Source organism: Sparus aurata, chromosome 22 (genome assembly GCF_900880675.1).
Source record: "Sparus aurata chromosome 22, fSpaAur1.1, whole genome shotgun sequence".
Lineage (NCBI taxonomy): Eukaryota > Metazoa > Chordata > Actinopteri > Spariformes > Sparidae > Sparus > Sparus aurata.
In genome coordinates, this window is record NC_044208.1 from 22606347 (window position 1) to 22891651 (window position 285305).

The 285305-nt window shown below is 42.5% G+C and overlaps 14 protein-coding genes across 35 annotated transcripts in view; 6 read left to right on the top strand and 8 right to left on the bottom strand.

The window, feature by feature from the left end:
• The window catches only part of nbas (NBAS subunit of NRZ tethering complex), a 188844-nt gene extending 154201 nt beyond the window's left edge, over window positions 1-34643 (bottom strand). Inside the window, exons 1-18 of the mRNA XM_030405478.1 lie at window positions 34511-34643; window positions 33975-34026; window positions 33749-33785; window positions 31549-31626; window positions 30836-30883; window positions 29788-29831; window positions 24453-24586; window positions 22305-22438; window positions 19138-19236; window positions 16621-16759; window positions 15445-15510; window positions 15207-15335; window positions 14669-14732; window positions 13320-13513; window positions 11106-11381; window positions 5539-5664; window positions 5032-5183; window positions 4770-4904 (exon numbers count right to left, since the gene is read on the bottom strand). Of these exons, the coding sequence (XP_030261338.1) occupies window positions 4770-4904; window positions 5032-5183; window positions 5539-5664; window positions 11106-11381; window positions 13320-13513; window positions 14669-14732; window positions 15207-15335; window positions 15445-15510; window positions 16621-16759; window positions 19138-19236; window positions 22305-22438; window positions 24453-24586; window positions 29788-29831; window positions 30836-30883; window positions 31549-31626; window positions 33749-33785; window positions 33975-34026; window positions 34511-34603 (2000 nt within the window). The 5' untranslated portion in view covers window positions 34604-34643. The remainder of the gene's footprint in view (window positions 1-4769; window positions 4905-5031; window positions 5184-5538; window positions 5665-11105; window positions 11382-13319; window positions 13514-14668; window positions 14733-15206; window positions 15336-15444; window positions 15511-16620; window positions 16760-19137; window positions 19237-22304; window positions 22439-24452; window positions 24587-29787; window positions 29832-30835; window positions 30884-31548; window positions 31627-33748; window positions 33786-33974; window positions 34027-34510) is intronic.
• Window positions 34644-34834: 191 nt separating this feature from the next.
• Window positions 34835-42566, top strand: ddx1 (DEAD (Asp-Glu-Ala-Asp) box helicase 1). Its single transcript, XM_030405479.1, has 26 exons — window positions 34835-34943; window positions 35068-35119; window positions 35259-35322; window positions 35611-35640; window positions 35765-35861; window positions 36056-36103; window positions 36208-36291; window positions 36426-36509; window positions 36617-36693; window positions 36790-36862; window positions 37012-37088; window positions 37177-37291; window positions 37493-37631; window positions 37837-37897; window positions 38028-38126; window positions 38241-38330; window positions 39695-39883; window positions 40034-40085; window positions 40205-40351; window positions 40535-40626; window positions 40724-40796; window positions 40929-41001; window positions 41186-41228; window positions 41316-41411; window positions 41577-41697; window positions 41913-42566. The coding sequence occupies exons 1-26, from the start codon at window positions 34928-34930 to the stop codon at window positions 42041-42043; spliced, it is 2223 nt and encodes a 740-aa protein (XP_030261339.1). The 5' UTR covers window positions 34835-34927; the 3' UTR covers window positions 42044-42566.
• A 24836-nt stretch (window positions 42567-67402) lies between these two features.
• itsn2a (intersectin 2a) lies at window positions 67403-112731 on the top strand. 10 transcript variants are annotated; one of them, XM_030405425.1, is made up of 40 exons: window positions 67403-67516; window positions 75346-75422; window positions 83125-83217; window positions 83337-83400; window positions 83816-83991; window positions 84181-84402; window positions 86857-86950; window positions 89806-89948; window positions 90231-90294; window positions 91667-91804; window positions 91889-91995; window positions 92085-92347; window positions 92426-92575; window positions 92675-92815; window positions 92920-93007; window positions 93093-93232; window positions 95598-95678; window positions 96265-96404; window positions 97293-97716; window positions 97841-98010; window positions 98236-98296; window positions 100321-100553; window positions 100641-100681; window positions 100763-100929; window positions 101537-101570; window positions 101716-101849; window positions 103394-103490; window positions 103776-103967; window positions 104231-104269; window positions 107755-107876; window positions 107978-108084; window positions 109241-109424; window positions 109512-109610; window positions 109688-109855; window positions 110079-110291; window positions 110436-110557; window positions 110651-110733; window positions 111247-111330; window positions 111420-111593; window positions 112003-112154. In XM_030405425.1, the coding sequence occupies exons 2-40, from the start codon at window positions 75416-75418 to the stop codon at window positions 112152-112154; spliced, it is 5211 nt and encodes a 1736-aa protein (XP_030261285.1). In that variant the 5' UTR covers window positions 67403-67516; window positions 75346-75415. The 10 variants fall into 10 exon arrangements, with proteins under 10 accessions (XP_030261285.1, XP_030261282.1, XP_030261290.1 ...); XM_030405421.1 differs by adding an exon at window positions 68660-68780 and having other exon boundaries at window positions 67419-67516; window positions 92085-92575; XM_030405422.1 differs by having other exon boundaries at window positions 92085-92575; window positions 112003-112731.
• A 63-nt stretch (window positions 112732-112794) lies between these two features.
• fam228a (family with sequence similarity 228 member A) lies at window positions 112795-117010 on the bottom strand. Of its 2 annotated transcripts, none has more exons than XM_030405433.1 (9): window positions 116745-117010; window positions 116418-116500; window positions 115224-115406; window positions 114632-114709; window positions 114321-114515; window positions 114004-114084; window positions 113798-113885; window positions 113074-113218; window positions 112795-112952 (listed from the first exon to the last, which is right to left on the bottom strand). In XM_030405433.1, the coding sequence occupies exons 2-9, from the start codon at window positions 116496-116498 to the stop codon at window positions 112814-112816; spliced, it is 990 nt and encodes a 329-aa protein (XP_030261293.1). In that variant the 5' UTR covers window positions 116499-116500; window positions 116745-117010; the 3' UTR covers window positions 112795-112813. The 2 variants fall into 2 exon arrangements, with proteins under 2 accessions (XP_030261293.1, XP_030261291.1); XM_030405431.1 differs by having other exon boundaries at window positions 116710-117010.
• A 2770-nt stretch (window positions 117011-119780) lies between these two features.
• On the bottom strand, window positions 119781-131679 carry gnpat2 (glyceronephosphate O-acyltransferase 2). Its single transcript, XM_030404537.1, has 16 exons — window positions 131568-131679; window positions 129743-129943; window positions 129464-129640; window positions 128290-128419; window positions 128011-128138; window positions 127849-127924; window positions 127468-127619; window positions 127145-127275; window positions 126534-126775; window positions 124947-125204; window positions 124775-124854; window positions 124429-124569; window positions 122891-122990; window positions 122711-122804; window positions 121679-121740; window positions 119781-121488 (listed from the first exon to the last, which is right to left on the bottom strand). Exons 1-16 carry the CDS (start codon window positions 131577-131579, stop codon window positions 121436-121438), a joined length of 2037 nt encoding a protein of 678 aa, XP_030260397.1. The 5' UTR covers window positions 131580-131679; the 3' UTR covers window positions 119781-121435.
• Window positions 131680-133201: 1522 nt separating this feature from the next.
• On the bottom strand, window positions 133202-154594 carry lpin1b (lipin 1b). Of its 2 annotated transcripts, XM_030404535.1 has the most exons (21): window positions 154499-154594; window positions 153269-153580; window positions 144333-144536; window positions 143819-143914; window positions 141709-142007; window positions 140097-140198; window positions 139882-140005; window positions 139426-139771; window positions 139006-139099; window positions 138282-138466; window positions 138085-138178; window positions 137792-137861; window positions 137094-137186; window positions 136961-137010; window positions 136710-136848; window positions 136455-136603; window positions 136131-136217; window positions 135873-136025; window positions 135624-135738; window positions 135428-135531; window positions 133202-134992 (listed from the first exon to the last, which is right to left on the bottom strand). In XM_030404535.1, exons 2-21 carry the CDS (start codon window positions 153341-153343, stop codon window positions 134827-134829), a joined length of 2745 nt encoding a protein of 914 aa, XP_030260395.1. In that variant the 5' UTR covers window positions 153344-153580; window positions 154499-154594; the 3' UTR covers window positions 133202-134826. The 2 variants fall into 2 exon arrangements, with proteins under 2 accessions (XP_030260395.1, XP_030260396.1); XM_030404536.1 differs by lacking the exons at window positions 153269-153580; window positions 154499-154594 and adding an exon at window positions 147648-147897.
• Window positions 154537-165148, top strand: gpatch2 (G patch domain containing 2). 2 transcript variants are annotated; one of them, XM_030404538.1, is made up of 10 exons: window positions 154537-154693; window positions 155547-155790; window positions 157000-157550; window positions 157830-157894; window positions 158194-158391; window positions 159012-159132; window positions 159992-160031; window positions 160231-160295; window positions 160499-160587; window positions 163348-165148. In XM_030404538.1, the coding sequence occupies exons 1-10, from the start codon at window positions 154644-154646 to the stop codon at window positions 163515-163517; spliced, it is 1593 nt and encodes a 530-aa protein (XP_030260398.1). In that variant the 5' UTR covers window positions 154537-154643; the 3' UTR covers window positions 163518-165148. The 2 variants fall into 2 exon arrangements, with proteins under 2 accessions (XP_030260398.1, XP_030260400.1); XM_030404540.1 differs by having other exon boundaries at window positions 157000-157547.
• A 1866-nt stretch (window positions 165149-167014) lies between these two features.
• LOC115574595 (estrogen-related receptor gamma-like) lies at window positions 167015-200197 on the top strand. Of its 6 annotated transcripts, none has more exons than XM_030406232.1 (8): window positions 167015-167033; window positions 182510-182761; window positions 182852-183009; window positions 184263-184379; window positions 191716-191832; window positions 192429-192611; window positions 197443-197712; window positions 198295-200197. In XM_030406232.1, the coding sequence occupies exons 2-8, from the start codon at window positions 182523-182525 to the stop codon at window positions 198537-198539; spliced, it is 1329 nt and encodes a 442-aa protein (XP_030262092.1). In that variant the 5' UTR covers window positions 167015-167033; window positions 182510-182522; the 3' UTR covers window positions 198540-200197. The 6 variants fall into 6 exon arrangements, with proteins under 6 accessions (XP_030262092.1, XP_030262090.1, XP_030262091.1 ...); XM_030406230.1 differs by lacking the exon at window positions 167015-167033 and adding an exon at window positions 167048-167344; XM_030406231.1 differs by lacking the exon at window positions 167015-167033 and adding an exon at window positions 167048-167294.
• A 6851-nt stretch (window positions 200198-207048) lies between these two features.
• Window positions 207049-211072, top strand: LOC115574439 (usherin). Its single transcript, XM_030405967.1, has 6 exons — window positions 207049-207285; window positions 207821-207987; window positions 208140-208244; window positions 209280-209351; window positions 209435-209608; window positions 209883-211072. The coding sequence occupies exons 2-6, from the start codon at window positions 207931-207933 to the stop codon at window positions 209970-209972; spliced, it is 498 nt and encodes a 165-aa protein (XP_030261827.1). The 5' UTR covers window positions 207049-207285; window positions 207821-207930; the 3' UTR covers window positions 209973-211072.
• Window positions 211073-211722: 650 nt separating this feature from the next.
• On the bottom strand, window positions 211723-226233 carry fez2b (fasciculation and elongation protein zeta 2b). 3 transcript variants are annotated; one of them, XM_030405234.1, is made up of 11 exons: window positions 225814-226233; window positions 221827-221935; window positions 221416-221532; window positions 219889-220030; window positions 218359-218486; window positions 217835-217981; window positions 217468-217548; window positions 216498-216573; window positions 216324-216389; window positions 215688-215715; window positions 211723-215285 (listed from the first exon to the last, which is right to left on the bottom strand). In XM_030405234.1, exons 1-10 carry the CDS (start codon window positions 226119-226121, stop codon window positions 215705-215707), a joined length of 1185 nt encoding a protein of 394 aa, XP_030261094.1. In that variant the 5' UTR covers window positions 226122-226233; the 3' UTR covers window positions 211723-215285; window positions 215688-215704. The 3 variants fall into 3 exon arrangements, with proteins under 3 accessions (XP_030261094.1, XP_030261093.1, XP_030261095.1); XM_030405233.1 differs by lacking the exon at window positions 215688-215715 and having other exon boundaries at window positions 225814-226232; XM_030405235.1 differs by lacking the exons at window positions 215688-215715; window positions 217468-217548 and having other exon boundaries at window positions 225814-226232.
• Window positions 226234-228902: 2669 nt separating this feature from the next.
• wdr26b (WD repeat domain 26b) lies at window positions 228903-243499 on the bottom strand. The gene is made up of 14 exons (XM_030405210.1): window positions 242766-243499; window positions 240589-240688; window positions 239270-239326; window positions 237405-237541; window positions 236311-236408; window positions 236048-236204; window positions 235649-235787; window positions 234724-234864; window positions 234203-234322; window positions 233395-233540; window positions 232006-232084; window positions 231759-231888; window positions 231478-231672; window positions 228903-231339 (listed from the first exon to the last, which is right to left on the bottom strand). Exons 1-14 carry the CDS (start codon window positions 243062-243064, stop codon window positions 231314-231316), a joined length of 1824 nt encoding a protein of 607 aa, XP_030261070.1. The 5' UTR covers window positions 243065-243499; the 3' UTR covers window positions 228903-231313.
• Window positions 243500-245224: 1725 nt separating this feature from the next.
• Window positions 245225-256397, bottom strand: LOC115573534 (adenylate cyclase type 3-like). The gene is made up of 21 exons (XM_030404341.1): window positions 255840-256397; window positions 254955-255713; window positions 253883-254032; window positions 252275-252411; window positions 252076-252187; window positions 251815-251942; window positions 251553-251711; window positions 251302-251461; window positions 251062-251169; window positions 250845-250921; window positions 250456-250617; window positions 249778-249865; window positions 249349-249465; window positions 248533-248807; window positions 248066-248147; window positions 247759-247917; window positions 247262-247408; window positions 247045-247161; window positions 246130-246256; window positions 245887-246011; window positions 245225-245763 (listed from the first exon to the last, which is right to left on the bottom strand). Exons 2-21 carry the CDS (start codon window positions 255633-255635, stop codon window positions 245581-245583), a joined length of 3294 nt encoding a protein of 1097 aa, XP_030260201.1. The 5' UTR covers window positions 255636-255713; window positions 255840-256397; the 3' UTR covers window positions 245225-245580.
• Window positions 256398-256691: 294 nt separating this feature from the next.
• LOC115573536 (uncharacterized) lies at window positions 256692-260692 on the bottom strand. 3 transcript variants are annotated; one of them, XM_030404343.1, is made up of 3 exons: window positions 260674-260692; window positions 259730-259785; window positions 256692-258335 (listed from the first exon to the last, which is right to left on the bottom strand). In XM_030404343.1, the coding sequence occupies exons 2-3, from the start codon at window positions 259746-259748 to the stop codon at window positions 256954-256956; spliced, it is 1401 nt and encodes a 466-aa protein (XP_030260203.1). In that variant the 5' UTR covers window positions 259749-259785; window positions 260674-260692; the 3' UTR covers window positions 256692-256953. The 3 variants fall into 3 exon arrangements, with proteins under 3 accessions (XP_030260203.1, XP_030260204.1, XP_030260202.1); XM_030404344.1 differs by lacking the exon at window positions 260674-260692 and having other exon boundaries at window positions 259736-259785; XM_030404342.1 differs by lacking the exons at window positions 259730-259785; window positions 260674-260692 and adding an exon at window positions 259340-259686.
• A 453-nt stretch (window positions 260693-261145) lies between these two features.
• LOC115574648 (alpha-N-acetylgalactosaminidase-like) lies at window positions 261146-267499 on the top strand. The gene is made up of 9 exons (XM_030406305.1): window positions 261146-261313; window positions 261832-261988; window positions 263108-263248; window positions 263546-263757; window positions 263842-263936; window positions 264061-264222; window positions 264660-264857; window positions 264959-265099; window positions 266575-267499. The coding sequence occupies exons 2-9, from the start codon at window positions 261834-261836 to the stop codon at window positions 266773-266775; spliced, it is 1305 nt and encodes a 434-aa protein (XP_030262165.1). The 5' UTR covers window positions 261146-261313; window positions 261832-261833; the 3' UTR covers window positions 266776-267499.
• The last annotated feature ends 17806 nt before the right edge of the window (window positions 267500-285305 follow it).

A 285305-nucleotide genomic window follows, 5' to 3' on the forward strand; every position in this document is an offset into this window, starting at 1 on the left:
GCGCGCGAGAGGAGATGAGACGAGATCTTAGGAAATCTAATTCACCCATCTGTATTCGTCTTGAGATTTTGTATGATGGCTTAATCATAGTTTTTGATACAAACACAACGACCTAAGAGGAGGAAAACCGTGACAGGATATCTCTCATTCTCTTTCCTACTAAACTCTTGACGTAATTGAAAATACATTCTATAAAGTGCATTTCAACCATGCCCAGTGTGGACTTATGATGTTTGAGGGGCAGGGGCAAAAAAGTTTTAATAAAAAAGTGCACCAGCAGTTTGCAGTAGAGGGCACTTTATCAGGTTTTATCTACCAAAGGCATCCAACAGGGCCTTTTCTTTCCGAACACCCGTGATCGCCTCGTTTTCCATCTTGAGCCACTGAGAAAATTAGCAGATATTACACACTGTGCGTTTATCATCCGCCATTGATTAAAGGTCCTAAAATGTTTTCAAGAATGCAATTTACAGTCCAACTCCAGTGGGGTGGCCACAAATAGGTCACACGTGGCTGAATGTTCAATTCAGGACCATGTCTCTCGCTTATAAATTGCAAAACCTGCTGAATTCCACTTAAGTACAGCATAAACAGAGTGTAGGACACTGTTACACATACAAATGGGCAAACGGTCCCTACACCTAAAGGGCAGCAGAGTGCCTGTGCCTTTGTAAAGGTTTATATTAGTTCCCTGAATTGCCCTTACATTGAACAGTGACTCGAGGGGAAAACGTGGTTGAGAAACGGCCCGAATGAACAAAAAAACACAGCCACCCATCTGAATGGAGATTGAGGGCTGTGGGGTTTAAGAATTAATGTGTGTACACAAGTGTATGTACTTGTACTGCTAAACATCATCGCTGGTGCTGTCTAATGTAAAGGGACTGTGTGTGTGTGTGTGTGTGTGTGTGTGTGTGTGTGTGTGTGTGTGTGTGTGTGTGTGTGTGTGTTCGGAGCTACCAGAACTGCAGGTTATTATCAGATGGCATCGCTCCTCCATCTCTGTACAAACACCTTGAATATGACTGTACTGGACAGAGATTGAACCGCATAAACAGACCAACACATACACACACATACACACACATACAAGCACACGCACACACAAACACACAGAAATGCACCGTGTGATAAAAGCGATTATCACACAGTGTGAGGGACAAAATTGGACTGCATAAACAGACAGAAACACTTCGGCTCATGCCTTCACTTGGACGCCACAATAAAAGCGTACACACACACACACACACAGACACGCACACACAACCAAATACAGCCGATGCCGGGGCAAATGAGAAAATGAGACTTCTGATTGAGGTCTGAATCTGATCAGATAAGAACACCTTGCAGCAGATTTCACTCATCTTCAGTCTTTTTCCACCTATCTCTCCATCTCTCTCACACACACACTGCAGCATTGTCCATCTTGTTGTTGCACGCGGAGAGTCGGAGCAGCAGTTTTAATGGCCCTCTCGGGTTATACGAGTTATATTTCATTATGCCCTCACAGACTGATGAGAAAGATAAAAACTGTCTGTGTGTGGCCAAAACAACGGTTTTAAAATATGCGAGACAAAACACACTGAACTGGTGCGTGGCAATTCAGAATATGCAAAATAACAAAGACCAGAGGAAACTCTGTATTTTATGTAATATTAGATTTTGGAATAACTGAGTGCAAGTGGAACACATTGCCTGTAGGAGTAAATCTGGTAGTCGCATCAAGAGAAATGTACAAGGAGGAGTACGTTAACATCCATCATTTTATTGGGCCCTTAAAACCAAAGCCCCGTTTGCTGAGTGGACAACATCTTTCAGCATCTTACACAAGAAATGGGAAATCGATCGGTTGGATTATCGAAAATTCACTCCTGGAAAAAGAAGAACCGTCAATAACGATCTCTAAAAGTGACATTTTTGTGAACCCAAGCGTTAAGAATAATACTGCTTTGTTTCATTGGACTGACTGGTGACAGAAAAAAAAAGTTCTGATTGATCGTGTCTGTTCAAGAGCACACATGCAGGCACGCACACACACACACAGATGCACAAGTTCAACATGTGGATGGACAGAAGATGGCAGTGAGTGTGACAAGCAGGAGTTAAAGACAGTTCTTATCTACACACAGGAGCATCACACACACACAAACACACACACACACACAAGGACATCCACAGAGCAGCTGTGATCGATACCAAGCCATTTCTGTAATGGTGGTGTAGTTAAAAAGAAATTAAGAGAATTATTATCTGTCTCAGGCATCGGCCACAGGCCTCCAGGCAACATGGTTAGATCCATTAGTGAGGGGTTTCGCTGCACCCCAACACACACACACACACTTACTGTATATATATCTAACAGAGTCTGGGGGGCACTTGTATAAGCTGCCAGGAAGACACCCCGACTCATGGACAGAGAAAAAAGGAGAATTGCCATATTTAAAGACAGAGTTTCACTGCTGATTTAATGTGATGGCTTTTATAATAGTTTTTAAGTTATCGATTGTTTGCTCCCGCCTCTATCTTTTTCTTATCCTCCATCTTCTCTTTATCTACCGTGGACTGAGGTTCTGCAATAAAGCTTAACAGTTTTATTACACAATGAGTTAAACAGAAAGAAAATCAAACGGGCAAAAGGACAAAAGAAACTGGGGAAGGTGGGGGCGGGGGGATTTTTACAGATATTACTAGTTACTGCTCTTCCTCATTCAAATGCAGACTGGGATCTCACTTGTTAAGTGTCTGAGGTAAGAAGAACAATAGCGACAGCAAAATCCAGCTACCGAAGCTTGAAATATATGTACGCACAGTGCCTGCTTGCATTAACGCGGTATGGATATGCATTTTAAATGTGCATTTCAGTATTTGCCTATTCCTTGCTTACACTTTGCCATTTTTAACAGATGGGAGTTGTATGACCTCTTATTAAGCTTAAGTGTGTTACATGAAACTTGGGTAGGTGTATTTGCATGCATGTGCGTGTGTGTATGAGAGGTGATTAGTGATAACTAAAGGGTTTTTCATTAGTCTTTCCCTGGGCACTCGACAACAAAGGCATAAATTACCTCCAGCAGATTACCCACTAATCTCCACCAATGCTCTCTCCCTCAGCCTCATTAATATCCCCGCCTTTATGATCCCCTCTCCGGTGTGCGACCTAATCAAACAATCAGTGTTAAACTTGGCTGCCTTCTCCCCCCATTTCCTTGTCGCTTCCTGGTCTTCACCTTAAATACCTTCACCGGAATCGCTCCTTTTCTTTATTTTCGACAAATCGAAGTGCAGCCGCTACAGTCATCATTATAGTTGACACTGTGAATAATAATGACTTCATTTAAGCTCTCTAAACAGCAGGCAAGAACCTGCCGACAAAGCGGCTCCCATGGGTCGACGTCAGGTTTTTAACCACCCACCTAACAACTGCTATTGTGAGTCGGAAGCCGCTGAATTCTGGTGTTGCGGTCTTAAAAGCTTAGTGAAAAATTAGACAAACAGCTTCTGACTATTCAGTAACGAGACATAGAGTCTACAGCTATGCCACGGAAGTGGCTCTGTGAGGCTGCTCATTGGCAGAGTATTGCTTTGAGCTTAATGGTCACATATTAGCTTAGCTTTAGACAGTTTGAGTCAAGCATAGAGGCTTATTCTCTGTTTGAGTCCGTGTTTAATCCTTGTTGGTTTGTAAAAGAAACAGCAAGTTTCCGAGCTGTTACAGCACAGTATGAATTGTTGTTTTCCTGGTAAACAAACCAACCTCTTCGGCTATTTCAGCTGTGAATCTGGGCTAGGGAGAGCCGACACGCGGAGTGTCGGCAGAGCGGGCTGCCCATTCACAACAGGAACTTGGACAAAGGATAAATGCAACCAGGACTAACATAACTCGGTGGAGAGATTCCAAGAGGAGTAATGGCAAGCCTGCTGGAGGGGTGTGACAGCGGAAGAGGACGTTGTGTTTCCAGAGGAAACTACAGCTCACAACTGTACAGAGCACAACAGGTGTCACTTTGTTGAACAAACAATAAACAACCAGAGCTACACATAGTACAGACTCTATGATGCACTTTTAACTCATAGTCATGTCAAACTTACAAAAGCAACCAATCAGAGGCAGAATAGGGTGGGTCTTGCAAGAAAAGGCAGTGGGAACTACAAGAAAATATGTTTAACATGTAGACCATATTAGTTTAGCATGTTGACATGGAGTATGACAGAGGAAGTCATTAGGACATATCACCTGGCGACTATGAATATAATTCAAATGTCAGCCTCATGGCGGTGCAAAGTCAGGGGGTTGCGAAAAATCAGCAGGCTTCATTTCTCTGGGAACTGTAGATGTCTTTCCAAATATCATAGGGATCCATCCAATAGTTATTTTATATAGTTTCAGTATGGACCAAAGAAGTAGACGGACTGACCAACCAACCAACAGGCTGACTGATAACTCCACCGACTAGAAGACAACGTCGTCATTCCTAAAGCCAAGTTCCTAGTATGCCTTAAAGGAGCTCCATACTTTGAAAAGATTGTATGCATGAAATATGTTTTTTGGCACATTTCAGCAATGCAGATGCTTGCCAACCAAGCTTGGGTCCCCCAGCTGAAGGATGATCTCTGGCGCCACTAGACAGCCTCTGTGATTTTGTTCAAATGAATGTTCCAATCTCTGGCACATTCAAAAAACTGGCAGGCTTTTGCCCGCTTTTCAGTCTTCATCTGAAGACTTACTGAATAACTGAGCTGATTAACTGTGAGTTTGCATGTCTGTGTACCTGCTGAAGTCGACCTTGGCCAGCAACTCTTGCCTCTTCCTGCTCTCCTTCTCCTTCTTCATCTCCAGCTCCAAATCGTCAGACATGTCTTCGTAAAGAAAGTCATCAATGTCAACATCACCTGGCATGATAAACCTGCAACACAGCAAGAAAAATTACCCACGCTTGAGCCTTAGGGTTGATAAATAAATCAATTTGTCTTCTACAAACTAACATGTAGGGATTGTGTTGGCGTGCGTTCATGTATTCGTGCATGCCCTACCTGCCCCCATCTTCCCTGTTTCCTATGGCTATGAGGGCCTCGAGGTCGGTTCCCTTCAGGCCATACTGCAGCAGCTCCTTGGCCGCATCTACGTTCTCCGGGACGCGCTCCACACACTCGTGCAGCACCCATGAGCGCTTGCAGATCTTGCTCTGGGTGAGATGTCGGGAATGGAAAGGAGAGGCAATGAGTTCAGAAGAAACGATGGAATAAAATGAGATACAGAATTAGAAGGGAAGGGTGTGAAAATTTGCTACAAATTGGTAAAAATGATGCGTGAAATAGAGTAAGGGGGTTGTGCTGCACTTAAGCCTGTGCTGTACCCCTACTCGCCCACACACATATACTGTATATTTCTCGGCCGACATCTAATACATTGTGATAAACACCGAAAGTGATATAATTCTTCATCTCTCTATCTCTCTCTCTCTCTCTCTTCTTAAGTACCTTTCCTCCTCCATTCCTCATCTCCACACATCTATCTCTCTCATTTCTTCTGTCTCTTACCAGATAATCTTGTATTGAGGCAATGCTGACGGTACTCTTCCTCCACTGTCTCTGGTAGACGAGGTCAGAATCCAGATTGTAGGCATGGGCGAGAGACAGGGCCTCTCCGTATTCTTCATTGTCAATCTGCGGGATTAAACATACACGCGCACAATAAACACACTATAAAGGGCAAAGCCAATATGTGTACATGCATGTTTTCTTCACATTGTAGAGCAGACAGATCTAAAACAAATGTCAGAAAAAAAGCAAATGTATTCATTTGTCATTGATTCAGACAAGTGGTGAGAAACATTAATTTTCTGATTTTCTGATATAAAATTTAGGCTGGGTTCATATAATAATTTATGAAACTGCACAACAGTTTAATTTATTTCATAATATACAAGGTATTTTCTAATATCTAATCATCGTCCCAAGGAGAACTTACTGATTTAATCTTAATGCACTGTGTTCCTAAACCAAACTAAATCAATAAAATGCACTGAACAAATTCAAACCATATGGGATTTCAAGAGAATACCTAGGCAAAAAAAACATAGTTAGAAGAAAAGTCCATGGCACAATTTTCCATCGCATTGAAGGACAAAGCATCCAATGCTTTCAATAAACCTGTGCGCAAGCTATGGCACATCCAAAATCCTGAGTACACACCGAATACTCAAAGACTGAATAAGGACTGCTCTAACCTGCAGATTTCAATCTGTGAAGCAAAGTGCAATGTGACACAGTGCGGGTTGGGCCTGCTACAGTGGGATAAGGAGAATGGCTGAGGGGGAATGGAACATTTGGGCATATCCGAAGAAAGAAAATCAAACTGACAGGGGGAGAAAACCCAAAGGAGGAGACAGGAGATGGCTGTTAGGACCTGATATCACGAACAGCGTCAGGACAAACGCCCTAAAATAATAGAAATGCTGTCATTGACGATGCTAGCTAGCACGCTGGTGTGTTTACCATGTTCACCACCTTAGTTTAGCATGGTAGCATTTATCAGCTATTTTTAAGCATCATTATGTATTAATGCCAAACTGTTTTAATATTTAAATGATGACAACAACACTTACTGCACTTCTGCTAGCAAAGACATATATATGCTAACAAGACTAAGAGTTTATGCTAACAGCTCTTTGACGCTTTACGCTTACATTAATAGGGCCCTATGATTTCCGCGATCACGGAATCGCGGACGGAATCGCGGAATTGGCCAATTAAAACGGAATCTAGTTTTTAACACGGAATATCCCCACAGACTGAGCTCCCCCGTCAAAACAATGTAAGCATGGCGAAGCGGCTGCCCACAGCTCCGTCTTCGTCGGCGAAAAAACTCCGAAACTTGACATTAACCCCGCAGTACAGAGCCGAGCAGTTCCCGAACGACTTGTATGTGTCATGTGAACAGTTGTTTTGCAAAGAAGCAGACCTGAGAAATCAAAATTGAAGGTGTAATGCGAGAGAGTTAGCCACCTGTCCGATTCATATTATCGGCATATCACCAGAGTGACTGTTACCTGCTGCTAACAGTAGCTGCTGTTAGCTAGCTAGCCCCGTTAGCCACAGCCCTCTTAGCTGACTCTCCCTGGGCTGGGAGTTCAGAGGACAGGGGAAGGGCTGGTGTTTTCACTGCTAGCTGGTTAGTATGTTATTGACATAATGTCACGAGTATAATTTCTCATTTAGCTGGTTATCTTTGCTAATTTTTAAAAAATATTTGCAACTTAAATTTTCAGAACAATTTAGGTATGCGAACATTTTCTGGATCTGCCTGAGAGCTGACCAGGTTTTTATTCAATGAAACCCAAATTAAACCCATAAAAACACAAAATATACTACTGTATGAAGACATGATTAAGTCAAAATGTTTTTGATGCACTTAACTGCACTGTACGGTACAGTATTGAGGAAATATGTTTGTCACCTCAATTAATTTAAGGTAATTTCTATTTAATTTATGTACATTTTAGTCATTTACATTAAAAACACACTGTTTTTGCTAGTATAATAAGAGTAAAAGGTAAAAAAACAGAATTCCCAAAAATTAAAACGGAAAAAACGGAATTTGGGAAAAAATAAAACGGAATTTGGGAAAAAATAAAACGGATTTCATAGGGCCCTACATTAATACTAACAACCTCCTAAGGTCAAGACACTAAGCTAAGAGGGTGAACATGATAAATACTTCATCTGTTTAACGCATGTATTGAACGGAGCAGGCTTGATCTCAATATGTTTGTTTGTCAGCATTGTCACCGTGAGCATGTTAGCATTTAGCCTAAATCACCACTGTGCCTGAGTACAGCCTCACAGAGCTGCTAGCATGGCTGTAAACTCTTTGTGTTCTAAGCATATATTTCTCTTTGGTAGCAGCATTAGTTGTTGTTGTCATTAGTTTTAATATTAAATCTGTCTGGCCTGGATGTCAACGCATAACGCTGCTAAAAGAGGTTTTGTGTCATATTAATGTCTAAAAGAATTATTTGATCTAACAGCATGACACCTCAGTTTGTGCGGGCCCACTCAATGTGTGTGAAAGTACACGTGTGCAAGAGCGCTGACTGACACATTGCGTATCCATCTCCTTCCGTGTGTAGGAGTACAAAGCAACACATTAGCCAGACTGCAGTTCCTCGAGGGCAATAAGAACCCCACACAGTTAAACCTCACGTAGGAGGACATCAAAAACTGCTTCCTTCTCTCTCTGGATTCAGCTAATAAAACTGTTAGCAGCCTCGCCAGTGTGCTACTCGCACAGGCGGGGTTACGCTACCAAACACATCATCAAGCTTCTGAACACATGAAGAGGCTGACTTGAGGAAATAACCCTGAACCACTTGATGTGGTCTGTTCACAGGTGATTGGACAGCAAGCTCACATGAGGTGAGTATCTGAGGAGAGAGCGGGTCACCCTGACTTCTGTGAGTAGTGTGATAATAGGAAACTGTACAAACATAAGAAATGTAAAACAAATACATATGCATCTACATGCATACACATGAATAGAGGGTCTGTATTGTCCTCACACAAGCCTACATGTGGTAACATGTGATTACAAAAAAGAAACAATTTCAACAAGAGAGCAGCAGCTGGGGAAGTGCCGTGGGTACCAAGTGTTACAAAGAGATAATAATGATATATTACTTTGTAACTCTCCACTGTTAGGATTGATGGTGATGACTAATGGCATCTAATGATGATGACAATGATGAAGAAGGAAGTAGATGATGGGTCATAAAAATGACTGATGAACCATGCTCAAACTTGGGGCCGTCGAGAGCCGATACTGTGCTTTATGATAGAGCGTGTTGTTGTCTTTGCTGCAATTTGTAGCGGGTAGCAACAACAGCCATATTTCTAATGCAGCAATTAGCATTTCAGAGAAACCCCTGGGACTGAGAAATAGCCTTAAAGCAGACTGAACATCTTGCTTTGTTTTCATTTCTCCTCAACGGCACTCTGGAGCTGATTCAACAAAACAATAGCACTTCACTGGGCTAGCACAGGATTTATTTAGTCAGAAACCAATTTTGCTGATCAGCCTGTTATAATTCAGTCATTGACCAAATGGATTCATATGACATCCTTCAGTTGCTGCTAAATTAAGTGGCAAGAAGAAATGAAGAGTTTTCGTGGTAAATGTGATATCCATTAAATTCAACTGACAACTGCTCTTAAAAATGATAACTGGCAATACAGCGAGGCACTGACTAATGTATCAGTTTTAGAATGATAAAAGCCTCACAAAAGGGCCGGTATAATTAGGAATAGAGTATCTTTGAAATATTAAATAGGTAATATCAGTTTCTTTGCCAAAATGAATTTATAACACAGCGAGACAGAGAACTTCACGTCAGCTCTCTAGCTGTTGTTTGGATCGCTGAGCTAAAGGAACATTCAAATCCACACATGAAGGCATTCAGGCGTAGAAGAGTTTTTTTTTGTGTGTGTCACAACGAATAAGTAAACAGAAACAGAAATGTGACTCTTCATTTTTCCACTTTTATGGATTTTCTACCTTGGCATCTAGTGATTTTAACACACTGAAACAGTCACCTGAACTGTCAAATAAAAATTTTCCTTTCGAGACAGGTCACAGCAATTATGTAAATATTATGAAATGTGATAACTGTGATGTGACTTCACCACAGAGTCACTGAGCATCTCAGTAACAAACCAAGCAAATGGGGCATTTGTTCAAAGACTGATAGTAGCAGATCAGTGAGGCTGTATTTAGACACATTTGTGCATGTTAGCATGCTAACAATTGATGATTAGCACTTAGCATAAAGTTTAGCTGAGGTTGATGCCATTAGTTTTGCGTGGATTTGGTCATTCATAAAAGAATTGGACGAGGCTGATCATAGAGCTAGATTAAAAGGTTAACGAATCACCAAAGTTAATAGGATTCATCCTCTGGGGAACATGAATGCAGGCACCAAATCTGGTGACAGTCCATCTGACAGTTGTTGAGACATTTAACTCAAAATCACATATGTCAACTTCATGGTGGTGCTAGAGGGAAAGTCAGGCTATCATCAGAGTTGATAGGATTCATCCTCTGGAGATACAATTCACAGCTAGATTCATAAGATCCCAAGATCTTTTAGATGCATCTATCCTGGCTTCAAGCTATGCACTCTTTGGACAAACACGGACAAGTTAAACCAGTCAGTGTCCTATGAGGAATTACCATCGACTGTTCATTTAAAAACAACAGTGGCAGCTCCTCAACAGGGTAGCATAGCTGCTTTAGCATCTGTTATAACTAGAGAGTTTATTTCATTGGTAAAAGAGCAAGGAACGGCACTGAAGGCTTTTCTAGATTGATCAAGCTGTTTTCACTCTCGTTTTCAACTGCCTTTCATAAGAGTTTGATGCAACAACTGCCTCCCACTGTCAATCTGATTGGCTGAAGTTAGCCTGTGATAGGCAGTGACAGACAAATGCTTTAATCAGTTGCCTGCCAACTGTTTCCAAACCGTTTCTAGTGACGTCTTTCCAAATGGTTCATTGTAACAAACCATCTGCCTCATTAGGTCACTTGGGATCATGAATAATGGTACAGAATATCAAGGCAATTAATCTAATGGAGTTACTGGGATGTTTCAATCTGGACCAAAGTGGCCTGGTACGGATACATTTCTTGCCCTAACCTTTAACAATTCCTTCTATTTCTTCTCAACTGTGTATCGCTAACTAGAGTTTCTGGAACACAGTGCTCCTCAGAATGGCTTTTATAGAAACCTGAGCAACCAACTAGTCAAAGTTAAACCACTGCCAGTAAGAGGTCTCATTATGTTCCCTGTGTGTGATCAGAAATCGCTCTTGGCGAACATGGACTCAGGCCTGGGATAAATTCTTGTAAAATTCAAAAGATGCAACCCGCAGAAGTTAATTTCATTCCTTTTACTGAACTTGACCCTGCCACTAAAAAAAGCAATGTCAAGAGAAGCGTGTACCTGTGTAGCACATTCTGGAGGCAAAATGCAAAACTATCTAAACAAGATGGAAAGTAAGGAGAGGAGAGTTAGGTTAAGTATCAACATGTGCTTGCTGTGTCAGGCTCCTACCTTCCTCTGGTACAGCTCCTCTGGTGTTGTTGACCTCAGGCTGACCAAGCGGTAGTTCTTGATCACAGTGCGGGGGCGCTTGCGTGGCGGGGCAAACCGCTCCATCTCCGTCACATAATACAATCCCTGCTTGATGTAGCCAAAGTAGCGGGCTTTGGCTGAGGAGTCGTCGTCAGAGTCAGAGTCTCCGCCATCATCACCCTCCTCATCATCACCGGGCTCGCCAGTCAGGTTGCTCTCGAGGCGCCCACGCTTCTGAGCCAGCTTCACCTCACACTGTGCATAATACGACGTACAGCATTAGGAATGGGATGGATGTTAACCAAAAGGCAACAAAAACATACGGCCGACTGTCATGTCCAAACCGCAGAGGCTGCAATTTTTTGATAAGGGTAAAATGTGTGACAAAAACAGCATTATAATGAAGTACGGCAGCGCTGCAGAGTGGCCCTGGGTCTACAAATCTTGCTCTCCAGATGTGAAAAAACACGTTTGTTTGCTACAGACTCCAGCAAATGTCTCATCATCACATTTTAATTGCTTTTGTCAGTCTGTCAAAATGTTCACAATTTGTTTTACTATATCGCGCAGCCCTAAAAAGAATGGATGAACAAAAGTAAAAAAAGGGATTTGAACATAACTTTGAATTACGCCAGCTTTATAATATAACACATGGCTTGGAAGTGATCATAAAGCCGCAGTTGTCTTTCTGCATAAAAATACATCTGTCTTGTTGGCTCGATATCGTAAAGCAAGGCCTGCAAAACAGAAGAACTCCCATTCCCGATGATTGAGGCTGTCAGATTTACAGCCTTAGCCCAGAGCGACTTTCTGATGCTCAGTATGGACATCTATTTGCCAAAAGGAAGTGTTGCATGAAAAATAGAGCATGGAATGCAATGCAACATAGTTTACATACTTTAGCTGTGCTTAAAGCCGGTAAACACACTCAATTTAACACCCTCATTCCAGATCAGTGAGCTTTCTGAAACACAGAACGACACAAGGTCGAGCTGCTCAATAGAGAGTCTAAATCAAAGCTGTCCAAAGTACTTTCTTTAACTTGTCTTGCCCTTTTCTCTCGTTTTGTGATTGCCTCGGTTGGAGGAATATCATTTGACCATTTTTCCTCCACACACTGCAGGAAGCCCTCATATATTGTAGAGATGCCCCTCTGGGTTTAAGCTCTCAAGAGAGAAATGCTCGCCCGGGTTTATGAAACATTTAGTGCTTGTAAAAACGTGAAAGCACCTTAATCAATGATCCATTATGCTCCACTAATACACAACCCAGACTCATCACACACAGGAAGACACAAATGCACCCATCATCGAAAATGCGCAAGGTCACATTTTCCACATGTGCATGTGAACAAGCCCCATCCTCGCACTCATCCCCGCGCTTAAGGTGATTTTGAGATGCATTTCAACGCTCACTAACCCCTCAGCTGTGGATGGAGCTACACAGGCACCCATCCCCCGACTCCATGCTGAAGCGGGCTGATGAAACCTTTCCAAAAAGTTGGCAGTGGGCTGGTAAAGAAATCCCCCTCATTCTCTCCCTCTCTCTATGCAATCAGATAAAAAAAAAATAGAGAAAAAGGGGCAAAATAAAAGAGGAGGGTGATGCGATATCAGGGCCTTTGTTGGGGAATAAAGCAGCAGGGATACATGTTTCATCATTACGCGCTTGTGCCATTACACACACACACACACACACACACCCCCTTACACATGCTTTAAGAAAATGAGGCTAACAATCTGATCAATTACAGGACTTTGTCAGAAAAGAAACTGTCGGCTGCGGAATCACATCAGCTGCCAGTGACAAGTCAATGTATCAAACTGTGTCATTTTACAGTGCTACACAATCACTTTGTATTCAGAAGCACTTTTTCCTTTAAATCTTTTAGAAATAGAACAAACGAAACTGACATCCCCCGCTGACCTGTCCAGTCTGTTCCCTCTTTCTTGCTGCAGTGCATGCTGGGTCAAACTCCAGCCTTGTACTGAACTACACAGGCAGTTCAGAAAATGGATAAAAGGCAGAAAAACAATCGTCCTCTATTCCATAATATTCTATTAAAAGCCCTAAAGGCAAACATCTATAATATATGGCTAGAGCTAAAAGATGCTTTCATGAGGCTCACATAGCAACAAACTCCCTCCATCTGTTTACTTAACCACACGTGCATAACACTATCTTGACATTTACCTCCAGGCTGAGGAAGCCCCCGTCGTGTGCAGCGGTGACTCGAGGTGAGGGCTCGAACCATTCGCAGGATTTCCCCAGCAGGTTGCGCAGCGTCCTGACGGATGAGACGGTGACGGAGCCGGAGCAGCGAGCCAGAATCAACACGTTGTCGCTCCACCAGCTCACATCCACCAGCGGGTAGTACTGCTCCTTATCTGAGACAGGTGTTGGAGAGACATGAGGGCAATTTTAAAATGAAGGGAAAGGTGGAGCAAAGCAAATATTAACCGATTAATCGATTAGTTTAAATTAATCAGCTATCTTAATAATCGATTTATCAGTTTGAGTAGGACAAAATATCAAAATATTCTGATTTGAGCCTCTTAAATGTGATTAATTATGGTTTCTTGTTTCCTCTTGGACGGTCAACTGAATATCTTTGGGTTGTGGACAAAAAAGAAGACAGACACTCGGGGACATCCTGTTGTGCTCTGGAAAAAGTGATAAACATTCTGGCCTTTTACTTACATTTTAAGGAGCAAGCTAATTAATTAATTGAGAAAAATGTTGGACAAACTAAAGGTGCAATATGTACGAGTTTTTGTTGAAAATATTCAAGAAATTAACTGAAACTATCAACAGACTGTGAAGAAATATCAAGTTTGAAGTTAGGACGTCTTTGTACTGTGTTTCAGAGATATCTAGGCTAATGATGTCAGCAGCAGATAGCATGCTAATCAGCTAGCATCAGCCAGTCGTGGTCCGAAGCTCCCTCGCTAGCGGTGCAAACACCAGCGTTTGCGCACTGCTCTCATTCTCCAGACCACTACTTGTACTGCTAACTGAGATAAATGGCTAACAGCAGCAACAGTTAACAGCAGCTAGCGGTTACTCTGGTTACATGCTGCCAATTGTTAGAATTCAGCACATGGCAAATTCTTACATATTGCACCTTTAATCAGTAATGACATTGTGCTAATATAAGTTTGGATCACATACTCTCATCCACATTTACTCTTTAGTATCTGCTTTTGGACATATCTACTCATGTGGGAATATGTATCACTTGTCACACATCGGATGTGGACTGACACAGATTATTACTTATATGATGCGTCTCAGCAGTCATCAGTACTGGCCTAAAAACTGTCAGAAAAAAGCCATACAAACAGGCATACACACACTCACAAGCATGCCCACTGTGTAGGAGAGAAGTATTTGCTGGCCTTGGCACACACTATATGGTTGTATGTCTAAATAACTGTATAATTCGGTGAATAAGACGTGTCAGAGATCATTAAATTGTATCCAGCGTGGACTGCTGTGTCAGCAACAAAGTCGGCTCTCTTTCGCCCTCCAGGCCAAACTACCTTTTATTTTCTTCCTTCTCTCCAGCGATGTCTTCCACTCTGGGTTGATCTCCTCAAATCCTGGCTGCGGGGATGACCGAAAGATGGCGAGACCAAAAAGGGAGGGAGTAAAAGAAGAAGAGAGGGAGGAGGGGGTGTAGAAATTAATCTGCTAACCCTGTTTACACTCACAAACACAAACTCTCACACACACACACACACACACACACACACACACACATACACATACAGTTGCTCTGCAGGCTCAGGCCAGTGATGAAGCAGAACACACACACAAGCAGCATAAATCGTCAACGCATCCGGCAAAAATATAAGTTCTCTCTAAGCCACCTCACCTAATGTCTAATAGAAGCATGCATACACACGCACACACACGCGCGCACACACACACACACACACAGGCCACAGAGAGATTACATTAATACAGTCAGTCAAGCGTCTAATGTACAAAATGTTACCGGCACACACAACTGCACTGCACACAGCATAAGCACACCATGCCTGCATACGCTTCAACACAAGCAGCTTAGAGGCGTACCTGTTGGTCTTGGGCCCACGTGGCCCTCTGTTTGAGAGAGGGGACGTCCCAGAGAGACAAACGACCAGAGAAGTGGATCACAGCCAGCAGGGTGCCATCAGGGCTCACACTCATGCGGAATACGCCGTCCTAGACGTGACAAATGCAGATACAGCATTGCTTTTTATAGCCTGCCAGATCCTTTCCATTGAGCTTTTCATTACAATTTAGTTAAATGCAAAGAAGAGGGCAGCGTTACCTTTTCATCTCCTTGTCTGGGAAAGAATCTGAAGCTGGGCATCCTGATGAAACCTCTCTTCTGATTCTAACAGACATAGATAATGGATGAAAATTAGGGCTTCACAATCAATTAAAACACTATTGAAGTTGCAGTTATGACCATGTGCGATATCCAAGTAGCAAGAGCTGCAATTTTTTGATAAAGATAAAACAACAGACGGTTATAAATGAAGCCCCAGTCTACAAATCCTAAATTCCCGATTATGGAAACATGTTGTTTGGCACAGACCCAAACAAAAGCAAAGTGTGTGTTAGTTTAAAATATATCAATATATCAATACAAATCCAGATTATTGGAAACAGTTTCAACATTAATTTTCTGCAGAATCAGTACAAACATACAACAGATGCTACTGACAAATGCACCACTGTAGTGCCGTCATGAGCCCACCTCCTCCCATTCCTCTATGGTCAAAAGTGAATTAACTTAACTCCTGTTTCTGTGGTGCGTTGTACCTCCCAACACACTGTTTCAACTGATTTCACCATTTACACCAAACTGATTAAAGAACATAACATATTGATGGTAAATTTACAAATACACTAATCTTTTTCATCCGTGGAGAAAGTCCCCAGACTCCCTTAAAAAAAAAAAAAAAAAACACAACATTTTAAGACTCGTTGCATTAGGAGGAACTTAAGAAACGTTGTCAAAGTTGTCTACAACAAATTCTTAACTATACATAAATCTATTTCATTACTAGTATGAAAAATGTTGTATCCATGTGTTCCAGTGACGTAGGTGTATATTTGGCGAAGTGATATCTGATCACAAGTGGTAACTCATGACACATGTACTGCCAGGGGAGTTCCTTGTGATCGGATCACTCAGGACGAATGGTAAAACCAAATGTAAACAGCCTCTTAGATGCTGCTGTGCTTAACATGCAGTACACAAGCCTTGTTATAATTATCTTTGAATAAAATGTGTTGCTGTGTTTTTTATCTAAATCAAATATCCCAACAAAAAAGTTTTATGCCCTAAATGCCTCAGTTACCCCCTTGTGTTAGCGAACATGTTAAAGGATATCTATATTTTAAAGGTACTGTGTCAGAGTTAGATTTAGATTGAGTGTGTGTGTGACCGATAACAACATGATTAACTTGTGTATGAACATGTGTGTCGTCTCCTCACCGGATTGACATCATCCTCATAGCTGGTGACCTGCTTGTAGTGTGGTGAGCCAGACAGAGTCCTCCAGGCCGTAATCCCTAAGCAAGAGGCCTTGGATGTACTGTCATCCCCCGACTCACAGCCCCCCACCAGCAGCAATCTGAAAAAGCGAGCGCACACACACATACACACAAATATCATGGCTAGCAACTCCATGATTACACCCTGACATGACAAGGACGGTGAACTAAAGTGGTCACCGCGAGGTCAGCCTCCAGCATGGGTTCAGGCTGTGGTATCAGTGGGCATTCACGTTTGGAAAGTGCCATTTAGCAAAGCAGTAAATTAAAAAGTTATTTATCAGATGTCTGGGTGGAATCGATGGCCGAGCACAGATAAGGCACACACAATAATGCAATGACCACAGTGATCTGTGGCTCTCTCTTTGCAGTGAAACAGAACAGATGCGACAATGGTCAGAACTCAGGGGGGAGGTGTGGATGGAGTCAAAGCTGTCCAGCTCAACACTGCCCCCTGGTGCAGACAAATTGGACATTTAGTCAGAGCCAAAACAACTGAGGGGGAGTTTAAACACTAATGGAAAGCTAATTTTTTGTGATACATGGAAGCTCTTATCTGATATGAGCTACTTGTTCAGTATACTGTGGTATAAGGTTTCATTTAAACAGATGCTAGCCTGATTCTAGCATCCCTTATGCACATCTGCATACTCATACACATACATGCAGATTATTGACTCCATCTGTAGCTCTGATAATGAAAAACTCACACTGTCTGATGGCACATCTGGAAACATTTCCGAGTATATTTAATCCCAGCTGCGCACCCCATAAATTAAAACTGTTAACTGGTTAACACTTTTCATGGTGTCTGCTTGAACTCAAAACATGTTACATCCATTACCATAAAGAACTTTCAGCTGTTGAAATCATTCTTTTTATACCCAGCTTCTCACCTTGGCTTTTTCTTATCGCTACCATATTCTCTCTGTTGCTGACCCAGTTTTCACGCAGGGATCATTAAAGTTTCATCTCATCTATCAGTTGGCAAACACTTGACAGTAGCTGCCAGAATCCATTAAGCTGCCAAACCAAGCTTCACCGGGCCATACTCGACCTGGTTTGCGCAGACTGAGGAAGCGTGGTAAAAACAGTAAGGTCATGGGTGTGAGTCAGACATAATTAAACAAAACCTCGGAATGCTACGCGGCGAAGAAGGCCAAGGACATTTTGGGCTGCTATAGTCAATTCCTGCAGATGTTGCGTTAAAGTGATTGGTTTGATTATTCCTGAGTAAGCTCCTTGGCCCTTTTCCATAATGTAACATCTTATGCCTGTGAAATAATGTTTAAGAAGTGTGTGTTTGCTTCTTCTTCTGGCCTCATCACCCGATATTAATGGAACATATTCTATGACGTGTTTTCACTATATAAAACCTGTTTGCAAGCAACATATTCCATGGTCAAAGTTTCCTTCAATGTCAACTGCAATGCAGTACATTCACTGTAACGCCTTGCTCGCTAATCAATATGATACATATTTACGAGCGTATTGACGACGTGTTAGAGTACTCTCAGATTGCCCCCCAGACATCAAAATGATGAAAGCGTTTGAAATTACTCTCGCTTTCGCATTCAGACGTTTAAGCTGTACGTGGCATCATGTAGCATAGTCTGCAGTGAGCTTAAGGATGAATACTGAGTCAAAGGACGTTTGAATATAAATGTATGAACAAAACTCTTGATGAAACACTTGTCTAATAGAAGTAGGCTCAGACTGTGGAGCAATGCCGGACTCGGGATGTTTGAGGGGCAGGGGTGAAAAAAAATGTAGGTGGGAGGGGGTACCGGCCCGCAGAAAGTGGTGATATTTTTATAGTGAAGAGAGAGCACTTCACCAAGTTCTGTCCACTGGAAGGGCACCTTAAAGGCCACTTTATCACGTTTTCTCCACTGGAAGGGAACCCTAGAGGCTCCATTGTTTTCTCCATTGGAAAGGCACCAAAAAGTGAACTTTATTGCGTTTTGTCCACAGGAAGGGCACTCTAGAGGGCACTTTATGACGTTTTCTCCACTGGAAGGGAACCCTAAAAGGGCACTTTATTGCGTTTTGTCCACAGGAAGGTCACTTAATAACATTTTCTCCAGTGGTAGTGCAACCTAGAGGGCACTTTATCACATTTTCTCGACTGGAAGGGCACCCTAGAGGGCACCTTTTCATGCTGTCTCCGCTGGAAGGGCACCCAAAAGGGCACTTTATTGCATTTCGTCCACTGGAAGGGCACTACAGACAGCACTTGATCATGTTTTATGTACCGCCACCGGTGCTGTGGAGGCCGCAAAGAAGATAAAAATGTCTATCAAGAGAATGCTGTGGGCAGAGGTTTTCCTGCCAGTGACAGATTAAAAGTTAAATGTTGGCAGAAATGTTCATTTTTCAAGATATTCTTGATTTAACTACATTCTAAAAGCACTCAAGTTTGATATAGTGTTTGTTTTGTTGGAAACGACAAACTCACCGGTGACCAGGGTGGTAAACGGCCGAGGTGATGCCGTGGGAGTAGTGAGCGGAGAAACTGAAGCTGTGGTTCTCTTGGAAGTTCTGATTGGTTCCCACACTGAGAGAGAGGGAGAGAAAGGGAGAGAGGATAGTCAGGGGAAAAGTCACTTATAATTGAACTCTGGCAGAAAAACAATCAAAACACAAACACCCAATGTGCAAAATGTTAATGGTGTGACAAGGCTGGTTTGGGAGAGATGACAGAGTAATTTAACTCCCAACTGCAATTAAAGAGAGACATGGCAAAATATATAATCTAATCTAAGTGGGCAATCTAAATTAGATTCGTACGAGACATGATGTTGGGCAATTTGTGCGGGGGAATCTCACTGGGGGATGTTTTCCTGCAATGTAAACTGTATGGAGAGAGGGAGAACGGGAGGAAAATAATAGAGAAGAAAGGAAATAGATGGAAGACTCCCAGTGTTCAAGTTCTCTCAAACATTTAGGTGTTTGCACCACAGAAAAGCAGTTGTGTGTATATGTGAACACACACACACACACAGGACTGCTGGCACAGAGCAAGAGAGACGGCTGACTGTCAAGGCTCAGCTATGATTCTGAAATTGTAATTCAGAATGTTTGAGTGAAAATATTGGAATGCAGTCACATGAAGAGGAAGAGTGAGTTTAAGCTCCGCACCGAAAATGAACCTTTAAAACACGAGCCAGCACTTTCTTGGTGCAAATGTCTCCCACATCTTAATTACCTCCTCACACACATGCATACACACACACCACGACGGCAGCCGACACCATTTATCTGCCTGCGATAGAAAAAAATAAATCAGCAGTTTTGCCCGTTCTCGGCAAACAGGGCTGTGCACACAGGATTGAGGGGAAGTCGGGAAGCGCAGGATGTTGTCTGATCTAGATTCAAGCCACAGGCACAATCTCATCCCGCATCTTGGAGTGCCAGCGCACCGTGGCTCGGTGTGACTGCGGCAATCATACAGAATTAAGTGGGGAAAACTCTGAAATAATGGCATATTTAATAATGCTTAATTAAAGGAGAAGGTGCGGGCCGTGAGGAAGGCACACGCGCTCTCGCACGTCAGATGTCACTGTTACTCATATATTCAAAATGTGTATTCCAATGAGGATTGGCAAGCATGGGAACCACCCCCTTATGTTTACATATAGACAAGAATGCAGCATCAAATCATACCACAAGTAGGGTGCAATGCCCTTTAGACTTGAGAATACATAGTATATGCATTTAAATCAGACGATAACAATGCATGTTAAAAAAGGTTTGCGTGTACACACTGGTGAAATTTGCCAGTTCAAAGTACTTTGCATTGTAAGAAATTTGTAGTTGAAGAAACTTGTAGTTGAACTAAAATGGAAGGAAATGGGCAACATGAAAGCACTAAAAGAGGTGGACATTTTCAAGCGCACACACTGATTGAAATTGGCCCGCTGATTCAAGTAGAAGCACGGAGCGGAGATGGCGCAATGAGCACTGAAAGGGCGCCGCAACGTCAGTCAAAGTGCAGGTGAATAATTGAGCTGTTAATGTCAGCTGAGGTGAAGTCTTGAAAGGAAGGTAACGCCAGCGCAAGTAACTGAAAGATGATGACATCTGAAATGTAAGCTCGACAAAACTGCGCAACAGTTTAAAGGTGAAGCCTCGAGAGCTGAGAGGGTTGGAGGTGTCAGTCAAACTGTAAGCGGTGAGGGAAGTTGAAATGTAAGTGGTAAAAGCAGCTTAATTGTCATTAGAAGAGTAAAGCTTTCAGCATGGTGACTCATCTTTACTGACACCTTCACAATGACTGTATGTCACCATTGTACAGCTTCAGACTGATGAGGTCTTCTGAAGCGTCTCAGGCTCCATCAGTGGGTGTCTCCTCAACTTGTAACTTCAAACAGAGATTTGTTTTAATATTAGTGTGATCATCGCTGTTAGTACCCCATTTTAGATAGAAAAGGCGGCACATTTGCTCCAAGGTAAAGGCAGCAATGTGCCGCCCTGTCTTTCTAAAAGGGAGGTGTAATATTCCCTCTTTTTCCAAAAGCCGCCACTTGGCCGGCACTGGGGTAGGCGTAAACATGTGACGTGACGTGAAGCACGAAGTTGGGCAGCAAACAGTGACAACGAATTTGTCTTCAAAATAAGAGCTTTACATTGCACCCCATTGGAGTTTAGAGCTGGGTTCTTAGCGGGGGCTTTTAATTTGATGTCCAGTTGCTGATCTTGATGTCCGCAGATGGAGTGATGGACTGACTGCTGTGATCAGCTGTTTCCTGGTTTTAAAACTCCCCAGCTGTGTGTCGCACAACAGTGCAGGTCATTGACACCTCCGCCCATCTCACGCAGTGGCCGGCACATTGACGCCTCGGATTTAGATAGCAGTCGAGGCGGAAATAAGTGTACCCTAGGAGGCGGCAAATTGGCGACCAAAACAGACCCCCTATTTGCCGCCCTCTGTCTAAATCCACGGACCTAGCCGCCCTACATCCACTGGTGGTCTCTAAATCCAAACAATGAAAAAAGATGTAGTTTGATGATGTTCGCAAGGTAGCTTGGGATCCTGGGAGTTGTTGTTTTCATTGTGAAATAACCACCATTATCACTGAAAATCTATCTACGAGTGAGCAAAAACACAATGGCAAACAACAGAGTGGCTAGCTAGCTTCCATTCTCACTCTCGGAAGTATCATCTGGTGGTTTGCTGCAGGAAGTTAGGGTTAGAGGATATGACGCCACTGAAAGGTTCGTCCTGAATAAAATGACAGATTTCTCCTGGTTTGAACAATGCTGGAACCATTTAGCAAAATCTAAGCAGCCTACACAAACAAACAAAGAATACAACACTGTGGGTCTAGTTGGTTTCATTAATTTCAATAAATAAATGTTACATATTGTGCTTTTAATGTGAAGATTTAGGTATCAATAATTATTTTTCGACCCTTTAAGAAATGAAAGGGTTTTTTTTGGTTAAACAAACAATGTATTATAGTTCACAAAATATAGACATGAAACTTGATATAAAATAAAAAATGTGCAAATTTTTAGTAACGAACCTAATTGTAACTAATAAAAAGATGCTTTGCAAACCCTGAAATTCATATCATATTATACATTAATATCATATATTAGTGATGGAGTTTTGTCTCTCACCTGACAAGGTAGCTTTTGAGCCCGCCGCCGTATGTGATAACGAGCAGCTCGGCTGACCACTGGGCGCTGGCTGTGTACTCCAGAAAGATCAGGCCCGCCACCGCACAACTGAAATCTCCGGGAAAGCTCACCGCCTGGATCAAGAGAGATGAGAAAGAAGAGTCAGCGGCGGCGCGGAAGTGACTGATGTAAATGGAAGGGGAGATCAAAAGGAGTTGAGAAATATGTATAATTATCTATCAGTTTGTGCCCCCGCCAAGCTCTTACAAGGACAAACAACAAAGATACATCATCACAGCAGCGTTTGTTAAAGAATATGAGATGACAGGAAAGAAGATTAAGAAAGAAAATGACGGGACGGGAAAGGCATGGGACAAAAGATAAGAGGCAGAGATAGAAAGTGAGAGAGGTGGGAAAGAGGAGCAAATTTTAATTTTTTTCATCCGTGCATACTTTCTGTCATATTGACTTTTTTTCATCCTCTCCTCCAGAAATAGCAGCAGGTCACCAGTGTGTGTGCACTTAACGGTGACAAACAAGGGTAACAGTAGAGCAGAAGCAGGGGGGCGGGTGGTGTAAGTGTGCAGACACACATCCTGTGGATACATAACAAAGTAGAGTTGCACTAAAGGAATGAAGATCACTGCTGAGAGTGGCTGGAGAGTGTCTACACTCATAGTCTCTGACAGGGCTGGCGGAGGAACGGAAGCAATGATGATAGAAATGGGGGAGTGATTATATGTCGCGCACAGAGGGCATTAAAGTGAGGGGGAGAACGGCAGATGGACTTGAAATGGCAGCACGAGGAGACAGACATGCAAGGGATGAGGGAAATGCTTGAGGAGGAGACGGGAGGGAGGATCTAGGGAGCGTGTGAAAAATTTAAGAGAAGAGGTGGTGAGGATGGGGAAGAAAAAGAATGGAACACTACGAGCGAGACGGGGAGAAGAAAGAGAGACGAGAGAGCAGGAATGACAGAGAAAGAGAGAGAGAGAGCAGAGGGCGTCTGACATGGAGACGTTTTCTTCAAAAAGGTGACAGGCGGTTCAAAGTGCCCAGTAAAAATGTGTGGTGCGGTGAAACGGAAGAACGCGGCTCAATCAGTCTCTGGAGCCACGACTGTGGATGTCTGAGTCCTCTGTTTCACCGCAAAGTTTCAAACCTGCTGTAACATATAATCACTTTGTCAGGATGAGGAACTGCATGTCACCCAACCTATAATCTGTCAGACAGAACAGAATCAGCCTGTGTGGTACTTTCCAAAGATAAATTAAGGACAATGTAAACACTAATCCATATCAGACGCAACATATTGTAACCAAACCATCTGAGAAGAATGTAGAGATGAAGCTGAAGAGAGGCCAAGTGGATGCTGTGTTTCCATATGCCGTCTGTAATCACTTATAATTAGCATCAATGAATGCACAAGAAAAAAATCTTGAAGCGGCATTGTGTCGTTTCAGGGGAAGAAATTCTAAGCAGAAGGGAAAGATTTTTTTCATGCCGAAACAACTGAATAAACAAACTCTCTTCATTTTCATGCCCGAATGAACTGAATAAACACGGTGACCTTTAAAGCACGACACAATTTCATACTGTTTATGGTTTACATTTGGTGGACCCTGCCACCTTTCTAGTGTCAAACAGTGTTCTGGGGAACTTATTTTCCTCTGAGAACAGCTTGTTTCTTCAGTTATGGAAAAAAAAACATATTTCTGAGTTTGTATTATTACCTCATACATATTGTTAATATATGTATAAAATTCTGAGTGTAAATTTCCTCTCCTGAAAAACATAAATCCAGGGTAATCCGGGTCTTTGGAAGCCCTGAGATTGCAAATTGATTTGAAAAGAGGTTATTTACAACCTCACGCGTGGTCTGAATTTCAAATCAACATGGGATCTCTGGACCTGCTGAGACTTGGGTTACACTGAAGCCATTTTATGTTTTTATTCAGTAGTCAGCAACTACTTCAGTTGTTCAGGAGAATGCTGCAACTCTGCTGAGCTTATGGGAACTTCTAAACTTCACAAGACTTTCCAAAGGAGAAAGTAGATGACTGATTTTTTATCTTTAAGTTAACTGTTCCTTTAAGGGGGGAAAGGGGTTGTTCGGTGACGTCAAAGAGGGCAGACTGGCGTGGTTACCGGAGGGATGACAAAGAGTTCGCTTCCCATGAGGTCGAAAAGCCGCACGGTGCCGGTGCTGTCGGCGTAGGCCAGCAGGGTGCAGTCGTGGCTCCATGCCACCTTTCGCCACTGGGGGTTCGGGTCCTTTGGCACTGCGGCAGATGAGGGAAAAAAAAACAAAGGACTTGAAAACTCGTACAAACACAGAAAGGGATGAAGATTTCTTATTAAGTCAGATGTAGAAAACTCTATGTGAATAATCCCTGGTGTTCTGTGGTGTGCCTCTGATGAATACAGATGGGAAAAGAAGGATAGAGCTAATGCCATACATCAACACAGTGTGTCTAAGGACCAATCTAATTCATCTATGAAGGATAGCTGGACTAATACATCTCAATAATTGTCCCTCAAAGACGCGGTCACACGTACGATGAGAGGAAGGCGGGGTGAGTAAAATGAGAAGCACGGGGGGGGGGGGGGAGGGAGATCATAAATCCAGCGTTTATTGAAGTAAAGGCTACTGTTTTACCGATCTGCTGGCTCAGCAGTGCTGTGAGTGTAACCATATCGCTGTTATAAAGCACATCCCTGCCTGCTGGCACTTTCTCAAGGCTTCGCTGTCACGCTTTCCTCTGACGGAGGAGCTGGGGCAGTCTGGCAGGCCTCTGAACCAAAATCTGCTCTGAATACCTGATTATCCTATGACACATTTAAACAGTATGTGGAATAAATTGAGTACAAACATGTGCACAATCGCTGTGCACTGGTTACATGACAGCTGAGTAGAATATTTAAGTACAATCAGATACAACCTTTAGCACAGACTCAGATTCCTGCACCAGTGAACAGCGTGAAACACAATATGCCACCACGGGTGCCGTGTCTGCTAAGCAATAAAGTTATGAAAAGGAAGTTATGTTTTTGTTGATATCACATAACAGCGCTATTGGCGTTTATTGTATTGAATTTCTTGGCTGAGGAACGGTGCGGCAACCCCTGGTGGGCAATACCGCAAACGAATGGAGGCGTCGGATATTGTATGACTAGAATTTTAAATGAAGAACCGAGGGAGGATGTGGGAGGCGAGACAGACAAAGCGAGGGAGAGAGTGAGAGGGGGGGGGGGGGGGGGGGAGAGAGAGAGAGAGAGAGAGAGAGAGAGAGAGAGAGAGAGAGAAGAGAGAAAATGAGAATGAGAGACAATGAATCTGGCTCCCACTGAGAGAAATAATAGCTCCCCAAATTTTAAGGCCTAAGTATCAGAGAGCACCTCAGGAAGTAGGCGATTTAACGCACCTTAGAGACTCTCGGCTGAGGAGGAGCAGACAAGAACATGGAGCCATTATGAGAGCCATACGTACCAAGCATCTCCTCTGTCCTGTTTTTGTTCTTTTGCTTCCTATTTCAATCTTTTCTTTCTATTCCACTCTCACATTGCCTCCCCTTCCTATCTCTCACGCCCATTATGAATTGTATACAGTATGTTGTTCTGGGGCTGAGAGGGCTCCATTTCCACATAGATGGCTTTTTTGGGGAGCTGGAAAATTGGATGCTACTGTCCTGATTTTTTTCTTTTTCTTTCTCCTCCCAGCGATGGCGGGGGCAGACGTTGGGGAGAATTACACCCCAACGACCCAATAGAAGCCTTCTATCTAAAGCCTCGCAGATGCATTTATCAGAGCTCAACACTTATGAATTATGTACGGGGGTGGGAGACGACTCCAGTGTAACAGGAGCAGACGGGGGGGAGGGGAGGGGAGGGAGAGAAAGAGACATAGAGTGATACACAGGTGCAGATGCACCGACGCATTCGCGCACACGGGCAAAAAGAGGCAGTGACGCACACAATCGCGCACATGCACGCGCCTCCATTAAAAGCAAATGCCATTGAAGGCAGGATCACAGCAAAATCCATTAGGACAAATCTCCGTGAAATGAAATGAAGTAAAAGTAAAATGAAAAGGGGAGATGGAATAGAATGAAAAAGAGGAGGGAGGCTGGGGTTTACACGGGCCCAGGGGCTACTGTTATCCACACTATGAACCATTAGAACAACGGCAACCACAATGACGGCTAGCCAGAGCAGAACAAATAAAGTGCGAGAGAGGAAGACAGGGAGACGGAGAAGGGGTGGGAAAGATGACGACGATGAGAGGGAAAAAAAACGAATGAAAAGAGGCGAGGAGTGGCGATGGGAAATAACGCCACAAGCCACACAAGTTTCACTCGGAGCTTTGTTTTTTGGGTTTTGTATGGAGCGTGTGTGAAAGCAGGAAAAAAAATAATCCAGACAAAAAGCAGGCTTCTATTTTTTTCTTTAAGGTGATTCACTTAATGTAGACTTTTCATAACTGCTCCTTTTTAAATCATTCTGATGGCTTTGGATTTTTGATTGCATAGATCTTTTTGAAAAGCCCTGTGAACGCTGCTTTCAGCCAGTTCATCAAGTGATGCGAGTCATTCTTGGCAGTCTTTTTTGATGCTACAGCCACACAGTATAAAAGTCATACATTCATGAATTCTATATAAAGTGTCTCTAAAATGGTATGGCTCTTTTAAACCTACATTAATCGAATTATTTGGCATTTTTTACTTTATGAACATCAAAACATTACCATATAAAGCCGTTACGTGACCATGTTAGCCAACCTTTACACATCTGGCAAACAAAGAGCAACATAGACCATATAAATGGTGGCCACTTTTCTCTGATGTCCCACTCATTGTGGGAAACTCAAATGCAGTACTGTTATAATTCCTGGTTGCAAGTCTTATGAAGGTAGAAAATCTGACAAAGTATTATCACTTTATCGCTTCCTGATTAATTAGCAATAGCAACTGAAAGGAAAACGGACAGGGAAAAATATTAGATAGCCAATTAACTTCCATTAGAAGACAGCTAATGTTAGCACCACTTCCCAGCTAACATTACTGTGTAATAGGAAATGTGTACATTAATTCTAAAAAAAAATAATAATTCTAAAAAAAAGAAATATGGCCCAGGTGCTGATCAATCAGGAAGCAGTGAAATTATAACGATTTGTCAGAATTCCTACGATAACACTACTTCTCACCTGGAACACAGCAACAGGACATTTTGAGCATCCCATCTGGGAGTGACATGCAACTCTGGTCTACTAGCATTCATTCTGAGCCATGATTCCATTCCTGATGAATGTAAGTTGAATATTTACTCTCCTTTTAGCTCTGTTTTTGGTCTCCACCAACTCCACTGGGAAAAAATGTGCCTCTTCAGCAGCCACATGCTCTAAAATGTTCACCAGGTAGTTCCTAACTTTAGCATGCTGCTGTTTGTACTGGGCAGGTAGCACACATTGGGTTCATCACTACACACTCCCTCTTTTACATTATACATATCAAGTGGATCAGTTGCTAGGTGCAGCTTTAAGTAAAAGAACTGCACCAATAAATCAATAATATGTCATTTTTAAACATCCAAGTGTTTTAACTTTGGTATCAATCAAAACTTTTCAGCTTGAAGAAAAGTTGAGACTCAATAAAAACAATTCAAAGCAGCACAGCAGGGCATTTTAAAAACTGACCAAACTATCAAGTCTATTTATTTTTTATCAGCCACTACAAGGCTCGGTTTAATGAGTGGCAGTGATGGAGGTGAGGGTGATTATCTGTGCTGCTGTTTACGATCTCTCTCACACAATCCAATTAGCCGCCATGGTCGATATTTCTCTTTGAAACAAACTCAAAGCACATGTGTTCAAACATCTATAGATACTGTAGATTGAGACTACAAGTTAATCAGCATCCCCACAGAGACCAAAGACAAATGTCAGCTGTGTCCAGAACGTTTAGTCACTACCTCCTAAAGAGAAGACACTAATTACTTTCCTCTACTTAGCGAAGGACTGAATTTCATTTCATGATCATTTTATATTACAACTGAGACGTATAGTGTCACACAACTCCATAAAATGTGACACAATGTATTGTGGGATTTGAAGCACACAGTAGTGTAAATACCACTGATACTACATTTTTGGGTAAAATTTTAAGGTCATTATATAGTGCATACATTTCGACGGTGGCCAGTAAATATAGTGCAGTATTTAGGAAATGGATGGTTTGAGACTGAGCCTCATTCTCTTCTTCTATGGTGCCTGGAGTGAGAACAAAGATTAACTTGGCTTCAGGTTGGAGAATAATGTTTTTATTCAATTTTTTTCCAATTCGATTTTGTGCAACATATCTTTATCGTAATTATGGATTATCAGAATCTGTTGTGGGTTTGTTTGTCTTTTTTTTTATTTCTTCTAATTGTTCGTACATTTTATGTTATGCCACTTTTATATCTGGAAACGTATCTAAACATTCCAATCACTCACTTAATACAAACTCTGTAGTCTACAAATACATCCTACCCATTTATCATAGCTGAAGTCAGACGGGGTAGATGGATCTGTTACAAGTAGGAATTCCAACTTGGAGTGCTGTCAGTTTTACTTTTTCTAGCGGGAGGTCGGACATTTTTGAATTCCAAGTTGTCTGCATTAGTTGCATTCAATCACTGATTAATCTAAATTTGAAACCCAGATTTTTGTTTTTACTCCAAACTGGTTCTAAATACTGATTAATCGGTATTGGCTCTGAAAAAGAAACACCTTTCTAAATGTCGATGATTTGAAGTGAACTATTATCAAATACCAACTAGAACAGGTGCTCACATTTTTATCTAACAAATGTGAAGCCCTTTTGTTCTTATTTAATTTTTGACAGTGGGCCACAGTTAATTTCACTCAACATCACGTTGATCATGTCATATGCGAAGCTACAACGGCTATTCAATTTGATGATTAGTTACCAACTATTCAACATTCAACAACAACTGAGGACAATTGTCTTTTTTGTTTTTGAAACACTGCTCGACATTGCTCACCATTTTAAGGCATTTTATAAACCAAACAACTAATCGAAATAATGGACTGAATAATCGACAATACAAATAATTGCTAGTTGCTGACCTAGTAGTAATATGTGATTTTGTCCACATTCACCATATCGTGCTATATATTGACCTTGAAAAAATTATTATTTTTAGATTATGATAATCATTTCTGCCATATCAAACATGCTCTGTATTCTATTTTACTCTCACACAGAAACTGCTCAAACTTCAATATACAGAACAAGGTCACAAACAATATAACTCTCCTATATCAACATGAAGGGCTTAAGGCACACTCACACTGCACTCACTACAGCGCACAGCAGTTACCAGTACATTCATACAGCAAATGGGGTGCTTAGTGAGGTGAGCTATGGTGATTTAAAGCCATTTACAGTAAGTGATTGATAAAAACAGGGAGACGGGGTCTTACCCTGGCATTTCCCAATGACTGATCCAAAGTCATCTCTCACAGACCTGAGGAGCAAACACACACAAACACACAGACAGGATGAGAGGATTTCACACCCAAACCTTACATGACCTGGTGTAAGGTGGGTTATAGCAGCCGGTGAAGTAGCTCAATAGATCAAGCAGAAAAGGCCTTGAGAGTAGTGTTTAGACAGACTCTTACCAGAGCTCAATGGATAAGGCCTTGAGCTGACTTAACACCCACTCACACCAACTAATGCCATGAAACAAGGCTATAAAACACTTTTTGATTAAACAACAGTGGTGTGAACAAACGACACAGGAGAAGCCCACAGTATGAGGCCAAGAAAACAATTTAAACAACAGAAACATACCGTGTTTTACATATCGATACGTGCATGAAAACCATCCCAATTACCCAAAAGGTCAACAAAGAAACAGCCTTTGGAATTTGCGTCTTGTTAGCTTCTGGAGAGCAAGACGTAGTTGTATATGTGGTCCACTGCGATTGATTTTTCCATTTCAATTTTGCTCCATTTAAAGCATTACATCGTGTCAATAGGGCGTGTTGCTGAGCGAGTGCATTTTCCCTGTATGAGGGGGAAATTGGATGGTGTCTGAAAATAATTACAACCACTGAAAATCAGCACAAACAAACGTGTGTGTGCATGCTTTGGTCTCTTTCTCCAGCCCTGTCACGCAGACGCATAAACAGATGAAAACATTTAGGGAGCCGTGGTATTTTCAAATCGCCTGAGTTAATTTTATGTTGCCTGAAGTATCAAAAAGAAGCAACAAAAGGTATGCTAAACCGACTCCCATATTCTTTGCTATGTCTGATTGTGTTATTACTGATTGTATTGATGCTTGAAGAAAAAGTCTTAATCCTTTTATGCACAAGCCCAGGCTGCAGCTCTTTTTTTTTTTTTTTTTTATTTAAAGGCCGACATGATGAATCACCCCATTAATTAAAAGGCTCTCTATCCCTCGCGCACACACACACACACAGACAGAGTGCCTCAAACAGTGGGATAGAGTTCAATAATTACCTAATCTCCACACACTGGTCCTGAACCACTGCCAGCAGTTTGCCATTACTGAGGAGAAAACAAGAGAACGGTCAGGAGTGAACAGGAGAAAGAAAGAACTGAGAGAGAAGGCAAAGTGTGCAGAAGTTGAGGGGAGCAAAGTGGGGAAAAGAAGTGAACAAATGTCATCACGACTGGTGTTTTAAAAAGTGGGAGATGAAAAAAAGCCACGGGATGAGACACATTTACCGGTGCCGATGAGTAAAAGAACATTTTTTTGTGTGAAGCAGGTGGTTTGGAAAGAGAAAAAAGGCTGGAATAGGTGCCGACGTTTGAAGGATTTGAGATAGGAGAAACAATAATAATTGGGGGCATTAAAGAGCAAAGATAGCTTCAGAGGGGTATGGAACGAGAAAGAAAAGATTTAAGGGCAGACAGAAACTAAATGGAAGTATCAAACACATCAGACTAATAGACTTCCGCAGCATCATTTGACCGTGCTTAACACTGTCTTACATGGCTGAATCGATAGCCAATTAAAAAACGCCTCTCTACTTGGTTCGTCTCCTATAATGAGTACAATTAAATGATTGGTCAGGGGATGGACCAAAAAAAAGGAAGAGAAAATAAGAGGAGGGCATGGCTTAGTGCACGTCAGCAACAAAGTAGGCTATATTCAAGTATTGATCACAAAGAGAAAGTGTGTTGTGTGTGAGTGTGTGTCTGTGCTGCACCTTGCAAGCACCAGCTGCCAGTTGATCTGCTTGTTCGCCTGGCGGACGAGACCGAGAGGCAGAGACGAGCTGGAGGGGCTGATGGGTCCAAAATCAAACGAACGAAACGAGCAAGAACATTACAGAACAGATTAAAAATGTTAATAACTGTTACACAGGGGCAGCACACAGTAAGTGTCTTATCTAACAACAAGGAGTCCTTTTAAAAGGCGCTAAAAGCAAAAAGTTTCCTCTTTAGAGCTGCTGAAAGCAACTTTTACTGAGAGACAGAGAACTACAGAGAAAAGATAAGCAGCAGGGTTGATCCTGTCATACTTATTCACGATGTCGACAGTCAGTGATTGACAGGTGATCAGTCAACAGTGTGAACTAAAATGTCATCAGTACAGAACAACAACTTGATTTGATTTGATTAAAAACATTTAAATGTAATCAAATTGAGCATTCATTTAAATGAAAGATTCAATAACATTAAATTAAATTAGGCTACACAAAAAACCTTTAAATTAAACACAATTAAATAGACATAAATTAAATTAAACATTAAATTACATAACATTACACAATCAAATAAATGTATTTTATCAAATAAATGATATTACATTAAGTCAAATTTTATTTAAAAAGAGGATATTAAATATCAAAAATATAATGAAATAAATTCAATTGAAAGTTCAATAGAGTTATCAATATTAGTTATCAAATTAAATCAATTGTCATCTAAATTATGTTACCTCAAAATTGAAATGAAACAAAAAAAGTCTATTCAATTCAATTCAAATTCTATAATTCTTTTATTAAATTGGATCTGAAAGGTAAATTGGGGCATTTTGGGAACTGCCCTATCCATGATATTGGACTGTTTCAATCTGCTGGTCAAAATATGTCTTCAAAAGCTCATTATCATTTTTGTGCTGCACTACTCTGTTGGCTGGGCTACAACAAAAGCGCCGGGAGCTTCTGTTCTCCCGCCTTCAGCAAATATCACAGCATGTGGAGGGCAGGCTGCCCACACTGTTTTGTAAAATTCAATATAACTCCTGATCCTTCCTCATCGACATAAAGAGAAGGAGGGCTGAGAGGCAAGCGCTGCTAGAGGACTTCTTAAATATTTAACGTGGTTATTGATGGTGCCAGCTCACCACCTGCTGAGAGGATAAGCAGGCCTTTTGTAGGAGAGCATTACAGAACCCTCTGCAGGCCACATCGTGTCATCGGTTAACACGTTCCAATAGATACTGTGCAGTGAAAGCAGGGTGAACGAGGTCAGGTTTCTTTTTGCTAAATAAAACCTTTGGAAACAAATAAATACAGGATTCTCTCCAAAACACTTTTTTGCAGAATATTTCAAGAGGTGCTGATCAGCCAAGCGTGGTAGAGTCTCTGCTAAAGTGTAGTGTACACACATCTGTTGCAACAAGACAAACTGTCTTTCTAATCTGAGTTGGAAGGGGGGGGCTGTGAAATGCTGTCTGCCATAGGTCCTTTCACATGGCATACTCTTTGCCCAGGGCTATCCTGAGCCTTGGGCTAAGAGTGGACCCTGGGATAACGTGGCCCCTTTTTCGCACACAAAATTGTTAAGCTAGAGCGTTCAGTGCATTTGGCACTTGAGCCTGAGGCTATATGATTCACACTGCATCTCTACTATGCCCTTATCTGTTTGAGCTTTCACTGTCATGTGTTTTCAGTTACAACCCGTCTCACCATTTCCCAAAATAAATTACATTAATATCCTAACTTCAGCTTACATCTAAAAGGATATGATTGTTTTTGATCTAATGTCAGAACCAGCAAATGTGGCTTTACTTGGATTTCGCCTTCAGTTTTTGTGGTGCTGTAGCACATTTAATTTGACTCAGCAATATTTCCTCACACATTCATTGTATCATACTGATTTTTGACTAGCAAACCATAAAAGAATGTCACCAGAACAGACTTTTTAAATCTTGAAGATCCAGATATTTTATAAGTTGTTTTGTAGAATGTTAGTGTTGGTTCTTGGATAGGATTTTCTTAGTCAGCGGATGAGATATGCATTCTCCCTCTTCTGTATTCATAAATGAACAGATTTGAACATAAATTTGCGGTCAGAAACTGTTATCTATAAGTGGAGTATGCATGTCAGACACCTCTGAATTCTGTGTGGCATGTTAGAGCATACAGCCCTGACCTGTCAGCATGATAATGATAAACTTACCTGTACCACAAGTAGTGCAAGATTAAGCGAAATGGCCCTGTAAGAAACAATTGGAACAGTGTTATCATGGCATGGTTATCACTGCATAAAAGGTCTCATGTACCTTTCTAAATTAAGATCAGAAACTAAAGTTCATGTGGCAGCATTGTTATTGAAGTTGGAGTGGATTTAGGGTCCTGCTCAATTACATAAAGGACCTGAAAATGAGTGAAATAACAGAACTTACCAGTAACTGCTTTTGCAATAAGTGATGTGTTGTGCTCCTTGTTGCCTCGCAGCTATAAATGTTAGAGAGTTACAGGTGAGCTTAGCATTCATTTCGTTTCCTTCGACAACCAAAATTGTGTGGAGGTCATCACTCATTGTTTCCTAACACTGAACTTCAAATGACAGCCTAACGGACAAGCTATCCTCCTGTTGCCAGAGTAACTTTATTAATGTATAGCAGCACAAGTCCAGCAACCACATACTTCTTAGCTAGCTAGCTAACTGGATCAAAATTTGAACGCAGGCGTATATATTAAACTTAACTTCCCACTGCATGAATGATTATGATGAAAAGTGAAAATTAGACTATGTGCCGGAATAAGAATAGGAGAGTTCGGCCAGCAATGAAACGTATGTTTGTGCTACGTGGCTTTGAGCGGCAGACCCCATGCAACTGATTAGAGTTGACTTTCCGCGGGCATTTTTTCAACTTAAAGTTAAACAAAAGACCCTCATACTGTCCCGAAAGCGAACACAAATGCGAGTCTGACTGACCTGCGTGTCCGTCTCTGGCGGCCATTCAGTAATGACAAGTAAATCGTATAAAATGTTTTCATCTTCGTCTTCAATTAGACTTTCTTCAGCCATGTTTACGTGGAGCAGCTGTCAAAAGTCTACGGCGAGAGACAGAGGACAAAATATCTTACGTTACCGCTTTTGAAAACTGTAGCTAACTGCTCAGGTAAAACAGTTCCGCGACTTAAATATACATATTAGGCCATTATAAAACATGGCGAATATGTGCTTTTATTGCTTACGCCACATGCAACTTGTAGAGTGATTATTACTGTATTTTAAAAGGTGTTTTCTACCCGGAACCAATGAAGCCGGGGGAGTCCATTAAGCGAGTTGCACCGAGCCGAAGATTCTGAACACGTTACATCCGGTTGTGTTGCACTAGCAGTAGCAGCAATGGCAGCGTTTTCTGGTGAGAGTTTTATGATGTAATTCAAATTGTCGACGTAGAATTCTCACTTAAATTGAACAGTGGACTACTTTAGAAGCTATATGCGCTTACTGAATTATTAAATATGTTTGTTTTTACTCAACAGAGATGGGCGTTATGCCTGAAATCGCTCAGGCTGTGGAAGAGCTGGACTGGCTGTAAGTCACTGAGCAAACCTCAGACTCGGCTGCTGACGGGCACATGAATATTGCAAAGTCATGCCTATATTGTGATATCTGTCCGTATTGTTGTTCCCTGTTACCTGTTACTGACATATTTTCAATCACTGGATTTCAGACTACCCACTGACATCCAGGCAGAGTCTATTCCACTTATTCTTGGTGGAGGAGATGTTCTCATGGTAAGTCTACATCGTTGTCACTGTCTCAGACACTTATTATGGCTGCAACTAATTAATAATCCAAAAATATTGCTTCTTTTATCCAGCTAACACTCCAAAACCCAAACCAGTCTTCATTTTCTAGAATGAATAACAAAAACTTAGCAAATCCTTAAATTTAAGAAGCTGGGGCCAACAAATGTTTGACATTTTGACTGATAGGACCAATCAATTAAAATTGTTGGCAACTACTTTTCCTTCATATGTTGTTTTACATCTCATTTTTGTTTTTATTTTGTTTTTTTCCAGGCTGCAGAAACTGGTAGTGGCAAAACGGGTGTAAGTACTAGACAGCCACACAACTTTAAAAATACAACTTTACCTTTGCAGTTTGCATTTTTAACCAAGCATTAAGCCTTCACCCTGCATGAGAAAACTAAGGAGTCGTACATCTCATCCTCAGGCCTTCAGTATCCCAGTGATTCAGATCGTGTATGAGACCCTGAAGGATCAGCAGGAGGGCAAGAAGGGCAGAGCCGCCATCAAGACTGGAGGAGCCAGTGAGACCATTTAAAGAATGATGTGGTTGCAGTCTGTGTGCTTGACAAGCTTGCTAAAACTTAACATTGTGCAGACCTCTCTGCTCCAGTAGAGCTAGTCAGGACAGTGTCTTCATTGAGGAACCATCACAATACACATGATGTCATCAGTGGGCAGTGATTTGCAGATATTTAACCTGCTTTGTTTGGTTCAGTTTTCAACAGTTGGCAGATGAATCCCTATGACCGCAGTACAGCCTTCGGTAAGAGGAGAAAAATAACCTGGCCCAGTCTGAAGGAATTTTATAAATTCAGCTTTTGTTATAAGTCACCTCTCCTTATTGTCATTTTTCTTTTCCCTGTACAGCAATCGGTCCCGATGGATTGTGCTGCCAGAGCCGGGAGTTTAAAGAGTGGCATGGCTGTCGCTCCACAAAAGGCGTCACCAAAGGTTTGTAGTGCACATAAGTACTTTCAAATAGCTTCAGACTTCAGTACAACTTACACTTATATACAGTTGAACAGATCTTTATTATTTTTTTTTGTAACTGTCCCATGTCCTTGTCTATTTCTTTCTGTGTCCAGGGAAGTACTACTACGAGGTCACCTGCCACGACCAGGGTCTGTGTCGCATTGGCTGGTCTACCAGTCAGGCAGCTCTCGACTTGGGTATGCTCTTCCACTCTTTACAAATTCCGTGCAGCAGAACAGGCAACAGCTAAGATAGTCTTTATCAGTGAAATAGTAATTTAATCCTGAACTCTTTTTCTTCCCAGGAACTGATAAGTACGGTTTTGGTTTCGGTGGAACTGGAAAGAAATCCAACAACAAGCAGTTTGACAGCTACGGAGAGGTAATGGTTAATAACTGAAAATGACATTGGATTAATAAAGAATTGTGAGGATATTTTTTAAACATGTTTTCTCTTTGTTGTCTGCCCTCTTTGCAGGAGTTTACCATGCATGACACAATTGGATGCTACCTGGATCTAGACAAGGGCCAAATTTCCTTCTCTAAAAATGGTGCTGTCTCAGTATTTTAATAATGATAGATTGATGTTTCCTATTGTTGTGGTTATATGGTACATGTGGAGTTGATGGTAGATGGCAAAGTTGCTCATGTTGCTTTGCCCCTTTTTCTTCTTGTTGCTCCGTTTGTTTTTTTCTCTCAGGTAATGACCTGGGTTTGGCTTTTGAGCTCCCGCAACACGTCAAGACTCAGCCCTTCTTTGCCTCCTGTGTGCTCAAGGTATCCCATTGATATAAACGTAGAAAACAATCAAACGCGTGCCAGATTTGCACCATGCAAATTGACCTTCTCCTTGTCTGACTGACAGAATGCAGAGCTGAAGTTCAACTTTGGAGGAGAAGACTTCAAGAATGCCCCTAAGAGTGGCTTTGTTGCCCTGAACCAGGCCCCCGAGGCTCACCAAGCAAAATCTTCCCAGACAGGTGAGAGGATGCAACCTTGTTTTATGATTGATGTTCAGACTACACATTTATTTTCTTTCAAAATAAAAGCCTTTTCAAAACAATGTACAAGAGCTACATTTACCACTGTTACTACACCTAGGAATACATCACCACTAAGACAATGCTGAGTGGATATATATCCCTATGTTGAATACCTGTCTCTGCTCTGTGTTTGTGTAGGCACCGCAAAAGTGAGTGAGGTGAAGGCCACATCCAACGCACCAAAAGCTCTGATCATCGAGCCATCGAAAGAACTGGCGGAACAGACCCTCAACGTTGTCAAGCAGTTTAAGAAATATGTGGAAAACCCCAAACTGAGGTATGACTCCACAGAGCTGGCATCGACGACATGTGGCACACATACCAAAAACGCATGACTTTTGCAGAAAATGCATGTGTAGGCACCTTTGAAGACCAGTGATGCTGTAATGTGTAATTCCTGTTTTAAACCATCAGATGGAGCCAGTGTTTCATTATAAATGTTGTTTGTACAGCACAGTTCATTTGTCAATCTGTTGCTGCAGGGAACTGCTGGTGATTGGTGGTGTGGCTGCCAAGGAGCAGCTGGCCGCTCTTGAACAGGGGGTAAGTGACATATGCTATCTGTGAATTATGTTTACTGTTACACACGGTGATGAAATCCATAAACGAAGACGTTCATTTTTTTGTTCCTCGTTCCCCTGTTCCCTATCCTGCTTTTTTGATCTTCTTATAGATTGATATCGTGGTGGGAACACCCGGCAGACTGGACGATCTCATATCCACCGGGAAGCTTAGCCTGGCCTCAGTCCGCTTTCTAGTCCTGGATGAGTGTGTATGTACAACACATCGGGAGTATCTTAATGACCCCTAAGTTGCATCAAAAGTATTTATGCTTGCAAAAAATGGGCAATGCTTTTTAAGCATCTGTGTTCTCTGTGTCCCTCAGGATGGCCTCCTGTCTGCTGGCTATACAGACTTCATCAACAGGATCCACAAGCAAATCCCTCAGGTCACATCTGATGGCAAGAGACTGCAGGTAACACTTGACACTGAATTGCGTACATAACAATAAACGTTTCAGCGATGCAACTTGAGACCCCTTCAAACTGTACCAGTAGGCGTGCACAGTCACGGGAGGTAGAAATTAATAGGATGACCATTTAAACAATGCTTAATGGGGCTCAGGGCAAGAGTATTCAGGGCATGTCCAAATCCACTTTTCCTAGTTAAACAGAGCATAATCTGTGTTCTTGGTAAGGCACAGGGCAAAAAAGGCTTTGTACGCATTTAGTCTCTTGATTAATCATAGGTATGGTTTGGTTATTAACATAAATTAAATAAATTAAGAGTGCCGTTACCCTGTTTTAACGGGAATGGGTCCACGTATCATTTGTGTTCACACATTATGGACTCACCTACGCAGGCACAATTTACAATCTAAATAATGCGCCCTTTTGCAGCAAGAAAAATACAGTGACATTGTCTACAAACCAGGTTTTTGTTGGTTGGTGGCAGAATTGCTTTCTGCTGCCTCAAGATAGCAATGCAGCAACAATTCACATGACTGCACCTCACTTTAAGACCAACTATCACTTTTAAGATACTTTTGTTGGGTGCAAGTACATTTGCTACCAGGTCATTCCATGCCAGCTCACACAAAATTCAGAACTTTCTCCTGTTCATGCCACGCATTACCTTGAAAAAATTGATTGGCCCTTTCAAAACCTGACTCCAAATACTTTTCTTGAGGTGTTAAAGTCTGGCCCTCAGAGATAGATTTTTCTGATTCTTTTATATGTGTATTCCAAAGCAAAAAAACTGCAAGGTGAGTTGGTGTGGAATAACCTGACATAGGCAATGTGGGTGGTGAGCATGAACGGACAAATGCGTCAGTCAGAAACTAGCAATGCCACTTTCACTGCACTGTTTGCTGCTATGCTCAGAGTTTAAGATGGGATCCAAAGTCCATCTGAACTTAAGTTTTTTGTTTTTTTCACTGAATCATGTAACTCCAGCACTTCTGCTATAGCTGTGACTGCACACTGTGTTTAATAATAAATGATAATAATAGTTTATTTTGTAAAGCACTTTTAAAAACATGGTTTAGAAAGTGCTTTGACAAAACAAAGCAATTTGCAAATACAAATATACAAATACAAAGGACGATTAAAATAATTTGCATGAAATAGTTGAAGTAACAGAGGTAATGATACAAATTAATTAAGTAGGTGGAAAAATAGAGATGGGATAACAAAGTAGGCAAAATAAAAGAAATGGGGAAAAATTAAATGAGTACAACAGAACTCAAAGATGGTTGGAGTAAAAATAAACATAATCACACTTCTTATGGTGATTTGCAGGTATTACTTTAAGTTAAATCGTCCCCATCTTCTTTTCCAGGTGATTGTTTGTTCAGCCACACTGCATTCCTTTGACGTGAAGAAACTGTCCGAGCGCATAATGCACTTTCCCACATGGGTGGACCTGAAGGGAGAGGACTCTGTCCCTGAGACTGTCCACCATGTGGTAGTACCTGTCAATCCCAAGAGCGATCGGATCTGGGAGCGTCTGGGCAAGAACCACATCCGGGTGAGTCCCTCGTGTTCAGGAGACAGTTCGTGGTGGACTTATTATTTCAGGGATTTGCTTTGCTGTTAAACAATTTGTGAAGATTTGAGTGAAGGCTTGAAATAACGTGTTGACAAAGGTTTTCTCCTTTGATCTGTTGGCTTTGGATAGACGGATGAAGTCCATGCTAAAGATAACACCAGACCAGGAGCAAATTCTGCAGGTATGAGCCAATAGGCAGCACAGTTTGGCCAATGAATATCACATAACCAACAACGCAGATTTTATATTATCATTTTCATTCTGTGAATAGTCACAACTTACGTTTGTTTTCATTTTAAGAAATGTGGTCAGAAGCCATCAAGGTGCTGAAGGGCGAGTATGCAGTGAGAGCCATCAAAGAGCACAAGATGGACCAGGCCATCATCTTCTGTCGCACCAAGATTGACTGTGACAACATGGAACAGTACTTCATCCAGCAAGGAGGAGGTAGGAGTCAGAGGCACCACTGAGAAATTCCTTTTTAGCCATCACTGGACCGAAGTTTTTAAAGTACCAACGCCCATTCTATGCACACATATACGACAATATAAATATAAAAGAATGACAAAGTCTATGTCTTTAACACAACAAGCTCCGAATCCGCCCTCAGTTTTGGTCTCTTTTCTGTAGGTCCTGACAGTAAAGGCCACCAGTTTTCCTGTGTTTGTCTCCATGGTGATCGTAAGCCCAATGAGCGGAAAACTAACTTGGAACGCTTCAAGGTAAAAAAATAAATAATAAAAATAGACAACAAATTAATGATGCGCTTCTCAAGCACAACCGGTCTCTCAGTGTTTAAAGATCATCTTGTGTTCCCAGAGAAAAGAAGTGAGGCTCCTGGTCTGCACAGACGTTGCTGCCAGAGGAATCGACATCCACGGGGTTCCTTATGGTAAAGATATTAGATTTCCACACTGTATCACAGCCGATCATGGAAACACATCAACCAGTCTGTTTGCTGTTTTTTTATTTGACAGTCCACTTCATGCCATAATTTTTCACAACTCTCATGTTTACTTTCTAGTGATTAACGTCACCCTGCCAGATGAGAAGCAGAACTATGTCCATCGTATCGGCAGAGTTGGAAGAGCTGAGAGGTAGACGTCCATCATTTGATTTTGCTTGTAAATTCAGATTAATTCATCAAATGCATCTTCATTGAATCCTGGAATTTTCCACAGTACGTTTTAAGACAGTATGATTCAACTGAGAGAAAATGAGTGATAACAGTGACTTACTGCCCATTCAGTTAAAATCCTCTCTCTTCCTTTTAACTTGCAGAATGGGGCTGGCGATCTCACTGGTTGCCATGGAGAAGGAGAAGGTAGGATGGATGACACAGCTGCACTCCTCATTTTGATTGTGCTTATTTTTTAAAATTGGGTGTAATTTAATCTGTCGTCATGTGCAGGTGTGGTACCACGTTTGCCCGAACCGAGGCAGGGGCTGCTACAACACCCGGCTGAAGGAGGATGGAGGTTGCACCATCTGGTACAACGAGAAAGAGGTGAACAGAGACGGAGAAAACTTAGTGAACAGTAAAGCTTTGCTGAATTTTGGAAGCACAGAAAGCTCACACACACAAACATTTGTCCCTACCAGTATGACATAATTCTGCTCCACCCATCATTAACTATAAACTCCTTTTGTTTCCCTTTTCTTCTGACCACAGCTCCTGTCAGAGGTAGAGGAGCATCTGAAGTGCACCATCACCCAGTGTGAGCCGGACATCAAAGTACCTGTGGATGACTTTGATGGAAAGGTCACCTATGGTCAACGCAGGGCTTTGGGAGGTAAGTGTTACACAGTGGCTGATGGCTGTGCCCAAGCATGATGTGCAGTTGTAGCCACAATTATTGCATTGACTGTAGGAATCATAACCAATCCATACAGGGAAATATCTACAGTTATTGCATGGATAATTGCGAGGCATTGAAGTCTTTTGTAGTATTGTACATTTGACTTTTTTATGTTGAGCTTGACCATCAGACCTCTTGCTCTCGCCTAGGTGGTAACTATAAAGGTCACGTGGATGCTCTGGCCCCGACAGTCCAGGAGCTGGCGAATCTCGAGAGGGAAGCCCAAAGTTCCTTCCTCCAACTTGGATTCTTGCAAAACCAACTATTCAGAGCCTTCTGAACAAACTCCAACTGGCATAAACGCTGCAGGCTACTGATACAAGTGACAGATAAATGAACATTTTGACATGTTGCACATGTTTCCCACACACATGTAAAATTAAAATGTGTACTAAAGGTGTCAAGATTTCAATGGGTATGCCAAACTTCTCTACAGGAGATGACTAAACTCTTGGTTTTCTGTTTAGTTGTGTTATATCTCATTTTTTAAGGTTAAAATATACACTTTGGACGTTGAAAGCAAGTCTGCATTCAGCATCAAGGCCTGTTGAGACCTTATTTAGAGAGACTATCTCAAGGCCTTCACCGTGCTGCTTGTAAAAATATTACGGAACTACTCTTGGCATCAAATGCTAGCACTACTGCAAAAATCTAATTTGTTGGATCTTGAATTTGTTTTCTGATTGATGTGACAGAATGAAATATTTAAGTTTCCCTATTAAATAACTTGCAAAAAAAAGTCAATGTCTTTAAGTGGTTTGGTGTTTTTGTTTTTTTCCTGAAATAAACAAGTAGCCTGCTCAGTTTGGTTTCCTTTCATTATATTTTACTCTGAGTTAAAGCCTCTACCAATCATAAATGCCTGTTTTTTAAAGTTTATTTAGTGTGAAGAGAATTCTAATTTGTTTAACAGATATTTCAACAGGCAGAACGGATTTGGTTTTGTAATAGAATTGTTGCTTAAAATCAAACTGCATTTGATCATGTTATAAGGATATATAAGAGGCTACAGGTTAAAGACTGGTTTTGAGAAACAAAGCTATCACTGATCTAATCCCATGAAAATATTGTATTTCACTAAAATCCTGTAAAGGGCACTCAAGCTGACGAGACTTTTATTTTGAAGGCCCCAACCTCCTAACCGTCATCCGTCGACACTTCCGGTGAAAGCGTGGCGTCTTTTCTTCTACAGCTGAGATTTTAAAACCTCAATTTAACGTTCAGGAAACCTTACATCTTGATTGCAAGTGAGAAGACAGGTTCCCTGGTTGTTCCGCTCACATTAGGTACGTGTACGTGTGTGTTTCGTCTTATTTCCATCGTTTTATCGTGTGACACAAGACGTGTGTTTTTCCATGATGATGAAGTCGGCGGGTGGATCTCAGGTCTCATCATGGCCATGGCGCGTTGTTGCTAAATAACGTCTGTGTGCTCAAATACGGAAGATAGACAAATAAAAGTCATATTTATGAGTTGAGAAGTTGTCAGGGAACCGAGTGATGTATTGTCTGCGGCGTTGCGGCACAAGGTGGAAGAGTTACGCGATGTTATAAACGGCCATGTTGAAGGAGTTGGATTAAAGAGATTTAATACCATAGTCTCAGAGGAGGTTGTTTTTGTCGGACTTTATGCAGCTGTATGGACAGTACAGCTTCAGAGAAGGTAGGAATCAGGGTGTGAGGGTTTGACATGCAGCAAAGATCAGGCCGGAACTCGAACCCGGCCGCCCTCTCGACCAACTGAGCCAGTTGGTGCCCCAGAAGAAGCTACTTTAATGTCAATAATTCAAATAAAGTTCATTATCAGACATGAATTGTAAACTTCCACTTGACTGATTCACCAATGTGCTGGTAATTATACTTTACCTGTTTCTTTTTAGTTTCTGACTTTTTTGTTTTGTTTTGTTTGTGTCTTCTGATCTGTTTCCCAGCAACCTGATGGACCCCAGAGAAAGCGCGGTGTGATTTCTGAGTGCGGCTCAACCGTCGGCACAAAGACGGCTCTTTACTTCATTTCCTCCAGCTTGCAGTGGGAAGTGTAAGTTGTCCTGGAACATGGTATCGTTGAGTGAGGTTGTGTTCAGGGGTATTAGTCATTAGTGTAACCAGTATGGTGTTAGTTGTTGGCATTTTAACGAATACACAATGAAATGGTTACAGATTTTAAACAAAGATGCAGATTCTGCTTTTTTTATTTTGAATTTGGCAGTAATTGCAATATCAATAACATTTCAATTAATGATGTAGTCCTAATTAAAAAAAAAAAATTAGGCCTACACTATATTGATTACACAAGCACCTATAGGGCTGGGCGATAAATCGGCAAAATCGATTAATTCGAGTTTTTGTTTCAGGACGATTTTAAAAAATGAAAATCAATGTTATATTTAACTTGCTCCGCCGCCGCTCCTTGCGGGCTCCCGTAGTTCATAGTGGGCTCTGGCCTCCTTGCATTGACTTTCCACAGAGAAACAAACACAACATGCAGCGAGCAGAGTTCGTTCCTAAAAAGTCACTGTCTCGTTAGTAGTTTGGTTCTGTAGCGTCGGGCCTCGAACAAACCACCGTCCGCTGCAAAGTTTGTTCAAAGGCTTTTGCAACTAAAGGCAGCGGACCAAACCATTTATTTCAGCATCTCAAATAGACGCCTGGATCACAGTGGGACACTTGTTGTTCACTACGAGAAAACCGCGGCAGCCCACAAGCACCCGCTTTAAAGCAGCCAACATTAGCGGAATCATGTAATAATTGTGTCCCGTATGACAAGAAAGCGGCCCGGTGGACAGCTGTTACGGATGCAGTCACGTTGCATATCGCTAAAGTCATGCTGCTCGTATATACAGTGGAAAAGCTGGAGGTTCATCCACATGCTGAAAATGTTCGACCGCAGGTTTGTGCTACAAAGCCGCAACCGGTTCTGACTCAAACCAGAGGAAGCAGACAGGCTCGTCTTCCTGGTCAAAAATGTGTAAAACAGACAGCAAGCACACCTCATGGCCTGTACATCTACCAACATGTGATGTTTACTATGCAATGCATGCAGATGTTTAATTTAGTTTACATATCTTCAGGGATATAAAATACTTTTTTGTAAACAAAGGCATCTTGTGCAAAATAAAGTATTTAATGAAAGTTATGTTAACACTTTATCAATGCCAATATGGAAACTGATTTGTTTTTATAATAGCAAGCAATCTGACATGTTAAATATGTTTACAAATGCATTTTATCAAAAATTGTTTCAAGTGAGTTTGAAGCTGCTCTGTTTACAATGGCAGGGCAAAATTTGTTTAAAATCATAGCAAATATAGCAATAAACACAATGCTTTTAATAATTTCTTTGTTATTTGAAGTTTGTTCTTGATAAGGAAAAAAAAAATTGATTAAAATCGTCAATCGAGTTTGGTGTGAAAAAGTCGGCGATTCCATTTTTAGGCCATATCGCCCAGCCCTACAAGCACCTAAATAACATTTTTAGGAGTTCTAAACTTTAGTATTTCGACATTTTCAACATTTCTTCTCCACTACATCTAAGAGGCAAATATTGTACTTTTTACTCCACAACAGTTATTTGAATTTTTTTTAACTTAAATTTCCCCTTTAAAGGGGCAAAATATGGCCAGCATTTTAGTTTCAAACATGACATTTTGTAGAGCCTTGCAAGTGCTGCATGCATTGCACTGGCAGCTGTGGCTCAGGGGAAGAGCTTGTTACCAGAAGGTTTCATGTCGAGGTGTCCTTGGGCAAGATACTGAAACCCAAAACTGCTCCTGGTGTGCTTGTCAGCACCTTGCATGGCAGCCACCGCTAGGGGTGGCTAATCAGCTCAATTTTACGATTCGATTCGATTCTGATTATTGAAGTCTCGATTCAATTACATAACGATTTTCAATTATTAACCATTATTGATCTTTCATTTAACAGCAGTCAGCTGCTGAATTATTGAACTTCTCTTTTGAGTAACACCTCACAGCACCTTCAATATTGTATAGTGTAACAGTAATATCCAAATTATTATTTTTTACGTTGTTTTAAATGTAGTCTTTCACTGTTAAAAGAAAGTTGCCAAGCTCAGCAGCCGGACTCATGTTAGAAGCATCGTCGGTGATGAGAACCAGGTCGTGTTTCTCTATTCCCCCACTCGTCTGCCATTGCTTTGAAAAAAATAAATAAAACATTTTTTAAATCAATCTTTGGAAATTTAATAATCGATTAATAATCGTCAATATTATAATCGCGATTAATCGATTATCGATTTTTTTCACCACCCCTAGCCACCACCATCAGTTTATGAATTACTCTAAGTTGGTTTGGACATAAGCATCTGTTAAATGTAAATGGCTTAACAAACTTTTTAACTATTCAGGGCTGCACTGTACCAGCACTGTCCCATCACCGACGTGAGGATGTCTGACTAGATCGCAGTGTGGGCTGGACATGTTGGAGGAACTTTCACCTAACATAAGTCATGTTCCACGAGGTATGTTGTAAGCTGAAATCATCCTTTGTGGGGTGATTTATGATGTGCAATTTCCCAGACTTTTACTTTTACTCAATTTGAACACCTGCTAGGCAAGTACATGCTTAAAATGTTGGAATATGTGTATACATGAGAAGTTCCCTGCTGCATATTAAGGCAAACCTGTGTTGAGCAAGGTTAACTAAATTTTGGTTGATAAAACTATTTCTAAATTAATTACAAAGGAATTAGGTATGGAGTACTACCAAGACAAACCAAAAACATTTAAGCCCTGCACATTATTACTGCTGGGGGAATTACTATATCTCATCTCGTTAAAAAGCATTTCACTTTATTCCAACCTAGTTTATCCATAGCATTATTTGTGTTTTCTAGAATGACCAGTTATTTAGCCAAGAGAGATATCAAACACATTGTCAGATGGCCATTGCAAGTAAACAAAATCCTGAAGTAATGATCTGTGTTTTTTAATCAGCAGTCCAAAATCTGAAATGCATTCAGTAACAACAAGGAAAAGACAAACCTGCAATTTCTCATTGATTAAAAGATTAAAAGTGCAAAATGTTTTGTTCAATGAGATATGAGTTATTTCTTTTCCTTTTTTCTTATAAACTAAATACAGGAAAGGAAGACTAAGAAGACCAAGAAAAGATCTTGAAGACGACTGAAGATGGACGAAGGCAGCCAGGAGCGATTACAACCAGGAGAATCAGAACCAAGTTGTCTGGGTAAACATGAGACTGCCTCATCAAATACACAAACTGATGACTCAAATAAGAACCCACTGTTTCCTAGTCAACATGACAAAAGAGGGCAGTGTGCAGGTAAAGAGCGGACACATACTGGAAAAAACATGGCAAGCAAATGTGACATGAAACAACAGGAAATGGGAACAGAGATAAACTACACTTCTCCTCAGGGAGTATCTGATTTGGATTTTGACAAAGTCACAGATTCAGGAAATACTATCGATGGCAATCAGTTCCAAAACCCCAAAAGTTCTTCTCTAAGCTCTACAATCCAAAGAGAAACAGAATCACGTTTTCTGCGTGTTTGTGTGCCTTTCCTCACTGACGCTGACATCACACGCATTAAAAAAGAGCTTTCCAGAAGTGAAGAGAAAACACAGACTTCAGGAAATGGACTAAAGCAATGTGACATGGAACAAGAGGAAATGGAAACAACAAACATGTGGAAATTGCGCGCTAACCGTGTAGAACAAATATTCTCTCCACTAAATAAACAGTTACATAAGTTCAACTTTTCCAGGCAACTTGGCCTCGAGTTCAATGTTGGATTTGGCAGGAAACAAAACATGAGTGTTGACTCTTTGAAAAGTGCTGTTCTGCTTGAAATTGCTAAATTCGCTTTGGCAATTAATTCATCCCAGCAGGATTTCATCATGGAGATTCTTGACTACAACTTCGACCTAGGCCTGCAGACTGAACATCATAGGAATACTTTTGCATGTGAAGTTATGGAAAGAGCAAGGCAGCTGTCAAGTTGTGAAGATGCAGTCAAACTTTCGAATGACATTTTTGAACTTCCTGTTCCAGTGTCATCAAGAAATGTGGTAAATCAGAATGTGGGCAGTGTCATTCCTGAACTGGGCAGCATATTGTCAATGGAGAAGTGTGATGTTGCGCCTGTGTGTCTTCCTGATTCATGTGCTAAATCTGAAGAACACATTTCCAAGAGGACTGTTGATCTGTATCCCCGGTGCAAGGAAATAGGTCTGAAGCTACATGTTAACAGTTGTCAACCACACAAAAAATTGGAGAGCAACACATTTACCAATGGAGCAATGACTGAAGTTATGAACTTTGCCGAGAAGTTGTGTGGAACATTCGAGCAGATATGTCTTGACATCCTCAGACACAACTTTGATCTTGACTTGCAGAATGGAGATTCTGATCTTGCCAGGAATATTCTTGCACAAATACCTGCTGTAATAGAGCTAAAAAATCTATCATCCTACTCAAAAGCCTACAAGAAAAAACTGGCCAAAGATGTTTCACTGCTGGAGATGCTGGATTGCCAGAACAACCCAACCTCTGAAGCATGTGGTTTTGGTTCTTCAAGTGCCACAATGATGGACCAAAATGAAGGCAGAGCTGTTGACATTGAATACCATGATGACCTGGATGCAGTCAGTGATGCTTCTTCAAGTGCCACAACCATGGACCAAAAAATGGACATTTCTGGTGACGGTGACCAGCAAACTGAGCTCGATTTAAAGCTGTGGAAATTGCGGGCCAATCAAATTCAGCAAGTCCTCTCAACACCTCATGAAGAACATTGCCCACTTTATTCTTACTGGAGATGTAAGAATTTGGGCATTGACTTCAATGTAGGATCTGGAGTAAAACGGAATCTTGACCCCAAGTTATTGACCAATGGCATCATGGTTGAATTGAGCACTTTTGCCATTGCACTGGTGTCAGCAACAAGGTATTTCATCACAGACATACTGGAGTATAATTTTAATCTTAATTTGAAAAATGAGCTGTGTCGCACTGCCTTCACACAGAAAACTATGCACAAAGTCACACAAATATGCCAAGCTTCTAAAAAAAATGGTGTTCCTCGATTGAATACGCCTGTTGAACTCCCTGACACAAGAAGCATACAGGAACCTACATATAACAAAATTACGTTTTGCCCCAAATGCTACCAAGCTCGAAGTCAGAAGCTTCACCAGCATGAATCTGACACTGGTCCCCTGCTTATTTCTAGTCCACATGCCATGACTCATACAGTCTCTACTGACGGGAACTGTACAGCACAAAACCCATCACAAGCTCCATCAACTACAGAGGAGACAATGATGGACAGTTACCCTCGCTGCAAGAAAATAGGATTGGACCTGTGTGTGAACAAACACCAACCAAAGGATAAAATTTGCAACAATGTGTTGACCCGTGGGATCATGATGGAAGTGCTTAGTTTTGCCAGAAAACTGAGTGGAACCAAAAATAAGGTAATTAATGATCTCCTTGAGCACAACTTCAACATTAGGAAGCAGAGCAAACAACATGATCTTGCACAGCAGTTCTACACCTTGACTTCACAAAAAGATGGCGGGCTTGCCTGGTTCGACAAAGTTTTTGTCACGCATCCAGTTATCCCCAAACCAACTAGAAATGAAGGTAAAGTGAAACGTGACTCTGTCACGCAGGGAAGTGAATGGAAGGAAACTATCAAGAAAAGAAAGTTGGCACTGCAAACAAAAGAGGAAAGAAACACACTACCAAGTCATAATCCAAGTGTTGTAGAACCAAAGGAAGTTAATCAAAACATGGGATACCGTTTTCCCATTTGCACAAAGATAGGGTTGGATCTTGATGTGACATCAAATTCAGGGGAGAAAGAAAAACTTGACTTGAATCTGTTGACCACAGCTGTAGTTGTGGAGATAAATAAATTTGCATCTAAAAAAACAAAACACTATTTCCCAGGCACTGTGTTTGACATCCTTGACTATAACTTTGACCTTAGCTCACAACATCACAGGCGCTGGGAATTTACCATAGCTACCGCATCTCAAGTCCAAGCCTTAGTCAAGCGATACCGTAATAAATCAGTCAAAGCTGACAAGGTCTTCAAATTACCATTTGTGTTTTCCCCAAAGAGCAGAACACAAAAAGAGGGGAGTAAACAGTGTTCACAGCAAGAACCAAATGAGAAAGGAAATGAGGGTAGTGGTGTGCACCAGGTTGAATACCACTCAAGTGTCAGTTGCGTTAACTTTCTTCGGGGTGTCATAACATATAATGAGCCACGGTCCCATGATGAGGACACACAGTTTTCAATGGATCCTTGGAGGCTGAATATGCAGGAAAATTCTAGTCAGGTGAGTGTTGGTTGTGGAAGTCCTATTCAGGGAAACATGCACATTAAAGAAGAGGAGAACGATCCATATTATGGTGATGTGAAACCAGAACCATACACTGAAGAAGAATTTTCTCTGCATTATGATGATGTCAAAACAGAGTCCGTTGCAGGGGAGGTCAGATATTTGGTCCCAGTTGAACCTCAAGGAATCCTTGAAAACACTGGCAATCAGGAGAACTTTCAAAAATCAACAAGCTCTGAAATTGTAAGAAAATCAGAATCAAGTTGTCATGTCATTTGTGTACCTTTCACCACCACTACTGACGTCTCAGCCACTCTACCAACTGTTCATCAAGCTGATGAATGTGGGCTTTGTGGAGGTGAAGATCAAACACAGATTCCATGGAATGACAAAAGTGAAAGTGACATGGAACAAGAGAAAACGGGAAGATGGGATGACTACATTTGTCCTCTAGAAGAATTTGGTCTAAACTCAGAAGTCATAGATTCAGGAAACAATGGCAATGGCAATCACTTACAAAGCCCAACATGCTCTGACCTCCCTAGAATGTCAGAACCAAGTTGTCTGCTTGGTTATCCTTCTTCTCTCACCTCCACTGAGCTTTCATCATGCTTACCGGCTGCAAACTTCAGAACGGACCTACCACTGACAAGTCACCCTGAAGATAAAAAAGGTCTTTGTGGAGGTGAAGAACAGACACAAACTACAAAAAATGCACAAAACACCTGTGACATTGCACAAGAGGAAATCGAAATAGAGAACATGTGGAAGCTGCGTGCCAACCGCATAGAACAAATACTCTCTGCTCCTAACAGAAAGTTCAAGACATTCTGGATATCCAAGAAAGTCAGACTTGAATTCAATGTTGGATTCGGCCCAAAGCAAAACATCAGTGGCGACTGCCTGACTGATGCTATTCTGCTTGAAATTGCTAAATTTGCCATGGCAATTAATTCATCACAGCAGGATTTCATCATGGACATTCTTGAGTACAACTTTGACCTCGGCCTGCAGAGTAAACACCATAGGAATATTTTTGCATGTGAAATTATGGACAGAGTAAGACAGCTGAAAACTAATAAAGATGCCGTCAAAGTCTCAAATGAGGTTTTTGAACTGCCTGGCCCCATGGTATCACTAAACATGGGCAATGTCACTCCTGAACTTAGCAGCATTCTGAAAGTAGAGAAGTGTGATCCTCCAGTGTGTCTTCCTGATTCAAATGCTGAAACCAGCAAGCATATTTCATGCCAGAGTGTGGGTCTTTATCCCTGGTGCAAGGAAATAGGTCTAAAGCTACATGTTAACAGTCGTCAACCACACAAAAACTTGGAGTTCAACATACTGACCAATGGAGCAATAACTGAAGTGACAGACTTTGCAGAAAAGTTATGTGGAACATTTGAGCAGCTTTGTCTTGACATCCTCAGACACAACTTTGATTTTGATTTGAAAAATGAAGATTCTGATTTTGCCAGGAATATTCTCGCACTAATTCCTACTTTAATAGAGAACAGTAATCTATTATCCTGCAAAAAAGGCTACAAGAAAAGAAAAGATGTGGCACTAGTGGAGACACTGGATTACCAGAACCAACCAAATTTAGATGTTTGTGGTTCTAGTTCTTCAAGTGCCCCAGTCATAGACCAAAATGAAGGCAGTTCTGTTGACATTGAAACACAAAATGACTTACAACTATGGAAATTGCGGGCCAATCATATTAAGCAAATCCTCTCAACACCTCACGAAGAACATTGCCCATTTTATCCTTACTCCAGATGTAAGAAGTTGGGCATTGACTTCAATGTAGGATCTGGAGAAAAACAAAATCTTGATTCCAACTTACTGACCAATGGCATCATAGTTGAATTAAACAACTTTGCCACAGAGCTACAATCAGCTAGAAAGCATTTTGTCACAGAGATACTGGAATATAATTTCAATCTCAATTTGAAAAATGAGGCATGTCGCACTGACTTTGCAGAGCAAACTATGACCAGATTAAAGTCAAAGAAATTGCATAAAAGAACCTTCAAGAGATCTCATAGTCAGTTCCCCTTTGAGCTCCCTGACATGACATGCATACAAGAACCTCCAAAATATTGCTCCAAATGTTATCAATACAGAACTCATAAGCTTTGTTGGGATGAATCTTACGCTGGTAACATGAATAATCCTCCTACTCATACCATGACTAGCACAGTCTCTGCTCATTTAAACGGCATAGCTCAAAATCCAACAAAGGATTCGTCTTTTACCTTCTCAACAGTCGAAGAGAACATAATGGACAACTACCCTTGCTGCAAGAAAATAGGTTTGAACCTGTTTGTGGACAGAGACCAACCAAAGGATAAGCTTGACACTCATGTGTTGACATTCGAAGTCATGTTTGAAGTGGCGAATTTTGCCCAGAAATTGTGTGGAACAAAATATAAGATGATTTGTGCACTCATCAAACACAACTTCGATATTGGCAAGCATGGTCAAGACTTCGATCCTACACTGGCTCTTTACAGGTGGAGGACCGAAAGAGTTGTTGATCTCACATGGCTCAATGAAGTGTTTGTTTTTGATCCATATCCTATCAGACAGCCTGGACATGTAAGCAAAGTGAAACGGAAATCTAACATGCACACAAGTGAATGGAAGGAAGTTATCAAAAAAAGAAAGTTGGCACTGCAAACAAAGGATGTTTGTACATTGCCAAGTAACGATGGAAGTAGTGGGAAATCAAAGACCAACCTGCATTGTACAAGAAGCTTTTACCCCATTTGCACAGGGATAGGCTTGGATCTAGATGTGACATCAAAACCAAGACAAAAAAAAAAACTGGACTTGAAGCTATTGACCAAAGCTGTAGTGATGGAGATACATACATTTGCAACTCATCAAGCAGGACTTTATTACCCACGAACTGTCTTTGACATCCTTGACTATAACTTTGATCTAAGCTCACAATATTACAGGCGCTGGGAATTTTCCATAGCTACAGCATCAAAAGTTCAATCGATGGTCAAGCAGCATTGCAAAACAGAGCAAAAAGAGGTCTTCACATTGCCATTTGAGTTTGATTCAAATGCTTCACAAAAGTTTGGAGAAAAAACACAAAATAAGAAAGACATCTTATCTGATGACTTGTTCATCTTACCAACTGTAAACTTAAATGACAACTCCAAACATGGGAGGCAACCTGGTCACAGCAGGTGGCTTTCTGAAAATGAAGCACACATACAGGCTTCAACAACTGTACCTCATAAAACAGACATGGAACAAGAGGAACTGGAGAACTACTACACTTGTCCTTTAGAAGAGTCTGATCTAGACTCAGACGAAGTCACAGGCTTAGGAAACACTGGCAAGGACCCACCATATTCAAGTCAACTTGATAAAGAAGGGTTTCATGACAATGAAGAACAGACCCATGCACCAAGAAATGCACTAAACAAATATGAAATGGAAGAAAATGAAATGGAAACTGAGAATAATTTGTGGAAATTGCGCTCCAACCAAATAGAACAAATCCTCTCTGTGCCGAACAAACATTTCGGACCATTCACCTTTTCCAAGAGAGTTGGCCTTGAATTCAATGTTGGATTTGGCCCAAAGCAAAACAGGAGTGTTGACTCCCTTAATAATTCTACCCTGCTTGACATTGCTAAATTCGCCTTGGCAATCAATTCATCCCAGAAGGATTTCATCATGGAGATTCTTGAGTACAACTTTGACCTCGGCCTCCAGAGTAAACACCATAGGAATAGTTTTGCATGCGAACTTATGAAAAGAGTAAGACAGCTGAGAAGTTGTGAAGATGCAGTCAAATTCTCAGATGAGGTTTTTGAACTTCCTGGTCCCATGGCTTCAATAAATGTGGGAAATCACAGTGTGGGAAGTTCCATTTCTCCCTCATTCCGTTCTGATTCACATGCTGAATCTAAAGAAGATATCTCACCCAAAAGTGTGGATCTGTATCCCTGGTGTAAGGAAATAGGTCTGAAGCTAAATGTTAACAGTTGTCAACCACACAAAAAACTGGAGATCAAAAAATTGACAAATGGAGCAATGACTGAAGTGTCGAATTTAACCGAAAAGTTGTGTGGAACATTTGAGCAGATTTGTCTTGACATCCTCACACACAACTTTGATCTTGATTTGCAGAGTAGAGATTCTGACTTGGCCAGGAATATTCTTGCAAAAATTCCTGCTGTGATTGAGCACAAGAATCTTACCTATGTAAAATCCTTCAGGTTAATAAGGGGCACAATAAAAGATTTGTTGACAATGGAGAAACTGGATTGCCAAAACAACCCAGATTTAGATGCATTAAGTGATGCTTCTTCAAGTGCCACAATCATGGACCAAAAAATGGACACTTCTGGTGACATTGACCAGGAAACGGAGCTCAATTTAAAGCTGTGGAAATTGCGGGTCAACCAAATTCAGCAAGTCCTCTCAACACCTCATGAAGAACATTGCCCACTTTATTCTTACTCGAGATGTAAGAAGTTGGGCATTGACTTCAATGTAGGATCTGGAGTAAAACAAAATCTTGATCCCACTTTACTGACCAATGGCATCATGGTTGAGTTAAACACTTTTGCCACAGCACTGGTATCAGCCAGAAAACATTTTGTGACAGAGATACTGGAGTATAATTTTCATCTTAATTTGAATGATGAACTGTCCCGCACTGCCTTTGCACAGCAAACTCATGACAAATGTTTATTGATACATAAACGTTCCAGCACTGAGCAACATAGAAATATGCCTTTTGAACTCCCTGACATGACCTGTGTTCAAAATTCTACTGAGAAAATGACATATTGCCCTAAATGCTATGAAGCACGCCAGCTTCATCAAGATGGATCTAACCCTGGTCATGTGCACAATCCTCGTCCACATTGCATGATAGACAGTGTCTCTGCTGATGCAAACTGCATATCACATAAGCCTGCAAAGGATCCGTCTACCTCTACCTTCTCAACTACAGAGGAGACAATAATGGACAGTTCCCCTTGCTGCAAAGAAATTGGTCTGGACCTTTGTGTGAACAAAGACCAACCAAAAGATAAACTTGATACAAATGTGTTGACACGCGGTATCATCATGGAAGTGGTTAATTTTTCTAGAAAGTTGTGTGGAACGAAATATAAGATAATCAATGATGTCCTGGAGCACAACTTCAACATTGACAAGCAGAGCCTAAACATAGGTCTGGCAGAGATGTTCTGCAAAGAAATGTTACAGAATGACGAAGAGCGTACCTGGTTCAATGAAGTTTTTGATTTTCATTCAGTTTCTCTCAGACTACTTAGAAGCAAAGATGCAATAAAACGGAAATGTGTCAAGCAGGGAGATGAATGGGAGGAAACCATCAAAAAACGACCACTGGCACTGCAAACAAAAGAGGAAAGAGACACAAATCTAAGTCGTAATCATCAGAGTACAGTACACTGTTATCCCATCTGCACAGAGATTGGCTTTGACCTAGATGTGACATCAAAACCAAGACAAAAAGAAAAACTGGACTTGAAGCTATTGACCAGAGCTGTAGTGATGGAGATACATACATTCGCAACTCAACAAGCAGGACTTTATTACCCACGCACTGTCTTTGACATCCTTGACTATAACTTTGATCTAAGCTCACAATATTACAGGCGCTGGGAATTTTCCATAGCTACGGCATCAAAAGTCCAATCCATGGTCAAGCAGTATTGCAAAACAGAGCAAAAAGAGGTCTTCACATTACCATTTGAGTTTGATTCAAATGCTTCACAAAAGATTGGAGAAAATACACAAAATAAGAAAGACATCTCATCTGATGACTTGTTCAGCTTACCAACTGTGAACTCAAATGACAACTCCAAACATGGGAGTCAACCTGGTCACAGCAGGTGGATTTCTGAAAATGAAGCACACATACAGGCTTCAACAACTGTACCTCATAAAACAGACATGGAACAAGAGGAAATGGAGAAATACTACACTTGTCCTTTAGAAGAGTCTGATCTGGACTCAGATGAAGTCACAGGTTCAGGAAACACTGGCAAGGACCCACCATATTCAAGTCAACTTGATAAAGAAGGGTTTCATGACAATGAAGAACAGACACATGCTCCAAGAAATGCGCTAAACAAATGTGAAATGGAAGAAAATGAAATGGAAACTGAGAATAATTTGTGGAAATTGCGCTCCAACCATATAGAACAAATCCTCTCTGTGCCGAACAAACATTTCGGACCATTCACCTTTTCCAAGAGAGTTGGCCTTGAATTCAATGTTGGATTTGGCCCAAAGCAAAACAGGAATGTTGACTCCCTTAATAATTCTACCCTACTTGACATTGCTAAATTCGCCTTGGCAATCAATTCATCCCAGAAGGATTTCATCATGGAGATTCTTGAGTACAACTTTGACCTCGGCCTCCAGAGTAAACACCATAGGAATAGTTTTGCATGCGAACTTATGAAAAGAGTAAGACAGCTGAGAAGTTGTGAAGATGCAGTCAAATTCTCAGATGAGGTTTTTGAACTTCCTGGTCCCATGGCTTCAATAAATGTGGGAAATCACAGTGTGGGAAGTTCCATTTCTCCCTCATTCCGTTCTGATTCACATGCTGAATCTAAAGAAGATATCTCACCCAAAAGTGTGGATCTGTATCCCTGGTGTAAGGAAATAGGTCTGAAGCTAAATGTTAACAGTTGTCAACCACACAAAAAACTGGAGATCAAAAAATTGACAAATGGAGCAATGACTGAAGTGTCGAATTTAACCGAAAAGTTGTGTGGAACATTTGAGCAGATTTGTCTTGACATCCTCACACACAATTTTGATCTTGATTTGCAGAGTAGAGATTCTGACTTGGCCAGGAATATTCTTGCAAAAATTCCTGCTGTGATTGAGCACAAGAATCTTACCTATGTAAAATCCTTCAGGTTAATAAGGGGCACAATAAAAGATTTGTTGACAATGGAGAAACTGGATTGCCAAAACAACCCAGATTTAGATGCATTAAGTGATGCTTCTTCAAGTGCCGCAATCATGGACCAAAAAATGGACACTTCTGGTGACATTGACCAGGAAACGGAGCTCAATTTAAAGCTGTGGAAATTGCGGGTCAACCAAATTCAGCAAGTCCTCTCAACACCTCATGAAGAACATTGCCCACTTTATTCTTACTCGAGATGTAAGAAGTTGGGCATTGACTTCAATGTAGGATCTGGAGTAAAACAAAATCTTGATCCCACTTTACTGACCAATGGCATCATGGTTGAGTTAAACACTTTTGCCACAGCACTGGTATCAGCCAGAAAACATTTTGTGACAGAGATACTGGAGTATAATTTTCATCTTAATTTGAATGATGAACTGTCCCGCACTGCCTTTGCACAGCAAACTCATGACAAATGTTTATTGATACATAAACGTTCCAGCACTGAGCAACATAGAAATATGCCTTTTGAACTCCCTGACATGACCTGTGTTCAAAATTCTACTGAGAAAATGACATATTGCCCTAAATGCTATGAAGCACGCCAGCTTCATCAAGATGGATCTAACCCTGGTCACGTGCACAATCCTCGTCCACATTGCATGATAGACAGTGTCACTGCTGATGCAAACTGCATATCACATAAGCCTGCAAAGGATCCGTCTACCTCTACCTTCTCAACTACAGAGGAGACAATAATGGACAGTTCCCCTTGCTGCAAGGAAATTGGTCTGGACCTTTGTGTGAACAAAGACCAACCAAAAGATAAACTTGATACAAATGTGTTGACGCGCGGTATCATCATGGAAGTGGTTAATTTTTCTAGAAAGTTGTGTGGAACGAAATATAAGATAATCAATGATGTCCTGGAGCACAACTTCAACATTGACAAGCAGAGCCTAAACATAGGTCTGGCAGAGATGTTCTGCAAAGAAATGTTACAGAATGATGAAGAGCGTACCTGGTTCAATGAAGTTTTTGATTTTCATTCAGTTTCTCTCAGACTACTTAGAAGCAAAGATGCAATAAAACGGAAATGTGTCAAGCAGGGAGATGAATGGGAGGAAACCATCAGAAAACGACCACTGGCACTGCAAAGAAAAGAGGAAAGAGTCGCAAATCTAAGTCGTAATCATCAGAGTACAGTACACTGTTATCCCATCTGCACAGAGATAGGCTTGGATCTAGATGTGACATCAAAATCAAGAAAGAAAGAAAAACTTCAGTTAAAACTATTGACCACAGCAGTGGTTTTGGAGATACATAAATTTGCCTGTAAGAAAGTTGGACATTACCCACGCACTGTCTTTGACATCCTTGACTGTAACTTTGATATCAGCTCACAACATTACAGACGCTGGGAATTTTCCATAGCTACGGCATCCAAATTCCAAACTGTTGCCGAGCAATATTGTGAAGAACCAGGCAGAGCAGACGAGGTCTTCAGATTACCATTTGTGTTTGATCCCAAGGCTTCAGAAAGGTTTGTAAAGATGAGGCAAAATAAGAAAAGTAGAAAAACTTCCCTACTTGAAACAGACTTGGAACAAAAGGAAATAAGACCAAAGAACTCCTTCACTTGTCCTCTTGAAGAATCTGATCTAGATGAAGACGAAGTCAGAGATTCAGGAAATACGGGCAGTGACAGTCATTTACCAAAACCCAAAAGTTGTTCTCTGAGCTCTAAAATCCCAGCACAATCTGGAACTGTAAACTCCAAAATAAGCCGAACAATTGCAGGTCAACCTGATAATACAAGGCTTTGCAGAAATGAAGAGAAAACAATGCCAACAGAAAATGCACCAACGGAATGTGAACTGGAGCAAGAGGATATGGAAACAGAGATGATGTGGAAATTGCGTTCTAACCGAGTAGAACAAATTCTCTCTGCACTAAACGAAGAGTTTGGTCCATTCAGGAAGTCCAAAAAAGTGGGCCTTGAATTCAATGTTGGATTTGGCCCGAAGCAAAACATTAGTGTCGACTTTTTGAGTAATCAAGTTCTGCTTGAAATAGCTAATTTTGCCTTGGCAATTAATTCATCCCAAAAGGATTTTATCTTGGAGATTCTTGAGAACAACTTTGACCTTGGCCTGCACAGTCAAAACTTAGAACACCGAAATAATTTTGCATTTGATGTGATGGATAGAGTAAGACAGTTGAGAAGTTGCAGAGATGCCATCACATTGTCAAGTGAGGTTTTTGAACTTCCTGGGGTCTTGCTATCAGCAAATATGGCAAATCAGAGTGCAAACTGCATATCGGGAATGGAGAATGCTGAAACTGTTTCACGCCAGAGTGTGGGTCTTTATCCCTGGTGCAAGGAAATGGGTCTGAGGCTACATCTAAATAATCCTCAACCACACAAACAACTGGAGATCAACAAATTGACCAATGGAGCAATGACTGAAGTGATGAACTTTGCAGAGAAGTTGTGCGGGACATTTGAGCAAATTTGTCTTGACATTCTCAGACACAACTTTGATTTCGATTGGCAAAGTGGAGATTCTGACCTGGCCAGGAATATTGTTAAACAAATTCCTGCTACAATGGAGCAACAGAATTTAGCAACCTGTGTGAAAACCTACAAAATGAAGGGCATGAGAAAAGAGATCTCAACAGTGGAGAAACTGGATTGCCAGAGCAACCCCACTTCAGATGCATGTGGTGCTGATTCTTCCCAGGCAGCAATCACAGACCAAACTGAAGGCAGTTCTGCTGACTCGGAACACAAAAATGAGCTCAATTTAAAGCTGTGGAAATTGCGGGCTAATCAAATTCAGCAAATTCTCTCAATACCCCATGAAGAACATTGCCCACTTTATTCTTACTCGAGATGTAAGAAGTTGGGCATTGATTTCAATGTAGGGTCTGGTGTAAAACAAAATCTTGATCCCAAGTTATTGACCAATGGCATCATGGTTGAATTAAACACTTTCTCCACAGCACTGGTATCAGCCACAAAACATTTCGTCACAGAGATACTGGAGTATAATTTCAATCTTAATTTCAAAAATGAGCTGTATCGTAGTGCCTTTGCAAAGCAAACTATGGAAAAAATTACAACAATGAAAGCAACTTGCCGTGCTTCACAGAGACAACGGCCTTTTGAACTCCCTGATATGACCTGCATTCAACCTCTTTTTGAGAAAACAATGTACTGCCCAAAATGCTACCAAGACCGACGTAACAAGCTTCTTCAGGATGTATCTGTCCCTGGTCACCTGAAACATGCTTGTCCTCATTCCAGTCCTGTCGCTCCTGATGCAAACTGCATGGTCCAAAAGCCTGCAATGGATTTGTCCCCTACCTTCTCAAGAGCAGAGGAGGAATTAATGGACAGTTACCCTCGCTGCAAGGAAGTAGGTTTGAGTCTGTGTGTTGACAAAGACCAACCAAGAGATAAGCTGGACACACATGTGTTGACACGAGCAATTATACGGGAAGTGGCTATCTTTGCCAAAAGACTAAGTGGCATAAAGAATACGATCATTCCTGCACTTGTTGAACACAACTTCAACATTGGCAAGCCGGGACGAGATGGAGAGCTTGTAAGGATGTTCAGCAAAGCAAAGACTCAAAACAATGGTGGGCTTGCCTGGTTCAATGAAGTTTTTGTCATTCACCCAGTTTCTCACAGAGAACCTAGATACTTAGGCAAAGTGAGACGAGAATCTGCCATGAAGGGAAGTGAAAGGAAGGAAACCATCCTTAAAAGAAAGCTGGCACTGCAAACAAAGAAAGAAACAGCCACACTTCCAAGTCCCAATACAAGTGTTTTGAAACCAAAGAGAGGTCGTCGGAGTGCATTAAATCTTTATCCTGTTTGCACAGAGATAGGTTTGGATCTAGACGTGACATCAAAATCAGGAGAGAAAGAAAAACTGGACTTGCAGCTATTGACCAGAGGTGCAGTTGTGGAGATACATAAATTTGTAACTCAAAAACGAGGATGCTATTATCCAGGCGAGTTGTTTGACATCCTTGACTATAACTTTGATCTGAGCTCACAACATGACAGGCGGTGGGAATTTTCAATAACTACTGCATCCGGAGTCCAAGCAATATTCAAGCAATATCTCAAAAAACGAGAAAAGCTTGACAGGGTCTTCAAATTGCCATTTGTGTTTCCTCCCAAGTCTTCCAACAGGTCTACAGAAAAGAAACCAAAAAAGTATTCCAAGAAAGAATCAGACAAGCCACAGAATGACGGTGGTGTCAAAACTGAAGAGGAACACTGGTACTATGAAGATGCCACAGGGACCCATATAGATCCTTGGATGATGAATGTGCAGATAAATCAGAGTCAGGCGAACACACAGATGAATCAGGCAAACAATCCACATTATGGTGATGTGAAACCAGAACTGGATACTGAGGAGACATATGATTCACACATCGATGTCAAAATGGAGTCAGACACAGGGGATATGCTGCGTTTAGTCCCAGGTGAGCCTGCAGGATCCCTTGGATATACTATAACAACTATGTGTCCAAACTCTGAAAGCAGTATAAACCCAGAATCACAAAATGAGGGTCTTCACTATTACGTCCTCACCAAGCCACAAGGATGTGAAGGACATGCTATGCTAGCTGTATATCCAAGCACTGGGAGTCGCATACAAACAGAATCAGACCCTGCTGGTGTGACGTATATAGTTCCAGCTGAAGCAGCATCGTCCCAGGAATACACCCTGATTAACATAGGTCATGGCCAACCAAGTACATCGATCAAAGAAGAGCATGAAAACATGCCAGTTGACTTCTACCAATATGAGATTGTGTCAAACACCGAAGGAGAAGTGGGCATTGAACAGAAATGAGATCCTAACTGTAAATTACAGTTTGCAAGAGACAGGTGTGTCTCATACTAAACTGATGCTTTTAGCTGACCAAGAACAGCTCAAAACTAACAGCTTCTTTCTACAAGCAGAGAGTACAAGAGTACTACTGCACTTCATGAGCGTCACAGTTTTAGTTCTAAATTCTATTATATTTATATATTGTGTGTGTTCCCAGAGAAACGTAATCTCATTTTTGTAGCACTCCTTTTGTTGGTACAGCTAAATGACAAAAGTTTGATTGAGTGATTACTTTCATTATGTTTTGTGTTGGGAGAAAGTATTTTTATTTTTTTATTTTTTTATTTTTGAAGCTGCAGGACTTTTTACTTCAAAAAGCTTGCTTTGCAACCAATGGAGGTGTGGGTTCAAAGCCCCAAAAGTGTCTTAATGCAAAGGGCCATCAATATTGTGCTTTGAGGGTCTAGGTGCCACAGTCGAAAATTATTTTGCTTTTTTTGTAAGAATTTAAGGGCCTTTTGACTCTGAAACCTGCTTTTTGATATGTTATTGTGTTATACTTATGTAAGATATTTTGTTTGTTCATTTTTAAGTCCTTGTTCTCTATTCATAGTTTTTGTTATGTTTTTCTATTTCATTTTTCATTAATTACCTTTCTGAGTTTATTTGTTTCTATTTTTGCCTTTATTTTCAAAATGCTTATTCACAATGACAATGAAAATGTTTTGTACATCACAAAGACAGTGGTCATTTCTTGTACATAGTGATAAAAATCTGTAAAGATGAATGTGATATAAAGTTTTTAAAGCATCCTTTCCACTTGTGTTCTGTTCTCAAACACTATGAACCCTAACATAGTAGATAGGCTTGTGGTTTATGATTATTCGGGGGTGTTTCACTTATCTTTCATACTGGCTAATCACTGCTTGTAGAGCATTTAATACTATCAGTCCTGTATGAGTGCCAGGGTCAATCAGGTTATTCCAGTTAACTTGCAAGTGTAATGCTAAAAGTAGCCTTGTGGTGGTGCTCAACACCAGCGGCTGTCTTCATGTTTCCTTGGTGGGGTAGCAGAGACCTGCCAGACTGTACCCTGCTCCTAAACAGGGAGATGCAATTAACTACAAATAACTGCATCTCAGAGGAATTCACTCATCACATAGGCCAGATAGGAAACCGGGAATTGATGCAATGTTGGCTCAGTGGAATTTACATGTCACTAACCCTGTTAAAACATCAACAACCAGCTGAAGGTCAAAGACTTGTCTTTTTCGAATCAAGATCTATTTGTAAGAATAAATTCAGTGGATCACCCCAATTGAGCCATTTGGCCACATGCAGCTTTTCTGCGTGGCACCGAGGAAGTCAGACAAGTTTCATGTCCTGCTGTGCTTAACTGCTTATGTTTAATATATACCATATATAATATAATACTTTTACATTTTATTTTGTTTATGTTCACATAATTTTTAAGGCTGCACATGGAAGTTTGAAAGCTGAGAATGTATACTATGACAAAAACATCTTATTACTCATTACTCTAGGCAAGAGAAACATGATTGATAATGACTTAAACAGAAAGATGAATAATAATTTTTTTAAAAACACACTTTCCAGCTATCCATTTGTAAACACTCTGACTGGGAAATTAGTGTTTTATTGAAATGCCTTTCAGGAGTAAATAACAGTAATGACAACATTACTGGAACACAGTCGCAAAAAAAAAGATGCTGTTGAACTGTGTGCATTGGGGAGTTTTATTTTGAAACATATCCCTGGAAGTCCTTCATTTAGTTCTGTGTGATTTGACCGTGTAGAGAAGCCCATTTCTTCCCCACCATGACTGCCCGGGCTGCTGGACCAGTTCCTTCCTCTTCAGCAGAGGAATTTGCCAGCCTGGCTGTCGGATCACCAGCACAATTCCACCACAACAGGTAAATGAGCAGCAGTTATTGAAATGCTTCACAGGACTGGACACTGTTGCTATTGAGCTTGTTCATTAATTAATTAATTTTTTAGCTTTCCTTGCTGCAGGAGGCAATGTTACACATCTATTTGTTTTTATGTTTTCAATCCTTTATTTGGTTCCGTATGCCATTCCTTTCCTCTGACCACAACTCCTTGCAGAAATGAACAATATCGACAATTATTGCACAATTGGTTGTAAGGCATTTATCTCTTATGTTCTTCATAGGATGGTAGTTTTACTTAATATGTATATTCATTGACTTAAGATCGAGTTTGACCCTCAAACCTATTGCTCTTGCCTAGGTGGTAACTACAAGGGTCAAGTGGATATCTGGCCCCTGACAGTCCTGGATCCACGGCGCCTTTAGAGAGACACCCAGAGTTTCCCTCTCCACCTGGGATAGGCTACATGCCAGAGCAGCCATTCGCTCTTTCTGAGACCTCACTGACAATCTCACTTTTTTTAAATAGAAAAGTTGGAAATAATAAAGTTGAGGTGTCAGAAACATTTAAAGGTGCAAAATGTAAGAATATTAGTTTTTTTACACGTTCAAAACATACAACAGAATGTGAAGAAATAAAAGTTTTGACACTATGTCGATGTCATCCATGTACTGTGTTCCAGATATATCTGTTGAAGTATGCATGCTAACCTGCTAGCCCCTGCTAACCTGCAGCTAATAAAACCACTGATAGCAGTTAGCAGCCATTAGTGGTTACCCTGGTGATATACTGGGCAATGGGCAATTCTTCCATATTGCACCTTTAAAAACGCTGTTACACGGTGGAAGGAAGAAGATATATTTAAGTTCCTGCGCTATTTTTCCGTTCACATCGGCTTGTTCACTAGCAGCCAGGGTTCACCTGTTATAAATATGGATGTGCTTCAGGTTCCCAGCTGATCGTTGCTTACTAAGTAGCATTGTGATAGTGGGAAACATGGCATCAGAACTAAGCGAAAGTGTCAGAAATCAAATTGTTATTCTGAGCAAAGAGGGGCTCTCTCAGCGTCAAATCATGGCTCGGCTCCAGGTGTCCAAGGGGGCAGTGCATGGAACTCTAAAACGCGCTGCAGAAACTGGATCAGTTGCATCCAAAGCACGATCAGGCAGACCCAAAGTGACCACACCATTGGAAGATGAATACATCAAGCTTAGTTCCCTGAGAGACAGAAAGGTAACTTCATCACAGATTCAGGATTTGCTAAATAAAGAACGTAAGACTCCAGTCAGCAAAAGTACTGTCAAAAGAAGGCTGTCGCGTAGTGGTCTGAGGGGGCGAGTAGCAGTTCCTAAACCACTTCTGAGGAGGGGAAACAGGCTCAAACGCTTGAGGTGGGCTGAGAAATACCAGCATTTCACAAAGGATGACTGGAAAAAAGTCCTGTTTACTGATGAATCCAAGTTTGAGATTTATGGTAGTAACAGAAGAGCAGGAGAGAAAATGATACCGCAGAGTATCAGCCCGACAGTGAAACATGGTGGTGGGAATATTCAAGTCTGGGGGTGTTTCGCCTACTCTGGAGTTGGACATCTGCAGAGAATTGACCACACTATGACCGAGGAGAATTATCACTCCATTCTTCAGAGACATGTTATACCCTCTGGTTTGCATCTTTGTGGGGAAGGATTCATACTGCAGCAGGATAATGATTCCAAAAACTCCTCAGAGCTCTGCAAGAACTACTTGAAGACCGTTGAGGAACAAGGAGTCTTGACCGTCATGGACTTTCCTCCTCAGTCACCTGACCTGAACCCCATTGAACATTTATGGGGGCACTTGGAGACCGAGAGAGCCAAGCACTCTGTGACATCACAAGAAGCTTTGTGGAACACTGTCAAATCATGCTGGGACGACACGAGTCAGCAGGTTTTGCACAAACTCGTGGAGTCCATGCCAGCTCGTGTGCATGCCGTCATTAAAGCAAAAGGGGGACGCACCAAATACTAACACATTCGGAAATTCATGGACATTTTTCAAAGATTCAATTTACCACTAAAGCTGATGTTAGCATTTGTTGTGAGAAAAAAATTGTATAACAACCACAACAAATGTATATTGACTTGTGGTCTCTTTTGGACCCTACAAGGCTTGTTGCTGTCTTTAGTTTGAAGGGCTCCATCTTAGCTGTAGTGCGTGCAAAAAAAAAAAAAAAAGCCTGACAGAACGTTATCCCTGTCATTTAATGCTAGCACCAATTAAAAACTTAATTTGTTGGATTTTGCATTTTGTTTGTTGACAGAATAAACTATTTAAGCATCCTTATGAGTGAATATGCTAAAAAGTCAGGTTTTTTTGTGGCTTGATGCCTTTTTTTCCCTGAAATAAACAGTTTTTGCCTGCTCAGTGTGGTTTATTTGTACTATATTTACTCCTCTGAAAGGAATAACAATCACTATCGATTATTAATGCCTGTTTTTCAGTGCTTTAAAAACATTATAACATGATCTGGCTATGACTGTTGACTTGTAGAAGTAATAGTGAATGTGGGCTTTCAGTGGTACTCCACACCAGCAGCTGCTTTCATGTTTCCTTGGGGGGGCAGCAAAGACCTGTCAGACTGTACACTGCTCCTGAAAAAGGAAGATGCAATTAACTACAAATAACTGCATCTCAGTGGAATTCACTCAGCACATAAGCCAGATAGGAAAGAAGAAAATGATGCAATGTTGGCTCAATAGCATTTGTGGGTAAACCAAAGCTAATGAACTGCTTTGATTTTTGCCCCTTAAGTGGCTGTGCATCTCAGCATCTAAAGGTTTCACAGCTTTTACCATGAACACCTGTCTGACAAGTTTTTTTGTTAGATTCAGTCAAGTCATCCGTCCATATCTGCTTTTCTGTTCAACACAATAGTAATACTTTTAACTTTGACCTTTCTATAACCAGGCAAGTCAGTAAAAGCTACGGGTTGGATTATTAGTAATCCAGGAGATCAATAATAACTGTTAGAGTTACATTTAGAGGAAAAATGTAACCAACTATAATTTAGAAAATACTATACTTTTGAACAATTTGGAAGTACTTTGCTTTATTATTGCTTGTTATATATATATATACACATGTACATATAGATATGCATATAGATATAGATATAGATACATTCTAATTTTTATGATTATAAGTATAAGTGTCTGATTGCTTTCAAACACATATTTAACACAATAAACTTTGGTGTTCATTGTGTTAAATATGTTTCCTCATTAAAAGTGAGACATTCAGATGATGATGATGATGACTTGATAATTAAAATGAATTTCATCTCATATGCACATTTACAGTAGAAAAATATTGATAACTTATAAACATAATCCCATTGATTTGAGTGAATGCGAAATGGAAAAGGGCTATCAGAAATGATGAGGACATGTGGCAAGACTGTGGACTGTGGAAACACTGATGATATTAAAATCAAAGATTGTAAAAAAATAAAAAATACAAAGAAAGAAAAAGAAAAAAGATGGCGGTCGAGCAGCTTTATTTTGAAAAACGTGCCCGGAAGCCCTTCATTTTGGTTCTAAGTGACTTGACTCTGTGGCCACGCCCATTCCGAGTCCCCACCATGACCGCCCCAGCTGCCGGAGCCGTTCCTCCCTCTTCAGCAGATTAATGTTCCAGCCTGGATGTCGGATCACCGCCGCAATTCTACCGCAACAGGTAAATGAGCAGAAATGATTTGAACGCCTCACAGGACTGAAGATAATGTGACACGCGCTGCACTCTGTCGCTGCTGACCTTGTTTAATTCTGCCTTTTTTTTTTCTCAGAAGGTAAATGTGGATGTCCTGGTTTATTGAACCCTAAATTTAAAAGGCGAGGCAGGCGGAGCGTAGAGTCTGTTCACTGTGTGTGTGTTACCTTTACACTGCTGCAGTAGCAGATCTGTGAGGGTTGGCAGGAAGAAAATGTGAATTTATGACACCTGTCACTGTCTGAGTGTGAGCCTTTTGTCCACATTCTACATTTTGATTAAAAAAAAAAAAAAAAAATACACCATATGTGTTGAAGAGCAAACACTGTTAGATGTTGTTTTCGTTCCAACATATGCTTAAATACATTTTGATAATGCTCTAACTTACATTAAAATTAAATCTGTTTTTAATCATCAGAATAAGGGCTGTGAATGGCCTCTGTCTTCTCAAGATAACGCACTGCTGGAGACACTAAATGCTTCTTGCTAATATATATTTATTTCATTGTAGAGCAAACATATCCTACATTGCTCATTAGGAAACAGACTATTGGCTTTATTGTTTTATGTCAGAAAATACAACTCCAAAGGTTGTATACTATGTGTGTTGTTCACAAAGAAGGTGTGTTCGCAGGAAAATGACGGACTGCCACTTTAACATTCAGGGTCCAGAATACACAGACTAACTTATAACATTCTCATCCTGCGTTTATGAAAAAAAAAAAAGAAAGAAATGAGTGTGTTATTTCTGGAGCTCCCCATACGAGGGTGAGTGAGTGTCTGTAGTATCCAGCTCACAGTGACCTTAATGTAGTTTTCTAGTGATTCATCGCACGGCGTTTCATGATGGGTACGATCTTTTCCCCCCTTTTGCGCGTAAAAGGTGAGTTAAATTTAAACCCCCGTACGCTGTTATCATATCGTTTGACGTCAGTGCAGTTTTTATTTTTCCTCAGTGGGGGGGGGGGGGGGGAAGGCAAGTTTATCAGTTCCACTCCTGCTCGTGTTCATTCACTGCAGTGTAGACTAATTATAGAGATTGCTTCTTTTGTGTGTGTGTGTGTGTGTGGTTGTGTGTGTGTGTGTGTGTGTGTGTTCTGCTGCCCTCAGTTTAAAACAGAGAGAAGAGGCTTTTCTTTGCTGAAGTGGCAAAGTCCGTCTGAACTGCGGCACCTGTGATATCAATCGTCGTCCCTGCAAGCTACTGTTGCACGTCCACTTGCCAGAGATGGTAAAAGCGTTGCGTAACACACACATGCAGGAAAATGCACACACACACACAGGAGCACACACATGCGTTCGCTGATGTGTTGACAGTGGAACTACAGTCACAGTTGCATTGGATTTGAGTGCTATATTGAGGACAGTTTGTCATTACTCTTGAAGCCCAGGGAGAAAACAAATCTTGTGCCGGCGCTGCACAGAAAGTAAGAAGCGGAGGTGTGGGGGACATGCTGCCGAGTGCTAAGGGTGTGATGGTTGTAAAGAGAGTAAAAAGAGGCTTTGGTGAATCATTGTACAAGTTGACCCACAAATGTATCAGAAGGATGAATATGAGACGGATTGTGTATTTTTTTTGTTCTTTTTTTTTTTCTGGTGGAAGCGTCTCCCATTTTCACCTGCAGCACAACAGAGGAAGGTGTGTGTGTGTGTGTGTGTGTGTGTGTGTGTGTGCTCTTGTGAATAGGTTGAAAATACGAGACACACACACACACACACACACACACACACACAGGCTTCTTTCTTCCTCAGGGCTCAGTCAAAGCTTCCTGGGCTGTGTCTGCTGGAACAGGGTACCCCTCTGTGCAGGAGGAGGAGGTGGGGTGGGTGGGTTGAGTGTGTGTCAGGCACACTCGCGCACACAGGCCGACACATTGATACGCACATCCGACCATGGCCAGTGCGACGCACACAGGTGTCAATCAGCATGCAGGACGGAGTCAAAGGTTCTTTGATTCGCCTTTCTCTCCCTCGGTGTGGCGGGTCGGCGAACCGTCGGGCCCTTAAAGTTGTTTCTCGCCGTTTCCCCAATCAAAAATCTTCCAAAGTGCCAATTGTAGCATTTTTAAAAACGTCAATACACCATCAGGGGCTGGAGGGAGAAGGGTGTCCGGGCTTATTGCCACAGCAACACAGACCCACATTAGAAGGTGGAGCATTAATAGAGAGTGAGTAGACTGTTTCCAGCCCGATTCTGCGGCCTGTTAGCACAGAAACAAATTAAACAATGAGTCTGAAAGTGTGTTGTCGACCATGGAGCAGTATGTTGACACACTTATCTGGATCCAATGTTTGTTTACCGATGTTTTCCATTTGTAATTGAGATAGTTCAGTTGTCAACACATGCACGGGCGGATCAACCTGTTATGGGGCCCCAGGGCATAACAGTGGTGTGGACCCCTTATCGGCCACTCCCCCCTCCATGTGTCTGCACCCTGTCACCCTCGAGCTCTCTGTTCACACACCAGATTTCTCATGGTACTCCTGTTACTGCCTGGCTGCAGCCTCTCCTTTTAATGACTTGGTCTAACGTAGCGCTTCTGTCCCGTGATAACAGGTCAAATTATTGTTGCTTTTATGTTTTTGGATAAACATGCTGAAGTGTTTTAGTTCTGTGTAACATCCAGCCACTTTTACTGATATTGTGAAAGACCTTGAGGACTTAAAGTGCTCAAGATGAACCAGTATGTGGACTGTATTGCCACTTCAAAGGGCAAAAGTTTGACTACTGTAGCTGCTCAGAATGGCCACACTCATGTGAGGAGCAAGGCTCTCTATTAAGAAGGGCTGTGACTCACTGTTATTATCATTACAGATGAATCTGCATTATTTTGAAATGTCAGGAAATAGTAAAAATGTCCGTCCCAGTTTCGCAAAGTCCAGTGAGATTTCTCTAAATGTCCTGTTTAGTCAGTCAAAAACCCCACCATATTCAGTTTCTTATGATATAAAACAGAGAAAAGATGTAATTATCGACTTTTTTGAGAGGATGAAAACAGCGTTTTCTGCCATTTTGTCTGAAAAATTACTTAAACAATGAATCAAATAGTAGGCAATTATCTTTCTGTTGATGACTAATCAATCTGCCAACAACTTGTTGGAGCTCTGCTGTGTGAAAAGTGAAAAAGGGAACTTGAACTTTAAAAATGTGCCCTCCATGTCATCTCTGGCAAGATTTAAGGCACCACATGATCTGACGGTACAAGATTAGGTCGACAGTGTTGGAGGCGTATCAGCTGTCAGACCTCTTGATTGTTTATCACAGTCATAATAATAATAGTAGTGCCTGGATGGAATCAGTGCACCTTAAAATGCGCCTCAATCTGATTATGTTGCAAGTATATTTTGATCTGTGACCTAAAATCTAATAGGTTACGTGCTTAAATTAGTTTATATGTTGCTTTTCCTGTACTGTCATATCTTGTCTCTTCAATAGCTCTACAAAATTGAATTGCACAGTGACAGGGTTAAGGCAAATCAAATCAAAAATGCAGGAACCACGAGCAAATGAAGTGACAACATGTTATTGTGTGCTGCTGAAGGTGCAGGCAGTGTTGATGTAGAGGGTGTCCTCTGCACCTCCTGTTGATTCTGTGTTGTTTCTTATCCAGGATATGTCCCTGTTTGAACAGAGAGGGCTGACTGCCATAATAATATCAGATAGTGTCTTGTATTTGGAACCACACACACACACACACACACCTCAGGGATTAAAGTATTTGTGTATGAGGGCGGGTGACAGTATGCTAAATACCTTTTATACAAATTGTTTGTGCAGGGGAGGGTAACAAGCACACATGCAGCAAGTATTCACACAGGAAGCTCGTTGCATATGATTCACATCCCATTCTTAATTCCTACTCAAACCATTCAGTCAGCCCTTGTTCCCTGTGGATGGTGACCGCTCCCATCAGGACAGAAATGTGTTATATTTTATAATGATCGCCCACTTTGCATTGATTTGTGGTGACCCTTCGCACTCACGGGTCAAGTAGACCCAAGCCATGCCAGCAGAATGCCTCCCGTAGCGTATCAGAGCCACCGTTTATGAACTCATTCGTTCAGGTTTTTTCCTTTTAATGTGTCACCCGGCTGTATAACGTACAGTGACTTACCAACCCAGCTTAATGTAGCTCTCTGGAAGTGTATTCTGTGGGACTGACTTACTGTGGGTTGCAACAAGTTTTTGTAATTTCGATCAGAGCCTCATAGTGCCAATGCTAAATGACTAAATTCAGATTTATCATCATTGAATTTTGAAGAGGTTTTTCTCACATGAACCACATGTTTACCTGGACATTAGCTGTTAATGGAAATTTAGACCAAGTAACTGCCAGGTGTGGAATTTTTTACTCAACTAGCCTAACTGACAAGGCTAACGTTAGCTATAACCTATTTAGAGATAAGAGTGAAAGCGTAATATATAATAGGGTGCTGCAGGGATGATATGGTTTTGTTGGACAATCCTGGATTTAGTATAGCCCTGGTTCTTTAAATAAAAAGCATCGGAATCGGAATGAAAAAATTCAAAAGTGGAGTATTTACCGATGTATTATGTGTCATAGAGTTAAACGTTCGTTAGCCACAGACCTTATTTCAGACATTTAACCAAAAACCAATTCAAAAGAACCATTTATTTTGACATGAGGGAACAGGAAGCATTTAAAAATGCTAACTTATTTCTGGGTTTTAGGATTCATTGCTGCGGGACTCCAAAGATAAAAGTTAATGTTTGATAATGATACAAACCGGGGATATTCATGCTTTTAACACAAACAACATAGCGTCTAAATCTCTGCTACATAAGCTAGTTTTAAGCTAGCTAGCAGTTACAAGTGTCTGAAATCCTCATGATGCAGTGACAGTAAAGATGACACACAGTTAGCAGTATTACTAGCCGATTGAGGAATACAAAAGATATTATGGTTAGTTAGCTGCATTGCTAGCTAGTTTAAAACGAGCTAGTAATGCTAGCAGTGCTGCTAGTAACTCAGAACAAGAATGGATGGATACAGTTTCATGATGGAGTGACAAATACAAGTGACCACACACATAGTAAGCGGTATTACTCTCAGATTGAGGAGAAAAACAGATATTACTGTAAGTTAGCTGCATTGCTAGCTAGTTTCAAACTAGCTAGTGGTGCTAGCAGCTACTAAGAACTATGGGTGGATACAGTTTCCAAACCAGGTCACGATGAAAATGACTACACACACAGTTAATACAAAGGAAGCAGTAACTCAAATCGTATTAATTAAATTGAAGTATATGTACATTCTCCTTTTTTCTTTTCCTGGGCTGTGTGGATTGATGGCTTTGGACTCAGGCGCCGTTATTGTTTGCCCGTCCGTGTGCATTGTTTACTGGTCGCGTGTGCGCGACATGCACTCGCACATATATTAGATTGCACGCAGGCCCTACGCCACCAGTGAGCGGTTCATTGGCTTTAAGTAATTGGCAGTGTCGGCATGTGCAGAGAATGATTTATAATACAACAACCACAGTCTCCCCCTCAAGGAATTTGCACAGGAGAAAAGTGGAGGCCAGTGATGGAGCAATGTGGTAACAGGAGCAGAAGGAGAGGAAGGGATGAAAGCAATCGGGGCGGGAGGCTTATAAGAAGGGATGCATGTTCGAGTGAGGGATGAATAAGAAATAGGGGAGCTGAAATGGAAAAGACAGAGTGAAGAGTGTAGTGAGGTAAAAGGTGCGAGGGAGGGGGGGATGATTTGGTGGAAGCGGAGGGGAGATTGCGTAGACCTGACAGGAATCACAACTGAGGAGAAAAAAAAACCTCGCTTGTTAGCTATAGGCTCCTGGGTAAGAAAAGATGGAACAAGGGGGAAATAAATGGGAGCGTCTGAGCGGAGCGACCATCAGAATCTGTTAGTTTTTCAGTTTTCAGTTTAAAGACGTTCAGATCATTAAGAATATGTGGCGCAAAATGGACCAAATGTAATTGAGCGTGATTTCAAAGACAGAGGATGTATAGCAAGTAAACTCCTTAGGACAGTAAACAATAGATCAGACGTGATGGCCCACCTGCAGAGCAGCAATTTTATGGTGCAGGGCTTAAAGAATGAAAGCCGTTACACGCAGGGCTCTTCTTCTTTTTTTTTTTGGGTTGGAGAGCATTACCTGCATGGGCTCATCCGTCCTCTGCACCTCCTGGGACTCTGCCAGCGATCCTACAGAGGAATCTCATCACTCTGACGGGCTCTCTGCCCAGCGGCAGCAGTGGATGCAGAACGGCCCCTCAGTGCATCCATAAGTCTTGACTTGGTGTGTAGTACGTGTGGGGAAGATGCATGTGGGCAGGTACATGACCAATCATTCATGATTATATTCTTATTTCGACTCTATCATTAATGCACTCGATGACAAATCTGTATGCAGCTCATGGGACAAATGTTCATGATTGTTGGTGCAAGATGCTTTATAAGACGCTTTAGGTGTTAATAACCGCCCACTGTCGTCCTATAACTGTGCTGATACAGTTGTTTTGGGATTTTTTTCAGTTTAAAGGTTTGCTTTTGCTTATTGATGTCTTCATTTGCACTTGGCATCACTGAAAATAAGGCTCTCCCTCAACTGATTGCTTTAATAAATACATTCACTTTCTTATTAAAGACAAGTGATTACATCCCTTGAAAGAGAAATGTTTATGTAGGACCAGAGCTGTTTATATTACCAACAAGACGACTATTTATATTCCACATAAGACAGTTTTATTTACATAATAGAAGAAATATTTGTATTCCTAGAGAGGCAAATATTTACAGTATATCCAGTTTTATTTCACACTGATTTTTCACTGGTGTGCCTAACTTTTCTCGTTTAGTTTTATTAAGGTGTAACCATCAATACATTTTGAACATAACCTCTTACCAAATTTTGTAAACAGGAAAGAAGGTGGAAATATTTGATCTTCCACGTTGAAAAGTACACTTTTTAAAACATTTCAGGCGCACCAGTTCGACCGATGAAAGCATCGCACCCTGCAGCCCTGTATTTGATGGTGTTACCGTGAGACTGTTACCTGGTTTTTTTTTAACACTGAGGCAACTATTTTTTGCATTGCTAAGCTTTCTGGTGTTTTATGTTGCGAATGAGGCCATCTAATTAAATCTGCGCTACTTTGTGTGACTGTCCAGAAACAGAGATCTGAATAAAACAAACATTGTCCATACATCAAAAAAAGAAAACATGTTCTTATAAAGAGAAAGAGAGATATGCCCATTAATCCTAATTTATTGGTACTTGGACATAAAGCCCTAATGATCGTCACATTAACACTTGAAGAAATAAAAGATACACTATGCATCGCAGAGGACTGCCGGCTTGAGCTGCCGCCATCTGTGATCCGAGCGAGGACGATGATAAATGCTCCCTTCCTGCCGGACCACCATCATTTTCCCTCCTCGGCGTCCCTCAACTGTCCGCCTGCCGACTTCTCCCCTGTTGCCATTGTCTGAATCCTCCCTCATCCTCCCTTCCCTCTCTCTCTCACTCTCTCTCTCTCTTTCTGTCATTTCTTCCCCCTCCTCTCTCTTTATTTATTTCCCCCTCGCTCTGTCATCCTTCACCGTGCGCCCTCCTCGCATTGTGGCCGGGGAGATGAGTTTTTTTTTTTTTTTTTTCTCCCTGCACACATTTACATCCCCTCTGTTCTCTTGCTCGCTGCATGCTTCGCGTTCCTCACTTATACCCGCTGCTCCGTGACACGCACACAATCACTCTCTCTCTCTCTCTCTCTCTCTCTCTCTCTCTGTCTCTCTCTCTCTCTTTCCCTGCAGATGTCTGAGAGCTAGCCAGCTGAGTGGAGGACTTCCCCTCTCTGCCCGTGCTCTCCACCTGCCTGCAGCCATGAATGGTAAGAACTGTCTTTTTCGTCTTGATTGAGCGTCTGGTGTCTGGTTTGTCCTCGGGAGGCAAATTGGAGGGGAGAGAAGAGTGGTCAGGGTGGAAAGAGAGAGAGAGACGGAGACGGGAGTTGACCGATGAGCACCAGCTGTGTCATGCCCTTTCCTCTAAACTTTAATCTTCCCCCGTGGTCAACTTCCTGTCAAGATTAAAAAGCCGCCGCGGTTTGTTGCGGTTCTGTGATGCTGTTTTTTGATGTTGGGACGGGATACTGATCCGGTGCCAGGCTTGAACTGAGCCCCTCTTTGATAGTTTGGGAAGACATTATAGGTAATTAGATGTTGTTTAAACCTCTTCAGCCAAGAAAGGCTTGAAGGAATAATAATTATTTAATGCATTTTATGCAAATGATGAGATATTTTGGTGTGTGCCTTTGTTTGGGGCGGGAGGGAGCTGCCTCTGTTTCTGTGGAAAGTGATGCATCTCTTTTGTCCTTGGTGTAGACGGAATTGCTCAATAGTGTGTGTGTGTGTGTGTTTGTGTGTGTGTGTGTGTGTGTACGCGCGTTTTAATCCACTTGTTCGCAGCCTTTGATCATAGAACAGAAGTTGCCGCTCCTTGAGGGCCTCTATGGGAAAAAGCCTCCAAGAAAGAGTGTGTGTGTGTGTGTTTGGTGCGTCGGATGCATCTTGTCCTCATGACTAATTCTGCAGTTTAACAAAATGCCAAACCCCACAACTACACTCTCGGCTTTAATCCCATCCAGTAAGTAGACGCCGGGAGAGAGAGCGGTTCAGAGACGCGGCGTGATGAGTTTCTCCATGGAAACATGCCGGATGGGTTATTGCGCCCTTGTGAACACGGCAAATCTGAAACGAGGTAATTGTAAAGTCATTAGTGTGTGAATTTCCCAAACAGGTGGACGCTGCGCCTCACTCTTCGAGAAGGAGGAGAGTGTGTGTGTTTTTGTCTGTGTGTGTGTTCAGTGAAATGCTTCAGCACGCAGAGACTGTTGATCCCTATACCGATCTCAAACATCAACTCGTCCTCCCCAGGTGAAGCATTTCACATGTAAATAGTTACGAAAGTGGCGACGTGGTTCCCCCCGGGGGGGGCGGCGCTGGGCGTCCGGAGGTTTGACTCCCAACGTCTCCAGAGGACCACACGGCACCTAGACAACAGCACACAGGCTGACAAAGGGAAGTACAAAACCCACACAAGGCAGAGGCTCTTTGTGTCGCAGCTGCTGAGGAGCTGAACTGATGTACAGTCGGTTTAAATTCTGTACAGCCGTCGTTGCTGTGGAAGCTATTCCATAAGAGTCCAACCACAGGAAAGAGAAAAAAAAAAACCTGCAGTATACTGTGTGTCAATATTAGCTAAAGGGCTCTTGTGTATTCGCGAAGAGTGTGTGTGTGTGTGTTCTAGGTTTCTGTGCAGGTAGCTGTTTTTCATGTGTTCAGTGTCTGACAGAAGGGAAACATGTCGGTAACGGCATCATCTTTATTTCATTTTAACATGTTTCAAACAAGCGGAGACAGTGATGGCCCTCAAGAGTTCAACATTTTGAATGAAAGCTTTGGGGGGAAATAAGTTTATTCACCTTGTTGTGGAGAGTTAGACGAGAAGATTGATACCAAACATGTCACATCTACTATTAAAGGCTGTGATGCAGCCAGGACAAGATTAGCTTAGCTTAGCATAAAGACTATTATAAATGGCTAGCTGTGTCTAACATAGCTCGGGGAACAATTTGGCTTGACTCAAACGTTGAACAAAATATATCTTAAGCTCAAACTGATTAACTTCTTATGTCCCAAGTGTAAAAAATGACCTGTTGACTGGTTCAGGAAGTAAGTCGCTGCACCCAGCGAAGACGTAGTCCATCCTAAAACCGTCTCTTTGGAGCGTCTCCTGTTGGAGGCAGGCTCACCGAACACCAAGCCGACCTTGACGCGTGCGCTACTCTCGCAGCTGATCGTCGACACAACTTCTTGTTTAAAAGATTTAAAGCAGCATCATGTAGAAAATGTCACAGTCAATGAGTGCAACACCACTGTCGTAAATACAAATGTGTTAAGTGTTGAAAACTTGTGTCTTGAGGTAAACACTATGTAACGCTGCGATCCGACCCTCTCACTGAAGTGACATAGTGCAGAAACAAGTGATGAGACAGAGACACCATTCACCCTGTTACAAGACACTGTGCCATCAAAATGATTCTGAAGCTGTTATTTCAAGATAGAAGAAGTTACATAACGTCTTCTCTCCACTTTGAGAAAAACAGGCACACAGTCGGAGGATCTGTGAAAAGATTTCACAGAAGTCGAGGGCACCCTTTACTCGTCTGTATTAACTCTCTAATCTCGATAGACGTCTAACCTGATTTCATTTGTTTGTTAGTTTGCTTTGTTGCTCTCTCTCATCTGTCACTCAGTACGGTGTGTCGTGTATCCCCTCAAGGACCTGTGAGAGGGAGTGTGAATCTGCTGCTAATGAGTGTGTTTTGAGCCATCTTGTTTTTCATTTCTGTTTATGGGTTGGAACAGTTCGACATGATGTGATGCCAGACCTCTCATTTTTGCAAGTTTGAAGTTGGATTTAAGTCTGATGAAACCTCAACTTTTTTACTTACTTGCTTTGATTTTTGAACAGATTAAACAACATGATATGTTGGGTTGAATAGTGAGGTCCCCTTGTCCGTTCCTGGCTCCGGCTACATGCTGTATTTACCACGCAGACCCTCAAACTTAAGTGAATAAGTTTCCACTAAAAACAAATTAAAAAGGATATGTATAAACGTATTTATCAGCCAGACTGACTGTTCAACCTGAAAACTTCAGCCCTCAGTTTGCTGTCCTGAAGCCTAAAAGCTATAATTAACTTTCAAATGCTACATATTCAAAAAATTTGGTACCTCTTTACCCGGTCTCACACTGAGCGGCCGTATGTTTCCAGCACAAGTGTCAAGCCGCAGAAGACCCCTATGGATTGTGCCGCTTCCGTGCAAGAAGCTTCTTTTGCGGTGCCCCACTTATTCTCAGAGCGTTCAGCTGCCACTGTACCAGAGTCTGGACCCGACTGACAGGCCGAGCTGGATGTGGCCATGCTAGCGACGCGTCCCAGCGGCACTGTGCTAAATATCGCCTGCCTCTCTCACTTACAATAGCTTCTAAATGAGGCCTGTCGAAGCCAACGAGACAATGTGAAGAATACTCACATCTCCAGCGCCAGATTAATTACTCTCGCCCTTTTTTTTTTCTTTTTTTTTTTTTGTGGCTGCAACATTTTGCTGACGACGCCAAAAACTAGGTCGGGGCACAGGGAGCTGCACGCCATCGGGCTTCGTCAGGGAAAGAGGCAGGTACCTGAACAGGTGTTGCGGCGGCGGTTCAGGGTAGAATGAGTTTGTTTGGAGATTGAAACCGGCTCGAGGCAATCTGCCAGGGTGTTTGCTAACAAACAGAGATCTCTCTGTGAATTCAAACAGCTGTCGGCGTCTGATTATATCACATTTTGGAAGAAGTTGAATCCTTTCTTCTGAAAAAGCTTTTCTCTGTAGCTTTCACATTTAATCTTCAGGCTGCAAATAAGGCACCGATCTACTGCAGCTTTGTGTCATTCCTCAGAGATGTGTGTAATATGTGTGTGTAGTGTGTGTGTGTGTGTGTGTGTGTGTGTGTGTGCGTGCCACTGTGGTCAACAAGAGCCAGTGGTGGTGTTTGGGTTAGCGGAGGAAGTTCCATCATGGGCAGGGAGGTATTTCCTGAAGCTGGCGAATAAATTACACCCCAACTACCAGCTCTATAAGACACACACCCGTAACAGCACAAAGAATTGTTTTTTTCCCGTCACAATATCATAACTATAGCTTTTTGTCCTCAGTGCTGAGATTTCATTCCGACTTTATGAATCTTTTGCATCTTCCAGAGATCAGGATAAAAAAAAGATGTCCCTCCGTCTGACTCTCCCCTGGTGACGGCATTGTCGTTCATGTTGAGACAAAAAGTTTAGAGACAGCTTCCTGTGCAAGATAATCTCCGCTGCTAACATGTTAGAACAAGAATCCAAATCAGATGGTGTACGAAAAAGGCAGTCACATAACTACTGATTGTATATTTTCTTAATATGAAATTCTATTTGAAAAAAATTATAAAGAGTGAATAATTCATTTACCAGGTCTATAAGACATACGTACACCCTCTGGTGCTCCAAGCTCTGAGGGTGGACCGCTAGATGTACGGCTAACCGAGCTAACTGGCTAACGGCGGCTAAAATCATCAGCAGCTTGCGGTTACTCTGGTGATGTGCTGTCCAGTTTGTTTTGAGTATAAATTCAAAAGGTGGCCAAAATCTAACATATTATCTACATCATGTTGTCTGGTTTGATTTTGATATTTTTTACACATATTTTCTAATCAAATCTCTCACAATAGCAACATACCAGGTCCATTTTTTTAAAAAAATACAAAAAATACAAAAAAAACCCAGTAGTTTTAGGTTGAAATCAGTTTCTTTAGGCATGTTTATTTTATGAGTTGAGCCCGACAGATACTCGATTTATAATATTGAGGAGTAAAAATTCCAATGTCTGTATATCAGCTGATCTACCAACGATCCCTCAAACATGGTTATCAAACACTCATGGCAAAGAAATGCAACACTGGCAGGATGTTGTAAATGGATGAGATAAACTTGACATTAAGGCACTAAAACAGTAAACTTCCGAGGGGATTAATCCTAAACCGCCTTATTTACATTATAGTCTTTTAAAACAAAACTTTTTCATATCGGAGCATATTGGACGAGATATACGCCGATATCAATATATCTGTGATAGGCCAATACTGACTAGTATCATTGGTAAGCCTAATATATCAATCAGGCTCTACTTTTGAGGGGACTTTTATTCTGGTAAATCCTACATTTTTTACATCAAAGTGAGGCTAAAACTGGTGATGAGCTGCAGGTTAATCATTCAAAGGACAAAACTCTCGACAAACTAAACGATTGTTGTCTTCATCTCACATTAAACTCGCTGTTGTGAACAGTCTGTGTAAACATTTGGTTTTGGAGGTTCGTACCACTGTGATCACGATGGTAACAGCCCTCGCCATCGGGGAGGCCCGTCTGTCGCTGCCGAGCTCTCTTTGAAAGTGAGTTACGTACGAGCTGCTTTTTTTTTTTCCCCCAGTTGACCTCCAGCTGCAGCGTCGCATCCATCCACTTCACAGCTGTAGCACTCGCTGTATTCTTTCATCAGCTCATCTGTCTCTACTGTCTGAACGTAGTTTACAGTCAGCTGCTCGAGGCTGAAATCATCTTTTTTTTCATGCTTCGCTCTTCTGCCTGGACTCATTATCTGTCATCATCTCCTTATCTGCAGCTCTGTCATTCAGTTACAGCCATGTGGAGGGTTCCATCTGTGCACAATGTCCACACAGGCGGTTTTCTTTTTTCTTTTTTTTTAGAATAGCCTAACAGCTTATGGAAAAAGAAATTAAGCAAACCCCGATCGTGTTACAATTTGATTAATTTCACGGATCCCCCTTTAAGATTAATTGATTATTAGCTCCGATGATCATCTTCCATCCCTCTCTGCTAACGAGGTGTTATGAAATCGAGTGAGAATTGGGTTTCGTCTCCCTCGCTCAGTGGATCTGACTTCATTTTTAATTCATGGACAACCCTGAACTTACCTTGAGATATGCAAGAGCGGAGCAGAGTGAGAGAAAAAAAGAGAAAAGAAGCTGACTGGACATTTTTATACATTAATCATTGTCGGGAGTCAGTTTAGAGTGGTTTCATCTGTGGGGGAGGTCTCACTGGTGATGGAGATTATGCAGAATTTTTGGATGGTGAAGTTAAAAGTGATCCATGCTGAGTTCAGGATTAGCATCTCGGCTTCGGGGACTTTAAATGTGTTTGCTGTGTTTGTGTGTTGTGACGAGCCTACTGTGAACATTATGGTTTGAAATTGCAAAGGTGTCAATACTGTCTTATTAACGTAATGTGGGCGGTATTATGAAAAAAGCAGGACATTTTTGGGGTTCGTAATCCTTTTGTACAGCTCCACCAGTAACACTGTTGATGTTGTGTAGGATTACAGTCTTTGCGTCTTTGTTTTTTTTCTTTTGTAGTAGTCAGTCGGTCCAGCACTCATGATATTTTGAACAGATATTCGAGCTCTCCAGGAACAGTGGAAAATTAATGCTCGAGTCTGAAGTGTCTCCAAGAGCTGGACAATTAATCAAAATGTCATCAAAATCGCAACATGGCTGAGTGAAATATCAAATCGCAGGAGCTGCAGCATTTTCTTTATACAGGTAAAATGTGTCACAACACATTTGAGCCTTAAAATAAATATTCTACAGACTGAAGAGGAGAACGCTTACTCTGAACAGACCGCAGCAAAAACGTCTGTTTTAAATGTCTGTAAAACATGCAAAACTGACCATTCCCATTCAAATCATGAGTCATATTTCAATCGCAATATCTGTCAAAAAAATTTGCAAAATTATTTTTTGCATATCTTTCAGCCCTGACAACAACTGTTAGATGTCTCCCAAGACGTTTAAAGGTGCACTATGTAGTTTTAGGGAAGTTTATTTATTTTTTTAATCAGAAGAGAAATCTCTTCACTGAATCATCTTCATACAAAATAGACTATTTGTTTTCATGACTGAATAGACAAACTGACCTTAAAGGACAACACAATTTCATACTGTTACAATTTGTTAACATGTGGCGGACCCTACCCCCTTTTTAGCTTCAAACAGTGTTCTTTGGAATTTATTTTCCTCTGAGAGCAGCTTGTTTATTCACTTATGGAAAAGATAAATATTTCTGAGCTTGTGTTATTACCTCATTAATATTGTAAACATCAACATTTCTTCTCCAAAACTACATAATGCCCCTTTGATACATACTTTTATATGTATACGGGATGACGTTCAAAATATTTGCCAAATACATCAAAAACCTGACATTCTCATCCGCCTCGGCTATATTTTGTGACTAGTGCTAACAGAAAATGTTAGCATGCTAACAGGCTAATCTAAGATTGTTTAGATGGTGAATAAGAGGCCTGTACCTGCTACACATCAGCATGTTAGCATTGTCGCTGTGAGCATGTAAGCATGTTGATGTTAGCCTCATGGAGCAGTACGTATGGCTTTAGAATCTTGATTTTGTGTTTTGAGGTGTGTGATTAGCCAGGATTAGATTGAAAAAGTCTTCTCCAACATAGACCTATTTAACAAAAAATGGCAGAAATGTTTGATTTAATTATATCTTTCGGTAAAAATTTCTCTTAACTGCCTTGTTAATTACTTTGTTCTGCATCAGCGGGCATCAGTATGTTTCCTCTCCCTAAGGTGTTTTTGTCTTTTGATATCTGATATTTGAAATTGCAGTGAGAGACAGGAAACCTAGGGATAGAGAGGGGGAGAGAGAGAGAGGGAGAGAGGGAGAGAGAGAGGCAACAAATGTCTCCAGACATGTTGGTTATGTGGAATGCGTCTACACCAGTAGGCTACCAGGACGCCGCTCCCCACTTCTAAGTGATCCTTTATCCTGTTATTGCAAATGAAACGCGTCGGGACAGGATTTACTTTAACTCCAGGCGGCACGGTGGAATCAAAATCCTGTTTCATTGTCATTTTAAGGGAAACCTCAAACGTCATGGATTTGTGTCTCTGTGTTTCGGCCAGGCGCAGCCAGCGTGTGGGCCATCACTCCAGAGGAGAGGGGGAAACACGACAAGCAGTTCGACAGCCTCGCCCCCGTCCTCGGCTACGTCTCGGGTAAGGTGTTGGCATAACAAACAGACGGAATACTGGTTTATGAGGATCACCGGCGTGTCATCAGTAGTTCAGCGGTATCAAGTGTCCACCTCTCTGAGTGGTTTGTTGTGTGTCTTCAGGAGAGCAAGCCAGGAAATTCTTCCTCCAGTCCGGCCTGCCTCCTTCGGTCCTGGCTGAGATCTGGTAAGCACCGACTCACCGCTTTGTGAGTCTTCATCCAAAATAATGTGCCGATAAGCCAGAGCATGTAGGTCAGTAGGTCCAGCCTTTGTTTTTGGTCGGTTTGGACCTCTCAGCCTGCTTCTAACTTCCTGTTGAGCACTAGCTTCCTTCACAGCCTGCCCCACCTAGTAAACTGTGTGTGTGAGAAGTGTGTGTGACTGTGTGTGTGCTGTAATTAGAACAGACTGTGTGTGTGTGTGTGTGTGTGTGTGTGTGTGTGTGGTCCCTGGTCCCTTGTGTAACTCTTGCCATTTCTATTGTCCCCGTGAAGAAAAACAATACTGGGAATGCGCACTTTCCAACAAACACGTCATCCTCTCACATCAGTTTTTCTCTCCTCCTCCTCCTCCTCCTCCTCCTCCTCCTCCTCCTCAAGGAACCTCGCTGACATCGACAGCGATGGGAAGATGGACCGACTGGAGTTCTCCATCGCCATGAAGCTCATTAAGCTCAAACTTCAGGGGCGAAACCTACCCTCGTCCCTGCCGATCATCATGAAGAAGTCACCTGTGTCCAACTTGGCTTCGACCATCCCTACATCAGCACGCTTCGGTAAAAATGTGTCCAATTTCAAAAAACCTCCACACTCAAACGCTTTTCTCCTCCAACCTGACCTTTTTAGAAGTGTTATTTCATCAGTGGCCCAAGAAAAAAAAGACAGAAAACCCCATTTTTGTAAATGTTCTTCTGAAACTGTGTTGTTGATCTCTTCACGTTCACCTGTGTGTTTCCTCCTAACAGGAATGGGTTCAATGCCAAACCTGTCAGTCGGTCTGTCATCCATGTCAACTATGTCAGCCATGCCCATCCTAACACCCATCCCGGTTAACCCCCTCATGCACTCTGTGCAGCCCCTGATGCCAACGGCAATGACTCTGCCCCTCATCACTTCTCTGGGAAACTCTGGACTCCCCAACGGCAATATCAACCTCCTCACCCCACCTCTCGTTCCCAACAACGCAGGTTGGTTCTGCAGCGGAACCATTCTGATTTGCTTGTCAGACAGATTTTAATACAGATATCGATTTGTGGTTTAGCACCTTATTCAATCAAACTTGACCTGGAATCAAAAGCGTGACAAATGCTGAATATTTTGGATTATGTTCCAGAGGCATTCAGCTAATTTTCATTTCATGTAACTGGGATAGTTCACTGGCACGTGTCGCTTTGAGATTAAATGCAAAACAGGAGAACCTAGAGCGTTGGAAAAGACTTTTCTATCCAAGTACAGATAAGAATCTTGTGCTTTATGTCCGTGCTGAATGGCTTTTGATATTCACTTGCGCACATGCAAAGAAAGCCACTACATGGTCACAGATAGACCTTTTATTTTTTTTAGAATTACTTTGGATAGCGACAGGCGATATGGACAAGAAAGCAGAGAGAGAGAGAGAGAGAAGAGATGACGTGCAGCCCCGGATGGAGTTTAATCCAGGTCTCTATAGTATCCGCCTTTTGTGTATGGTGCTGACAAAGCTAACGTTAGCTCGCTAGCGTGTGAATAAAGGGTAAAAGGGATCATTAAAGCTGATAACACCACATAAAACTATAGCTTATGACACGACAATCTTTATATTCAAACCCAGTAACTGCTACGTAGCTGACTAAACTAACCTACAAAGCTAGCATTAGCTTTCTAGCATGTGATTGATGATACATAATGAGGACTTGTCTCTTTTTATGACCTGATAATTAATCACATTTCATTTGATAATAGTGTAAACTGAGAAGATATTAAACTAGATTTCCCACCTCGTACCCTTTAAAGTACAAAAGGTTATGCTAATAGCATCAGACTGAATAAATAAAGATAAATGCATCCATCTCATTCAAAACAACGTGAATACTACGAAGGACACAGAGTTTTCCATGTATATGAATATAAATTACACAAAGTTGAGCCTAAATCTGGCAAAAAAACAGTTTGTCGTTTAGCCTGCTGGAACTGTTTCATGTACTTTTTTTACTTTAATTTTCCGTTGGCTGACGTTAGCTGTGTTTTGATTGGACAGCCTCACTGAAGTCTTTATTCAGACATCTCTTAAGTTTAAATGCTGGAACCAGGTTTAATAATTCACCACTTTAAAACCAGCTAGTACTTACAAAGACCTTAAAGCCGCTGTAAGCATTGTCATCGTTTAGCTAACTTTAGCTAACCTCCTCCGTCTGTCACCACACCTGCACGACTCCTTTCTTGTTTTCTTGGTTTTGCCTCTTGAACCCTGAGCATGTTCCCGCCTCTTTATGGATTTCTCTATCCTGATTGGATAAAGTGGGCAGGGATACCAGAACATCTATTTTTAGTTTCACTTTGCGGCCAGCGAGAGCAGAGACCTGGGCTACTGACCGTACACTCCATAGCAACAATTTCCGTCTGAATATTGAGCTATTTAACACTTATTTAAAAAAGACATCAACCCTTCCAGCAGCTTTAAGGAAGACTTCGTGCACAAACTTTGAATGGATCCATGAATAGCTGGTGCAGCCTCATCCTGGTGTGTTATATTCAGTGTATCAGGGTCAGTTGCGCATTTATGGTGCAGCGTTAATTTGGTGTGGATTATACATGACACATGAAAGGGCTAAACCTTATCTATCTAATCCCTGAGGTTTTATATCTGTCTTGAGGAGCACACACTGTCAGTATTTTGTGTGTGTATATATATATATATATATATATATATATATATATATATATATTTCACACACACACACAGATGTTTCGGTATGCAGCGAGATGAGTCACCACAGTCTTTACCGCAGTTTCTGTGTTTGTGAGATAAAAAAGCAGTCATTGATGTCAGGTGTAGGTGCACACATACAGTACGTGACATCCTCATCGAGTCCGTTTTTTTTTTTTTTACTCTTTTTGGATTTCTCTTTTGTGTCCGACTCTCCGTGTCCCCACCTCCTCCATCTGTCCTGCGGCTGCGCTCTTTAATCTCGCTCTGTCTGTTCGACTCTAATCTTTAGCCTGTGAAACGAGCAATCCGACGAGAGTGAGTGTGAAATGTCTTGTATTATTTGGTGTTCCCTCAATCGTTACCTCCTCCCCCTCCTCCTCCTCTTCCTCCTCCCATCTCCCCTGCTGATGGAATTACACCAGTGCCACAGTTCTTCCAGACTAACCCTCTTTAGCGCAGAGTCGCAGGCCATCACTTTTGTTTTTTATCCAGACGTCAATAACCTTGCTGCCTGGAGCTCTGCGTGTGCTGCGACTGTAAAATACGAGGAGATAAGATTAGATGTACACATATTCAAGGGCAGTTGCACTCGGCACGTTTACAGCCAGAGATTGATTATGTAAAGAAAGCACGTGTAGACGCTTTATGTACACACATTTTTCACATTTATTACCTTGAATTCGTCAAAATCGTATCTGACTATTAACAGACTGCCTTCGACCCTTTTCTGCAGCGCTCCCTCTGTCTGGCTTCTCCTCTCCGATGGCGTTCTCTCCATCCACCGGCATGTCGAAGGCAAACTCTCTTTTGGACCTTGGATCCAGCAGGTGAGACGCGGCGTCAATAAACAGATACCGCATGAAATATCCTGCAGCCTGTAAGGGGGAATTCACTCATTTGGATGTCCTCGGCCTTCCTGAAAGATGCATTTAAAATCAAGCTCCTCCAGGTTTTGTGGGGGATGTGGGGGTTTCTAAAAGGCACCACCTTTTAAGCATTGATTTTTTATTTTTTTTTTTTAGAAAAGAAGCCGACCTATGTCGCACACAACTCAGCCCATTAGTTCAGCGTTCGCAAAGCATCAGGGTTTTTTTTGTTGTTTTTTGTTTGCAGGGAAGGGTTGGGGATCAGAATGCAGGCAGAGATGAAACACTTTGATAACAGAGGGGGAGCAGGAAGGCATTTTGAAATCAGATGTTGTAGTTGGCAAGAGGAGGAAGTGAGCTCGTTGAGAGTCCCAAACATCAGAGGAGGACTGGCATTCTTATAGGAGGAGGTCACTGTTGCTGCGAAGTCTATTTCAGGAGCCATGTTTGGTCCACTTCTAGATGTTTATCGCGGCAGCTACCGATTGGATCTGCAGCGTTACGTCGTACAAATGTTCACGGTGCCCAGAGGAAGAAGCCCACTGACTTTTATTCCTTTCGTCTAGCACCGCTTTGAGGTTCACATTTGTAGTTTCAATAACCTGATGGTTTGAAAATAACCCCTGACTTTTCCTCCAGAGACATTTTGTCTAGTACTTGCAAAATTGATGACAGCCCCACTGTCCCTTAAGGGTCCAAGTGTATGAAATTAAGCCGGGATCTACTGGCAGAAATGGAATATAATGTTCATAATTATGTTTTCATTAGTGTATTATACGATTATCGATACACTGGTGCCACATATTGATATTTTTATTCAAACATGCAGGTTCTGTAATCAGATTACCCTGACGATTTGACTCACCAGAGTCATCACTTTATATCTCCTTGTGGTGTTAACCTCTGTTAGCATAATTAACTCAGATAGAGGCGTAGTTGTATCTTTTATTTACACATTTTAACTCCAGAACTGTTCTGCTCTCCTGCTGTTTGGGAATCGGTGCTCTTTTTTTATACATGGCTTCATGATAAATTCTTTGAAACTGATGCCACAATGCAGGGAAGAAATACACACCTCCTGCTTTTTGCCTTTGTTGGGGTATTTTGTTTTTTAAGTAAGACAAATACCGTGATGTATCATTGGATGATTTCCTTGCAATATATTGATTATTGCAGAATTGCTGTATCGCGATACTGTTGTTGTTGTGAATAATATCTTCCTCTGAGATGCTCTGTGATTCCCACAGCTAGTGTATAATCACCCCAAAACTAAGAACCATGTAGATTTCCTACATTTAGAATTAACTTTCTGTCTTCAGCGGCAGCGGTCCCTCTTCCACGGGGGCCGCCATGTTGCACCACCATGTTTTTACAGTAGCTCAGAAGGGACAAACCAAGGCCTTCCCTGTTTTTTTCCATGGACACTGGACGGTTAGGCTGTTTTGGTTCTAATTAGCCATTGTTAACATGTTAGCAAGATGACCAAAGTTAGTGAATACGATAATAAAATGCTACCTGCTAAACATCAGCATTGTCATAGTATAGTGAGAGTGTTTGTATGCTAATGTTAGCATTTAGCTCAACAAACAAGACACAGAGCTGCTAGCATAGCTGTAGATTCTTGTTACCAAGTCAGAAAAACATACTTTGTGTTTCAGATGAAGTGTATAAAATAAAGGATCCGGTTATATGTAGCTGACTAAGGAGATGAATGTGATGTTGTTAAGGCGACTGGTTCGAGTACTTAACTGTATAATGTGTTAGTGGAAATATGAGACAGTGCGTGAAAGCGGTTTGTAGTCCTACATCTACAACAGCCAAACTTCCATTTGTGCTTTAGATCAGCACACTTAATCCTCGCCTGCAATAATTACAGTGTTCTGATGTAACAAAGGAGAAACTGGATTCCGGGAGGTTTTTGTGCAGTTTCAGCAACAGCCAGATTCCCCTTTGAAAAAAAAGTGACAATAGCGGTTTCCAGTATCCCCGATCCTTCTCATGGTGTTTTGTGCGGTTTGGGAAATAGGATAGGAGTCGTGTCTGGTTTCATTTTGTATTGTTTTGAGGAGCCCGGGGGCTTCGTACCGCCCTGACCTCAGGTGTAGGTGGTGAGGTGACTAATAATAAAGGAGTGTTAGGAAGTCAAACAGCAGCACAGGGTTGATCCAACAGACGCCCACATCGCATTATCCTTCAGGCTCTCGTTGTGACATCCTCTTATGTCATTGCTAGACACGTTGTTCTTTCTCTTTTTGTGTCCGGACCCATAACAAGTTTTGATGTATGGAAATTGCACAGCAGCCGCGACTCATACGTACACACAGAGAGGCATATATGCACAGAAAAGCCCTTGGGCAGAGGGAGGATCCCACACCACATCTCCCATTGTCTCCCTGAAACCTCTCCTTTTACTTCAGAGGGAGTACTGCAAGATTTCCACCCTATAATAACTGGGAGAAAAATACATTCTTCTCAAATGAACGTCATTGACCCGGCCTATCCCGTTTTTGCTATTCTTGCAGGGGCATTGTTTGTAATAAAAACAGAAAGCCTGATTAGTGTTGCCTGAGGAAACAGTGCTGTCTTGTTTCAGAGAGTCACCGTCTACGTGGTCGTTTGCGGCAGCAGCTTCCTCTTCCAGCTAATTAAGAGCCGAGGAATAACACCAGGGAGTCTCGAAGCAATTAGTGGTTTTAAGCCAAGGCTGGAATACGAGGGGAGGGAGAGAGAGCTGACCACATAATATTATTGTGTCATCTCCCTGTAGGTGGCTATCGTGACATATCAAAATGCCTCTCGTTTCTCTCCGCTCGCAGCTCAAATTCTTCCTCCACCACGTCGCTGGCCAGCAACTCCCCGAAGACGGGCGCCAGCGATTGGGCCGTCCCGCAGGCCTCGAGACTGAAGTACCGTCAGCAGTTCAACACGCTGGACAAGCTCATGAGTGGCTACTTGTCAGGTAGGATACACACACACACACACACACACACACACTCTCACACACTCCAACCTAAATAAACACGAGGTTCTCAGGACCCGTCGGCTGCTCATGACCGGTCCGACAGAGCAAACTCTGCGTCAGCTTCACTTCACACACATGCTCTCACACACTCTTGTTATTGATCTTAACCCCACTCGACAGAAGCCAGCAGTCAGAAGTGCTCAAACACTTTTCACTCCAGGCGATCACTTGAAAATTCACCCTGCTCTCATTTTGATTTAATTTTTTTCTACTTTGCAGGACCCCAGGTTAGAAACGCGCTGATAGCATCGAACCTGACACAGACTCAGCTAGCTACCATCTGGTGAGTATAAGGTGTGTGTGTGTGTGTGTGTGTGTGTGTGTGTGTGTGTGTGTGTGTGTGTGTGTGTGTGTGTGTGTGTGTGTGTGCGCGCGTGCATGCGTTCGTGTGTGTGGTGGAGTCTCTACTCTGCAGTTTCATACCCCTGTTGATGATAATAAACAGGTGGTTATTGGGGATTGCTCGGATGTTAAAGGTGCATTACGTAGGGATTTTAGTTGAAAACGTTCTAAAATGATCAACAGGCTGTGAAGAAATAACAGGACCGAAGTCAGGACGTCCATGTATTGGGTTTCAGAGATATCTAAGCTACTGGAGTTAGCATGCTAACCAGTTAGCCCCGACCCATCCCAGTCCAAAGCCTTCATGCTAGCGCACCAGCACACTGTTGAATACATTCAATGAGAATGTATTCAACAGGTGGCTAATTCTTACATATTTCACCTTTAATGCTGGATTCTGTAATGTATTGGCCTTTGCGGCAGGAAAAGGTCATTAAAATAATGTTGGAAATACACCAAACAGGGAATATCGTCCTAAATAGTCCATCTGACCTTGTACATGAGCCTCATTGTACATGAGCGGTCTAGCAAACTATTGGAGTTATTGAGCCTCTTTTAGCTTATTGTTTTGTTTTCAAAGCTTTGTTCTGGTTTCAGAGGTGGTAACTGTAGGGACTTGGCTTGGGAACCGAATGTTGTCTGGTTCAAGTCCAGGTTGAACCGCGTGTGAAGCAGTACTTTGAGTGCTGACACCGTGGCTGCCCCGTCTCTCTGACACCTCTCCCCTAGTAGTTTCTGTGTGTGTGTTTGTGTGTGTGTATGTGTGTGTATTTTGGCCGTATTTGTGTGTGTAATTAAAAAGCAAACAACAGAGCGTAAACATTGCATTCCCCCGGCAGGATGAATAAAGTGCTAAATTCAATTTTAATTTAGTGTTTTGTGTTCACCCTCAGTGCTCTCATCATTGTTGTTCTCAGCAGCAGTTAGTCAGCAACTATCTGGTGAACACTGTGGTGATAATGAGCCAAATAATTCCTTTAAGGAGTTGGTGGAAACCAAAACAAGAGCTAAAAGGAGAGCAAGGCTACTTTCTGGAGTCTCGGAGGGTGTATACTGCACATGTGCAGACACATTCTGTGGCTCTGTCTAGCACGGTGAGCGGTGGCATGAATGTAAACGTTGCTCTGCGTCGGCTGTGTTTAGTGTAAATAGGCGACTGTCTGCTAACTCATTCCCGAACGGCTTTATGAGGTCGTAATTTGTGAATGTTTACAGCTTCCTCCACTCCCTCTCAATAATAAAATCATGACAACGCTTCAGATTTCATCTTTACTGCTCGACCATGTGACTTACTATGTTGTGTGTGCACACAGGACCTTGGCAGATGTGGATAAAGATGGCCGGCTGCAGGGGGACGAGTTCATCCTCGCCATGCACCTGGTGGACATGGCTAAAACGGGCCGACCTCTGCCGCTCACGCTGCCCCAAGACCTGGTGCCTCCGTCTCTCAGGTGCAGACGCAGTTTGACACATTCACTCTGTCTACGATTACGTTCATTATTACAGCCACTGACATGGTCTTTCTCTCATTTCAGAGGAGGAGTCAAGACCAGCGAGCTTGTAAATGGAACCGGGCCGTACATTACCCCCTGTTTAATAGACACAACAGAGGTAGAACCTGCACAGAAGACCAAGAGCAGCGGTAGGGCACATTCTGCACAGTTTACATTTTGTTATAATGTTAGGTGTCCTCGGGTCTTGGCCTCACAATGCTCTCTCTCTGTCTCTCAGTGTCCTTCGAGGACAAGCTGAAGGAGAACTTTGCACGAGGCAGCGCCGAGCTGGAGAAACGGCGTCTGGCTCTGGAGGAAGTGCAGCGGAAGGAGAGGGAGAGGAGAGAGAGGGAGGAGACGGAGGCTCAGGAGAGGAGGGAGAGGGAGGCCAGGGAGCAGGAGAACCGGAGGAGGCTGGAGGAGGAGAGGCGGCTAGAGATGAAGAGGGAGATGGAGAGGCAGCGGGAGGAGGAGAGGGTGAGAGAGCTTGAGAGGAAGGAGGTGAGTGGGAGAAGAAGGCTTCTGGCCACGTCTAGACTGTCGTCTCCGGTGACCACGTTTTCTGCATTTGCTTTTCAGGCGGCGAAGCTGGAGATGGAGCGCCAGAGGAGGGAGGAGTGGGAGCGTGGGAAGAGAGAGGAGCTGGGGAGGAGGAGAGAGGGGGAGCAGGAGGAGATCTCCCGACTCAGGGCCAAAAAGAAGAGTCTAGAGTTGGAGCTGGAGGCCGTGGTGAGACATTTTTTTTTTTTTTTTTTTTTTTTTTAACAATCCTGCAAAATGTTAATGAAAGCTGGAGCAGGCTGTAATATAAACGTCCCGGTCTCAAAGGGCACCAAGCACAAGCAGATCTCAGACCGTCTCCGTGACGCTCAGAGCAAACGGCGGATTCTGAAGGCGGAGGTGGACCTCGTCAATCAGAAGAGGGACACACGCATCACTGAGATCAACACGCTGCAGCTTCAGTTTGAGGTGAAAGAAAGAAAAAGATTCATTTTTGTATTCAAATGAATCCTGTGAATGTTACTTTTCCTTTTCATTTCCTGTTTTTTCATGCCTCTGTGTTTTCGCCACAGGACTGGCAGAAGAAGCTCTCACTGCTGCTCCCAGAACAACAGAGGCTGACGGAGAAGCTGCGAAACATCAACCTCAACAAAATCTCCTGTGGGTCACAAACGACCGCTCGCGCAACACGAACACACAACACCCGTCGGTGAGTTCTCTGACCTGTGACCTTTTTGTCTTGTAGCGGTGGCTTTGACCTCCCTGACCGGGAGCGTGACGGAGAAAGGTGTGAACTGCCGGCGGCTGAAGGATCAGCTCGACACTCTGGAGAGGGAGACGACGGACAAACTGGCCCAGATGGAGGAGTACAACAAGGAGCTAAAGGTCAGAGACGGGATGTGGAAGATGGTGGTGACTGTATGAGCCGGTGTCAGAGGCGATTAGAACATTCCAGTTCAACACAATCTGTATTAGTCAGGACGAGCCAGGTCAGACCACAGACTGTAGAAAACACCAATAGTTTGGTCACTTGTCGTAGGCAGAAAATAACGATTTGGAACATTTTGATTCGCCAAAATACCTGTTGTTGATTGTTGTTGTAAATATAAATCTACATCACAGTTATTATTGCAGCTAAAAGCTAGTTAAAGGGTAACTCCACCAATTGTGGAGGTTTGGGGTACCACTACTGCACATGTGAAAAAAGTAGTATAAAGCCTTGTGCATGTAATTTTGATAAATTGCTTCTAGTGGTGTCAGTTGCATTGTGGGTAATGTAGGCAACAGGTGTTTAAAAGCGGTTAACTGGTCTGCATTGTACTCCTATAACACATTATAGACAAAACAAATGAACCAACTCAATACAGGAGAACCAGATATTGTGCCACACATTCTTTTTACTTTTTAAAACCTGGCGCCTACATTACCCACAATGCAACCTAGTGTGCTAGTGTAGAGTGAGATCACTGGAGGCATTTGTCAGAGTGCATGCAGCTTCCTCTGGAGCCACAAAAGGCTTTATTTTACTTTTTAAGTTACGCAGTAGTACTTCCCCAAGAAGCTGTAAACACACTTTAATGTGAAAATTTGGTGGAGTTACCCTTTAAGATGCCCCAAGCGTGGTCTGAATTTAGAAAGTCAGCCTTTTTCTAGAGCCCCAAATTCTCATATTTACTACAAAAATCTTTACTTACCTGTGGAAAAACTAAAACCCATGATCACAAACCTCCCTGCTTCAGTGTCTTAACTCTTTTTAATGTCTTTTTTATTTTCCGTAACTCAACATCATTGTAAACGAGGGCAACCTCAGTGGTTCTTTAGAGTTTAATTAAGGTTAAGCTTGAAATGAAATTGAATTTTGTCTACCTATCAAGACGGGATTTTCATCCACACCCCTCTGGTGTGAAAAATCAAGAAGCAGTTGAGTTGTGTATTAGATCCCATTAAACATAAATTATGCATTGAATTTGGTCAGTCTTTGAACTTAAACTGCATTTCCACACTGGGATTATGCAAATCTGACAAACGGTCCTTTAAGTCTTAAATAAAGATGACACAACTTCTTTCTTAGTGATGTTGCTGTTGGGTGTTTGGAGTTTGCGGGTTACCTTCTCCCTGCTTCCTCTCTTCATCCCAGCTGAGCCAATCAAACGGTCCGCTCAAAACTTCATTCTCAAACTTAAAGCGACTTCAGAATCCACCCAAAATTTGGCATGATATGTTCCGTCGTGCAGTTGAAGGTGCCTTTTTGAGCGCACAAAGAAAATATGAAGTTGATAAATATCTGTTTTCGCTGTGAATATGTCATTATGTCATCAGAACCGCTCTGGCGCTCTATAAACAAGTGTTGAGACTTGGAGGGCTGAGGGATTGTCCCCGACTTCCCCGCGGTTAATCACTGGCACCGAGAGAAAAAACAAACATTTCAGAGTAATAACCTGAGCCACAGTGTAGTCAGGATGCAGGACCTCCTCCCTGAAAGTGATTTCTCATCTAATTCTCTTCAAGGAAACAAAAAAAAATGTCAAACTCTCCCTTTACAGTTATGTATTTAAGATTAATATTACAGCGACATAAAGCAGCACCGCTGTTTGATGGATTACACCAATATAATGAACAAGAAGCTGGTGTGTAGGGAGTGGTTTTTTTTTTGTTTTTTTTTCTTTTCTTCCCTCCCGACATTTTTTTTATCGGAGTGTAACAAAAACGGGGAGTTTCGCATTTAAAACGCCGCCGCTGTGAAATCTGTGTTCAGCTGCTGGTGGTGACTGTAGAGTTTCGCCTCAGGCAAAGAAAAGCTATTACCTGACCGCTACTCGCTGGCAGAAAGCCACGATAATTCAGCGCCGGTGAAGAATGATGTCGCGTCCTCTTCACGGTGGTTCATCAGTCTGTCACTAATGATTGCAGCATCCAACAAAAAAAACAACTGCTCTTTTCTCTTTTTATCTGTGCAAATGTTTTCCGTTCTTAACTGCTTTTAACTTCTGTCTCTTTCTCCCTCTCTCTTTTCTCCTCCGCTACCTGGACATCTCTCCTCTGGTTATCCGTTTATTTTGTGGTGCTTCCCTTTCTCACTTTTATCGCCCTTTTCTTCTCGTCACTGCCTACAACACACCTCTGTTTCCCTCCTTTTTAATCCCGATCACACTTATTATATTTCACCCTCTGTCCGCCCCATCCTCTGTCCTGCCCTCCTCTGCTCTCCCTCCCTCCCTCCATCCATCGTCACACTGTGTTTCTTTCATAGCTTGGGGATATGGATGACTGTGTCCTGCGGGGCCTTCTGTCTCTGCTGGCCTGCCTCAGCCAGCTCTTCCTTCTCATCAAGGTTATCTTTCTTCCTCTCCGTCTCTCTGCCTCCCACCGTGCTGTAATCTTTTTTTTCTCACCGCCGCTCCCCATTACGTCTCTCTGTCGCCTCACCTCTCGTGTTCCCTCAAGTTCCTTTTAGTTTTTTCATCCCCGCGATGATTCGATCTCCTCGCTAATCCTCGCTCTTTTGTCTTTTCACTCATTATTAAACGGAGCTCCGTGCTCTGGTGCCATGTCCTCCCTTTTTTTTTCCTTTTTTTTTCGGTTATTTCTCTCCGTGGAATTTCTATCCTGTGTTTTCTGTGTAAACAGGATGCACCCTGAGGGTAAAAACACACATACTGAATGCTTAACCTGCACATTTGTGTGTTTGCCAGTTTGTGGGCTGACTCTTTTACATCAGTTTTGCATGTTTGGAATGATTGTCTTTGTACTGTTTTGCATCAAATACTAGAGACGAGTTTTGAAACAATACTTTCTACGGTTTTATTGAGAGCTTGCATACAGTCGTGTTTTGTGTGTTTGATCGCAGCACTGTTTCTGTAGCGGAGCAGCGTCTTTTGTGTCTCTCTGACGCGTTGCACTTCCTGTGACTGCATCAGGAGCTGAGGGAGAAGCAGGTGAAGCAGCAGGCCGTCCTGGACGACCTGCACAGAGTCAAGGAGGAGAAGCTGAGGGAGCTCCAGAGACGCAGGGAGGAGGAGATGGAGAGGAGGAGGAGGGAGGAGGAGGAGGCAGCCAGGTGAGCACGAGGGATAATGTGACTTGGAATTGTCTGCGTCTTCATCAAATCACTCATTAGTGGACTTGAATCTGCTTTTTTGTTCCTCTTTAGTTGCATCCCTTCTGGATGATTATTTTTTATTGACTATTAATCTTCTGATTATTTGGAGATGAATACATTACACTTCTGGTTTATTAAATGACAGAAAATAGTGAAAAATGTTATAAATTCCCAAGCTGATGTATTTAAATGTCCCGTTTTGTCAGTCCAAACCCCCAAAATATTCAATTTAATATGATATAACACAGATAAAAGCATGACATTTGGGTATTGGAGATGCTGAAAACGTAATTTTCTGCCGTTGTTGCATAAATATCACTTTAACGATGAACCGATTATCAAAAACGTTGTTTTTTCTGTCGAACAATTAATTACAGACGACCCGAGGGGCAAGTGAGGAAATTGTTTTTCTGGCTATGACTTGAGAATTGGTGAAAAAAAGAGTTCTGCAGGATAATCTTCCCGAGTTCTTGAGTTTGTTTTCCATCTGTGAAAACATTTTTAAAGATTATTTTTTTTGGCAGGAAAAACAATAAATTTACCCTGGATTTTGTTTTTTTTCATATAGTTTCACACATGAAAAAACATTTTTTCGTGTTTTTACAGATGGTAAAAAGAATCTTTGAACTTGAAAAGATTATCCTAGCAAAACTCCAGTTCTCAAGTTGTAAACACAGGAGAAGAACAGTTTAGATCTGACTGAGAAAATGGATCACTAGATTAAAAAAAACATTCCTCACTTGCCCCGCGGGTCTTCTGTAATCACCTCTTGCTGCTCTAATTTAAAAATAAAACACATGTTCTTTTGTGTTGTGCTTTTTAAAAAGTTGCATGTAACTCCCACAGACAGGCGAAGCTCGAGCAGGAGAGGAGGGAGAAGGAGGAAGAGGAGGCGCGTCAGAGGAGGCTGCTGGAGGAGCAGAGGGCCAGACAGAGGGAGGAGGAGGAGAGGGAGGCACAGGCTCGCCTCCGAGCCGCCCAGGAGAAGGCGCAGGAAGAGGAGAGGAGACGGAGAGAGGAGGAGGAGGAGGAGGAGAAGAGGAAGAGGGAAGAGGAGGAGAGGAAACGGAAGGAAGAAGAGGAGGCAAGGAAGCGAAAGGAGGAAGAGGAGGAGAAGGAGCGGAGGAGGAAAGAAGAGCAGGAGAGAGGAGCGCAGCAGCTGGTGGCGCTGGCTCAGCGATCCTCGAAGCTGACCACGTACAGAGCTCTGTACTCGTTTGTGGCGCGGAACGCAGACGAGCTGAGTGTAGACGCAGACTGTCTCATCGAGGTGAGACGCTAATTATTCATGATTGCTGTGTAGAGAGTAACTGCTCCTGATTGGTCCGGTATCCGCATGCCCGTCATCTTCACCTGGCTGTGGTTGACTTGAACGGTGTTTTTCGGTGATGCAGGTGGACGAGCAGACCGTTGGTGAGCCCGGCTGGCTGTGCGGGAGTTACCGTGGAAACCGGGGCTGGTTCCCCCAGAGTTACGCAGAGAAATGTCCGACCCCCTCCGCCACTGAGACCGCCCCTTCGCTACCCGGAAAAAAGTCCTGTCCTCCGCCTCCGCTGAACTCAAGGTAACACTCAGGATGCTCAGGACGCTCTCAAAGACATTTTAATGTGTGATACTTAAACTCTCCTACACTAAAGATAGGACAGTTTTGTGCTTTTTTTTTTTGTTGCTGTCTGATAGTCCGTAACAGTCACCTTGGGCGTTGTAATTCATGCCTCAGCGCTGTGAGGTTGTTATTATTCCTGTGTTGGCTCCTTCCCTAATGGTTTGTCCCTCCTGTTTTACCCAGAGTCCCAGACGAGGAGGTGGTAGTTGACGGCCCTGTTGCCGCCCAATCAGACGCTTCACAGGTAAGGAGGAGTGTGCTTATGTTTACTTTAAAACTTCAGCATGCAGCGGCTCGAGTCTGACTTCTTTTTAAAGAAAACCCACTCGCTAATGGACCGATCAACGTTTAGGTGACCTGCTGCTCCTGCGTGCAGATTTAAAACCCTGTTTTGCTGCCGCGTCAGTTCACAGATGAACATGAATCGTAGTCGTGTTTCCTCCGGGAGAAACACAGGAGTTATCTGTGTGCACGCTATCTGTGTTTACCCTCTGCTGTCTGGTATCACAAGGACAAAAAGTACTTGTTCTCCAAAAGGTTTTTTTCCTTTTTTTTTTTTAACAGCACTTAGTTAACACGCAGCTGATTCATCATCCGTTGAAATCTACAGTGGGAACATTATCTGAAAATGTCGTGAACTTTTGAAATTATCAGGGGCCTCCCTGTCCTGCCAGTTTATTAAAATTCAAGCTGCACTAATCCATATTTTATTGGTATTCAAAAATGGTACAAGCAACTACGTGTAATGTGAAAGGAGTCGCTTGTAAAGACAAACCCACGGAGCGGTATCATCATATTCTGCAGGTCTACTCGGCTCTTCTTAGCATCTTTCAGCTCATGTTCAGATATATCACAGCACCAAGCGGCAGACAGACACAGCTGCTGAATTAAGTGAGTGTGAAGCAGATAAAAATTTGATTTTTTTTCCTCAGAGGTGTTGAAGTCCAGTTCCCTCTTAACCCCAATGGCCCTTTCGGTACCTAACATATAGTGTAATCATGTGAATATCAGCTACATCAGCGCCTTCATCGTGTCCCAGTACTGTCCTTGGTTGTTGAGGTAATCGTTTTGACCTGAACATCAGCTGAAACAAAGGATTACATCGGCCAATTTTAATATTTCCATAGACTGACATCAAGGTCAGTATCTCCCTGCATAAATCCTCTGCTGTGTTGTGCATACGATATTAACAAGAACCCATAAAACAAGTTTTTTTTTTTATACATTTCTGTGAAAATATTTGGGATGAAATCAGTGTTTGGTGCGAAAAGGCATTGAAAGATAAAAAATAAGAAGGTTATTTTTGTGTGTTGTGAGTTAAGCAGAAGAGTGTGGGAGTTGATTTACTTCTGCTGGAGGTGGGGCTGTGTGGGCACTACAGCGACGTACAATAAGTTTCAACTCGCTGTCGGAGAGGAGACCAAAAAGCTACTGATGTTGTCACGATATCAGCAAAAGTGAACATTGAAACCATCTTCAATAGTCAGAATCCATACGCATCAATAATATTGACAAATTGACTCCTAACTCCTGGATTTTAAGATGTGTGCTACTTGTTTCACAAAGGGCCAAATGCCCTATGTCGCAATTTCTCTTCCAATGAAAGTGAAAGATAATTTGTGCATCCACCCGGTGATTTGGATCCGCTCCAGACTTTAATGGCTTCGTCCTTGGCCAATGCTCATCCCCTCAAGTTTCCTGAAAATCCCTATGTAGTTTTTTTCCGTAACATAGAACAAGCCCCAATGTTTCTCTGCATCTCATCAGCAACTGTTTGCTAATAGGTTGTATATCAACTTTATGAGGCCGCTGGGCCAAAAATAGCTTAATGCAGTCTAATATAATTTAGGATTCTACTTCAGTAGGTCTCTTGTTGGTACAACAACATCTGCCTGTGTAGTATATGTCAGCTATAATATGTCTTTGGCGGGCGAGGAACTAGGTCTGGCCGGGGCGCACACACACACACGCTGACACCAACACACACACACACACACACTCGCATCTCTAACAGCAGTATGGTTTTATATTTATAGCTTTCCTCTACTGGGAGCTCTTCTCTCACTCTCTCTGCCTCTGTGTGGGTGACCCAGACATTTACAGATCCCCATCTCCTAATAGATAACATCAGTGTTAGTGGGCCTGGCATTTGTAGGTTATGCCTCATGCCTCAGAATCACATGAAAAGTAATATTCTAGGTAGCTTTATGTCATAGAGGCTCATTGATTTAACAGATGAATCACTCCCCTTCTAATCTCTCTCCTCAGCTCTCGGCCCCTCTGCTGGCTCGAGCCGTCTCCTCCTGGTCGGCCGCCTCCGAAACTCGCCCCAGCTTCTCCTCCGGCGTCGGTGACGTCATCACCGCGCTGCTGAGCTTCTCACAGGGCGACATCATCAGCGTGCTCCAGCAGAGGGAGGACTGGTGGTTGGGGCAGCTCAACGGGACGCAGGGATGGTTCCCCAAAGGCTGCGTCACTTTGGAGACGGCCGGCGGCACAGAGTACGAAGACACACACAGACACACACCTCTGGTGTTGAATTAAGTTGAGCATGAGACAGAATTGACTTTGTGTTGTTCCCATTGCAGCGTGGACGCATTTGACGCATGTGACTCTGTTCATCTAGAGGGTAAGTGGAGCTAATGTGCAGAATAACAGGTTTTAAGGTGACGAGGATCTGACTTTCACTCCTGTATTCGATCCAAACCAGAGTATGTGGCCCTGTACACGTATGAGAGCCCGGAGATGGGGGACCTGACGTTTGTGGAGGGAGACGTCGTCATAGTGACAGAGAGAGAAGGAGAGTGGTGGCGAGGATGCATCGGGGACCAGACGGGGGTTTTCCCCTCAAACTACGTCCGGCCTGTTGAACCAGAGGTCAGTCCGCCTGTGTTTCCAAGCACATAAATATTGTTAGAACCAAAGTTACTGCTGCTCTGACATCAATTTGAAATGTCTGTGACACAAATTAGTGTGTAGGATTTTATTATTTATGGGATTAGTCAGTTAGTTTATCGAAATAAATGTTATCAGTCATACCTTGTTTTACTACTTTTGATCATTCTGTTTTGAAACTGTCCATTATGAGTCCAGCGGCGTTATCACAGTGCAATGCTTAACCAGTGACAGCTTTTCAAATCCTGGAGCCTTCATTACCCAAAATGCAACATGGAATAAAAAAACAGCTTCCTTTGGAGCCACAAAAGGTTTCATACTGCTTGTTTTTCACATATGCAGTAGTACTGCCCAAGAACTGTGAACACAAAATTGGTGGAGTTACCCTTTAATTGTTAGTCAGACTAAATCAGTCCTAAACTATTTTTTTTTTTATCTGTGATGAATTACATTTTAAGATTCTATACTACAAAGTAATGAATCCAATTATCATTAGAAGAATCCGTATGTTGACGGACAGTCACATTTTTTATCTTATTGACTTATTTATTACTTTGCTCAGTCATTTACTTTTACTTTATTCGTGTAGGCGTCGAGACCTGGAGTGTCAACCAAAAAGCCTGGTGAGAAAATGCACAGTAATTCACAAATACTGCACACGCACACACACGCACAAAGGCTGTCACATATTCTGCTGATTACCCCTGTAATGCTCTTGACATTTACCTGATCTAAATTCATCCTCCGCTATTTCTGTTTGGTCAACAGAGATCGCTCAGGCAGTCACCACCAACACCACCGCCACCGTCGCTTCCATGATACATCAGCTGCGTCTGTCTCCAGGGCAACTGATCGTGGTCCTGGCTAAGAACTCCACCGGCTGGTGGCTCGGGGAACTACAGGTTGGTCATTAGAAGCCATATGGTCCCTATGACAGTTATAGTCTCTCATAGGTCTTTTCTGAGAAAGTAAAAGTAGAAGAATGATGTTAGCTGCTAAGACTTTGGCACATCATGAACAAGGATGTACTTCATTCAGCTATAAATAGTGATGTGCAGTTCAAGGTCACCTGCACTGTGTAGGACTGTTTATGAGCATAATTAATCAGCTTCTGAAATTCACTGCTCACATGTGAGTGTCCACATTGCTGGAGAATTGAATGTGAATGAGGGAATGTTAATTTGAAATAATTAAAGGTGCGGGCGCGCAGGTGGTCGAGTGGTTAGAGCGCATACCATAAACGCAGCCGACCCCGGTTCGATTCCGGCTGGAGGTCCTTTGCTGCATGTCACATCCCCCTCTCTCTCCCATATTTCCTATCTGTCTACTGCTTAATAAAGGTGTCTATGCCAAGAAAATCTTAAAAAAAAAATAAAATAAAATAAAATAATTAAAGGTGCAATGTGTAATAATTGATCTCTGGTTGTCACCCACTGTTGTTGAGGGAATAGAAGCAACAAAAAAAGATATTTTAGAATGAAAAGTTCAAGAATCAGTGGTGAGAATTGCCCACCTGTCACATTCAGCAAATCAATACTCTAAACAAACAGGGTGCAGCATATCAGAAGGGTAGCCGCTAACTGCTGCTACCTGTAGGCCCATTTTTTAGCTGGTTAGCAAGCTAACTCCAGTAGATATATCAGCACAATACATAGATGTCTGACATAATGTCAGAACTGTTACTTATTCTTAATTTGAATCTTTTAAACTATAATTCTTACATATTGCACCTTTTAACAGTATAAAAAATATTTAAAGTACTGTTGAATGATGTATTGCCAGTCGCTTGGTCCTAAGCCTTAAAACACAATGTCAGAAAGTGTTTATTTGACCACCAAACACAACCTGCACTGTAGATGTCTGTATCTGCTGACTTGTCAGATCAATGAAGAGCCAGTGGGAGGTGGACAGCAGGTTACAGGAGTAATAACAAGGCTGTCTATAGGTCATATAGCTCCAGCAGTGAGAGGTTAATCCGCACTGTCTATTTTGTGCTGAGGCCGCCACTATAGCTCTGGTTAAACCCTCAGTGTACAGTTTGACACATTAATGAGACGGCTGAGAAACACTAGACAGCGAGGAGCGAGCGATTCAGCCAAGGTAGTCAGAATTTAATTTAAACATCGTTGGAATACTTTGTACAGGGATCCCAGTAATGGATATGCTGATCGGGGATCAAGAGGGATGAGACATTAAACAGAAGCCTGTTGGTCATTCCACAAACTTCAGGCTGAGCTTTGGTTTGATTTATGAAGGCAGTGAGTATAAATTTCCTGGTAAAGACCCGTCGCGTTTGAGGGCAGATTGTTGTTCGCGCTTGTGAGATTCTGGAGGTTCCCACTCTCTGCCCGAACGAAATCGATCCATCAAATTCATCTTGCGATGTAGAATTCAGAAGTGAACCAGCGAGAGATTGATTTACTCTCACTGGCTCTTTTCCCTCCAGGCTAGAGGCAAGAAGCGCCAGAGAGGCTGGTTTCATTCCTCTCACGTCAAACTCCTCGGCCCCTCCAGCAGCAAGTCCTCCCCCTCCCCTCTGCCAGGTGACGGCTGACACACTTTGAACATTGCATCCTATTCGTGACCAGTGTGCATGATCTGCCATTGCATGGTTAGGGTTGTCTGTAATAAATTAAGTTAAATCAAGCATACAGAGACATTAATACATTATAATTCTAGACTACGATTAATTGGACAACCCTGCCTATATCTGCTGATGAGTGTCTGTGTCTATATATCTGAAATATTATAGAACATTTGTATTAAGGTACCGATTAAGTATGATGCAGATGAAGTAATATACCCCATCCTCGCCTCTGATCCCTCAGTGTGCCAGGTTATCGCGATGTACGACTACACGGCTGCCAATCGGGATGAGCTGAGCTTCTCCAAAGGACAGCTGATCAGCATCCTGGACAAGACCAATCCTGACTGGTGGAAAGGAGACGCCAACGGGGTCACAGGCTTGCTGCCCACCAATTATGTCAAGATGACAACAGAATCAGACCCCAGCCAGCAATGTGAGTAAACCTCCAGCATTCATTTCTGCTGCCGTTAACAGTTTCTCTCAGAGGGACAATTTTTTCTGTCACGCTATCTGAGAGAAAATCAATAATTCACGCAAGTAGCTGGGATTATTGTGGTAGCGCTGATGGTGGGTGAAATAAGACTGTGGGTACAAATATAAACTGATAAAGAAAACATGTTTATCAGCTGTAAAACAAACTTCTCTCTTGTCTGCTGAAAAAATCTGATTGGTTGACTTGGCTCACTCCATTTACAGTAGATTCCGCATCCATGTCAGAGCATGGAGAGACTGACGGTAAGCTGAAAAGTATTGGTTTGTGTCAATCACTGAGGGATCACTGATGACCATGAACCCACTGCACTTAAAAGGCCCAATCCCAAACATGTTTCGGGTATGAAAAGACCCTCTTTATTGGCAAGAACAAAAAAAAAGTCAAGTAATTTCATTTAGTCCAGGATAAGGGATCGGGCCTTTTAACTTGCTGCACCAACGATTTAAAATCATTCGAAGGGATTGTTTTGGGAACTATGCTTATGTACAGTATTGCTGATAAAAAAAAACCCCATAAAACAACCAATTGTTAGGTAGAGCTAGTGGGCTGTTAGCTTAGCATAGAGACTGGACGCAGCTCTCTAAATAACATGTTATATCTCATCAGCTTAAATGTTACAAAAAATGAAATGTAATTATGCTAGCTAAATAGCTATTTTCTCCTGTTTTCATAGTATGTGTTAAGCTAAGTTAACTGTCTCCTGGCTGTAGCTTCCCATTAAGCTAACTCATGCCAAGATAAGCTAAATAAGTGTATTTCACAGAAAGTCAAAGGACTACTTTTGGAAACTATGCTTATGCACATGCTTGCCATGATAAGATGGCAACAAGCTAGAACATGATTTTTTAAGTAGAGCTAGCAGGCTTAGCATAAAGACTGAAAGAAGGAGGAAAGTTAGCATGGCTGCATCAGAGGGTAAAACTAACTGGCTTCTGAGCTTCACTGAGTAACATCTCATTTGCTTAAACGCGACAAAAACGATACATACAGAGGCTAGCTAGATAGGCTAGCTGTTTTCCTCGTGTCGTCAGTCTTTATGTTGAACTAAGCTATCCGTCTCCATGCTACATCTTGAGTGTAGCACACTATGGTCAAGAAAGTAAATAAGCACGTTTCACAAAACGTCAAAGGACTAGTTTTGGGAACGATGTACATTCTTGCGGAAAATGTAGTGGTCACAAGCTAAAATGTGAATTATGAGCATTAAGACTGAAAGGAGGAGAAAATGGATGGCTTGGCAACTTTAGAAAGTAAAACAACATAAAAATTGGCTTAAGTTAGCATGGCTGCGTCAGAAGGTAAAATTAACATAAAAATCTGCCACCGGAGACTTTTAAAGCTTGCTGATTAGCTAAGCCAACCGCCTCCGGGCTGTTGCTTCATATTTAGCATCCTCTCAGCAAGAAAATGTATAAGCGTATTTTTCAAAAAGTCAAAATATTCTTTAAAACAACTGACCACAACATGGAACAACCACTGATTAACTTGAAATTAATCTTTTTTGGGGGGGTTTCACCCTAATCAGTCATATTTTGGGGGAATTTCAGATATTCATTTCACTTGGAGGTTGACAGATAGAGACACCACTGTGCATATGACTGTGTGTCCACTACACTGATTACTGGCATGTATTGAAGGGTGTGAATCACCATGGTGTGTGTTCAATGCTCGCTCACACGCAGCCTCGTCCAATGATATAAAAGGGCCCATTTTTAAGTGGGGTGTGTGTGTGTGTGTGTGTGTGTGTGTGTGTGTGTGTGTGTGCGTCAATTAGTATTCATAGCTTGCATGTTCTCCCCGGCAGCAGATCCATGTTAACAAGAGTGAGTGCGCTGGACGTTTAATTAGGATGAACTCATTAAAAGCTGCAGACACCGAACACAGTGAAATTTTAATTTCTAATGAACTCGCCCTGACTTGGACACACCCCGGCGCGCACACACGATCTGAGCTTCATCGGAGAAATAAAAATGTAATGAATTGCCATCATTGCTCCAACTGATACGATTAGTAACAACATTTACATTTCCAGAAATACATTATTAATGCACGTGCATGTTTGAGTCTTAGCATTAATATTAAAACTAAATTAATGTCTGCTGTCTCTCCTTCATCTCACTCACCTCCCCTCCCCTTCCCTCCCGCTCCTCCACTTCATCCCCTTTTTTCTGTTTCCTCTGTAGGACAGTAATGCTGGCTTTCCTCTCTCCTCTTCCTTCTCTTCCTCCTCCTCCTCTTCCTCTTCTTCTTCCTCACCCCTTCTGTCTGAGCCAATCCGAATTGCCCTGTCGCGTCAGGAAGCCCAGCCGCCAGCGAGAACAGCCCGTCTCTGCGCTTTCCACCTCACTCGTTTAGGACTGTGGTGTTCTCTGCTCCTCTTGTTTTTGATTCTTTTCTTTTATTTTGCTTCTTTTCTTTCTTTCTTTCTTTCCCCCTATAAGGCATTTATTTCTCACCCTTACACCCCCCCCGCTCTCTCTCTGTCCTCGTCTTTGTTTCCCCTTGATGTTTCTTTGACTAACTAATTAACCAAGGGAGCGAGGCAGAGGCAGCTAGACGTGCTTTAGAGGCCTTTTCTGATATAAAAAGGCATGAAGTGTGTAGTTTTGCTAAAGATTAAAGGAAAACGCGGCTCACCTGGATGCGTTTGGTGACACAGTATAATGAGAATAATATGTGAGTGGCATCAAACTGGAGTCTTTTAGTTTTCTAAAAGTTAAGGCTATGAATCTCGACGATAAACAATTTCTTAACAGGGTCGCTCATTCTTGCACTAACAACATTTGAGGTGCAATATGTCTGAATTTTTACGAAAATTAACTTCAAACATTAACATCAGTTTGCATGCTCAACAAGATGGCCCCAGCAATTCCCACCACAAATCTCCTGGGCTAGCGGTAAATATCAACATTCTGCTGCCTGCATGGCTTACCGAGCTAACTAGCTAATGGCAGTGAGAGTTAGCAGCAGCTAGCAGTCACTCTGGCGACATGCTGCCCCCTTCTTTGAGTACAGCTACGACAGGGGGGCCAATTCTTACATATTGCACCTTTAAACCTTGCTAAAATGGACCAACGGGAACACTCACTGTTGCTTAAATCACCACTAACCTTGATTGCTGCTTGCTAGCGCATTTGCTCGTGCTAAAAATTTGTTGTGGTTTGATTATTAACTTCTTATGCACTCTGCCATTTATCAATGCTTCCAAGTGATCAAAGAGTCACCCTGTACTGAACTGTGATAGCACCAGCAAAACGATCATGCAGACATTAGCGTCAGATTCAGAGATAACGACACCACACTGCTGACATCCACGTCCAACCTTTGGCCACGTTTGTACCTCAAAAGACTTGAACCACCGACCGGAGTCTTCCGCTGCTCTTTCACACAAGCATTAGCTACTCTGCTCATTCACACCTATGCAATCATTCGGAGCGAGCGCTCCAACATGAAAAGGTGCTTTTGTTTTTCTTTGGTTTAGCGTCTTTGGTAGCAGTGTCCTTAGCGTTAGCATTGCCTGGTATGTTCATGTACTGCAACTACAACGTGCCTCACTCTTGTCTGTGCATTAAATGTAAATAAATGATCATAGAACTTATAATAAAGGGAGATTTTAACATGCTGATGTGTGCAGTGTTTACTCAGACGCTCCTCTCGTGATTGTACATGCTTGTGTCGTTTGCATGCCCGCGTGTATGCCTGTCTTCATGCGTGTGCCGCGCTGTAGGGTGTGCGGACCTGATGACACTGGACACAATGACGCCTCAGGAGAGGAAGAGACAGGGTTACATCCATGAGCTCATCCAGACCGAGGAGACCTACGTGGATGACCTGGAGCTGGTTCTGGAGGTACAGACAAACACACACAGGCATATTCAGAAAGTATTCAACTTTTCTTCAGAGTATGAACCACTGGGATTGTTTACAGTGTTTCACTTTTCTTTCCTCAGGTCTTCCACAAGCCAATGTCTGAGTCAGGCCGTCTAACAGAGGCTGAGATGGGAATGATCTTTGTTAACTGGAGGGAGCTGATTATGTGTAACACCAAACTGCTCAAGTAGGTATTCTACACCGCCTTAATGAGCCATTCTGGCAAATGTTGTGAATCTACTCTGCTTCTTACAACACTGGAATGGAAGCGTCTGGCTAATATGGGCTAAAAGGAAGAACTGAATGCCGAAAAAAAACCTATTTAAGAGAAAATCCAGTTTCGATATGTTTTAAAGTGTTTTAACTGGGTATTGTTATTATTGTGCATTGCCAAATTCTTTGGCTGGCTGGCTTTACTGCCAAACATAAGTAAATGTAGTATTCAATTTTAAGATATAAAAGAGTAGTGTAGTTGCAGTAAAATATGAAAGTTATAAAGCAAAAAAAAAAGTGAAGTGTAAAAAGAATAGACAGAACAAAGATGTAAATAGCAATAAAAGGTATCACAGCAGAAGGTATAGGAGGACACTCGCCCAGTCTTGTGTGCCCCCATAGGACCTTAATAAAAATGTAATGTAAAAAAATGTAAAACAGGTGTAGTGGGTAATGGTTTTGATCCCGTTTGAACCAATTTAAAAAGGTTATTTTGCAGTTTGTTGTAAAGATAGTAAAGTATGATTACGTTGTGTGAAACCGCCCAGTGAACTACATCTTCTCGTTCATTACGCGTCAACAGCACCAACATGGCTGTCAGCTCGTCTTAAAGAAAAAAGAGTTATTAAAATAAAAAGTGATTATCACGACAGGTCTGGTCATATTGACAGTAAAGTGAAGGAAGAGGTGGTCAGTTTTGTGAGCCAGCTAATGAACAGGACCGACTACGAGGTTTCAGTTCCGGTGTAATGCGTCTGTTGGGTGTTCAGTCTTTTTTACCACGTCGTTTCAGATTCTTATAAAACTGATTTAGGTTTATGAATAAGTGCGACTTGCTCAAGTTGAGAAATTAGCTTTTAAATTAACCAACATCATATGTGTAATTCATGGAACAAATTATATGGCACATTAACTACCATTCACTTTTCCTGAAATAATAATGGTGTTCCGCTGGAAGGGAAAAGACTAGGCCTCTCTGAAAAGACAAAGCAATTGCATAAGAAGAAATAAGAAAAGCAATAAGAAAAAACACAATATATATTAAAAACAAAGATGCAGCAGCAGTTCAAGCATTAAAATGTGCAATCAAGATGTAACAACGATCATGTCTTACATTATCTTCATCCCAGGGCGCTGCGTGTGCGTAAAAAGACCGGAGGAGAGAACATGCCTGTTCAGCTGATCGGGGACCTGTTGGCTGCAGAGCTCGCCCACATGCAGCCCTACATCCGCTTCTGCTCTTGTCAGCTCAACGCCGCCGCCCTGCTGCAGAGCAAAACCTACAACCAGCCAGAGTTCAAAGACTTCCTCAAGGTACGAGTAATGGATAAAGACAAACATTGGTTCTGTGAGAAGCAATAAAATATTAATGCATCGAACTCTCTGCCTCCTCTCGAGCAGAAGATAGCCACAAACTACCGCTGTAAAGGAATGCCGCTGTCCAGCTTCCTCCTCAAGCCCATGCAGAGGATCACACGTTACCCCCTGCTCATTAAGAACGTAAGGAGAAAGCTCTCTCTGTGTCTAATTATCAGTGAATCCATGACTTTTGCTCTAATCCGTCTCCTTTCCTTCAGATCCTGGAGCACACCCCAGACGGCCACGCAGACCGCAGCCCACTGAGAGAAGCCCTGGAGCGAGCCGAGGAGCTGTGCTCTCAGGTCAACGAGGGGGTCCGGGAGAAGGAGAACTCTGACAGGCTGGAGTGGATACAGAGCCACGTCCAGTGTGAGGGACCAATAGAGGTAAACACATTCTCTCTGCACTTTGTCTACAGCTTCACTACATGTTCTCATCAGAATTTATGTTGTCTGGTCCATAAAACAAATGCACATACACACACAAACACACAGCAGCGATGCCAGGAAGTGTTTTTCACCAAAGCACTTACTGCACTTGACAGTTTCCCTCCTCTCCTACACTCCTTCTCCTCAGCCCAACTCACTTTCCTCCCAAACTCTCTTTCAGCACTTGGTCTTCAACTCGCTGACTAATTGCCTCGGGCCTCGCAAGCTGCTCCACAGCGGCCGGCTTTACAAAACCAAAAGCAGCAGGGAGCTCTGGGCTTTCCTCTTCAATGATTTCCTCCTCCTCACACACAGCGCCAAACCCTTCTCTTCCTCAGGACCAGACAAGCTGTTCAGCCTCAAGACCAGCATCCAGCTGAAGATGTACAAAACAGTAAGCATGAGGCACTGTTCTTCCTCAGGAAATAAATACCTTTGTTGTGTTTAAATAGTACTTATTATTTATGAAGCAGAGCTAAGGGTTTAAAAAGTGTATTTTTACAGTTTTACCTCTCTTTGTCATCATTTTCCTCTCCAGCCACTGTTTCTCAACGAGGTCCTGGTGAAAATGCCGCCCGACCCGTCCAGCGACGAGCCGCTCTTCCACGTCTCGCACATCGATCGCGTCTACACGCTCAAAACCGAGACCTTGAATGAGAGGTAGCCGTGCACGTGCACACTTTCACACACTTCACCGATAACCTTATCGCGCCGTGTGCAAGGATTTACTGTGTGTATTTGTTGTGTCTCTAGGACAGCGTGGGTCCAGAAAATCAAAGCAGCGTCTGAACATTTCATAGAGACGGAGAAGAAAAAGAGAGAGAAGGCTTACCAAGGTAAACTCTGACCACGTGTGAGGGATTTTTCAGCTTGTGTACAGATGGTTTTAAAATGTCCTTACATAGCAGCTGACAGTGAACGACCTGTTAGACCACACTGAAAATGCAGTTGACACAGTTTAACAGTTAAAGTTCCACAAGATGGAAGAAACGTTGTAGTTTTCAAGTGATGTATGGGAGCCTTGCAATTCATGTTCCAGCATGAAGCCCTCTCACAAAAGTTAAGGATTTCTGTCCACTGAAATGCAAGAGGGCTTTTAATTTGAAATGGTACAGGAAGTCTTCAATTTGTATGAACAGTGTAGCGCAGCGACTTAAACAGGGCAAACAAGGTGGATCCAAACGGGGCAACTAGAGAGAATTATAAATTAACTCCTACTTCAAGTACAAGACTGCTTCATATAATATAATATATAACTCATTATTCACAACATCAGCTGTTATACTAGAAGACTCTGTAAAGGAGTGAGTGCTGTAGACCCTCATCTGATGTCTGTGTGTTTGTTTTAGCTCGTTCCCTAAAGAGCAGCGGTATCGGCCGACTGCTGGTGACCGTCGCTGAAGCCCAGGAGCTCAAAGCCTGTAAACCCAATGGTAAGACCTTGTGAAGGAACACAGATCCTGTCTATCCGTATCAGTTTCTTTAAAGAAATACTTACATACATACGATATTTTCTCTCCAGGTAAGAGTAATCCGTACTGTGAGCTGACGATGGGGGCTCAGTGCTACACCTCCAGACCGGTCAGCGACACCCTGAACCCGAAGTGGAACTTCAACTGTCAGTTCTTCATCAAAGACCTCTACCAGGACGTCCTGTGCATCACCGTGTTTGAGAAGGACCAGTTCTCACCAGATGGTCAGTGGATGAGACACACACCACAGTGATGTTCACACAAACAGAATGGATTATTAGGCTTTTTAGCACAATTTGTCCGGTCGGTATAGGATGAAAGGAATCATTCCAGGTTTTGATGTCTGCTTCACTTGTTTTAACAGATTTAAAGTGACAGATGCACTTCTGTCCACTATTTTTTTATGTATAATGCTTGTCCTTTTTCCTGTATTCCGTCTGTGTCTTAGTTCTAATTGTGTTTGCAGCTTTGAAATAAGCACTGCCTATTCTAGAGCCTGAAGGGGTGCTGGGCATAAAACTCCCAGTGGGCCCCCTCCAACCATTATGTTATAAATCATCAGAAATCAATGAAAAATGAACAAAATCATTGTTTTCATTTGAATGTTCACATGTTGTTTTCTGCCTCTTTTAGATTTTATGGGCCGCACTGAAGTTCCCGTGGCCACCATAAAGAAAGAGATGGAGAGCAAAGGGGCTGCGAACCGTCGCCTACTACTGCATGAAGTCCCCACTGGAGAAGTTTGGGTCAAACTGGACCTGCAGCTTTATGAGCCAACCAAATGACAGAGCCAGACACAGCCCAGGGGCACACGCACCACTTTAATTTTATAGAAAGGAAGAAGAAGATATTTTACATAATGACTTAAAGCCACACACTTGCCTCGAAGTGCCTATTTGTATCACTGGAAGTGTTGCCTTTAAAAAAATTCGATTTTACCACAAATGCCTTGTTTTTTCCCTAAAGCCACGGAGACAGAAAGTGAAGGAGATTTTGCCAAAATATAGAATGACCTCAGAAGTAGCCATTTATTGTAGAAAAAAAACACAAACCTTAAAATATAACCAGCTGGAGTTTTGCAGTCCTCATATTTACAAATTCTTACACTTAATGGAGATACACAGCCGGTCCGACATGTCTTTATCTGTCTATATGAAGACATAACTCACAAATTCTGTTATTATTTCACCTGGAGCAGCTGCACACTGCCACACATATCTATATCAATGCTGTGTATCTGAAATGTTGCACACTACTGTATAATGTAATGTCATACACACCCTTTGGTGTAACTTTGGGGTTTCATGTCAAGTGTGCTATTAAATCCTGAAAATGGCATCAATAAATTGTACATACAGTAAACGTCTTGTCTTTGTTGTGGGTGCGTGTCGCTACTTTTGAGGTAGAAGTGGATATACATGAGGATTCGTGGTAAACCTGGATTTTATTTGGACGTAGACGAGGATTGGTGTAAACTTGCTGGCTGCTGTTGACTTGCACATCTGGAGAAGAAGCAGCTGTTCTGACGGCACCTTCCATCTGGTGCGGCACTTGCTCTGATGTGGTACGGTATGGTGTCGAGCCTGCATGAGACACATTTGTGCGACATTACTTTTCACCTATTATTCACTTCCTTTGAAATCGCTGAGACAGTTAAGTGGTGTCGCGTCGCAGCTGTTAATTGCCAACACCTTATGTCTTTACCTGCTGGACTTCCATCCTCCAGTCTCATCCTTCGCTGGAGAGGCTGAGGCTGCATAATTAGACGAGGCCTGTCGGAGAACGTCTGCCTGAGACGCCGCAGACTCACTCAGAGGACGATTACTCTGAGGTGGCTTGTATTTACATCCTAAAGCGGAAGGGAGATTAGTTTATAATTTGAAGGGTGATTTAAAAACCATCACAATCCGTGTGAAAATTGACATCTAATTAGGATTTATAATTACAAGTGACAGTAATGGGATAATAATGCATGCCCAATAGAATTCATACAAATAGGGGGGCAGCATGTAGTAGAGTCAACGCTAACTGCTGTTAACTTGAGCTTCAGTAGAGTGCTAGCTTCAGTAGATATCTCTGCAACACTGTCATAACGTTGAAACTACTAGTTTTTATAATTCTGTTTACAAGTGAAGTACATTTTTGATTATTTTCAACTACAATTTTACATATTGCACCTTTAAGTTTGCTTGCATTAGCCATCAGAAGCTACTGGTCATACCAGACCAAATAAGGCTGTAGTGGCAGCATTGTATTGCTCACGAACACGACCTTTCTTCTTACAGAATGTGTCTTTCAAAAGGTACCTAATCCTACCTTAATTTCCCCCAAATTTAAGAGGAACTGTCTGTGGATATGTCAGCTCAAACTCAAAGGACAACATTCATTATAGGTCCTATATATCATTTTGGTTATAAACAGAAAATACCTGCTTCACAAGAACAGGCTCTTCTCTTTGCCTTCTGGCTTTCATGTAACTGAAGGTAAAATGGGTCTTTGAAGTCCGCTGTACTGAGCTAGGAAAAGAGCAGTGGATGTATTGTCAGTGACAGACACATTTTGATTACTTCAATATGCCCAGAGCTTTTCTTCTTTTTATTTATTCTACGAATGTATTAATTCACAAATAATCACCTTGAGGTAGTGTGGCGTTGTGATGTTGAGGAGGAAAGGGTTGTATTCTCTCAGATCATATGTGTCTAGAAACACAAACCCCTGAAGATGAAATACATAACAGTTAGGTTTAAAAGGTAGATTATTCAACATCTTTAGTGTGAGTTTCATCTGTATTTGTAGTAATAAGCAAAGCACAAAGGAAAACATTTGTGCGAAGGCTCATACAGAATTGAAAAACATCTAATTAAACATCAAGGCAAAACCTGTCTGTAGTAGCAACATGAGGGATAATTTACTGCTTCCAAAGCGGGACTGAGTGGTGGGATTACTGTTACCTTGGCGTTGCAGTGATGGATGTAGTGAGTGTATAAGCTCTGGCGTCTTTTCAGCTCCACCGGGCTACAGCTGGACACGTGTTCCTCCACCTTCCGCTGGATGGGAATCCATACACGCTCAGTCCAGCGCTTGTGCTGCAGCTCCCTCCGCCTCAGCTCTGCCACATCCCGTTGGCTCAGAAACCTCTCCAGCTCCTCCATAAAGGCACATTTCAAACAGACACAAAGGTCGATATGTTGCCTTGGGAATGTGCCATTAGCCTCAAGAATAGCTACAGAAACCATAAATTGTACCATGTTGGGCATCTTACCTTCACTAAACCATTTTCTGTATCCAGTAAAGGTTGGATTATTTCTTTCATCTGTTGATTTTCAGCCTCCACCTTTGCCTAAACACAGTGTTGTAAAAAGTACCCGAAAGTCACGCTTGAGTCAAAGTAAAGGTATCATGGTGAAATGGTAAAAATGAAACGCATCCATATGACAAGCACCTGAGTAAAAGTCTTTAAGCATCTAATTTTAAATGTAATTAAATATCAAAATTACATGCAAGAGTACATTATACATATATATGTATGTATCATCAGATCCAATGTTCAACATTTTTCTGATTATCTGAACCAGGATTTTTTTTTTTTTTTTTTGTTTGTTTTGAATTGCCAATGAAATAAATTAATCCAAATACTCTCCTTTGGCTCTGTTGCAGCATGCAGTCTGCAAAGTCACTACAACCCTTAAAGTCACCAAAAAATGTAGTGAAGTATAAAGTAGTAGAAAATGGAAATACTCAAGTAAAGTACTGCTACCTTAAAATTGTCCTTACGCTACTGTTATGCTTGATCTTTGCCTTATCAAAAACACCTCATCTTTTGTGCTGGCGGTGAGTTTGCTTGAGTGTAATACCTGCAGCTGTCTGAGGGAGGTGTGAGAGAGCCAGTCCTGCCTGGTGCTCGGCTGTGACCCAGAGGACGAGGCCTCGTCTCTTTTCTCTGCTCTTACACATTTAGAGGTGCTCCTCTTCCTCGCACTCGGCTGAAACTGGCTCATTCTGCTCACTGTGGCGTCCCTCGAATCTGCCATGTCCTCCTGAAACACCAGTGGGGTCAAATTCTGAGACACTCACCTTCTGTTATTGTGTCAAAAAACAAAACCTACTGTAGTTACAGTTTACAGTAGGCACTCTGATTTTCGTAGAAGGAGAGTTTGATAAGATATGAACATAAATTGCAGAGATCAATATGGTCTGCAAAACTTTTGGAAATCCCAGCTGGAAGTTCACAGACAGACAGACACAAGCATGTAGGTGAACAGAGGCCAGCACAACAGGCACAGACAGATCACGTCACCACCTGGAAACCTGATCTGCGTCTCATTGTTACGCAGACACATATGGTGGGACACGTATGTCAGTGCACTCTAGGGATTTAAACAGTGACTTAGCAACTTTCAAGTACAAAAAATGGCAGCTTCCCTCTTTGCTGTGCTCATTGTGTGTTTGTCTGAGGTAACACCACTATTTCCATATGCAGGACATAGACTCCTGATGTCACCTGATCCCACACCAGGCCTCTTTTTTTCTATTGTCCTGAATTAATAGAGGATTACGGTGGCTAACGTATCTGTCTGACAATAACCTGAAACCTTTCCATTCATCTGTCGAAGGACAGAGATTCCAGCAGGGCACATTCAGAAACAAAGGGAGGGCAAAGCGGAGCAGCCAAGCTTTCAGACAAGCACTGTAGCTTCACAGCCTCCCTTACACTAAGAAGACCGGTGATAAATTGTTAGCTGGCAATAGATAACAGTTTCACTGCCTTCACTTTTACAGTAAAGGCAGTAAAGTGAAGATAACCCTCTCGCTGCTTAATAAATCTCCTTTATAACTGCTGAAATGCTGTTGGGGAGTCAATTAAAACCTTATTGTCCATGACTGCCAAAGGTTAATGATTAGTTAGGCTGCATCCAGAGTAAAAACATACACTGAATACTGGGGTAAAAAAGTACATGTGCTGAAAGTACCTGTTCTGATTCATTTAAAAGCTTGTTCTTAGTGTAATGTACACTGTTGTGTACACTTTTTTTTTTTTTTTTTTTTACCTCTGATTTCAACAGGCTGACAGGTAAAGGTGTGTGGAAGGTGATCACACCAAAGGCAGGGTTCTTCTTCTTGGGTCTCATCCCTAAATCACGAGAAAATACATAGTTTTGAGACTTCAGTGAGAACTAGCTTATAGGCTAACTGTCAGTAGCCCTACCTGAATCTAAGTTAGCTAGCAGCCTTAAGTGGTACAGGCTTAATATTACCTTATCAATGACAAGTTAATAAGAGCAGTGTTGCATTAATTGAATGAGATGCAATCTAAACAGTGCCTTCTAATGTAGAATTTACCCGCTCGTCGCCACAGCAATGTTGCCGTTTCTTACTGTTGTTAATGTTGAGGACGGGCTGGTCTGACGTTCCTTTGCAAAACCGCGAAAAATTAGCTTAAAGCTGACAAGAAACAGCCTCAGTGTTAGTGTCAGAAGTTTGAGGAGTAAAACGCAGGTTGTGACATTCAACAAGCGTGTTGTCAAGTAGCTTTTTGTCCCCTTCTGAGTAGTTTGAGTTCGGAAAAGAAGAGTTAAACAGAGTGAGATGATTTTCTCCTCCTCCTCCTCCTTCAGGTGTCCTGCTGTCTGAAGGTTTTTCCGTTGCCATGACAGCGACGCACAAGCACGTTCAGCGCGAGACACAGAGCTCAGCCTGAAGGTTTTCCAAAATAAAAAAATATTATAAAATAAAGTCAGTAAAGTATTTATATACCCTAATTCCTGATTGACCAATTGTGTTATTTATTCATTTACTTACTTATTTCTGTTGTTTACGTTTCATAATTTATAATTTATTTATCTCATAATAAGGTTGTAAACATATTTATTGCTCTGTTTTCTCCTCACGCTCAGTTTAGCTTACGTTTATATCTATGAACATTTTCATGATGTGCATTTTTGACTGTCTGGTGTCGATGTTCAATAAAGTAAAAAAAAAAAAAAAAAAAGATTAAAAAAATATAACAATATATTTTTTAAAAAGACGCAGACCTCATCCATGGTTGTATAGGAGTCCTTGAAATTTAGCATGTGCAGATATCTGGTGTGACAACCATTGACAAATTTGATCAAAACCAGAAATTATTAGTTAAAAAAAAAATGTCTTCTTGAATTTCCCAATTAACCAATTCCCCCCACATGAATGATACCAAACTTTATTTATTTGATTTAATTTCTGTTTATTCATTTAAATGTCAAAATCTACAATGACGGCTCCTACCTCGTCTGGCACTCACTCATTGGCACTGGTACTCTTCAATCGATCCAACTCGATAGCAGCCTTGGTAGTACACACATGGTGGCTTTATACGTAAAGGGAACTAAGGTATGCTCTCTCATACACGTGTGTAAAAAAAACTGATTGGCATCCAATCAATTTATATTTAAAGACATCCGGAGTGAGGAAGAGAACTTTTTATTTTAATGCAATATTGCTTTTAATATACGACTGTGCAGAGGGAGCATATATATATTTAAAAAAAATGTTTTAAATATATCTAAAAATGTCTTTTATAATCCGGTTATTCCCTGATTGCAATTTTTATTTCCTGAGGCAGAGAAGTGTCAATAGATGCAGCATGTTGCAGAGTCTGCTGCTCTTAATGCGCCTGTGGACATAGATGCACTTTGAAGGTGTTCCGCAGAAGCTGCAGCACTCCGACACCTGCGGAGCGAGAATGCGACTACTTAATGTGCAGGTATTAGCTGCGTAAAGACAGGGCAGGGCTTGGCCAGATCATAACTCGGGATTTTCACTGCTTTCTTTCTTTTCGTTGCCGGGCCCAGGACAGGGGGGAGGCTACATGGATTGGTGGACGTCGCTGGCAGCGAGCATTGCCCTGCTGTGGATTTTCTGCTTTATAGACGGTAAGATGAAAAATGTGTTTGGTGGAGATCTGGGAGGTTCTCAGGAAGTTTGTGGGCAGAGGGATTTGACCTTATTGCGGAGACAGCTGACAGAAGAAATACAGCCATTTATCTCTCTGCACAACATGTTAAAAAGGCTGTCTACATGTGTAATTTGCTGGATGGGGAGTATTTATCCTTGCTGACAGTTTTGCAAATAATTCATTATCGATAAAGCTAAAATCAAAGAATGAGAGGCGCACTGGGACATCATGGATCAGGACATCATTAGACATACACCGCCCTTGTGCACAGTTGTGCTTCAGAATGAACGCTTCTCTAAAGGCTTTTGACTTTATGTTTTGTAGAGTACGTCTGTAGGTAAGAAGGCTTGATTTATGTATTGATTCGTAAAGTCTTGTTCCTTTTAAAACAGGTTTTTGTGATAAGAAGAAAGATTTTCCTCTTTGCCACTTTTTAGACCCATTACTCTACAGGTCCTGAGGCCTATTTGTCTAAAGGTAAAATCTCTGCAAAAGTGAAACTTCAATAGAAAGAAATATAATTCAACCTTAAGGATTTTGGATAGTGGTTATTTATTCAGAAGCTGGGTCTCGTGCTGAAGGCTGTGCGTAATGACACGCCGAGCCTCCCCGCTGTGCGCGCTCAGGTCAGCTGATGGACTCCACCGCCGCCCACATTGCTGGAGCGCAAACTTTAATCCAGTGGCAGACGCTGTTTGTAATGGTTGCTGACATTAGCCACGGTGTTAAATTAGACTCGAGCTGACCCCGTTACCCTTTTATCTCCAGGCAATGCCGTGCTTGAGCTGCGGCTGCTCTTCCACGCTCTCACCAAAGCTGCTTGCCACCTGTACCTGGCCCTGCTCCCGCTGCGCCGAGCCGCCACCCACTTCGCCGACTGCGCGAGGTACCTGATCAACCATGCCCAGCAGAGCCCCTCTCCCCACGGCTACCACCACCAGAGCCAGCCGCTGGCCAGGAAAGGCACGCTGCACTTCCTGGAGGGCATGTGCGTGGTGTGCGAGACGGTGCCCAACCTGATGGGCGCGGCGCTCAGCGTGGGCGCCGCCTTCTGCCACATGATGCAGGGAGCCTTCTACGTCCTGGCGGCCACGCTGCGCACCATCCAGGTCAACCTCTTCTCCCAAATGAACGGCGAGAAGGACAGATGGGACAAAGAGCGGCACAGAGCCAAGGAGAGCGAGAAGAAGCTAAATTCTAAAGTGTTGGAATACATCTCGGTGTTCTGTCAAGACCCTGTCAGCGCTTTACGCATCAAAGTTGACGTCCCACCTGTCTATAGATAATCTCTGTCCATTGTATAACAATATCCAGATTAAATGGCACATAAGAGGCCTTCTTCTAACTGCTGAGGGGTTACAGGTGCAGGCAGAGACGACAGGAGGTTGAACTCTCACCTCTGGTTGTCACCCACTGTTGTTGAGGGAATAGAAGCAACACAAAAGATATCCAAGAATGAAGAGTTCAAGAATCTATGGTGCATTTTGTTACATTTGTTTTACATTTATTGTAAAGAAGTTAAAATAAATGTCTCAAACTTACAAAACTTCACATCTTTGATGGGTTATGATATTTTACATTGTTATGGTACTTAGGTTTTTACAAGTACATTAAAGGTGCAGTATGTAAGAATTGCCCACCTGTTGGATTCACACTCCAAACAAACAGGGGGCAGAATTTTACCAGGGTAACCGATAACTGCTGCTAACTGTAGCATCTAGCAGTCGTATTAGCTGATTGATGTTGTTGGACAATAAGCTCTCGAGGTATAAACTGACTGTGGGCTAGCTGGTTAGCATGGTAAGTTCAATTTCTGAATGTTTTGAACAACAATTCTCACATGTTACACCCTTCATGTACATACAATCGGTAACATTTTATAATCATCATGAATAAAAAGGTAAGTTCACCATTAATTAAACTTTAATCCAGAAGTTATTTCACTTTTAACAGACACTGAATGGCTTTAAAAACAATTTCTTGAGCAATAGTTTGTTGTGAAAATTGCAACTGATGTCTATAAGCCTTTACAACTGCTTAATAAATGTTTTTTTAAAGCATGTCATTAACAGCGAAATAACTATCAAAGGAGACTTATTATGCCTTTAAGGTTTTTTTTGTATCCTTTAGTTTTTTTGCCGACAGGAGCTCCTCTCCCCCACGGAAAACACTGCTCCTGAACGCCCCGTCAGTAGTCATGCCTTAAATTTCTAAGTCACCTTGTCACACATTTGCATAATTTATGCATATATTCATAAGGGAAGTGAAGCTAACTGGAAGCTTAAAACACGACAGAGATGAACCAGAGGCATGAGGAGCGGTGCAGGCTCAGGCGTGTGTGAGCTGACCAATCAGAGGGGGCCAGCCTTAAAGAGACAGGAGCTTAAACCGAGCGTTTCAGCTGAAGCGTTGTTTGAGCATTAACGCACATAAACCTTTCCTAGTGGTAACCAAAAATGAAACGATGAACCTGAAAATGAGCATAATATGTCTCCTTCAACTTAAGTTTGTTTAACTATAAATAAAACATACATCAACGATGGTCATTATAAAGTGTTACCATACAATCAAAAGTGTCATTATTCAGTGTTAGTAACTAATTGCACTTATTATTCCTGAAATCGAGCCGATTTAATTGATCATTCACTCAACTGATTAAAGATATCACCCGTCTCTACATCTATACAGAAAAACATACTAACACAATATAACTGATTAAAGTACAGTTCAGTTTCTTCAGCCACAGGCATCACTAGTGCATGAGTCATACATACGTCTTTTCTTCATCAGCCTGTTCTGATTACAGCAATCAGCACTACTGTCACCTTTAGGCCACCATGTCAACTGTGTGTAGCATTGTCTTAGCCCGGTCAGATTTGAAAGGGATGGGCGCACGGACACAGAGAGATTAAGGTAAAAAAATGTAGGGAGTGGAACGGCGCCAGGTTGAAGTCAGGCCGCCGCCGTCCAGGATAGAAAGTGTTTTGTCTGAGCGCAGAATGAAGGTGCTGCACATCGACTGACAGCTGCACGAAGGCACAGAGAGGAGAAGAAGTGAGGTGGGGAAGGAAGGAGGGAAGGCCGAGTTCACAGAGGGGTTAACTGATACCGAGAATGGATCCGTTCCAACGGAGACTAAAGTCTTGCGTCAGGTGGAGTCTGGAGCATCTGTGGAGGGATTTTCCCAGCTACAGCAAGGGAGGAAAAGGAAAAGAAATCCCCTCAGGATTTGTTGGCAGCCGTACACAAGCAAAGGGCAAAAACAAACTCTCAAACACATGGCGAGGTTATTTAAGTAGGAGCATTTTGAAGGGCTGCAGGGTGACTTCCATCAAAGGCTTCATCTATAAATAATAACAGAACGTTATAACAACTTACAGAGAACGTCTCCGATTCTTCTGACAGCTGCTTGGTCCACTTTGTGTTCATTCTGCTCAGACCTGACATGAGAAAACACAAGAGCTGAGATGTAACTGTAATTCTACTCCACTTTGACTTTTCACTTCACTAGATTAATGCAACAGCATAAATTACTCGTTACTTTGCACAAAAACGCAAGAGTTTCAAAATTCATCTGAAGGAGTTTGTCCCCTCAAATGTAATAATAACAATAAATAATACATTTTATTTAAAAGGTGTCTTTTCATGGCACTCAAGGTCACTTTACAGACAAACGATCTGACACTAATAAAACATCAGTCCAGTAAAGATCAACACATTCAAAAATGTACAGCTCAGTCAAATTATATTGTACTGAAAATGGAGGCGGTCAGGGTGTGTAGGCCTGTTGAAATCAGTTATTTATTTCAGAATGAGCATTTTAATTCATTTTGACTGATTTTAAGATGTATAGTATTAGTTGAACAAGTAGTTGTTGCTTGTTGACAGCTTTTCTCTCTAAATTCTGAATTTTTACAAACCAAGCAATCAATCAATTCATCCAATGTTGATGCCAATACTAGGTAATAAAAAAATTCCACTATTGTACTTGTACTAGAGTAATTTTCCAGTGTGGTGTCCGTTTAAGACGAGGAATCTTCATTTTCTGGCAATCTGCTACAAAAGATAATTAGAATTTTATGATTTATCCGTCCTCAATAAGTGAGAGTCCGACCAGGTGAAAAGCATTAAGAAAAATTATTAAACAGAAATAGCCTTTATTCCCATCCAGATTGGTTATGAAGGTCATTTGAAAAGCATCGGTATTAAATTCAAATTGTTTCATAACCAGTTAAAAGTTCACGTCGTACATTTTTGAATAAAGGATCCGAGTACTTCCTGCACCATGCGAGCAGACAGACTAACCGAACAAGTGTCACTTTGGCATCAGAAATACAGACAGCTTATCAAGCACCACAGAAAATGAGCTTAAAACCAAACAGACTTGCAGGGGCTAATCTCGTTACTCACGCCCTCAACTTTGTCACCGTCTCCAGCCGCCGCAGAGCCGACAGGACGTTTTTCTGCATGTCTGAGGACAGGGCCTCGTAGGTGTGAAGCTCACCTGAAACGCACAGAGACGACGATGGTGAGAGCTGATATGAAAGGTTTGGAGATGACTCGAGAGGTCAGAGGTGGTTTCTGTTGTACCTGAGAGGATGAGATTTGTAGCCAAGTTTCTCACAGCAGGATGGAACTGCTTTTCAGAGAACACATGGACTGCATCTTCACAGAGGTACCTGAACATCACCTGGACGAAACAACAGAGATCATAAACCACTTATATTTCCTATCTAAAATAAGACACTGAAACAATCCACAACTGCATCTCCTACTACAGAGAACCGCTTTGTATATTTAGAGAATTGACAGATGCAAAGTGTTCCGATTACTGGATCTGATGATCTTGATTTCAGTACGTCAGATATCTGAAACACACCTTCGAGCATCCGTAGCATGTCATGCCACAATCAGCCAGAACAAGAGTGACCAGACAAACAGCATTGTCTCACTGTGTTCATTAATAGTGCATTCATTCAACATCTAGTGTGAACCCACCGTGACATCACCCACTGGTTTGTGGACTACTTTTATAAAGCCTCAGGTCACTATCTCGCTTCATTTGAGCCAGAAGTGACCATGTTTGGATAAGACGGTGTAGCCAGGGAGCAGATTCTGATTGGACTTCAGCAAACGCTGTCGCAGCAACTTGTCAACCAGGAAGCCACCGCCTTAAGCACACCCTGCTTTGTCTTTTATGTACTCTAAATGTGATCATTATTGACTAAATAAGCATCATGCTGTATTGATGAGGAGTTGAAACTAGAGCTCGAGACCATCAACTCACCAGGAAACTGTTGGCTGAGGCAATAAATCAAGTTAGACGTGGGATAATTTTCTCATAAGCTTACATAGTATCAGACTTCTTTTGAAACCAGTCGCTCACTGCCGGAATGATCTGTTTATTTAATTATTTAGTTTTAGGCACTTCTACATTGGCTTCACTTTCTCAGACCCGGAGGCACCACCCATTTTTAAATGGCCTATATTGACGTTTAATGAAACATAAACAAAATAAATCCAAGATTTAAAGAGCGGTGGGAAGGAAACATCTAAATATCTAAAAATACAAAATATATATTATTTGTATGTTTACATTTCATTAATTGGATGATAGCAGATCAAATATTTTAATTTTCATTTGACACGCTTCTGCTTCAGTGCTCATCTTACACTACCAGGAGTAAGATTCTGTTGGAGAAATGCTGAATTATTTGTTTATTCGTTCATTACTGTTGCCCTAAACTACTCGCATTTAAATATGTAGGTCTAAAAATACTGTAATCAACTTAAATTAGTAAAAAGAAGTGTTCTACTGGAGAAAAATCTTCCCAAGGGCTGCTAAAAAACCACAAATTCCCAGAATAAATATAGGCGTCAAGACCTCAGTGTCTTTGAATTCCCTTTAAACAGAGTGAATTTGATTTGAATACCTAATAAGTGTGTGGCGTAATGACTGACAAGAAATGTTTTTAAATGAATCCCAACTTGAGACAGAGAAACCTGGACTTTAGCTGGTTGAACCTGTTGAAATCAAACCTTCCTCTGCTCTGCTCGCCAAGAAAATAGAATCTCATCTAAGCGTGTCGTGCGTTATCACAATCCGAGGAGGCAAAAGTCAAAAGGACCTGATAAGAGTCTATGAAGGGTTGCAGAAGGCCCTGCAGGAAGGACAACACCTCCAGCCCCGCCGCTGACGCCGTCACTTCCTGCTGGCTGACGTGGACCGCTCCGCACTTCTTCAGGAGGAAACACGCCTCTTCAAAGTCCTGAGTAATGAAAGCAGACACCAGCAGGCAGATAAACAAAACATCTACAGCGTATCCAGGTTGCACACATCCTTGTGAGGTGTAGTCGTGTCACATTTTATTCCCAAGATTTCTTCAACAGGTTAAAAAGGACAATAATCCTCTTTACAATCTCTGTCCCGAGACGCCTCGGAGGAAGCCGAGCCCTGAAAGATGAGATCACTACCTGAGACGACTTTCCCGGAATGAAGATGAATTCGTTGGAGAAGACGTCCTGGAGGAAGCAGAAGAAGGCGAAGAGCTCGTCTGTGGACAGAACGGTGGATCATAATTAAGACAGAGGACGGTGGATTATTTCCTTAAGGACAGAGCTAACTGAGGAACACGTCACGACAAACCTCTCTGTGTGCTCTTTGTGATTCGCACGGCTGTTGCGAGCATGGCGGGACGCAGGAAAACGTGCACGGACTGATTCCTGTAGGAGGCCAGCATCAGCATGGCCGCCGCCATCTTGGCCACGCCCTCCTCCGGGCTGACGGGATGCTTCCTTGCAGGCTCGTCCTCCTGAACCAGGAAGACGCGCCCGGCTTTACGGTGGACTACGGAGCGATGGATGGCCATGGTGGATGATATCACATCCAAGTCAGGGACGTGTCCTGCAGGAAAACACATTTTTTTTCAAAAAAGGAAGGTTTGGAGTTTCAGGACGTTGAGAACACTTTGTATTTGTTTGCGTGTGTTTGTTTGCATGTGTGTATCTGCACACACACACCTGAGACCTGCGAAGTGAGACAGTTCAGCGGGGTCCTCTTAGGGTAAGTAACTTACCGTGCATTAATCCACTGAACATCTCCTAAGTGAATCTGAACACTTGTGCCAACACACATTCACCTAATCTGTCTGATCTGCCTCAGGCGGGGTCGGAAGAGTCTCTTCAGCGTCCCCAGGTGAGACGGATACAGGTACATTTACTCAAGTACTGCGCTGGAAAAAGGCAGACTGATTCGTCGAATGCGGTTTGTAAACGTTTTAAATTAGCTCCTCCTCTCCGGCTTCACGACGCCCAATGAGCGCTTACGATCTGGCGCCTGGTTGCTGCGTTTTTTTTTTGGGAGTCCCGCCCTCACACCATACAGGTGTCCTGTTATTGGCTGGAGGCCTCACACTCACTGCAACAAGGTTGATGCCTAGAAACGTCCAGCACACGCCTCCAGTGGGAGTGAGAGAGATTACTTTTGTGTAAGCCTGGACTGAAAGAGTAAGCTTTATATGTTATGCTTCCACTCCACTGTTTGCAAAAATCTTAATTTAAAAAATAAATTATTTCTACAAAGAAACATACAGTATGAAGAGCCGATACAATACGATGTTTTCTTGTAAACTACCCAACAGTATATACAAGCAGGGCTGGACCAAATGGAAAGGTTTCACAGGGCAGATCTGTGTTTTGTATCGGCTCTGGGTAAATTAAGAATTAATCACCCGGATAATCCATAATGAAAATAATCATGTGTTGCAGTCCTGTATAAAATCACCTCCATCTCAAAGCACTGCAACAGTAAAAATCCTGCTTTTACATTGAAATAATCCATTCATAGAACAGTATAACAGTCCTATGAGATATTATCCTGCATTGTGTGTCCATTTTCCCGATTATACTTTTACCTTTACCTGCAACTTTTACTTCTAATGAAGCATTTTTAAGTTTCATATTAGTACTTTCAGTTGAGCAAAGGAACTGAATACATCCACCAGTGTTAGTTACTTTCCTGTCTGCTTCTGTCCAAGCCTGGTTCGCTCATACTGTAATATGCAAATGCCACCTGCTGGTCATTTAAGGGAAAATAAATCTCCTGAAAGGCCCGTTGAAGGAGAAATCCCAATCACATGCTCAGGGCCGATGCAGCTGCATTTGTTTTCACCAAATTTAGTTCAGACACAATATTTCCAGTGAATATATCAAACCCATTCATCCTCTCACCCACCAGGCCAGTTCAGACGAGCCCCGAAGTCCAGCGCCAGCTTCCTGAGCCAGAGGGTTTTCTCTGTGAGCTGGTGCCACAGCAGGCCCTCCTCTGATAAGACCGTGGCAGGAGCCTGGAGCAACAGGCAGGCCATCAGAGACCAGGGGCTGATCAGAGAGCCCTCCTCTTGGACCCGCACCATCAGATGAGCCAGCCAACTCACGCAGGCCTGAGCCTCTTCACTGGGCTTCTGGGGAAGATCTCTGTGAAAAGATGTAAAGGCAGAGGAGGAGGAGGAGGAGGATGAGCAGGACAATACATGACTGCAAGGCTGTAGCTAGTACTGAGGACCCTGACGTCATGATTTTTGGTAGTATTTCTGCAAATTTAGAGGTTTATAATGACTTAAAGAGGAGATTACACTGTTTTGCTGTATTGTGTAAAACTCTTTAAGGCTTATTTGAATATTTTTTAGACTAAATTTGACGTCATTTGACAGAAAAACTCAAATAAATATAATTATGATGAAAAGACTTAAAGGTGCATTCAAAAATTAACTAGAATTCCCAGCCCAACCACAGCCCTATTTGACTTGGAAAGATACGTATATTAAAATGATAAGATCTTTTAACCTTGGTACGAGGTTGTACTGGCCGCGGTTTATCCTGCCCTCACACAGCTGCCGGACCGACAGCGGACGACCAAAGTTCACATGCATGCTGCCGTAATCCTCCTGGAGCACTTTGCTCGCCTTCAGCAGACCCTGCAGAGGAGGGGGGGGGGGGTTGAAGCACGAACCAGGAAATAATCAGCTTTATTCAAACATGAACCCCTCTGACCTGCACCAATGAGTTAATGAGGTTAGAGATTAAAAAAATGCTGTTTGCAAATACAAAGAAATGGATGAGTGAGTGGAAGATGCTGGTGGAGGAGCGATAGCGCGACCAGGACGTACCGTGGTGCTTTCTTTGGGTTTGGGGATCCCCAGCAACTCGTGGGCGAGCAGCGATTCCTCCAGCACCCGGTCGTAGCTGATGCTGATGGGGACCAGCGTGATGTCATACACCTCACCTTTAAAGTAGGGCTCCAGCACCATGTGCATCATACCTGCAGGGACAGGCGGACACTGTGAAAAGTGCAATGCATGAGCAGATGCAGGGGTGGAAAATACACTACTCCTACACAAAATGACAAAAAATAACGGAGCAATACATTTAAAAAAAAATAACTGTAATAAAGTGGTCGGAGGCAGATTCTTTGGGGGGAAAAGGGTGGAGGAAAGATCACAATGCCCCAAAATAATCACATACTGTAGACACATTAAATAAATACTTACCTAACTTGGGCGTTAAAGACTTCAGTGTTCGACTCCGCAGGCCTTCCACATAAAACTCCACGGGAGCAAAGCCTCTCTACACAAAACACATTCAACAGTCTTAACTTGCCAAAGGTGGAATATGGAATTTGAAAAAAAAGGGGTGATGTCGCAGATCATTACCCGGACGATAGTCTTGACGTATTCTGACAGCACCGCCCAGTACAGCTTGTCGGAGCCGATGGCGCGTCGGATGAAGAAAGCTCCGGAGCGACGCAGTATCTCTCCGACCAGTTTCATTCCTGCGAGAGCTTCATGGTGGAGAGGAGGGGGGAAGAAACAGAGGGAGAGAGAGGTGAGCTTCATGGTGTTTTTTTTTTTTTTTTTTTTTACAAGAGATGTTGTGATATTACTTTATTTTATCCATAATGTTCTGTTGTTTGAATTATTATAGATACTTGCGAATTCCTGCAGCAATAACGGGTACGGGGATGTCGTAGCTGAACATGATGTAGGAGATGGCCAGGAAGTCAATGTAGCTCCTGTGATTGGGCATCAGGATCACGGGACTCTCCTGGACGGCTTGTTGGAGCTGCGAGGGAACGGAAACAGAAAAATCAATCCTTTTATCAACAGCAGTCACTCGGTAGAGAAAATATTTGATTTAATATTCATCTTGAATGTCAGTCCTCTTCATGTTAGAGCGGATTTCTAAAAACGGTTTCTACTTAGAGATTATTCATGTCATTGTAAATGTGCTTAAACATTTCATTGTTAGGATTAGCTTCTTGGTAGTTTATTGCTGGACAGAGACCAGTAAATTTGGCAGTGATTTGCTGTCTTGCAGAGAGTTGGATGAAAATAGCTAGGTTCATTAGCTTAGCTTAGCACAAAGACTGGGAACGGAGGGAAAAAGCTAGCCTTGCTTTGTCCGAAGGTTACAAAATCCAGGTGCGGTGAGTTCCTGGACGATTGTCTTGTTCAGAAGGGTAATTTAAAGCGAAGCCCACAACGCTGTCTACATAATGTACTGCATCTAGATGACAGCAATTGCAATCTTCTCATTTCACTCTCAGCAAAACAATGAATAAATACTATTCCAGAAATAAATCAAATTCCAAAAGGCCTCAAGACATTTTTTCAAATAGTTCCTGTATGGAAAAACTATATAAAAATACAACTTCAAATTTTATTTCTATACATCTTATAATTATGAGTAGAAGTCAGAGGTAGTGTTTTTTTTTCTTAATATTATTTTCATTCATTTTTGTCTTTTTGGCAGTTTTGCCAGCTGAGGCAAAAAACACAAAACGTGGAGAGAGAAGAAGGGTGTTAATGCAACAAAGGTTCCCGGCTGGAACTGAATTGAAGACATTGTGGTTATGTGGCGTACGCAGTAAGTATTTGGTAATTTTTGAGACACTTGTCGATAAAAAAACAAAGATGAAGCATGAGATTAAACTTTGTCGTCACTATTGCCTCGTAGTTTGCGTCTCACGATTGAAGAATTCAATTGCATCGGGCATCACAGACAACGTCAGAATCCTTTAACATCTGCTGTATATGTGTATGAAAAGACTGACAACTACTAGAAGCTGTAGAATGAAGTGGACAGTGGACACTGAGTGGTGCTGACCGCGTTGAGTCCCTCCATGTTGACAAGGACGCTGCTGAAGAGTCTCTTCAACACCTTGCTGAGCACGTAGGCCATCAGCCTGATGAAGCCCAGCTGCAGGTTCTGAGACATTTCCTCCAGAATCCCTCGGGCGTCCTCTCTCACCTCCTCCACCGATGACCCCGTCTCCATGGAGATCTGTCGAGGAATGCGAGAGAAGAAAAAAACAAAAAAACACCCCACGTGACGACAGTGTGAAATTTCTTCAATACATCTTTTTCTAATCCCACCCAGTCTCACCTCCTTGGCCATGTAGCGCAGATACTGGGACTCCAGCACGGCGTTGTTGAGGTCAGCTGTGGAGCAGGACAGGGCTCCTCTGTAGGGGTGAGGGCTGAAGGTCCTGAGGGAGAAGCCGATATCGCTGCTGCGCCTCCTCTCCCCCAGTATATCCACAAACTCCTCCTCATCCTCCAGGCCCGCTCTGCCCGAGTCCCTGTACTGAAAGGAAGAAGACAAGCTCATGTTAACACTGAGGTGAGATCAGAACAGAGAGAAGGAAACAGAAACATAGATGGACAGATTAGAAACATCTCCCGTGGGGGTTTGACTCAGGTATGTGAGAGAGGAGAGGAAGCGAAAGAGAAAATAAAATACATTCGGGGAGGTTACCAGCTGCTGCAACCAAGCAGAACACAACACTGTGAGAGAGAGCAACTGAACGTGAGGGTTTGACAGGTTGTAAAAGTGGAGAAATTAATTAAGTAGACACAAAAACAAACATGCAAAACAAACAAACTGTAGGTATTTCAAATTTAAAGCCCTCCTCCACTCAGAAAATCTCTCCACGTCCCTACACTCCCATTTTAAGTGTAATTAAGTCACCCAATAAGAGACAAAACATAAAACATGTGTCCATAACATAATAAAATTATGATTTCGCCATTCTTTAGCTGTTTAGCTTGATTTGTTGATACAGGACAGATTCTAACTTGCACGAACTGGAGTCAGACGAAAGGATCAGGGCGAATATGTGCAACTAAAAACAACCCCTATGCACTCTCTCTGCTGCCGGGGAATGGAAAGAGGCGACGGCAGGTTTACAAGGAGGGTGCATTTTGGTGATTTAGCTAAAAAAAAAATGGGGGTATCCTCGTCTTCCTCCCTCAAACCACTTAAGACATATTTATGGATTCTGTATTTTTCAATTACAGCGAAAACGTAGATGTACAATATGATCCGATGCAATATGACACAAAACGATACGATATGATACACTTTATTGTACCCTTGGGTAAATTGGTCTTGGACTCACAATGCTGCGCCCATGAATGCCGTCATACTCTCTACTACATAAAACAAAACAGCACCATCTGTGGCAGTCACAACAATAAATTGCGCATAACATATATACGAAAAACACCATGAAACCACTAAACAAGCCCTTCAGCCTCAAGCAACTTGCTCAAAAGTTTGACAGAGCTAGGCACAAGTGAGTTTACAGTGGGGGGACAAGAGCTCATATTCTGTCTGGGGCTCTTTTTAAAGACATTTAGCACAAATTATTACTCAAAGAAACTTTTGATTATGTCGCTGTAGGACACAAATGATAAAGTTGCTTCTCGGGTGCCCTTTCTTGTGTTTTCCTCCCGCTGCACCCTCAGACATCCTGAGTCTGCCACTGCCTTTTAAACATCTCCCATCCGGTCTGAAGAGGATCTTTGACACCCAGAAGGTTCGTCAGCCACTTATCAACAGAAACAGCACTCATTACCCGCATGCTGCTGCACTCTGCCCCGCTGATGCTGCTGGCTGGTGACACGGCAGCATTAACATGCCTTTAAGTAGGCCAAAGTTTGTGCAGCTATTAGCGCCTCTGCTCCGTGCGCGCGCCCCCATCTACAGCCACACAACGACGACAGGGAACGCATCACACACATATTTCTCTCCATTCAGTTTCGATGGCAGCACTTGCCCACACTTCCCTAATCTGCAGCGTTAACTTTAGTTTTTTAAACTATGCGTAAAGAACAAAAGCGCCAACGCGGACCGTCAGGACGCACCAAGTGTCCAGGATGAGAGCAGACCCGGATCAACTCACCGCAGACTGCTTGTGTTGACTTACCGTCTCCGTCATTCTTCTCGGGGACAAACAGAAAACCCTCGCAGGTGTCTGTCCTCATCGGCTTTCGTTTTTTTTTTTTTTTTTTTTTTTTTTCCGGACTCGAGCTCTGCCTTCGGTGCGCCCCCGCGTGGAGCGCAGCACCCCGGTGCCCAGGCCAATGGAGACGCCGCGTTTAGGAACCTCCTCCTGCATTTTGTATGAGCGGTCCTCTGCTCTGTAGTAACCCTGAAGGCTCCACTGCAGGACGGAGACTGTGGCCTGTTTCTGTGCTGGTAACTAATCTCCAGGTTTCACTTTTACCCCAAAGATGTGTGGATAACATGATCAGTTGTATATTTATTCATAAAAAATGGCTTTAACTGCAGTGTATCCAGGCACTCTTCACAAAAACACATAAAGATTGCTCTCTGTGGAAGATAAAACATGACCAAGTTCAATTAATAAATGCTAAACTTTATATCTGGGTCACATGATACATCAGGTTTAATCTCAAACAGGGTTTTTTGACTGAATGCTGAGAGTGTTTTGTTAATTATTGTTTCTCATGACCAAGAGCAGACTTTCTACCTCCTGGTCAAAATGACCCAGTGTTCAAAAACAAATAAACACAACAGGACCAAAGCCTTCGCTTATTACACCAGACTATTTTAACATTAATTATAGTTTGTCAAATGCCTTTTAATTATACAGAGCAATAAAAGGAAGTCACAGCAATTAAGAATATATACATTTATATACAAAACACTAATTTTATGTACACTTTGGTGCTCATACTTCGGTTTTTTATTTGTGTTTCAATATTTTTTCAATCTATCTTCATGTCAGCTTGAGTTACTTTGGTATAATTGTTACAGTAGTCCGATTAATAACAATAGATTCAAAGACCAAACTTTAAAATGAATCTAATTAAGAATACTTAACTGTTAAAATAATCACTTTCTTGCAACCAAATCTTGATTCTGTGTCGTATTAATACATTAATATATATTCTCACGGTCATGCATTAAACATTGCGGGACACAGATCTTGCTAAATATAGCCTCGGGGCTAAAACATTAAGTCATTCAACATTTTGATTAGATTTTCCCAAGAAGGATTATTTTAATTTCCTTCAAAACGTTTTTTAAGTGAAAGTCTTCATATTCATTGCAGATATATAAAATAAAAGATGTTTTAATGCTCCATCATTTCATAATTTTTCAGAGTTTTTTTTTCTACTCTTCATTGGCTGTGATATTACATCCAGTGGTTTTATTTACACATCTGAACAGTCTTGACTGCAAGGTGGGTTTTTTTTTTATTTTTTTATCAGTGTGATTCATACAGAGGTAGAGGGGTTTTTTGCAAGACCTGGAGAATTTCGTAGAAGTCCTGAATTCTGGGGGAGTTGACGTGAAATTACCTGCCAAATGCATCACATACTTTACCACACAATACATTTCACTTTTAATATTTTGCTGTTGGAAATAATTGTAACTTTTTGAAGTTTTGGAATGCATGACTTTCACTTTTACTGGAGTATTTTCACAGCAGTGTATCGAGCGCTGTGGATCAGAATACTTCTTTATTTCTTCTAACCTCTGTATCCAGGAGATTGCGATTAAGAAGGAAAAATAGTTACACTGACGCACACGCACTGATGTACCAAGGCATGTTTATTGAGTTTGATTACACCGATTCAAACAGTGAACCCAACTAAAAAGAAGGAGTGGAGGGAGTAAAAGAAACCAATGATTCATACATGTATGTTTCACAGTTAAGGCAAAGATAACATACTTTCAGGCTTTTCAACTTTTTTTTTTTTTTTTAAGCTCTTTCATGGAAAGAATAATAAACGTGTCAAAGCATTATGTACACACACACACACACTCACACGTCCTCTTCCATAAACATATTCACGCTGCCCTCATTAATGATACGGTTCCGGTCACCATGACTCCTGATCATTTATGACCTCATGCTATCTTTTGGATTATAAGACACACAGATACCTTCACGAGTGTCGGCTACTAAGAAACAGGTCAAACATATCGTCCTCTGAAGCTGCAGGCAGTCTGATAAGGATTTTCAAGGGAATGACAGACATGCTACTATAAAAGGAAAAAAAAAAACAAAGGGTATATGTCGAGCTACGTTTATCAGTCAGCATCTAATCAGGTGAATACATGAAATATACTTAATGGCACTTATGGAAACGAGCAGAGGTCTGAGGGAGGGGAGCAGCCACGGAGATTCAACGATCACCGTGTTACTGTGTGAATACATTAAAGGACGTCTCGTGAAGTCGGACACAGAAATGACACTCGGATCACAACATGTACGCGCTGTGCGATTTCAGTAGAAAAATAAAACATGATTCTCACAGATTTGACAATATGACCATTTTAAAAACGTTGTGCTCTCTGTTCTCGCATCGGCAAACAATAAATATTCAGTTGTCAGGATCCCTCGTCCTCTACACAGTTTAACATCAAGCTACAGCGGACGATCATACTGTCTAACTATTACTGGCTTCAAACAGAGTAATAGATTACACACACACAGTAAAAGTGAAGCTGCACGTCTACGTCTCCATGTGGGCGGAGGGTGCGTAACAGTCTTTGAAAAAAGTTCAGCGTAAGAAAATACATTTCTACATGGAGTTTTTTTTTTGTTTGGCACAAGTTGAAGTAACTTGCTCTCGGATTTTTTTCTGCACAGTGCGGCCGCGTTCTTTATGATTGTGAACAGACGCCGTACGGATATTAAAAGGTGCACTACGTAGTTTTGGGGGACGTCATTTTAAGATCTTCATTGACTGATTTCTTTCTTTTTTCTCCGAGAACAGCTTGTTTATCCAGATATGCAAAATAATATTTCCAAGTCTGTATTATGACCTCATTAATATAGTAAATATTCTTCTCCAAAACTACGTAGCGCCCCTTTAAACACAGTTTGCAACAGTCTGAATAAATAGACTAGAAAGTCTAGCTACTGAAAAAAGACGTCAACACTCACTCAAATATCATATATGTGCTAAGCTGCCTGAATAAATTACTACAATTTCTCATATACATACATCTAGTCAGAAGGCTTCGGACGCCATCTTTTCGTAAAAGTGCTCTATATATCCATCTTGTGCGTTTAAAGAGTTTCACTCTCTGCTGTGCACCGTCCTCTACAAAAGTCTTCAGATTCACATCCCACACGTGTAGCCATCCGAATGCTACATCTCAAGCACGCCATCAGTCAGTCGCTGCACTCAGCAGGCCACAGGTAGTCAGCTGGCAGTTTGTGGAGGTGTGTTTCCGTGGTGCTCCACCCGGGGGAGCTGCTGCCTCCAGTATGTGAAGTGGCTGAAGGTGTCCGAGCAGGGGAAGTCCGAGGAGGAGGCTCGCACCTTCAGGGGGAACACGTGGTCCACCACCTCGCCCAGACGGACGTAACTGGAGAGAGGAGAGAGAGGAGAGGACAACATCAGCGTCGGCTGATATTCACCTCGTTGACTGCTATCAGCCAATCAGCAATTAAGAAGACATCCACCAATAACGGAGGTGTTTATCTGACGTGTTGGATCAATGTTGCACATTCATGAGCTACTGGCTTGTGACGTCCCTGCCTTCAGCTTGTAAGGCTATGTTAGTTCTTATCTTAAAGGTTGTTTCATAAATGTGTATGCTGCCTGTGTGCTCTCTAATGACTTTAAAGTAGTTCAATTATTTCTTTGTGTGCTCGACAACAACAGCAAAACGAAATACACCAAAAAAAGCTTCAGTATCTGCATCGGCTATGGCTAAATTTTTATTTTAAACATTAATGTTGGGCCCAGAATTATTTCTTTTCTAGTATTTATGATCATTTAGACTGGATGCAGGACTCACGATGAGATGTTGGTCTTGGCGTGCTCCTGCACCAGCTCTCCTTTGGGGTTCACTGTGAAGATCCTGTTCAGAGGCACTCCGACTTCTTTATAGGAAAACACATCCTGCAAAATGTTCATACGAGTGTTAGAAATGTTTTGCATTTGCAGTTGGCCTGATCTGACCGTCGACTGTACCGTTTATAACGTGTGCGTACCGTTGGTCTGTTTCCAAACGCTGCGTAGAACGGTTGTTGGTTGGGGTAGAAGAGGTTCTTGATGTCATTGAGACACTCCACCTTGAATTTCTCTGGCTTCTTCTCGATCACCTCCCTGTAGACCACAAACAAACACGCCACAGAGACAACAATGATTAAGATGAGATAAACAGCTCTCTTCTTACATTATTTTACTCTAATTTGCTAATTGTGAAGAAAAAAATAAGTGTGCTTGTGAGAATGAGATACCTGTGCAGAGCTGAAAAGAGGCTGCTCGGGCTGAGCAGGACGGGGCCCATGGGGAGCATGGTGCCCCTCTCGTTGACCCAGTGGAGGTAACCTCGGGTCATGTCAGCCATGCCGATAGCTCGAGCTGAACAGTACAGGAACTTGTAGCCATTTCTGACGGAGAGAGAGAATAAGCCAACAAATTAATAACCAATGAGTTTGCTTGTAAAGGATTTTCAAGTGATCTGTGCCTTTTTAAATTAATAAACGAGCGCTTACTGGCTGACTTTGTGGTAGAGCTGCGCAATGCCCTGGTGGGTCCAGTCTTTCCCCAGTGTGGGGAGGATGTGACCCAGTGTGTCGGACCTGGAATGACATTCAGACGTCTGAGTACAGGCTTTTTCTTTATTGTTAAGAAATTTACATCTTTGACGGGCAGAAGACGTGGAAGAGGGAGATGGAAAGATGCAGTAATGAGAAGGTAAAGGCCATCCGTTCATTCTGCCATTTAGTTAAAGGTTAATTCTTGCAGGAAGCTGTGTATTAAATCTAAACTGCCTCAAAAGGAAGATGTACAAGTATATATTCACATGTATGATGTACCTGGTGATGGTGCCATCTATGTCTGAGATAATGATCTTGTCGTCCCAGTTCCAGAGGTAGATGGTGCCCTGACAGCGGCAGGTTCCCTGGTACTGAGTGGTCACGCTGAACACAGCATCGTTGGGACCGTCCTGCAGCTGGAGCGACAGCTGTGTGCGAGACAGAGAAAGAGAGTGAGAAATAATATATCAGGGTACAAAACGACGAGGGTTAACAAACTTAAAAATGACAACGTCTGCAAAACAAACTCCTCACCAGTTGCTCTGATGTCAGTCGGAGTGTTTTCTTATAAGACACGCCTCCTGGTGCGAGCCCATGCTCTGATTGGATGCTGTTGGAGCCCTGGTTGGATGCTCTGTGGTCTTCGTCACTAGAGGAGGACTCTTCTTTATGTCTAGCATCGGACAGATTAATAAAGGATATCAGTTAGATGTCAGTTAGAGGTTTGACCCCCCTGCTAACTCAAAGGAATATTTTCTGGACAGCCATGTTTTGAGGTTCCTCACCGGTTTGCCTGCTCAGCAGAGCCACAGGCCCCACGCTCAGAGGCCGAATCCTGCAAGAGGAAATAAAACTGAGTACTTAACAACTGACATTTAAAGCAGTAATCCCAGTCTTTAGGTCTGCAGGTGAAATTACCGATTTGGAGTTGCTGTTTCTGCCTCGCCAGGAGAACCACCACCTCCCTCCTTTCTTGGGCATCTTCTCCTTCATGATGTTCTCCACGGCGGCCTGGAGCGGAGCACACACAGCACCAAAACAAACGGAAAAAAAAAAAACCACACTTAAAAAACTGAAGCCAAACCAGGCCGTAAATCAACAAACAGTAACACAGAAACAACAGCGTGTCTGAGGTTGGGATGAGGAAAAAATGGGAGGGTTCAAAGCGTTTGACTGAAGCCAAGAGGGGGAAAGTATAGTAGGGAAAGTAAAAACAGGAAGAGCAATGATTGCCTTGACGCACAGAGCTGTAGCCGAGCACGCCGGTCAGACAACAGAGGAGAAATTCAAAGGCTGAGTGAATATAACTGAGGCAAGAAAACTAACGAATGGATGGAGTTATGAAATAAGGGGGAGGGGAGCAGAAAGGAAGACAAAGTTTAACTTGTGCGATTAAAACAGAGGCTCCAAACACAGAACATTTAGATTGCAAGTTTATAGTTTGCAAAAGTATGCAGCGTAATGAATGTAAGGAGGGGAAGAAGTATAAGGGGCCCAGGGATGCAAACATACAGGATGCAGTACCATGTTCGGTCAAGAGGGGGAGCGGTATTCATGTAACACAGCCAGCCCACAGCTCGAGTTCTAAGTGTCTGCTCGGAGAATCAATTTCTCACCTTTGGCAGCGGTTTCTGAAAAGCTTGCATAGCCAGCATGAGCGGAGCCGCAGTGCTCCAGTTATAGTACCTGAGGGAGAAAACAACATATGTTTTTATCAGTGCCGTAACTGTCGCAGAAAAAAAAAAACATTCTCTGTCAGCCGAATGTCTGTGAGCCCAAACAATCCTGCGTTTAACTGCAGTTTTTGCTGCAGCAGTAAATCAATACAGCATTCAGCGGATTTTTAAACTGCTGCTCTGCTATATTTAGACACAAACTTGATCTTTCTCCAAGAAGTGGAGTGTCTTACTTGGAGCCAATTTTCACCACCAAGTTGGGGTCGTCGATGATGGAGGGGTTGTCTGCGAACTGCTGGTAAGAGATGATCTTCTCGTGGAACTGCTCTGTAAGCACACACACACACACACACACACATTATGTTCAATCTCCCTTTTTCCTACAGCTGACCACAACAGTGTTTGTGCAGTGTCAGAGTGAGAAACTCACCTTTCGTGATCTCCCTGTTGTCGGTGAGTCCTCCACACAGCGAGATGGTGATAGAGGGCAGGTCAGACATGGGGTCGCAGTAGCTGTCCACCCCGCTGTCCCCACCAGAGCTGACCGACTGTGGGGACAGGCTGGTGCTGTGGAGGCCCGGGTCCGACATGCTCCTCACCGCTGTGCCACCGTCGCTACAGAGGAGAGGAGTTATATTACCGTTAAGCTGAGCCATTTCAATGCCTTAAAGGTCCAGTATGGAGGATTTAGTGGCCTCTTGTTTCCTGATTTTAGGTTGACAACTTTGCACCTGGTCAGGAACTACAGATGAAAACTGGCCTCTTGGCTGATTCTGGCATATTTACAGTAATGCGCATTAATATGCTCTGTCCCTGAGAAATTCAGGGGGGTAAATACATTTAAGGCTGCAGATTGCAACCAACTGAACACCCCTCGTCTCACTCTCCTCCACAGTGGCTGCTATAAATGGAAAAAGAAATTTGAGAGGCCTTCTTCAGGGCCAGTGTTTGTTTTTTTCCTGACTCTAGAAACATTGTTGAACTCTGCCACAGAGAACCTGCTCCCCACTCATTCTAACGTAATGAAAACACAAAGATTCTTATTTTTGGGTGATTGCGCCGTAATGAAACCATATCTATAAATAAGATTCCCCTAAAACATACGCAATAGTCCTTTAAATCTTTTATTGAATATAAATTGTGACTCTACATACCTCTTTGGGAAATAAAGGGCTGCCACTTCAGGTTCAAGGTCCGTGATGTCATCCAGGTAAACTCCATCAGATCCAAGATGGCGGCTTCTCTTGTCTGCAACAAAGCAACGACACCATTTAAATAAACATCTTCACCTCTTGTGTTTTAACAGATACAGCTTTGTTCTCTTAATAAAATGCAAGAAATGGTATTTGGTTTGTGGTGAACCTCAAAAATGTTGTGCAACAGCGGAGCCCTGGGTGTGGTAATCAAGAGTAACCATCATTATATTTAGAAAGATCTTCCATATTTCATTTCTTGGTGATTTAAACACCACAAACTAAATACCTTTGAACCGTGTCCAGCAGTTCTGCGGACTATTTAAAACCTCAGTAAATCAAATGTTGACGATGTCACTGTATTGTCGAGCGACATATCACCTTTTCTCTTGGATGGAGAGTCCGTCTTGCCCGGTTGACGAGGCATCGTCTCCTCCATGTCGCACATCATTTGAGCTGCCGCGCCTCCAGCCGTCATGACCTGCGTCTCCGAGGTAACCGTCTGCGACTCCATCCTCACGGATTCCGTCTCCATCCCGACTGTGACGACCCTCTGCTCGGTGGTCTGCTCCGTCATGAGCAGTCTGAGCGGGGTTCTTTCAGAGCGGGGTCGGCATTGTTCTGAGGGCATCTCGTGAGTTATCACGCGGAAGTGCGTGCTTTCAGTCACGGGGATGGACACTGGGCAGACTGGTGGAGGGTTGGGTTTCTCTTGGAGGAAGGATGGCTAGAAAAAGGAAAAATTATGCATTACAGTGAGAAAGAAACTACTAGTACAATTTATATACAGTATGGAGTCTCTCTGTGTTATGTTTGCACAAGAGAGGCTTTGGTTACCGTGGCAGCCTGTGGCAGCTCTCCCCACGCCCAGTGCATGGCCGGATTCTGACTCTCTGCATCTGACGGCTTAGTCATCAGCTCAGAGTCACTCTTGGGAGAGGTGGGACGTGAGTTTCCAGGGCTGGGAGAGGAAAAGGAGATTAAAAAAATTAAAGATCTGTTTCTTCTGGATAATAACATGCAGGTCATCATGTTTTGTGTGGATGACGCACCTCTGAATGGGGCTCCACTCTCCATCTGAGCGGGTGTAGATGCCGGTCTGTTTGAAAGAGCCGCTGGTTGACTCGTCTCTTAAGACGTCTCGAGATGAAGTCCTGAAACACATACATCATTTTTTTTTACTGTATTTTTAATCTTGTTAAAGGCGCCCTATTAGATTTCATACTCTAATAGGGGGCAGCGTATCAACAGGGTAGCTGCTAATTGCTGCTAACTGTAGCGGCTGCTAACTAGTAAACTCAGTTAGCCGTGCAACTAGTGGTCATATTAGCTCGACTCTGCCCGGACTTGGAGCTCGGAGCATCAGGGTAGCGTTGGTGTTGTTTACTATCAGACAATCACCTCTTGAGGTACAAACTGACTAGGGGCTAGCTGGTTAGCATGCTAACTTCAGTAGATATCTTTGCAACACAAAACATAGATGTCCCTGACTTTATGTTAAAACTGTTTATTTTTTCACTTTGTGTTGATAATTTTAGGTGGGTTTTTTTTTTTTTTTTTCAGGCATAGACAAACAAAAACAAGAGAGAAAACGTTATAAATTATGTAAAAATCGTACATTTTGCACCTTTAATGTTCTGTTATTGTAACTTTCCTCCCACCCAAACACTTTCTAAAATGTCTTTCAACGCCCACATGAATTGTGCCTGAACCTGTCACATTCCACCTGCACTTGTAACATAACATGTCCTGCAGCTACAATGTTGTCACACTGTTTAAGGGTTGAACACTTGTGCAAATCATTATTCTTGATAGCTGAAACTTGACAATGCAATCAGATTTGATCGTAATAACATTCAGTTTGTCAGTTGATATGAAAACAAGCATTAAAAAAATCAAACGACACAGTGTGTTTGGGCCAGGAATGCAAAGCAGACTGCTCATAGATAGACGGAAGCATGATAACGGTTTGTTTACATCTACAAGCACCTTGTTTACCATCAGCTGATGGCTGTACTCACTGAACATGAATGAAACAACCATCCTAGTGTTGTTTTACAGTAGACTTGAGCCAAAATTTAGCTGTAATGTATCCCCCAGTCACGTGCAGAGGTGAAAATAAATCTGTCATGTTGTCTTTTTTTTACAACCGCAGCTGTATTCATTCATGATGAGTGGAATTCAACACACAGGTATCCTATAGCTGCATGCCTGACCTGCTACTGGTCTGTTTCAGATCTAAAGCTGCACACCAGAGGCAAAATTACAAGTTGACAGTTTTCTCCTGTGTGCACATGCACTCTGTAACAACAACAACAACCACAGTGGAGAAGATATTTCCTCTTTTCACACGCAAAGCTTCTTCTTTTTCCGTCCAGCAACAAATCACCCAGCTAAAGCGGCGTTTTCCATGTGGTTCTGAGTTCGAGCCACAGCTGGAGACCTCTCCATTACTTCTGTTTAGTCTTGCCAGTTCCACTACAGCTGCTCTCACAGCTCATTTAATTGATGTATTATACTTTTTATCCCTCTGCCGCGCTGTCCACCCTCCTCCATCCTCCTCCCCCCTCCCTCACGTGTACCGCTTCTCCTCTTTTCTTGCAGCTCACATGCATCTCATTATTATTCCACTGCCTCTTCCCTTTTTCTCTTCGACCTCCTTACCTGCTGCTCTCCCTCTCCGTGCCTTCGTCCGAGCTGATGTCTATGGTGAACATGTCCTCGTCCTCCGAGTAGTCCCCGCTCTCCTCCCTCCTCACGCTGTCCGCCCGAGCCTTCCTCCTCCTCTTCCTCCTCTTCTTCATCATCATCATCCCGCCGCCATTCTCTCCCGCACTCGCCGCTGAGCCCAGGGTCTGTATGGACGGCCCCACGGAGCTCTTCTTCCCCATCAGAGAGGAGCTCATCAGGAGGGCCCCGTCCGACATGATCGGAGAGGTGGCCAGGTAGGACGGAACCACTTCCTGTTGTGACGGGAAGTGAAACAATGAACAAATCGTTCGACGTTCTTCCTGTTTGAATTTATGTGAAATCACCTGACTTGTGCTAAAGGAGAGAGGTAATTTCTCAAGTGTGTGTTTGAGTCACACATTATTTTTGTAGCACTTTCTAAAGCTAGGGTTTAAAGTCCATCACAGCTGAAAAGAAATGTTGAGAAATAGGAACAAATCAAAGCAAGGAAGCCTCGATAAGGATTTAAGATACATCAGAAATCCATGCAAAAGAGTTTGGAAGTATTGCTTGTATCCAAACAGGCTCTACAGTCTTGCCATAAACTGTTAGATTTCAAGCAAATCTGCATTTTAAAGGAGCACTATGCAACTTTTTAAGGGGCCTTTAAACAAACCAAAGAGACGCGTTTGTGTGTAAACATCAGATCAAAACTATTTTGAGCTCTGTTGGGATGAGAACAAAAACAGTCCGACACATCAAGAATGAAGGCCCTTATCTCCAAAATTGTTTTAAAAGTTACGCAGTGCCCCTTTAATTTATAAGTCATGACCTATTTTTAAAATTCTGATTGCATCTCCTTGCAAAACAAAGACGGATTTGTGCTGCAGCATGTATAAAATCTGACTCTGCTGTTGGTGCTTTGCACAGTTTTTGGTCCGAGGCAATTGTATTCAATCTTCAATCGCTGCCAAACTCTCCGCAGCCTCGTCTCCTGCGAGGAGACTCTTTGCCAGCGAAACGAAAACAGAAATCCGAAAACAATCCAAAACAGAATCTGTTCTTCAGTTCTGTGAAAAGAGGCCATTTCACCTCCTTCTAGGAAAGGAAAGGGCTTTCCAGGAGGGTCTCCTGCTGCCCACACAAGGGAGCATTAAATGTGTCAGTGCATGTGCACGTGTGTGCGCAGGCATGTGGAAAAAAAGAGAGAGCTGGAGGAAAAACTGGAGCAGCCTATAATCATATGATTTGTGGTCGGACAATGCTCCCTCACGTTTTGCTTCCCTGTGCCAAGAAAAAAAAACCTTCAGAGACACAATCCTCCTCCCCTCTGCGCTCGTCCAGAACTGGGAATCTGACACCACTCTGGGGAGAATAAATCACCCACTTCCCTTGTTGGGGCCGGCCCCTGGGCCTCTGTAGTTCGCCGCTTGTTTACGTCTTTTAGCTTCACAGGTCCTAATGTGCATACAATAGTGAAGAAACATTTAGAATCATGCCCCTTGTGCTCTTCCAGCTGTAAACATTGGAAAACCTAAACAAAACACTCGATGTTTCCAAGAACTGTGGAAAACTTTTTTCTTAGTTTTCCATGAATTCTGAATGTTTTCTGAATGGTTGCTCTTCACAAAAGGATGACCAGTTTTAGAAACTGGATGGATGTTTCATTTAATCTATGTAGCATGTTTCTTTGCAGGAAAGCTCCTCTCCTGGTTTATCTGCAGTTATTAGGCAACAGCACCTAATGTAGGTCACAGAGCCTGAGTTTGTAAATGCTGCATTGAGGACTCACTGATGAACAGAGGAATGCTTTTCAGCAAAAAGGGAAAGGAAGAAATTCCTGGCGGCTGTGCCAACTCTGCACACAGCATGACCTTGTTCAAACTACTACGACAGCGTGTGAGGGGGAAGATGGTTGGGTTAGTGCTTCTCGATTGTAAACATGGGTGTGTCTGGGTCCCAGCGCGTCATGAGGGCGGATGATGATGTGTGTTTTCGTTTGAATCTTGTTTTCACTTGAATCGGCGTGCGCCATTTAATGAAACGGTTGGTATTACACAACAGTCTGGAGCAATTTACAGGGCCATTTAAAGGTCGAGCATACCTGATCATTTTCTGTTTCCTGCACAAAGAATGCTTCTCCGTTGTCCCCAAGTTTCATATGTAGGTCCACCGGTTCTCCGTTGATCTCCATATCCACCTGGACGAGAGGAGAAAGGGGTAAAAGAGGAGGGGAAATGAGGGGATCGTTGGTAACAAGACTTGACAAGCCTCAATTCTCAATCCTGTGTCCCTTAAAGGTGCAATATGTAAGAACCACTTGAATTCATACTCTAAACAAATTTCTGGCATATCACTAAAGTAACTACTAATCGCAAGCTAGTCAGCGCAGCTAGCCATGCAGCTAGCGATCCGGACTGGGAGCTACAAGTGGTATTAGAGGCAGGGACGGGCCCAGGCTAGCTGGTTAGCATGCTAACTTTACTAGCAACACAATTTTTTAACTGCAAAACTCTTATTTCTTCACATTCTGCTGATAATGTTAGCTTTTCAAATGTTTAAAACTCTTAGATATTCCAGCTATAACTTCAAAGGTGGATATTTTTTGGCCTCCGCACCACTTTCTCTCGGGAACGCAGGACGCCCATCTTGCCGAAGCGGACGTGGAAAGGCGAGCACTGCAGCGATCCATCGGGCTGCCTCACCACGATGACGTCAATGCAGCCGGAAAGGGTGGCGGGGTTGAGGCCCCGGTAGAGCTCCTTGACCTGGACGAACACCTGGCCTGCCAACTGGCCCACGTAGTTCATGGTCTGGCGGGTCTGTTGGAGGGCACAATGAAGGAGATTGACTTAACTCTTTAGCATTTATAAACTACCTCCATACCGAGAGGTCTAAATTTGCAGCTTAAACCACCAAGTCCTGATCACTAAGCTCCAGAACACTGGATGTACCCATACCTCGGAATCAGTCACCCTTCAAACGCGAGGGTGTTTATGAAACGGCATCTGCTGTGCCATTCTTCAGCCTGTCAATCAAACTGCTGCTGACGTACAACCCTTCTTCAGGAGGAATGGGGGTGAAGTTATTCTAATCCTCTCTGATCTGAAGTCAGGTTTTGAGCTGCCCTACTCCTTGTATGGCTAAAGAACGAGGACATGGAGGCTGGTTACTGTTCAGTACTCTTGTAAATTGTCCCAGGACAGTCTGTGGCCTACATACTGTCGAAAGAACCTGTTGCAGCTGCGACCTTCCCACACTCTGCTCCTGTTCCTGATAAGTCCAGAAATCCTATCTGACTGTTTTCCATTCAGCAAACCCCAGACAACAAGGGGTCAAAGGACAAACTATGTTTGTACGCATGAGGTGAAGCTGATGTCAGAACCCTCCATGGCGTTGACTGGCTGAGGTTAACCGAGGCTTAACTGCAACAGGAGACCCGGGCGATGCATTCACAATGTGAGGACTGTGAATGTCAACAATGCAAATGTCTTTTGAAGGTAACGGACGCGATTACGCGAGCACTACACTTTAAATGAATGAACGCATTAGTCTGAGTATGTGGATCATTCATATTTGCATCCAACAACAGCTGCAGACCTCAGAATTACACTCCAGTATCACCTCTGCCAAGGTGGTTATATTTTCGCCTGTGTTCGTTTGTTCATTGACTGGTTGGTTTGTGAGCAGGATTAAATAAAAACTACTGGATGGATTTCAACGAAACTTGGAGGGAAGATGGGTCAAAGCCCAGAATAGACCTCATTAACCTTTGGTGTGGATAAAGGGACGAATCCAGGAGTTTCTTTCTCACTTTGTTTAACAATGGGAAATTGAGGGTTTGTCAACATTTCCGTTAATTTCTCCCAGAATAATGATCCGATCTTGATGAAAAACAAATCACGCTTATTTAGGTGGCTGGTATCTATGAGCGAGTCCAAAAGGAGACTGTTGGGCTTTGATGTTTTATCACATTACGTGCATCACTTTCAGTTTTGCACAAACAGTTCAGTCTTCAGCGCTCATTTGGTTTCTGATTAACAACCCTGGATTGTTTTTGTATTCAAATGAGCACTTTTAGCAGTATACAGAGCTCTTCAACTTATATTTGACTTATTTATGCCCAAAATGTCCCCTACAATACTTTGATTCTCCTTCCCTGATTTAGCGATGTTTCTTTGTCCGTAATTTTGGCTCATACGTGACTTCCTGTTGATTATTTTCTAAAACAGGCAAAGTTTACTGCCCAAAAGCATTCACGGCGGACATTCAGAAACAACTTAAATGTATGGATGGGTTTTGTCTATTCTGTCCTGCTGCATGTTTAAGCTCCTGTCTCCGTCTGTATCCTTTCAATTTAACACATTTTCCTCATTAGTCGTGACAGCTCAGCTTGAAAATAAGATGCGCTATACTCTTTTTCTGTCAGTGGATTCTGGAATAAGGATCATTATCCACATGAGGTGAGGTAAAGCAGGTGAGTAGTGATGCCACATAATGACTAGGTTATTCAGATTTCGAGGATGCAGGCACAAGTGGCAACCCGTGACGGATCCCATTTGCTTCCAAGACACCTCGGAGTATGCAGCTGTCTGGTAACAGGAAGAGGAGGTCTGACCTTGGCTCATTTGGCGGTGGGCCCCCCAAAAAATGATGGCAGGGAAGTGAAGACATGTTTGGAACAATGCCAAGCATATTCCCCTCTCCCAGCACGTGAGCGTGATGAGAGGCCCCTCATAGAAGAGGACGAGCTCTAATTTTAGATCAGCAGGAGACATAAGCACGCCTGAAATCTTCTTATAGACGACCTTCACCATCTTTAATTATTCATTTCACTTTTCACTGAGGCATCCAGTTACAGCTACTGAGCAGCGAGCGAGCTGATTTGCAAAGCAGAGGGCTTTTGGTGTGTGTGTGTGTGTGTGTGTGTGTGTGTGTGTGTGTGTGTGCACGAACACTGCAACACACATCCAAAAATAGATTTACAGATGAGACAGAAAAAAAAAAGAGGAACAACGTCTCAAAATGCTGACAGCACCGCTTGGTTTTTAAAGAGGAGTGGTGGCGGATGAAATCCTTCCCCCCTCATTTGCTTTGAAAAATCCTATTTAACAAAAAACAGAAAAGCCACAGACTCTTGTTTAACTGTGGTATGCTCATTAGTTTAATGGATTTACATGCTTCAGTTACGAGGATTTCCTTGTAGGCTGGGATCTGGCTGAGCAACTCAAGAGACAAATACTTTCATTTTCACCATCTTACAACACAGACATGAAACATATACCTCTAAAAATATATAATCTACACCCCTGCTGATCATTTAATAAAGTAAAAGCCTCTGAGACAAGTTATTGGAAAGAGTCATGACAAGACATGTTCTTGTATCCCAACCACACTTTAAAAGGGGCTACTATGTAGTTTTGGAAAAGAATTGTACAATTTAATGAGGTAATCATCCAAACTGTAGATATAAATAGATACAAACTAAATAAATGTGTTTTTTTTCCCCCATAACTGAATAAACAAGCTGGGGCAAATAATGTCCCCAAAACACTGTGTTAATCTAGAAAGGTGGCAGGGTCCGCCACATATAAACAAAATAAAACTGTATGGAATTGAGTTGTCCTTTAAGGTCAGATGATTAACATTAAGAAAGTTTGTTTTTTTTACTTTGTTTAGGCTGAAATCTCTTCTGATTAACATGTCTCTCCCCCCCCCCCCCAAAAAAACAACATAGCGCCCCTTTAAAGAGAAAGACATTTAAAAAACCCAATAGGTGAAGGTAAATAGCTGACTCAGAACATTACAATGGGACACGTTTAAAGACAGTGAGCACACAGAATTTATCATTAAAGATAAGTAAAACTGTGGGCATCGATCAGACAGGCAGGTGCAGTCAAATAATGATAAACATGATAAAAACAGCCTCATACCTTCTGGAGCTGAGTATGCTGACAGCCTTTACCGACACACACGGGAGACTGAAGCGTCCTTAGCGGTAAATATCGGCTAGACAACACATTATAGAAGCGATATTCCACGATAGAGGTGCTGTCAGAGACCCGAGCTGCTGTCAGAGACTCACGGCGGACGAAAACACGGACTGTGTGAGCCTACAAGATCCTCATCTCTGCCTCCCTGACTGTCTCTCTACTGACTCTCTGACTCGGCCGATGACATCATGAGCAGCGAGGTCCCGCCCGCCGACCAATCAGCGTCGAGCTGGTGAGTTGTGAAACGCATCGCTTCCGTTGCCACAGTGGCAACGCGGCGACAGCTGCTGACATCAATGCTTCAAATCAGTATTCTCAAAGAGTTTGTCGTGTTTTAAGGCGCATATTTATAATCATGTCACGTAAAAAGAGCGATAATTATTCGCTGCTCTTATCAAGTCGCGTTAAACTTGTCACTGGATGTGTAAATTGGTGACATATGGTGTAAAAACGATCACATATAGACGCTATATATACATTTTGGCACGACTTCAGTTTAAAGGCCACCGTACCCGGCAGCAGCAGCAGCTGTGACGGCGGGAATCGGCGGCGCTACGTCATCGCTTGAAGTTCCCTCACTCAGGGTGATGCAGTGAGGTGATCTTCTCGGCCAATCACAGGCCTGCATGGGAGCACATGCGATGTGTGCAGTGTGAACCTGAGAACGGCTCCCGAAGCTGTGTCTGGAGGATGTGGTTGACTGGTGGTGACTTTACACTGAACTCACCAGGAAGAAAAACCTCATGTTGTGTCAGTTTACCAGCAACACTTAGAGATTTACAGAGATTTTGATTCCACGTGACAGATTATAACACAATCCTGATGTAGATGTACATTTCCTTTAATGATACGCTATATTAATATAAAGTTTTGTCTATTTGAGGGAATTTTAAAGGCGCACTAGAAGAAGTTTTAATCAGACAAGAAAGGTCTTCATTGACAGATTTTGTTTTATGCCTCAACAAACCAAATAAACAAACAAAAATCTTTCTTTGACTGAAAAAACGGAATAAAAATACGACCTTAAAGGTGCTATTTGCAAGAAAAGTTGATTTCTGAGTCTCTTTCCTAACTCTGGGATGGTGGCCAGCAGGTCCTACTGTCCCTGAGCGTTCGTTATTCTTTGACGAGTTAGGAATGAGACTGAAAAATCTACTTTTCTTGCAAACAGCACCTAAAAGTACAACACACGGTTTCACTTTGTTTATATGTGGCGGACCCTGCCACCTTTCTAGCTTCACACAGTGTTCTGGAGACCTTATTGTTTGTTTATTCACTTATGGAAACAGAGTTTGCATTATTACCTCATCAAAAATATAAATATCAAATTCTGAGTTTTAATTTCTTCCTCAAAAATATTGTAAATTATCTGCCTTTGTGTGTGTGTGTGTGTGTGTGTGTGTGTGTGGGAACACAGCCAAAATCCTTTCACTGGAAGACCCGCCCACTCCGGCCCAAAAATCTGACAGACGACACGTTACAACTGGGTCACGTGCAGCTCCTCTACAACCAGAGCCAGTTGTGGTTTGTGTGTGTGTGTGTGTGTGTCTGTGTGTGTGTGTGTAGGTGTGTGTGTGTGTGTGCACATGGGACCTAATTGTTTTTCCACACTTTGAAGCAGACTCTCTAGGCTAGACCAGAGAAAGAAGAATGCGAATCCTTGTGAGGGTTTTCTTTTTTCCCACCAGATACGCTGAGCTCTGTGTGTTGTTATCTGTGCGTCGCCCTGCAGTGTTCGCCCTGTCATGTCAGATTACGCTGATGAGAATTTGGTCAACAAAGTTAAAGATAAAACCGAGCAGAAACGAACGAAGGCTTGCTGCTACTGGTTGATGATTTGTCGGATAGCGAGCAGCATGTGTCACCATGTCGCACTGATCAGAGTCAGAGCTGCTGTCTCATCTTGTTCTTGTTCTGCTCTGGCTCAGTTTGTCTTTTGTGGTTTTTTACAGCCTGTATGTTCAGTTTCAGGACCAGTTTGTTTTCCTGAGAGCTTTGTCTCATTAAACTGTCTACGCCTCATCGACCTCTGCTGACATTAAGCAGTTTTATGAATGACAGATTGGCTTTTACGACATGACAAGTTATTTTTAAATGTAACATCTGCTTTTTTCGAGGTTCAAGGGGATTCATTGATTGCCATTTTACAACACAGGGTTGTACAACAAGGTGTGTAAAATGTATTTCCTTTTAGGTACACACAAGTTCACAGCCTGAGGAAAGAAGCCACTCCAGTAGTCTGGTTGTTCTGCTGCGGATACTTCTGTATCTTTTGCCAGACGGCAGCAGGGTGAACAGACTGTGGTGTGGGCCACATTAGATTCTCTGTGATGATTCTCAGGAACCTAAAACTGTTTGCCTGCTCAGAGACAATCAGCTCCTTGTTTTTGCTGAAGTTGAGCAGTAGATTGTTCCCTGTGCACACCTTGAGATTTTCGACTCTCACCACTGTTTTTATATTGGCAGTGTCGTCTGCTGACTCAACAGTACGGTTCTCTTGATGTCTGGGAGCAAAGTCACGGGTGTACAGTGTGAACAGGAGGGGGCTGAGCACAAAGCCCTGGGGATTTCCGGTGTTGAACGCATGAGCTGGAGGAGGTGGGACTGCCAATTAGAACAGTCTGCGGTCTGCCTGTGAGGAAGTCTGATATCCAGTTGCAGAGTGTGCTACTCAAGCTCTGAGTATTAAAGGTCCTATTTGTAAGAAACGCTGATTTTTGAGTCTCATTCCCAACTCGTCACAAACACTGACGCTTTGGGATCGGAGGTTGGGTCGGCGCCAAATCAACTTTGCTCAAAAATAGCACCTTTAAGTTTTCAGTTTCATGGGCTGAGATCACGCGGAAGTAAACAAACAGCGACCTGTGTCGCCATTCTATTTCGTCCTCATTAGCCAATTCAAAACATCTCTTCTTCTGTGTAGCTAAAGTTTCATTAAGCCGCTTTTAGTGGTAACTGACACTTTTGCCACACCCTGGACGCACCGTGTGGATCGCATCACTCTCATCCCTGTTGCTCCTCTGCACTAAACAACTACTAAAGGCCAACGATGTTAAAGGTGCACTGTGTGGTTTTGGGGATGAAATTTCAATGTGACCGAATAAACAAACTGACCTTAAAGGACGTCACAGCTTCATACTGTTACACTTTGTTTATATGTGGCGGACCCTGCCACCTTTCCAGTTTCAAACAGAATTCTCAGCACCTTATTTTCCTCTGAGAACAGCTTGTTTATTCAGTTATGATAACAGAGTTTGCATTATTACCTCATCAATAATGTAAATATGACCTTTCTGACTTTAAATTTAATCAAATTAACTACGTAGCACCCCTTAAACCCTGCAACCCTTCTTTCAGAAATTTTATTAAATGTGTCAATCCTGATTGCAAAGCAAATACAGTTCTCATCGTCTACTAACTGACACCATTATATCCCAAAACCAGCAGTTGTCAGCGCACGCCGGCCATGCCTGAGACACAGGCTTGTCACTGGATTCTCCAGCGATATACGAGCCACTCAGCTGTCCTCAGACGGGATTCTGAGAACTAGTTGCTTTGCCAGGAAGAGCTGAGCTCACACGCTGCGCTCCTGGACACCAAACAGCACATGATAGCATTTTTTAATTTTTAACATGTTTGGTCGGAGCCGTGAACAGCATCATGCTGCGACAAACAAGATGACGTACGGACGTGTCGGTAAACAACCGAGCAGCGATAATCAGCTTTCATTTTGCATCTTTAACGTGCATTCACACAGATTTACAGCACTCAGGTCCCGGGAGCTTGACCTTATCTAGCACTTTGCACCCAAGATTCACCCGTCCTGCTCAGAGGAGAGTGTCGGCCTGGTGTGGTTTCACTCAGTTCTGAGTGCATGTATTTGCAGATATGAGCTGACTGCTTCCTTCGCACCAACCAGGCTGAAGTAGGGCAGCCACTTGTTTGCTCTACACTCATATACCTGCCAGGAATAGTAAAGCGATTTTTTTTTTTTAGGAAGTTATTTTGAATTTGCAAGAGAGAAAAACATTAAGTATTGTGCAAAAACCACACTGTCGCACCAGGCAACAGCTCAGCAGACCACAGAGGTTTCAAAGAGCATTCAGTTTCATTTTTCACACTGAATAGGAATTTGCGTTTGTGTCTTTCAGTTCAGTTTGTTTGTTCAGTCACGAAACTTAAGATATTTTGTTTGTTTAGTTTGTTTATGCATAAAAAAAAAAAATCAGTCAATTAAGTTCTTTCTCCTCTGATTACAGCTTCCTCCCAAAAACTACGTAGTGCGCCTTTAAAATGTTTGCACCACAAACATGACTATCTCCTCACACATCACTTCAAAACACCTACAAGTACAGGTCATTCTCTTTGGATGTCCTTTTAAGTTGACTCAGCAAAGGGCACGGAGCCTTTTCATTGCATAATCACTTCTACACGGTTGATATCGAGGCCTCTGATTGGCTCAGGCTAGTCTGGCCTGAGAGTCATGAGACCCTGGACAGAAACATTAGCTGGAGCTGCCGAGCTGTGATACAGAGATTAAAAGGGAAAAAAAAAAAAAACTCTTTGTCCTTATTAGAGAGGGATTATGAGGGTAAGAGACGGGTTTAAATGACCTCTTGGGCCAAACATTGTTGGCTTGTGGCTGTAAAAAGAGGCGAAACTGAGATGGACGTTTGTCGTTCACGCAAGATTTAAAATGGGGATGTTTGAAAAGGAAAGCATCCACAAAAAAGTTTAAGGGAGTTTTGGGCACGAGTTCCTCAAAAGATCACATGATGAGTCAACTTAAAACGACATCCAAAGAACTTTTTGTTTCGTGATGTTGCAATAAAAGGCTCAGTGTCATACATGACTCATGAGTCTGTGTGACACATTCTCGTGTTCTTCCGAGGAACAAACCCTTTTTTCCAAATACCCAAAGACTCACAAAACCACAGAAGGAGTGAGAATATCACCTGATCCATCAGGCTATCCCTCCACCCCGCGACTCCTCTCGGTCCCCTGGCCCCTCACACCCTTTTTCTCTCCCTCTCCCTCCCAGCTTTCAGCGGGCACAGATCGTCTTACAGGGGGGAATTACTTGAAACGCCCCCCTTGTCGAACCGTCTCTGCTGTCCGAGGAACCGGCTAAAAGACACGTTACGTTTCCAAGATGCTATTTAAGAGCCATTTTACCTCAATTTAGTCATTTTTCAAGCAGAAATGTCACACATAACTGTTTGCAGCTACTTAAATATGAGGATTTCCTATTTTCTATTGTCATTTATGATAGTAAAAGAAGGGTTTTGGGGGTTTGGGGCTGTTACTCGGACAAAATAAGCAATTTGAAGGCATCACTTTGGACTTTTGGGATTTTCTGATGAACATCTCTCACGCTGCTTTTTGAGATTTCATAAAACAAAAAATAATCAGATAACCTTGAAAACAATCAGCAAATGAATCAATAATGACAGTAATCATTCGCTGCAGCCCTCACCACCATGTGCTCTCTTTCACCCATAATGCATGCTTAGTTTTTTTTCCTTCCACACATCATGCAGATGATCCACAAATGTCTTTACCCAGCTCCAGGTGGTGTCAGTGGCATAGTGCTCATCGGCCTCGTAAAAATCGTCACCATCCTCTACTGATATCATGATTCCATAATAAGTTTGATCGCAGCTGCGGGTCTCTGGTCTCGACAGATGTGAACTCCACAAGTCCTGGTTCTGGTCTGGTAGCTCGCGTCTTCACTCTGCGAGCCTGTCTGGTGTCTGACTGCCGGGGTGCCAGTGGACAGCGTCTTACTAATTTTACCTGGGCCCTCTGGTTGGAAACTTGATACGTTGTCTGGAGTGGTCATCATCCACCGGACCCTCTGACTTCTCCGGCATCTGAGGAGGGGGACACCTATTAGGATTGTTGTTCAGACTGTTGGGCTTCCTCACACGCCCGTCAGGCGACAAATGACCTCATCAAAGAGCAACACATGCCCGACTGTTTTATCCAATGTGTACATTTCTCATTAGTTAACGCACAGACTCTGACACCTGTTGTTGCTATTGAGCGATGTTGGTCACGGCAGTGCTGTCACTGACATGAGAGCAGAGCACCTGTCACTTGGGGTGTACTCCAAGTTTCTCTGGTACCAAGCAACTCTTCCAGCGACCACAGGAACTGATACGGCTCCTGGTGTCACTGATGGTTCTCACCTAATGACCTTTGGTGTATAGGTCATGGGAGGTAAGAAGAGAGAAATTTGGCCATTTGGCTGCTTGCAACCATGGCAGCCACCTCTCCTGTCAGTACAAGTCTCCACCGCCCTCTGGTGGTTAAACTAGGTAAAAACAAGCAGACTTGGAAATAAGGGCCGAGGGTTGCCTTCACTTGCAAGGTTGGAGCTCCGACTTACAACCACTTACTGAAGTTGTACAGAAATGTTGCACTGTGGTAGAAAATATCAACCAAATGTCTGCAAACAAAATTAATCATCCTAGTCACATATTCTTAGAAGTGATGGTCGATCTGCGTTAACCAAAACTTACATTCCCCCTACACTTACGGTTTGGCTCACTTTTTAGGCTTACAATGTGTTACATGTTTTAAGGTCACGCTAGATTTAGTCGCATAAGGTCCATGTAGTAGAGTCAGTTACATGCAGTAGAGTAGCAGTGTCGCACATGGGGTCAAAATATTTTATGAAATTCACCAAATATTGTAAATAACGGGAAAAAAGTGAATTAAGTGCTGCTGCGCTCCCGTGTCACAATGGCAGCTGTGATTTACCGCAGCACATGAAGGCAGCATAATACCTCTGGCTGGCTTCACGGTGTCCTCCTCTTGTCGCATATTGATCCAGCTAGCTGATCGTTAGCTTTTGTGTCAGGATGTTGTCTGCTGTGTGTAAATGTATGTCCGTTGTTTCTGGCTAGAGGTACCTGGCATTTGGCGGCTTTAATGTTCCGTGCAGCTAATTTAAAAACCATCGGCAAAGCGGGAACCGGCTGGTAGGTGGTCTTTGAATTCACTGAGACGTAACATATTGTTCACGTCCACTCCACTTTCGTGAAGCCGCCGGCTAGGGAGCTAAAGCTAGCTATGCTAACAGCAAATCTTATCCGCATATCAAAGGGCTTCATTGGTGTTTATCTTCCGGCGACAGACGCTTGAACTACCGCAATCAATAGCTGCGAGTCTTGGCTCTCAACGGTTGCTAACTATCTTCAGTGATAGTTGAACGGTTGTTGTTGACTTAGCTGGCTAGCAAGACAACGTTCACGCTAGCTAGCTCATAAAGCTAATAACAGCCAAAACAGCTAACTTAGCTAACTAAAGCCTGGAAATGTCAAAGCTCATTTCAGAGGAGTTTGCAAACGACATCGCAGGCTCTTAAATCAGACCTCTGAGGAAACATTAACGTAAGTACCGAGTTGCACAAAGAAAGCATCGGGTGCTGCGTCCCAACTTCACTCAACGGAAAGAGATAATGTGAAAAATGTGACTGATTATCTGGCTAATTTGAGTTTCGCAACTTCTCTTGATTAACCCAGACGTTGATGATGGAAGCCAACTCAACAGCCACAGTTTAGCTAGCTAGCCAACTAACTCTGCGTTGCACAGATTTAGGTCTGTAATGTCAATCCTCCAACAGTAATCTGCCCATCAACCCCTACAAAACGTACACACCCTGACTTTTTTTTTTTTACGGCCTGCTATGTCACCAAGTCTCCCAGTAGCACCCATGGCTGTCCTGCACACACTGCTCATAGCTCCAGTTAAAGCAAGCTGATGTCCTGAATGCCTATAAGTGTCCATGCATGTTTCTAACCAAGAAGTATAACCCTTTGTCCCTCATCTCAGGCACTTTCGCCGGACGATGGACGAGCTGGTCCATGACCTGGTGTCAGCACTGGAGGAGAGCTCCGAGCAAGCGGCCCGTGGTGGCTTCGGTGACGGCGGAGACCACGCACTGGCCGTCGGCTGTCTGCTGAAGAGGCAGGCCCGGAAGCGGAGAGGCCGAAAGCGACGCTCGGACAACCCGCACCCGCCGTGGGAGACAGGCCACCTCAGCGAGGGCTCCGAGTCCAGTGTGGAGGAACACAAGGTGGGTTTGGGTGGAGGACAGTGACTCGGTGTTTCCAGACTGAAAATGTCCATGAGAAACACTTATAACGCTTACTGTGTTATTTCAGGGGGGTGCTAAACATAGGAAACCCTGCAAAGAAATGTCATTATTAGATCAAGAAAGAAGGAATACAGGTCTCTTAAAGGGACAATTTGTAAGATAAGACTAGAATTGTAGTTTAAAGGTGCACTGTGTAGTTGTTAATCAGAAGGAAGAGATCAGCAATGGCTGATGATATGTATTCTTAAACAAACCCAACAAACACATTTCCGTTGTTGTCTTGACTGAATAAACAAACTGATCTTAAAGGACAGGGCAGTTTCATATCGCTCTACTTTGTTTACATGTGGCGGACCCTGCCACATTTGTAGCTTCAAACAATGTTCTCAGGACCTTATTTTCCTCCGACAACAGCTTGTTTAATCAGTTACAGAAAAAAAAATTATATTTCTGAGTTTGTATTATTGTACAATCTGATTTTTGAACTTTTAAAGCATTCAAAAAAATAGAATGCAAAAAACAATAGTGGTGAACTGATGTCTTCTGAACTGATATCTGGCAAAGGTGCCCTGCTCAAATCAGCATGCTAACCAGCTCGCCCTGGTGTGTCTCGTCTTGTGAAAGCAGCCAGTTCACTACTTAGTCTAAAGTAATCAAAATAAACCCACAAAATGTCAAGAAAGGAGATATTTGACACCTATTTTACTTACTAAACAAAAGTATTTATTTAGCACTTTCTGAATTCAAGTGTCACATCACCATTTGCTAATGGGCCCCGTAGCTCACTGGCTAACGTAGCTGCTTACTAACAGCAGAGAGTCGCTCCAGCAAAAGATCGTTCAGATGGCAGTTTTGTCGCTAACTTTGAATTCTGGGCATTTTTAAGAAACTAAACCTTTTAATCTGGTCTAATCCTGTAATGTCTGGGTCTCTGTATTAAATTGGAAGTGCCCGCTTAGTAAAGATTATGTTGTTTCAGTGGTTATTAGGTCTCATATTTGGTGTGTTGGCCCCATAATCCATCTAGAGTCTCCTCAATACCATCCAGTTTAAATTTGTCCGTGTTAAATACAGTTGCCCTCACTCAGATATCGCTTTGGCCTAATTAACATCCTCAAGTTTGTTCAAGTTTCTAAACTTGGCATTAGAATCACAGTCTGGTATTTCCCACACTGATGTTTGTTGCAGGACTACCGTGCCAGCACAGGGGGTGTCTCCGCTGCCAACAGCCACGCCCGTGACAACAGCGACTCAGATGAACAGCTTGGCCCTAAACGGCGCACCCTCCTAACGGCTGACACGGGACGAAGCAAGCGCCCGCTTTGGCCGGACGACTTGGGCGTCCTGGGCTCGGCAGAGGGAACCCGCAGCCTCAGAAGGAGACGGAAGGTCAAACGTATGGCTGTAGACCCACCTGCAGAACCAGAACCTCCCTCCACCACCATGCTTGGGCCCCCACCTGTCCCTAAAGCACGTATTGGTGGCAGGCCACATAGACCGGGCGCAGGTGAGGGCAGGGGGCCCATGGAGCTGTGTGGAATTGGACTGGTTGTGCCGGGGGGAGGGAAGAACAGGGTGAAGAAGAGGAAACTGGCCACCCACAGGCTGGGAATGGATGCTGCAGATGAAGGGGTGGTGGTGGAGAGCGAAGACCCAATCTGTTCTCCAATGGAAGGGTCCAAAGATAAGATGGAGTTGGAGGAGCAGAAGGGCTCGGATGAGGACATGAGTGACAGGTGGTTAGTGTTTTGACTTTTGTCCTTCTTTCATGCCCTGTGTCTCCAGAACTCCTCCATCTCCTCTTCTGTGTGCTGCATTTATGAGTGTGTGTGACACTGTAGGTCAGTGGGTAAGAACTCCGACAGATATCAAACATCAACCATTTTTTGTGTCGACAAGAAATGTTTGTTGCATTGAGTATCAAGAACAATCAATACCAAAAGTTGTGGAAGCTAGCTAGGTGTTCTTCTAGTAGACAACTGTTGACTTCTTATTGAACATGACTCTTTCTTTTTCAGCGAGACGAGCAGCGTCAGTAACAGCAGTGACGGAGGCCTGTACACCAATGATGAGGGCAGGCAAGGTACATACTGGAATTATTGTTCAAAATCCAAACAAGTGTAATAAGTTGGTACACACTATGTTGGTGTATGTACACAAGTATATAGCGGAGTGACGGCTGTTATTTCTACATTTGGTGGAATATCAAAACATGTCCCTGTAACAATGGCTGCCATCAAACATTTAAGATTGCAAATATTAATTGTTGATGCCGTCTCAACTCAACATAAACACAAGTGTTGCAAAAATGTTGAATTCCACTATAAATACATCTGTATCAGCGCTCATGAACCAGGGATCACACACTGTTGTTTCTTCCAGGTGATGACGAGCAGAGCGACTGGTTCTACGACGGCGAGCCGGGCTCCGGTTCAGCACCCGGAGGTGCGTGTGGGATAGCAGGAGTGGTTCCCTGGTGGGAGAGGGACACGGGGTCAGAGGAGCTGGACCTGGCTGACCCAGTCTTCAACAGCATCCTCACTGGGTCCTTCCCCCTCATGAGCCCTGGAGCTCAGAGAGGTAGGCTGGAGACGATGCAAACAACATACTTAAAAACAGCAGTGTTAAAGAAACACAGACACACTGGCATTAGATTAATATAAAATATATATGATAGTTTACAATATAATCATATGGATTTTGGGGCCAGTAAAAATGTGCAGTTAGACATTTTACAATGTTTTTGTAGTTTCTTTTATGACCAGCAGGAGGCAAACATGTCACACAGATAGAAACCAAGACAATGTTGAGCAGTGTGGCTGTACAGTCTTGTAACATGGTTAAATGAAGGGAATGAAATCTTCCTATGACTCTAAGCAGTACAAAAATGAAATATGTATCAAAATAAGAGTTCCCCGATCAGTTTTAAATATTCCATCATCTCATAGAATACAGTCCATCTTTAGTGTACCAGTAGGTGTAATAGGAGTTAGAGTAACCCTGGGCCACCTCATAGTTAAAGCTCCCTGTCTCTGAATTAGTGATATCTTAAAGGACCCTCACTGTCATGTCTCCCATCGAGACTAAAGGGTTGTTCCGGGCCCCACTGCAATAAATGTGAAAATGATCAAATTAATCATATCCTATCAACGATCACGTCCTGGGTTTGATTGCTTATGATCCTGCGCTGTGTTTGTCAGGGTTCCAGGCCAGGCTGAGTCGTCTCCATGGAAACCAGCAGGCGTCTGAGGCGGGGCTGCAGGGCAGCTCCAGTCAAGGCTTCAACGACAGACTGGGCAGACAAAGCCAGGACTCCCATGAGTGAGTCCTTTCTTCTTTTTTTTCAGTTTGGACTCCTCTGTTATATATTTAATATTCTTTTTTTCCCTGTGTTTTTGGTTATTAATGAAATTATTTCAGTTGCATTGTATTTTATGAATGATGCAACGCTAAAAAAGTAGGTGAGACTGAAAAGAAAGCAACAGTTTTAGTCTAAAATCAATTCAAATGTACACAAATTTGGTTTGCAGAGAGCAGGGTTAAATAACACACAGACAATAAAATATCTTTGAATTAGTTTTAACACATGATTACTTAAAAGTAACCTGAAACACTAGTGTTTCCCCACATATATACTTTACTTTGGTGGGCGTCCAACAGTACATTTGGCGACCCATCATGGCATATTTTTACATTTCTTTTCTTTTTATCAGTCTTTTATCTGCAGTCTATTAACTAGTGTCAATCTGCCCTTGCTCTACCCTTCCCATCTACATGCACTGCACATACTCTGCAGAGAAACGCATATGTACACAGATCACGGCATACGCTAAAGATATATTATTTGACGTAGACATGCACGACAACACAGGGAGTGTTCTGGGAAGTTTCGTGGTAACACTGATTTCATCGTTTTTTATATCCCTAATGCACAGTTGTCACAGTTTCTGCAGACTGATCAATTAAAAGTATTTTAGTGTAACTCCAGTCTGAAGTCTAAATGCGTTTAATGTTCCCAAGTCTGAGAAGGTTCTTGGGTTTCTGTGAAAGTTGGATGGAAAAGAGCCAACAATTCACTTGGAGACAGAAATGATAATGAATCGCAGTTTGCTTTCTGTCTCTGGAACGCTGCCTTGACTGGAACTAAAGGGCCAGAATGACACTATTATATCTCCGACAGGCCTTGGTTCAGCTCGGGCTCGAGGAGGGAACACGGACAGGTGAGCCACATTTCTCAACTTCATTTCTTCCTTTTCAAATGGGGTGAAATGCAAAGGTTAGATTTTGATCCATTACAAGGACCCAGCGTGGTTGGTGTAATAAATACAGTAGCGCTGTGCCATTTCCTGGATTACTTGCTCTAAGTGCTTGAACATTAACTTTTTGTTTTCCCTCTTCTTTCCCTCACTGCCACTTCAGTTGCATTGGGACCCACGGTCAGACAGAGGGCACCGGAGGAGCTGCTCAGTAAAAACAGCCAGCAGGTGAGAACAACACTTTAACTAAAAACACCAGTGATTTATGACCAGAGCTGGGATTCAATTCCTTTTAGTACCTGCTTGTGTCCTTGCTGCACTGGTCTCGGTGTTTAATGGTGTTTTTCAAATGAATAAGAATACTTTCTGTAGCGTTATTGGAAGTAAAACTAATGCTGCCATATTTTGGTCTCGCTCGGCTGGTTTTGCAGACAGACCAGCGGGCACCTCGGCTCTCTATGTACAGGGGATGTCAAGCGGAGGCGAAAAGCAGCCCCCCTCGGTTCCACCGCCCCCTCAGGTATTGGAAGCACACCTAGCTACACCTCACACACCATCTGGCACTTTTTTTTACCAACTGGCCCTTTTACTGTATTTTTGGCTCTCGCTTTCTCACTTGTGTCCCTCCCCCTCTTGGTGGAGCTCAGTATGTTCACCAGCCTGCTTTCCTCATCGCCTTCTGTCTGGCACTTATACTGATGTAAACACTAGAGACTGGGATGAGAAGTGAGGGTTTCGCTACACATTTTTAAAAAGAATTAATGGAGGGAAGGGAGTCCCTCATCTTTCAAATTGCTACCCCTCGCTCCTCCTTTCTCTCTATAAAACCCTGCTTTAGCTTATAACCCCCTTTCCTCCTAAGCTTTGTTGGACAAGAGTCAGCTGGCTAGTCATGCTGTCAGAGCAGAGATACTGGATTAGCTCTTAGCCAGTAACACTTGTACACCCCCCCCTCCCCTCCCCCAAACCACTCTCCTTACCTCTGGGCAAGTTGATGCTGTTGGAGGAGGGAGGGGGAGGTAGTAAAGCCTAAATCTGTTTGGTCAACCTCCCGTTATAATTTACCCAGCCTGAAGCCATGTGCCATTTTTGATCACTGTTTACACACAAAGACGTATCGACAATTGAAAATATGAGAAGAGAAATAAAAGCAAAAGCAAAACGAGGCTGTAAAAAGAAATGATGCTAAAACTCAGCGGTGCATTACACACTGATACCTGCCCCAGACAGTGGTGCAGCGCTTAGGAACAGCAGGTGCCGACCTCACAGCAGGGTGGCGGCGGCGGCGAGGGCCTGCCAAATTCACATCCTGACAATTTGGCCAGAACCCACCTGGAACTCAGCAGTCATGCGTGCAAAAGAGCGGGCGACTTTGCTCCGCGCTTCATACAATTAAAGACTGGATTAGCAAAGGCTAACACGTCGGTCTGCACGACTGAACTTTGAACTTCCAGTAAGGGCGAGGACAGAGTGACCACTGTCTGTTTGTGGCAGACAGAAATGTGGCTAAGTTGATTACATGATCACATTAGTTAGATGTAGCTTAGCAATTTTAATGGACTGATGACGTCACTGAAGAGCCTTCCGTGCAAGCAAGTAATGCAGGCGGTTATATGGAGGCGGAACCAGACGGAAGACGAGACGAGAATAAGCACAAGCAAACACCGCCGCAAGACCTGCAATTAACTGGTTGTTAATTGACAACGAGCAAATTGTCCCATTTGAGCTGGAACCAACAAATGATTGTGTTTTTTGCTTGAATTATCGGAATAGTTGGTAATTCAATTTCTGTTCATCAACTAATGGATAATTGAACATTGTTTCAGCACTAACTGCATGTAAGTGTCTTGTTCCCTGTGTTCCTGTTTATTCCTGTATGACTGACGTAAGTTATTTTTATGACATGCTTTTGACATATTTAAAGGGCGCGTTCAAATTTTCATATCAGTCTGCAGCTTCTAAGCAGTATTTCTTACATTGTCAAATCCAAGCTTCGTTGTTTGTATGTTTTAGCTTCCAAATGTTTTCCCCCCCAGTCCCTCTCAAACCTGGTAGCACACAGCAGACAGGATAAAGCGTATGCTTGGGCTGAATTCGCACAAAATCTAGCACCTTCCTTCAGGGTTTTTGGGAAATAATGAGAAAATAACATTTTATATCTGCGATTCACTGCTTTGTTCTCGTTTAGGCAGCTCCCTCTCTTCATTCACTCGAACACTGCTGCTCTCTCAGTCCTTCTGTCTCTCAGGTTGAGCCAGGGAGTATGAGTTTTTACAAATAGTAACCAATAAATCCTGCATAGCATGCCTCTAAATAAGGCCTGAGCGATAAAACACTAGAAATATTTATAGGTATTGTGATAAACACATCATTGACGATTGATTTTGCAATTTTTTTTTTGCATTAAATGCAAACCAATCCTTCTTGCGGACTGATACAACAGCTTACAATCGCAGCTGTGCCGGCAAACCTTTTCACCTCTGTCCCAGTCTTCTCCTGCCTCTCTCCTCCCGAGCCGCTCTTTGCTGCAGGAGAGTCTCCGGGCCCTTACGTAAAGCAGACAGGCCGGCTCTGCCCTCCGCTGCTCCACCACCTGGCCTGTTTGCTCTGCCTACGAGACACTGCACCTGCGACAGCCAGAGTGGCTGGCGGGGCCGCTCGGGCAACGATGACTCAAAATCCTCGACACCGCTCTGCTGCTGGCCAAGTGTTTTACAAATCAAATGCGAAATAAACACAAACACAAGCTATTACCACCGGAGTGAGAGAATGAGTGCTGGCTGAGAGGAAATTGTGAGTTATGGCTATGGCTTTTTAGCCACATCACCCAGGCCTTGTCTAAATGAATCATCCAAGCTCATTCCAAGCTCACACTTTGCTCAAACTTCTGTTCGTGTGGGATGAGGGAGGGGCCGGCATCAGCACTGTGACTACATCGCTGCTCTTTTCTAAGGGCTAAGTGAAAGTTTCCATTTTAAAAACTTGGAAAAGAAAAACAGTTGGCCCTCGGTAAGTTTGGACTAATGGACTTGCAATTAGCCTTTTTGAAGCTCCATTAGTTGTCTTCATCTTAATTCAACCTAATGTAAGCCATCTGTGTTGCAGTGTGTATAAATGCAATTATATTTATTTAGATTATTTTGTCCATTGTTAGAAGAGTTCCAAGCGAATACAAATCAGCTGTCAGCAGGTGTGGCCTTTGGGTGAAAGGCTATAATATTTACAGACATAAATACCGTAAAAACTCCCTCCTGCTTATCTGTGACCTCTGTCTTTTCAGGAGTGGTTGGTGAGAACGCGCCTCCCATCCCTGACAGCAACATGGGGAGCCGCATGTTGCAGACCATGGGCTGGAGCCCGGGCATGGGCCTGGGTCCAGAGGGCAGGGGCATCACAGAGCCCATCCGGGCCACGCAGAGACCCAAAGGCACTGGTCTAGGATTCAACTGAACTCCTGGTTTCTGGATTCTGAACCTGGAGTACGCTGGGACAAGACGGGGCCCCAAGAGCTACGAGGAGTGAGGAGGATGAAATGCTGCTCAGTACGATGAACAATTAAAAAAGAAGTTCCAGGATAATCCAGAAATGTGAGTCATTAGAAGGGGGAAGGAATGAGTCTCATCCTAGCAACAAGAGTCTGTGATGATACAGACACTTTCCCATATTGGGGAAACTTGAAGATGCCTGGAGATATCCACACAGACTGTTCCCACAAATGGAGAGACTGACTGAAACTGAGCTGGAGAAAATACATCTAGCGAAAAACTCCATGTTGGAGAAACATAAATGACTTCGATGCCTCGTTGTTAGTGTTTTAAGCTGGCATGCTGCCTCAGCCCTGTTACCTCAGATATCATCTTTGCAGGAGAGAAAAGGGGGTAAATCTGACCACACGAGTGCGCAAATAATGTGCTAATAGTGTTTTCTGTTTTATTTTCTCTCCCAGTTAGCGGTTTTAGTTAGTCAAAAATGGTTTTGTCTGATATTGCACAAGAATTTTAGAATCAGAGACTATAATAATAGACCATACCTCAAGATTCATTTTCAGTTCCTTTTTTTTTTTTTATGTCATCGATGTAACATACACTGAATGGATGTGTGTTGAAATATCTGGATGCGTTTCCCATCCATTTAGTTTTTTCACTTAATGCAAGAAGTCCTGTGACCACAACGTTTTTATCTATTCAAAAAGATAAAAATCAAAACTACAGTTGTCACTTTCATTTAGCACCACTCTGTATGCATGTGCAGCTGATGTTTACTAAGAAAACACAGGTGTGTATAGTGAGGTAAAGTCTTGCCAACGGCATGCTCGACTGTCCTGTTTTGCCAGGTTTGTTAAGGTGTTTTAATTTTGAAAAATGTTAAGCATGCCGAAGCAACGCTCAAAGGACGGTTTATAAGAAAATGGCTGGATGACTGTGACAGACATTTCAATGTTTCCATACAGGGTTGGAAATTCCAGTGAAATACAGAACATTTATAGATTTAGCTTCTGTCAGTGAGATAAAATGAAGGATTAGTGCTGTCATGATGCACATATTAAAGCCCTACGTACCACATTCACAGATGTTTTCACTTAATTAGCCCGATTAGAGCTTTTCTCAGGACTCGAGTTCTAATCAGGCAGAAGTGAAAACACCTGTGTGACTGTGCGGGGCCTTTAACCACAGTACCACAATAGTAAAGAGAAAAAAAACAATAGAGGAAGTTTAATTCCATTTTTAAAAAAACTTTTTTAGACCCACTGTCCTTAATTGTGGTATTGTTTCATGTATTTATTTAGGGCTACATATAGCTAACCTGCAACTATAGATTGTCCTGAATACAGATGTGAAATCATTTTAAGTGCAGGTAGAGACAGAGAGAGAGAGAGAGAGAGGTAGAGAGATTAAGGTCTAGGAAAAAAAATGTTTTAATTATACATTTAAAAACAAAGTTGTACTGTAACTATTTGTTTCCTCTTCTCCGTTTGTTGTAACCATTGCGCACTAGATGGACGGTCTTTCACCCCACCGGGCCTGTTCAGAGACGATGAGCTGTGAGTGACAAACAGATATTAAACTCAGAGACTGCCGAAACTCTGTGGTAGTTATTGTCCCGTGATGCTAATGTTGAGCTCATCAGGTGGTTTAACTTCATGCTGACTTGAACAATGATCGAAGCTGTTATTTCCAAGCCAGTATTATTATCAGAATTAACAAAGTAAAGGAAGTTTATTGGCTAATGTGCAATTATTCTTTTGAAAGTGTCACATTAAATCAGTAGTTAGGCCGAGACTTGGATGAGAGGATGGATACCTCTCTGTAACTATGAAGCCAGCAGCCTGTTAGCTCAACATAATGACTGGAAACAGGAGAAATGGCTACCCTGGTTCTGTCTAAAGAGAGGGAAATCTGTTTGCTTACCTGGAAAACAAACTCCCTGTGACACATGTCATTTTTTAGCTTAAACAAACTGTATATAATGTGTTTTTATCTTTAAAGGTGCTGGTTCTTCAGGTAAAAGCCCGGCTAGCTGTTCCTGTTCCCATTTTTTACGCTAAGCTAAGCTGAGCTGAGCTAACTGGCTGTCGGCTCCTACTTCACATTGACCGCACAGACTGGTATCAGAGACTTGGTTCATGTTGCTCCGCAATCAATGAAAGAATAAGTTCATATACACATATAAATATATAAAGATACAGTACATGCATAGAAGGAAAAAAGAGGCAGATAATCAAGCACTTAGAAACAATATAATAACATTTGACCTTGAAAGGTGACGCCAAAAAACACAAGAATCTCAGTCTGCTCCTCCAACTCAGTGAACAGTGAACAAGCGCAATTTCAAAAATGTTGAACTACCAATAACTGACCAAGAAATATGCTGATTCATGCAATACTGATATATTAGTGTGACAATCTCAAATCAGCTGATTTAATGAAACTTGCCAAGCTTTGGGGCAAACATTGTGATTAATGTCTGCTGCTAAATATTTTTATTTTTTTTTAAAACAAAGAAGAAATCCACCAGCTTTCTTAATTTCTTCGGACTGGTTGGATGTAACTAATTACATACATATTCAAGTATTGCACTTATATACAAATCCAGTATACTTGTACTTGACTTGTTAAGACTTCCTCTACTCCACTTTGTCTCAGCATCAAATCTGGCTGACAGCTTTATTTACATGTGCATGTTTGATAGTAAAACACTGACGGGGACCATTTTACTGCACAATGAGTACTTTCACTTTTCATACTTTGAGTTCATTCTGCACTGATAAAACTTATATACGTTTCCCTCAGTGAGCTTTTGAATGCAGGACATTTACTCGAGTATTTTCACCGTGTGGCCTCTCACCACTTTTACTCAAGTAAAGGAGCGACACACTTCTTTGACCTCTGATTGTTTGAAATGACTTTTTCTCCCAGTCCGTTGTCACTTAGCAAACTGTCAGATCAAACCTGTTGAACTGTCACTCGAAGCCTCTCGCTCCTGTCGTGAAATCGACGACAAACTCGAGGAAGTTTCTCGTCTCGGTGCCTCGTCGAGGGCGCAGCTAGACGCTCTCCTTTTTTTAATCCATAACTTCCCATAAGAACATGCCCTCTAAATATTCCCAACTCTATCAACACATGCATCACATTCACATGCTGACTCAACATCGCTGAAATATGATGCTCTCTCTCTCCCTCTCCCTCTCTCTCTCGTCTCCCTCCCTCCCTCCCTCCCTCCCTCTCCCATCTTTCGCGAGGCTGCAATAGAAATCCCTCCTCTGTATCTATGGGAATACAGGAGCGCTGTGTGTCCTCTACCCTCCCTTTCCACTCACCGCCTCCCCTCTGCATATAAGGGAACGCTGGCTGTGTCCCCCCCCCCTCCCCTCCCCTTCCTCCTCACCCCCTCCTCACCCCTCTCTCTTAGACACACTTTCTGTCTGACACACTCTCTCAGGACTCCCCTGCGAGCAAAGCTAGGCAGGTAGGTAGGTAGGGTGAACTCAGCACTGTATCAGAGGAGGAGAGAAAGAGAGAGAGAGGGGGGGGAATGTGTGTGTGTGTTTATGTATTTGTGTGTGTGGGTGTGTGTGTGTGTGTGTGTGTGCGCGCTGCTGCATCGCTGAGCTACAGAGACCGGAGGCGAGGAGAGCTGGAGCGTTTGTCCTTGAGACTGACTGACTGACTGACTGCAGCTGTGTGGAGCGGAGGACCAGCACATCCAGCCGGTGGATGAGCCCCGACAGTGAGTACTGAGCGGAGGGCAGCAAGACGAGCGGAAGGAAAGGGGAAGAAGTAAGGCGCAGGCTTGTTTTTAAGTGCGACGGATTGTGTTTTTGTTCCTCGTCTGCTTGGAAACAGTCCGGCGTGGTGGTGTTTGACTGGAAACAGAGGTGTGTGTGTGTGTGTGTGTGTGTGTGTGTGTGTGGCCAGGTGAAGGTGTGTACTCTGCTCCCAGGTGAACTCATCTCTTCTTTTTATTGGCTCCCATCAAGACTTTGCTTTTTCAGCCTATGTAGGACTTTGCGAAGCAGTTCAGTTTGTCCGCAGCAGTGTCCGCTCTGTGTGTGTGTGTGTGTGTGTGTGTGTGTGTGTGTGTGTGTGTGTGTGTGGCATTTAAAAAAAAAAAAAAGAAGATGTCAGTAAACATAACATTACTGTACATCTCCACAGCTCCGTCCCCTCCTCTCCTCCCTCCTCTCCCACTGCTCCTGTTGACAGATCGATAGTTATGCATCTATAATTGGAAGTCATCATTTATGGCCACCCTCCAAAGCGAGTCATTATCATGTGTAATCTTGCAGAAAATTACATTTTGACTGGTGTACCTTGGCATGGCCAAGAACCGGCGGACCGTGCCGAGAGGGCTAACTGGCTGCAAGGGATGACCGGAAGGAAGGTGGGGTGACAACAAGACGAAAAAAAAAAGCCTGGTGGAGGGTGGAGCGAGGCGGCGGGCCCCGGTGTCACATTTTGCCCAAAAGCGAGTGTGCCCCTGGGTCCGTCTGCGTGATCGAGATGAGGGAGGACGGGAGGGAGTCGTAGGCAGAAGGAGAACACAGTGTGGAGGATGAGAGAGAAGGAGGGAAGGAGGTCAGGGAATCAGAAGGAAAAGATGTGGCGAGTGTCTGCATGAGCTGGCGTCGTGAGCCGAGGCTGGCTCACCTGTGGAGCTGCTGACAGGACGTGTTAGGGCCGCGTTAGAGGGGAGGCTCCGGATGGATGGGTAGGAAAGAAGAGATAGCCGGAAGGTGAATACATAAAGCTGTGCTGGACTGTTTTTTAAACTAACATGACAGGATGGCTCTTTTGGTCTTTGTGGACGTCCGTGTTGATTTGTTTATTGTAGACACGCTGACAGCGAGCCAGAGGGCTAAATTTGCCACCTGTGGAGATAAAAGTGATATGATGAGATAGACTGCCTGCTGTTTTTGTGTGTGCGTGGTTATGCGAAAGTGTGTATAATAGTTCCTGACATCAGCAGTAGGTGCATGATGCTGACTCCGAGGATTCTGTGTGTGTGTGTTTGTGTGTGTGTGTGTGTGTGTGTGTTGGGCCCGCACCGGCGGCTCGTCACCTTTGACGGGTCTGGGAACCAGGTGTGTGTGTGTGTGTGTGAGAGTGTGTGTCTGTGTCTGTGTCTGTGTGTGTGTGTGTGTGTGTGTGTGTGTACAAAAAGGGGGGTTTGCATGTGTGTGAACCACATCTGTTCTTGTTAAGTAGAGTCAGTTATATTTAGGATTTATTTAGCTCAGAATCACCAGTGTAGTAAAGTGAAGTAAAAGTACCACAAGGAAAATGTAAAAATGCTCCATCACAAGTCAGGTCCTCTAAAACTACGAGTGAAAGCACTTGTGCAGAAAAATGTCCCTGATTAAAGGGTAACTTCCCCACTTTTACACTTTAAAGTGTGTTTACAGCTCTTGTGGCGCACGACTACAATTAAGGAGGAACTTAGTAAAACAGCCTTTTGTGGCTCCAGAGGAAGCTGCATGTAATCTGATAAACTTGTTTTTTATGAGCATGTTAGCATGCTGATGTTAGCATTTAGCAGTAAATGTTTTCAGAGACTGTGGATATTTTTACCTTCTTGTGCCTCAAGAACTTGGTTTTAAGTAAACCTAATCTAACTAAATGAACGTTTAATTTCTGCGATTCTCAGAGCATTGTTTTCTGTCCACTGCGCTTGTCCACAGAAGAACGACACAACCGGAGGTAACTCTGACAGAGATGGGGATGTTGACTTTATTTTATTTCATTTTATTTTCAGAGATCTTTGATTGATTTGTTTGGGAAGAGGGTTTACTCCCGACTGATTTGAGAAAACTAACTGTGCAAAAGGGATCAAAACCACCACGTCTTTTTTGCAAGATGTCACAACCCAATGAAGTTGGGAACCTCTGAATTGAATTTAATACGCTTATTATATGTTTTGTACATAACATCAAAAGTTCAGTACTTCCCTCTGCAATGTAGTGATGAGTAAATATACTGCAAATCCATCAATGTGACATCTTGTCACCACAGACCGCATTATTTGGAGAAAAATATAAGACATTTCTCCAAAATAACACCTTAATGTTCCCTGTAAGTCTCGCTCTTCTAGGAGAACCAGACACGCAGAAACAATATTAATACCACAGCAACAACAACTAGAATGACATTAACAATAAGTAAAGAGCAAATATAGATGACAGACATGTATCAGATACAGGTGCTACCAAGCACCGGCTGGACACGCACGTTTAGAACCTGACCTGGATGTGAACTAACGTCACCTACTGTCAGAGCTGGAGACCAGAAGCCGACCAGTTAATCCAGCCCTGCTTGTACAGAATATGAGGGGGTCGTGCTCTGGTAATCCACATTATGTTGTTAGGAGAGAGGCCTGGTTACATAATCGCCCCTAAGAGCCTCCAGATGGGCACCTGCCAGGAAGACGACACATGGCACGACGACTGGACGTGGTGGAAACAATGAAATGTGCTTCCTATAATCAGGGTAAACTGTTTCAACGTCACTCACACAAGATTTCCATTAACGGCGCCTTTAAATAGTCGGGCCCTTATCGAGGCTCGTGGTCAGTTCTGCTGTGAATGTCACAGAAATCTGTCCACTAGGGGGCACTCCAGACCCTGAGTTATTATGCAAAACCATATCTGCAGTTTTTCCCCTCCGTGCATTAAGTCTCACATACTCATGAAGATGATCTCAAATTAGTCGTGATGAAACCCAGCCTGCCCGCCTGAATGCCTTCCTGTGCGTATGTGCGCCTCCTCCCCGGTGGGACCGTCCAGATAAGTAAAAACCATTTGAGGAGCGCTTGACCCTCCGAGGGGAGCAGCAGGTCCCAGCAGCTCTAAGTGACATTTCTATGGTTACTTTGCTTTAAGTTTCTCCCAGAGGCTTTCTAAGGTTTCTGGCATGTGTGTGTGTGTGTGTGTGTGTGTGTGTGTGTGTGTGACCTCTGATCCCTATACAGGAGCGCGGTGGATCAATACAGTGAAACCGATCTCCTTCCAAACGCTCGTCTGTCAGTCAGTCCATCACTTTATGTATCACATCCGTCCCCATCCATCTATTTAAAGACATCGAACTGTAAAGAACGCACACGGAACAAAGCCATTTTTCTTCCGTTTCTGTATCATATTCCTCTCATTTCGTTTCTCCCTCTTCTTTCCTCCCTCATTCTCCCCCCTCCTCATCGTCCTCCTCCTCCCTTTGTAAACCATTTGAGTGTCTCAGAAGGTGGAGTGTCGGAGCAGCGAGACAATGGTGTTTGCACACAGTGTCAATAGTCTTTCCCTCTGTCTCAGTAATTGATGGATGACTGTGAGTCAGGCATAAACTAAGCAGATTAAAACTCACTAGATCTGAGGACTGATGCTAATGTATGTGTGCATGTGTGTGTTTTTATCTTGTGTGTGTGTGTATGATGGGGGGGTTGGAGTTGCAGAGTGACTGTCCAGTTTTGGAAGTCAATCCGACAGCTGTCCCTGGAGGCTGGGATTTGTTGGCTGTGAGTTTGGGGATGAGGAGAAAAGGGGTGAATGCACACAAACACAAACACACACACACACACACACACACACACTAACACGAGCGAGGGTGTCTGCTTCACTTGTACGTTCCTTTTTCTTCAGAGAAGCGGGATGCATCTGGTGTGTGGGGGTCAATAGCTGGCAGCTGGGTGCTCTGTTACAGGCGGCGTCCCTCTGGAGCAGCTATCGAGCTCCTGTCTTCGGTTCGCTCTCAGCGGTGTAAAAATATTTTTTTGATGTTTAACTGCAGCCGCACGTGTTCAGTTTCAATTTCTGCATTTTCTTCCATTTCCTGTTAAGCCTGGATTTTGCTTTGCTTCATGTCATCCTCCCTTCTTGTTCAGTTTGCTTGTCGATTGACATTTTCGTTTGTTGAGGCGCTCATTTGACTGTTCAAGCTTCTCTTTTGTGCCATTTTTTAACTAAATACAAATTTGGAATCCAACAGGAAGCTTCAGTCTAAAAGTTCTTTATAGCACAGCTAATGGTTGATTCTTGAGGCCAGTCCCGATATAATTATTCCACATGTGGACATTTTTATTCACATGTGTAATAGACCCGATCACATGTGAGGATACCTGGTTCACGTGTTAAAATGTTCCGTTCACATGTGGAACAGCAAATTTCACATGTGACAGTGTTGTAAGGGTTTTGGACTGATATTCGTTTTTTTGTTTGTTTTTTTTACATAAAAACCACATGATACATTTGTTTTGACTGACACATTTTTCATATTGAACAAAAACTTGTCCGTGTTGGACTGGTGGAGACACTGTGTTTACAAATGATCTAAAAAATGTCCTTTTCTGTTCTTTTCACTTATTGACCGACATACACTGTACATGTATCTTCTGTACGCTTACATTACATATTACAGATGTCACAGGTTTATCGTTCTAGCTCCCACAGAGCAGATTATTAAGATTATTAACCAATTAACCTGTTGATCAATCGACCAAAGAATTATTTACAGCAATAACAGAACGGTAAAAAACACTTACCAAGCAAAAATGGCAACAACTATGGAGAAAAAAGCTGCTCAGGTGTGAGGATATCTTGCTTTTCTCTCTTTATGTTATTCTAAATTCAACACAGTGGAGTTTATGGACAGTTATTGGGACAGAACTAGCAAACTCTACAGCTATGCTAGCAGCTTCCTGAGGTTGCACCACTAACATATATATAATAATATATATAATTATATACATATTTATATATATGTAAATATATACAGTCAGTTGGAAAGAAATGCTAACATCAGCATGCTAACATGCTCATAATGACAATGCTAGCATGCTGCATTTATGAGTCCCAGACCACCTCTGAACCTGGTCTGAGTGATCAGATCTTAACTGTGCCCTCAATGCATCTTAGGAGTGTTTGCACATGTACTGCTGTGATTGGATCACTCCGGACGCATGTTGAGGCCATAAGTAAACAGAGCCTTAGTGTAGCATGGTAGCATGCTAACATAAGCAATTAGCCAATTAGCACCAAACACAAAGTACTGCAGATGGGCCGATGGGAATTGTCATTAGCTCCGTTTCTACCTGGTCATGAGCCAAATGACTGAGTGGATTAAAAGCTTGACATAAGGATGGACAATTTATCAAATCACCAAAGCCGGATTCATCCTCTGGGTGCCGTCCTGCTCGAAAAACTAGCACAGACCAGCACCAAAACACAACATATGCTGGTGGTCACCAGCAAGACCAGCATATGTCGTGTTTTGGTCCTGGTCTATGCTAGTTTTCTTGGTCTATGCTGTTTTTTCCAGCAGGGCGTTCATGGTCCCCAGAAGGTGAATCTGGCTTTGCTGTAGTCGATGCTGCTAGCATGGCTAATAACGTGATACATTATTGAACATGTTTTCACAGCGCTAATCTGAGTTTAATCTGATCTTGTTTGATGATAACTGTTCAATCAACCGACCGAAACTCCTTTCAAGTCTGGCACCTTTTTATTTACATTACCTCAAACGACATTACGACACGGAGCCTTCTGTAAACTAAAACAAAAAGCTTTTGTACGGTAATGAGGAAATTATCATAGAGAAAATAAACCCCTGCCCTTCATGTGGCTCACTCTGACGCCACTCTGGCTTGACTCAAGTGTGCTTCGGATTGTCGCGTAACCCCTCAACGCCGCTCAGCTGGAGCCAAGGAAAATATCAAGCGCTGATAAAGCTAATAACCGCTGTTTTAATTCCTCACCCGCACTCGGCTTTCTGTACGAATATGCAAAGAAAAAACCTCCTCGGCCGCGATCGAGCAAATAAAGAATCCATTGACGGCAGCTGCCAAACTAAAAAGCACAGAGGAGATAAGAGCCACTTCGCTTTAACGTCAACATCCAGTTTCCTAAATGGTTTATAAAAGATAATTTCTCAGTGTAGATAATGTTTTATGTGATACATTAACTTGAGTAGATTTGATTCCGATAGCAGCGCTCACTGTCTGTTTTTTTGGGGGGGGGGGGGTGATTTTACTGCCTAGATAAAATTATCTGCCATTAGAAAAAAAACAACACTCTTTATCTTTAATGGCTTTTTTCTATGCACTCTCTTCTTTTGTGTTTGCATGTGCTTTTTAAGTTCATATGTTTGTTTACACATGTAGCGTGTGTGTGTGGCTGCTTTAAAGCAGTGTGTGTCTGTGTGTGTGTGTCTTTTCTGTTGGTGAGGCTGTTTCATGTGGCGCATAATGAGATAAGGTCCACTCCATGCAGTCTGCTGTCTGGCCCTTTTATCTGAGCAACAGATTAGGCGCAGGTGATTTCATATCTGCGGAGATTGGTCTACGGCGAGGGTCAGTTCAGAGCACGGGCGCGACGTCATGTCGACGAGAGGGGAAGAGACAGGACGAGAAAAAAAGGAGCAGGAGCTCTGACTTTCACGAGCACCAAACTCCATTTGACATTTGCGCGTTTCTGATGCTACAACATTATTGGCCTCTTTGGCCATAAATGATAAGATTGTTCCTTGACGGTATGTTAAAGGACACGGGGGGCTGTTTTCAGCAGCTTTTTCAGTGTTTAGTGAGAAAACTGAACGGAGAACGTGATGATTATTGTGTTTTGGCCCTTTGAAAACCCAGGGTGAGATCTGCTGCGCGCACTGATGGAGTTCATCGCTGCACCGAGCTGATATTGTGTCTTTAATTAATTTAGAAAGAACTGGAACAATGTGGAAATAAAGTGTTCATTTCCCTCCACTCGATGCTGCAGTGTTTCTATTGTTTCGTTCGGTCTTGCTTCTTGGCTTCCCGCTGAGAATGATAAGTTGGCGAAGCATCATGATTTGAATCTGACCCCTGACCTCTCCACCGAGGCTCAGCAGTGCATGTGTGTGTGCGTGCGTCTCACCCACTGTGCAGCTTGTTTTTTCGGGTGTACGAATGTGTGTTTTCGCGTCTGCACGGAGAGGGATTTTTGTTGACATGGACTCACGTACGCGTCAGTCTTTTAAGTGGATTAGGACGTAGTGACAACAGGTTGTCTAAGACCCATCTGACCCTGGGCTGCTTCTCACCCTCACGGGATTCATTAGTGTATTAATTAGTGTCTTATTGCTGTTTTTTTATTGAAGCTCTTATTTCATAGATTGTACATTTACTGAATTCCTATCAAATCTATTGAAGGGTACAACTTAAAGTGACTCTTCATGCGAATCATCAAAACGGATGCATGGAAGAAATCAAAACAGCTTCAGATGCATAAAACAGCACAAGATGAGAAAAAAAACAACATTTATTTGAACGTAGGAAGGTGCAACCGTGAGTTTAAAAGTTTTCCAACTAACTAGCAACTACTTGCTGTTGTTTCTCTGGACCATACTGCACCGCCGGATTGCACCTGTTAACCTTTTTCGGGAGTGCCAAGCACGACTTACTGTGCTCCTGTTTGTACGACACGTGTGTGTGTTGTCAGCAAAGGGTGAAAAGCATCACATTAGGCACCTGGCAATATCTGATTAGAGCAGATAAAAGCAGGCAGTCAGTTAAGGCTCGGTTAGAAACATATGTGCTGCTATGTGAGGAGGTCCGTATCTGAGCGGGAAGAGGCTGATTTGACATTGACTGTCCAGCATTTTGACAATAATCACCACTATTATTAAAGACCTTTTAACAGATATGAGCCACGATCATTTTTCATTGTCGAGTAAAGATACTATATGTAAGAATTTTAGTTTAAAGGAGCAGTTTGTGAGATGTGGCCAGGATTCTAGATCAAAAGATCTCATATTAACAACAGTTTTGTGATTAAAGGCATCTGTGTGTTAAGATGTCAGAGATATCTACTGAAGTCATGTCCCATAGTACCACTTTCTAACTAAAGAGGTGAAAGTCTGATAGCCACAGTAGTTTCATCTGGGAAATGTGTGTGAGTAGCGAGTTCGCTACGTCACAAAAGCTTTTTTAAATGAGATTTTTTAGCTTTTTAAGCCAAATAAATGAACAAAATAGACTTGCAAAATGCGGCAAAGGAATATAATTGTACACCTTTTTCTGTATTAAACAAAAATACAACTGTTCTCCTTTTGAATTCAATTTTTTTTTTCTATCACCGAACTAAGAAATGTCCTCATGAACTCCTCGTGAAAAAGACTTTGTTCAAACTCGAAACAAGAACAAGGCATATTCTTGCATATCGCATCTTTATTCTCTTCTATTTCCAGTCATTGGATGAATCATTTATTCCATAATAGAAATGAGTAAAAAGAAATTGTGATCACAATTTTCCAGAGCCAAAGTTTACGCTTGTTTTGTGTAACAATCAGTCAGAAAAGTATAATATACCCAAATATATTTATATCAAACACGTAAAAACATCCTATTTTTCACATTTAATAAGATGGAAACATATTTTTTCTCAATACATGACAATAGTTGATCATTTAAGTCATGTGTTTTGTGTTTATATATTAATCTGTTAATTAATTAAGGATTATATTTGATTTCACTGCTAAAGACACATTTCTGATGATGTTTCTTTGACCACTTTTCCCCATAAAAAAAAACTTTTATAAAATTCTGAATTTGCATTGATAGAAGATATAATTATAGATTAATGTGTCTTGCTACGCTGAAAACAGAATCAATAATCAATAACCCACCCTCCACATCTCTGTGTAAAGCTCCTCCTCAGAGCTACAACCTGTGTAATAATCCTCTGTTGTCACATCCACCTGCCCCAGCGAGAGGCCGCCTCTCATTGGCCGAGAGGGCGGCCAATGAGCCGCCGGCCTCTGCGTTCCGGGGGATGGCCATTCAAATGGTGTGGCTGAGTGTTCATGAGTGGCCATGAACACTCAGCTTCGCCTGGAGACCCTTGTCACACACACACACACACACACAGCCAGCCACAGTCACAACAGCCGGGACTTCAAAGGCAAGCCAGCCGGGCCAGGGGCTGTTGGAGGGAAGTGTGAGTGACAGGAAGACAGACGCAGGGGCAATGAGAGGGGCCGAGAGTGTGACACAGGGGCAGTAGATGGAGACAAAGTTTGGAGGCAGAATAGAAGGAAAGTGACAAACAGCACAGAGACACAGTTTATACAATCAGCAGAGGAGGAGAGGCAGACGGGAGCAACAGACACATCATTTTTTTTTCTTCTTCTTCTTCCTCCTCGGAGCATGGTGGCAGCGTCTACATGGATTTAGTTGACCTCTACCTCCCAGAGTGCTTCACCTATCACTCTGACACAGAGTAAGTACTCTCACTCTCACAGAGCGTCGAGGCGTCTGCTACCAAAATGTGTGACACAGGCGTGATGGCAGAACTGAGATTGTGTGTCAAAGTTACGGTGATACTGACCGACCGACTGCCTCCTCTATCTGATCTGTGTTTGGAGGTTACGTGTGTGTGTGTGTGTGTGTGTGTGTGTGTGTGTGTGCAGTGCTCACATCTTTGCTATTTTCTGATTTACTTTTGTTGGTGCTGTACCAGTCTTTAGGTACCGATAAGACGATCTGAATCAGTTTAGTTCATTCATCTGTGTGCGCTGAATCTAAATAATCAAGAGAGTGTGGGAGGAAATCGAGAAAATCAAGAAGATCTTCAGGATGTCCAGCACGATCACTTTAACTTTGCATTAACATTGTTGACTTTTGCTTTATTTATCTGCTCGTATGATTCAGAAGAATGCACATTATTGCCTTTTTTGCCATTTAACTTCATTTAACTAAAACCATTTTCCTTCATTACCAATTTTAGGGCAGCAGTCTGATAAAACCCCCTCAAAGATTTTGTGACGGATTAATCAGATTATTGTGTTTTCTCGATGAGTCAAAGGATTATTAAATGTCAGAAAGTGGTCACTTATGCTCATCACAGTTCCCTAAAGCACATCGTGACGTCTTACAATGTTTTGTGGTGACTAACCAACGGTCCAACAGTCGGTTTGTATTTGCAGTTGTGATAGAAGACAGAGAAATGCGGACAATCCTCGAGACTTCTCTGCATTGTTTTCCTCAGATTTCGTTCTCAAATTATGAATCAATGATTAAAATAGATGCTTTTCTCTCTAGACTGACTGACCGAGCCATCGAGTAGTCGTTCCAGCTCTACTGACGTGTGATACAAAGCTTTATTTCTCTGTGCTTTGAGGGAAGTTTCCATTGACATTCCCCAGGTGTGGAGTTTCGTTTGCGTTGCTTACAGTTGCCTTTGTCCGGCCTGTTTGTTTGTTGATAGTAAGGCATGAGTGGGTAAAGACCAGTCTGCGGGTCATCGGAGGCTGGTGGAAACCCGGCAGGAACAAGGAAGCAAAGATGTGCCAAGCAGCTGTTCGATCACCCAGAGACAGTTTTGTCATTGCCTTTTCTTTTCTGTAATCATAAAAAAAAAAAAATGGTGGTCATTATCATCGCCGCTGCAGTCTTTTTTATCTAGCTGTGGCATAATCGGCCCCTGTTCAAGGTTTGAAATGAACTTCCTCTATCAGAGGGGAAAGGATCAAGAGGATCCAGAAAATAACAGACAGACGGATGAGGACTCAGAAAGACGGGGGAAGGCGGAAGACATGTGGACGTACAGGTTGGCTGATTGCCGGTGACAGAAGCGGGCAGATAAGGAATGAGGAGGAAAGGCGGAGATGGCCGCGGATGATCCCCTTGCGTGGCACGCTATCCTGCGGGTCCAAGCTCCAGCCACATCTCCCAGCTAACAGCTTCGTCCAAAGCCTGACTAAGGCTCTTACGGCTGGCCGGGGGTGCCACTGATCCCTGCTCATCTCCTACTGGCTCATTAGTAAAAAAAAAACAAAAAAACAACACTACTGAGACCCCACTGACCTAAATAACTGCTCCTCGGGGTCGGGGTTAGAGCTGAGAAGTTAGTCGACGGCACCTCAAAAGTCTGTTTTTTTTGTGATTTTGTGAGTGTTTTTATCTCTCCCGGTTATTTTCTGTATTCCCTTCCCTCCATGTCTCCCTCCCCTCCCTCTTTCCTCCCTCCATCCGTTAGGTCATTGTCTGCATTATGACTCTGCTCATTTGAAAGTGAGTGTTGCCGTCTCTTTTTTCGTCTCAACACCCCCCCCACCAGGTTAATGAGCCACAGGACTGCCCCCTTTTCTTTTCTGTCCCTGCCCGGCCTTTTCACACTCCTTCTATCTGTCTGCCGCTCTTGTAATTTCCTCCCGCCTCTTCTTCTTCTTCTCCTCTCTTTTTGTCTCCCTGTCGTTTCACGCTGCATTTTGGCCTTTTGTTGCCGAGGTGCAATTAGACTTGTTTTTGGACTCAAAGGGAGGGGGGGGGGGGGGGGGGGGGGGGGGGGGGTTTAGGTACGATAACTTTGAATGCCCACTGACACACACACACATACACACACACACACACACACACACACACACACACAAACACTCACACACACTGATTTATCAGCGCTGCACGCCGCTGTAGGAGCCACGCCAACCACCTTTTGATGGGCTTTTATGCGCAGTTGTAGATTAGTAATCTGTCAGAGTGAATGTTACATCACATCTGATCACCCCGCTCTAATGTCATTTCATTATGAAAGCAAAATGCCTCCCTCCTCCTCCTCCTCCCCCCCCTCCTCCTCCTCGTCTTCCTCCCTGTGATGCATTATAATTGGAGAGCGCGGAGAATATCTCACTCCTTACCTGTCAGAGCCTTGACACAGCAATATGGACGCCCGTGATGGATAGCCAATAAGTAAACCAGTGAGTCACTTTAAAAGGGAGCTGAAGTCCTCTTCACTTTACTGTTTTTATAGTCTTTAAAGTGGATTGGAGAGGTGAGGGATGGCGCGGGGGGAGAGTGGGGGTTAAAACTGCATCTTGTTTATTGGCTGGGGGTTGTTAGAGCTGATATGATCCCTGAATTTGAGAAAAGCCCTTTTTCATTTAACAAAAATATTCTCAAATGGATAAATTAACTAGTTGTAAGATGAAAGGAGTTACAGAGAATTAGCGCAGTTCCCCCAAAATACGGGTCTTATTAGCATCCTGAGGCTAATTGTTTTAATTTTATGGCCCTCAGCTTTACATTTTTGATTCAATCAGACCTCAGTTTCTTACTTCTAGTCATTAAAAGCAAATCTGTTCAGTGAAAAAGCTCAGATAAAACCTGTTGCATGCTACATGAACAGCATCCAAAGAAAATTAGCCCCTAGCTAGCCAACGTAGCACAGCATGTAGCAGCTAAAGACGTGAATATATATCTTCACAGGGACGAAAACAGAGCTCAAAGCAGAGTTAATATTCCACTTACATTCGTCGGCGGAGCAGAAACACGACTTTGAATGAATGCTGACGTTGATCTGTGTTTGCCGGTTGTGTAAGTAGGCAAATGTTTGTTAGCGTCACTAGCGGCGATTGGGAGTCACGAGCTACACGTAGGACTAATGAAACCAGTAGTTTAACTACATTTTACAGTAGCTTGCTGGCAGTTTTACTACATTCATATATTTGCAGAATGAATACGTAGTTCAATTACGTTTTTTGCCATATTTATTTTACTTAGACAAACCATTAAGGGAAGGCCAAACCACCTGTACATGGTGAAAATATGGCAAGTAACATACACTGATATAGGTGTACTGCATAGATCTAAGCAGCTGAACAAGAACTTTGGATGATTTGGATCAAAACCTGCCTGATGACGTCAAATCAGGCACAAAGATCAATGCTAACTGGACATTGTGGACATTTTTCGATCTGTACTGAAGTCCGATACCCAGCAGATGCTGCGATAACGTTGCTTCAGTTGGTTCTTGTTTTTTTCACAGAGATGTCTCCTGCAGGCTCGTTTGTTGTCGTTCTGTCTCTTACTGTCCGTCCGTGTGTCCGTCTTTGTGGGTTTGTAGAGAGGTCAGTAGCGCGTGCCCATGGTTTACTCTGGGGGTGGTTAAAAGCAGCCAGTCTTTTTGCCTACCAAATGACTTGTGGCCGAGAAAACACGGATTTACATGGCAGGAAACAGACTGGCTTTGATCCATTTCACCGTGCCGAGATGAGAGCGGGGGAGAGACGTTCGGCTGGGTGGACGATGTGTTGCGTGTTTCCCCCCTCCGTGTGTGTGTGTGTGTGTGTGTGTGTGTGACGGAGAGCTTTTTTAAAGTGCGCCTGGCGACAAACAGTTGCATGCAAGTATGTGCCGGGGTGTTTATGAAGACACTCGCCTTTAAAATGTGTCTGTAAGTGTGCTCGAGCATGTTCCCGAACACATGAGGCCAAAGCGTGCGTCGAAGAAGTGGGAGCCTGTCTGTGATTTTTTTATTTTTACATCCACACATGAACGCCTGACGCCACAATGTGAGTGTGAGTCTGTGTGCGTGTTTGTGTGTGTGTGTGTGTTTTCCGGATGTGTGCGTGTGCAGATCACATGCCTGTGAGCCTACTGTACACCTCAGCTGGTTTCGGGAGGCTTTTTTTTCTCCTCTGCGTGGTGACAGAGAGTCTGTTGTGGTCACATTGTAATCCAATAATAAAGTAATGATACACACTTTAACATGCAGGCCCTCGAAGAAGATTTTATTTCAAGCGGCGTCATGGAGTTATTCTTAGAGCATGGAACGTCTAAAAATATGCGAGCAACGCCAGGACACACAGCACGTAATGCGTCGAGTAATTAAAAAATACTTAGATTTAATTATCATCGGAAAAAGCAAAGTATGTCGCTCGGGAAACTGTTCAAAAATGAGCACGGGGTGACATTTTATTCCCATTATTACGCTGTAAAGCATCTGTTAATTTCTCACTGAGTAGATGTTTTTAATCTCCCCACATTTTCCAGCTGTTAACTGTTGTAACAACGCGCTCGCCGTTGCAGGCGGCAGAGTGTTTGACAGGTCGGGTGTGATGAGTAACTGAGAGAGACACAAAGAGACAATAGAGACAATAGAGAGAGGGTTTTAAGAGGCAGGGGGGGGAAAAAATACAAGCGCGAAGGGGTTGGATTAAACATGATGGCGATGGTGGTGGTGATGATGATGCGGATGATTGCTGGTGGGGCTATTTCCCTAGGTTTGCTTAAGCCATCTCCCTCTTTGAAAACAAAGCAGTGTAATGGACAGCGGCTTTGCATATGTGGGAAATCCCAAACGGCTGGTTTAGATAGGGCCGCGATGGATGGACGCACGGGTGAAGATGGGTGGAGATGTGGAGAGACTTTGGGAGACTGATGAGAAGAAAAGGATGAGCTTTAAGAGCCCGTGTAGTTCTGTATGTGGATTGGAAATACATAAATTAAAGGGACAGGTCACCCAAAGATGAAAATCCAGTCATTATCTACTCAACTGCACGGCGATGGAAAGTCGGGTAAAGTTTCAGGGTTTCGTAAAACATTTCTGGAGCTTCCCAGTAAAAGCAACGTTGCAGTAGATCGCGACTTAACAAGGCTCCACACAGCTCATCCGGTGTAATCCAAGTCTCCAATTCGATTTGAAAAGACGTTATTTACACCCTCGATGTGTGGTTGAGCTTTTAGCTTAATGGCCACAGTGAAGACTTTGGCTTTAAAGCAAGTGTAAATACAACCTTTTAAATTATTTTTGGGATCTCGAGGCTTCCTGAGAATTGCTTTTTTTACGCCAGACGAGCTGAATAGATCCTTTTAAAACAAGTCCCCATCTACTTCGACTGTTCAGGGATAATGACTCAATCTTAAGTTTCGGTTGACCTGTTCCTTTAATGGTAATAACTTTCCAAGTTTCTTATTGCAAGATTGCTATCGTGTAAATGATGCCTGACTTAATAAAACTAATCAAAGCCGCACAGACTTGCGGGTCAATTACCAGCCATTAATATTAATAACGACACCAAGGTGACTCCTAATATAAAGCTGACCTGAAAGTCAAACCTCTCGCCGTCATGAATATGCATTACAATAAGGTGCAGGTTCAATCAAATTTGGTACATTTTCACCTCATTTCCCCTCTCGGCTCTTCTTTTCTCCAGACATCTCGGCAGGATGTCAGTGAGGGGCTTGGACCCCAGCTGTCCCTCCACTATAAAGCGTGAGCCCTCCAGCCCCAGCCCCAGCTCTCAGGGCGACGTCAGCCCGGCACAGCCCAGCCCTGGAAGCACGTCCTCGGACACCAACTCCAGCTACGGGCCCCCGGTCAAAGGCCTCAATCACAGCAATGGACTGGACTCGCCAGGCCTCTACGGTCACGCAGCAGGGTTGGCCAACAATGTCGTAACGAACAGGTCGGTGTACGTGTTGTCCTGGGCTGTGTTGTGGAAAGGATATACTGTTACTATCTGAGCACGTTCTCTGATTCTCCCTTCTTCTTCCAGGAGGTTTGGTGAAGAAGAAAGCCCAGTTAAGTGTGAATTCATGCTGGGCACGGTGGCCAAGCGGCTGTGTCTGGTGTGTGGTGACGTGGCCTCGGGCTACCACTATGGCGTGGCGTCCTGCGAGGCCTGCAAGGCGTTCTTCAAGAGGACCATCCAGGGTAAGGCGGGAACACACACACAAAACACACATTTGTGCACGGAAACATGCCCAGTTTTATACTTAGTAACAGAGTTTGTCGTGCGTGGCTGATAATGTCTTCCGGCATCATATAAACCTGTTTTACGAGCAACACAGCGCAGATGCAGTCGCACCCTGAGCGTTTGTTTTGGTATAAACGAGCCCCGATCAGTTAGCTCGCAGCGTCCACCTCAAACCGCACCAGGGTTTTAAATGAAGACCTGTTTGCAAACAGCTGATATGCGGTTAACATTTCAGCACATGGTGTGTATAGTCAACATGTTTGAGTTTGGGCTTTAGAGCTTCAGATAACATATGGTGCTGAGTGTGTCTGCATTTCGCTCCAGCCCTGAAAATCTGTCGGTGGCGAGAGCCAGCCGCGTGCAGCGTGGGAGTTTTTTTTTTAAAACCATCGACTTGTGCTCTGTCGGCTCGTTGCCCGGGTCGGCGAAGGCTGGCAGACTGCGTTGGCGTTTGGGCCTCTAGAAGTTGGCCACTGTAGAAGGGTTCAAAGGGCAAACAGGATGAGAGGCTGTCAGATCAAACGGGGAGATCTGATGTCTGGCTCATCAGATGCTTCCTGTTTCTGATCGAGTGTGGCAGCTGAGAGCGCCTGCAACTGGCCGAACGCCATCGGGCTTAATGTGCACATTTGGCTGCAGTGGCTGTTACTCCCAATTAGGTGTTGGCGGCTTGTTTTTTTTTTGTATGTGGTCGCACTGATTGTGAACGATACAGCCAAAATTAATGAGAATGTTTATTTCTTATGAATTTAAAGGTTCAGCCCACTGATTTTACACATGAAGTTCACTTTACTTCACGACCTGCGAGTAACGTCATTTAATGTCTTCGGTGGCTACCAAGGGAGCTACATTAAGTCTGGGGAATAACCCTGATGAAGACATTAATATGACATCATCAGATTTATGTCAGGTTCTGAGGTTTTGTAACAGAGTGAGTGTTCACCAGGCGGGCAAGGTCCAATGAAAGACTCTCGTAAGTTCCCAAACTTTATAAAATTGCATTTCTAAATAAGGGGAATACTCCTTTAAGATCTCCTGCTGTGACACGATTTAGTTTAAAATCCAACTGCTGACATCTGAATGTAAATGAGAAATTTTGACAGAACGCAACGAAGAGAGAATGACCCATTATGATTATTGTTTTATTGCTCCATTGTCTCCTCTGGGATTTAAAAAAAATGTGATCCTCATCTTCTCTTGTCCCCTCCAGGTAACATTGAATACAGCTGCCCGGCGTCCAATGAATGTGAAATCACCAAGAGGAGGAGGAAATCCTGCCAGGCCTGTCGATTCGTGAAGTGTCTGGCTGTGGGCATGTTGAGAGAAGGTCAGCTATACACCAAAAATCTATCCAAGACCCGAGTCAAATCATTGTTTGAGTTGCTTTTTTCCGGCATTGATCGGGTCGGTGGACTTGGCAGAAGTTCAAAACCTCACGCCTTAAGACAGTTGAGACGGCGAAAAAAAAAACAACCCTTGGAGTGACGGCTCACACAAGCCCGACTGCAGTTTTCTTTGTTGTGCATTCCTGGTAACAATACCCTGATTACCAGCTGAGAGTCTCACCTGATAAACTGGTGATGGCATGTACTGTGGTTCTGTAGACTCCAGTGAAACCTAAAACGTTTGACAGTTAAACTTCAGTCCCATAGTGCCAGCTGTGATGTGTGTGTGTGTGTGTGTGTGTGTGTGTGTGTGTCTGTGTGTAGTAAACACAGGGCTGAACAATGCAAAGCCGAATGTTTGAGGAGGAGGAGGAGGAGGAGGAGGAGGAGAGGGCTACTAACTGTTAAATTATGTCAGTCTTTGGTTCACTAGTGCTTCTCTAAAATAGCCCCTGGAAATCTGCCAGTGTGCGTGTGTGTAGTAGTGTGTATCACTGCAGGAGCTAGTGAGATAATGGAGCGAGTTGTTGCCAGGGGCTCTTTAAAATTGAAATAGGTTACTGACTTAAAAAAAAACAAAATTTTTTCAAACTGGACAAGTAATCTACCCGACACGGCCCATTGCTCTGTGACACACTACTTCTCCTAAATCTGAATAATTTTTAGCCAACACCTCCAACGTTTTTGTTCAGCTAACTTCACTATGTATGCTCGATGCTATGTACAAAGAGTGTTGACATGTATACATACCGCACAGAGCGTCTCTGACAGCGGTCAGGTGCTCCCTTTAGTCCGACTGTGTGCCAGTCTGGTGACATATTGTTGTCCAGATTTAGAAGTGACTCAAAAAGGAAAACATTAGCGACCTCCTGCTGTGCCGGCCACTTGCCGCATGCTGTGGAGGGCCGAGAGATGATAGTAAAGCGTAGAGAGCAGATAAAACGTGTGCTTGTGTGTATCTGAGGGATAGTAAACGTAAAGATGACGTAGTTCATTGTTCCCAGGAAACAGATTTATTCATTAAATAGTTAGTGAAGAAGAAAGACGGAAGGAAAGCTAGCAGCTTGTTAGCTAACGGGACAGTAAGGTTAGTTGACACACTTTATTTAATAAAACATATTCCTACTGTTGAATCCTGTCTCATAACTGTAAACCCTGTAACAGAGGACAGTTAACAACAAGCTATAAGGGATAGTAGATGTAAAGATGAAGCATTCAGTTGTTTAGTCATTAAATAGTAAATAGGAAAGAGGGGAGGAAAGCTAGCAGCTTATTAGCTAACGGGATGATTGACAAGGTCGACAAATTTTTTCTTATTTCTACCCTTCAACCAGTTCTTGTAACTGTAAACCATCTATTTTTCGACAGAGGATATTTAACAAAAAACTACAGTATAATACCTTCCTCCATTTTGGACTCTTCGGCCTTCTGTTACTTTTTAGGCTAGTGCTTAAAACGGTCAACTACGCAACTTTGCAGGTGTATGTTCTTGAGGTTGAGCTTTAAATTAGGCGAACTGCTCTGTTTTAAACATTCAAAGCCTTCAGATTTAGAAGCGACTCAAAAAGGAAATCATTAGCGACCTCCTGATGTACTGTCCACTTGCTACAGGCTGTGGAGGGCCGAGAGCTGATAAGGAAGACGGGCGAGAGGGGAGATAAAAACATGAACTGGGGGATAATAAATGTAAAGATGATGCATTTAATTGACATTTACTTGTATTCAGGACAGTTTATTTATAGCAACGTATTTCTACCCTTGAATCCTGTCTCATAACTCTACATTACGCTTCTTTATACTTCGATGGGGGATGCTAAACAAAAATCTATAATACCTTCCTCCATTTTGGATTATTAAGCTCTCGTGCCCTCATATGTTAGCGCTGTCATGGCGGCTAGCTAACATTAAACTGCACATCAGAGTTAACATAAAGATTATTCAGTGTGGACCAACCTACAGCATGTTACATAGTTTCTCATTTTGGATGCACTCGCTATTGATTTTATCAGCTAATAAAGTGACAATGTGACAACCTGTGAGACTTGTTTACAACCCGTGCCATCGTCAGACCGCTCTTTTCTTGCGCTGTCAGACTTTTACTGTAGCTATGTCGCCATGTTCCCCCCCCGATCCTCAGCAATTACTCTCCTCAGTATGTTATCATAACCAATAGAAACGGTCGGCCCAAACTATGAAAATAAGATCCCAGTTGTAATAAACTGGAATGATCCTTTAATACCCCCTACTCATCTCCAGTATCTGTTTATTGCTGCTGTGTGGGTTCCTAAATGTGTGCGTGAGTTATGGATACACAGAATTATTGCATCTTTACTCACGTATCGGTTTGTGTGTTTTGTTTAAACACACTTTTATGCGCACACCTATGTGTGTTTTTTGTGAGCGAGTGCGCGCCTGCCCTTTTTTTTTCTAAATTGGCTGCTTTTAACAGGGTAGGGGCATCGGCAGCATCCCAGGCCGCCTCTCAACCCCACCTCCCCTCGCCACCACCCCCCTTTTGCTCTCCCTCCCCCCTCGTAAATACCTCCAGATGCCTTGTGGGATTCCTGGACCTCCGTGAAATGCGAACTGCCCCTCGTAACTCCCGTCGTAAGCGCCCTCGTAACGCGCCTCACCGTGTCTCGTAATGCCCCTCTTCCCCGGAGAGGCCGCAGTAAAGGCAGAGACAGAGGAGCTGTGAGGTTTAACGGGCAGAGTCAGAGCCGTATTAAATACACGGCTAAAAGACATATAGACCGCGGGCCGGATTTGATTAAGCCCCGTTTAGTGCTCAATTCTACTGTTGCTGTCGCTTCTGAGGGCAGTAAAAACATGCATGTTAGCAAAATGTGTGCAATATTTAAAAAGTACAACATATCATACAGACGTTATGGTGTGAGCCTGTGTTTTAATGGTTTATGCCCACGAAGAAATATGGTCAGTGGTGCAGCAGTGCCTCCATAATACCTCGCCATTAAACACTAACTGCAACTAGATCAAGACGCAATATTGTTCATAAAAGAAGACAACCTATTAACCAAATCTATCTTTATCTTTGTCGACAAAGAAGGGGAGACCACATATTTTTACTTTAGGCAACCAAAAAATACTTTTTATTTTATTATTTTATAATAGTTTCAAAGGAAACCAATTATCCTTATTTTTTTCCTTTCTTTCAGTGTTTTGTATATATTTTGTATACGTCTGCACTGACAGAGGTTGCTCCTAAAACGCCTCGCCAGTAGTCCCACCTTTAATTCTGTGACTTTGTGACATCACACTACGTCACCATGCCACAGATATTCATTAATCAAGCCTAGTTTGGCCCTTAAGAAATGATTTAGCAAAGCTGCTTTGTTGTTTTTACCGGCGCTGGGTCAGGCGTGTGTGAGCTGACCAATCAGATGAGACTGAGTATTCAGGAGGCGTGCCTTAAAGAGACAGGAGCTAAAACAGGAGTGTTTCAGACAGACGGGGAATACAGTGCCTCGTCTGTCAAGTGTCATTCTTACTCATTCAACATGTGTTTTCCATTAGAAAATTATAAATTATTTTTTCTGGACTTAACTGTCTGAAATGTTCAATTAAATCAGATGACTCAAATTAGAAATAGTAGATAGAATAAAACAAAAGTTATTTGACTAAAAAACAGGATGAGGTTGCCTGAATATGATGAAATATCAGGGACATTTGACACGGGACAAAGACTAGGAAAACAAAAAAAAAGCTGGCAAAATAAACACTGTGTCATCCGGACTTCCTGTTGGATGTGGTTATTTACTCTCAGGTGTGTCAGCCACGCTGTGTTAATCTGTATACTGAGAAAAGCATCAGAACAGAACGGTATGTGTGCTCTCTGCTGCCAACTTTCCAAATCCTTTCCTCTTGTTAATGAGAGGGAAGGAAACGCCACAGTGGCGTTGGGTTCAGCCGTGTGTACATTTGTCACAATATCTGAGAAGTGTGGGATTGTTTATACTGAACACATGCAGGTGGCAGCAGCAGCAGTAGTGATGGAGGCGAGGGAGAAGAGTGCAGCCACTAAAACACGTTAACGTGGATCCGTCCGGATCAGCGTCTGGATGTCAGTGTTCCTGATCCTGCTACGCCGTGTGCGTTTTGGGACCCTGTAAAGCCTCTCATGTGAAGATCCAGACACCCTCAAAAAGAAGGCGGAGTGATGAAAGTGGCAAAAAATAGATCAATGTCTGAGTAGTCTGTGTTTATCGAACTCTGATGGGCCGTGCAGACGAACAGGGAGGTGTGTGTGTGCGTCTGTTATCCACCAAAGCTATTCTCGGCCTTCTGGTTGTCAGCACATTCCACTTTGAAGAGTTACACTTAGCTCAGATGTGTGTGTTGGAATAACTGTCAGATCTGAGCACGAACACACACACAAATATACCCGTATGACATGCGCGCTCTCTACAAATCGAACAACCAAAGTCCTGTGATTTAATCCAGTGTTTGCCGACAGTTTGTTAAATCTGATGACAACACACGCTACTGTAAGCACCCTCATCCCTCGGCTCACGCCTCGGAGTGACACCTGCCGTGCGCCCAGGATAATCCACAATTACTATTTGCCCCTTATGACATCACAAGAAGGTCGGAGGGCGGGGGGTGTTGGGTTTACCTGACCAATCTCTTCTTTAATGCCCAGCTCATCTTCTTGGCTACAAGCTTTTCACTTCATCCGCTTAACCCCAAAACTGCCCACTCACGTCTTTACCCTGCCCACAATCGTTGGACCAAATGTCATGTGGAGCTGGGAAAAAAATGTTTTGAAGACTTGAAGAATCTGAACTCGGGCTGATGTTTGATCAGATTAATTTTGATGGAGCATCCCAACAAAAGGTCAAGTTACGAACTCTTTTATTCTGGAGCTTTCAACGGTCGCAAACATATTTATTTATTGAGATCTGAAAATGAAATCGTTCTGATCAGAGATTCCTAATCCAATTACACGGATGCTCAATAAAGTGAACCAATAAAAGGTATGTTCATATGCACCGAAGCAGTTCTGCCGGAAACATCAAAGTAATGGATGAAGCTAAAGGTTTTCTCGAATTTCAACTTTTTTAGGCAGTTCACCATCTACGGCCTCTCACAGAGGAACATCTACTGGTTGATTGTGGCAACAACAGACAATCAGATTATAAAAGTTTATATTTCATTGCTGTTAGGGCTGCTTGTTTAATTGGATTGATGCTGAATTTATATATAACTTCATGAGATTGTTAGAAGGTCTTGCGATGGTGTTGTTACGTTATACATTTGCCATGTTTCTGTCCCTCCCAGAAACTCGTTTACACCACCTAATGTCACCCCTCATGTGGGGCAAATCTGCACAGGAAGAATATATTTATTACATTCAGAGAGAAATGATCGGATTAGAGATTTACTACGCAATGCTTCTAAATTAAAATCTATCAAGGTGACTACATGACTCGTGTACGTACACATTTTTCAAGTTTGCGGAGTGTCTCATGACTAAATATGGGCTGAATAAAACTTTTAAAACATAGAACTGTGAGTTAAAACTTCTGTGAGAATTATGTAGATAGATTTTCATTAGCATAGGCAGTCGTTTACCAACCAAGACAGCAACTCCCATGATCCCTCGCTTCTTATGTCTTGAGTTCTGTTTTGATTGAAAGAGCCTGAGCAGCAGAAATGACATACTGTGCATTTAAGGGTTTACATCACCTTTCTCAGCCCCACTGAAAATTCCTTCTCCGTCTCTTCTATTTCTAACTGGACCATCATTAGGATTTTTAGGGTCAATGTAAACACCTCCAGCGTCTTCAGATCCACTTCAAACCTGTCAGAAGAGCTGAGAGAAAAACTCAAATACACAAATACTTGTGACCCCATCATGTAGAGTAAGGAGCCTCATATACAGCACTGTAAAAATGACCTTCAAGGATGTTTTAATTCTCAACCTTTAAATGCTGACATGCGCTATGATACAACACCTGAGCACGATATTTCATAATGGTCTTATGGAAAGGCCTGTTGGCTTACAGTGAAGGTCACAGGCCACATTCTCACACCACTGCTTTGTTATGAGTCCTTCCATCATATCTTTATTTTATCCCCGTTCATGGCACATTAATTAATACAGCAGAAATCCTGTAAAATTGTTGTAATGGTAATAGCTTCTCTATAAAATGACTCAAAATAGCTTCACGAACTCATGGTGCCAATAACTAAGAACCTTTCCATGAACTGATGTAACCCTACAACACATTGTATACTACCGTTTAAGAGGACATTGTGTTAGTCAATGTGGATGTGGATGTATAAATATATGCATAAGTAAGAATAAGTACAGGAGGCGGCAGGCTCATGAGGATGGAGTATCAGCCTGAGGTGTCAAGTGGGCAAATAATACCTTCAGAGTGTCTCTTTCAGGCACGAGTGCCGTTATAGATCCACCCAGAGGCCACTGTGGCCGTTTACACTGCGTAGATCAGGTAACCCAACACCACTACTAAAGGCCTCCTGAGTCACGTTCACACACACACAGTTTCTTTACAGACGCACTTGCCGACTGTTACACTCAGTATGTGTGTTTGTCCTCTATGAACATGAATCCAATCAGCTTTTCCTTAGCTAACTGTTCCCTGCACACACATACACACACACACACACACTCTTAAATCCCCATCGGCATGGTGACAAGGTTACCACAATGCCTCGTTAAGATGAGCAGTTGTCATCGGCTGCTCTAAAATTGTTGGGTGTCGTGTTTCAGGATGCACGCTGCTCTGCCGGCATTAGACGTGTCCTGTTCGGTCTCCTTGGGATCGTTAAGACATGTGAGCGGATGATTGGGCAACATCCTGATGGCTGACCGTGGTCAACATGAAGCCTCTTTAATAACTGATTACCTGTTTGAATTCGTCTAAATTCTGATGAAAAAAAACGTTTGCACACTGATTGAAGGTCAAACCCAGACGGAGGTTTTATGTTTGGAGACATTTCTCTTTTCATCAATGCTCATGAATGTTAAATTCATGATAAATTATAGTCCTTCCATTATAAATACTCATCCACTCACTTTATCTGATTACTTTTAGATTGTTCCTGAAGCCCAAGTTTACCATGATTTGACTGTAATCTCTCAATATAGATTCCATTTTAACCATTCAATCAAACAAGAATGTTTTTCTTGTTGTATTTTTAAAAACAGACCCCCAGACATGTATATTTAATGGGCGATTGATTATGTCAGTTGCATCATTAATGTCCTGTGTTTGTGTTTTCTTTCTGTAGGTGTGCGTCTTGACCGGGTTCGAGGCGGCAGGCAGAAGTACAAGAGGAGAATAGACGCTGAGAATAGCCCGTATCTGCACCCACAGAATGCCTTGCCTCAGAAAAAAACGTGTATGTGTAAGAACAAAATCTTATGTTACATATATGTGTGTGTGTTAAAAACATGGCTGTGGTACATTATTGTGAAGTTAGTGAGACTAAATTAACAGTTTCTTACAATATGATACAATATGAAACGATATGATACGATATGATACAATACGATATGATACCATACGATACAATACGAAACGATATGATACGATACGAAACGATACGATACAATACGAAACGATACGATACGATACAATACGAAACGATACAATACGAAATGAAATGATATGATATGATATGATATATGATGATATGATATGATATGATACGATACAATACGATACGAAACGATATGATATGATACGATACATATGATACAATATGATACAATATGAGATATACAATACAATGCTGTACGTCTTGACCTTGCATGTCTCATACCACTGTGCAACTTTAAACTTTTAATTTCTGACCTATTAAGAACTGTCGTTGTGTCTTATGGTGTTTGTATGCATGCCCGTTTCACTATATCAACCGGTTATTTGATATTTCATCTCACTTAGATTACTTGATGAAATAAAGGTAGTTATAATAATATAAATCTAATTTTACTCTCTCAGTCACTGTTAGTGGCTCGGTAGAGAACAAGGTGGTGTCTCTGCTGCTGGTGGCCGAGCCCGAGGGCATCTACGCCATGCCGGACCCGACCGTACCCGAGAGTGATATCAAGGCTCTGACCACGCTGTGCGACCTGGCTGACAGGGAGCTGGTGGTCAACATCGGCTGGGCCAAACACATCCCAGGTAGGAATTCAGACTCAAACCCCCAGCCACACTCACTCAGTCAGTCAGTCAGTCACTCAGTCAGTCAGTCAGCTGTTTTCCAGAACACATTAGCTCACATTAAGTCTGTAATCAGATCAGAGGAGGAGATTGTTGTGACTTGTGGTTGCCAAGACACTCACTGGATGCCCGGGGGAGCGAGGGCATGTTGGCGCGACTGTGTGTTATCTGTCAGTCATCCTCTATCCGCGCGTGTGTGTCTGTGTGCATGCGTAGCGTGCCCTTGCCGACCAATGTGTGTTCCTAATATATCAAGCAGATGACCAGTGGCCACCTGGAGGTTTTAATTCATTTCCTGGGCCGCGGACGCCTCTGAATTACGGAAATCCTCCAGACACTTGGAACACTCTCAGCTTCTCCTCTGACACGGGAACAGCAGAAAGGATGTCCAGAGTGGTTTTTTTTTTCTTTACTTTTGGATGAGAGAGTGGAAAGGAGAGAGGAGGTGCATTCTGACAGATTAGTGGGATTAAAACGCTGGTATGCAGCTATGCTGGCGGTTGTAATAGGAAGCAGAGGTTTGCAGGTCTGCCTCTGATACCGGGCTTTGGAGACCATTGCAACACTCACAGCTGACAAACAGAAGCATTTTTCACAGGTGCGTTTCGGGACGCACCTGGTTGTGAGCTGCTCTGAAATAACAAACTAATTTCTCCCAAATTTATTTTTTGTTGCAAGTAGAAATAGTACAATAAATGTTACATTTATAAGAGAACACCAGTATTGTTTCTCATTCATTCAATCAATTATTGAAGTGTTAATTGACAACAGTTTAGGCCTCCAACATTTTTGCTATTTTTCGGGTAATCAATTAAACATTGAATCCTTGATTGGAAAATAGTGATAAATTCCTAAAAAGTGCAAGTTGGTGTCTTTAGATTGCTGTTTCATTGGAGCAGCAGTCCGAAACACAGAGTTATTCAGTTTTGCAATGACAAAATAGAGGAAAGCAGCACATTTTACAATTTGTGTGACCAACTGATTTTTTGGCAAAAATAACTCAAATGATTAATCTGTTATAAACATTGCTGCCTGTTAAATTTCTGTTAGCAGCAGCACAACACGTTTGGTCATTCATTCATCATTCCAGCTTCTCAAATGTGGAGATTTGCTGCTTTTCTCATCATTGCAAATTGAACAAATTTGAGTTGTGGATGAAACAATTGGTCGCAATTGGCAACAATGGCCGAGATACACCAGCGGGTCGGTCACTGCAAATTCATGCTTTACCTTGAAATTGTTCAAACCCTCAGAAATGTACTTTAAAGTCAGAAATGGGTTTAAAATGATGCATAGGGAAATATTAGTCTCAACTACGCCTAATACCCATTTATAGAGATTGTCGTTCATCTGTTTCGAGGTGTTATCATCTCTCTTCATTTCTTCCGTCTTGTTTTCTTATCGTCTTTCTTCCTCCAACTGAAGCCCCGACTGCTTTATCAGCCTTAGTTATCCAAACCCAAAACATAACCAGGGAAACACCTGGGCTTTTTGTTGATGTCTTGTCTCTGAAATGCTTACAAAACAAACAAAGCAGGTGTGCGTGTGTGTGTGTGTGTGTGTGCTTGTATCTCTACTGTATTTGTCCTGGTATTTCATCCTACATGGTGGACATGAAACAGCCATTCGAGTGTGTGTGTGTTGGAGTTTGGTGTCGCTCATCAGCATTTCCATTGTTCTGGTTAAAAAAAAAAAAGAGGAAGAAGAGCCTCACCACCTTCTCCTCCTCCTCCTCCCCCTCCCCCTCTTCTCACCCCTCGGGCCGTTGCTGTCTGCCTCTTTTCCCCCGTCATCGGCTCTTTACTGTCAGCGCACGAGACAGACGGAGTCCGACTGATGGGTGTATTTGTAGCCCCTTTTGCCAGTGGAGGCTCTGGCTGGGAGAGCGGCGCAGCGGTGAGAGGCGGACGAAAAACACACAGCAGATACCCACCTGAGGGGGGAGAGAGAGAGAGAGAGAGACAGGCAGCCACATATTCATCCAACTGTCAGGCAAATTTTACTCATAGTTTTGAAATGTCACCAAAAATGAAATGAAATGAAATAAAAGATACGTTACGAGGAACAATTTACATCCATTTTGGCCAATTTTTAAAGACCTGATCAGCACAGGCAGGTTGTTACCGTTTAAATGATTAATTTCAAAGTTATAATATGTAGGAATTCTGCATCAAAACATCAAAAAATGACTAAATCTTTGTTATATATATTGTTGAGTTGTCTAAATTTACTTAAGGTAACGATGCATTTCATGTGGTTGCCTGTTTCAGGGATTTGGAAATTCAGCAAATGCGAGTAAACTTAACGTACATTCAAACTTTAAAACATCATCTTGTCTGTCAGAAACATTATCATTAGCAGTGGTGGTTGTTTACAGGTGTAGTCAACACCAAAGAAGTGAGTTTGACCACAGGATCACTTGTGTTACTCATAAAGTGTTTATCCGCCCCAAAACAACCAGATTACTTTACTGTACGCTAGCCGTGAGCTGACGTTAGCAAGCAAGACCTGCAGTGCGTAAACACCAGACAGTCAAAGTCTTGGATGCTGCTGTAGTCAGGTTGATAAATAGGAGTGAAGATAAATCCACTTTTTGAATCCCAAAGGTTCAAAAGTAATCTTTCAGAAGGTCTGGCTCTCTCCTCTTGCAGCTGCAGTAGCTATGTGCAGAACCTGTTATCCCTTATCCAGTGTAAATGCTAAGCTAAGCTAACTGGCTGCTGGTGAGCGGTATGAATCTTCTGAGCTAACTCTTGACAAGAAATCAAATAAGCATATTTTCCTCAACACATCAGATTAAACCTTTAGCAGATGATGAATTCATTTGTCAAAGAAGGATTTCAGTATAAAAATACAAACAGTAGAAAATAGAGGTTGGCATTTGCTTTGAAAAAGGGAGAACAACAGAGAGGAGATGAAGCAGAAAAATAAAATGGCAGATGAAGAGAAAAGGGAAGAGGAAACTACGAGAGTGACTTGAGCTGAGACGACAGAGATCATGAGAGAGAAGACAAAATGAAAGAAATGGACAATAGCATCATGAAGTGAACAGGTTGGGGGGGGGGGGGCACCGAAAGAAAGGTAGATAAAAGAGACGTACCAAAAGAGAATGAATATAGAAAAAAAATAAAAGGCTGCCTCCTCCTAGCAGCGTAATGACCATGTCACATCAGCTCTGGATGAGTGGCAGGACACACGGCCCCCATCGCTGGGAGAACCGGGGTCTTGGGCGAAGTGGCCCGGGCCATCTGAGTTCTTTGCCCAGGGGGAGGTGAGTGTGATGGGGCTACTGTCCTGGCTGCTCCCCCCTCCTCTCTGTCGGCTCTTATCAGGCAGATTGACAGTGACGTGGGCTGAAGTCTGAGGGCCAGACTGGCAGATGAGCTGGCTAAAGACCAACTGCCCGCTTTGCTTTTGGCCTTTTTGAGTCCGTGCTGCAATTTGGCTGTCAAATGTGTGTGTGTGTGTGTGTGTGTGTGTGTGTGTGTGTGTGTGTGTGTGTGTGTGTTTGTGTGAGAGAGAGAGAGAGAGAGCGACCGTGGTGTGACTGGCTGTATGTTGTTGTTGATATGATACAACTAACACTGACAAGACTATTTTCCTCTCCTTATTGCCCTCAGTGCCCTCTGCTTTGGAATAGAAAAAGTCATTTGTCCCTTGAAAACGTTGCCCTCTGTCTTTATTGAAGCCCTAACTTGTATTCGTCCTCAATCTCTATCAATAATATTGCAACGGGATTTCATCACACACCGCTCGCACAGGTCTCTGTCCCTGATCGATGATCCAGCGCCAGAATACTGATCCCTATCGACCAATGAAATCGTGCACAGACAGCGTTTCCAATCAATCAGGGAGCGATAGTGGGGAAAGGGGGCGCCGCTCGCGTCCCCGTGGTGATTGTAAAGAGCCATGGATCCTGATAACAATCACTGATGGTGTCAAAAATACAAACGCCTCCCCTTCGTCCCCTCGCTCTGTAAAACCGTCTATTTAATTACAGTAAACGCGTGTGTGAGTGTGTGTGCGCGGGTTTATGCGGGGGACGTGAGCGGGTTTAATCACGCTCCTGTGGGGTGTAATTGTCAATCAAAGTGGGTGTGTCCAACCGAGTGTAATTAAATTCACCACCCTATTCCCTCCCTCTGTCCTTTGTTATGCCCTTTGCAATGAGGGAATGGCTCTGCTGCAAGACAATCCTGTATTCAATGATACAATCATACAATACACAAATTACTATCATCATGTAGAGCATCGATTAACACGGAGGTCATTTAAATTCATTGTTGTATTCATTGAGCTTGATCTCTTTCGTCTAAAGTACGAGGAGACGACGACAGAGAGGTCCATGTTCAGACTGAGATAATAGAATCCGACATCGATGGACTGTTTATTTTAACAGAAAGAAATCCAGTTGCATTTGGTTTTTTTGTTGATGATTTAGACAAGTTACGGCGTTATCGTTAAATAGTTAATAATAACTGAACAGCAAATTTGAGATACTTAGCTTAGCTTAGCATAACGATTGGAGCAGGAGAGACGGGTAGATCCGAAGGTCACAAGCAAAATCGAGGCTAGCTGCTTCCCTGTGCTGCCAGTCTTTATGCTAAGCTAAGCTAATCACTAGCTGTAGCTTCATGTTTAATAGACAGATATAAGCTTAGTGTCAATCTTCCTACAATTCACATAATGCATGTCCCTATTTATAAATGTTATTTTTAAAAATTTTCTCATCTGCGAGTTTTGAAAGCCAAGCTAACAGGTCCATTTTTATTTTATCCCCTCATCTTTCCAGGCTTCCCCTCCCTCTCGCTGGCTGACCAGATGAGTCTACTGCAAAGCGGCTGGATGGAGATTTTGATTCTTCGGGTGGTGTTCCGCTCGCTCGCCTTGGAGGACAAGCTGGTGTATGCCGAGGACTACGTCATGGACGAGGAGCAGTCGAAGCTGGCCGGGCTGCTCGACCTCAACAACGCCATCCTGCAGCTGGTGAAGAAGTACAAGACCATGGGCCTGGAGAAGGAGGAGTTCGTGGTCCTCAAGGCTATTGCGCTCGCTAACTCAGGTATTATTATGGGGACGGCTCTGGCTCTAGTTGAGCTTGTGCCGTGGCTCTATTGAAGATGTCGGTCAGTTCACTCACCACTTTGGCCTCCACTGAAAGATTTCACAACTATTGGATCACCTCATGATCCCCGAGAATGAAACTTAACGTTCATGTTCAATAAACTGTGGTGATCTCCCAATTTTTCCTTGTTCAAATTCAAAGGCATGTCATGGACGGGGAAGTTAGCTATAGAGACCAAAACCGTTGATTGTCCGAGGCTGTAATCATGTTTGTTTCTGCTGTAAATTTGGGCATTTCAATATGGCAGTCTGTGGGATTCGACTCACTTTTGTAGCCAGGGTTCGAGTGGATATTCAAAGAACTGCAGTTTTTGGCACTTGTGCATTAGCTTCACTTTTTCAGCCCCACATGTTGGGTTAACATGATACCTGCTAAATATCAGCGTTGCCATTGTCAGCATGTTGCCATGCTAGTGTTAGCATTTACTTCATAGCACTGCCGCTAATTCTAGCCTCACAGACCTGCTAGCTTGTGAGCTCATTTATATTGACTGCCACTTAATTCCATCTCTCCTTGTAGACTCCATGCAAATTGAGGACTCAGAGGCGGTTCAGAGACTCCAGGACGTCCTTCACGGTGCCCTACAGGACTACGAGGTCACCCACCACCCTGAGGACCCGCGGAGGGCCGGCAAACTGATCATGACCCTCCCTCTCCTCCGTCAGACGGCCGCTCGTGCCGTCCAGCACTTCTGCAGCATCAAACAGGACGGCCGCGTGCCCATGCACAAACTGTTCCTCGAACTGCTCGAGGCCAAAGCCTGACCCGAACACAGACAGCCATTAGCTCCGTCCTTACCCTCCAGCACAGGGGTTAGATCGACAGGAAGTGAAGGATAACGGGTAACGGTGTGGTTTGACACTATGTATTTGTCCATTTCAGCTTTGACAGTAAAGTTTTGAACCTGCGATCGACAGGAAGTTTGTTCTGTAGGCAAACAGCTGGAACTCTTAGAGCGAGACCCTTGTTCCTACTCCCAGTGAAAGATTGAATGCAGCAGTTTAATTTGAGGACACTGTCATCTTTGCCGTCTGTGACACTAATTTAAGTGCGTTGACCTGCTTCGGAAAGGCTGAAGACGGACGGGCAGACAGCGTAAAAACGGGAGAAATCGCCTTCTAGAGATATATTTACAGTTACATGCCAAAAGTAGAGCTTCTTCTGTCAAAAAAAAAACACCTGATACTTGAAGATCCGCTTGGATTATTTCACCCATGTTGAAGCCTGTTAATCTGCATTCTAGTGCGTTTAGAGAGCCTTTAAATGATTTGATTTTCTTTGTCCTTTTTTGTATAAAAATAAATAAATAAATAGGTAAATGTCTCCTAAGAGGTAAGTCTTGCCAAAGAGTAAAGACTCGTACTATTGAATAATACCAGCATATGTCCACGGTAATATAATGTGGCCTGTAGGACATCCACATAAACCTGCATCCCTGCTGTGTCGTGTATCGCAAAAGTATCTACTCACTACATTCATATATAGCCGATTAAAGGGGAAGCAGTTAATAGGTCGGAAAACCCATAAGACAAAAACAAAAAACGTCCTCCTGATTTTATTAGAACATTTCAGGGAAAGAGTACTTAACATCACGGTACGACTGTACAACAGCAAAGTGATATTTATTCAAAAGTGTCTCTGTTCGTTTGCTGTTTTTTTTTTTTATTTACTGATGTGGCATTAACGGAGAGTAGATGAAAGTAATTACAGTGGATAATGATTTTTTTAAAAAGATTTTTAAATGATATCAATGTAAGATAATTTTTTACTAGCTTCTCTGCTGCAGCACTGATGTAAAACCATATCATGAAAACTCAAGTGATTATAAACGGAGTACGCGCCGTGTACTTGATGATCATAATGTCGTAGAGATGTTGTAGACCCATAGATATAACTTTAACTATGTAAAAATGGCTGCCATACTGTATAATCTGGATTAGGGAAGGCATCTGATGTCCTCTCTATGGTAGAAGTCTATGTGTAGGATGAAATTTGTGCACTACTTTTTTCCTTTTTAGCCATAAAGTTTTGGGGGAGACTGGTGATGGCGCTCTTTTAATCTGTTAGTGTGTTTTGTGTGAAGAGTAGTTATATCTGAAAATCTGTCTTTTTTCTGCACACGTTAAATGAAGGGAATCTAAGTACAGCGAAGGAAAAAACGCCCAAGTCTTGCTCCTTTATTTTACTCAAGGTACTGTGACACTATAATGTGCATATTTTTGTGACGAGATGACGGCAGCGATGTTGCCGAGTATAAATGTATGTACTGTGGGTTTTTTTGCTGTATATACGTCATGTCTTATGCCAACAGAGATGTTTAAAGATGCAAAATAAGCTTTGTTTGGACGAGCTGTGCCGTGCTATTTCATTCTCAGGTGGATTCTTGGGCAATAAAGATCATCCCCTTAATGCAAAAAGCTCAGATCGTGCAAGTGTCGCCTTTTTTTCAATGAAGAGAGAGAGAAACAAATTCATTAGCGGAGCCCGTAAGTGGCTGCAGTCTATTCTGCACAGTCTGACAATGGACTGCCATTTTCCAAGCGAGGCCCATTATGGCACATTTAGGCCATCAGAGCCCAGTTGGATGGAGATTTATAATTAACAGCTGTAATGTAATGAAGTCTAGCAGTGGCTCTGGGGAGTGCTGGTCATCAGAAGCCTGTTGAGGCCGATGGAAGCAGTCGACTCATCGCTTCATCATACAGCCATTCTGAGACGGACTAACTGCCTCTCAAGATACATTCTGGCAATGCATTTGCTTTAAACACCCATATTTAGCATTTATTAGCAGAGTATAACACATTATAATGTAGCTGACAGCAGATGTGAGGATATTTTTGATATCTTATTTTGCTCCATACATTTTATGGGGTTTTGAGTGCTCATTTGCAGTTTATACGTATTTATGTATATATATTTATAACATTTATGAATAACAAAGCATCTTAAAACAATGTTACCTTCTTCATCGTGTGAACAAACATAAGAACAAATCCCTGCAGTGTGTAATAGCAGATTTATTAACTTAATACACAACAGGTTGATTTAAAAACAGTTAAATATTTAGATGAAAAACTTGAGATGACATGTTAAGCCTGAAAGTTCACTCTCGACCTGGGAAACAGAACTTTCTTAAAGCGTAACTCCACAAAATGTATAAAGTAAAGTGTGTTTACAGGTCTTGGGGAGAATTACTGCATATGTGAAGAAAGTATTAAAAAGCCATTTGTGGTTCCAGAGGAAGCTGCATAAGTTGCATTGTGGGTAATGTAGGCAGCAGGTTTTGAAACAGAAGACGAATGTGGTGATATCTGGTTCTTCTGTACCGATTTTGATCAGTTGTTTTTTTAACTGTTCATAGTCCGAAAGTGATGGACTTGGTGCCTACATTACCCACAATACAACCGGGTCAGTAAGAGATATCACTTGGAGGCAATTTATAAGATCGCATTCACTTTCCTCTGCAGCCACGAAGGTTTTAAACTACTCTCAATCACATCTGCAGTTGTACATCCCGAGACCTTTAGACACACTTAGATATATAAAATTGGTGGAGTTACCCTTTAACTCAAGGTCCACTAACCAGAGCTCGTCCAAGGCTTGAATGCATGCAGGCCATGTTGTGGTCTTCATAGAAACGTAGTTCAGATTCTGGTCAGTTGTCATAGAGCAGTCCTTTTCAGTCCTGCGCTCCTATCCTGCGTGTTTTTAGATGTTACACTGCTCCAACACACCTGATTCAAATGACTGGGTCGTTATCAGGCCTCAGCAGAGCTTCATAATGAGCTGATCATCGAAATCAGCTGAGCTGGAAGCTGAGAAACATGCAGGGAAGGAGCCCTCAGGAACAGGATTGAAAAACACTTTCACAGAATATGAAAAATTATGCATAAATAAATAAATAAATCAACAAATAAATAAATAAATTGTTATAAATATATATTAGATACTTATAAAATACATTCATATTCACATAATATATGAATTCACATTATATCATCAATCATTTATCGGTTCATTCTCCAGTTATGCTTCACATGAGCAGATAGCGTTAGTCTAGAGTCTAGTGTGTAGGATTTATAGAATCTATTGGCAGAAGTGAAACATAACATTCATTATTATGTTTTTTGGTTAATTTACAATTGCCTTAGACTAAGAATTGCTGTGTTTTCCATCACCTTAGAATGAGACTTTTATATCTACAGAGTCCGCTGCTGTGTTTCTGCGGCAGCCCAGAGTGGACACACCAAAGATTTATTTAGCGTCTACCGTAGGGGAGGGTGTGGTGAGGGATATTCAGTTGGTTTGTCTGCAACCTCACTGCTAGGTGCCACTAAATCCTACGCCCTCATACTTTAACACATTTTACTGAAGGGATATCAAGTTACTCCTCTTACAAATGGAATAAATAAAATGATCAGCAATGAATCTAATCATTGCTCACTTCTCTCACTCATTTTGGTACTCCAGTCTTGGGTCTTGTGGCCACAGTGTGAAATTAACATTAACATAGTGTCCCTTCAAGTAAATGCTAAATAGGGGCTTTTTGTTACGGTTTTGGGGGGGGGGGGGAAACTAAATGCAGACACACAGGAGGCAAATAGGTGAGAACAAAAAGCGAGCTTTAAATTTGACCAAAGCTGAGCACCAAAAACATCAAAACAACAGAAAAACCAAAATGGAGTCACCAGGAATAAAACAGGAAGATACTAATGCTAAAACAAAGTGCAACCAAAAGCAAAGTTCAAATCAAACGAGACACAGGAGACACTGAAAAGACAGAAGAGACACAAGAGGGCATAGAATCAAAACATAAGACACAAGAAGAAGACTTGAATCCTGAATAACACATTTAATAAAGTGTAGCCAATACGTCTTACAGCCGTGTTTTACACTACTCATTTTGAAAATGTAATTGGAAAAAATTATCGCGTTGATGAGCCTTTGTCAGCCTGGCGATAGAACAAGCAGATATTTTGTGTGATGACATGGTTTTTGATTGAGTTTGCAGCCGATAAAGGAAATATTAACTGGAGAGACGTGTGGTTTTCAGCGGCGATCAGTCACGATCGCTTTCTCTAACGTGAAGCATGTGATCTGGTTTAGACGTACGAGGGGAGAACAGAGGAGACCAGATGGATGAATAAAGACAAATTACATTTTCCAAAAGAACCCATTTGTCCTTTATCCCTCCTTATCTGTCAGCAGAAGCTAAATCAATCTCCTTATTTACCTGTGGTTAAAACTCAAGAGAGCGCGCCAAGGGATTCGAAACCAACTGGGGATGTTTCACCACATCAGCCGTCAGTAAGTGAGTTAGTGATCTTGAGTGATATATCCCTGTATGTCCCTCTCCTTAAATGAGTTAGTATGTGTCTCGCGGCCGTGTCGCCCAGACACCTTGGTGATGGATGAGGCCCTGAGGAGATGGGCTGTAAAAAAGGCTGATTCTGGCACTCAAGGGTGAGATCACTTCCTCAATAAAAAAGCATTGTCCCGAATCATCACGGCAAGGTATGAATGCTGATTAGGGTATTAGAGGGAGGAGAGCTCGTCTGTAAAAATAAATCAAATGAGCTGTTAGTTAATGTGGGGGCCCCTTCTTTATACGGAGTACTGATGTGTGGGACCAACGGCTACAAAGAGTCAAAGAAAGTGTTAAATATTCAGCGTGTTTTGGTTAAAAGTCGTTATGTAGTTATGTTGCTTTCAAACATCCTTGCTGTCGTAACCAGCTGGGTTTCACCTCAAAATGCGGTCCTAATATTGCCACACTGAGCCTGAATGTAATCGGTGATGTCGTTCTTAAAAATAAAAAGATTCAATGGCCATAATTATCATGACTTCCAAAACCCGTGTATGGTTGTCTCATCATTTATGTCATTTTTCTTTCATCCAAAAGAGATTAAAAACAACATTTTCTCCAGACGACTTTGGAACTTCTCATAAAGGAGTGAACATCCCTTCACTGGATCGAGAGCCAGTGAAGTTTTTCATAACAGTGAAATCAGAAATACATGTGAACGCAATATTAAGTATAGTCTCATTGTTTTCATGGCTGAATAAACTGAATGAACAAACGGACGATACAGTTTCATACTGTTTCACTTTGTTTACGTGTGGCGGACCCTGCCACCCTTCTAGCTTCAAACAGTGTTGTGGGACCTTATTTCCCCTGAGCTTGTTTATTCAGTACTAAGAAAAAAAATATTAACATTTCTAAGTTTTTACTTAATCTATATTGTAAATATCAAAATTATGGGTTTGAATTTCTTCTCCCAAACTGCACAGTGGCCCTTTAAACTCTCACATTTTCCACTAGCGTTTGTCTATGTCAGGAGTTTTTATACAAACTTACTGCATTTCAAATATTTCAATCGTAAAGATCCCTTCTAGACATGTTTCAGACGTTTAAAAGTAATTTGCTTGAAGAAAGAGCTGGCAGGTTTTTTCTTCCACAAGAATTTCAATTCAGTTGTTAAATTTCTTTAAATGACATTTTTTCTATTATTGAAAAAATAATAGCACAAATCCTGCTGATACAAACATGTCTTAAATGAAGATATAACACAAGCGCAGTGAAATAAAGAAATTAATTTGAAAACAGTTGTGTGGTGTCAAACTCATCGTACACTGAGGGTCAAACATCTAAAGTGAAGACACAAAGAAAAAAAAAAAAACACTTCTGAGTGGATGGAAACTTTAAAGGTGCACTATGTAGTTTTTGGAGAAAAAAGTCAAACTCAGAAATAGTTATTTGATATGTTTCGATACAAACAGGTTGTTCTCAGAGGAAAATAAGGTCCCTAAAACACTGTTTGAAGATATAAAGGTGGCGGGTCCGCCACATACAAACAACTTAAAACAGTATAAAACTGTTTTGTCCTTTAAGGTCACTTTGTTTATGAAATTCAGTGAATAAAGATTGTTCTCTTCTCTTTACATTTTCTCCTTTAAACTACCTAATGCACCTTTAACAATAAGTTGTAATACACATCATATTAATATATCATTCTCAGGGAAGCCCCATCGTCCAGAGCACTGCGAAGAATCATGTTTTATTCAGGAAATTCAGAGGCAGTGGAAGAAAAACAAGATCACAGAGCAGCAAAATACAACCTGGTCGTCATCCAGCCTCCTCCAATCATCCCGGGATGCTGCTCAAATGTTTAAAAGTTTTATATCTTCCTGCAGGGCGACCATGAACGCCCTGACGAGCTGTTACTGCCATACCTCTCATCTGTCAGCCTCAATCGTTCCCTCACAGCAGACGGACAACTGTTCACGTTCAGTTAGAGGTCAAGTGAGGACGCCAGAGAAAAGTGGCTGTATATGCACATCATGGGATCAGTGTTTTTAAATATGTACGGACCTGTGGACATGTGGACATGTAGACGTATGCATCTGTTGTCAGTCCTGAGCCTCTGACAGTGAAGTGCATTAATAGCTGTGACTGAGGAGAAGGGACACTGCAGCTCGACGTGCATATTGAGTTTCTCCTCTGCTGCTGTTGACTCATTACACTGGACGCTGCCTCGCAACAGCACAACCAGCAGCTGCTGCTCAGCGCCATCGTGTGGCTAAACACTGAAACACAAAGTACACGACATTATCAACATGTTATTTGTTATCTTATATCTATTGTGATAAGTAAGAGAAAGGGCTGTTAAAGGGATCATTCACACAAAAATTCTAATTTGTTGCCTTTTCTTTCTAATCAAAACTTTTGAACCAGATAAAATCTCACAAGAAACTCTGATATGTTAATTTTAAAGACATTAAAGTAGCTGTGCAAATGCAAAGCTTAATAAATGAATATCAAAAACAGGATTACACTGTGGTAACATTAAGATACTTAATGTTAAAATTTTCACACAACAGCAAACATATAAAAACTCAGATACATGCAGTTACATTGTCATTGTTTGAGAAGGAAAAGCGGATTTCCTCTTCCAAATGTTCAGACAGACTCTCATCATAATACGGCTGATATTGCTAATGAGGTAATAAAGATCAGTAATGTATTAATCCGATAGTGTTTGGAGTGGCTGTCCCATCATATGACGCTCTGATGAACTTGAGCATGGGAACAAATATACAGTAATTCTATTCATAAAATCTCAACAATCAATAACATGTATTATTTTTTATTATTATTATCCTATAACGTCTTAACTTGGAGCATGTGAAGCATTATGATTTATGAACAGGACACGGTCACCTGCACTGAGAGGGTACGCGTACCTTGCTTGAGATCATTTCAACAAGAAAAACACATGTAGGTGTTGAATCAGTAACACTATATTGATTGCTCAGGGTAAATAAAGTCACAGTAGAGTTGCTTTCTAAAATAGAAACAACGAGAAATTACAAAGAAAACTGAAAAAAACCAAAGAATAAGAAAAATATGTATAAATATGGGTGTTATACTACTATATTAAAAACAACATATATAGGAAATAAGAATAGAAATATGTCATGAGAAATATGAGCATCATGCCTCACCATATAACTCTGGCGTAAACTAATAATACTGAATCATATTTGAAAGATTTCAAGGGCAAATATAGAAACAACAAAATACTAAATACAATAAAATGCTTAAGTAGCGATAAAATAAAATAGAGGAACAGGTGCGAGAGGACAAGGTGCATTATTCACTAAAGATACTAACTGAAGTAGTAGTTGCACAGTTGGATAACTGCACCGAGCTGAAACAACAGTTAAGTAATTGCACAGGAAAAAAATAATAATATTGCACAAAATGATTGCTCTATCATGTACAGCTAAATTATGGCTCTGTTAAGTCAGTAAGTCGATGAACTCGCATTACGGTGTCCGGGATGGCTTCACATCTTATTATAACGCCATAAAATTATAGTTTTTATGTTTCCTACTTTACAAATGTCCCTGAATGCTGCCACATGCTGTCATGAAATGTAATATCCACAGTCTCCCAGGGGACGAACATTAAACTAAATGGAACCACATTTCAAAAAGGCAGTTTAATTAGTGAGGCTAACACGTGTCTTTGCTTGTACTCTTTAAAGAGAGGACACACAAACACATACGGTGCAGATCAGAGGGGTGATACAGCTTCTACCGTGCCTCTTCAGGTGGACTGCAACCTGACACCTGGCTGTTACCATGGCACTGCTGGAGAAAAAAGCAAAGGTTGATGGGAGATCTGGAGCGTCGGGGGAGCACACATGCAGTTTGGTTCTTCAGCTCTGATGCTTTGTTTCGTCTTCGTGCTCTCTAGGGAAACAGCGGCCTCAGGACAGGGTAACGGGACATGGAGGATCTAACCTTTTCCTCGAGTGTCTCCCTCAGCTGAGCGCTGCTGAAGAGAGCAAGACGGCAAGTAAAAGTATCAGGTGTAAAATATTGATGGGGCGACAGGTGTGATCCTAAACGCCCCGGCAGGTCTTTGCCCTTCTGATCGATGCATCGCACAGCGAGGGGCTGCCAGCTCCCCCGCCACAGGCCGAACCACGGACCTCAGCACTGGTGAGTCTCTGGCTGGATGTACTTCTCTGACTGCACTATTTCCCCCATCACTCCTTACTCATTTTTAAGACTGTCTAGGAGTAGCTCTCTTCCTAGAACACGCTGGAAAGGAGCACGAAACAGTGGCATTAGGTTGCATCAGTATACTGTATAATCTACCAATAAACATCCAGAGGCGACTCGTGTTGAAGACTTCAGAGGTCTGTAGAGATAAAAATGGACAAAGGTGGAGTGTGGTGCTATCTGCAGGCTAGAAACTAGGCCACAAGCACAAGTGTGTCTCCAGTTACCTTGTTATCTCTTCTACAGTGCATGTGTGATCGTCTTTCTTTATACTTGACTTGTGATGCACTCCTGTCAACTGTAAACCCAACAAAGGTCTGATGGAATACAGTGAGCAGGAAGTTTGGATAGAAACCAAGGAGACAGTTAGATGAGCAGTTTTTGTGCTCAAAGGTGACATGATGCATTCAACTAAGCCATTATTAAATTTTATGACAATATAATATATGTAACAAGTAACAATTGCCTGCAGATTCACCGAGCCTCACTCCTCCTGGAGGAGCAGGAGGAGGTGGAGGTGAGCGGGCGGAGGGAGGTCAGGGAGGCCAGCCGGTCGTCCGGGAGCTGTGGTTCATCGTGGTGATGACGGGCATCGCTCTGCTGCTGCTGGCTATCGTCCTCGCCGTCGCGCTCCATAAGGTAAAGAGTCAGTTATTTTGTGTTTGACAGTTGTGCAGCATAATGTGACACCCCTTTTGGGACTCTGGGCAGAACTGTCAACTTGTATCGACCAGCTCTTTGTGTAAAAAAAAATTTCAATTAAGTCTTTTCCATCAATGATCTGCACTTAGGCCCTGAACAAACTCCCCTTCACCAGAGAGAGACCTCCGCTGGTGGCCCTGCCCATGCAGAAGAGGAGCCCCATGGCTGTTTACCCACCCAGCAACTCTGTTCTGGTGAGGAGACACAAACTTTTTCTACACGCTAAATTCAGACGAGACACAACACTGTTTGTATATTTATTCTATGATTTGTTTAAAACGGTTTTCTATGGGGAATTAGTGAAACCTGATGAAACATAGTTATTTAAAACTGCTACAACTCGTGAAAAATTACTCCAATTGCAAAAATCACATTGGTTTCTAAAAGGCGGCGTTTGGAATAAAACTCACAACCACCCACTGATTTTATCAAAATGACAGACGAACAAAAAACATTGGACCCAAAGTCACTGATCAGGGGGGAAACTGGCCAAAAGAATGAAATCTCAAACACTCAACTCAGATTTTCCCCCAAACAGAAAACACAGAGAGCCAACTGATGGTGTTGACCCCCTGAAAACACACAACCCACTGAGCAGGGGAAACTGCAACCCCCCTTATAGAGTCTCCCAGCTGACTGACTGCAGCCAGCTGAGGGAGAACATTGCAGGTGCACCCAGTCGCTTCTGATTACCTGTGACCTAGATCTTGAGACATCCCTGTTCACATCAGGACCTCTGGGAATCTCTGATCTGTCCACGACGATCCTGAAGAGGGATTTTAGTTCATACTTTATTTTTGCCACTGTGGGACACGACTGTAAAAAATGCTTGCTGACTAAACACAAATCACTGAGAGCTGCAAAAGCTTTCACTAATCACGCTGCATTCTCTTTTGGAAATGCAGAGTATGCATTTTTCTGGTTGTATTTCCTATTGTGGGATAATTAAAGTCATCCGTACGCAGCCTGAGCTGTATAACTGTGGATTTATACATGTGCTTCATTGCTGAGTACCAATCGGGGCGCTGAGCGCAGAAAACAATGTCTGCAATCAGAAATGATAATTTATGTCCAGGCGCAATAATAATGCCATAAATAGCAGTTGGCCAACGCTGTTTAAAAGGCAGATGAAGTAATAATCAATAAGCCCTCGTGAATACTGTCTAACAAAGTCCATGTACTTGGGAGTTATAGTAGTTACCTTTAGTCTCACCCTCTCTCCTTTCCAGTTCGACACTGTACCCGACACGACAGGCTTCTCCAACAGTGTCACACTGAAGGGCTTCACCATGAAGATAGAGGTGAAAAAAATGACACCTCATTAACAAAATATAGCTGCACATCTGCATGGCGTACAAATCCATCTCTCTCCCTTCTCCTACAGGAAGTGCTGGAGGCTAAATGTGAGCCCGACGACGAGGTCCCACCTCAGGGCGAGCTGGGCATCCTCAGTGTGAACTCCCTGAGGCGCAGCGTCAGCCAGGTGATCGACGGGAAGTCCCTGACCGGAGACGACGAGGCGTGGGACCCGAACATTTCAGGCCATGACAGTGGGATGGTGAGAGACCCTAAAAACGTATGCTGAGCCTGTTCAGAACCACTCTGTTCACATCGTTGTTGCTGTTATCTTCTAAAATCTTACAACAGATTTTACTTTTGTATCTAAAATCGAACAGAAGCGCTGCACACATGTTCCACGTGACATTAACACACAGATGTGTGTTACACAGATGCAGAAAGACTGATTCAAACATGCCCAAACACTTCAAAGTGTCTTGAAATCCAGACTCCTGTAGCCTCCATTTAACAAGCTCTGTTCTTCTCCCATGCAGTTTATGGACGACGAGGAATTCGTCGACACCATCAAAGGTTTCAGCACGGTGAGGAAGGAGCACACCATGTTCACTGACACCAATCTGTGACCCGAGGATGACCTTTGAACCCCCACAGGACACTGGACCTGGATGTTTTAACCATTTTTGACAAGCAAAGCTCACATAAAACCCGCTCTGCTCAGTCTTAAATTGTGACCAGTTAAAGCGTGGCTGTGGTTGTAAAGTCTCATCTTCTTCTTTTACGATGAACAATGAAGGAAGATGAGTGAAAAACGTGACTTGTGACAAAATCACTGGAATAACCACAGCAGCGAGGAGAGGAAAACTGAGAATGTCACAGTCTTAAATCTGACTGGTTTTGAGTGGGAAGGATGAAGGGACATTTTAAAAAACGTCTCATCATTGAATACAGACTCAGAACACAAGAAACCAAAGATACTGTATGTTGATCCAGCAGAACAGAGTTATCTATAAAATCTTTTTTTTTTCTACATATTTTTCCGTCAAGAGAAAGTAGTTTTATCTGGTAATTTTGTAAGAGGCATGCCTGTTACTTTTTTTTTTTTTATATATATAGTCATTTTAATCTGGTCTCCATGACCAGAAACTTTTGGTGGATGCAGCTTGCAAGTGCCATTAAGTTAGTAACCTTTTCTTGTTTTCTATTAATACTTAATACTGTATCTGAAGACATTTTGCTTGAAGCTGAATGATGGGGATCACAAATGACAGTGAGCAAATGTAGTCGGGTCAGATTATGGTATCCAACTAGATATCTTGGATAATCTGTATATGTTTGTTTTATCACTGATTAATTCACTTGTGCTACAACATATTGGGCTTATAATTGCATTATTACATGTATAACTCATACAAACTCAAACATTAGAGTGTGGAATCTGGATTGGTATGTGGATTGGTGAACCACGTCGGTATCCGCAACTGATACCAATATTTGATTTATCTCATTATGAACTCCAAGTAAAATAGTATAAATGGGAACTGGAGCCAGTTGGTTCCTACTTTACTCACTCAGTTTCCTTTAATTAAAGGAAATGATTCCCACAACCACCTTTAGGCATCATTTATTAAATATTCATTAGTAGATATCAGGACAGTTTCATAATAATGTGTAATTCAGATAAATCCACCAAAGCAATAAACTAAATAAAAAATGTTTTAGGTTCTCTTAAGGGTTGTGTGACTTTGTTGTAGGAGATAAAAAAGAAACTTTTAATCTTCTGGTTATGATTATTTTTTAAAGGAAATGAATGTACCTGTGTTAATGTCAAAACCATGCATCTCCAAATTTGCTGATTTTGTTTCTTTTAGACACACTACAGTATTTCTTTACAAATGGAGATTTTCTAAATAAACCATGAAAAACAGATTTTATTTGAAATGTTTATAATGCTGAAACTTTTTTCTTCAGAAAAGCTTATATTTTGGAGATGCACAGGGCAGCAACAATGTTTCTTTTTGATGTGCATGTTCAGTTTGTGGGCACAAAGAGGATCTAATTAACCTTGATAAAATGACACACACATACTTGCATACATCCATACTTGTGAGGACCCTAGTACAATGCATTCCCTCGCCCCTTAACCTTAACTTTCACAACCAAATGCCTAAGCCAAAACTTATTCTAACCTATCCCCGGAAAACAAGTCTTAAACTTCAAAACAATCCTTTGAAGTAGTGAGGACCACCCTAAATTTCCCCACTTTCCATAATGTCCCCACTTTGTGAGATGTCCTCACTCTGCTGGTTAAAACCTTGGTCCTCACTTTGTAGCAAGACAAGTATATACACAAAAAATACATTGAGCCAAAAGCACTTAAAGGTCGTCACATATTAATTTATTTGAAATGAGTTGCAATGCAATGTGGGCACAAAACACTTGTACCGTTACAGTCAATAATATGGTTACAAAACGAACATTTACATAATAAATTAATATACTGCGGTACCACAATGAGACAGTAAACATAAAACCCCAAAACTGGGGAATTATATTGCATTAAAAACAAAAAGGAGTTGGTTTAATGTACAAAAGATTTCAGGCATTTACAAAGGCAGCCTCTTTTTCTGTTGCTTGTTTTCTTGTACATACTGTATATAAATATAAATCTCTAAATTGTAGTTACACTGATATGTCTGCGGCTATGGCCTGAGACAAGATCCTCGGCTAACTTCCATGCTGGCTGCCATTTCATTATAAGACAAAAAATAGATGACACAGTTGTTGTCATTTTCATTGAAGCTTTTGATTGAGGGATGTTTTCCGAAAGTGTTTCAGTGCCACAAGCCTTCTCATGTATAAACTTTGCCCTTTTTAAACAGTATTTGAACAGTTTGAAGTAATAACTTGCTTTGAGTTTTCCGGCATTCAATTGCAACATGCACATGTCCCTTTAGTGTGATATTTCCATAAACAGAACAATTTAATCATTATTTAAAAAAATGCTTTTGCAGAAGCAAAGTGCATGTAGCACAGCTAGGTTGTAAATGTTTTCAAAGCTGGGAGCAGTAGAAACAACAGTTACATATAAATAGTTAAATATAGCGATTACAAGCTGTTGTCCTCCTTTATAAAAGAATAAATCGATCCCTCAAATTTGAGCAACCGTTTGTGCAATCTACCCCAACATTCTTCATCATGAACTTTATCACGCCCCTTGTCATCTTTCTATGCCCTTTCCTTCTGCAACATGCATGAGAAACATGCTTGAAAAAAATTGAACCAGTAAATAGTCTCACCTTCTTTTACCATACATAATGACTATTCGTTATTCTAAAGAATCGATGTTTGCCACCATGTTTAAACTGCATCTACACTATTAACTGCTACACAAAGCAGATGCTACAGCAGCCGGTTTCATTGAACTGCTGGCTACAAAAACTACTATTACTACTAAGCAGAGTCTAGGACTTTTTAGCTTTAAAATGTGTTTCAACAAGTCATCACATAACCAACATCTGTAATGCTAACCTGACATCCTAAACCTGCTCGTCCAGGTATTCGGAGAAATTTGTGAAAAGACAAAAGTGCAGCAAATTGAAGTCTAGCTGATAAAATGTCTCCAGAAACGTACAAAGACTCAGGAATGTCAGTACCTTTTTCAGAACAAGAATTTTTAAACTACTAACACTGATGATCGTACCTGAGAGCTAGACTAGACCTGATCCGACAGTGTGTGGTGCACCTGTAGTAGCTGGTGATCTGAACGTCAGTGTACCAACCTGCTGATGACTTGGCGGACGTGCAGCGTTAGATTGGTGGCACATGGATTTTAAAGGGGCGCTCCAGTGATTTAGTATTGCATTAACAGAGAGTTGGGAAACTTGCAAGAGACGTATAAAAAAAAAAAATGGTCAAAATCGATGAGGTGGAGGCTGACTTATACTTCAGAAACACTAAATCCTACTTTTCCCACAATGCATCTCCACACTCTCTTAGTTTAACCCATTTAGCCTTGTAAACACGCTTTTGAACTCCTTGAAAGCATATCGAGTTTGTTACACATCTCTTACAAATCTGGTCCAAGTGACATCACTATGACATCATCAGGGTTACTTTTTTTGACAAAGCTCCTCTAGAGCTGTTGAAAACATTATCCATTTGATCAGTGGAGTGCCCCTTTAAGTTTGTGTAACTTCCCATGCTCTTGATGACCAATGAGGTAAACGGATGGAACAGGACGCATGACAACAGTACTTCATGTTGACGTGCTTTTGGCACCACTAGCTTATGATCCTAAGATTCATCTAACGCTAAATTAGTGAGACGTACTCTTAAGTACATCCGCCACATATTCCACGACCACATGACCAGATCACTGACAGACTAAAGTGCTACCACAGAATTCACACAACAGTTAAAGGGTTAACAGATAACAGAAGTCTAACTACACAGTTATCGAACCTAATCTTAACGACACTATTTAATGAAACAACCAGTTTAGTCATTTTCTACTAATGTAAAACTGTCATACAAGGTATTTGCAGACTTGTGTTATGACGACTCTTGAGGAAGTGATTAAGTTGCTCGGGGTGGTGGTCACTACTAGAGGGCTCAGAGGTTGGTGGACAGCATTTACAAAATTATGTTGCAAAATGGTTAAAGTAGCTACTGGCAAAACTGTAATCCCACTAAAAACAAGCCCCTTTATCCAAAAATATGCTCTACATGTTTTGTTCATTCAGCTTTTACTTTCTCAAGACTTTTTCCCTTTTTCAAAAAGTAAGAAGTTCCCCAAAAACTGTGCAATTTCTCTTAATTCGTATACAAAATATTTCATTTTCACATTCAACTAACAGCTTATATGTAGCATAAACCTAAAACCAACATGCAAAGACAGGTGTGCCTACTATTTGGGATTTTTAAATTAAAAAGGGTTTAGCTGAGTTTTCAACCCCAAGCCATAAACAACTTATTAACAAAAGCCAATATTGCCACGTTTCCACCTAAAGTACCAGGAGCTACTTTTAAAGGACCTATGTGTCATTTTGTGTGTGTGACTATATAACAACGATGATGTTGATATAGTGATGCACAATAAACACAAAACAAACTGGTTTGCGGCTACAGAATTTTAAAAAAGGGTGTTGAAATGAAATGTTGTTGAAACGTCGGCAAACCAGAAATGTTCAGCAGTGCAAGCCCTACCCGCAAAGTCCCTGTACTTTTGGAAAGTGCTAACCCAGAGCAGGGACTTTCTGAGGGGCAAAATAATGTCCCTGGCAATTTAATTTACACCCTGGAAACACAATGAGTTTCTCCAAATGCTCCTAGTCCCTGTGAAAGTCCCAGCGGTGGAAACGTGGCTCATGACAAAGGTCTCCGTACAGGAAGAAGAGGGTTAATGCTTAATATCACAACCAGCCTGGCTCGTTGAGATTCACAGATTCTGCCAAGATTTGTTTCCCCCCGTCAGGCATGAGCTACACAGATGCAAATGCATTTGAATTTACAAAGCAGACTTGATCCGTGGACAAGCCATGGAATCAAAATGCACCCTTTCACCCTTTCTCCATTCCAGTGCCGCTGGCTAATCAGGAAGTGAGGTGTTCAGACTAATACTGATTACTGGATCCATAGGCAAGTCATCATGCAGTCAGGATAAACAAGGGTTGTAGCACTCAGGCATTAAAAAGTTAAAACATTACAATTGAAAAGAACTATACAGACTGAAGAGCTATATCTAGGTTAAAATCTTAGGAGAGATAACAGTGGCGGAGTTTAAAAAATGCCACAAGGAAAAGAAAAAAGTCTATGTGTTGAAAAATATGGAGGAAGGAAGATTTTGATCTTCTGGATTACCAGAACCCTCTTGTGATGGTCAGACGGATGGTTCTGGAAACGGGAGGTTCGCCTTTGGCTTTACGTAGGACAAAGAACTGTGGAGACAAGAGCAGAGCAGCCGATGATCAATGCCGTTGTCACATGAAGGAGAACTGTGAACTACGGAAGAGCAACTACCACAGGGAGGAAATGTGGGGAGAGAACAGAGAAAAGAAGCAGACATGTGAACAGCTGCTACTACAAGCTCGCAGTACAGAGGGGATCATGTGCATGAGTGTGTTTGTGTGTTTGAGGGGAGGTGTAGTGCAGCCACAAGCACTGCACAGCACGATAGGCACTACAGCGAAGAGCGAGTGAGGGAAGGCTGCTGCTTTGGGGAGGAAGAAAGTGACACTACGAAGATGTACTGAGAGAGAAAGAGACAGGGGCGTTTGACAGAGCTCAGACGGCTGAAGGTGGAGAAAGAATCAATGTTAACGTGTCAGTGCCTCACAAACCTCAGTTTCCACTGCTCTCATACCAGAGCTACCCAAAGGACAATGCAGCACAGACGAAAGACAAGGAAGGTACAGGTCAACAGTGAAGGCTGGCAAGAAACGCATTTATTCATGTGTGTGTTGAGCACTACTCTTCTCTACTGTCAGCTTCCCCTTATAAAAATGGAAAAATGAACTTTGCACTTCCTCTTTCAAGCAACAGGGGGCAGGCCGTCTGAATGTCTGGTGGAACAGACACAAACAGCAGTCACCTGGCTGTGACAGACGTCTAAATGCAAAGTCGCTTCTGGGACACCATTTTATTGCAGCTGTATACTGAGCTGGACGTGCCTCAATATGTTGTTCATCACGTTAAAATATGGAGAAGTGAAACAGCTTCTTGTGTAAAATATGTCCAGTTGTCCAGAAGTGGTGGACAAAACTCCCCCCTCTTTCATTCCTTTCACCAACTTCCTGAAAAAGTTGCCGTTGCGACATTTTTGCGCAACAACATGTTGATATATAAATCTTAATAATGTTTAAAAGTAGGTGCGTTCCTCATTCTGACCAGAATTGTGGGCTTTATCTCTGGATATTTGTACATAGTTAGCATTGTCACTGATATATAGAAGTGACTGAGGACAGCTGTGTGTTTACCTTTGAGAATGTAGTCTGTTAGCAGGGCAGGCACCTTCTCGCTGTCGTCCCTCATGGCGTGGAGGACTAGCAGGGAGAGAGCAGCACATTACAGTCTGAAAACAGCATGCACCGAGGCAAAAAGAAAGAATATTGTTACAAAAACCAAAACCTTGGAAACAAACAAGCACTCACTCTTTGTGAGGATCTGGAGGTCTTCAACCGATGGGGTGCCAGACTTCTTCTCATAAGGAATCACTGTGGTCAGGTACTGAAAAATAGAAAGACCATGTAAGACACAATGCAGGAACAGTGTTACACATGGAGGTGTTTATTACAGCCATATATATCTTTTCACTGGACACTTCAGTGTGTGAGGGTGATAAAATATGATGCTGGCATTTGAATATATTAACAGCCAATATTGACTTATGTAACTGGCAGCTGGTTTCAACCTTTCAACCTTTGTTATCAGACCAGAATTGTTACTATAAATGCAACAGCAAAAAGTTAAGTTTACAGAATTATTTTATATGAACAGAAATTAATGTATAATGACATTTTATTTATTTTACCAGCTGTTCACATTAACGTTTGATCATGGCTATCTAATACTTAATTTTTACACTTGGAGACAACAGAATATGACAATGAAATTGTTTCATTTCAAATGTTGAAACATTTTAGATTAACCTGAGACAACAGACACCAGATTATGTTGACAAACTAAGCATTTTTCAAGAAGTATATTCATATTCAAGCATACTCCTAACCTTGAAAACATATGGGTTCAAATTAAGCACTTTCCAAACTTTGAAGAATTTGTAGCAATGACTGCACAATAGCATTTTCTTGGTTTAAAACAAAGCAATAACAAGATGACATCACAGTAAAAGCTGCAAAATAAGTGATAAAATTAAATAAATAAAATGACAAGGGGAAGACAGAAATTAAGTCATTCAAAAATGACTTAGGTAAAGAAAAAGAGACAATTTAAATCAAAGAGAAAATACATAAATCATCAAACAAATGACACCAAACGCCAGTGGTAGCTGTTGAGATAGAAATAAACATGCGGGTGGTAAAAATGAAAAAAAGAAAGAAAGAAGACGAATAAACATCTGCGAAGAAAAAGGAAGTGAGTTGAAAGAAAGAGCAGGGGCACCTGTTTGTCCCCTCCTGTGTTGCCAAAATGTTGACGGAGGCCATTTTGTATGACATTGGAGAGTCCCTCCAGAGTGAGGAGCTACATGAGGAAAAAAGAGGAAGGAGGAAAAAGGAGAGCATAGAGAGATGAGGAGGTTTCTACATTAAGAGAAAAGAAGAGAAACGTTTAGCAGAAAAAACCCTTGATGCTGGTAGAAAAGCAGCTCCCCCGTGCAAACTACCTGTCGGGTCACGCGTCATGCATTTCTGATTATATTCCAAACAGGAGCGCGGCTGTGTAAACGTGTGTATATCACTGATCCGTCATTAAAATCATGCACACGGGGTGTATGTCTTTGTTCTGCCTCCCACACCACATGACTCACCGTGCCTGGTATGTGCGTGTTTGTCCTCTGGCCGTTGGGCCCGGTTGTCGTCGTACTTCTGATTTTCTTCTTCTTCCTCAGCAGCTCGCGGTGCTCCTTCTGCCTGTTCTGCACGTCGATCAACAGCGAGATGAAGCTGTTCTTCACCTGTTGTTTTAGATACACAAGAATCTTTAATTTGTGTTGATTTATAAAAGGGTGAAACTGCAATTGACTAAATTATTTAAATATGCATTGCTCTTAGAGAAGTCTTTTTTATCTACGGCTAAAAATAAACTGTGACTAAAGAAAATGACATCGTAGGAATAAAGCTGCTCGCGATTCACTGACCTCTGTCTGGCCTACAGAACGCTGTGAGCGCTGCAGTCTGTTCTCACCACAAGACAGATGTTCAAATGCTTGTCTTTGAATAAAACTTCTTACATTTAAAAGCTTCTTAACGACCAAGCATCACTGCCGAATATCGCCTGACTGATTATGACTTCAAAGTTCTCTGAATGCTGTTAATAATTTGTTCATTTTACCTCCTTTTCATAGTCCAGTTCATCTCGCAGGGCGAGAGCCTGGATCAGCTCTTCACTGTAGCGGCGAATGGCCGTCTCCACTTCCTCCAGAGTCTCGGTCAGCTCAGACACAGACAGCTGACGCAGCCCTGAAGATAATGTGTAGAAATGCTATGAAGAACTAAAGTAACATATACGATATACATGTACTGTAAGGGACTGTGTAAACAAGGTGGATTTGATGAGTGTTATAAATTTGAGGATAGTCATATTGATTTCGGGAGTCAAATTATTCTGAATACCACAGACAAATCTATAATGTTGAATATCAGGGTTGGGTTAAAAAAACGTCATGGTGCATTTAGGTACGCCAGGTAAACTCTGAAATCTACATCTCTTTGTGCAGCACAGTGTGTCGGTGGCAACGAGGACTTCATGGTGCACCTTGTTAACAGAAATGTTTATTCAAATGCCCACAAAGTTGAATTAAAATGGGAAAGTTTCTATTTTTTTTCCATTCCTTTGTTGAAACTATGGGCTTTCATCTGTCATTACTTTCCGGTCCATTGACTACAGCATTCTTTAATAGTTAGATGCTAAAATCACACTCCATTAATTTCCCCATCTGCATGTTTTCATCATAGATCTCCATCAGGTTAGAGGTTCTTTGTACAATTCATTTCTAGTCAATTTTATCTTATCCCATGTTGTTTTTATAATCCTTTTGTTGTATTTTTAGCGTGCTCTCCAGTTGTGTTGTTTGTTTTTCTTTCTTTTCCTTTTCTGTGAAGCACTTTGTATCCTTTATAATCATAATTATAATCCAAGCAAAACGGGTATTGTAAGTGAAATATCCCGACCTGACTCAATATCCAATCTGGAAAATGAATCTGACTGATAAACAAACTTAGACTACATGTGAAGCTCTACTTTTAAAAAAGACAGAAATGCATCATGAATTAGAATCAGACTCAATCTTGTGTTATAAAGTGCACACAAGCTTGTCTGTAACGTGCCTCAAACATTAAAGCTGTATACCATTACGATGCTGATTCAGTAGACGTTACATTGATCTGCATCCTGAGGTATAAAGTCCACGATCAAAGGTGGAAGCGGTGTAAATATTGTGACAGACATGAGCCGTCCAATATGTAAAACACACTACGCTCTGCAGTTAATATATGCAGATATCTGAAACTAAATCTTTATCCTTAAGGGCCAACTGGCTGCGCAGCCTGCACCAGTCTGCCAGGAGAAAAATTGTGCCCAATCTAAATATATGCTGTTGATTATATAACATTTAGGACCAACGTAATTGCCGCCTGTTTGCATTTGTCACACATTATATAAGAATGCAGCTGTGTATGTGTGTGTGTGTGTAGCTGCTTCTTCATGTGCCAGACTGCGTGACCTCTCACACTTCATTGAGTGATTTTAAATAACCATCAAATGTCAGCAGAGTGTGAAAAAGCACTGCTGTCTCACTTCTCCCAATAACATAAAAGGCTTTCTGTTATTCACTGTCTCACTGTAACCATCGCTGATACTCACGGTCCTCGTAGCTGGTGTTGGAGCCGGAGCGCTTCAGAGCGTGGAGGTCCTGGGAGAGCATGGACAGGTCCGACTGCGAAGGGCTCTCGTCGTCCTCCGGGTCTGGAGACTCCTGCATCATCTCCTCGATCTCCTCGATCACCTGAGCGACATAAAAAAGACACACACACGTTCAAACACTGTTTTCTGTATAAAGAGGAAGCAAGTTTGTCATTCGGCTGCTTTTATTGCAGTTTACACATGGATATTTACAGCTTCAAACTGTCTTTTTGTGGCATCTGCTAAGATACTGGCTCCCCTGCCTGAATTCTATGTTAATGGAAAGATCAAAGTCTCTGTTGTCTTGTTTGACAATGAAGCCGTTTTCCCAGGTAGCTATTTTGGTTCCATTTCGATCATTCTGTTTGTAGTCCACCCATCTGAAAACTATTTTAGATCATCACAAGATTTAGAAAAACTTCTCAGGGAGCAACATCTTGACTAGAACCCGACTTTTGAGCCAAAACACCCCAAACTTAACATGCTCTCAACGTTATGCGAGATAAAGAAAACATTACGGAAACAGAATGGACTTTAGAGTGGTTTCTTGGCTAACTTTAGGCTACAAGGAGGGAGAAAAAGAAGCAACATTTTCTTTGTTGCGACCATGAATTTGCATATTATGTAAGTATGATGCAGATGTGAAAGGCCTCAAACAGCTTCCAGTAAAATAGCCGTCTTGTCCCCCCCATCACCCTCCAACATCCTCAAATTCTGTGAAAAACACTTACGTTAATTGAGCTACAGTAACATTACTACTGTTTTTACATTTAATATTAAGAGTTGTCCAAATAACATGCTTCAAAAAAAACAAAACAACATAATCTAGGGCTGCATATAACATTGGGATGTCGTCTGCATCGGCCGATAACGGCTGTAAGATAAAATATGGGCCTTGGCCTGAAAATAAAACATTTGCAGATATGACAGGCTAGCACAGATGACACTTATGCATGATGATGATGTGCATGCAAATGTTCTTATTGTGCTCTGTGAATGTGTACATTTTGAAAACCAAAAGTCCGTCCGCATCTGTGAATGGACCATCATTTGAGTAGGCATAATAACTTAAAAGGAAACATTATGCTCATTTTCAGGTTCTTAAATTTTATTTTGGGTTATTACTAGAATCGGTTAACATGCTCTAATAGTTTCATATAGCTCACCTTACCCAGCAGCAATTACAGGAATAGAGAATAAATGATTCATTATGTGCCAAACTGACTGTTAGGCATAAACAATGCTAATGTGTGACATGGTGAAGTAGTGTGATGTCACAAAGTCTTGGAATTAAAGGCGGAGCTACTGATGAGGTGACAGCCAAAAAAATTAGAAAACATAGTAAGTCTCCTTTAATTCCACTACAGGGGGAGACATGATGTTCTTTGCAATTACATGACAAAATATGTCTTTATATATCAGTAATTGACCAAAATGAGTTGATATCAGTGTACTGTCTACTGGAAAAAACCCAGTTTGAAAAGTTACCTGTTCGGCCGTGAAGAGCGGCTCGTCGTTGATGCAGGAGTTGATGATGGAGTGCATGTCCATCTGCTCCCTCAGCTCCTCGTCGTCCGACAGATCCAGAGACTGGTTGTCCAACTTCTGTCGGTCGGGGGGGAGGAGGGGACGAGATTTAAGAGAGAGGGAGAGACAACTTGGATGAGCCAACAGACAGGTGGTTAAGTAGATTTAGGTCAGCAGAGCAAAGTGCTTACATTGGGCTCTTCTCCTGCAAGGTGTCATGACAGGTGCACAGCAGTGGAATATAGGAGGTATACGGTAACAACACATGTACCGTTACACCCCTTGTGCACAGGTATAGAAATGTAGCCTGTGTTTATTACTTTGTGCTTGAAATATTACATGAAACAAGTACTGTGTGGGTGGGTGTGGTACCTCAAGCTCAGTGAGGTTGAGGGTGGGCAGGTGTAGGCTCCGAGTGTGCGATGTCTTCCAGTCCACAGCCATCACGTTGCCATAGTTATCAGTCAGAGCGTTCCACACCCTTGAGGAAAGAAACGGAGAATAATGTGATATCATGAGAATAGTGTTATGATTAAAGAACAGAGAGAAGAGACGAGTGAAGAGTTTTCAACCCACAGTAGACAAGACAAACCCTGTTTCCTTCTTCTTTTTTACTGTGACACAGCATGACCTGGCAGGGCTACAGCAAGTCCTGCTGTCTAACCACCCCCTCACCACTTCAGTGTTCCTGCTGCTGCACTTGACGATCTTAACGGCTCCTTAATCACAAGTCATCTGTCCCCGGTTAACATTCCCTGGTGAGAAACATTGACGTATTTGCTGTAGTTCAGCCTTAAAGCAAATGTCCGGCAGCTTTCTAACAGCCCACGTGGGATTCATTTGAGAACTGTGTTGTTAGCTCGTTAGAGCCTTTTTAAAATTTGCTAGAAACAGTGTCATCATTTCACCAACACACTGTTGAATGTTTATATTACTCTGCAGCCTGAAGAAGCTGGCAGGGGACATGTCCCAGCTGAGCAGATGGCAACGCCCGGTCTGTTAAACAAACAAGTTTACTGTGAAATCCATCTTGTTTATAAAACTTGCTGGTTGCCAGTGTCGGGGGATCGCTGTAAAATATGTGCAAGCACTTACACATCTAAACTGACAACAAAAAAACCCAATTATTTTTATGTCAAATGTTGGTATCAGCTTAAAACATCTGATGTCATTAGGGCTCTGTACATTGCACTCTACTTAGTTGCTTTATTCAAGGTTTATTTGAGACAAAAGAAGCAACGATGAGTTGATTAAAAAAAAGACAATTTGTTGGATTTCTTTGTCATTTATGACGGTAAATGAAGTTTTAATGTTTTGGACTACTGGTTGGACAAAAAAAGACATTTTAAAGACGTCATTTTGGGATATCATGATGAGCAGTTCTTATTCATAAACTAAATGATTCAGCAATTAAGAGTGGGAATAATCATCAGCTGCAGCCCAATCTGAGACATCATTAAAAGGTTAAGTGCAGTTTTATAAAAGCCAGATAAAGCTGCGCCTTCATGTTGTCCCCACTGGAAATGACACTAACAACCGGAGGCAGCATCATGCATGTTTTCAAACACTGACAGAAAATCGAGCCTGTGATGAATCTCGAATTCGAGCGCACGTGCAAGTCACTGTGTTTTCATTTCTGGTCCCAACTGCTGCGAGCAGAATGAGGATGGATGCTGTGAACCCATGTGTCACAGTGACTCTGCATCGACAAACCCTCGCTTCCTCGCTCACACACCAACGGAGACAAATGTTTATGTAACTCACATGTTCCTCCCTCAAGTGCCCATGCACAGCTTGGGGAGCGATGGGCTGAGGGGTTGTTCTAAATAGGGCAAAGGCTGGCAGGAAATATTTTTTGTGCCTCCAGCAAAGACACTGCCTTGGACACGTGAGTGCCAGCCAGAACACATCATTAGCTCCGCTTTCACTGAGAGAATTTACATTTTACGGGGCCAGTCGAGATTTCAAGGGACCAATTGTCTTGTTTTTACTTCGACATGGTGCCAATTTGTCTGAATTACTTGTCTGAATTTATTTATGGGGATGTTGTTTATCTTGCTCGCATAATGCACGACTTGGCAACACATTCTGCTGTCTCCATTCTCGCTCTCGCCCCAAACCGCACACATACACACATTTCCTCCTTGTCATCCCCGTTGTTCGTCTCGGCCTCGGTCTTGCTGGAGAACTTGTTAAGCGCCTGGGCACGTCCTGCAAAGTGCAGTCATCCAGAAAAGACTCTCGCTGAGCCTGGCGCTGCTCTTTAGGCTTCACCGGGCGGCTGTCCAATTATTCTGCTCCCTCCATCCTCTGTTTCTTTACCTACAACAACCATAGACGCTTCTTCCCTTGTCTGACTAGACCTCCGACATCCCCCTAAACATTTAGGGCACGATTAACAGCCGGGCCGTTACCACGCTTTGCTGTGACGTGCTCTCCACTGCTGTATTCATGACTTTTAGTGTGTGTTTGTGTGTGTGTGGCAAAGTTTCTGTTAAGTTACAAACAAGTTAAAACCCAATGTTCAAGCTCCAGGATCTTTTTGAGACCAGTCTCAAGTCCTCAGGTCTCATGTTCAAGTGCCCAGCTGATGTCTGTGACGTAACTGGCTAAAAATGTATCCAACATTAGCTTTAATGTTAATGTAAGCTAGCATTCTATTAATTCGCTAGCTAGTTCAAATCATCGTACAGCTGAACAGAGGAGACAATTGATAGAAAAGTTAATTAACAACAATTTTGATGAGGGATTGGTTGGGGAAATTATTTCTCAAGCACCATCACCTGACATGCACCAGTTTAAGATTTTGCACATTTATACAAAAAAAAAAAATCAATCTGCAGAATATTTTAACAAGTACTAAATTCATCCTAAAAAATGTGAAAATGCACAATATTCCAGATTCCCAAATAGACGTTTTCAAATTTGACCTTGGACACCATTTTTATTCCCAGTTTGTTTCGACATTTTAGGAATTTAAGAATTGACCACCAATCGAGAAGATAATCAGCTGCTTGGCCTTTCAGTGCTGCAACTGATGACTATTTTTTTTTTTACAGTAGATGAAACTGCTGATTAATGTCTCGAATCAAGTCTTATCCAATAATTTGGTCTATGAATAGTAAAAAAATGGTCACAGAGCACAAGATGGTGTCTTTAGATGTCTGGTTTTATACGACTGACGGTCCAAACCACACTGATAATCAGATTAAAGTGACAGAAAGCAAGGAAAAGATGTATACACGGAGAAAAACAGCAAATGATCAATGATCATCACATTGACTCGACCTATATAGTTACCCGATTACATGATCGTCTGATGATATAGGGCACACTCGATGGAGTCGGGTCCTATTTCAGTCAGGTGCAGGATTTCAGTAAAGCAACACCTTTGTGTGGACATATGCATGCATGACTCTTTTGGTAAAGCAGGGGAAGCTTCATTACCGCATGTGATTAGATCTAACAGTGTCACCCTGTTGCAATTCTACATGCGGGAGAAGACGGTAAGTGGATGGTGATTAATGCAGCCTACACAGCTCTGTAGTTACAGTGACATCTGCGCTTGGTGTGGGATTGATGTGACTCGCTGCTGGGGAGTAATAGCATGCTGTCTTGTGAATGTAGAGCCGTGGCATTCGAGGGTCTATGAGATGAAAACAACTGCTGTTGGGCACCTCCGGCTGAGAAAACAAGGGCTCATGTAAAGATGGTAGGAACAGACGCTGACAGTGTGACCTTTCATCAAATAAAGAAAACAAGTGTGATATGTGGCATGTTGTGTCTGGTTGCAGTCAGAGGAAACAGCTGGGGTCCTTAAAGTCAAGTCAAAATGTACTGTAAATACAAAACACAGAGCTGGTGTGCAAGGGTCAACAGCCAGTTTCTTCATCTCAATAACAGTTGGTGGATCAATGGATTAAAAAACTAAAAATCAACTAATCCAGTATGAAATTAAGTATTGGTAACGTGGCATGACCCCTCCCCTGTCCCCACATACACGCACACACGAATACAGGCGAGTGATGTTGCCTTCAAGGACCAAACGGTCCAAATATGTTATTTGTAACACTGCAACATGCTATAGCTGCTTCTGTTGTTCTGAATGTCCACCTGAATTCATGTTAGCTCAATACTGAAACAGGTGTAACACGTTTTGTTACAATAGAAAAACAATTAAAGTGTATTCTGGGTGGCGGACAGGCACTCGTTTGCCGTCTAAACTTTGAACGACACTGATTGCGGCCAAAGATTCCCTCACATCAACGTTGGGGCTAGCATTCCGAGGCTAACGCGGCTAGCTAGCTGAGAGATTAAAAGTTAGCGCTAATAAAAACCCGCAGTAAAATTCACACTCACTCGTCGTCTTTCAAGTAATTGTCCTCTGTGATGGGTTTGATGGGGGCTATGTTCTCCGTCGCGGTGTTATAGTTTCGGAAGCACACTGTCAGCTTCTCGTCGAAGTCGTGGACGAGGTCCTCCATCGATTTGAAGCTGCAGATCTCCCCGGAGAAACTGTTGTCCAGGTCTGAGAAATCATCTAGGCCCGACGACGGTTCGCCCACGTTTGAGTTTAGCTGGTCCAGCTGCTCGGCCGTCGCCGAGGACGGCTTGAATTCATTAAAGTCCTGCCAGTCCTCGTCGAAGTGGGCTAACGGCGCCGCCATGACTGCCGTGGGAGCTCGGTTTGACAGCCAGTTGGACCCCTCGATGGTGCTTCGTTTTCGGCTTCTAGACACTGAACTAGACAGCGAGGCGGAGAGAGACAGAGGGCGAGGGAGGGGTGGGCGGCCCCCCGTGACGTCGGTGTTGACGCTCCTCCCCCTTCAGCTGGAGCAAAACAAACCCGTGTCAGCTGTGATTCCATCATGGAGATGATTGTTTATGTGTTGTTTATGTCAGCCTCCTCACTGTCAGCCAGAAGAGCGTACTGATTAGATATCTGTGAGATTATTAAGAAAAAGAGCCCATACATCCTGCATCTCCTCTGCAATGAAGGCAAACATGCTGCTTACATTTCATATTGTAGGTCTCAGAAACCTTTATTTTTTCCATAAGTGAATAAACAAGCGGGCCTCAGGAGAAATTAAGGTCCCCAGAACACTGTTTGAAGCTAGAAAGGTGGCAGGGTTTGCCTCATATAAACAAGGTAAATTAAGTTGTGTTGTACTTTAAGATCAGCTGATGAACTGAATGAAGAGAGGTGTTTATTTATTTTTTCAGGACTAATAGCATATGATTAAAAAAATTCTTCCCCAAAAACTACATAGTGCATCTCTAAATTATTCAAATAATATTTATATGTTCTGTTCCACTCAGATGGAGCAGGATTTGAAGTTGGATCACCTGATTAAACCCTTGACTGTATCAGTTGATCATTAAAACAAACTTTATCTATTTAGCCCCTTTCAAACAAATCAAAATGCAATTTAAAAGTGCGCTACAGGTGACTGAAGCAAAACATGGCCTATGAGACAAACATAAAAAGGATTAAGTGATGAATGCACATCAAGACAGCAATAAAATGTGGTTAGTTAAAATTACAAAAGATAAAGAATTAAAGATAATGCAAAAAATTAAAATAATTATAAAATTATGAATGACTTCACATCAACATTGATTGTAATGAAAGAAATGTTCATAAAATCTAATTAATTTTAATTAATATAATAAACTGTTGATAAAATATAATATAATAAATAATAACCACTATGTATGTTAACTAGGATTTTATCCAATATTGAATCCTGTCACTACTCCCTTCATTATATTCGTATATTTTATTTGCATTCATTTTAATGTTGTTGTTTTTTTATGCAGGTTTGGATATATACCACCAGGTGGCACAATGGGGCTGATGTTGCTGATCAATGGAGTCCTATTTAGCTCAAAATAAACATTATGAAATAAAACATTGTGTAAAATTAATGCACACAAAATATTTAACGTGTTCACAAAATCGTGAAATAATCCATAAACCAATCTAAGTATTCTAAAATGTTATTAAATGATGTTTTTACAAAAATGGTTATTTTTCCCAAGGTTTTTTTTTTCTTTCCAGGTCATAAGCCCAATGGCCTCTTTTCATCACAAAATTACCTTAGCAACTAAGTTTTTTTTAAAAAAATGTATTGTTGTAATTCTTATTTCACAATTCTACGAGCACTCATGTGCATCTCCTTTCCGAATGTGGCAGGTTTTGCAGTGTGTATAGAAATGTATGTCCAACAACAAGACTTACTCAAAATAACGTCACTTTATTGGCAATTGTTCTTATTATTCCTAATGGCATTGAAGATCGCCTCTAACCAAATGGTCTGGCTCCAGACATTGCTTTCAAGAAATAAATGACTGAATACAAAGTAGAATTTTGACACAAGTTCAGCCCATTGTTGTCCACCACAGACCCCTCTACACATGCTTTGCCAAAAGCAGTGCGTCAGGGCCGACCTGGATCCCCTTTCTGTGTTTTAACTCCAGGATGAGGGATGAGCTTTTCTGGGCAATCTCCAAACTTTATTCATGGGGACTTCACAATCTCTTGCCCTGTCAAACTTCCATGGGCCTTTAGTTTTGTTTGTAGTTTTTCAAAACCCTGAATGCTTTATTGAAAATATGCATACATAACACTTTTCCTACACAACAATACAAAACAGTACAATCACTTTTGTAAATAACACATTGAACGCAAAGCCACACATCACCCCTTTCCCGCCCTACCCCAAGGAACTTAAAGATGCTACAGTAAGCCCTTAGTATTCCCCACCCAGCCCACCTACCCACCACCACCACCACCACCATCTCTGAGAGAGAAATAAGACATAGTTAAATCAGAAACAACTCCCTTGGTAAACTCAAGACAAAAGAAGAGTAGACACTAGGTTGCATACAGACATAGCATTTGCCACCAGCAGGTAAATGACGGGCTTTACTGAAATTCTTGTTTGGGTTCTTAGTGTGAATGATTTCCCTCAAGTCTTCTGAAATAATGTCAGGTGTGGAAAGGGGAGTCCATTCTGCAGTCCGGGAGTTGAGACAAGTTTTCCAGAGAGTGAGTATCAGACCATGACGTACGTAAACCTACAGGAAACACTTGCGTGCCTCAAGCGATTTGGCTTTCGATAAGGGTCAGATCGATCAACAGTGGCACACCAGAAAAGAAAAGAGATCTCAGTCGATGACAGACATGCGATAAAGTAGATTTTTTCACATGAAGGAAACTCTTTAAAGGCGAGGGGTGGATAGTTCAATAACCTGATTTGATTGTAGGTAACACACTTCCCTAAAAACTCCTCCCACTCCAATTGGCATGGGTGTTACTGTGCATATTCGTTTTTTTTTGTAATAGTAGCGTTAGATAAAATGCAACTGAATGGAAAGAACAAAAGATATCAAAAGAAAAGATAACAGGGGTTATTGAAGAGTACAACAAAAAGGAGGACTCCAAATGTCTGGTTATATTTTAATATGATCATACAAGGGATAGAGGTCAACCAAAAAATGATATAATGTGAACAAAAAATTTTAAGTAACAAAAAAGTTCAATAAAAACAGACAGAAAAGCACTGATTTTAAACACGTTTTACTGTATAGCAGTCTGTAGCAAATAGTCATTACATACCCTGAAAAAGGGAGGAAGAAAGCTTTGAATGGTGCACTGACCACTGTAGAACTCGGCTGGAGAGCAAAAAGGGGGGTTTGTTTAATGCTCAGCTCTCTTAGCTCCGAGAGCGTTACCCTCGAGATGAGGCTGCTGTGCCTTATATGCGCGAGGTTCAGTTTTTTTTTTAATAACGTCTACAAAGATAATCAGTCACTGCTTTTGGGTGCATAGAGGCATGGTGAGGGAGAGTCGACCCCTTTAGCAATCTCCGGTTAAGTTTTTGAGCCTTTGCCAATGCAACCTTTTGAGCCATTGGAAACGGCAAAGCGTGGCGACCATAAGCCTGTGATGACATTATGGATTTATGCCATTGCGGTAGGCGGTGAGAGCAGAAAGACCACTCAAAGTGCAGTGGGGGGAGAGGAGCTGAGGGGGGTTTGTGTGCAACTGTATGAACAGGAAGGCAGTTTGTGTGTTGAGAGTGGTTCTGGTTTATCGGTGCCTCTTCTCTGTAACTACTCTTCCAAAATTACAATCATTAACTTCTCGTATGAAATGACCCTTTGCTAATAACACAACACTTTACAGTTTTCTTCAAACTAATCACGCAAATTCGCTCTTTCTAGATTTCCCGTCTTTTCTTTTTTTTCTTCCACGCAAAGATGACTCGTTGCCGGTAACTCAGTGCTGTTTGAATGCCACGTGGTTCAGGTGAAACAAATTCAAATGTAAAAATTAAAGCCCCAGATTAAAGAAAAGTTTTTTTCTTTTTTTTACAAAATGGCTCTCAAGTATTCTTTGTTCCACAGATAGAGGTCCCTATGGGGCTTTGGATAACTTAGAATTGGTTTAAAATCCTCTTTACAATTTTTACTATGGGATTAGGAGTGTGAGGGAGGAGGGAGGATCTTCTGCTGGTGTGAATTGAGCACACATACAAAAAAAAACAAAAAAAACACGCACCAATTAAACCTGCACCCACAAATGTCAACTCTCACTCGTGTGCATGCATAATCTCTCTCATTCACTCTCTCAAGCACACACACACGCACACTCACACTCACACACACACTCACACACAGAGGAGGGAAAGCAGTCACCGGTGTGCAGTCGAAGTTACACTTTCACATCTGAAAGCACGTCTTCTGAAACAGATCAAACCGACAACATCTCAGCCACCCGCCCGCCCTCACTGTTGATATGTGACCTGTGAATCCCTCTGTCTGTCTCCTTTTAGGCAGATGTAATGGAGTTGTGCGGTAGCTAGCTCAACGAAGGGGTTGGGGGGACGGGAAGGGGGCTGTCATTTGGAAACATTACAGCGACTGTCCTTGTTAGAAGTTAAATTAAGGAATAAAAAGTCTGTTTTCCTAATGTCAACAAACAGAAAGTGGAATCTTCACACTAAAGCTTTCCACGGGCACTACTTCAGCTAAGATTCACCTCTTAAATGAGAATTACGCTATGACTATCATAAAAAAATCCCAACATTTAGCATAGCCTTTTGTTGTTGTGTGTGTGTGTGTGTGTGTGTGTGTGTGTGTGTGTTCTTTGCCAGCTGGTCGGTCAGTGTTTTTTCGTGGTGGGTTTTTCTCGGCCTTTGTCCAACAGATCGAAGAATGCGAAGAATATAGCAAGAGTGGGGGAAGAGGGAAAACATACAGAAGAGTTGCTATATCCCCCTATGCACCATCCTCCCCCAACAACACCCCCACCCATGTCCATGGAGACATTATACAGGTAATGTGAGAGACAAACAGGCAGACAGGTGTAGTCCAATGAGTAGACGGCTGGTCTGCGTGGTGTCTGTCTCCAAGTTAAAAGGTGGAGGCGGGTTTCCTGGGAAACTCTGCGAGGACCTAGCATGGCTGGTGACCATGCAACAAGATGGGGGGGGGGGGGGGGAAGAGGGGTCAGTTGGAGGAGGAGAACAGCCGTTACAGCTCACCAGTGGATGGCGGTTGTATCCCGCTGGCCGTCTGACTGGTTTTCCTCCGGGTCAGGATCAGGTTTTTTGGATGAGGACCTGAATTTTTCAGTGTCTGTCATCAACTCCACCATTTTGTCTAGGCCAGTCTCAGGAGACAAATTTTTCTCACGTTTGTTTTCTGTTTTTGTCTTGGTGGGTTTTCTTTGCTTTTCTTGACTTGCTTTAGGTTGCTGTTAGGTTTTATTCGCCTGTTCAGATTTTCGTTTTTATTGTGGGATTCTTGGATTGTTGTTAAAGAGCGATGTCATCTGGTCCATAAGTGACCATCAACTGTCCATGTTACTGCAGTTCTCTGGGGAGGAAACAAGAAAAGAAAACCTGTAAATACAGAGATCTCACGGCATGACAAGTTTTAAATGGTCAACAGCTGCAGCGACCATTTTAAAAACTACATTTGAGGTAAATATGAGCTGTCAGATTTGATTATTACCAGTGAGTCCGTCCGCCTCTTGTGTGTCGAGGAAGGGTGCAGGACCCCAGACGCGCACTGTGCCGTCATCTGAGGCGGAAGCCATGAGTCCTGGGATGGCCGGGTTCCAGCTCACACAGTTAACGGTGCGTGTGTGTCCTGTTAGCTCAGCAATGGGGAGTTCGCCGCGCCGGTGCCAGATGTACACTTTGTGGTCTGTGGAGAAAAGGTGATACAAATATTAAGTACATGAGAGGAAATCTGAGAAAACTTTGATGATTGTTTTCATTATGCGACTGTACCTTCACTGCCACTGGCAATGAAGTCTTCGTTGTGTCCTCCAAAGCAGGAGTGGATGGTGTAGAAGCCCTGGGTCACACCTTGGTATTTCCTCACCAGCACTCGGTCTTGAAGGTCCCAGAGGTGCACTCCCTGGAAAAGGTTGTAGAAGAACAGACTAACTCCTGAAGTGCTGCACAGAGTTTCTAAGAGCAAAGCGTCAATCTGTTTTAGACACAAATATATTGATAATGGTGGAGTCCAACTTACCTGAGTTGCTACATTTAACAAAGCTAATCTTCCATTCTTTGAAACAGTAAAAGACATGATGGGATGGTCCTCCTGAACTCTGTAGAGGACACGTAAACAAGGGACAGGCAGTCAGGAAGCGCACTGATTAATGCAAATACACAGGTACAGGGGATACGGAAATACTGGCTAACTTGTAGACATTATACTTACAATTCAACAGAACGCAAAAGTTTGGCCAAACCTTGACTCATTTATTGTGCGACAAAATTATCTATGAAATTACAGATGTACAGAGCAGAGGCAGAGCAGCCAGAGGAACTCAGAGGGAAAACCAGAAAATGTTTTTAAGAATAAAATCCAGTTTCACCAAAATCAGTGATTGTTATTGCTCTGTGTCATGTACTGCCATGAAGCGTAACATTCCCCCATTAACAATGTAACATATCTCAGAAACAATTGCACATTACTGAAGCATTAAAAAGATTTTGAAACTGTTATTTTAGGGTAAAAACGGTCAACAATCTTGCTTCGTCATTTTGATGTGCAAACATCCTCTGTGTAGCACTGTGTGTATTGACGATATGCTAGATATAGTCAAAATACTCCTAATTCAGCTCAAAATTTAAGGCCCTGCACATCTTCACCTAATTAGACATCTGCTGGAAAATCGCATGAGGTCATCAAACTTTGATGATTAAGTTGTTTCTCCCAGACACATCCGACGAAGCTAAGAAGGAGCCAGGGGGATGTCAAACACCAGTTCTGGGCAGGGCTCTAATCAGTTACATTAAGTGCTGTAGACACTAACTAGGCGTCCATCTAAATGTAGCCAAAAAGGAATCAGTATTTCCATAAATTCATCAGAGGAAAATGCAAATTTATGTACTCTCCGTCCACTGTTAGTATGCGAATATCTAACTGGTTGTTTGTTTATCAAGATTAACAGTAGATGGCGTTATAGTCCCAGTCAGAGGCCATTATATCATTGACGAGGATGAAGGGGAAGCAATGAGATGATGTAATAACAAGAGCTCCAGTCAAACCTTTAATGGTAGGAAAATCTTTTTAGGAAACATTACACAAATATAGGTTTTATGTTATTTTCGTATATTAATCTGAAAATTACAGTCTTATTCTGGCTGCTGCCGTTTTCTGACTCATTGATATTTCCACCCCTGCCAAGCACAGACACTTGTTTGCAATATTCCCCCCCGACCCTAATTTTCACCATTTCCACTCAGGTTTTGCATAAAATGGTTGGATGGAAACCCAGATAATGACTGGGTAGTGGCTTTAAATCTCCAACTCATTAGGCTCCTGTTCATGAGCCATATGTGCTGTATATAACTAATAGCTAAACCATAATCAAGACACATGACAATACAGGGACTAGAAGCAGACACCTACATGTTTCTGTCTGTAAGGTCCTCGAAGTTGTACCCCCGGATACGTTGGTGGGTGTCCGAGGCCAGCACTGCTCTGCCATCACCCAGGCACCACAGGCACTGCACCCTCACGCCCTCCCAAGAGTCCAACAGGTTACCGTCCAGGTCCTGACAACAAACACAGCACAGCTCTCATCTCCCATCCCTGACAGGCATGGCAACCTTGTCTAACAAGAGGATCTTTCTTTCTGCTCAGGCATGAATAATGAAGAAGCAGAATTTGAAATACATGTAAGATCAAACTGCTTTTCTTCCTCTAAACATGAGATTCTTCTAAACCTAACTCTGAGCCTTTTCTGCAGTTTTACAGCTTTTTAAAATATGACAAATGAATCCATACTGAACATGAGCAACAACACAAACTTTATGTGTAACATAGATTCTAAAAAATAGATACAAGCCTTCACCATCTAGCAGACAAGATGTGATAAAAAGACACATCCTTAGGGGTTCACTGAGTTTGTGGATGGAAAATCAATAGGCTGAAAGATCCGATTACCTTGAGGCTGCCTGTTTAATGTCAGCGCAACACATAACAGCTGCTATACATATACCATGACTCATATACAGTGTCTTCCCTTTTTTTTTAAAAACCTCTCTCCCCTGCAAGGCTCCTGCACCTTTAAATACATTTAGCATTGATCAAAAATAGATTAAGAACACAGAGATGATACATGATTTCTGAGTGGAAAAAGATCTTCAATATTGGAGGCATTTAGGCTTAACAACAAATACTGTTAGTTGAAAATAAGGTGAAAAAAATGACTTACACATTGATAAAACTGTCCCCTTTGTCCTCCTGTAACAAAGCGTTTGCCGTCGGGGTTCCACGCCACACTGGTCAGACTGTCTTCATGGGACTGGGACATTTTGGTCCGCAGCTCCCCCGTCTGGTCACCAAAGGGATTGTCAAAGAGAGCAGAAAAACAGAGGAGAAGAGAAAAATAGGGGGGGAAGGGAGACAGCGAGAAGAAACATTAAGTAAGAACGGGGGAGGGGTGAGTTAAAAGAAATGAAAGGGGAGGGAAAGGGATGGGATAGGAAGGGAGGAGAGGTCATTGAGTACACACAGCCTACAGGGTATCTATGGGAGGCTTGAGCAATTCTTATTTCTGCTTGTAATTTGAAAGAGACATCTCAAGGTTTTCGACATCACTCATACAAGCTTTTGTACACATTTTCACAATCTTGCTCTCATTTAAACCTGGGCCGGCTTATCATAGCTTGAGATGTATCACCTGTATAGGATTATGTAAAAGATAAAAAAACAACATGTCCATAGAAATGTTACCTGAACATTCCAGAGCCACAGTTCAGAGCAGTCGTCAGGTCCACAGGCGATCAGGTAGGTGTCATCGGGACTCCAGGCTAAGTAGGAGACGCCGTATGCGTGACCCTCCAGGGTCCGCAGCAGCTTCAACTGGTGGCTCTCCTACACAAAAGACATGATGAAGAGGATTAGGATCAAATTAATTTAGACACAGGAAGGTTAAGGCCTTTGTTGGCAGGTGCTAGGATTACAAGGTTTCAAACTGAAGTCAAACAAAGTGCAAGTAGGTTGGCAAGAAATTACGTGACATTATAAATTCAGACACATTCCAGAATTCACTTCAAAGGTGTGACTGAGTACGGTGAGTGTGACAAATTCATTTTACTCATTCCAAGTCTCAGGGGCACTAGAGTAAAACCAGCCTCTAAAAAGTCTTGCCAACATGAAAGAACATGGACGACGAGCCATTTCTATGCATGGAGTGTGTCTTGGGGGTCTTATTTAGTCGACATACAGTCAATAAACATGTGAACAGGCACCAGTCCTGTTTCCTCTTACAGAGAAATAGAGGACCAGCCAAATTTAAATGTTGAAGATGCAATGAAGAGAGGCATATTTATTCTCACTAAAGCATCTGAGAGAATGTCAAAGTTCTAACGTGAAACATCTACAGGCTTAAAGTGGTGACTACAAGATTTCTGTAGACGATGTGTCATAATCTGAGAAGGAAAAATGCTTAATAGAACAACATCCATAAAATATGGCCCTCAAGGTTTAGAGCATGGGAAATTCTAAGATGTTAGATACATATTTCAGAAAGTCAAGACAAACCTGCCTGCAAATGTAAAAAGCACAGACCGCTACATTCCTGCAGGGTAATTTAAGCTGTGGAGTAAATCATAAAAAAGAAGTGGTGTGTGTTTATTCGAGCATTTCTCACACTCACCGGGTCCACTTGCCAAATTATGACAGTAGTGTCTTTGGAGCCGGTGGCTAGTTTGGTGCCGTCGTTCGAGAATTTGCAGAACCACACTTCGTTACAGTGCTCTGTCAGAATCTGCTGGGTGTAACAGGGGAACTGTTTCCTGCGACAAGGAGAAAGAGTAAAGGTTAAAATCTTCATTGTGCAAGTAAAAAAAAAAGGAAAGAGGAAATTATAATTGTTCAGGCTAATGGAAACAAGAAGAGTAGTGCAGCTGTACTAGGACAGTAAGATGCTAGGCAAAACAAGGCTTTCAGAGTCTCAACATAACAGATTTATAACAACAGGAGGTCAGCTGAGGCATAAACATTAGATGCTGCAGTACGATAATCTAACACTGAGGTCTCATGGGGCAGCACCAACCTGCTGCAGACGTGATCGAGGAGGAGAGAGACCGAGTCCAGGCTACTGTCCAGCTTGGTGTTGTGATAGAGGCAGCGGTCCCTCTGCAGCTCCACTGCTTGCCGCAGCAGCGTCTGCAGCCGCCGAGGAGGCAGCATCACAGAGGGTGGCAGGTACGCTACAACAGATGAAAGCAGAAAAATTCAAACCCTGTGTATAGGTACTGTCGTCATGCAACATGCGTGTCATCTATACGAGGTCACTGTATGGATATGTCTCCTCACTCTGTAATTTGTCCAGCAGTCGGCAGCGTGAGGCGGTGCCTTTGCCCTCCCACTCTGCCTTGGCTCTCAGATCCTCAGCGTGGCTACACATTAGGTACCTGCAGAAAGACACAAGCACAGAGCTCAAGCAATACAACACACACGAAGTGTTAACAAAGGCAATCTCATTAAAAATACAGGCAAAAACTGTCAACAATTCTGAATAGTATATTGGGAATTAAATACAAATGTAAAACAAACACTAAATGAAACTTTAGATGTCATAAATACAGTATGTGGAGGAACACTATGGGTTTAATGCAGGCTTCATTTGTGAAATGAAGTGACAGAGATGCAATGATGGAGCCAAGGATAAATCTTAATAGAGCCAACTGATTGACCTCAGACAAGTGGCAGATCAATAAATTATGCTGCCGATTGAGTGACAGACTATTAAAACAAGCAGATTTGTAGACAGTGCTGAGTGATCAGTGCACATAAATTGATCAAAGAATGGATCAAAAGCATGCGTTTGTTGATGGCATTGATCAGACCCTGGATGAAATAATCCTATGCCTACTGACACCCCTGTACGTCAGAAGAACAAACGTATACTATAATATGCATACTGGACAACCAAATAACAAAACTACAGATCGTTGAGGAAGACTGAACCAAGCCATTAATTTCTTACAAGTCACAAAAACAATTTAAATCAGCGCAATATAGGATATAAAACACACACACAGATGTTAATACTGAAACTATTTTTACAAAGCATTACTCTCCCCAAGAATAGACATACATCTCTATCAAATCTTGCCATCACATCATCATACTCTATATTGTATTGATTAACAGCAGTGCGACAACACTGAACATCAAAAGTCCTCACATAATGGATTTGACTTTTTAAAAACTGTCCTGCAACATGACAGATATGTTCCATTACAAAGACTAACCAGCCTCCATTAAAGAGTGTTTCCAAAGTTGGGTCACCACCAGTTGTGGGAGCTGAATGATTAGAGATAACAGAGCTATCTAAGAGGAACATGGGTATAGACGGGGGAAACTGTCCTGCTGTGAGACAGATGGAATATAAATGTAAACAGTACCCGCTGAGAACGTGGATGCGATCTGTGTTATATTTTAGTGGTGTCAGCTCTCCCCGGAGCACCTGTAGAGCCTCCAGGACTTTACCATCCTCCAGATATTCGAGGTACTTCTGCTGCAGGAGTAGGAACTTCATACGCTGAGGAGAAGACAAAGGAGAGATTTGAAAAAAACAAAACTTAAATTCAGTATTCAATTTGACATTGATAGGAAGGGATTTCATGCACTGATCCAACGACTAGTCTCCAGAAAGACAAAAAATGTTTAATCTCAAAAATAGATTACCATATAAATATACTATTATTTGCCAGCAAAACACAACATAGTGGGAGCATATTGCAGGCAGAATGTTTGTCATTAACATATTTATAGATGTGCCCAGGACATATGGCAACGTCAACATCAATAGCCTGCCTTCTTCAAACAGACGACCCCTGGCTGGTATTTAGCAGTTGCTACTGCTGGTTAACATTTATGATGCTAAGAGTCTCTGTCTTATCTCAGGTATGCAGTAGGAGCCGCAGCCCTGCAAACGGCTGCAAAGAAATTCAAGAAAACATCCGCCCACAAAGGTCTACAAATAAAAACACACAGGCATCTCCTAACACTCCATATAGGCCTATGATAGAGCCTACCCGAGCTGCAGAAGAAGTCATGTTGACAATGACAACACTAACCTGCTACAACTCAAGACCTAAAATGGCTACCCACTTCGAACATAGAGCTGAAATTCAACGGCTACAGCGATTATCTCAGCCACCCAACTGGTGATGGCAGTTAGGCAGACTTCTAACACAGAGTAGCAGAGACACACACGGCCACTTCTGAAGCTCATTTTGTCTGCTAATTAGCACGCTAGCTGGGGCTCATTAGCCAGAAGTGAGTCCCATTTCCAAACAAAGAATGTAATGGGCCATCATAAAAGTCTTCCCAATGTACCATTTCGGCAGCTGGCATACAATTCATGTACTTGTGTAATTTTTTACAAGAAATAATACAAGACATGCAGAGTGAATCGAATCAAACTGACAATTTTAAATTAGCAAGAAAGGTAATTTTTTCCCCCTAAAAATGTTTCTTCTGATGGAATTCTTCTTAAAAAAAGAAAAGAAAGAAAAGTTGTTCCCCGCACCATCTTCCAACAATTCACTAGCAGTAATATTTTTTCCAGCTGCACATACTATACTTATAAAGATCAACACTACACTCAATAAAGAAGCATGATAACTAAAAATGTTATCACTATTTTAGTTTGTATGCAGCACATACCCAAGACCCTCTTAGTGTTACTATGTATTGTGGAACTGGGTCACAGCTAAGGTTACACCGTTGCTATCTGAATTAAAGGTTGTTTTTATTTCGTCACATTTTTAATTGTTTAATTGTTTAAACTTCACGAGACATCTTAATGAGATATACTCTTTATGTGACATAATGGTGACCTGGTTCTATACTCTGAAACATTTCTTTGGGACTTTTTATTGAGTGTCTCTTGAAATACCATCAATACGATACATTGGTAACAGGTTAGTTAGCCATTAAGAAGAGCTCTTGTTGTATGTATAAGTCAATAAAAAGAAAAACTGCCTGTCTTGTGTCTATACATCTCCATCAATCTTAGGACAAACTACCAAAAACATCTAAAAAGTCAAACCACATGTTGCTTGAAACAACAGAATCATGCACACATATCATACATCTAATCTACTGTCTGAGGCTCCATCCAGAACATTATAGCTTTCAGGGTCACACAACAAGAACCTGCGGGCCGCCATTATAGCGGTACCATTCCAGAACCTCCAGTTGTGCCTCCTAACTGACTGAACTGTCATTCAGCTCAGTTCAGGTTTGGGCAAGGGGAGCTTACCACAATAGCATTGGGAGAATGCATCAGTGCTCTCAGCTCATTGAGATCATTCTCAGCCTGGATCAAAACAAAGGGAGGGTGATGGAGGGGAGAGACAGAGAGAGAAATGGTTAGCTCAGCAGTTTCCATGCATACACAGAAAAAAAAATGTATCACATGAGCAGTAATATATTGTAGGTCTTGTGGTCAGATTCTTGTTTAAGATGAGTCAGTTGGAGGCAACTGCACATGCTGTCAAAATAATTATAAATGACAACTTAAGGCCTTTATGTCTCTCATACAATTCTGGCCATTTTTCCAGTACAAAAAGAAAAAAAACACAAAATCAGTGGCTGGTTTACGATTGGTTTATAGAGAGTACAAAACTGTCCAGCACACTTAAAAATGTACCACTATTTGGCTCAAGGCTGTTGTTTATTTTCCATTCTGCATTTTCTGTTATGGGTTCATTATTCCAAAAGATTCACAAGACCATTTTTAATAAGATGTGTGCTTTTATAGTCCTCGGCTCTAAAATGCTGGAATGAGAGTTGTTGTGCAGCGGGAACTGGGTGATCCTGCTGACAGTGTTGATATAAAAGCCAATTACATAAAGACTTCTTAAAATGTGTGCTAATATAAACATAATGTTTTCAAATTCCACATTATTGGGACTAATGGAGCTCTTTTAATTCTGCAATAACGCTCTGCTGTGCTCTGATAGACCTTAATTTTTCATCTTGTATTATAATGATGTGCACATGATGGAGCAGGCGCCTTGTTATTGTGTTATAATATTACAGAAAATGGTTGGCTAGACTATTCAGGAGTCATACTGATACCATGAGCAAAAATGAGCAGTTTTATTTGACCATATTATCTCAGTAAAATGCAACGCCAGTTGACTGCGCAAACAGTCTTCTCAAACCAGCCACTCAGAGCTTTAAGTAGTAATAATTATAGGCAAATGACAAATACAATCCATGACATTAAGTGCATGAACATGAGCTTGACAACTACATGCCCTAAAATGACTAGTTCCTGAGTCAAATAGCACTTTAACAGTATGGTCAAGAAAATACTTCCTTAAGAGTTACTAATAGGCAATTGGTTGAGCTTGTGGAACTATGGCAGACCACTTTAAGCACTTTGCCTATCCTTTCCCAGACTTCCTTCAATGATTTCTAACAGGAATCATATTTGCTTTAGTCTGTAAGTCATATGAGAGGATCTCAGATATGCATCAGCTGGCTTCTTGTTGCAAAGAAGCTCTTCATCTTACAGTAAAATACGGACAACAGATCACTCGGAGGGTCAAATCAAGGTAATTCCAGACCAACCTTGTCCCACTCTCCTTCCATGACATGGTTGCGGAACTTGGTAGCTGAGGGATGTTCCAGTCTGCAGCCTGATTCCTGCATCAGCAGGTCCACTGTCTGACTACAGAGACAAAGAGAGAAAGGGGAAAACAATGTTAGTCCAACATCTTGAAAGCAGAGGATAAATGTAATTACTTATAGCTAAAGGACAAAAATAATATTTGAGCATGGACTGGAAAAACGTGAGGTCATCATAATGATGTTGAAAAGTTAGCAAAGGCATATGAAGAGTCAATTTTAGACAGACTAATAAACTCTTCCTTGTTATCTTGTCACCAATGGCATGTCGTTGTTGTGGTTGTGCTGTTTACAAGGTGGGATATCTGCATGAATAATTTTCGCAGTGGGACAATATCAACCACATTTGCTGACATTAGCATGAAAGCATTTTCAAGACCAATAATGTCTGGGGGACATTCTATCTGCGGCCAGTAGGCGGTTCAACAACATGAACAGTTCACATCATCCTCTCAGCCTGTCAACCGTGATGAACCATGGCCATCTGTCCAAACACCACCTCTCTGCTAAACACACTCCACCAACACAAACAGGTCTGCTGAGATGTGTGTACGTGGTAATGAAAGTGGGTTGGGGATGGGGGTGGCTGACACCTCCAGCATGATGACATCATTCTCAGGTATCAATGGAGTGGCGCAGCAGCATCAGCAGCAGCAGCGGCAGCTCTGTGTTGAGCGTCTTATCCAGCTGGCCACTGATTTCTCTTGCATTTCCTCAGCTGAAACGCAGGGGCTCTGTTTCATACCAAGCATTGCCATGTATCCCCTCAGACCCACCCTCTTTGTAAACATAGCGATGCTCTCTTGGGCTTTTATAATGCCCTGTAATGGCAGATACACTTTCTCAGCTGGATACCAGAGAGCTGCGGATGTCTGGTTATCCAGCAGGGGCTACCACAGCCACTTGGAAGGAGAGGGCCAGACATAGATTTCTTGAAAAACCCCACTATGCTATTATTAGATTCAAACACAGGCTTCCATCTCAAACAGCTGGTAGAAAGCAGCATTCTTCAGCCGCCATGAAACCCGACAGATTCTGCTCAATTCAAGGAGCAACTGTCGCCCACGGTATTGACGGCTGTCTTTAAATAAACACATGCCCCCAACACATGCACGCCAATGTCTGTGTGACTGACTGTTGACACATCGCTCTGACACTGTGGCAGATAAATAAATGCACTTATCTACGGGGAAAGTTGTCATGTTGATGTGATAGCTGTATAAAAGTGTAGGGGGGTTGATTGGATAAATAACAGCCTGGCTCGTAATGACAGCTCAAGGCGTGCAGAGGGTGCACTCGGAATACTAAAATAACCAGGACAGTTTTCATAACCATGCTAGTTATTATTACAGTATGGCCGACCTATTAATGGTCTGCCCACACGCTCTTGTAAAGAATCCGTGTTATTTTTTCCCGACGCAGCCAAGCTGGAGAATGAGGAGGAAAAGAAAAAAACCCACCAACCAACCTAAACATTGACAACCCGCACATTAACATTTCCTCCGCATTTTTACCCCCGCAGACGCAAAAAATATGCGCACTGCAAACTCGATAATCCTGCTCGCAGTTGACAAATAAGCTACATCAGGTTTCTCTGATCGCATGACATTGATTTTATGCTCGGAAAACCACAACAAGGCAGACGATCTTGTTTTCCTCTGAATAAAAACGTTACTAACGTTCAGATGATGTAATGCTTCTCTCCCTCAGCACGGACTCAATAACGTTAATTAACGCATCATGGCGCCACTGGCACACAAAACAAGCTTCGGCTCAAGATGGGCTTGTTAAGATGCCGAATGTTAGGCTGTGTTTTATGTCTGTGCGGGGGTTTTTAATGTCAGCACACAGCACTTCAGCGCAGGCTAGTGCTGTTAGCTCCCAAGCTAACTGTTATTGTGCAAGATGGACCCCTTCTTTCTACCAACTGCCGAGCTCGGAGGCTAACTACCCCATCCCCCCATGTTTGTGTCTGTCAAGCGCACTAATAGCGCTTCTACCAGCTGCTAGTTCGCAGTTTTTCGCATGTCAAACACCTGTAATGTTAATCACACTTCATGTCTTGTACGCTAACGTTGGGTGTATTTGTAGTTTTTTTCCTCCACTTTGAAGAAACTTACTTTAGCCCTAGTCCGTGGAGATGTTGCCCTATTAATCGTATGACATCTTCCTCCGCCTGCGATAGTCGTTTTTTCTTTTTCAACGAGCCGACCTCCGAGCTCGAAGCCGTAGCTGAAGTCCCCGAACCGGGACCGGTTGAGGACCCGTTGCTGGTACCGACGCTATTCCCGTTGTCAGTGCTGGAGAGAAGCCCATTGGAATGGGTTCCGCCGGCCGAGGATGACTCCCCGTTTTGTGCGCTGTTCAGGCAGGAAAGCTCTGAGGATTCTTGTCCCTGTCCTGCCCCGTTTGCCTGCATACTGCTGCTGAGGTTGTTGACGATACTTCGGTTAAAGTGGATGGCAGAGGTGGCTTGAGAGTGTGTAGCAAGTCCTAAGACAACTCCGGACAGGCCTGTTACAACTGCTGAAGCCCCGGGCTCTCCTGCTCCCTCCGCCGCCGAGGCTCGGTGCTTCTTCCGCGGGGGCGGCGACGCTCCGCCGGTGTCCGAGTCGGAGGAGGAGGAAGCGGAGGCCAGAGTTTCCTCACCGAGAGCGGCCGTGGTTAGAAGCCGGCGGAGCTCCGGGTGGGAAATGAAGGTTAAGTTTCCAGTTTTGAGGCCTCGTTGTCGGGCTCACAACGGACTGTCACTATGGAAGCGCTGTCAGTTAGCCCGTTATTGTTGTTGTTTCTCTCAAAACAGCTGCAGCTCTAATGGAGTCCTGACGCCTTGACGTAACCGGAAATTCCTACACTACCAGGCTTCCGGGTAGAATTATAATCCATGGGTGGCGCATGAGAACCTAGTTAGCATAATAATTAACTGATAACAATAAAACATCACATTAAAATTCATTTGAATGTCTCCTGAGACTTAACGTTAATATAACAGTACATTAGAATTAGCATACAGTGTGAATCTCATATTGACTTTCCACAGGTTCATTTCTAAATGAACCTCTCACATTTTAATAGATTATGTAGACCAAAATTAAAGAATAAGCCTAAATAAAATGAAGGTAGAAGGTTTTTCATCTCGGCTTTGACACATGATTATGTACACATAAAAATGAAATAAAAGTAGATAGTCCTGACCAGCCCATATTTAAAGCATGATTGTAGTGGTAAAATAAAAATTGGTGAACTATTAGTCATTCTAATGAACCATCCTGTACAGTAAGGTTTCATCTTTGATTTATTTTTTATAGTGGGGCAATGATACTGTAGACACCAAAAAACACAGACTGGGTCTGTTTTTAATTATACCAATCCCTTTTTTTTTTTTTCTCTCGACATAACCTTACAGGAAAACTAGCAGACAAAGAATTATCAATGTCTTTTTGGGGTAAACTAATTAGGTAATCAATGAATGAATCAATAAACGGAGTGGCCAGAGGAGCATCCATTGTATTTTAATTAGATCACTGATCAGTTCTAATTACCAATCATCCTTCGTCTTGTTTATACTTAAGCATAGTAACTTAAAACATGCTAACATATAGCATTTGACATTCGACATACATAATAAATACTTAATTCTATAAGAAAAAGAAAATGCAATGATGCAAGTGAGGCCGGTATCATCATGTAAAATATATGCAAATAATATAAAATATTAAAACAGTGAAATTAAAGGTGCAGTATGTAAGTATTTCCCACCTGTTGAATTCATATTCCAAACAAATAGAGGGCAGCATAACAGAGTAACCACTAACTGTAACCGTCATTACTTAGTTAGCTCAGTTAGCTGTGCAGCTAGTGGTCCTGTCATAGATACAGTATAAACTCTGCATGAACTTGGAGCTCTGAGCACTGTTGGTGCTGTTTGCACCACGAGCACAGGAGTTAGTGGCCGCTGGGCTGAGAAGGTCATCAGGCTCAGGGGGAACATATGCTTCTTTGAAATGGCGTCAAAAACTATTATTCACGTGTTAAACTTGAATTTTTTGATATTATGTAAGCTGTAAGGGTCAAAACACAACTCTTTGAAATTTGAAACTGTTTTTGTTTTGTCAGAGATTTTTCTGAAATGTTGTGAAAAGATGTTTTCCAAATTGTTGTTGTGTTTTGTGAAATGTTGTCATGTTTTGGGAAATTCAGCTTTTTCTGAAAGGTTCTTGTGTTTTGACCCTCAGGGCCACCGTAATATTGCACCTTAAGAGCCCTTACACAGCCATGCTCCACCCCCACAGTTATTTTTACTCATTTTCCCTGATTAGGGCATAGTGAACATATAGCTCTGCTCACCTTCACCCTGAACACAAGTCTAGTCAGTCAGAATAATTGACACTATTGTCCCGTTGCAGGGCCTTTAAACCCACTATTTGTTCATCATTTATCTAATGATACGAGAGCCCTCATCGTGAAAGCTGCATGTGCATGTTGTGCCAATGACTTGTTTAGAGTCCAGTTGAAGCACCGCTCTGGACAATGCATGAACCAACAAAATTGCAGACTCCACGGAAGAATCTCAAAAACATAGTGCAAACATGTTTTATTAACACGGTATAAATACAGAGTGATTAAGCTACATTATTTTACAAAACCTGAGCTCAAGGTAAGGTAATATGTCTGTTCCTAGCCGGTAATTCTCATAGCACTCTATGAATCAAGTGCAAATTAATAAGATCTGTGATGCAGGAGAACATCAGATGTATTTCTGAATTATGTACAATTATACAGAATGGATTTCTGTTCTTAAATCTCAGTACTATTGTATTGTGTTGGTCTACGTCCATATGCTTTACATCGCTATAGAGCATATGACAAAGAGCTATGCAAATAAACCTGTGTATATGAGAGAGACTGGCTGTGCTTTAATGGTTTTTCACCAGGTCAAGAGAGTTCTCCAACTTGGTGTGGAAGGACTGTGGTCACAGGACCGCCTTTGTTACTAGGTTTGTCTTTTCCTTTCATGAAGAAGGTAAGCAGCTCCCCTTTCCCTTTGACAAATATGGGCCCCCTCCTGATAAAGCGGAAGCCGTACTCCTTCAGGATGTCATGGCAGTCCTCCACCACCTGAGGGCAGAGCGGAGCATAGCATTTAAAGGAGATGGATAAAATGAGAAGTTAATCAAATTATATACGAATAAAGACGTAATGACAGGAGGTATTCATGTGTGTTCTTTGTATTTGTGCTACCTGGATGTTTCCCATCACTCCGGTGGACTCCATCCTGCTGGCTACATTCACTGTGTTGCCCCAGATGTCATAGTGAGGTTTACGAGCTCCAATCACTCCGGCCAGAACTCCTCCCTTATTCAGACCTGAAGGGGACCAACATGAACTGCATGAACACAGACACATTCGCTTGCAGATAATCACGTGGACAGGCCCACACACATAAATGCGTCCACATGCACACTCACACACACACACACTCACCAATTCGGAGCATGAAGTTGTTGAAAGACTGTTTGTTGAGGTTGCTGAGGGTGACTTTCATAGCCAAGGCGAAGTCTGCCAGGTCAGCGAGGTGCTGCCAGCGCTCAATCAGTGACTGGTCCTCTGGCTGAGGGATAGAGGTACAATCTGGTACAACTTTTACAGTTAAAGGGACAGTTCACCCCATAATCTTCTGACCTTTAGTGCTATTTATCCATCTAGAAAGTTTTAGATATAGAGATGTCTGGCCATCGAATCTAACTGAACTAGATGGCACTCAGGGGCTTAAATAATACATTAGAAAAACCCAACAGCAATGCCTCTTTCCAGGAATCATGACATGGTCACTCAAGATAATCAATAGACCTTGTTGTAAGCATTTCACGTAGGAACTTCTTTCTTTCTAACATTGCACAGACGGAAACATGTGTATATGTAGGGACGAGAGGCTTGTCTTGGGATGTAAACGTTGATGGTGTCCTCCTCTGCTGAGCTGTAGCATTAGCGTGAGTTAGCTAGCCTCTTATTTATGAATAGATGCCTGCTTTCTTCTGTGCGATGCTGCTGCTCACAACAAGGCCGGTGGATTATCTTGAGTATCCAACACACTGCTGAGATGTTGTTTTTTTTTTGGCACTTTGAGAACCCCAAGTTGAGTGTCACCTAGTTCTGTTATATTGGAAAGAAGGTAGACATCTTTTCAGCTGATGTCTCCTAAACTCAGCCATTCACACCAAAACGATCGAGATAAGGATTACCACAGGTAAGGCGGAAAATATCTATTTTTGATTTTGGAGTTAACTGTCCCTTTAATTTCATCAGAATATGCAGCATCAGTAAAGATAAATGGTACAACACATTGTTTTACTCGTAGAACAATCTGTTCGTAACATATCAGCTTGTAAAGTATCACACCTTCCGGTTAGTGTATTCGTTTGTGTTGCTCTCTGGAGTGAGTCCTGAGGCGGCCATGTAGGTGCTTCCTATTGTCTTGATCTTGGTGATGAAGCGGAACTCCTCCCTGTCTAGTAACTGTAGGGGAAAGCAGACAAAGTCAAAGTCATTTGCGTGTAAAAAATCAGCAGGTCGGACTATTATTTCTAATTGTGTACAAAACACTGCTGGGACTCACGCTGTCAAAGTCCGAGATGATCTCGTTGAGAATCCGGAGACACTCGATGCCTCCGTTGTTGATGCCTTCTTCAGTGTAGAAGTCAGAGAAGTTGGGGATGGAGGCGAACATCACACCTGTTTCATTGTATGACTGGCTGTACAGCTCCTGCATGTGACAAGTGACAGGATATTATGTTATTTGCTCTGAATGTAAATTTCAGATTTTTCTTGATCAAGGTTTTCACCATCACTGTTTATTACCTGACATTCAAATATGTAATTATAAGATTGACCACAAGATGGCAATGACATGCAATGAACTGCATTGTCGAGAGGCACAGGTGTCACACATGGTGACTTTAATACTTTCATAATGCAATTAGCAAAAGTATATTCATGTAGAGTATTCTTAATTATGCTGTTTGACATCCCTAGCTCATGTTGTTTTTTATTTTTCTGTACTCACTGCCCCTCAAACACCCACACATCTCAGCAACAGCACACTCTCGTGCGTACCTCATCTCTCTTCTTGGAGCCCAGGAAGTGTTTGGCCACATGCTCCGGCAGCATGTTGGTGACCAGCGCTTCGTTCCAGCGTCTCATCTCGAACACCCTCTCCTTCTGGTTGTGCACACCGATCTTCCACAGGAAGAGCTTCCTGGACTGACGCTCCAACTACACACACCACAGAAGGATCGAAAGACATGATGTATTAAGATTAAAGTAAGTTATTTGAAGGAAAATATAACTACCCTGTCACAGGTAGACAGTGAGCCTCAATGAAGTGTGATACAGTGTGGGAGTACAGGAGAAAGGGACTCACATGGCGGGCAAAGAAGTAGAAGCAAATCATCATGACAATGATCATCATTGTCATGAGGTACTTGGACGGCACTATGGATGTTCTGGAAACACAAACAGAGGCAGAATACTGATGATACTACCATTACCTTGTGTTGTTAAAGGGTAACTCCATCAGTTTTACTCATTAAAGTCTGTTTACAGGAGTACTACTGCATAGGTGAAAAAGTAGTATAAAGCCTATTTTGTCTCCAGAGAAAACTGCATGTAATCTAATAAATTGCCTCCAGTGATGTCACCCAGTGGCTAAATTGCATTGTGGGCAATGTAGGTTTTGATAAAGAACAAGAACAAATGGATTCAAAAAAGTGGTTCTGCTGTGTCAATTTTGATATTTGTCATAATGCAACTTAACCACTGAGAGTAGCACTGATGACATTAAAATTACGTAAATACAGTGCTTGTTGATCAGTTCCACCCATCTCTCACCTGTATGAGGCAAACCGTATGTAGTCATACAGGTCATAAATGTCCCTCCAGCTGTAGATGTTGACAGCTCCAGTTGCTGTGACGACCAGCACCATGAGGCCCAGCTTGATCAGGTGGCTGACCTGCACCAGCATGGCCGTGGCAATGAGCGACATCACGGCCATGAAGCTGTAGTGCTTAGGATTCTCTGCGCAGCCTGCAGGGTCGCCAAATGCCTCCAACACGGGCCCAGAGGTGCTGTTGATGACTCGGAGGGTCGGCGGGACGCAGCTCAGCTAGAATGTCACAGAAGAAGTGCTCGAGTCATTTAACAATAAACATTGTGCCATATTGGTTATTACTTAGCTAAATTAAATGTGCCATAGATATATAAATTAAATATATAAATCAATTATGTTGACTTCTGTTCTGTCCATGTGTGACTGTCACCTCCACATGACAGCTTAGACAGAAAACATGTTCACTTTAGCGTCCTTTTGTTTCCTGTCAGAGCAGGAAGGCAGCGGTGTGTTTAACAGGCTGCTCCTCTGGGGCCGCGACAAATGAGCCAGCAGGCAGCGAGACAGACGACTAATGGACCCCACTGGGAACATGTAGTCAGACACATAAAAGGCAGTGATAGTTTGATGAGGACAAAGTGGAAACACACACGGAACACATGCACACACACGCACTCAGGTTGGTTGATATGAAATTACACACTCCTTGAATGAAGAATCTTGTTTTTCAGTCACTGAATTAGCCAAAAACACATGGTTCATTTAGTAATTTTACAAAAAAAAGAATGACAATAACACTAGCGCCTTGCAGTCGTACCATGTCAGCGATCACAGCCATGGTGAGAACAAATATGGCCGCCATGGCCCATGTGTTTCTGGCCCAACGCGTGCGATCAATCCACATCGAGAAAGCCACCAACCTCTTGGAGAACATCTGCGACAAACAAACATCAGTGTCATAATACAAAAAAAATGTTTTACTTCATGTAATGTTTCTGTGTAGTTCACTAGATCCCATCAATGTCGTGTCACAAATTACCTTTTTTTAATCAGTATTCCCTTTGAGAATAGTTTATCAGATAATTTGATACAGTGGAAATGAAAAATAACTGTCCTAGTGTCTCAATGTGTACATGTGCAACAGAAGCAGTTTTGTAAATGATCTTGAGCAAAAAAGCTGACAAAGTGTAAAATAAAGACATTTCCCCATCTTCGCAACCATGGATACTAATTTGGTTTTTCTCACCCTGGGGAAGGTGGCAGCCAGGGAGCACACAGTGAGGATAAGCAACAATAGTTCTCCTATGCCGAGAGTCACATAGTTCACGCCCAACCTGGAACAAGAATAACATCTTCAGTTAGTTTCTTGGTCCACCTTTGCCATTTTTTAAACACAATTAATATATTTATGTAATATATGAATGCATAGATGTCCAAGGATCAAACAAAGTCTGTTTGCATGTTGTTTTCATGTCAAGTGCGTATTAAATGCAATTTATAGGATGTAGCAAGACACTGAAATATCAAATAGTAGCACACGGGGCTGAAAACTGAGGACAAGTCGAAGTGCTTAAACATGCAGTTCCTCGAGTGGCCACTTGAAGTGCTGTTTCCAGCATACAGCCCAGTGCAAAACACACGTGATTGCTATCGCCAATTTTAAATTATACTGAGGCTTAAAGGTGCAATATGTAAGAATAGTCGAGCTGTTGAATTTATAATCAAAGTAACCGCTAACTGCTGCTAACTGTAGCTGCAACTGACTAGTTAGCTCAGTTAGCTGTGCAACTAGCCCAGATAGCATAGATGGATGATAGATGATAGATGATAGATGTGACCACACTGAGCTTCACAACCTACAAGTGAAATCTGGGAGAGTGTGTCCATATATATTACAGTGTACGGGTCATATGTGTGAACTCACAGTGGGTCTATGAACACCTCCATTGCCGTAATGAAGAAGAGCACTATCATACAGCAGCAGAAGGCCGCTCCGCTCCGCTTCTCCTTCTCTGAGGAGTAGTGCTCCTCCAACTTCCAGTCCAGAAAACGCAACGACACGGGGTTGATCTGATGATCCTTCATTCTGTGAGGAACAAAGACAGTTAAAAAGACCTTGAGTTATACATACAATACATTTATTGAGGAATGATTTACTTGGGAGGACTTAATAACTGAGAACATTTCTATCCAGTTTTTGGAAAAGCGCAATCTAAATGACCAAATCAGCCTTACAGTTTGATATTTTCCCTCTAAGTCCACAATCATCGTCCTCTGCTTTTGTTCTTTTTTCAATGTCGTTTGTTTTCTTACATTTGCTGAGTTTCTCTCTCCAGCAGCTCCTGCTGCAGTCGTCTGTTGATCACTTGTTCGTCGACCACCTTCTCCCTCTGAGGTTGTCGGCAAGACAAGAGAGAAAGGACAACTGAGATTACTGATTGCATGTCTGTGCGTTTCATGTTTAAGAGGAGTGTGTGTGTGTGTGTGTGTGTGTGTGAGGTTACTCTGAAGCCCAGACATCATAATTCACCTCCTGTTTGGACTCAGTGGACGTGGACTGGGGTGAGGCTGCGTTCCCATTGGTCGCCGTGGTGTTGATCAGCTGCTTTGAATTTCTGTTGGACAGCGTGCCTGGTTTCTGAGAGAGGAGAGGCAAATACAGATTCAAACACAACAGGGAGAACTTTTTACGTGATGTACTCTTGATGCGCGATGATTTTCGAGGCCTGACAGAAACAATAAAATCAGCATGGCCTTGAAAGTCACTCACATTTCCACTGAGCCCATTCACCATCTCTTTAGGAGCTAGAACCAAGTACGTGTCGATGCCTTTCTCCTGCAGGTACTCGCACCTCTCTCCGCCCTCGCCGGGCTCCAGCTCAAACTCTCCGTGCAGGCTGTCCCGGGTGGTCTGGGAAATGTGCACTCTCCTGTGTAGCACACAGACCTCTTCACATAAAAAGCACAAAAAAAGTTGCTGGCTCACCCTGAAACAAAAACAAAAAAGTATTGCTCTCTCACCCAGGAATCCCCCCAGACTCCATCTTATTGGCCACGGTGACGTCTGTGGACCAGACGTCAAACTGCCACCTCTTCTGGCCGAGCACTCCTCCCAGCACGGTGCCGGTGTGGACGCCCACGCGCATGTCCACCTCGGTTCTGGTCTTCTCTCGCACGTAACTGGAGGAAGAGGGAAAGCAGTGGTTGGTTGGGTGTGGGAGATATTTTCGTATCTTGTGTTTCTTTTAAATTGTGTAGGTAAAATCGTCAGTCATCTGCTTACGAGATGGCATCCACCATCGCCAGGCCCATCTGTATGGAGCAGGCGGCATGGTCGTCTCTGAAGTCAGGGAGGCCGCAGATGCAGTAGTAACAGTCTCCAAGGATCTTAATCCTCAGCTGGTGATATTTCTGCAAGAGGAATTGGGCATATTTGAGAACTAGAAAGAAAGACTTTGACATTCCCACCATCAGCATAAGCATCGTCTGATACATGGTTTGATAGAGGAAGAGAAACGAGCGCATGGAGTAAAGACGCACTCACTGCTGCCAGTTTGTCAAAGCGGGCGAACAGCTCGTTCAGCAGCTTCACGAGCTCCTGGGCGCTGCAGGCGGAGGACAGCTGGGTGAAGCCCACTATGTCAGCGAACAGGATACTGGAACAGAGACGCAGAGGATGGAGTATAACGTTACAAAAAGCATAATCATCATAATGACTGCGTGGAGTGTTTCGTGACACTGACCTGACGTTTTCATGGCGGTACATGTACATGGTGTTGAACTGCTGCTGCTGGACCTCCTGCTGGTTGGCCTGGTTCTGCATGCCCTGCAGCATCTCATCAGCGATGTGTTTAGGCAGGATGGACAGTAGGAGCTCCTCCTGCGTGGGCAGGGCGGTGTCAGATCACCTTAAAATACCACTTGTTGAATACAAATAATACTGCAGTTATTGTGATTACTAGCTTAATCCACTGGATTACGACACTTCTTTTTGTTCTCTCGCCAGGTTGGCCACAAAGTGTAGAGTATTTGTCAGTTGATGATGTAAGATGTAATCAAAACTGTATATAAGTAATCTCGTACCGTGTATGATTAATTACACTTTTGTTCACATGTGTTCTGGAAGGAATATCGTTATCAACTCATCCCAATTAAAACAACACCACCGTGCACATGGAGTTAAAGGAAAGTGAACAAAGCATGACTGAGGCAGTAAATAGATCCCAGCGAGCCTCCAGAGAACCTGTCAACTGATCAGATGTGTTCTGGTTGGCTTCTTTCAGCTGTCTCTGCTCGCAAAACCCCTCTGACACGTTCCCTGAGGGAATTCTATATTTACTTCTTTCCCCTTTATCCGTCTCTGTTTCTCCACCCTCGTCTACTATCCACCATCTTTTCCCCTCTTTTAAACCTGCAGGTCCGCTCACTTCTGTTGCCTCCATTGTCATAGTCAGAACTGTTTAAGCGCGGAGGACTGAAACTGCCAAAACCAAAATAAAGAAAACAAATGACTCAATAAATACGAAATTAAATGCAATTAAATGCACCAAAACAATACTGTTTTTTAATCATTGTACTGATTTCCCTATTTGTTTCTTAATTAATAAGTTAATTAAACTATTGATTTATGTAAAATGCAAAGAGAACAGACTACAGAAATAAATGCAAATCTAAACATGTAAATAATTAAACATAAATAATGGATATATTGCATACACAACATAAATACAATACCATAAATACAATACATATATAAATGAAATGTATTAATAATGATGATTAATACAAAGGTAAATATGTACAGAAGCTAATTTTAACTAGAATATCAAATAATGTCACATTTTAAAAATGACACTGACTGAAAATTGGTGATATGTTTCCACGATCAGCGCTCAAATAGTTTATTTAATCTTTTGATTATGTTGCTTCTTCACCTTACAGCTGTTATAGTTGATACATCCAATCTTGTTAAGACAATTTACTAAGCAAACAGACCATAAACAATAACACAGACAATAGCCAAACACATAATTAGAGCAAAAACTTTAAAAATATCAATTAGCTTCCTCCTAACATTGTGGTAAAGCTTCTGCTGGTTGTCAGAGTCGGATCCATCTGCATTGTGTCTGTTCTGTCCCTGACTGTGGCCTTGCTGGTGAAAACAACAGTCTCTCTAATCAACCTGTTCGCCCTGAGCTGAGCAAAACACGCCGTAATGAGGCAGCACAGGGCGTTTTCTACCTCACAGGTGTGTTTGTGTGTTTGTGCAGATGAGTGTGTTTGCTGGGAATGACATAATGGATTATCTCATTAAGCAAAGTATTTCAACCTGTGTGTGTGTGTTCAACTACCTGCTGGGTGCTCTGCTCCTCCAGTGTGACTTTGACCTCTAGTGACTGACGAGCTTCTAGAAAAGCCGTCCTGTACTTCCTGTCGGCCATGTAGTACGACATCACACCCACGGCGACGGCACACAGGTAGAGCATCACGTTGGCTAGGAGCTGAAGACAAGGGAGAGAGGATGTGTGTGTGGGTATGTACAGTATGTGTGGTTGTCTGCACATGATATCACTTTTTAACCATCGTCTGGGTCCAGATGTGGAGCCATGTAGAAACATGTGGACACACTGACTCCTAAAACTCAATGTATAGTGTTGTTCACGCATCAGACATTTAAGCAACAGATTTAGTCAACTGTCTGAAAGACACATTTCTGAAAAAGATGGCACACTAATTCTGATTGAAACCCTTTCAAAGTAAAGGTATTTAATGCTACCGCTGCAAAAAACGTGTTGATTTATTAGTTAGTTGCCTGTATTTTGATAATTGATTAATCGTTTCTGTCATTTTGAAGCAACACTTGCAGGTTCCAGATTCTTGAATGTGAAGACTTGCCCAGACTTCGTTGTCATTTATGACAGTAAATGAAGAATCTTTGCATTTCTACTGTTTAATGGACAAAAGAAGCACTTTGAAGATGTCACTTTGGGCTCTTGTGATTGGTAATGAGCATTTTTCACATTTTTGGACATTAAAACGATCAATTGTGAAAATTATCGGCATAAGAGTATAATCATTAGAAGCAGCCCTTTTAGACATACAATGGAAAAGTTCCAAAAAGAAAACACAAAGACTTTTTTATATAATATTTATCACGTATTAGCTCATAATTTTGACTTCAGTATTGTAATCATTATTTACCATGGTAACATTGTTTTCATCGAGCATAGTTTTCATCTCATTTTTTTCTTGAACTGGTTTAAATGGGCTTCCATAGATTCCCAGCCTGTGTGTATTGTATTGACTCCTTCACTAAATTAAAATGTGGACACCTCATGCTCTGCACACCTGGTCAACCACCTGTAACACCTTTGACCTCGCAGGTGCTTCGTCATTTACCACTTTATGGAGGGCCATTTTTACCTGTCTGACCAGCATGGGCCCCTGCAGGTTATCCTCTATACTCTGCGCCACAGTCACCCCCAGCACCAGGGTGTGTATCCCACATGAGAGGGCTGTGAGCAGTATCAGCGGCACCAGGTTCAGAGGGAGCGTCAGGAAGCTGGAGAAGCTGAAGAAGGCCTGCCAGCCCGCAGAGTCGCTGGCCTGCGGGAACCTCTCGTAGTTCAGACACATGTAACACAAAATGTGGATGGCGATCATCAGCCACAGGATGTATGGCACAGCTCCCCGCCACACGGGTGACGCCGGGAGCTTCCGCAGCCAGCAGATCAGGAAGAGCACGACGTCCGCTGCCAGCCCCACCGCCGCCACCACCACCATGGCCAGCTTGTCCTCAGTGTAAACCACCGCGCACATGATGATGATGAAGCTGTTGAAAAGAGCGGCGAACAATGCCAACACCAGCAGGTTCTCCTGCCTCTGACGGCGGAAATAGCTCTGGTAAAGCCTCTCCAGCGACTCGGGCGTAAAGGTGAGGCGGACTGCGCGCGGCAGGCAGCGGCAGCAGCTGGACTGCAGCACAGTCACGTCACGCGTCCGAGCCGCGGCATGGCTGGAGTCAGTGGGAACCTCCACCGAGTACTCCACCGAGTACTCTGCAGACGGCTCCGTGTCTGTTGTGTGGACCCGGTTGACAGACATGTCGGTTCATGAAGTAATACTGTCGTGCTACATTAATCCTCAAGTGCACAGGACGCCGTTTCCATCTTTGTGCTGCTTCTGGAGAGTCAAACTTTTAATTTTGTGCAAAAATCCACCAATTTCAATTAAAAACACTTCAGCCCAGAGAATAATTCCATATATTTAATTCAACACAGGCTGTGTCTACAATGAAACCTTGTTTACCTTTTGATATCATCATCATGTTTCTTCATTTCAAAGTGCCTTTAACTCCCTTACACTGGGTGATCACAGTCTTGGAGCCGCTGCTGCTCTGTCCCCAGGTTGTTTCAGTGGAAAAACTTCTTGCAACCTCTTCTTTCTCGCTGCTGAAGTCCTGCACTCTGCCGACAAAACCCCGAGCCACAGGTGGATATCCATTTGCATGCAACATGTCATCTTTTCAGAGAGGGAGAAAGTATTTTGATGAATAAACCCATGATCCTCTCAATCACGCAGAACAGACTCTAATCCTTCCGAAGCTGCTGCTCTCTCCTCCCTCCTCCTTCTAAACAGCAGGTCCTCTGTTACTGTTGCTAAGATGAAACCAAAGTAACTGCCAGCTTGTGATCATGTCTTGGGAAATGATGGCAGCGAAGGTGCGAAGAGATGGGGAAAAGGGATCGTTAGAGCTGCACTGCAAAATGTCTAAAAACTGAAAAAAAAGGGGGGGGGAGACGTTTTTATTCAGAAGAGATAGAGCTTCACTGTCTGATTCTTTATGCCTGAACAAACTGAATAAACAAACACTCTTTGCTTTCACAACTGAATCAACAAACTGACAAGGATAACATAATTTCATGTTTTACTTTGTTTACATGTGGCGGACCCTGCCAGCTTTCTAGCTTAAAACTCTTCTTGGGACGTTATTTTCCTCTGAGAACAGCTTGTTTATTCAGTTAATGGAATAAAAAAAAAAAAATCTGAATTTGTGTCATTACCTAATTTATTTTTCAAATATTAAAATTCAGAGTTTGGCTTCTCTCTCCAAAAGTACATAGTGCACCTTTAACTAACTATTGACACAGACACACAGGCTTAGGTAAGAAATATCATTTAATTCAACATCGAAGCCACAATAACACATATTTATGACATGATTCAGTTTTGTCCATTAAGCAAATGTGCTTTTTCTGAAAAAAAAACAAACAAACCAAAAAAAACAAACAAAAAAAACAAAAAAAAAAAACCTAGTGGTCTAATTTTGAGCTTTAACACAATAAACACAATGATTATTTTTCTCTAGATTTGCAATAATGCAAAGACATCTGCTCACACACACATACATGCAAATGCACGTTCAGTCAGCGTGTTCTCTTGTCGTCGGTGGTGATTTTCCAATCATGCCACTAAGAGTGCTTCCCAGTGCCGACACAATGGCCACAAGTACTCCCACAGTCCCCAGTCTCCCCAGAGCCGCGGTACCCAACGCCGCAGCCCCAAGTGCCCCGGCTCCGATAGGTGCTGCTGCCGCGGTGACTGTTTCCATGCCGATCCCTATAATTAGCTGTGGCCCCGTGAGGAGGCCCCTTTGTAGATTCACCTGAGTGTGGAACGGGCTCTTTGGTGCACCCAGGACAAATGCCCCCAGTGCAACGAGGGAGACAGTTATAAGTTCTGATGTTGTCGGCTGAATTGATCTCAGTGCTAAACCTCGCATAGCCACGATTGCACCAACAACAACTGACGCTAAAACTGCTAAAGCTGAATTTCTAGACTCGAATGCCTGTTTAGCTGCAACGCTCGCAGCTCCGAGTGACACCCCCGCGGCTGTAGCTGCTCCCAACGCTCCCCCCATGATGCTCCGGGCCCCAAGAGAAGAGCTCATGTGCATGGCTCTCAGGGCGACCGATGATATTACAGCAGCTCCTGTGGCGACCTTTCCAGCTACCTCTGGCCCCAGCCCGACCATGGCCACCGTTCCCAAGCCAGCTCCTAGCAGGCCTGCGGACAGAAACACCACCCAGACGACCGACTCAAACATCAGAACCACCTCTGCTTCACAGCCGTCTCCTGCCTCACCGGCCCCTAAGCCTACTGAAAATCCCATTATCCCCACAAAAACAGAATAGAAGAATATTCTCTGTAAAAGTCCGCATTCCGTTTTTGGTCTCTGTGCTATCCTCTCTGTCAGAGCCTTCCGAAGGCCACAAAGCAGAGAGATGGTGAAACCCACGACGAGGAGTCCAACTATGGCGCCCAATCTTCCATACAGGACACTGAGGTAGAGAGTGGTGAAGATGATTAACAGAGCCGTGGTCATGTCGTTGATGTTAGTGTACGAGTAGACTGCAAGGACCAGAATGACTTGTGCTGTGAGGTATATCCAGGGTGGAAGGATGCCTGCTAACACCCCAGTAGTGACAGCACCCACCACGACAGAGGCTCCCGCTGTGGCCTCCACTAACCACGGCAACCTCACTCCAACTTTGGACCACAGCTTCATCGCCATGGCAGCGAGGAGGAAACCGCATCCCAGAGAAAGGAGCACCGAGGTGAACGCGAGGCATGCCGTCACCACCCCGACTCCAGTGGAGCCGGCTCGGCCAGCGGCCAGAGTCGCAGCGCTCAGCAGGACGCCATCTTGGATCAGTGCGGGCTCAATGGCAAATAATGCAGCTTCTCCAAAAGCGAAACCCCCCGCTGCACTTTGCAGGATCGTCCTCACCACATCAGAAACACCTGGGAGAGGGTAAAGAGAAGATAATGTGAGTCCAGTAGAAATATTTTTCTCTCACTGGATGAAAGAAACTACGTACATTTGAAGAGTTGTAAAGGTGGAGTTCAGTTTTCTCATGTTTTGGAGGACCACTCAGCCTGAGGAACAGCTATATAAAGTCCACTGCAGCTCTGGAGGGAGCTTCCTTAAGTTTGGGAAATTACCTCTGATGATGTCATCATGTCTTGAGCTTGATAACTAAAATACTCTTAACGTACTTTGGCGGAATTTTACGTCCTTATTTGCAAGTTGACAATAGAAAGATTGGGGTGAGAGATGGCTCCTCTGCATTTATCAAAAATCCTGTGTTACAAACTGTGGCATGGCGTCAGAAAATATGGGCTTTCCTCAGATGTGTAAGCACCAGAAGTGTGACAACAAATACAGAGGTGCACTGTGGGAAATGTAGGACAGTGTCTGGACAGTGAGCTTGTTCCACAGTATAATTTTATTTTAAATAATGTGAACTTTTTTTGTTCTTTATTACTATTTTATCAAAATGTTCACAGTTTTTTCAGTTGAACTATTCTATTTCCTTCTGACATCCCTTTTTGTTAAAGCTCTTTGTGATCACTGTTTTTGTTAAGTGCTACAAATGTTGTTGTCATTATTATTATTATTATTATTATTATTATAAAGTAAAGTAGAAAATAAAATTCTATTTTCAATTTGTGCTTCTTCATATTCTACTGAGCTCCATCTCCACCTGACACATTAAACTGCTGCTTATATGTTATAGGTGTTGATAATAAATCAATAATATATGCAGTTCTACAGTTTAAGATTCACAGATGTCATCTGCATGTTACCTTTATGTCTGGTTTTGAAGTATATTTGCATAATAAATCTTTACCTTCATTAGCTTTATTTTGAAAGCAAGTGTTTGACTTGTAATTAAGCACTTTTATCTTGTGGTATTGACACTTTAACTCGAGGAAAGCATCTGAGTATTTCTTCCACCACTTACTGTCTTTCCACACTCTCTGAACTGCTGCTGTCGCTTTAAGGAGAAAATGAAACCACCTGAGTGGGTCCATGCTGAAACTCAAAACCAGGAAGTCTGTCTGGACTACGAAAGAACAACAAACATTTCACACAGACCGTCTCACAGCCTACAGTCTCCTGTCAGTGGAAATAATACTCTGCCAAAACAGTCACAAACGCTCTGTCTGTGCTCTGGTTCAACTCAGGTATCACAACATCAGCTCTGTGACGAGGCTGCAGATGTTGGATCCTGTTCAGATAGAAACTCTGACTCTTCTGTTCCACACATGAAAACAGCTGCAAGGGGTTCTGATATAATGCTGAAAATATGAAGTTTAGCTCTCTGTGTTGTGTATTTCTGAAGTGATCTTACCCAGACCTGTTTCTGCCATGGCTGCTTGTGCTCCGAGCTGCAGGCTCCGCCTCTTCCTGTGTGATGTCACAGTGGGAAGAACCAGAAACAACATTCATGTGTATCAGAGACGCAGTGTGACAGCCCAAGGCTGACCTATTCTTCTTGTTCTTATCATATTATTATCAGTGATAGAGTGTAAAGAAGTACATGTATATAACACTCTGCTTCATTACAAGTTGGAACTACTTGCACTGTACTTGTGTATTTCCATTTTTTGCTTCGTTACACTACCACACTACATTTTGAGGGAAATATTGTACTTTTACTCCAATAAATTTACTTCGTAACTTTGATAAGTAGTTACTTTGCAGACTGCAAGCTGCATTAAAGTAAAAGTAGTGAATTATCAAAATGAATTAATTTTACCAGCAACCAACCACTCCCCAGTTTTTCATAATCAGAATCTAAAAGAATCGACCCATAGTATACAGTATATACATACATGCAAGGAAATGAGTCCTTAATCTGCGTCTGAGTTTGATCCCTGTATGCTACATAACAGAAATCCCAGCCATCATTATGAACACAGTATGTATTATATATATATATATATATATATATGTATATATATATATATATATATATATATATATATATATATATATATATACATATATATATCATACGATTCTAAAACAATTTTAAAGCATTATTGGAGTTTAGATAAAAACAGAATACAGGGTGGGATATAATGAACACGTTTAAAGCATGTGCAGCTTGATGTTTTCTAGTCTTAGTGCCCCTCCTGCTGGACTCTTTACAAATTACAAAACTAGCCTGGGGAAGCAAAGTGTCATGCAGGAGGATTTCTCACAATCCGGCAACAAAATATATTCTTATCAATGACCTTTAAACTGTTTAGTAAATTATTTATAAACCACTACATGCTACAAGATACGTACCTGCAGGTCCCTCAGATCCTCTGCAGCCGGGCTCCTTGTCTCGTAGGCCCTGGTCTCTGGAGAAGTCTGCCTGAGGATCTCAGAGACTGCACCTCTCTGCACATTTATATATACAATAAAATCTTAAGACATATCTTTTTATCCTGGCTTTTACTTAAGGAGCCTTATTATTCATTGCCTTAGTTTTTAAGTCCTAATTGTTTTTGTTCATAATATTTATATCAATTGTCTTTGATTTCTTTCATGGCTTTTATCTCTTTTTAATTTTGTTAAAGTTTTTTTTTAATTATTATTATTTTTTTTTAATCATTTTAACGTAGATGAAAGTGGCAACTCGAGGAAATAAGCTGAGGCGAGCAAAACCAAACAAACAAAAAAAAAAACGTAATGGGACGCGGCCCGTGTCGTCTCGTCCAATGGGAGCTTCCAGTTCTGTGGTCAGCTGACTGAGCCGCTCCGTCACGTGACTGTCGCATCTCTCCAAACAACGGCTCGTCGGTTTGTGGTTTTACAGTCAGTAGGAGGACGAGCGTGGCACTGTCACGGGGTTTGATATAAAAGTGAAAATAAGAGCAGAGCGGAGGAGACTCGAGCCTCCTTCCTCCTCCTCGGCACAGTCAGAAGCTCCCTCTGAACTCAAGTAAGTAACTTTATTTCTTTCCACCTTGTATACGATGTAGTCTCGTGGCTATATGCCTGCAAGCACTGACTGTCTAACACCTATAACAAACTTTTATGAATTCCCTTTTTATTTTAGAATTACATTAATTTATCATGTTAATTATTCTGCTGTTTATATTAGAAAAGCTACAGTTTAGTACCAGTTTTTAAGTCTTGCACTAAAAGGACAGTTAATGTTGCTTTTCTGGTCATGCCTGTTTATTTCCTCCATTGTGTTAGAACTGTTTGCCCCTTGTAATAATAAGCACTGGGTTTAGTCAGCTGGTGCAATTATCAAACTATAATGGCAGAGGTCACCTGGCCAGTTGTTCAAGTCACAGACACACCCAGTCATGTGAGGCTCATGAGGTGTACACAGGTGTGCGAGATACCTGTCAGTGTATATAATGATAGTAGGCATGGGGTGGCTTTAACCTTGCCATCACCCAGAAAGCTGCTCCGAAGTATTGATTCAACGTACAGGTTTTTCCTCTGCAGGAATGCATCTGGCGGCGCTCCTGTTCGCCTCTGCGCTCTCTGTGGGCACCCTGGCCCTCGACAATGGGGTGATGAGGACCCCTCCAATGGGCTGGCTGGCGTGGGAGCGGTTCCGCTGCGACATCAACTGCGAGAACGACCCCAAGAACTGCATCAGGCAAGCCGGCGTGACATGAGCATTACACACTGTCATCTCACAGAAGCTGAGTGTCATTTAGGATTAACAGTCACTGAGATATCTTATAGAGAATATTCTTTTATAGCTGTAACTGCATTTATACCCCTCCCCTCCAAACTGGGCCTTCATGTGGGGAAATTTATAGCAAGTTTCAGCTCATTTCTATACTGTTTTGCTTCAGTCTCACTGCTGTCATAGGGTCATTTAACCTGCTGCACACCACAAGGTCAGCACCAAACAGCTGGCAGGCACCGTTAGCTACATGCTAGTGAACACAGTAGGGATGTACCAAAATATTGATTCTACGATATATCGTGATATTTCGTCTTGAGGTACGTTATCGATACACTGGCACCAAATATCGATATTTAATAATATTTAAGTTGCGGTCAGTGTGTGTGTGTTAAGAAGAGCCACTGTGCAGTATACACTTTGTTTTACTTGGCTGTCATTCATGTGAAATTGATTGACAATGTTTTGTAATTCCTGTGAAATGGATTCAGTGCAGTCAATACATTCTGAATTTCTTCAGAGACAGAGATATCGTGATGTATCATGGATGAAATCGATTATCACAGAATCGCTGTATCGTGATATTATCGTTATCGTGGGCAAAATATCGTGATACTATCGTATCGCAAGGTACCTGGTGATACCCAGCCCTAGAACACAGTGCTAAAGCACCAGGTATTTCCCCCAGGAGTTGGTGGAGACCAAAATCAGAGCTAAAAATCTGAGTTTGCTAGCAAGTTCCTCATATGCGTCAGTGCTACATGCAACATTCAGAGATCATTATCCATCATGCCTAGTCTGGCCTGTAAAGTTATGTACCCATCTAATTATTTGCTAGTCAAGAAGCGCAATGTTGGAGCCCATAAGTAGCTTGTATCACATAACTCACGTGCCCCAGCCTGGCTACCACAAGGAAGAATCACACCATGAACATGGGAAGTGAGACTTTATTCACTGGTCGGGATGCCATTACTCCACTATGTCTTCATGTAGCAAATACTTGTCTGCTGTTATATAATGTTCAAAATCTCACATTGGGTCTTTATCACACCTTCTAATGAGACATTTCTGTCCGTCTTCTTCCAGTGAGAATCTGTTCATCGACATGGCTGACAGGCTCGCAGAGGACGGCTGGAGGGAGCTCGGATACGTCTACGTGAACATAGACGACTGCTGGTCCTCCATGGAGAGAGATGCGAAGGGGCGTCTGCAGGCTGACCCTAAAAGGTAATGGTGCTGTAGAAACACCCACTCTGACACAGAGCTGTTGTCTCAGCCTCCAGGTCAATAAAAATGTTGCAGTGTGACAATCATGCAATCATATGACAATAAAAACACAGGAGTCAGTGACTTTGGTAGTGTGCTGTGTACGTACAATAATATGCAGCATCAGCATGAATATGAGGTCCCTGGAAGGTGGAAGTGAAGAGTGATGAACACGGGCTTTTCAGACCCAGACCTTCACCACTTGAGTAAATATACTGTATACAAAAAAATCATATTTTTGCCCTCTCTCTTCTTCAGGTTCCCAGGAGGCATCCATAAACTGGCGCGCTACATGCACGACAGGGGCCTCAAGCTGGGGATCTACGGGGACATGGGTACACACACCTGCGGGGGCTACCCCGGCACCACGCTGGACAAGATCCAGATAGATGCTCAGACCTTCGCCGACTGGGAGGTGGATATGTTCAAATTTGACGGCTGTTATTCTAATGCTACAGAGCAGGAGAAGGGTAAGAACAGGAGAAGTGATACTTGCATTGTGGTTGTTGAAATGTTGCTGATTTGGGCTTGTTTGACTGGTGTGCTTCTGACAGGTTACCCTCTCATGTCAAAGGCTTTGAACGCTACGGGCCGACCCATCGGCTACTCCTGCAGCTGGCCCGCCTACCAGGGTGGCCTGCCGCCGAAGGTATAGTTTATATCGTCTACGTGAAGCTTTAAGCATGACTGTCTCACACTTTTCCTGTTGAGTGTATTACGTTCAGTTTATATTTGTACTTTTTCGCCATGTGAAGCTCATTTTTTGTTTTCAGGTTAACTACACTCTGCTGGGCCAGATCTGCAACCTGTGGCGCAACTATGGCGACATCCAGGACTCTTGGGACAGCGTCCTGAACATTGTTGACTGGTTCTTTGAGAACCAGGATGTCCTGATACCCGCAGCCGGGCCTGGAAGGTGGAATGACCCTGATATGGTCTGTGTAGCTGACACCGTATTAACTATATAGTCAGTCAGTACGGTACAAGTTAAAGCAAAGGCCTTTTTTGTCCTGACTGGAACTTCATAGGTATGTGATTCAGTGACGGACTCAGGATGTTCCAGTACCACAGCACCCTAGAGGGCCCTTTTTATGATTCCTTATCTACCGTAGGGGATCCAAGAGGGCGCTTTTCAGTGTGTTTTTATGATCAGACGTGATAACTGACAGTTAAGCGAACAGTTATCAAGTTTTAAAATGTAATTCAGACATTCATAGGTGACGTTTTAGGACCTTCAAGTCATACTAGAACTCATTCTGATGAATGCAGAAAAACAGACAAACAACCTTTCTTTTTTTGTTGATGTTTACTAGCTCTTGATATTAAAGTCTCATTTCGTCTTCCTTGATTGTGTGGTTTTTGACCTCCGCAGCTGGTCGTCGGTGACTTTGGCCTCAGCATGGACCAGTCTCGTTCTCAGATGGCACTGTGGGCCATTATGGCTGCTCCTTTATTCATGTCCAACGACCTGCGCACCATCAGCAGCGGGGCTCGCACCATCCTGCAGAACAAGATGGCCATCAGCATCAACCAAGACCCCATGGGCATCCAGGGAAGACGCATCGTGAAGGTGAAACACTCGGCAGCTCCTTGCAGATGCTTGAGATTAACTTTTGATTCTTTTTTTTTTATTGTATGCGTCATTCACATTTTCTCCTGCATCTCTCGCAGGAGAAAACCGGCATTGAAGTGTTCTGGCGCCCCCTGTTGAAAAACGCCAGTGCCCTGGTGTTCTTCAGCCGGCGTAACGACATGCCCTACCGCTACCAGACTAACCTCGGCAAACTCAACTACACCTTCGGCAGCTACAAGGTATGCATTTTTAAAAGTCTTCTAGATTCAGGCAGACCATGAATCACGTCTGGTCGATCCTCTCTCGTCGATATGGACAGAATTAATTCAGCCCTGTAGGCTAATTGCACATCTGGATCAAATTATACTCTCCTGCCTTTGGCCTTCGAACTGTTGATGATTTCACTGCACTGAACATGATGGAATACACACAAACCCGATAGGCCCACGCCTTTTTTCCAAACAATATAATTGTCTCAGGTGAGTGGGGTTTCTTCGGTACTTTCCTGGTCATCTCACTCTAAATACTCTTTTGATTATCCATATTATGACCGTCTGCCTAAAAATAGTAGCAGACTTGAATCGTGCTCAGATCACGTTACACCACTTTGACTTCACTGCAGCCTCAGACGGGCTACAACATGAGCTGCAGTTTCAGTAATTCATGGCGAGAGGTTTCTCCCTGGTAACCTCTTAAAAGCATGTGATAACGGCGAACATAAAATCCTGTTTAACAGTCTTTCTGTCTAGATAATGCCTTGGCTTGATTATTATTTTACATGGAGAGCTCTGACCGTTGTTGTTGGTGATGTAGAGTCGAGCCCTCCTATCATCTGGGGTCTATTATCTGTCCATCAACATGTAGATCATGAATAAATAGCATTATTCTTTTTAATCACTACCTTAATGTCACTTTGCCTCAGGCTGTGACTCCTCTTCAGTCTACCTTTGCCGTTACAAATAGCACTTCTTATATTCTCTGTTTCCACCGCTGTCTCTGACAGCCCTGCGGTTAAATATTTACATGGTGCCAACATCACTCTTGCTGACCTACTTGAAGGTGTTATTGCAAACATTCAGCCACTGAACTAGGCAACCCATCTTCGAGTGCATTCACGTTACACCACCACTGTTGTTTGAACTCATCCACCCCTGAGGTGCTTGCTAGTTTGTGCCCTAGCTAACGACACTAATGCTAGCTACCATTGGTAATTTTAGTTACCAAAAGTTAGCCAACGTTGCAAAAGCTAACTGGCAAGTGAAGCTAACTTTAGCCACCGTCTGAGTTCTTACACATACATAAACTAAAAAAAATATTTTCAAACAAACATTAAAAAAATTATTATATATTTATTATATATTATAAATATTAATTCACAATCATAAATTGTTTTTAAGGAAGAGAGATAATTTTTTACTTTTAATCATCTGCACCTTTCTAAAACCTCCGTAGATGTATTATTATAAAAATGGTTTTGTCTACATAAACTTTTTATCAATACGACCTTTAACAACTTGATTACAGAGATATACCAGATCATTACCTCAGCAGTTTGATCACATCTCATCTCATAGTGTTTCTTGTAACTATAATACATGCTGACATTCATGATACCTGCTTGATTTTGAAATTTGCTAACCAGAAATGCATAACCATGGAGGGAGAATCCTCACTTGTTCTTCTGCTTCTTCTTCTTCTTCTCCTTCTTCTTCAGATCTTTGACGTCTTCACTGATAAGACCATGACGCTGAAGGACACCACTGACTTTGTGGTGTCAGTGAACCCCACTGGCGTCGTCATGTGGTACGTCTCCGCACCAGCCAAACGGAACCTGCGTCAGTTCTATAGAGGTTCTGAGTTCCAGCAATCTGCCTACGAGGACCAAGAAAACGCCATTCCTCGTGTTTTCCTCTGACCGCCCGCTGATTGAACTCCGATCGTCCTCAGTGAGGTGGCTCGTCATGAAGTGATAACGTACAAGACGATCAAAAGCTCGAAGGATCTTACTTAACCATGAAGTGCTGATGAATAGCTCTTACATAAGTTTTTCTTAAAAGAAACTCAGGGACAGCTGTTTGTCACCAATTTGAATCTCTCTGAAATTCTGCACTTGTAGCCTCAATATTAATCAAGTGAAGGGGTTCAGAAACAGAAAAGCGATGATTTGGGACTCATATAAAGTGTTTCTGTGCTTCACAGCGTGTGACAGCTGATGATTGATTTTGAAATTTCAGTTTTGATCGCAGAAGCTGAAAGATTTATCAACACTTGAGCTCTACTGCTCAGCTTTCACTTCTCTTATTGAAATATTTCTTTACAAGTAAGCAGGAAAGTCTTAATCTGTTCCAAAAAAGCACAAGGAAGGATGATAATGCTGCCATGCTATGGTATGAAGTCAAAGTGTGCTTTTATTAAAGGGTAATTGTATTAGTTTTTCAAGATCCAGATGTTTTGCCAAGAATAATTGTTATGAATGTGTGTGATTAAAAGTCCGGAGGAGGTGCTGCCTTTGAATATTGTGTTTACAAACTGCAACTGACCAATCCTTGTTTTTATACGAAATGATTCAGTGAATCGTGCTTTAGTTTTTTTGTCCTCACTGAAATAAATAATTTCAGTCCCACTTTTCAATCCAAAAACAAATGTTTGTGTTTCATTTTAATCAAAAACAAAACTTTAATCATATAGCGCGACAGAGAGAGAGTTGACAGAGTCTTTTCACAGACGAGCACGTGCAGGAAATTCAGGCAGACAATATTGCAGAACAAGCACTGGACAGTCGAGACAGACAAAGGAAGCCTGAGGAAAAACAAGTGAAAGGAATCAAAGTGATTAAACAGGCAAAATCACAGAAGAAATGTAGATAAAGAAATAAATGAGAGAATGGAATCAGTAAAGATGGTAAGAAAGACATCACATGAGAGAAAATAGAAGCAAATAGATTAAGATTAGTAAAAGTGATAAAATAAAGATGAAAAATCAAATGAAAAACTGTAGAAGTGGGTGACGCACAGACATAAATGTAAGTGGAGCAGCACTGTGACGCTACAGGACAAGCTGTAATTATTACACGTGTCTGCCAGAAGTGGCCTTAGCCCAAAAATGTGGCAACAGAAGCCCCTTTTAGATAGACAAGGTGGAATATTTGCAGCAAGGTAAAGGCTGCAATGTGCCGCCTTGTCTATCTAAAAGGGAGGTGTAGTATTCCTTCTTTTCTAAAAAGCCGCCGCTGAAGCACCCCGAGTCTACGTTGGAGACAGTCGAGGCTCACACAGTTCACTTCTCAGCTCACTGGGACTTGCCCGACATGGTTTCACTTCAGCTTATATGAGCTTTTCAGGTTCATGCATTTCTAAAATTGAACTACACTGTTATTCACTCACAGGTCTCACTTCCTGATTGCTAAGGAAGTCTCAGCTGAGAGTGGTGTTGAGATTTTTTGGACGCATAATAACCAGTTACCAAATGTTCCCTATAGCCCTGTTTACAGTGTCACTATCCTCGCTAATTACCACGTTATGTTGAAGGTTTAAGTAAAGTGCTCTGAACATTTCACTTTTGATCATGAGTAACTTTTGGGTTTACTGTATTTTAATAGAGATGACAATGAAATCTGCTTTACTTTTACATTTGAGGAGGGTCTGATTATGTATTTTTCAGGCAAAGACACATCATGTTTTTGTACACACACTGGGTAAAGAACCGAAACACTTAGCTGGCATGATCCACAGGCACACACCCACACTGAGCCAGCAGAGGTCAGCGCTGCTCTTCAGGCTGCACCGACGTGGCACCACCAGCACCACCAGCACCACCGGCCACATCCACTGCCAAAATATGCACCTGCTGAGGAGCACAAGGACGATCAGCCCATTCGGCTCAGTGCTTTATCTCTCTGTTATGATTCACTCTCTTCTGGCGTGCACAACAATAAGATTATCTTTTTATACCTTGGTTTTGTCCTTCACTCCTCTCATCTCCCCTCTCTTTATCCATCATCATGTTAATCTAAATTGTATTCATTCTGCCTCCTCATCTTCTCTCCTCCTCCTCCTCCTCCTCCTCATCTCGTTCTTCTAATTCTTGTGCTGTGTAGTATCACCTCTGACCTTGGACTCAAAGCCCCGTGTTTGCACACAGTCTCAAGATACTGGAGTAGTCACATGGGTGTGTGCATTGGCATTCTACCGCATGTGCGTATGTATGACTGGGTAAACTTGCCTTGCTTATACACACACACACATACACACACACACACACCCCTTCTAGGTCATTTCAGGACAGATATGTGTGTGTGTGTGTGTCTGTCTGTCTGTCTGTCTGTGTGAGAAAGCGGATCTTTGGCTTCCTTTCTTTCCTTTTCAGTCGTCTCAGATATCCTTTGACTGGCCGGACAAGACACATCTCTCACTGTCAAGGTCCTCGCCATTCGGGGAACATCACGTGGTTAGAGAAAGTGAGGGAGTTATGAAAGAGAGGACAGTGCGAGACAGATTTGAGCAAAAGGAGGAGGAGGAGGAGGGGGCCGGTGCTGTTAGAGGTCTATTAGGAGCTCCAAATGAGCGAAGCAAAAGGGAGAGCGCGAGAGATGAGAGACACTGAGGGAATGGGTGAGGGAGGGGGTTGAGATGAGGAGCGAGAGCGTTCCTGCCGATGCTCACGTAGGCCCACAGCTGCAGAGGCGCAGTTGCCACTCTCGTCTTTGTGGCCCCCCCCCCCCCCCCACCTCCAACCCAACTCCAGCAACCCTGATTCAAATCAGGGGTTTGATCCCCCCTCCTTCCGCCAACACACGCGTTTGTTGTCACGCTGCTAGTCACACTCTCTGCCTCGCGCCTCGCCAATCCAACCCAGATGTACACAGAGGGGTGGAAAGGGGGGGCACAGTGAACAGTCATGACCGGATGCGCACAGGACTTTGCATATAGGTCAGGATGTATGCATGGTCTCAAAGGGGGCCCCACACGCTCGAAACCCTCTGCGGTGCTGCCACAGATATAGAAAAGTCATCGAGCTGCGTCTCCTCTGTGTCTGCCTTGGTGTGTAACATTTACATCCCTGTTTGTGCACGGTCAGATAAAGCTGCAGTTTGCTCGGAAAATGTCCTATAAAGCAGACACGTTTGAGTCTCGACATCTGTGAGAGTGTCAGCAGCACAGTTTCCGGCGCTGCAGAGGCGACAGACACTGGCAACGTGCTCCTCAGCTCATCCTGCTGACATCATCACTCCCTCCAGTGCTCCCTGTGCTGGTTGTGGACTCATGATATCACCGTAACCGGTTCTGAGTCGAAGCACAAAAGGTATTGTGTGCATGCTTATCCCATCCCACCGTAATGCTATCTTCCTGTCTGAGCCACAAAGCCATCCAAGCTTTCAATTAAATACCATTATCCTTCATATCCTCCCATGATTCACCAAGACTTAGCCAAATCGTGTAATGGATACCTGAGGTGGAAAACCCCCTCTTTTTCTTTTTTTCGCCTTGTTAGGTTATTAACCATTGACAGAGCCTTTGCGTGAGCTTATGCACTGCACTCCGTATTAATAAAATCTAAAGATTAGGAAAGATGCTACAAGGTGTGGTCTAGTTTCTTGAGCTTCTTGTCCATTTGGCTTAATGAGCCAGTTTAATCAAATTACTATATGATCAAATACATTTATTACGTGATTGGAAGGAGTGTGAAACCACATCAAATGGGTCAGAGGGTGCAGAGACGACAGGTACTGCTACTCCGCTAAGCTTTACATTTTAGCAGGATTAGTTTGTCAGATATTTTCTTCATCATAAAAAGATATAGATATTGACATATTTGTGTGGGGCAGAAAACACAAATACTATATTTTTGGAGCTTTTTTTAATGCTAACATTGATTTAGCTACAACTGTCCAACTAGCTAGCATAGCAGTCTCAGTTTGTTTTTTACTACCTCTGTTTTCTAGTGGTAGCAAATTTTAAATGCTGTTTTCCCCCCAATTACACATTTCTATAGCACTGTAACTCTCTAACTTTTATGTGGTAAAACATGGGACTGCTTAACATGGGGCCCTATGTGGACTTACGTTAGCTTGATCACATCAAATCAAGTCAATCCTTCCTGAGCAAAGGCTGCAGAGACAACAGTTACTGCCACTCTGCTAAGCTATGCTAGCTAGGCTAACTTAGCACAACTAGTTTATCCGATGTTACTGTTTTTCCCCTCCATTATGATTAGATGTTATTTCCTTATTTGTGTAGATGAGAAAACAATGCAATTAATTAGATTCCAATAGAAGATGGCATTTTAACTTTTAGTATGGTAAAACATTGGGCTGCATTACATAGTAAAAAAAAAAAAATCATATTAAGATTTGAACAGATTTCATGAAAGTATCAAGGTCATTTATTTGTCATTATACAACACAGGGTTGCATAAAACATAAAACATACATATATGAAATCATATACATTAACACAAACTGTGTACACCCCTGAAATAATTCTGTAGTCCTTCTAGTGAATTTGCAGCAGGGATCGCGAACAGCAGAAACAACATAGTGATGATCATATGGTTTCATTTAGTGTGACTGATTCATGATTAATGATCATTTAACATTACAATCTCTTCGTTCCTCCAGAAAAAAACAATTAATATCATGAGGATGTAACATTTGTTGGAGTGTTTTTCAAACAATCGTAATTTTTTACACGTTGAGAAGAAGATTTGTTGGCATTTCTGCGGCACCACAGCACTTTATTATGAAGCTTTTTAGTCACACCCAGTGTTGCGTTACAGTCATATATTTATTTTAGCGGTAACAGAGTTAATTAACTAATTACTTACCATTAATCATGATATTTCAGTGCTATATTACTGTAGTTATGTCACGTAACACACTACAGTCCATGTCTACAAACGACTGTAGTGAAGTGCTTATCGTTTTTTTAAGAACTCATCCGCACCAACATGACCATATTAATATAGGCTATATTTATATAGGTTTGTTTGATACAGCCGAGCCTATAAGTTCTGTGTTTGGTCTCTTTGTGACTGAAATGAGCCTGATGATGAAGCCTCATCCTCTGAGTGCACTTTACTAATTTACATTCTTTAATGACATATGGACATGCATTCCTTCTTGTCATTATAGGCTACATTACAGGAGGTATAGGTCTGTTGTGTGTCACATGACCAAGCCAATAATATTTATTCCTATCTCATAATTTATCAGACTTTGATCTTTTGTCTGCCTGCTCATCCCTGTGTCCACTGCCATTTGTTCATTTAAACAGGTTGTTTAATTGTTCTATATAGATTATTTATGCATTTTGTTGAGAGTGACTAAAAAGTAGTGAAATAAGTAAAATATTACTTTATGCACTGTATGACACTTAGGATGACACCCATCCTCCGACCCCAATGGCTCACATTACACACTTTTCTATTAACTTGGACTGTGGACCCATAAAGCAAAGGGCGGTGTGCTGCTCGTCGCAGAATCGCTGTGTGATCATTAAATTGATTCGGGTTCAGACACCTGCTGGTGGAGGTTGTTCTGTCCTGTTCTGCCCTATAGGACTGTTACAGCAGAGGATGTCCTGCTGGCTGTAAGGAGACGCTGTTATTTCAGCTGGAGCGAGGATGTGTGCATATTTATCTGCTGTCGCATCAGCGAGACATGTGTAACCCGGGGACTGGAAATTTGTGTGCATGATGGCAAAAGTGTGTAACGTCTCGGTATCACTGATTGAATCCTCCGTGATGTCAGTGCAAAAAATCTTTTTCTGAACCAGCAGCTAACCGCTAAACGTCTTATGAAACACTTCTGTGGTCGAGATTTTTATGAATGAATGTCTGGATTTGTCCACCAGTGGCTGCTGTTGACTCAGTAACACAGACACCCCGGGTTACTGTTTCCTGTACGAGGCAGGCTGCACGTTGCCGAGGCGTTGGGTTCACATGGCATCTGGCCAGGCTGTCAGCTGCCTGCTTACTGGCAGCTTGTGTGGGTCAAAGTCAGAGGCTGCAGCCAGTACTGCTCTCTCTTTCTCTCTCACACACACTCGGACGGACACTTTGACCACACACACACACACACACACTGTCATGGTCTCATTCTGTGCCTTTAACGCTGCACATTCACACACACAACCTGGTTATTTGCTCTCTCTTCTCGGCGTTTCACTTTCTCTTCTCCTGTGCACACAAATCCTCTAAATCCTCGATCCCGAGGCGCGCCGTGACCACATTTTCCTTCCTTGCCGACATACTGTACATCTGTGGGATGGTGTGTGTGTGTGTGGTCACCCCATTCCCTCACTGTATTCCTCTGTTCCACCGTAGTCTCTGCCTGAGGTTTCCATGTCAGATCCCGAAGCCTAATCTGGGCAACAGAACAAAACCCTGTCTTCTCTCTCACTGGCTGGAGCAGAGCACAGCCGACACAGCAGCAGGATTTGGCCCATACCGCCTGCGAGGAGAATGGTTGGAAAGGACTGGAAAGAGCAGGTGGAGTTCTTTGGCAAGTGTGTTTTTGCCGGTATGCCTGTGTGTGTGTGTTACTGTGTGTGTGTGTGTGTGTGTGTGTGTCTGTATCACAAGGGTCACACTAATAGAAACTTGACAGATTTCCAGCAGATATTCGATATGCATTCACACGGCAACAATTTAGTAATGTTACGCCATTTGAGCCGCCGGTCATTACGCATCTATTTTTGGGTAAAGCCCCCATAACAAAACACAACGTGATGCTATAGAAACAATGACTGACGAGATAAGTCTACATAAAGGTTTCCCGTACGGGGTGTCCAATAAAAATAGAGATGTGATCGGTCAACAATGCTTCTTGTAACCTTCGGTCCAGTCATGTCGGTCATGGTTTTCTTGGCTATTTTTGTTTGTGTCTGTCAGCATTTAGACTTTACTCATCATCCCTTCGCTCGCATCTTGTTTGTTGGTGAGATCACTCTCCCCTGGCTGTGAGTCGATCTGTCATTTGTTCGTATCACTGTGATTAACTCTGTCTGTTTGAAGGTAAAGGTGTTCCCAGGGGTCAAAGCTCGTCAGTGACAGTTTAATTTGCACCAGTGAAACCACCATGGTTTGTACTGCTAAGCAACATTAGTCTTCTAGCATGTAGCATGCTCATATTTTGTACAGACAGTCATGGTTCAGAGACGACGAACACTGCACAACTTTGGTAATCCTTGGCGTTTTTTTGGATAGAATACCTACAAAATGTTTTCCCATTATTCTCTGGTGCAATTATTAGCATGCTAACACTGGAATATGGTGAACACAGTTAAAAACTGGATGCAGCCTTGGAGATAAGCCAACACAGCCCAACTTGTCAAATGTAAAAAATACTGGGATCGAGAACAAGCCAGCTAACTTCTGGTTTAGTGCCTGGCTAACAAGAGTAGAGATAAAATAATTTCATCGCTAGGCTCTTCTAGACTTTCTTCAAATTGTGTTGGACTGAAGGCTTTGACTAGTGTGAGTGCACCGTACCGTGCTCAAGCATGGTACCCTTTCTTGGCCCTGGAATGGTTGGACGAGGTGTGCTTCGGCATCGTACGGTTGCTCATGCACGAGCACAAGCATGGGTATGCTTATTATGCCGCCTTGTATAATCAATTAATCCAGGAACATTAGAGAGCCGTGTTTGACCAAAACGACACAAAATAAGCCTAAAAAAAGTCAGTAAAGTAATGTTCTCCATGTTGTTCTCCATTGAGCTGCCACCACGCTAAGACCTGATGACGTATGTAAACAAGGTAACTGTGCTCAGGTCCGGTTGTGGCTGGAGCGATGTGAGCGTGAGACAATGGACAATCTGGGACAATCGGTCCCGGCACGGTACGGAGCGACTGGGCCAAGTGTTAGTGCGCTCGAAAAAGGCGAAAGGCAAACCCATCTACTGGCAGTGGGAAAATGGTCAACTGCCCTTTTTTTTGCAGGTTTACTCGCGATTAAAAAACCTGCACATAAATACTAATTGAGTGTGTGTGTTAATATGTTTAAAGCCTAAAACACTGTATGCTCTGTCTGTATAGCATGAAGGAGCTACAAACTCCATTTCATTTTGCAAACCTTTAACTTTGAATACGAAAATCTTCAATATCCTCTTTTTTGAACGCATTCATGCTCTCTGTCTACCAGTCAGCCTCCCTCTGTCTCGCTCGCTTTCCACCTCTCTCGTCGACCTACTTCTCCTGAGGTGATTGTGTGCCCCCCCTCCTCCTCTCCCACCCCCAAGGTTCTTAAATCCATGTCATTTGGCTCGCTGTTGGCTGGAAAAGATCAAACAGCACATGTAGGGCTGACCTTCAGCCCAGCGTCCCCGCCGCCTGCTGCTTATATCTCAGCAGGCATAGTGCGTCTAAACATTAACTCTGGGGACTGGGCACAGTTTAGTCTAATGGACCTGGTCTGAACGTGTGTGTGTGTGTGTGTGTGTGTGTGTGTGTGTGTGTGTGTATTACTCAGTCGCCTGTTGTGTAAGTCTATATGGATATATGTATTGGAAGAGTGATGTCTTTGAGTTTCAGCGTTCGGAGAGTAAAGAGACAGATGTTGAAAGAAGAATTTGTTGCAGCCTGAAATCTACAATCTGTGACATAATCACTCACTTGTACTGTTGATGAGAAACAGAGTTCAGGGTGCAGAAAGCACCTGCTGTACTGGCACAGCCCGACCAGAGTCCTTCTGGCACTTCTGGGACTGATGTGCACCTGCACCAGGGGAGCCCACCTGTGGCACGGAGCTCACATCCACACTGGGACCTTTGCTGCCACCTGGGCCTTTTTCAGCAGACAGCGCGGTTCACAGTCTTGGAGCTGACATGTGAGCAGCTGTTCTTTCACTCCATTATGAGCACAGTTGAAGCTTTGTGCGCGGCGAAGAAAAGATCTACTTGTCAAAAGTGTGACGCAAAAAGTCCCCACTCTGTGGCACAGTGGAGTTTTTTGGGTCAAGTCACAGTTATATGTGAATGTTGTCACGCACGGCGTTGTAAATGACTCATGGTTACGCTGTATCTGACAGGTACGCAGTCAGATTTGCTTTATCTCGCGGCCTTTCATTCTTATTTTATTGACTGCTCCTTGCCGGAAGAAGTGGGAGCACAAGGATGAGTAATTTGCAACATTGTAACACTTAATCAAGACCATTGCACTCTGGAACGCCGATTCAATTACATCCTGCAACGTCAGATCAAATCAACAATGATAGGCCAGGTTATGTAAGAGATACAACACCTTAAGTTTCTTAAGGTTACTGTGACAACAAAACTTTGTATATAATATAAATTTTGTTTGTTTTGGGTCACAGTTAGGATTGCGATAAAAGTTTTCTAAATAATGTATATTTTGTATTTTTTGGGGTCAGGGTCAGGGTTAGAATAAAACTTGTTTATATAAAGTATATTTTGTTTGTTTTAGGTCAGAGTTAAGGTTATGATAAAACTTTTTAAAGAAGTATATTTTGTTTGTTTGATCATACACATTCGACGGGTAGCAAACATTTATATGACCTTGAAGTTCATTTGTATTTGCCCCATGACCACTGGGGGGCGGTAGGGTATTGCCTGACCCATGACGGGGCATCTGATCCCCAATAACTCAGGTGCTTTCCCCTCGGAACCGCACTGCCACACATCCGCTGGCTAAAAGCCCTGAGCCCTCATGAATGAATGGCATCTGGAGTCACGTCTCTTTTAGCTGACCTTGTCGCCAATGCGCTGCACTCATGATTCACACTGGAAACCCAATCCACTACGCAGCAATAACGCTGTTTTTTTGATCGTTCCGTCTTCCTTCTCCCTCTGCCACGCTGCAGCAAAAGCTGCGGGGGGACAAACGTGTACGGCGGCGTGTGAAATGATTGTTTCCTGGAAAGTCAACACTCTGCTGTAATCTGGCCTTTTCTGGTCAGAGGGTACATTAGGTCAAGCACACAAAGGGGGAACCAGCGGCAGAGGAAAATGAAAGGTAGAGATTTAGAGAACTGGAGGACAGCATGTGTGGATCACAGTCTTCATCTGAGGAGTCCATAAATCACCTGCGGTTGACCCTCCGACCCCGTTGCAATACATGGACACCTTCCACATCCAATGGTTGCTGTTCAGTCCAAAAATTTTTTCCTCAAAGGAAATCTCCGATAAGCCCTAATCTCTCACCTTGATATTGTATGCCACCCAGCAGCCCATTCTCACCCCCTCCAGCACTTTGAAGTCGTGAAAAGCAGCCTTTGTTTATTTCAGAGCGGGGCGGGAAAGGAAAAAAATCTGCTGATCTGCCACTCATGTGAACAATATGGAAATTTGGGACATGGGAATTTGAGTTTGAGAATGCCACAAAAAAGAGAATAAAAGCTCGGAAATGTTCTGACTATCTCGAATGTTTCTTGGGGTGACATGAATGGAAATATTGTTGTGGAAGGATTTATTGTGGTTTTGTGTGGGAATTTCAAAACCGGGTTGTGGGATAAAAAGAAACATGATGGATTCATTTTTATCTGATGCTGAGTTTCCTGCTGTTCTGGTCTGCTTGCTGTGTATACACAGATACACACATACACAGCAGATGTAAATTAGCTCCAAGCTAACTATGGTACAAGCCAACAAATGGCAACTTTTGGGGTTTGATATTGCACATGGTCACTATACACATGCACATATACTTACAGTACGTGTACGTTCAGGTGTTTAAGAACAAGTGGCTGGTTAGAACAGGAGTGTTTGTTTTCAACACCCATGGAAAATATCACCACATAAAGTCACAAGACTACCTTTGTAATTAGCCAGTGTCAAATATTTGACTGTCATCACAACCACCTGTCTCTCAGTCTGTCACACACACACACACACACACACACACACGCACAAACACTCTTCTCTCTCTCTCTCTCTCTCTCTCTCTCTCTCACACACACACACTTGTTTTTGTCACATAAGAGGACACTGCATCACATACACCTTTTTTTCACCAGGGGACTCTGGTTTGGGTTTATTGCCAACTTTGTAATATTATTGTTAAAAATACAACACATCAGACTTTGTCAGGCAGAAGATGATAAAGTCTTGGATTCATTTCCATCATTGTCCCTGGAATTTACACAGTTTACCAACTTTTATCAAGCTGGAGACGGGAAATGTAATGTCTGACATTAAGCAGCCATGGCAAAAATGTTTTTACCTCAAAATTTTATAAATAAAGACAACCGTTATGTTTAATGTCAAGTTTAAGGTGCAGAGATGAAGGCTGTGAAAGCTTATAAAAAAGATTATAGATGAAATCACCACATTTTTTGTTTTGTAGCTATTTGACATGTTCTCAATTGAAAGGAGGTACCTTAAATTAATTCCATGCACAATATAAAGAAAGTCTTTGTGACCTATAAAAAGTTTTAGTCTACCACCCAGGTTCTGGGAGCACTTCCAAGTATAATCTTGAAAACAATATTCAGCTAAATATGAGGAAGTTGGTCTGGCACTGGACTCCAGTGAAGCTGTAAGAGCTGCCACCTACTAACATGACTCATGACTGTATTAAAATATCTAGAACAACTAGACTTTGTTAATGTTGAGTTGTGTTCTTAAGTTATTCTAAAAATTTCCAACAATGTTTAAACCCAGAGCGATGTGTAAATTTATTCCAGGAAATGTTTTATTTGGTCACCTGTTGCTTGTACTTCTGGGAGAGAGTCGTAGAGTGCGGAAGGAAGTTGGCGAACAAGATATAAACAAATTGATTTCCTTGTCCGGGAACATTAGCATGATTCACAGCAGGTCAGATTTTCATTGGCAGTGGTGTTTATTTAAAGTCCTCATGAAATAACAGGTGGGGTATTATTTGCTTCCATGTATCTAAATGTTTCCTGTAAAAATGGTCATCAGGGAGGAACTTTTTGAGGATATTGATTGTTGTCTATACGAGTGCTGAATGTTAAAAATCACCCCCTGCCATGCCGCTACATGCCAGAGTAGTTGACTGGTAGATCTGATTGATCACAGCCGATTAAGTGATTGCAGGGGTCACCAAAAATTGCTGCTCACGGCAGAAGCAACGGCTGCAAATGTGACAACTGGGAATACACTAGAAAGATGGTTTTCTTGTCAGGTTTGGCTCCTGGCAATCTGGGGCTGAACACAAGTCAGCCAACAGTACCGCCATCCTTAGCAGCATGGCTTAACAAGCAAGCAGTAACTGTTTAACAGCAGCTAAACTTTGTGAACTACCTTGGTTGTGGTTTCTCTGTTGTCAAATTGGCTGCAATTCACTTCACACTCTATTATATTGTTATGTGCGTACAACACGTTTGCCTTCCGAGCATTAATTTCATCTAAAACTAATCTTAAAGATATTCAAAATCCACTACATGCCAAACCCAAATCCTTACCGTACACCTCAACCAAAAACCAAGACTACCACCCTAAACTTTAATGGTTACCCCTGAGTCCCCATTATGTTGTCTTGACTTGTCACGTCCCTGAGTATTTTTTGTATTGGTCCTACGAGGATTTGCACTTTCCGCATATAACCTGCCATTACTGTAGACAGAAGCTGAGGCTACACGGATGAAACACAAGCAAACATTACACAATCAAAAGGAGCTCATGTGCATCACATAATTTAATATTTATGTCCAACATCCTCCTACTGAGGCAGTAACACACCAGAGAGGATGGCAGTTACAGCGATGATGATGATGATAACCACTGAACTTTACAGCCCGAGCCAGCTCCATTACGGAGAAACCTGGAGGATATTTTAAACGGCAGCTCTCACCACTGCAGAATGTAGATAAACACATACCATTTAAGTTCCCTGTCATAATCCTACAGTCAACAAACCTTCCCTGGCAACACTGGCCCGCCAGTTTACAATGCTAAGTCACAATTACAGTACCCCTAATTACTGGGTTACCTCTGTGTATGTATGTGTGTCGGCGTATGCGTGTGAGTGCGCATATCTGTGTTTCTGCCTGGCCGTGCCAGTGTCTGCAGGACAAAGACGGCTGAGGATGTGGGTGGGGGTAGGTGGAATCCCTCAGCTGCATTACTACATGGCTCTCCTCAAGGCTATAAAAAGTATTTTAACCAGAATGTCTCACAAAAAGTATATATAAACCACTGAATGCACGTAAAAAGAGATGGAGACACATTCCTAAAGTGGAAGTGAAGAATCGATACAAGGTGCGGGAATGACACATGAGAGATGAGGAAGGTTTGAAGCCTACTGTAACCGTCTCTCTCTCTAAGAAATAGCTTCTTGCTCTCACTACATTTTCACTCCCAGAACTCGGAGTTATATTTGGCCTGTGCTGCTTTGCTCTGTCCGCCTTTGTAACTGGCCTTTTCCTCCTGCCCTGCCAAGTGATGGAGAGAAAGAGAGAGAGAGCCCGACAGCAGTGCAACAGCCATTTATGCCGGAGGTGATTCGAGGTAAAACGCTAAAGTCAGTGCGCTCGGATCTTGTGTTTAAGTAGCGACAAACACAGTGTAGAAATACTCTATTACAAGTAAAATGAACCCATTTAATTTTATACTTACGTAAAAAAGTTTGTATAAATTACATAAAGTACCAAAAGTACTCATCACGCAGAATTGCATAATGGCATACGGCGAGAGCTCTTAGGTCATCTGATGCTGGTGTTTCATTTGTTCCTGAAGTGCGCCAACAAAATCACTGGGGAAGCTGCTTTTAGCTGCTATTCCCCAAGACTGTGGAAACCTGCCCGGTTACATTAGGCTACATATGCAAGTACTGTTTCAGCTCCTTCTTCTTGTTCAGACAGGCATTTTCCTTAATGTTACATGTTTAACTACTTCTATGATCCTGGCATATTCAATTTTCATGCACTTATATATGTTTTTGTATTATGTTTTGTTTTAAATGTCTTACTGTGAAGCACTTTGAGCAAACGTCAACCTTGGTTTGCAGGAACATTAACTGCTAAGGTTGCAACCTGGAAATATTCACTATATGGAGACTAAGAGTAAATAAGGCTTCTACAAAAGAATAATAAAAATTGTATTTGCCTTAGTTCATTGGTTAGACAGAGTATGATGCAGTGGAGCAACAATACGTCAACAGGCTGTGCTGTGTGTTTTGTTGTCGTGTTTCGTTTTCTGTAATGTGTATGTGTGGTCGGCATGCGGTCGCCGCTTCAGCAAAGCGTTACAAAAAAACTTGCTGTACCAGGGACAATAAAGTTGCCAAACAGAAGACCAAGTCCTGTCGTTCTGAGGATGCAAAACTAATATTATATCTGGCAACTGTGTTAATCAGCTTTGTCACCCTTCACGCGTGATTTTCACTGATGTAAGACAACACAACGTTTCATCAGCTATAATAAGCTGAACTCTAATTGAAAGGTTGTGGACAGAACAAACAGAACAGCACAGTGTTCGCTCAGAGGGCGAAGCACAGCGAGTGAACACAGAGGGCAAGAGAAGGATGGAGAAATTGAATTATTGCTCAATGAGTGCAAGTGGGGTGGAGACATTGTGCGATAAATGAATCAACACAGAACAGCACAGTGGACAACGACAGGACAAAGAGCAATGAAAGGAGAGGTTCTCGCAGGAAGTGGGTTAAGGAGGAGGATAAACAAATGTGGGGGTGACTCAGCTAAACAAAAAAGGATGTTTTCTGGGTGTATCACCGAGAGGAAAAGGAAAAAGAAAAACGAAATGAGAAATTAGGCAGAGTAACAGTGACGATTCAGTTTCATGCTCCTACTCTCGCTCTCGCTCACCTTGACCTTTTACTGTGTATTCCCTCTCAATGTGGCCACTCCTAGTGACATTCTGCACACACTCACGGAGCCAAAGCTATAAATTGTTTTTCAAATCACGCTCTGAGCGCCATGGGGAAAAAAATGTGAATGAACATGGGTGTATCTGCAAGTGCGGGGATATTAAAACATGCTTTCACATGCATGCACGGCCGGTATGCTGTAGGCACGCTTGTCATACACTTAAACATTTATTACAGACACATACACACAGAGCCACAACCGCATATACACCGCGCATAGATGCTGTTGATGGCTGGCATAGCTGGGAGAGTTGAGGCTGCCGTCACTGCCAAGAAGTTTCTCCCTCTGTACCGCTTTCCTCTGAAACCCGAGGAGCAGCATTGACATTATCTGTGTGCAGAAGTGCTGGAAAGGCGTGATCGTGGGGGTTGTTGAAAAACAGAAGCAGTGTCACCTGTGTGCACCTGTTTTGAGCCAGCAGCCTCCGAGATGTACCGTTTTCTTCTGTTGTGGAACTGTGAATCCCTTTAACTTCACGGTGCAGTTGATAAGCTACAAGCCTCAACCTGTAGCTCACCCACCTTGGCCTCCTGGGTCGGTTTTGTAGTTGTGTGGGCCAGCGTCCGTTAAGCTGCCAATTGGGAACACATGCCATTCCTGAGAACTCTGCGGGACTGAGGGGATCTGGTGACAGCAGCTCTTGGCTTACAGATAGCCGATGCTAAAATGAGATACACTTAAGGGGCAGGCAAGTGGAGTAAGGGGAGGGTGGGAGGGAAAAAAGGGAAGAGAGCAGTGTAACGTGGGTCTGCGATGGCCACGTGCCAATGAATTCATGTTTATCCCTCCTTGCTTGAGGGGTTCTTGATTTGCTAAATCAACTGTGCTGTAAAAGGAGACATGTGATTCTCAATTTTCAGGTTCGTAATCTTATTCTGGGATACTACTAGAATGGGTTTACATGCTGTGATGCTCCAAAAATGCAGCCATGTACTCTCCCTTTGTCTGAGATACTCCTGTCTCTTTAAGGCCAGCCTCCCAGAGCCCAGTCTGCCCTGATTGGTCAGCTCGCACATGCCTGAGCCCGCCTCCGGTTGGCTCTGTTGGGTTTTCAGCTTCCAGTTAGTTTCACTTCTAGCATGAATGTGTGACATGGTGATGTAGTGATGTCAGAAAGTCGCTGAATTACTGATAAGGATTCAGGAGCTGTGGTTTCTGTGGGAAAGACCTTTTACATGCACAAGAACCTCGATAACACGCTGAAGGAAAGGAAAAAAAACACCAAAAGCCTAATATGTCTCCTTTAACTTTTCTTTATTATCTTTCCAGCATGTTAAGAGTTAAGATCAGGCTTTCATCTCCACTTGATTTAACATTGTTTACACAGTCTGTGTACACAGTGCAAGGAAGCGAAATCCCATTAGAGCTCGCCCGATCGCTGACAGGTTGGTTACGTTCAAGGTACCTGACATACATTCCTAATGGGAGTTTGTTGTCACCGAAAATGACTTGTGACGTTCATATAGAGTGAAGAGTAAAGCATATAAATAATACGTGCCCTCCCTTAGGTTGAAATGAGAAGGAGCTGACATGTTGGACAGAGAACACTCGCTCTGATAAATAGTGCATGGAGTTTATATTCGAGGCGATGCTTCATTCCTTCCTAACTTTTTTCCCTGAATTTGATAAATATTTGATTTAGTCTTGGAAACTTGTGTGAGTGTGTGTCTGTGCTCAGCGAGTGTGTGTGTGTCCTCTTATCTGTCTGTCCTTGAGCTTGAGCCGAGCTGCCAGACAAACCTGGGTGAGCCTGCAAACACGGAGTCAGGCTTCCAAAGTAGGAACTCTGCAGTGTTTATTGGATGTTTCTCCCGCCCGTGTCCAGGCGAGATCACAGCCCCGACGAGCCCCCACAGCTGAATCTCACAGGCTTTCGCAATGAAGGGTTTCGAACTGGTTCAAATGACCATTTTTTTCCGATCTTACAACCCTGTGTTTTAAGGTTTGGTAAGGTTCAGGTACAAAAACAACTCGATAAGTGCCGTCATACGTCTTCTTTTGGGTTGAAGTTACTTCTAGACTTTCATTGTCATGGTCACAATAATGACCGTTTGGTAAAGGTTAGGAAACAACCACACGACCATCATAACGGTTTAAAGAAAGCAGAGAGCTAACACTGGTCTCCGGGCACTTGCTCGACCCGTCCAGCCACCCAGGCGGCCTCAGTCTGTGGACACTGTGGCTCTCTAACAATGTCAGGTTGCTTCCTCCTTTGCTCCAGACCGACGAGAGTCATAATTACCGCGGCTGCCAGAGGGCTTTGTCACTCGAACCTAAACATATGTTTTGGGGCATTTGCTGAAACAACTGATGCTTTCGTTTTTCTTGGGAGGACAGCCTGAGTAATAGCCGCTCATTTGCGCCATGCCCAGATAGACACACAGACTTTAAAGGCACCAAAGAGACTGTCGCAGAGATGAAACAACATTTGTCCGAAAGAGCCAGGCTTCTTATATAAGAAATCACACAGTTATAGAAGCTTTCTCTTAATCTGACAGAAGCCAAGAATGGGTTGCGCTTGTACTTATCTTGAGATCACGAGTTGAATTTTGTTTTAACTCGCGATAGCGACACATGTTTTTCTCGCGATAATGGGTTATTTATCTCGTTATCTTGAACAACAAAGGGCCGCTTTTCCTTTTTTTTCCGAGATGGCGAGATAATTTATCATGAAAAAACAACTTCCTAACATTCCTAAGAGCGGTACATGACGTGCGCACGCTGCGGGGAGGGTTTTGGGAGTTTCAAAGCAAACCATGTAAACTCTTTATGACCTTTCGCTGTTTGATGGAAGAATGTTTACCCTACTGTTGGAAATGGACTCATTTACAGTATGGCTAATTGCTGTACGGGATAAACGGACATATAGCGGTGAACTGAGGATACAACCAAGGATGTCTCGTAGGCACGGGAGAAAGAAACTCCCCAAATTTCATGGTTGTGTGATTGGTATAATAAAGTAATGGGAACTACTTCGATCAGCTTGAATTATGACATATGACAATCGGATAAACATGATAAGAAATAAGAGGAAACAACCTTATGTTTCCTCGCGATAGCAGGCTGTTTATCTTGTTATTTCAATATGACAGACTTCTCTCTGAAGGAAAAAAACTGAATTCACGATCTCATGATATCAAAGCTTGTTTTCTTCATGATAAAGTAATTGAAATTAAAATATTATAACTGGCATTAAAAAGAAGCCACTCGCAGCTTCCGTACAAAATCTTTTATGATCAGAAGTAAGAATCGGAGATCAGACGCATTTATTTATTTGAAAAGTGTTTAGCTGCGCATGAAATGGAAAAGTTGGTGTTCGTGAAAATGTGACAATGTGCAATAGAAACAGACAAAAAAGAAAAAACAGAATGAAAACATCCGATCTGTGATGCGATGAGGAAACTGTAAGCCTGCATCCTTCCCCAAATTAATACATGACACAAGCAGAAAATGCCATTTCCGTCACATTTTTCTATATTGCACAAACCCTAACAACCGCCAATATTTGCAGAACAACAGCGGACGGACTTGTGCTTTCATTCGCATTTGCAGATTTTATCCAAAAAAATGTTTTATATCATGTGCTAGATTTGGATGGAAACTTTGCTTTCGTCTCCAGTCTCACCTCAGTCACATAACAGA

What these genes read in the sequence shown, in the direction of transcription:
- ddx1 (XM_030405479.1), top strand. An exon ending in AGCAAAATCTTCCCAGACAG is followed by an intron (nt 37,292 to 37,492) that starts GTGAGAGGATGC and finishes GTGTTTGTGTAG; the next exon opens with GCACCGCAAAAGTGAGTGAG. An exon ending in CTTCATCCAGCAAGGAGGAG is followed by an intron (nt 40,352 to 40,534) that starts GTAGGAGTCAGA and finishes TCTTTTCTGTAG; the next exon opens with GTCCTGACAGTAAAGGCCAC.
- itsn2a (XM_030405422.1), top strand. An exon ending in TTGGACCTTGGATCCAGCAG is followed by an intron (nt 86,951 to 89,805) that starts GTGAGACGCGGC and finishes CTCCGCTCGCAG; the next exon opens with CTCAAATTCTTCCTCCACCA. An exon ending in AGTGTGAGGGACCAATAGAG is followed by an intron (nt 109,856 to 110,078) that starts GTAAACACATTC and finishes ACTCTCTTTCAG; the next exon opens with CACTTGGTCTTCAACTCGCT.
- fam228a (XM_030405433.1), bottom strand. Translation starts at nt 116,498, where the DNA reads ATGAGACCCAAGAAGAAGAACCCTGCCTTTGGTGTGATCACCTTCCAC. An exon ending in AGCCTGTTCTTGTGAAGCAG is followed by an intron (nt 113,219 to 113,797) that starts GTATTTTCTGTT and finishes CTTCCGCTTTAG; the next exon opens with GATGTAAATACAAGCCACCT. An exon ending in GGAGGATGGAAGTCCAGCAG is followed by an intron (nt 112,953 to 113,073) that starts GTAAAGACATAA and finishes TGTCTCATGCAG; the next exon opens with GCTCGACACCATACCGTACC.
- gnpat2 (XM_030404537.1), bottom strand. An exon ending in CAGTACAACCTCGTACCAAG is followed by an intron (nt 126,776 to 127,144) that starts GTTAAAAGATCT and finishes ATCTTTTCACAG; the next exon opens with AGATCTTCCCCAGAAGCCCA. An exon ending in TACAAATCTCATCCTCTCAG is followed by an intron (nt 122,805 to 122,890) that starts GTACAACAGAAA and finishes TGTGCGTTTCAG; the next exon opens with GTGAGCTTCACACCTACGAG.
- lpin1b (XM_030404535.1), bottom strand. Translation starts at nt 153,343, where the DNA reads ATGATATCAGTAGAGGATGGTGACGATTTTTACGAGGCCGATGAGCAC. An exon ending in GCCCTTTATTTCCCAAAGAG is followed by an intron (nt 138,467 to 139,005) that starts GTATGTAGAGTC and finishes TCTCCTCTGTAG; the next exon opens with CGACGGTGGCACAGCGGTGA. An exon ending in CTCTTTTCAGCTCTGCACAG is followed by an intron (nt 135,739 to 135,872) that starts GTATCTCATTCT and finishes TGTGGTCTACAG; the next exon opens with GGAGGTGATCGAGAAGAAGC.
- gpatch2 (XM_030404538.1), top strand. Translation starts at nt 154,644, where the DNA reads ATGTTCCGTGCAGCTAATTTAAAAACCATCGGCAAAGCGGGAACCGGC. An exon ending in GAGCCCTGGAGCTCAGAGAG is followed by an intron (nt 158,392 to 159,011) that starts GTAGGCTGGAGA and finishes TGTGTTTGTCAG; the next exon opens with GGTTCCAGGCCAGGCTGAGT. An exon ending in CGAGGAGGGAACACGGACAG is followed by an intron (nt 160,032 to 160,230) that starts GTGAGCCACATT and finishes CTGCCACTTCAG; the next exon opens with TTGCATTGGGACCCACGGTC.
- LOC115574595 (XM_030406228.1), top strand. Translation starts at nt 176,741, where the DNA reads ATGGATTTAGTTGACCTCTACCTCCCAGAGTGCTTCACCTATCACTCT. An exon ending in AACAATGTCGTAACGAACAG is followed by an intron (nt 182,762 to 182,851) that starts GTCGGTGTACGT and finishes TTCTTCTTCCAG; the next exon opens with GAGGTTTGGTGAAGAAGAAA. An exon ending in TATTGCGCTCGCTAACTCAG is followed by an intron (nt 197,713 to 198,294) that starts GTATTATTATGG and finishes CTCTCCTTGTAG; the next exon opens with ACTCCATGCAAATTGAGGAC.
- LOC115574439 (XM_030405967.1), top strand. Translation starts at nt 207,931, where the DNA reads ATGACGGGCATCGCTCTGCTGCTGCTGGCTATCGTCCTCGCCGTCGCG. An exon ending in TCGCCGTCGCGCTCCATAAG is followed by an intron (nt 207,988 to 208,139) that starts GTAAAGAGTCAG and finishes ATCTGCACTTAG; the next exon opens with GCCCTGAACAAACTCCCCTT. An exon ending in CAGGCCATGACAGTGGGATG is followed by an intron (nt 209,609 to 209,882) that starts GTGAGAGACCCT and finishes TCTCCCATGCAG; the next exon opens with TTTATGGACGACGAGGAATT.
- fez2b (XM_030405233.1), bottom strand. Translation starts at nt 226,121, where the DNA reads ATGGCGGCGCCGTTAGCCCACTTCGACGAGGACTGGCAGGACTTTAAT. An exon ending in TCAACCTCACTGAGCTTGAG is followed by an intron (nt 221,533 to 221,826) that starts GTACCACACCCA and finishes CCCGACCGACAG; the next exon opens with AAGTTGGACAACCAGTCTCT. An exon ending in AACTGGACTATGAAAAGGAG is followed by an intron (nt 217,982 to 218,358) that starts GTAAAATGAACA and finishes CTAAAACAACAG; the next exon opens with GTGAAGAACAGCTTCATCTC.
- wdr26b (XM_030405210.1), bottom strand. Translation starts at nt 243,064, where the DNA reads ATGCAGGCAAACGGGGCAGGACAGGGACAAGAATCCTCAGAGCTTTCC. An exon ending in TGTTAAATGTAGCAACTCAG is followed by an intron (nt 231,889 to 232,005) that starts GTAAGTTGGACT and finishes AACCTTTTCCAG; the next exon opens with GGAGTGCACCTCTGGGACCT. An exon ending in AGAGGCGGACGGACTCACTG is followed by an intron (nt 231,340 to 231,477) that starts GTAATAATCAAA and finishes TTTCCTCCCCAG; the next exon opens with AGAACTGCAGTAACATGGAC.
- LOC115573534 (XM_030404341.1), bottom strand. Translation starts at nt 255,635, where the DNA reads ATGTCTGTCAACCGGGTCCACACAACAGACACGGAGCCGTCTGCAGAG. An exon ending in GAGAGAGAAACTCAGCAAAT is followed by an intron (nt 250,618 to 250,844) that starts GTAAGAAAACAA and finishes TGTTCCTCACAG; the next exon opens with AATGAAGGATCATCAGATCA. An exon ending in ATACGGTTTGCCTCATACAG is followed by an intron (nt 248,148 to 248,532) that starts GTGAGAGATGGG and finishes TTGTGTTTCCAG; the next exon opens with AACATCCATAGTGCCGTCCA.
- LOC115573536 (XM_030404342.1), bottom strand. Translation starts at nt 259,409, where the DNA reads ATGGACCCACTCAGGTGGTTTCATTTTCTCCTTAAAGCGACAGCAGCA. An exon ending in TCAGAGAGTGTGGAAAGACA is followed by an intron (nt 258,336 to 259,339) that starts GTAAGTGGTGGA and finishes ACCCTCTCCCAG; the next exon opens with GTGTTTCTGATGTGGTGAGG.
- LOC115574648 (XM_030406305.1), top strand. Translation starts at nt 261,834, where the DNA reads ATGCATCTGGCGGCGCTCCTGTTCGCCTCTGCGCTCTCTGTGGGCACC. An exon ending in AGGGTGGCCTGCCGCCGAAG is followed by an intron (nt 263,937 to 264,060) that starts GTATAGTTTATA and finishes TTTTGTTTTCAG; the next exon opens with GTTAACTACACTCTGCTGGG. An exon ending in AGGGAAGACGCATCGTGAAG is followed by an intron (nt 264,858 to 264,958) that starts GTGAAACACTCG and finishes CATCTCTCGCAG; the next exon opens with GAGAAAACCGGCATTGAAGT.